General features: G+C 39.6%; 1 protein-coding gene across 8 annotated transcripts; it reads right to left on the bottom strand.

Moving 5' to 3' along the window:
- Positions 1 to 88128: 88128 nt before the first annotated feature.
- On the bottom strand, positions 88129 to 284064 carry LOC124259611 (FMRFamide receptor-like). 8 transcript variants are annotated; one of them, XM_046693777.1, is made up of 3 exons: positions 283907 to 284048; positions 156158 to 156194; positions 88129 to 89632 (listed from the first exon to the last, which is right to left on the bottom strand). In XM_046693777.1, the coding sequence occupies exon 3, from the start codon at positions 89573 to 89575 to the stop codon at positions 88394 to 88396; it is 1182 nt and encodes a 393-aa protein (XP_046549733.1). In that variant the 5' UTR covers positions 89576 to 89632; positions 156158 to 156194; positions 283907 to 284048; the 3' UTR covers positions 88129 to 88393. The 8 variants fall into 8 exon arrangements, 6 of the variants coding, with proteins under 6 accessions (XP_046549733.1, XP_046549732.1, XP_046549735.1 ...); XM_046693776.1 differs by lacking the exon at positions 283907 to 284048 and adding an exon at positions 158668 to 158840; XR_006893873.1 differs by lacking the exon at positions 88129 to 89632 and adding an exon at positions 129991 to 130166 and having other exon boundaries at positions 283907 to 284064.
- Between the last annotated feature and the right edge of the window lie 4294 nt (positions 284065 to 288358).

Here is a 288358-nt window from a genome sequence, read left to right as displayed (position 1 = left end):
TATCATTGCAAAGAGTGTACGTCATCCCGTTAACATAATGTAGTACTCACGCGCACTTTTAATTACGTCACTTTAGCAGGATGAACATGTAAGAATTACATTTTGCCCACACAGTAAATGTCATGTAATTTTACATAACACTTATCTCCTTTTGCCAATATTTGCATAGTTTTAAATGTTTTGTAAATATCATCTTTAAAAATTGTAAATGACAGGCAAATCTCATTTTACGAGACATTTACATGAACATCATTTTGGTCACATTTGGTAACGGTCTTCACATGTGTACATAAAACCTTTTGAACGTTTCATTAAGGCCTTGATTTAACCTTGGCACCTTTTTAGCAAGAGTTGCAAGACGCTCTTTGAAATCATTGTAACAATAATGCATAAGTGTGATAATGTACATAAGTGATAATAAACAATAATGATGATGCAAAATGTTTTATGCCTGGACGAAGTAACTTCTGTTCTCTTGTGTTCAGAAATCGACGTACTGCACTCTAAAAGTCGTATTGAAGTCAGCGGGGTTACCTTTGCTTTCAGCGTCACGTCACGTCCGGTCCAAGGTTCGATTCCCCACTTAGGATCGAAGAGAAACTTCCATTTCAGGTGCCTCCCACCAGGTCATGTCTGCAATGTTGGTATAAATTGTCCTAAATTTCACTCTCTCACTGATTCACCTTTATCGACCATCGGTATCATCCCTATACTAACTGCATTGGGGACGTATGTTCATGATAAGTTATGAATTGTACAACTGACAATCTTCTTATGGATATGGACAAATAAGTGCACATACAAAGTTTTCTGATACGTATTATTTCGTTCTACAATGACATGATCACAATTGTTTTGTTACAGGTATAGCAAACATAGGAAATCGACTTTGTTGTACTCAGGACAAAACGCCTTGTCACCCTGAAAAGTGTCAACTCACTGGAATCCTGGAATCAATGATTATGCATCTCTAAAAGTAATATCAGTATATCGATAAAGTTCAACGCGGTGCACAAATGTTTCCATGTTTGGAGCCATTGTCGAACTATTTCGTTATAAGAAATACATATTGAACTATGTCACAAATATTGTATTGTAAGGATTCGAGATCTTTGGAGTATAAGATATGAAATGTATGAAATATGGGGTCCACAATTTGTGAAACATAAGGTGCGATATCTGTGAAATATACAATTCAACATCTTTGAACCAAAGGAATCGAGAACTGTGAAATATAGAATCCAAGATCTGTGAAATGTAATATCCAACATTTGTGAAACACTGGATCTCAGATACATAGAGGCTCCGAGCTCTGACGTTTAAAGGCAATTGCATCTATTGACCTTATATAGCATCACCAAAGTTTTCACTTATCAAATTCAACACGAGTCTACACCACTTTTAAATTGAAGTTCATAGCATTGTAAACATAAGTGACCCCAATTACATTTTCTTGTGCTTCAAGGTATCTCAAAACTGATATACTCATAATCCAAATTTTGTATTTATGCAACTATCCAAGTTGTAATGTCTCTACGAAAATTATGTTCGACCAATGTACTTGATGCTCAACTACATGACATAATTCTATTCACATCATCCGTTCCATGAAGCTAGAAATGCTCCCGTAGAACCAAAGTGACGAAACAGTGTTACCGTGACATTATAAGTTCTCTTAACCCAGCTTTAAGTTTTCGGCCGATGGAGATACACATCAGTCGAAACCATGATATCAAACGCTTCAGAAGAAATGTCCAAATGTCGACACAGTGGAACACTCGAAGCGTTGCTGTTCTTTGCGTTCACGCAAAAGACTTCAACCACCATGTCGCATATCTCCATTCTCACATCTCTAACTCAGCATGTATCAAGTTTAATGTTAAACAAACCGAATGAAATCTCCAGCACGAATTCCTTTTGCCTGAACGTGATGCTGAAATGAATCCAGAGTTAGCTTTCAGAAATGTTCTTATCATATCACGACAGCATCCAACAAAAATGGGTTCCAGACACTTAACACATGGGACCATTTACTAGACTACAAAACCAATATGAATTGCAAAAGACTACATCGAATATTCTCGATTCGTCTTTTATCTAATAATGTCTTATAAATAGAGGGAATAGGCTATGCACATCAGCTTGTGATGTGATATATTCAGATCAAGAGTATAACATGGTCATGATGTACACATCCAGAATTGGTTTTGTGTTCAAAGGAATTCCCCCAACAGTCTCCGTTTATCGTTAGAAGGTGTACACCAGTATCCTTTCTCAGTTTGGCTCAGATGTATGTTCGAATATTTCGTTTGCCCCTTTAGATGTTCTCTGTCTGTTAGTAGAACATTGTTTTCCACAGCTTGGGACCGTTTGTCACAGTGTCAAGATGGAATACAGTTTCTTGTCAACCAGTGGTATTGAACAAAGCTCACTCGGCTGTGTGCAATGGTCCGTGAAAATGTTAAGCGAAATTGTATTTCTAAAATATTATTTTGGTTTATTTTGTTTTCATAGAATTTTAAGACTGATAGTTAATCGATTGCTTTATACACTGGGGAAGAGTCACACGCTCGTGATTCCAGAATCAAATCAAAACCGTTTATTTTTTCCATCGTAAACACAAATACTTATTCGCCATATGTATTTATTTAAGAAATCAAATAAACAGTTCGGCTTCATTGTATTTGTCTAAATGTAAGATGGATTCTTATCCGATTGCTTTATACAAAGAGAATCTCGCACATATCTAGTGATTCAAGAATTTTGCTCCCTTTACAAAGGCTTTCACTCGGTTTATATTCTCCTTACATAATGCCTTCTGAGCTCATAAAGTAGGATATATGATCAAAGAGACTGAACAGACTGATCATCACAGGAGGCGTCACGTGGCAAAACATGGCCAGTACCATCTAGTGTAGCCTCCGACAGAAAGAGAGACATAAAGTGAAGAGGAAGAAGAAGTGATGTGCTAACTATACATGTCCTATTCACCCTTTCTGGCCAATGTGTTCTTATTGATTCTTGACCACGGCGATCGCAATTGACTTTCGGAAGAGTTCAAGGAGGAATCATGATGAATTACATTTTGATGTAATATTAGTTTTCAAGAACAAGCACCTCACATATAATGTCCCTTTATACTCGCTTGTCTGAATTACGTTGTTTTGTTTGTCGTTTAACGCCGGAATACTCAAGATATATAGCCGTGGTCTGTAAATAATCGGGCCTGGCCCAGACAATCAAGTGATCAACATCATGAGCATCGATCTACGCATTTGGGATACGATGGCATGTGTCAACCAAGTCAGCGAGCGTGACCATTCGATCCCTTTAGTCGCTTCGTACGACAAGCACGAGTTGCTGCAGACCAATTCTTGCCCGTTTCGTCAGGGTCCAGAATTATGTTGATTCAAACGATACCTTGTGTGAATCTAGCACCTGTTTTTGTAATTGATTGTGGAATTTTCCCTTTTCCGTTCTGCTGATAACAGACACTTCTCGCAGTCCCATGGTGTGAAATAAACATCTCATATTGAAAGACAATTGTTAAAAGATTCTTCTGATCCCTATCACCTTGACAACATATGCTGGAATGTTTGTCTGAATGAATTCCAGAATATAGCCAACGCGATTGAAAGCGATCTGATCACTGTTCCATCTGTAAACAATGATTCGTAAGGCAGTGTTCCAGTCTCGGTGGAACATGTTCATGAAATAAGTTCCATTCAAAACTTTCACCTGAAAATGGATTTCGCCTTCAGAGTCATAGATAGTGTCACCATATTTCAAGATAAGTGCAAAATATAATCTTCAAAATTCTAAGAATTCCTTCACACGATATGTATTCATGAACCACATACATGCCATCGCAGCCTGCCTGTCATAGTTTCAATGAGACACAATCTGCTTGGCAACCCATTTTAAGTCAATTTTAGCATAGAAAAGAACTGTGTTATAGGTTACATTATAAACCCCACTTCGAAGCGCACGTCTAAAAAAATTTCACTCGCCCTAAAGCAGTGTCTACTAGATACCATTGCTGACTCTATGCAAACACGAAATAACGTCACAAAAGTAATACCGATATGTGTATCTTTGTTGACAACATCAGGTGAATGACGAAGGGACAAGGAAAAGTCCAGAAACGTTGTGCATACAGTAAAGAAGAAGTTGAAATACATAATAGTTTGTCTTATACTTGAATACCAACTTCTATATGCCTCTCAAGAACCTCATGGAGATCTTGTCATTTCGTACTTAATGAGCCCTCGATATCCTTATTAGAATGTTTTATCAAAGTGGCGAATCGTACCATACAGCATTTAGTCACTAACGCGTCAAACATGTCTCAAAAATGTTTTGATAGCTTTACAAAGGTCTTGGATGTCTGAGCAAGGTCTGCATGACATTCGTGGAATTCTTTTTAGAATCTACCTCACTATTACCTCAGAGGATGGAGCTGCTGGAATATTGCTCGACTGAACGGGGAGCATTTCTAGTGGAAAATGAAGTCATCCCCTATGTCATGCTCATTAGTTTCTGTCACACTGAATCTTTACCGACAGATCTAATTATGAACCGCACTGGTCATTTCAAACCAATCTCATATTATATGCATTTTTTGCAATATATACAAGCACATTGAGAGTACTGTGTCTCAGTCAGAATGACGAGAACTCAGCTGTTTCAACTAATTTTGTTCAGTGATGTACCAGGAATGTTTCATGCCTTACACGCACAGTGCATTACAAACTGACTTCATCAGACATGAGATCATGGGGCTTCTTTCTTCCTTTTGACTTCCTTGTTTGATCTCTGCAGGACACATATTACTGGAGGCAAGGTGTCTTGGTTTGTTCCGTTCATTGTGTTATACTTGCATTATCGTGGCCTTCACTTGGACGGTGACTTGTACGTTACATCCAGAAAGTAACAATATGTTCCTTTGGTATGCGTCAACTTACAAGACTGCAGATAGTCAGTTTCTTTGCTCATAAATATTCGGTAGAAGTGACACCAGGAACATTGAACAGGAACATGATATTGACCCTGGTAAAGTAGACCATCCACCGTCATCTTAAACGATCCACATCATATTCACCACCCATTTCCAGTCCCTACCCGTAAACATGGTCCATAGACAATCATCCAATAGTCACCATCACGTACTGCAGCGTAGATTGTCAGCGTAAAATCATTTGTCCTCAGGAGAGGGTAGGGTATCTAAGACCCCATCTTGCAAGGCAGAAAAGGTCTGTAGGTTCCCATGGTCTGTAGTATGGTGATCCATCTTCAACTATGCTGATCTATAGCCCGTTCTTGTAACGTACTGCTATGCACAGTATCATCTCTTATGGTTACATGTTTTTTACGTGCACATCTGTGGTAATCTACTTATTTTACCGTCCTTTATTAACAAGTAGTCATATCGCCATATTCATGATAGGTTGGAATATATCACTTTACATTTTACTCACTCACTCAATTCACCATCCTTTGCTAGGCTTCTTGTGTGTACCGTTGTGCTGAGACATACAATCTAGTTTAAACATTCTACTCACGGAGACTCGCTTGAAAATGTTCCCAGGTCAGCTATATATATTCCAGTTTGGATGTTTTCAACAATTTCGCATTCATGCAGACTTTCCTGTGTACTTATGGTATCAATAAACCAATTTCCTTATCGTTATGGTCCTTTTAACATCGCTGTCCTTATCACTGCGTTCTTATTTCAATGGCTCCACGCACGTATAGACAGCAAAAAAAAACGTTATTTGTGGGGAAAGCACAATACTTTCAAAGTCTCAAGAAATAAATCACACACTATTGACTTTAAATCTTAAAAGCTTTGCTGTGGAAACTATCAATTTTCTGTTCGAGTTCGAGGCTAATATACGTACACTCTTAAACCGTAACCGTTGCATCAAAGTTGCAATTACGTAATCGATGATTTGCGAGTGCTTGTAACAAGAGCTACAGATTTAACATTTATAGTTTTTTCTGCCATGAATTGCATTCGGTAAAGTTGGCAAACTAACTATAACTAGCTGTAATGTAAACGTGATGCTCATTTATATTTTCGTATTTATTGCCTAAATTTTGTTGTAAGAATATGGAGATTGTACTTTTGGTTATCATGCTGACGCCTTTGTAAACGTGATGACTGAATCCATGTGATACTACAATTTCAACAATAGACCGTGACTAATATTATGCATCTGTGAAACAACGTTTTTTCCAATAATTTTTTAAAATATGTACGCAACCCCACGAGAGCACATTTTACTCTATCCCTTGCTGATCTGTTTTCTCATGCATCCTGCAATAATTGCCAGTTGACATTCTCACTTGAACTGAAAATGAAGGACGCCAGTGAAGCAGCGTCATCTGTTTCATAACTATTCAGATCTCTGCCCAAATACAAGACTTATGACACGACGAAGGGACACTGGCTGCTCAATCACGACAGGCACTGTAATTAGCTGGGCAGAGGTGAGATCCACCCGCTCGGCAGACACCTTTCATTGCTCCAAGATCGACTTGACTGCAAAATGAAAGAACTTGTGTTAAATTTGATTTTGTGTTTTTAATAATCGCCCATTCTTATAGTATTTTGTAACTAATCTTTATCTGGTTAATTATGTGTAAAAATCAATAATTAATACGGATGGAGTAAGAAATGAATTTGCAACCACATAACCCTAGCTAACCATGTTAAAAATGTAATTTTGTGCTGAAATAAGACATTTATTGATTTTCAAAGATATGCCTAAGACAAGTATTAGCAATTGTGTAATATGTGATTTAAAAGTGCCGAGTGATGCCCGAACGCCAGTTAAGTTCATCTTATTCATATAATACCTCTAACTTCGGACATTTTCAAATATAAATCAAAAGTTTGAAATGCATTACATAGCAATATGTTAACAGTTGAAGGCCAATTCTCGATGCAAACAATTTCCTTTGGTGATGATTCATTTAAATTCTTACATTGCATGTTTATATTCAAAATTGAGCAAAATGTACCATGTCTACAAAGATTCGATTAACAGTTTTGTTTCATGCAACTTATACTCCCATACAATTTTGTACATTTGTCGTACCATTTCCAGCCACTCATCATATGAATTGTATACTTAAATCGTATTAAGTGTGCCGTCCCTCAAAGTGATCTTGACGCCAAGAACATCTCCATTCCTTTGCCATAGTTTCAGGACAGAAGTTGTGCTGCGATTGACTAGTGGCACGCGGACTTTAGAGGTACGGGAATATTCGTTAGATTAAGACGCACATTTTGGTTAAAGACCTATCATAGTCAAGTGGGTGTTTTCATTTTATTGTGGATACGTTTTGTTACTGGAGTTGTAGCATGTTCGTGCGTAGATGACATATGTGTGGGAAGGTGTCATGTTAGTAAGTAGATATCGTAAACGAGGTGTCCTGTTGGTCAGGAGGTGTCGTGCTAGATGGGTCTCATTAGTGTTGAAATAATATGTTGAGGGCAGACCATGGTTCGAAGCTCACCTGATACATTTGTTTTATGATCCATACAACGATAGATCGTGGAATTAATTAAACACCAAATTGCTCATGCTCGCAAAAGCCGTTGAAAGTCATGCATTTGAGTGTGATTAGACTGTTGCCAAGTCCATCTGGGTGCAAGCTGAACATTCATATTACTCTTACACTCCAGGTTTGCAAATTAAACCATCATGTCTTGGATCCACATGTGTGTGCGCTGGTGGATTGTGGGCTGAGAAAGGGGTTATAGGGTTGCACATGAAACCACTGCCGAAAGGACATTACGCTGCATCACCTAAAACCCCGTATCTGCTTTGAAAGATCCTGAAGCAGCCCCTGCTACATACGCCCTTGTCAACCATCGTCCATCTGTCGAGATAGCGAGAAATATACTTTGATACAGTACGCCAAAACAAAAACAAATTATTCCATGCAAAATACCTATGTCTGTATGTTACAGTTTGATTGTCAAAGTACAGATTTTATTAAGTCCAAATGCAGTGTGCAGTAGATTTGAATTCTTTATGCCAGCACAGTTGCAACAAAGAGACAGCATGTATTATGCATCTCTGACAAGGCAGTACAGGTGTTGAACTCTGTAACGAGTCTGAGAACTGCATACAACCCAGCGACATTAAACGTGCTCACCGGATTGGTGGTGAACAGGTCAGAAAACCAAGGCTACTTATAGCTGCATTTTGGGATACCAAAAGCAAAATATGGGCTCTGAAGAAACGAAATCAACTAAAAGAAAAAACATTGGTATAGCAAACGACCTAACCATTAAACAGAGACAAAAAACTAAAAGAGCTATCAGATACGGGAAAGAAAGAATACTACAAAAACGGTCAACTTATTGTCATAGACAATACCAGTGCCTCTAGCAACCACAAGCAACGGACACCAAGAGGCTAGACGCAAGCACCCAGATCCAGCACCATACAGGCTAGCCCTAGGAGGCGTACGAGAAGGATCGGGAGTACAGATATGTGTACGGCCGGGCCCCAGTCAAAGCAATGCTTATCCATGAGGCTTTATCCAAGAAGGTGACTGATTCAGGTAGTGGCGTTTCATTTATAACATGGAACGTATCTGGACTGTTTTAAAAAATTGCATGACCATGATTTTATTAACCTTCTTGAAGGATATGACATTATTCATTTAACAGAGACATGGATTGCTGATTGTGATCTTAGTACTATAGTGTCATCGTTTCCTTTATACAAATGTTACCATATCCCAGGTGTGCGATGGTCAGAGTCAGGCAGATTATCTGGAGGTATCCTGTTATGTGTCAAAGAATGTTACCAGCCATATGTTAAACACATTCATAAAGGAGTAAATGTGATATTTGCTCTATTTGACAAAAGTATGTTTTCCACTGTAAACAATGGAATGTATATATTTGCATACATACAACCAGAAGGATCAAACTGGTATTCTTCACGCATCTATTCCAAAAATGGTATCGATATTCTTTTTAATGACTATTGCGATTACTCTGCGAATGTTCCATATATTGATGTCCTTCTGGTGGGTGATTTAAATGCCAGAACTGGCCAACAAGCAGATTTTAACAAAGGTGATTATAAGTACATATCGGATGACTGTGATGATTTGAATGTCTTTATAAACGATGGATTCTCATCTTACGATACTCATATAAACAGATTTGGAAAATGTCTTTTAGAAATGTGTCGTCTGCTTAACATCCACATTGTTAATGGAAGATGTGGTACAGACAAGGGTTAAGGTGATTATACTTTTATAAGTCACGCAGGGTGTAGGGTGATTGACTATGTCATCGGGTCAGCTACAGTATTTAATGAGATATCAAGATTTGATATGCTCTCCCGTTGTGAATCACAACATCTTCCGATATCGTTTTCTCTATTGTCGAAACATGGCCAACAGCTAGCTACAAGTGAAGTGTCTATAAATACACCTATTGTTAAGTACATCTTGAAACCCCAAAAGAAAGGGGAATTTGTTTCAAATCTTTTGAACGTGTCAAGCGAGTTAGAAAATGCAACAGAAGTAATGTGTTCTGATTGTGAGCTTGGTATACACAAGTTTAGTGATGTAATAGTCAGCGGAGTGCATGAAGCGGACCATTACATCGTCCAAACGAAACCCAGATTGGTTTAACAATACATGTCAAGCATTTAAACATCAGCGATGTCATTACCTTAATATATTTAGAAAGCATCAGGACGTCGAGATTTATATATTTCGTCAAGAAATATCTACAAGACTGCGTGTAGAGATGCAAAACGTTTGAAAACAAAGTTTGAAAACAAAGACATGAGTGAGCTCTCGGACTCAATTACTAATCCCCAAATAATTTGGCGAAAGCTATAGTACATCTCATGTTCACGTAAAATTGAAAATAACATTACAGTAAATTCGTGGCACGTATACTTTAAGAATCTCTTTGATTGGGACTCCAGTGTGTCTTCCTCTGACTTCGTAGAAGATGGTAACAGCATGTTTATACCTGAAAGCCAGGCACATGACGTAACTAAATATATATTCAGTGCACCCATTAGCCGGGAGGAAATCCAGTCAAATATTAATAAACTTAAATATAATAAAACTGCTGGGGAAGACATCGTAATTTGCGAGTTCTTTAAGTACTCTTGTCATATCATCATACCTTACCTCGAAATCATATTTAACATATTGTATGATATTGGATCATTCCCTATAAAATGGGCAAAAGCAATAATTGTGCCAATACGTAAAAAAGGCGATATAAACAATCCGGAAAACTATCGCGCTATTTCCCTTCTAAGTACTTTTGGTAAAATTCATATAAACATTTTAAATAACCGCTTGGTATTCTGGTCAGACACTTTGGATATGATAAATGAAGAAAAAACAGGTTTTAGAGCAGGCTATATATTTGTTCTTCAATCAGTAATTTGTAAAATATGTTTCCAACAAAGGTGGCAAATTGTATGCATGTTTTGTAGATTTTCCCAAAGCATTTGATTCAGTAAAGAGACACAAATTATGGTATGTCTTTAATAAACACGGTCTCCATTCAAAAATGGATAAAACTTTAAAAAGTATTTATGAAAATGTTAAAACCTGTGTTCGCACAAATAACAATGTTCTTACAGATGTATTTGACTGTCCTGTTGGTGTTAGGCAAGGTTGTGCCCTAAGCCCTTTCCTATTTTCTTTTTTTATCAACGAACTAGCTGAGATTAACCGTTCATGTTCCACTGGTGTCCAATTATATCCAGATCTTATTGAAATATTTATTTTGATGTTTGCCGATGATGTGGTGTTTTTCTCAGAGTCAGTAATTGGAGTCAGAGGCAAATTAATGCTTTAGAAACCTACTGTAATAAATTGGCCTTAAATGTTAACCTTGATCAAACTAGAATTACGATTTTTAAAGAAGGATCTAAACTGTCAAAATCAGAAAAATGGACACATAAATCAACTACGCTTGAAGTTGTTACATCCTACCAGTATCTTGGCGTATCATTTAATAGAACTCTAAATTGGTCCCTCTCTTCCGAAAACAGTTCAATTAAGGCCAAGGAAGCTTTAGTGTCTATTCCAAAATGTCTTTGTAGCTTTAAAGACTTGTCATATGATATCTACTTCAAAATATTCGACTGTAAGATGCTACCTATATTATTATATGGGTCAGAATTATGGGGTTTTCACAAACATGATTGTTTGGAAAGGGAATTACTTTATGCATGAAAACGATTCCTTGGTTTGCGAACACAGGGGCTTGTATTGCTGAAAATAATACGTCCTGGGTCCTACAAGCGTACACTGATATCCATATACATATAAAGAAGGAAAGGGATGTAACGCACACAAACTTGTCAAACACCCCCCTCTCGTAAATGGGCGAAATCTGGGTGGGAAATTGTGAAATACACAGCCGGGATTCTTACTGAAATAAAGCCAGATGAATTCCCTTTCGATTAAATCCAAAATTATCAAAATCGGTGCACTATTGACCGAGTAACTTTGCTTGGAACTCGGGAAAAGACAACTTTTTCATTTGTACGCCAAAAACCTGCCTACGAAAATCATCGCCTCTCGGCGAAGAAATACTAAGTATTTCAATGGAAAACACGCAATCGGCGAAAAGACATAACCTTTTCGTAATCGCTAGATATTCCGCTTTCGCATTACAACATCTCAAATGAAATGAGTTACTGATTTTACCTGCCATACACGACTTTATTGGAAAATTAGCGGTATCGAGTGATCGAGGCCACCATGTTTGTCCTTCACCTTCAATAGACTCGCACCAACGACGAGCTACTCTATTTAGGAAATAAAGTTCGCTCTACCCCAATGTGTTTTGTAATAAAGTATAGTTTTGCCCTTAACTATTATAATTAAAGCACGAGGACGAACTTTATTTCCTAAATATCGCGCCACGAAATAAAAATAATACTGGTATTTTATTTTTAACCAATCAGAGAGTAGCTCGTCGTTGGTGCGAGTCTATTGAAGGTGAAGGACAAACATGGTGGCCTCGATCACTCGATACCGCTAATTTTCCAATAAAGTCGTGTATGGCAGGTAAAATCAGTAACTCATTTCATTTGAGATGTTGTAATGCGAAAGCGGAATATCTAGCGATTACGAAAAGGTTATGTCTTTTCGCCGATTGCGTGTTTTCCATTGAAATACTTAGTATTTCTTCGCCGAGAGGCGATGATTTTCGTAGGCAGGTTTTTGGCGTACAAATGAAAAGTTGTCTTTTCCCGAGTTCCAAGCAAAGTTACTCGGTCAATAGTGCACCGATTTTGATAATTTTGGATTTAATCGAAAGGGAATTCATCTGGCTTTATTTCAGTAAGAATCCCGGCTGTGTATTTCACAATTTCCCACCCAGATTTCGCCCATTTACGAGAGGGGGGTGTTTGACAAGTTTGTGTGCGTTACATCCCTTTCCTTCTTTATATGTATATGGATATCAGTGTACGCTTGTAGGACCCAGGACGTATTATTTTCAGCAATACAAGCCCCTGTGTGTATAGGGACAGAGCGACAGGCTGGATCGGGACGTCGTGCTACTCTTGGGGCAAATGACAGACGACGTATCGCGCGTCTCACCTCTAACTGGTTTGAAACGAGTCACGTGACCTTACAGAAATTTCCAGCGGCATCACCAGACCTGAACCCAATTGAAAATGTGTGGCAGATTATGAAGGACAAATTAGAAAAGTTGGAACCGAAGAGTGTCGTTGAGTGGTCTAATCTCATCAGTCAAATATTGGTGGACCTACCCCAGGACTACATAGACAATTTGATTGACAGCATGGGACGCCGTATTCAGCAGCGCATCGAGAGAAACCGTGGACTAACAGACTATTGACTTGCATAAATGTAACCTTCAGTATCCAGAGTGGATGTATGAAAAATATAACTGAATTTATCAGTAAATAAATTTTGAAACTACGTCTGTGAAAAGTCGCATTTGTTCTGCTCGGTACTTGTACTATGGGCCTGTGGCCTTCAGTTCTGAATAAAGACTGATTGATTGACTATATCTATGTAGTGACTAGTAAGACTACAGCTTCAGCTTTTGCAGTTTTGGTTGCGTGCCTGAATATGTTGCCAGCTGTTGATATGCGAATTTGACTTACATGTGTTTTTATTATCCATTATTTCTTCACCATGGTTATGTATGGAATGTTCGGCGGTAATGTCATCGAACGCTTCAGTAATGGCATGATATTTTACGGATGGGAACGTTTTCATTGTTTTGTGATGCGACGGTTCGGTTTAGATCCAAGATTAAAGTAAGTAATACAGCACTGTCCAGACTCCCATTAATCTAATAAAGCAGCCATCGTAGTCATCTTTCCAGGTGAAGTATGTAGAAATGAGTCGGATAGGGGTCAGGATGGTGGTGGAATGCATATTGACTTTGATGTCAAGGATGGTTTCTGGGTGCGTAATAGGGTGGCGAAGAGTCTGCAGATTTTCATCGATAGACACATTATTCAAGAGGACATCTGAGGCGTAACTGTAGATAGGACCTGCTTCGGTCATATTCTGGCCTATGTGACTAAAGGCAGTGGCAGCGGCTCATTACGCAAGATGAGCACGGATTTTGGTTAAGTGTTGAGCTGAATTTTAGAACTCAGCAGTCTTGCCTTAACTGGATTCTTAGTGCTGTCTTCTGGGAATGATTTTCGACAAACATTTGACCTTTTTACCACATATTAAGTATTTGAAGACTAAATGCCTGAAGGCATTAGAACTATTAAAAGTCGTGTCCAATTCAAAGTGGGAAGGGGATCAAACTACTCTTCTTCATTTGTACAGATCACTCATCCGGTCAAAACTTGATTATGGTTCCATCGTATATGGTGGAGCCTGTAAAAGCAATTTGAAACTACTTGATTCTGTCCATCACCAAGGTCTAAGACTTTGTCTTGGATCTTTCCGAATTTCTCCTATTCATAGTATTTACGTTGAAGCTGACGAGCCTTCTCTAAACCAACGCCGTATCAAATTATCTTTGCAGTATATTACTAAACCATATTCTAATCAGTCGAACCCTGCATATAACTGTGTTTTTCATCCCCTTATGACAATCTGTACAACAAAAAGTCTTCTCTTGTTCCGCCTCTTGGGCTCAGAATTAAACCAATTATTTCTGCTGCAGGCATTGATCTTGAAAATATATCTCCTTCCCGTCTCAATTACAATATAAACAGACGATGTCGTATTGGCCACACAAGATATACTCATGAGTACCTATTAAAAGGTGAGGCTCCTCCGTTTTGTATTCCTTGTGATGAAAGAATCACGGTCAAGCATGTACTGCTTGACTGTGTTGAATATTCCATCACAAGGGATATCTATTTCAAATCACAAACTATGAAGGATCTTTTTAGTAATATAAATTCCCATTTAATTATTGCATTTTTAAAAGAATAAGACTTGTTAACCGATTTGTAAATAGATAAATATTTTATTATTGGTAGTTTAGATTAGTAACTTGTATTGTTAGTGGCTGTACCCTCCAAGGGGGTTGATGTAGCGTAAAATTATTGTCCTCCTGAGAGGGTACGTTAGTCCCGAAACATTTAAAGGAAATTTAAATATAACCAGCTGTTTTAAATGTAGTACATGTATTCTTGTCATTTTAATTTTGGCTAAATTTGACTTCAATCGCCAGCGGCTGAAGGGGTGATATAAATCCAACTAGGGTCCATGCAGGTAGCAAAAGTACTGTAAGTCCCCATGGTCCCTAGTTTGGTGATCTACCTTCAGTTGTTGGCGATCTATAGCCAGTTTTTATATTGTATTCTCCAAATAGTGTTATTAGTTTTAATTTTCCACACTAGTTTTAGTTGTAATTGTGATATCCTAGTTGTTTTACTGTCCTTCGTAGACAGGTTTTTATAATATACATCTATTCCATTTCAATGTCAGATATGTTCTCGTCACGATATGGCTGAAATATTGCCGATGTGACGTTAAATAATAACTCACTCACTCCTGCTTGACTGTGTTGAATTCTCCATCATAAGGGATAAATATTTCAATGTGAAAACAGTTAAGATACTGACGTGCAAAAGAAACTTTATCTTCTTTGAAATTGAATGTATTCAAAAGCAACAACAACGAAGTAAAAGTAAACGGTTTACTCTTTTAACAAATCATGTACACTTGTGTTAAACACAAAATTTCGAAATCAAAACAAAATATTCAGCCGTAACACATGAAAATGCATACATGGGGTGAAAATAACAGATTCCCCTAACGATAACAACACAGGAAACAGAATGAATGTGAAAAGTGAAGTCTCTAATAGCGAGTATGTCCACCCCTGGCCTGGATGCATGAATTAACACGTCTCATGACTGAAGTGGTCAAGCGTCTGATGCCGTCAGCAGGGATACGCCTCCATTCATCGACGAGGGCCTGTGCCAGCTCCTGTCTTGTAAATGGCGGATTCTGTCTTCCCGAATCTGTCTATCGAGTTGATCCCACAAATGTTCGATAGGTGACAAGTCAGGGGAGCGAGCTGGCCATGGCAAAGCGTTGACGTTGTTGGCGTTCAGAAAGTTCTGTACAACCCTAGCAACGTGTGGGCTAGCATTGTCGTGTTGGAATACGACTCCCTGTGGCTCTTGCTGTATAAATGGCAGGACCGTGGGCCTCAGCACCTCATCGAAATACCGTTGAGCAGTCAGATTACCGTTGACGACAACAAGGTCAGTCCTCTGATCACCACATATGCCACCAAAGACCATGACGCTAACGCCACCATACGGCTCTGACTCTGTACACAGCAACGAGCTGTTCTTTCACCTCTCCTCCTGTACACTCTAACTCTGCCGTCGGGCCTCAATAGACAGAATCTGCTTTCGTCAGAAAACAGTACCCTAACAGCTGCCAACGTCTGACCTGTCTGGCCCAGCGTAGTCTCAACTGGCGATGTCTGTCCGTTAGCGGCGTACCCCAGTATGGTCGATAGCATCTGATACTAACGGCACGAAGTCTTCATGCTACTGTCCATCAAATTATGGGGCGACCTAGTGCCGTTGCCGAAGATGCCATCACCGTCAGGAAGTGGTTCCGCAAGTGCAACGTTCTCAGATGCAGGTCTTCCGCTGTTGTTGTTACCCGGGGTCTGCCTGTTCGTGGCCTGTCCGATGTCTGACCAGTTAGACTGAAGCATTGGCAAAGGTCCCTGACAGTAACTACGGAGCAATCAAACGTTGCAGCAACCTGACCAGTTGTAGCCCCAAACTGTAGCATTCCTATAGCCCTCTCTCTTTTTGCTGAACTTACACATGGCATTTCTTGTGTGGTTTTCTGTAATGTCACGTGCCCACCTGTCCCAAGCTATGATTTTATACCCTTTCCGCACGTGCATTTTGCCTTTATTGCACAACACGTAATTTTCGCAAATCTCCCTAGATGACTTTTGGTGCGTTTGGTCGCACTCGTTCCCAAAATACAAACCCCTGTTTTATACGGTGCCGATAAGTACACACGCACCTGATTATTTTCGAATTATGTCAAAAATATGTCAAATTTGGTAAGACAAAGTTTCTTTTGCACGTCAGTATTGATTCATGGAACATTGCGCATTTTGTCAAAAGTTATGTACACATATGAATCCCATGAAATCCAATGGAATCTGGTTTGGTGGATAACACAGATGGGTTAATTTTTGGCGTTGACATTTTACGCCTAACCTATTACCTGGTTTCAGTAACATGCAACGTTATCGATTATCATTGAAGTCGGCTGTAGTTACAATATCAGCAATTGTCCTTCCTCATATATAGGGACCTGGTTTAGGTGGCTGAAACAAATAACGGGATTCACATATCCTTGTTTTCCTTCCCTGATTGAAAGTATAAGAAAAATAACGTAACTTAGTGAGTTCATTAAAAATACTGGCTCAAGGACATGAAGCGGTTGTTCATATCTTATGCTACATCAGCAAATACATGTGTCACCCACACATGATCTTGTTTACATTAACCTTCCCAAAATCTGCATACTTATCTATCTACTTATTATAAGAACAACATGGTTTGCAAAGAAATAGGACAGATCACGACCTGTCCCCTTTGAGCTTATGACCATCAATATCATACAGCGTAGTGTACTGAATGTATTTAGAGTTATCATTTATCATTTTTGTCAAATGCTTTCTTAATGGCGGATCGTGATTCATTCAGATTTAGTTTACTGCATATCTCCGAACCACGGTTTGGCTTGCGTTGAGTATTGTGTTGGATTGTCCCACTTGGTAACTGCGAAATGTCCTCCCGTAGCTACAGAACAAACGTGTTTGTCAGAGAGAAGATGCATGCCCTCACTGGCTAAAAAGACACTGACTATGTTGCAGTTGTGGATAGAAAAGCAAGACGAATAAGAAAAAATAATAGCCTTAACGTCTCCTCTTTTATTCTGAAAGTGAAGGCATTATAAAGAGATTCCCTCTGAAGAAACTACAATTGCACATCGTAGATCAATTCATAATGTACAACCGTCGATGCATAAATATATATCTCCTGTTAAAGCCTGGATATAAGAATGATAAAAATCATCGTCATTATCGTATCTGCTTAGATGAGGATACGTTAGTGCTTATTTCCATAGTATATGCAGCTTAAGTTTTGAATGAGTTGACCTGTATCTGACCAGATTTTCTCTCAGTAATAATCTGCCTTTCCACTGATTTTCCACATTCAAGGATATTGGGTCACATACCATTCTCCTCCATTCGGTTTTGCAGGGGAATGTTCCAGTACTGATAAAGATCGAAATGACATTATTAAGGTTGTATTTACAAGCAGTTGATATCATTGTATCACATTACTGGTGCTAGGTTTGGTATTAGAAACATTGACTGACGCTAAGTACGAACATACCATATGTTTCATGGTAGAAAAACATGAGTTTGTGTATAGTCTTCCGAGGAGTAGTAGTCTGCACTCGTCTGTGAATCCTGTTAGTGACCTCATTCCTAGGGTCGCTATTGTAGAGTCAGTTGATGATTTATGGTCTAAGATTGAAGCGTATGCCGCTAAGCAGCTCACATGCGTAGAAGGTAGTAGAGAGAATCATTCGGTGCCATATTTTAGCACATACAATGGGATGGAGATCATAGCTATTTAATCCTACAGATTTGTAGCGAGCTGCCTGTGTGTCTTGCGCTTTGGCAACATCGCATTATCATAGTTGTACATGCTAGTTTTGAGCTCAGAATTACTCCCCCATACGTAACACTATCGGATGTTTGTATAAGAACATTGACCAACTGGAACTTGGCGGGGTTTTGTTGGGAAATCAGCCTACTAAATACCAGACTTTTGGTGGCAGTTTGGTGACTTTTGGTGGCATTGTATGTTAAGCTCCAATCATATGCATATTGTGTAACAGTGTTAAGAGCAACTGGTACCCTTTAGGTGTGGCGCTGACTGGTGTAGTATCATCAGCAAGCATGAAAAATGGAATTTTGAGCCCATATACAACAAGACCACAGTCTTTTCTTCCAAGTTCCTGGATCAGATCATTGATATAGACAAGAGAGAGGCACGAGCAGAGCACCCGTCCTTGCCCTACACCTTGTTCAATAGGATAACTATTTGATATTTCACCACAATATATATTTTCATCGTCAAGGAAAGCTGCGAAAACAGGTGATTTCTTAGATAGATAATAATTAATATATTCATGTAATGTAAATACAGACATAACAGCGCCATGTTTTTTACGGAATACGAATTGTAGAGGGTCTGGAAAAAATGGACAGTGTATCTTGCACCATTCTTCCAATCTATACTGAACCACAAAAGAAATGTCGCACTGATAGGGGTTTCTTAAAGCACACACTTTAATTCACTCTAATTAACAATCAAAACGGAGGACTGAGTTCAAACTTGACAATTATGGTTAACACATTTTCGGGAAACACATTTAAAGTTCACACAAACAAAATCACCAAAAATGGTACCATTAAGATACCCCAAAGCCAGTATCGTGTGTGGCCTCTATGGGCATCGATGAAATCGTTGCATCGTCTGTACATGGAGTGAATTAGCCGGCGATGAAGGTCATACGCACTTGGGTCCATACTCTGCGAAATGCCTGATCGAGTCTAGCCGTAGTTGTCGGCCTTGGTTGAAAGCCATTCAGTCTTCTTTGAATCTCGTCCCAAAGATGTTCTACTGGACTTAAATTCGAACTGAGTGCAAGATTTTGTAGGGTTTGGATGCCATGCTATCTTAGGAAGTCCGGTGTTGCTCTGGCAGTATGGGCACGACCGTTGTCTTGCTGGAAGATGTGATTTCTGTAACGTCCAAAATGTGGTACAACGTGGGGTCTTATGACTTAATCAATATAGCGAGCAGCTGTCATGTCATTTCCTCATCCTGGACCAAGATTCTGGAACACCACGGTATTAACTAACTGGTTCAGACCAATTGCACCCCACACTATGAGGCTTGGACCACCCCATAAGTCTCTTTCAACAATACACTCATTGGAAAACATTTCACCACGCCCTCGCCATACTCTCACGCTGCCATCGACTGTCGAAACACAGTATCGGCTTCATGAGATAACAGCACAGTTCTCCATTGTCGATAACGCCAATTTCGATGCTGATTTGCTCATTTTGGTTGGTTTTGGCGGTGATGAGCGGTGAGGAGAGGACTACGATATGATCTGTGACAGTAGAGGTTTCTTCCGCGCAAACGTCCACGCACTGTATCGGCACTGATATTGGTGTGTTGTGAGTCCAAATGGTCTGCCGTGCTATTTCCGTCGCTTTGGGGAAGCGATCCTGCAGATGGCTGCGCACAGCCTGCCATCCTTGACGTTGTGATGTTACTGGAGGTCGCCCACTACGTGGACGGTCTTGAATGCTGTTAGTGACCTGATACCACCCCTGCTGTCCTAACATGAACATTAATATGATTGGCTACCCTCCGAGCAGTCTGAACAACGTGCAACCGTCCCACGACTTGGTTCCTCTGATCTCTCGTAAGACATGGCATGGTGGTTGTGTTAACACAAAAATGATTTCAGGCGAGTTTTGGACTCGCTTTCATTGGTAGGGCTGTCCCGACATGCACGTGCAATTTCATTTTCACGAATGTCATACGGAACCTTTCACCATGTCTGCCTTTTTCGGTGTGTTTTGTCGATATGCTTTTTCATCAGAAAACACACTGATGTTGGTAATAACAGAAAACGGTACAATCAAAATAAAAACACCACCTTGCAACAAAATTTTGCATTTGCTTTTGAAAAGCGACGTTTCTTTTGTGGTTCAGTATATGTAAACTTACTTTTTTAAGTAATCTTCCCATACATGATGTTAAAGTAATGCCTCTATAATTTCTTTTTATCTGATTTTTCTTTTTTGCCTTTATATATAGAGATTACTTTTCCAAGTCCATAGTTCTTTGAGAGATATCCCGTTCATACGAAATAGAATGGTAAGTTTCTCGAGAAGGATACCGCTTGCAAACAACAAATGTTCATTGCATATGTTATCTGGACCTGGGCTTTTATTCTTACACAGATTACGTATTTGTAAGGAGATTTCTCCAGGATCTATAGTTTTGTACATCTTTTCATCTGTTTCAGTTTGCTTATCCTTATTATCCTTGATTGTCTTTAGTCTTTTGCTACTGTGGTTTTTGAAACGATCATTAACACTTTCAGAGTAGTAGGGCTGCGACAGGTCGGCGTAGTAGTCCCCGCATAGTTTGCATATGCCAGAGGTAGAAGATTCTGTTTGATCACGGTAGCAGAACTTAGTCACTGATCGCACCTCTTTGTCATATCTCCTTTTAGCGATCCTATGTAAACGTCTGAACTCGCTTTTAGTAGTTTTATATTCAATATATGTTGTGGAATTACGTTCCCTAAGCTTACCATCAGCAGACCAAAGTCGCCTGGCAGCTCTCATTTCATAATGGGTATTATTTAAGCCGTTTTTCTTCCAGTAGGGTTTTAGGTGGGAGCTGTAGGAAGAAACTGGAATGGTATGTCCAGCAGACACAAGCAAGGCATCAGTGATAGCAGAGTTATATATTTCCACGCTCCTGGGAGATATACTACTTGCTGTGGAGCTAATATCTTTCAAACAGATTTATATCGGGCAATGTGCTCATTGTCTGCCTTCGTCCATTTAGTGCATGATGCTGTCTTCCCATTTACGTTACTACTACATTTCGTCCGGAGGAGTGACACAAGTGGTCGGATGTACCGTAGTTGCAACCATCCAGAACAACACATGTTATTACTGACGTTTTCAAGTGAGATAGCATCGATATGTAGTCAATAAGTGACCTATGTAAGTTGTCTTTGCTCCTACAAGTAAAACCTGGTCCTCGAGTGCGTAATGTGGACACTGCATTTATCAAATACCGCTGTTTTACTGCCTCTAGGAGTGATTTATTAGCTAGCTTAAATGATGACAATACATAAAAACGATCTGCATTTATGTTTGTGAAGCCAATGTTTTTGTATAGTTAATACATCTACACGCCAAAAGAAACCTTACCCTCCTTCCTTAATGACGGAGGTACCTATCTGCAGCTGGCGTTGTGATGCGTGGACGTCCACTTCTTGGTCTGTCTACGGTGATCCCAGTCTGTCTGAAGCCCTGAATAAGCCTTATAACCGTGATACGGTGGCATCCGAGGGCGTTGGCAACAACAATGTATGTCGACCCCATCTGCACCATCCCAATGGTTCTTTCTTTCTCTTCAGCTGTTAATCGTGGCATATTTCTCGTACTTGTGTATCATATCATGTATTCTAGACTCTCTTCATACCCTATAGAATCATTCTACATGTGAAATGGATGCAAATACTGCTTGAATATTGCTGCGTTTTGGCGACTGATATTGCTATGTGTAAAACAGAAAATGGAAAAATGTTACTTTGCAAGCAAAAATGTTAACAAAGACAGTTTTAGATGTTCCTAAACATTTTTTCACGATATCAAAGACACGTTTTACTAGTTTTCACTAATGCAAATCAGCAGAAACTGTTTTAAAAGACTGAAATCATAGCAATGATTATTTTACAATTTTACAAGCTCTACAACAGTTGTTTCTTGTTTTAATAGTTGAAAAATGGTGACTTTGAATGGTTTAACATTGTTCCAAAGTAGAATGTTATTTCAACCTTTCTTTTGAACATCAAAATCACTGTTATTGGTTTCTTTCGGCATGGACGAATATAGGACAATTCAACTCTTCTGAAAAAGATGCATTTAACCTAAATATGAATGCATTTGAAACATATTTTTTCGTGATTTGCATAAAGCTGTGTTGTTAAGCTTTCTTGTAAAATAATACCTTTTAACTTATCTTTGATAGTTTTTCAGAAATTCATAACGGTAGGAGGGTAACGTTTCTTTTGGCGTGTAGTGTATAACATTAGGAATTGATGCACATATCTGATCTGTGTTGTAGAGCAATCCTCGTACATTTCAAGTAAGAAGGGTAAGAGCCATGAGGAATAACAGTGTACACACATGCATGATAACAGCAAGTTTAACTGTAGAATGTGAACCTATTAAGTCAATAGCGATGATGACGACTGTCACCAGGCATGTTGTTGCCTGTGGTTTCGTAGCGTCTGTTCCATGGTATGAAGTCTCTGCATACAATGTCAGGAGGCCAGAATGTCTCTTTGCACATGACAGTCTCATAGTCAGCAGAGACAATATTCACTCGTATGGTGAAGGTCTCGGATGAGTCGTAGTGGCGTCCCTGCTTCAACAGTTTAGCATATATTGCGCGCAAATGCCGTTGACGAGAGTAGATAAAGGTTTTCTTCTTCTTTTCACCAAACGTTTTATCTGCACGAATGTTGGAGAGAACTATCCGACAGGTCCTGACACGAAATACACCCTCCAGTGAAGAATACGATTCAGCCAGAGATCTTATATTCTGTGGTTTCTCCTTCATATTCTTCGCGACATTTCGTTGTGCATGTGTAGATTCTGCATTGTGCACTGTGTTTCCAAAAGTAAGCAAACAGTCATTTTCGAAATATAGATTCATAAGATGATGTCGGAAAGATCAATGTACTTACTTGACGGTCGTGGCTGTTGTTACGTACTGTTGTTAGGGATCTGGTTTGTATGGCCTACCTTGTCAAGTGGCACGATGAGGAGACTTGACACCTTCACTGTCCTTACATGTATTCCTTGCACATCAGTTATTGACACCGTCGCTTCTTGGAGTCCTTGATGAATCATTTACGTTATCCATGGATACAGATATGCCTTCTGTCTGTGACGGCTGTGAGGAGTTTGGCTGGTCACCTGTAACTGTTGTTTCAGTGTCTGGTGACAAAGTACTATGCGTAGTATTTGCGTGGACGTGGCCAGGTGTCGGACACGTTGTCGTGGATTTTACAGCCTCAGCATAAGAGGACTTCTCTTTGCTGGATATGCTCTCTAGTGTCATCATTGTTACCTTGAGTTTAGAGTCCATGGAGTAATTCAATCGCAAGAGCTCGTATTCAAGTTCATTTATCCTATCTTTGTACGTTTTGTTTTCTTGGTTTTGAATCTTTAATTCAGACCTTGCCTCGGCTCGTCTGTTTTTTAATTCCACAAGTTTTCCTTTGAGGGTGTCCATTTCTAAAAACTGTGTTTCCATTTCAGACGTCCGCTGTGCCTTGATTTCCACAGCTTCAGCTGCATTACATGACTGAGGACTATGTGTATGGTACCTGAGTATGTTAATGCACCGTCTGTATCTTGCAGCCTTCTTTTGTTTATTTGACTGCCCAGGCTGTTTTCATCCCTGGTTAACATTGTCATCACTGTCAGTTGCCACGTCATCTGCTAATAATCTGGATGTGGAGTTGCTACTTGGACGCGTGCTAGCTTTGCTAAACACTTTAGTCTGTAGAACATGTTCAGGAATTCCTCCTTGAATGAAGTGAAACAGGTAGTATACGTCCTGCGACTATTTTTTTTTTTAGATAGACTTTGTGTTTGCGTTATTTAATCTTCTCCGTACTAATTGGCCAGCTAGGAATAACTGAGATTGTCCTTTGCATAGTCGTAGAGGTTTTCTCGTGTATGGTTTATCACTTTTGCATTCTCATTGTAAATATTTAAAAGCTCTTGTTGAAAACTGTGCTGGTCGAGGAGGCCAAGCTTCCGTTTAATTTCCAGGTATATGTCTTCATCCAACTCATCAGAGGGTTGGGTAGTGTAGGCTTCATCGCTTTCTGTCATTGTTCAGCTTCACAGCCCAGCTTGCCATACAATGAAGTGCCGCGTAGGCTCACCCGTGACGAACGACTAAGCTTGGATGCTGATTGGGTTCGGTTCAAATATGTTGCCAAATGTGAAAGTTTTTGTGAATAATAACCTTTTAAAAGGCAGATAGACATATTCTCTCGGCATAGATGTGACGTATGTAGTATTAGGAATACCACTGCAAAAAATCCAACTTGATGAGAACGTTCAAAATTCGTACATGAAATAGATGTTGTGTTCTAAAAAGGATTCTTATCTGTGTATCTGTATGAGCGCGTGTGTGTTTGTGTTTGTGTGGCAGGTATTTAGAAATGATGCGCAGTCAGCCCTTTAACTGAGATTGGATCAAATAATCTGTGCTGTCTTCTATTTAAGAGTCTTCCATCTTCCTTTGATGGAATTATGGTAATATACATGGAATGATGAATCTACCTGTGTCACTATCAACTTTTCTTCTGTTATAAAACCAATCATAAATTTCCGGATCTTGAGCCTTAGTTGTTAAAGGCAGGCTTTAATGTACTTCATTAGTGTCATACAAACATTACACCAAATGAGCATAATCATCTAATGTGGAAGAAACTTGATAAAATTATTTATTAGCAAACAATACATATCAAGAATTTCCATCTTTGTGTGTGTGTCTCTCGCTCTCAAGTCACAAGGATTCAGCGTTTCATATTTATCGCTAGAGGTGGCACAATTTATGAAAACAAGATAACGCAGTTAGCAACGCAAACTGAACAAAAGGCCGTTATGGTATCAATGTCCATGCTCAAATTACGCCACACATATGTCTCCTGTGCATTTGTCTGCGTCTTATCTTCAACGTCTTTTGAATTGTTCCTAATCACATGGGTACATGTACTTCCGTTTCGCATGCTCAGGCGTGTGTCTTTTGGAACAAGGCCCCGTCGGCACGAAGACGAGGATTATTATGATACGCATCGAAGTGATGCGGTTCCTGTTTACGTTGCGCAAGGTATGAGGGAAATATTTTAATTACTAGTAACTCCATTATTCAGATGTAAGTAACATGCGTGTGTTAAAGCAATAACGCAAATAAGTTACTTTAATGACTTTGTTCGTTTGCTTGTTTGTGTGTTTGTTGGTAGCATAAAGCCGAACACACCCGTGCATATTCCAGGAATTCTGCTGCGACCTGTATAATATCGAGTCTGGATTCTCTGACAATTATTGTGAATTTAAATGACAAAACCTTCCACTGAACAATGGTCAACGCCGTTATAGAGACCAACCATGTCCAAGCACCTGACCACGTAGTTCCTTCTTACGATCAGATTGCTGGACACGTAGCTTAACCAAAATACTCACGAGGTCACTGTAATGACACTGTAATCAATGTACTTGGATTGTTACTTTAATCAGGAAACAGTCATCTCGAAAAGGTATGCCATCATCACAAATAATTCATACTTTAACAATGCAAGAACTTTTTAAACCAAATGGCTTCTACATGATTTCATTCCTAGCAATAACATCTGATGAGCAACCTATGATTGGCCCTCCTTAATGCGCTGCTTGCTATGAAATCATGTTATTCTATCATTTCCTTTGATCACGATGAGTGTTGCAGGAGCACAGAATAGTTCCTTTAAGAGACCGACCATAACGTATTGTGTGTGCCGTTCCACAAAGTGATCTTAACGCCAAGAACATCTTCATTACTTTACCCTAGTTTCGGGACAGAAGTTGTGCTATTGATTAGTTGGACGCGGACTTGAGAGGTACCGGGATATTCGCTTGATTTTGTTCTTCTGAACGGAAAACTAAGCCAATCTGTTGAGAACAACAAACACTATATTTTCAGAAGAATAACAGTACCAAGAAAAAGGATTGCTTTTTCGTAAAACAAAACATGAAACAAATAATCTTTCTTCAGTATTTTCTTCAGAGTTGCTTCTTATACTAATCTTCTAACACATATAGCTCTGAAATAGTCACTCTTTCGATTGGAGAATTTACCACAAATCGTTCAAACGCCACGAGATTGATTTTTTCTCACAAGCCTTGCTTCCTTGTTTATTCATCGTATCAAAATAATATTCTCGTGTTAAATGGATAAGATAAATCAGCGGATACTGTCAAACGTGAGAGATAGTGTGTCAAGTTAGCGTCATAAAAAGGCATTGAGTGGAGATCATGTAATTACATTCATGCATAATGCGATAACTTTAACAATACAGAGTACAGATGCTAATGGGTGCATGACCTGGTTGCGATAGTGTTTCCTGTGTGGTTAGAACTATTTCCACTTTTAGCTGCATTTATGTTGTTACGATATCGTATAAATAAAGACCTATCATGGCCAAGTGGGTGTTTTCATTTTAGTGCGGTTATAATTTGTTTCTGGAGTGGTAGCATGTTCGTGCGGAGATGGCATATATGTGGAGAGGTTTGATGTTGGTCAGGATGTTTCATGTTAGGGAGGTGTATCGTTAATTAGAAGTCATGTTGGTCAGGATGTGTTGTGCTACATGGGTCTCATTGGTTTTGAAATAACATCTTATTGAGGGCAGATCATGGTTCGAACCCCACCAGATACATTTGTTTTTTATGATCCCTACGATAGATCGAGGAATTAATTAACTACCAATTAAATGGCTCATGAAAGTCACGTGAATGAGTGTGTTTAGAATGTTGCCCAGTCCACTTTGGTGCACGATGAACATTCATATTACTCTTACACACCAATGTGCTCCAAGTTTGCAAATTAAACCATAATGTCTTGGATCCTGGATCCACATTTGTGTGCGCCGATGGATTGTGGGCTTAGAAAGGGATTATGGGGTTCACCAGGAAACCATTGCTGACAAGACATTACGCTACATCACCTAAAACCCCATATCTCCTTTGAAAGATCCTTAAGCAGCCCCTGCTACGTATGCCCTCGTCAACCATCATCGAGATAACGTGACATAAACTTTGATACAGTATGCAAATAGCGAAAACCAACTATTCCATGCAGAATTGTTATATCTATATGTTACAGTTTGATTGTCTAACTGCAGATTTTATTTAGCCCAACTGAAAGGGTACCAAACGTTGGAAGACGAATCGCTGCAAGTGCGCCAGGTCAAAGGAACAGTTTATCTCTTTATGCCAGCACTAGACACCATGTAGTCTGCATCTCTAACTGTATATATAGAGACTTCAGTTTCAGCTCTTACATTAACAAACCGTTTTTTGTTTCGTTCCCGAACATGCCAGCTGTTGTTATGCGAATTTGACTTACAATCTGTTTTTTATTATCCATTATTTCTTCACCATAGCATCGAACGTTTCAGTAATGGCATGATATTTTACGGATGGGAACGTTTTCATCTTTTTGTGATGGGACGGTCCGGTATAGATCAAAGAGTAAAGTAAGTAATACAGCATTGTCCAGACTCCTATAAATCTAAAAAAGCAGGCATTGGATCTGACATTAGTCATATTTCCAGGTGAAGTATGAAGAAATGATGCGGATAGGAGTCAATGTGGTGATGAAATGTGTAGTGATTTGCTTTCAAAGGTGGTTTCTGGGTCGGGTGATACGGTGGCGTAGAGTCTACAGTTTTTCATCGATAGACACATTATTCAAGAGGACAACTACGAGGTAACTGTAGAGAGGACCTGCTTCGGTCATATTCTGGCCTTTGAGGCTAAAGTCAATGGAGGCGGAGATGAAGGAGTCGGCTCATTATGCAAGACGAGCAAGGATTTTGGTCAAGTGTTGAGCCGATTTGTAGATTTGTCTTCCTTTTAACTGGGTTCTTGTGGATTTGTGCTGTCGCTCTGAGAAAGGATGGTTGTGCAAAGGGTATTGACAGTTTACCGCATAGTTCATAGCTGATGTCACAGTTATCTCCCAATTGATTCATGTTGGCTTTATGTTGGCAGTTGGCGAAAGTCAGTTGAGGCAGCGGTGAAGGAGTCGGGAAATTATGCAAGATGAGCACGGAGTTTGGTCTAGTGTTGAGCCAATTTGTAGAATTCGACAGTGGATTTGTGTTGTCGCTCTGTTATAGGATGGTTGGGCAAAGGGTATTGATAGTCTACAGTACAGTTCATGGCTGATTTCACAGATATCTCCCATTTTTTTTCAGGCTGGCTTTATGTTGGCAGTTGAGTTTTACAGTTGTGTCTTACTTCATCTTGTGGTTGATGGTGGGTTTTGGAGGATAGTATTGACAATTTTGAGGATGTCTGGTGTGGGAAGGATGTCCGCCATCTTGCCCTTGTGAGCTGTAACAACGATGTCATTGCACATGTCACTGTTTCTCCTTGTACTCCATCATGTGAATTTATAGATAAGATTGTTACCTACCACCTTATAATAAGGGTTCACAGGATATTGCGCATATTGTCAACAGTTATCTTACATGTATGAATCCAATGAAATCATCATTTGCTCTCTATGCCAAATGGAAATCTGGTGTGGGGGGATAACTCAGACGGGTTAATTTTTGGCGTTGACATTTTACGTCCAACCTATTATCTGGTTTCAGTAACATGCAATGCTATCGATTACAATCGCAGTCGGTTCAAGTTACAATACTGGTTTTTGTCCCTCCTCATATATAGGGACCTAATTTATGGTGGATGAAACAAATAATGTAATTCACATATCGTTGTTTTCCTTTCCTGATTGAATATATTAGAAAAATAATAAACACTCTCTCAAGGACATGAAGCGGTTGCTCAGATTTTATGTTGCATCAGTAAATACATGTCTCATCCATATATGTTCAAGTTCATTTGTTTTCATTAATCGTCAAAAATGTAGGGATCTACACATTTATCTCTCTATAAATTATATGAGCAATATGGCTTGCAAATAAAACAGACTATGACGAACTAATGACCATCAATGTCATGCAGCATAATTTTACTGATTATAGAGTTATCATTATATCATTTTTGTCAACTTTCCTTATGGCGGATCTAGACTAATGGGTGGGATTGTCCTACTTGGTAACTGCAAAATGTCCTCCCGTAGCTACAGAACAAACGTGTTTGGCAGAAAAGGATAGTGACAATATGTGCAGTTGACGAAAGAAATGCAAGATGAGTAAAACATAATAATTAGCTGTACGTCCCCTCTTTTATTCTGAAAGTGAAGGCATTATAAAGAGATTCCATCTGAACAAACTACAGTTACACATCCTAAATCAGTTCATAATGTACAACGTTAAGGACATACATGTAATGGGCACATAAGACTTCCCTGTTTAGATCAGCCTTCCTAGTTTTATCATACAAATGGTTAAAAGTACAACTCGTACATTTCCTGCATCATCCGTCTATTGTATAAACGGTCAAGTTTTCAACATATTCTCTTTTCAGTATTCATCGAAAGATATTTTTCCTTCATTGTGCGCATTATGTCGGTAAATGGTAGAGCCAGGTTCAACAAGGTTTGAGTATATTAATGAGAGTAATATGTAGATATTTTCACTGTATGTTTTCTCACGTCTACTCAATAGTAGCAGGAACATTCCTTCGTTGAGAACAAAGATATTTTGAACTGGCAATGCATAGATGCACCGATAATACATGCTCGTGTTCAGAAATATATATGTTGATGTTGGCGTTACGCAAAAGTGTAAGTCATAACTTTTAAAACAAATGCAGAGAACAAGGACATTTTGAACTGTCCATGCATAAATATCGTATATATGTCCTGTTGAAGCCAAGATATAAGCATGATAATAATCATCGTCATCATCATCATCATCATCATCATCATCATCATCATCATCGTCGTCGTATCTGGACATAATATCATACAACAGGTTAATCAATGGTGTTAAGGATTTGTTGTCGTGGTCGGCCAGACAGAGCTTTATTGAATCATACTTTGTCAGTCTGGATAGGTTCCGACAAATACGAAGAATCCACGACTAGAGAATATGTCGACGTTATCTGTATTACTTGAGGCCAGTGTCTTTCATAGAGTCTTCTCATTGGTTAGATGTCCTTCTCTGTCTACAAGTTATATCTCATTCTGCAAATGGCTGAGTCGTTGGCATTGTATATTCCTCACAAAAAGTTAAGCAACACAAATTTGTAGTCTCATTACATTTCATTTATTGAATTTGCAAATCATGGAATGATGCAATAGGAAGGGGGAAACATATGAACACATGATTAACAAAATGAAATGAAATGGTATTGAGCAAACACAGACTTACAAATCATCAAAAGCATGTACCCGCGAAACAGTTGTGCAAAATGTGCTGCAGTAATGGAGCAAAATGTTAACATGAAGGTTCAGATCAGCTTTGGACAGTGAAGCAGTATTCAGTAACGCATATGACCACCATGAGCACAAGTGCAAGCTTCTACACGTCTTTGCATTGACGAATGGAACCTTTAAAGTTGCTGTTGTGGAATGTTCTGTCATTCTCTCTGTAACGCCTGCTCAAGGTCATCCAGAGTTTGGCGCTGAACGTGAAGACCGTAAACACGGCTTCCAATAATGTCCCAAGCATGTTCAATGGGATTAAGATCAAATGACCTTGCAGGCCAGTCCATATGTGTGATGTTGTTGATCTAAACAACATCGTTCACAACTCTTTCTCGGGCATTATCATCCAAAGACGGACATTGTCATCCATAAAAATGAAGTTAGGACCCGCTCGTTGTGTCAGAGGAATGATTACAGGTAGGTTTACACCGATCAGTGTGCATGTGTGAAGAGTGGACCACATCCATGCCACACAGTTTAAATGTTTTTTTCTGAGTGTGGTTGTGTTCGGGTGATGTTGTCAATGTTATCAGATAAATCAATTTGACAGTCACTAAAGGTTATGAATGCTTTGAGTATTTACCTTTCAGTAACATGTCGGCAAAAATCGCTATCGAGATTGATAAAGATATTACACTGAAAATACTTGTTGCTTAATTTTTTGTGAGGGTATATAATGAGTAGGTGGAACGATGGTGAAAAAGCTTAAGGATGGATTAAATATGTACGAGGTGTAATCAAAGTTCGATAGCCCCTGGACAATTAGCTAAAACCTCAATATGTGCCTTTCCAAACTTGCAGAAAGCAATCCATCTTTGACTGTAACGGGATATTGAATTATGCATGAAGAGGGATATTCCTCGAAGGAATTATTATTGACATTCTATCGAAGTGGTAACATGAGATAAATTAGTGTAACAAAAATCTTATTGTCCGGTTTCGCAGTTCTATAATATTTATTGCATAGAAATAGTAATAATGATAGTATCCACCACGACACTCACCAGTCGATGTTAGAAGGTATATGATAAACATAAGTGAAGCATGGGTTGTAAAAATGTTGTCAGGGATATTTGGTAGTCCTAGATATGTTACGCACCGTGTCACAACTGTAACACTTCGAAAAGCGGGATTAAACTCTCATTTACACACAATGTCGGGGTCACAAGAACATCTTTGGCTGCAATAAACGACAAAGCTTGGTTCGTCGTTTTACGGAATAATGTTAACTTTATTAACAAGTACTCAGGATTCTCGATTAAGAAAACGGTGAGCAAAATGTTGCAGGCCGTCTCAGTCAAACAGGAAGGAAACTCTTAAAATTCGTCCATGAAATAGTAATGACAAAACTTTCCACTGAACAATGGTCAACGCCATTGGGGTATAGAGACCAACCATGTCCAAACACCTGACCACCAGATCCCGTAGTTCCTTCTTACGATCAGATTGCTGGAGAGGTAGTTTAACCTAAAATACTCACGAGGTCACTGTAATGACATTGTAATCAATGTACTTGGATTGTTACTTTAATCAGGAAACTGTCATCTCCAAAAGGCATGCCATCATCACAAATAATTCATACTTCAATAATGCAAGAAACTTTCAAACCAAATGGCCTCTACCAAATGCTAGCAATAACATCTGATCAGCAACCTATGATTGGCCCTCCTTAATGCTCTGCTTACTATGAAATCACGTTATTCGATCATTTACTTTGATCACGATGAGTGTTGCAGGAGCACAGAATAGTTCCTTTAAGAGACCAACCATAACGTATTATGTGTGCCGTTCCACAAAGTGATCTTAACGCCAAGAACATCTTCATTACTTTACCCTAGTTTCAGGACAGAAGTTGTGCTATTGATTACTTGGGCGCGGACTTGAGAGGCACCGGGATATTCGTTTGATTTTGTTCTTCTGAACGGAAAAATTAAGCCAATCTGTTGAGAACAACCAACACATTATTGTCAGAAGAAAAGGAATACCAAGAGAAGGGTTGCTTTTTGTAAAAAACATGAAACAAATAACCTTTCTTTAGTATTTTCTTCAAGATGACTGCTTATACTAATCTTCTAACACACATAGCTCTGAAATAGCCACTCTTTCGATTCCAGAATTTACCACAAAATCGTTCAAACAACACAAGATTGATAACGTGTCTTTTACTCACAAGCCTTTTGCATTTCATTTTGTTACGTTATGTATCGTATAAATATAGACATATCAAATTCAACTAGGTGTTTTCATTTTAGTGCGGTTATAATTTGTTTCTGGAGTGGTAGCATGTTCGTGCGGAGATAGCATATATGTGGAGAGGTTTTATGTTGGTCAGGATGTTTCATGTTAGGGAGGTGTCTCGTTAATTAGAAGTCATGTTGGTCAGGATGTGTTGTGCTACATGGGTCTCATTAGTGTTAAACTAACATGGCATTGGTGTTAAACCAACATGGCGGACCATGGTTGGAAGCTCACATGATACATTTGTTTTTTATGCTCTCTACAACGTTAGATCGTGGAATTAATTAAATACCAATTAAATGGCTCGTGCTCACAAATGGCTCATGCTCGTTGAAAGTCACGTGGAAGAGTGTGATTAGAATGATGCCCAGTCCACTTTGATGCACGATGAACATTCATGTTACTCTAACACTCCAGGGTGCTCAAAGTGTGCCAATTAAACCATCATGTCTTGGATCCATATCCGTGTGCGCCGGTGGATTGTGGGCTTAGAAAGGGGTTATGGGTTCAACATGAAACCATTGCTGACAAGACATTACGCTACATCACCTAAAACCCCATACCTCCTTTGAAAGATCCTGAAGGAGCCCTGCTTCATACGTCCTTGTTATCCACCGTCCATCTTTCGAGTAAACTTTAATACAGTATGCAAAAGCTAAAAGAAACTATTACACGCAAAATTGCAGTGTCTATATGTTATAGTTTGATTGTCAAACTGCAGTGTGCCAAGGCCAACATAAAGTTTAACTCTTTATGCCAGCACAGCTGCATTACATAGACACCATGTATCTGATACTGCGTCTATATAGAGAACTGAGCTGCAGGTCTTGCAACAGGCTAACAACTAGTCCCTAAAATGAACATATTTGACAGTTCATAATAAAAAAAAACTAAAATATAATGAATAGGAGCCCTGAGACTTTCTTCATTTTTCCGAAACTGTGGAAATCGAGACTTGCCACATAATGTAGACTTGTATGGGCTTTCATGGATATGTTTGGTTCAGGGTCTGTATGACTACTTTTGCATTAACTAAATGGGTTTTTTATGTTCCATGACTGAACATGCTGCCAGCTGTTGATATGCGAATTTGACTTACATGTGTTTTATAATCCATTTCCACGGTTATGTTTAGAATTTTCTGCGGTAATGCCAGCGTACGTTTCAGTATTGGCATACTATTTTATGAATGAGAACATTTTCATTCTTTTTAATGCGACGCTTCGGTTTGGATCCAAGAGTAAAGAAAGTAAGTAATAATCCTATAAGTCTAATAAAGCAAGCATTGGATCTGATAGTAGGCATCTTTCCAGGTGAATTATGTAGAAATGATGCGGATGGGGTCAGTGTGATGATGGCATGCATAGTGAGTTTGGTGTCAAGGGTGGTTTCTCGGTCTGTGATACGGTGGCGAAGAGTCTGCAGATTTTCATCGATAGACACATTATGCAAGGGAATTCTGGCCTTTGTGGCGAAAGTCAGTTGAGGCAGCGGTGAAGGATTCGGCTCATTACGCAAGATGAGCACGGATTTTAGTCAAGTGTTAGGCTAATTGTAGAACTCAGCGGTCTTGCTTTAACTGGGTTCTTCTAGATTTGAACTGTCGTCCTAAGATAGGATGGATGCGCAAAAGGTATTGATAGTCAACAGTACAGTTCATGGCTGATTTCACAGATATCTTCCAATTGTTTCAGGCTGGCTTTATGTTGGCGGTTGAGTTTTGCCGTTGTGTTTTGCTTCATCTTGTGATGGATAGTGGGTTTTGGAGGATCATATTTACAATGTTGACAATGTCTGGTGTGTTAATTATGGCTGCTGTCTTGCCCTTGTCTGCTGGAACAACGGTGATGTTCTTTGCATTGCACCTGTCACTTTTAATCCTTGTATATGTGCATTCATAGATTAGATGTGTTACCCAGAACCTAATAAATCAGGGTTCACAGAACATTGCGTATTTTCTCGAAAGTTATATACATATATAAATCCCATGAAATCAATATTTGCCCTTTTTTGCGTGTGAACATTTAAATGTCTAACCTATCATCTGGTCTCAGTAACATGCGACGTCATCGATTACCATTGCAGCCAAAAGTTATTAAGTCCATTAACTGACCTCGGTTGTAGATACAATATCAGCTATTGTCCCATGGCATATACAGGGACCTATGTTATTGCAAATGAAACAAATAATGTGATTTATACATCGTATGTTAACTTTTCCTGAGTTAACGTATCTGTAAAATAACAAAACACATGAAGCAGTTACTCGGATTTTATGCTGCATCAGTAAATACATGTTTTATCACCATATGATAAAGTTATTTTGTTTTCATAAATCGTCCAAAATGTAGGGATGTACATAGTATTACTTATTATTTCCAAATTACAAGAGCAACAAGGTTTGCAAAACACAATTAGAGACCGTGACGTATCCCATTTTAGCTTGCGACCACAATGCAGATAGCCGAGTGTATTATGATAAGGTGGAACGACGGTGGAATAGCTCTAAGATGGATTGAATATTGTAAGTGGTGTAATTAAGGATTGATAGCCAATGGATACCTAGCTAAAACACAATATGTGTCTTTCCACATTTGAGTGTAACCTGATATTGAAGTATGCATGAAGAGGGATATTCCTCGAAGAAATTAGTATGGTCATTGTTTTGTAATTGGAACATGAGATATAAATTATTGTAACAAAATAGCTATCATATATACTGAGAGAAACAAATAAAGGATCACAGGAAAATTCAAGTGTTCCTTTAATATTTTCCAGTTTTCATCACCAGCTTTGAAAAGCGCTGTGGTAATGAAAACTGGAAAATAATAAAGGAACATTTGAATTTTCCTGTGATCTTTTATTTTTTCTCTCAGTATAGTTTCGCGGTGATATAATATTTATTGCATAGAAATAGAAATAACGACAGTATTGATTCATTGACTGATAGTTGTTTAACGCCGCACTCAGCAATATTCCAGCTATATGGCGGCGGTCAGAAAATAATCGAGTCTGGACCAGACGATCAGGTGATCAACAGCATGAGCATCGTACTGCGCACGTGTCAACAAGAACGATTGTATCCACCATGACACTCACCAACCAATGTTAGATAATATAAGATAAACATAAGTGCAGCATGTGGGTGTAAAAATGTTGTCAGAGGTATTTGTGAGTCCTAGATATGTGTGATAGCCTGGTGGTCGGTCTGAAGCACCCTTTGGCACACCAGAAACCTATAATTGCCTTGATTATGCTACCAGGATGCAAACTGGTCAGCACCATACTCGTGTTCGTGGGTTTCGCCAAGGTAGTCAACTTTTAATACCTGCATAATATCCTAACACGATTTAAGCCTTGACACAACTTGAATACTTAGGAAAGCGGTGTTAAACTCTCACTCACTCACTGACGATGACGGAATCAAAAGAAACTCTTTGTCTGTAATAAATGACATAAATTTAGATTGGTTCGTTGTTTTACGGAATGATGTTAACAAGTACCAGTATTTTCGATTAAGAAAACGGTGAGCATGATGTTGCGTGGACATCTCTTCTCTCAGTCCTACTAGAAGGACACGATCAAGATAATAAAACGTTCATGAAGTATATGTTGCATTCTAAAAAGCATTCATGTCTGTGTATCCGTAAGTGTGTGTGTGCGTGTGTGTATTGTGTGCTAAGTATATTGAAATGATGCGGAGTCAGTCCTTTAACAGAGATTGCATGAAATAATCTGGGTCTTCTATTTACAAGACCATGAAATAGTATTCTAAACAGCATTCATGTCTGTGTATCCGTATGTGCGCGTGTACGCGTGTGTATTTGTTTGTGTGTGCCAAGTATATAGAAATGATGCGGGGTTAGTCCTTTAACTGTTTGCTTGTTTGTTGGTAGCACAAAGCCGAACACAGCCGTACATATTCCAAGAATTTTGCTGCGACATGTATATCATCGAGTCTGGATTCTCTGACAATTATTGTGAATGGAAATGACAAAACTTTGCCACTGAGCTATGGTCGACGCCGTTGGGGTAAGGCGACTTGCTATTAACCAGGTCCCAGCTCCTAACCCCCCGATTCATTAGTTCCTTCTAACGATCAGATTGCGGGATACGTATTTTAACTCAAAATACTCACGAAGCCACTGTAATGACACTGTAATCAATGTACTTGGATTGTTACTTTACTGATTGTTGCAGGAGCACATAATAGTTCCTTTAAGAGACCGACCATAACGTATTACGTGCCGTTCCACATCTTCATTACTTTACCAGTTTCAGGACAGAAGTTGTGCTATTGACTAGTGGGGCGCGGACTTGAGAGGTACCTGGATATTCGTTTGATTTTGTTCTTCTGAAAGAAAACTAAGTCAATCTGTTGAGAACAACCAACACTATATTTTCAGAAGAAAAGGAGTATCAAGAGAAGGATTGCTTTTTCGTAAAAACATGAAACAAATAATCTGTCTTCAGTATTTTCTTCAGGATGGCTGCTTATACTAATCTTCTAACACACATAGCTCTGAAATAGTCACTCTTTCGATTGGAGAATTTACCACAAAATCCAACTCCACGAGATTGATAACGTGTTTCATTGTCTCACAAACATTGCTTCCTTGTTTATTCATCGTAGCAAAATAATATTCTCGGGTTAAAAGGAAAATGTAAATCAGCTGATACTGTCAAACTTGAGACATATGGTGTGACGCGAGCGTAATAAAAAGGGAATTTAGTGGAGATCCTATAATTACGTTTGTATGCTTAATGCGATAACTTTAACAATACAGAGCTCAGATGCTAATGGGTGCATGACCTGGTTGAGGAAGTGCTCCCAGTTTGGTTAGAACTATTTCCACTTTCAGTTGCGTTTTATGTTACGTTATCGTATAAATAAAGACCTATCGTAGTCAACTGGATGTTTTCATTTAGTGCGGTTTTATCCTGTTACTGGAGTGGTAGCATGTTTGTGCAGAGATGGCATATATGTGGGGAGGTGTCATGTTAGTGAGTAGATTTCATTAACGGGGGGAGGTGGGGAGGTGTCATGTTGGTCAGGATGTATCATGTTACAAGGGTGTTTTGCTAATGAGAAGTAATGTTGGTGAGGAGGTGTTGTGCTAGATGGGTCTCGTTAGTATTACACTAACATGCTATTGGGCAGACCATGGTTCGAAGCTCGCCTGGTACATTTGTTTTTTATGCTACCTACAACGATAGATTGTGGAATTAATTAAACACCAAATGGCTCATGCTCGCAAAACCCGTTGAAAGTCATGTGGTTGAGTGTGATTAGAATGTTGCACGGTCCTCCTTGGTGCACGCTGAACATTGATATTATCCTTTCACTCCACGGTGCTCCAGGTTTGCAAATTAAACCATCATGTGTTGGATCGCCATCTGTGCGACAGTGGCCTGAGAAAGGGGATATGTAGTTTAACATGAAACCACTGCCGAGAAACCAACAACAACTTAAACCCCATACCTCTTTGAAACATCCCGCAGCAGCCCCTGCTACGTACGCCATCGTCAACCATCGCCCATCTTTCGAGTCAATGAGAAATATACTTTGATGCAGTATGCAACAACTAAAACAAACTATTCCATGCAAAATGATACAGTTCAATTGTCAAACTACAGATTTTATTCAGTCCAATTGCAAGGGTACCAAGGGTTGCAAGTGTACCAAGGCAACGGTTCAGTTAAACTCTTGATGCCAGTACAGGTGCAATAAATAGACACTATGTATTCTGTATCTGTGACTGTATCAACATGGACACTTCAGCTTCAGCTTTTGCATTATCTAAACAGTTTTGGTTCCCTGCGTGAACACGCCAGCTGTTGATATGCGAATTTGACTTACATGTGTTATCCATTATTTCTTCACCATGGTTATATATGGAATGTTCAGCGGTAATGTCATCGAACGTTTCAGTGATGGTATGATATTTTACGGATGAGAAGGTTTACATTATTTTATGATGCGACGGTTCGATTGAGATCCAAGAGTGAAGTAAGTAATACAGCACTGCCCAGACTCCCATAAAACTAATAAAGCAGGCATTGGATCTGATAGTAGGCATCTTTCCAGGTGACTTATGTAGAAATGAGTCGGATAGAGGTCAGTGTGGTGATAGAATGCATAGTGAGTTTGGTTTCTGGGTCCGTGATACGGTGGCGAAGAGTCTGCAGATTTTCATCGATAGACACATTATTCACGAATACTACTACGACGTAACTGTAGACAGGAGTTGCTTCGGAAATTCTGGCCTTTGTGGCGAAAGTCAGTTGAGGCAGCGGTGAAGGAGTCGGGAAATTATGCAAGATGAGCACGGAGTTTGGTCTAGTGTTGAGCCAATTTGTAGAATTCGACAGTTTTGCTTTAACTGGGTTTCCGTGGATTTGTGTTGTCGCTCTGTTATAGGATGGTTGGGCAAAGGGTATTGATAGTCTACAGTACAGTTCATGGCTGATTTCACAGATATCTCCCATTTTTTTCAGGCTGGCTTTATGTTGGCAGTTGAGTTTTACAGTTGTGTCTTACTTCATCTTGTGGTTGATGGTGGGTTTTGGAGGATAGTATTGACAATTTTGAGGATGTCTGGTGTGGGAAGGATGTCCGCCATCTTGCCCTTGTGAGCTGTAACAACGATGTCATTGCACATGTCACTGTTTCTCCTTGTACTCCATCATGTGAATTTATAGATTAGATTGTTACCTACCACCTTGTAATAAGAGTCACATGATATTGCGCATATTGTCAACAGTTATCTTACATGTATGAATCCCATGAAATCATCATTTGCTCTCTATGCCCAATGGAAATCTGGTTTGGTGGATAACACAGACGGGTTAATTTTTGGCGTTGACATTTTACGTCCAACCTGTTATCTGGTTTCAGTTACATGCAATGCTATCGATTACCATTGCAGTCGGTTCCAGTTACAATATTAGTTTTTGTCCCTCCTCATATATAGGAACCTATTTTATGGTGGATGAAACAAATAATGTAATTCACAGATCGTTGTTTTCCTTTCCTGATTGAAAATATTAGCAAAATAATAAACCCTCTCTCAAGGACATGAAGCGGTTGCTAAGATTTTATGTTGCATCAGTAAATACATTTCACAGATATCTCCCATTTTTTTCAGGCTGGCTTTGTGTTGGCGGCTGACTTTTGCAGTTGTGGCTTACTTCATCTTGTGGTTGATGGTGGATGTTGGAGGAGCATATTGACAATGTTGAGGATGTCTGATGTGTTAATGATGACCGCAATCTTCCCACAACGTTGATGTTCTTTTCATTTCATGTGTGACTGTTTCTCCTTGAATTTGTGAATTCATAGATTAGATTTGTTACCTACCATCTTATAACAATGATTCATAGAACGTTTCACATTTGTCAAAAGTTATATGCATGTTTGAATCCAATGAAATCAATATTTGCCCTTTTTGGACGTGGACAGTTTATGTCTAACCTACCATCTGGTCTCGGTAACATGCAACGTTATCGATTATCATTGCAGCCTGAAGTTATTAAGCCCATTAAGTGACCTTAGTTGTTGGTACAATATCAGGTTTTGTCTCTCTGCATTTACAGGGACCTATGTTACGGTAAATGAAACAAATAATGCGATTCATGCATCGTGTGTTCTCTTTTCCTGATTGAACATATCAGAAAAATAATAAACCCTCGCTCAAAGACATGAAGCGGTTGCTCGGATTTTATGCAGCATCAGTAAATACGTTTCATCCACTGACTGACTGACTGAGTTTAGTTTTACGCCGCTTTTAGCAATATTCCAGCAATATCACGGCGGGGGACACCAGAAATGGGCTTAACACATTGTGCCCATGTGGGGAATCGAACCCGGGTCTTCGGCGTGACGAGCCAACGCTTTAACCACTAGGCTACCCCACCGCCCCCGTTTCATCCACATGTGATCAAGATATTTTGTTTTAATAAATCGTACAAAATGTTGGGATCTACATAACTATTTATCTGCAAATTATAAGATTAACAAGGTTCACAAAACAAATTACAGACCATTAATTATCCGATTTCAGCTTGTGACCTTCAATATAATACAACATATTATACTGAATGTCCAGTTATCATTTTTTTCAATTCATTGTCAGGCACCCGTGAAGAGCCACCTCCTCGTGGTGGGTGCTGGGTAACGCTAAGAGCTCTTCAACCCCCCGTTGTGGACCCGGGGGTATATTTGGTCCACCAACCCCTTTGCCTTGGGTTGCGCCCCTGTGTCGGTGGAGGACGGGATTCTGGTGGTTGAGGGCACTGGAGCCAGGAACAGTGTTCCTTTTGCCCAACACACCACTTTGGCCCTTACTTCACCTAGACGGGTGGTAGAATGGGCCCGGTTCTACCAATCGGCCAAGCCCTGTGCATTTATATTGTGCTGCACAAATATATCATATTGTTAAATGTTTCTATCAAATGTCTTGGCTTAATGATGTTTCCTTCGAAATTCAAATTAGAACTTTCATTCTATAAATTGCCTAGAGTCTTATGCCCAGAAGGCGGTGGCTCAAGGGCCAATCTGCTGGAGTAATTATTTATAATTCTTCTGCTGGCGTATATCATCCGGGTATCCCTGGTGCTGCAAGTCGGAGATCCACTTGTTTTTAGCATGGTCCTTGTGATACTCCGTGGTGGGTGGGGAGCTCGGATGATGAAATCTAAAAAACTACACATGGTTTACGAAACCCCCTTAAAAAAGACCAAGCGTATACTTGACACTGATCCTGTTGAAACTGACCATAGACTGCCCAACTCACAAGATATAGGTTATCAGAATAATATCATACAGTGGAATTGCAGAGGACTAAAGACTAACTTCTATGAATTGCAACTATTAGTCCAGGATTTTACACCGTCAGCAATCTGTCTGCAGGAGACATGTTTAAAACAGACGGATACTTTTGACCTACGCCAATTCAATGCGTATCATTATTTTTCACCTCCGGGTGATCGGGCCACTGGCGGATCTTCCATCCTTATCAAACAGAATATTATCCATAGCCCTGTTACACTTAATACCGGTCTACAGGCTGTTGCCGTTCGACTCACTTTTCATGTTACGCTCACATTATGCTCTTTGTATATCTCACCGTCTTCAGCTCTTCAGAAGAGTGAACTTCAAAATCTATATGGCCACAACCCACTCTGGGGTGGTACAAATACTAATGCTAAAGGTAAACTATTGGAAGAGTTCTGTTCAGATAACGATTTATGCGTATATAATGACGGTTCCAACACCTATTTACATCCTGTCACGGGAAATTATTCAGCTCTAGATCTATCAATTACAGATCGAGACCTATTGAATGAATTTGAATGGTCTGTCCACAATGATCTCTGTGGAAGTGACCATTTCCCAACAATATTAAAGCCTGTTAACCCATCTGATAATACACCTTCCTCTAGATGGAACTTTTAAAAAGCTAACTGGAATTTATATCAAACTCTATGTTGTAACAGACTTAAATCTGAACTTTTTATAGATGTTCCAGATGCCATGAAAGATTTCTCTGATGAACTCAATGATGTAGCTGATGAGTGTATACCCAAATCCTCTGCAATTCCACACATCCGAAAACCATGGTTTAACGATGAATGCAAACAGGCTAGGGCGGCACGGAAGAAAGCTGGGAATTATTTCCGTCGCCACCCTATGGTCCATAATTTGAATAAATTTTAAATTTTAAATGCTAAGGCACGGCGTACCTTCAAGCAAAATAAACGTCAATCCTGGCGAAATTATGTATCAAAAATAAATTCACGAACGCCGATATCAAAGGTATGGAATATGATCCAGAAAATAAAAGGTAAGGGCTCTCAATCTAGCATTAAGCATCTTAAAGATGGAGACGAATTATTAACTAGTAAATCTGATATAGCAAATAAACTTTGAGAAACTTTCGCCAAACACTCTTCCTCATCGAATTATCTACCTCAATTCAAAAATATAAAAAAACAGGAAAAGAAAACTATTAATTTCAATTCAGATAAATGGAAGATTACAATGAACTATTTTCTATTCATGAGCTTCATACTGCTCTTGACCAGGCTCACGATGCTGCTACAGGGGCTGATAACATACATTATCAGCTTCTAAAGCACTTACCGGAATCATGTTTAGAGACCCTCTTAAACATTTTTGATAATATTTGGACATCTGGAACATTTCCTGCTTCTTGGCGCGATGCTATTATTGTTCCCATCCCTAAACCTGGACGTGACCATACTGATCCTTCGAATTATCGACCGATCTCACTAACTAGCTGTGTTTGCAAGACCATGGAACGCATGATAAATAATCGACTTGTTTGGTACTTGGAAACCAATAACCTTATAACGTATATCCAGTGTGGTTTCTGTAAAATAGAAGTATTATCGATCATTTAGTGCGTTTAGAATCCTTTGTAAAAATGCCATTATTCAAAAACAGCATGCAGTGTTGATCTTTTTCGATTTAGAAAAAGCATATGACACTACTTGGAAACATGGGAATTTAAGAGATTTACACGATTTTGGATTGCAAGGCCGTTTGCCTCAATTCATATCCAAGTTTTTAACTGACAGGCCATTTCAAGTCCGCGTGGGTTGTACCCTGTCTGATCATTACAATCAGGATCAGGGTGTCCCACAAGGAAGTATTTTGTCTGTCACACTTTTTAGCATAAAGATAAATAGTTTGTCCAAGGTTTTAAATGATTTAATCGATTGGTCGCTGTTTGTGGATGATTTGATATTTCTTGTCGTGGTAAAAATATGCATACTATTGAACGGCAACTGCAATTGTGTTTAAACAAAATAAATAAATGGTGTCTTGAAAACGGCTTTAAATTTTCTAAGTAAGACTCTAATTGTATACACTTCTGTAGAAACATAAGGACCCAGAACTAAATTTAAATGGCACTCCAATCAAAGTTGTCAAAGAGGCCAAGTTCTTGGGTCTACTTTTCGACTCCCATTTAACTTTTCTGCCGCATAAAAATAAATGCCTGAAGGCACTGGATATATTGAAAGTAGTTTCTAATTCAAAGTGGGAAGGGGATCAAACTACCCTCCTACACCTATATAGGTCACTAGTCCGCTCCAAACTTGATTATGGCTCCATCGTATATTTTTGAGCCTGCAACAGCAACCTAAAACTATTAGATTCTATTCACCACCAAGGCCTAAGACTTTGTCTTGGGTCTTTTAGAACTTCTCCTGTTGACAGTCTCTATGTTGAGGCTGATGAGCCATCACTTAACCAACGTCGTATAAAATTATCCTTACAGTATATAACAAAACTCTATTCTAACGAGTCTAATCCTGCATTTAACTGTGTTTTCAATCCTCTTTATGAGGATTTGTACAACAAAAAGACTTCTCTTGTTCCGTCTCTTGGGCTAAGAATTAAACCATTCATTTCTGCTGCCGGCATTGAGCTGTTTAATATAACTCCTTCCCGACTTCTTTCTTCTCCTCCTTGGTAATTGGTTAGACCGAAAGTCGACCTAACATTAACATCGTTTAAAAAATCAGAAACTAATGACTTACAATATAGACAAGAATATAATCAATTAAAAAGTAAATATACTACATATAAATCCTTATTTACAGATGGGTCCAAGGATGGTGGCGCAGCGGTTTGTGCCACTGTCATTGGGTCCAAAACAATTTCTTCAAGATTACCCAATGACAGTTCAATTTTCACAGCAGAAGCAAACTCAATACTTACAGCTCTTAAATATATAATTAGACACCCTAAATGTAAACAGTATATCATATTTTCCGACTCTCTTTCTTGCCTTCAGGCTATTAAAAATCTTTCTTGTAAACATCCACTTTTAATAGAAATTAGAGAACTATATAATGATCTTGCAAATCCCCAATACGACATCGTCTTCTGTTGGTTACCCAGCCACGTTGGCATTTATGGGAACACTTTGGCCGATCTTGCTGCTTGCTACTTGGGTTGTCAGTCCAGATTTGAAGAGGTCATCATACGACGATGTCGTATTGGCCACACAAGATATACTCATACACAAGATATACTCAGTACATATTAAAAGGTGAGGATCCTCCGTTTTGTATCCCTTGTGATGAAAGAATCACGGTCAAGCATGTCTTGCTTGACTGTGTTGAATATTCCATCACAAGGGATAACTATTTCAAATCACGAACCAGGACAGATCTTTTTACTAATATAAGTTCTCATTTAATTATTGCATTTTAAAAAGAATTAGACTTGTTAACTGATTTGTAACTAGATACATATTTTATTATTGGTAGTTTAGATTAGTAACTTGTATTGTTAGTGGCTGTACCCTCAAAGGGGGTTGAAGTAGCGTAAAATTATTGTCCTCCTGAGAGGGTACGTAAGTCCCAAAAACTTTCAAAGTGAAGTTTTCTCGTACCAAGTTTTTAAACGTAGTATTTTTGTTCTTTTAAATTTCGGCTAAGTTATCCTACAATCGCCAGCGGCTGGAGGGATGGTGTAAATCAAGCTAGGCTCCATGCAGGTAGAAAAAGTAATGTAAGTCCCCATAGTTCCTAGTTTGGTGATCTACCTTCAATTGTTGGCGATCTATAGCCCGTGTTTTACATTGAATTGTCTTCTTTAATTGGAATGTTTTAGCTTTGTTCGCTAGTTTTATATTATGTCTGTGATTATCTAGTATTTTTACTGTCCATCGTCGACAGATTTTAATCTTCAAAATATTTCACTTTTTAGTATAAATTGTTTTCGTCACGATATGGCTGAGATATTCACTCAATTCATTGTCAATTTCCTTTTTTATGGCGGATCGTAATTCATTCAGATTAGGTTTATTGCATGTTTCAGTTCCATGGTTCTGGTTCTCAGTAACAGTTTCCGATGAATGTTGACTGATGGGTGGGGTTGTCCCACTTGGTAACTACAACCTGTCCTCCCGTAAGTACAAAACAAACATGTTCGTCATAAGATACACGATCCAAACTAGAAAGATACTAAAACTGTATCAGTTGTGGAATGAAATGCAAAATTAATAAGAAAACAAAATACGTCTCCTCTTTATTTCCGAAAGGGAATGCATAAAAGAAGACATTCCATCTGAAAAAATCACAGTTACACATCGTTAATCAATTCATATTGTACAACGTTAATGACATAATGAACACGTTAGCTTCCCCTTCCCTATTTTGATCAGCCTTCCTAGTTTTATCATATAAATTGTACATAGCATCACTCGCACGTTTCCTGCGTCTTTCGTTGCTTTATTGTATAAACGGCCAGGTTTTCAACATATGCTCTCTTCAGTGTTCATCATTGTGAGCATTATGGTACAACGTGTACAACAAGGTTCAACAAGTTTTCAATACATTAATGAATGCAATCGGCAGATATTTTCACTGTATGTGCACTCAAGTAAACTCAATAGCTGCCGGGACATTTTTCTTTGCGAATAAAGATATTTTTAACTGGCAATGCATAGAGATCGTGCAGATTGCTCGTGTAGAGAAAAATACACTAGACGCCAAAAGAAACGTTACCCTCCTACCTTTATGAATTACTGAAAAACTATCAAAGATATTTTAGAAGGTGTTGGTTTACAAGAACGCTTAACAGCACAGCTTTATGCAAATCACGAAAAGAAATTCTCAAATGCATTCATATTTGGGTGAAATGCATCTTTTTCAGAAGAGTTACATTGTCCTATATTCGTCTATGCCGAAATAAACCAATAATAGTGATTTTGATGTCCAAAAGAAAGGTTGAAATAAAATACTACTTCGGGACAATGATAAACCATTTAAAGTCACCATTTTTCAACTATTAAAACAAGAAACAACTGTTGTAGAGTGTGTAAAATTGTAAAATAATCATTGCTATGATTTCAGTCTTTTAAAACAGTTTCTGCTGATTTGCATTAGTGAAAACAAGTAAAACGTGTCTTTGATATTGTGAAAAAATGTTTAGGAACAATTATCTTTGTTCACATTTTTGCTTGCAAAATAACATTTTTCCATTTCCATTTTACACATAGCAATACCAATCGCCAAAACGCAGCAATATTCAAACAGTATTTACATCCATTTCACATGCAGAATGATTCTATAGGGTATAAAGAGAGCCTAGAAGACATGATCTGATACTCAAGTACGAGAAATATGCCACGATTAACAGCTGAAGGAAGAGAAAGAGCCATGGGGATGGTGCAGATGGGGTCGACATACAATGCTGTTGCCAACGCCCACGGATGCCACCGTATCACGGTTATAAGACTTATTCAGGGCTTCAGACAGACTGGGATCACCGTAGACAGACCAAGAAGTGGACGTCCACGCATCACAACGCCAGCTAAAGATAGGTACCTCCGTCATAAAGGAAGGAGGGTAACGTTTCTTTTTGGCGTTTAGTTTATGTGTTGATGTTGGCGTTACGCCAAACGTGTAAGTCATAGCTTTTTACGGAAATGCAGAGAACAGGCCATTTGAACTGTCAATGCATAAATATGGTACCGGTATATATCTCCTGTTGAAGCCTGTATTTAAGAATGATAATAATCATCGGTATCATCATCGTATATGTTTTATTACTACGGAGTGCATCATGCTAATGTAAAGAAATATATACATGTATGTACATGTTGGTCTTATGCAAGCAGTGTAAGGCATTGCTAAAGCTCTATAACCCTATATACAAACCCAGCGTGAGGGGGCAAGTATATGTTATACACATATGTGAAGTTGACAACATACGATATTTATTCCATAACAGTTTCAGGAATTTTCAATCAGGTTTTGATCCGTGACGATTTATCGGTACATCTCCGTCATATGGGCTCCATGATTGGACATAATAATATATAACAAGTTAAGCTAGACGACATGTACAAGGGCTGAAGGATTTCCTTTCATGGTCGGCCAGACAGAACTGTTTTAAATCATGATTTGTCAGTCTTCATAGGTTCCGACACATGAGAAGGCTCCACGTTATCTGTATTACTTGAGGCTGGTGTCTATCATAGAATCCTCTCAGTGGGTCCAGGTCCTTCTGCCTATGCAAGTTATATCTCACTCTGCAGATAGCCGAGTCGTTGGCATTGTATAATGAGTAGGTGGAACAACATGGAATGAATAGCTTAAGGGTGCAGATTAAATATAAAAGAGATGTAATTAAAGATTTATAGCTCATGAATAATTAGCTAAAAGCCAATATGTGTCTTTCCACTCTTGCATAAAGCGATCCACCTTTGAGTGTAACCGGATAGTGATTTATGCATGAAGAGGTATAATCCTCAAAGAAATTATTATTGACATCCTATATCGTAATGAGAACATGAGATAAAATATTGTAACAAACCAGTTTCGCGGTTATATAATAGTTATTGCATAGAAATAGTAATAACGATAGTATCCACCATGACACTCGCCAAATGATGCAAGATAATATAAGATAAATATAAGTGCAGCATGGGGTGTAAAAATGTTGTCAGGGGTATTTGTGAGTCCTAAATATGTGTGATAGCCTTGTGGTTGGCATAAAGCACCCTGTGGCACACCAGAAACTTGTAATGGTGGGTTCAAATCCCATTTCGCCTTGATTATGCTACCAGGAGGCAAACTGGTCAGCACCATACTGTGTTCGTGGGTTGCGCCTAGGTAGTCAACTTCTAATACCTGCATAATATCCTACCAAAATAAGCTTACTCCTGTCACAACTGGAATACTTTAATGCAGATCTGACTGTTCACATAAATCAAAACATATTTAAAATTGTTCAAACATATATTTGTCATTCAAAACGATTTTCTTAATTGTTGCAATTGTTCCTCTTTTTCCCATATTTCTGCTCTGTTCTTCTCCATCTTGTAGAATGAATGTAAATAATACTATGTAAATACTACGGAGAGGGTGTTCTAAGTTGTATAACTTGTACCCAATCCTTTTCTCATGAATAAAATATGTTTAAAACAAACTGGAATACTTCGCAAAGCGGGGTTAAACCCTCACCCACTCACAATGTCGGGATCAAAAGAACTTCTTTGGCTGCAATAAATGACACAGTTTGGTTCGTCGTTTTGAGGAATGATGTTACCTTTATTTAGTACTCAGGCTTCTCGATTACGAAAACTTAATGTTGCATTGACATCTCTTCTCTCAATCCCATTAGAATGGACGTTTCAAACCTCGTTCATGAAATAAATGTTGTATTCGTTCCGGTATCAGGTTTATGTAGGAGTGTGTGTATGTGTGACTACGCCCCATAAAGATCACTACCTACGCACCTTGCATCTGCGTAACAGATACGGACTCACTGATACTTGCTTTGACATCATCGGATCGTATGGTCAGCAGTCAGACAGTTGCAAGACGACTAACGGCAGTCGGTATCAGAGCCTACATACTCATAGTCAGCTTTGTCAGTGGTTGAAGAGAATATTTTGAAGAAAACATCTTAATTTAATGAGGCCAAAGCCAGACGTATCTACACTATATATTGGCCAAATAGCTATCATTCCTCTGTGTGGATATGACCCTGGAATCGAGATCAAGGATCACACTGTGATATGATAAAACGTTGTTTTCACATCTAAAGAAGTAACACATCTCATAAATTGAATTGTACAGCCTTTGATATTAACTTCAAAATCAATTATGCTGGGATAAGGAAATGTCATTGAAAATGTATGAACAGCGACCGACAAAAGACACGGTTCAGCGTCGTGTCCATATGCGAGGGAACCCATTCTGTAATTAGGATTCCTGGACATAGACTCGACGTAAAGTCCGCACACTCCCATATTTGTGTAATTGACATTATTTATAGACAGCGAAAGCAGTTTTATGTCACTCTAAATGCCATACACGTCAGGCCTACATGTCTTCATAAAAAGTCTGTCTCGTAAAATGTCTTACTTAAAAGGGCAGGACATGCTGTGATCTCTCCAGTTGCTTTCTGTGAACAGTTAGCTTCATAAATGAGATTAGATCATATGTTCTGTGCTGCTTTATTTGTAAGGCTTCCACATTCCTTTGGTGGAATTATGGTAATATAAATGGAATGTTGAATCTACCTGTGTCATTTATATCAACTTCTTTTATGTTATATTACCAATCATTAATTTCCAGATGTTGAACCTCAGTTATTAAAGGTAAGTATTTATGTACTTCATTAGTTTCATACCACATTATACATTATACTTTTATAAAACAGATATAGCAAGAAATGGATGGTTTCAACTGTACAACAAGTCAGTCAATGTGGTTATCGCTACGAGAATACTGTGAAGTCCGGTGACATGTAAAAGGCCCCATGAACTTAAAGCATTCACGTTGTTCTGACAGACCATATGATAATTTGTGTGAATCTGTTGTTCGAGCCAAAGCCTGAAACCAGCGGCTCAGGTTTGCGAACGGTTTGGAACCTGCGCCACCAATGTCTTTCAACAATCAAGCACATTTTACCTTGAATGTGTTGATATTGCACTTGTCAGACAGCGTATTTATGATAATGTTCATACCTTAGCAGAACAGTTTACAATAGTTTCTAACCATTTAATTTTAGCTTATTTAAAAGAAGTCAAATTATATGACAAAATATAGAATTACATCTCAATAGTCAATCATTCTTATTTGTATCCTTGTAATATAAAAAAGTATTTCTCGCCGCGAATAGCTGCAAAATTGCTGATGCGGCGTTTTCACATTTTTCACTCACTCACACACTCACTCAAATGTATTTCTTTTGTGAAAGTATTAAACCAAGGTATGTACATGCCATGGTGAGAATAACAAAAAGTAAGGGCAGATTTCATCATGTTAATCAATGCAAATATTTTCAAGCATGACCAATAAAATAATATTCGCATTTTCATATTCTGCCAAGCATTGTTACATATTAATACCACATAAAAATGTGTCCTACTTGTTACACCCAGACAATAGCATAGGCGTGCTGGACAGAGATATTTAGATATGTTTCGTGTATGTTTTCATTGCGATACTATATTCAAAGACATTTAATATTGTGCTGTTATAAAGAAATGTTCTACTTCATAAATTATGACGTACAAAGCGAAGTATTTCATTAATGGGTTGTATATGATCAGTAACTGTGTTTGACGGGGGGTTATGTAGCGTAAAATAGTGTCCCCCCTATAGGGTACGTGAGACCAATTCATTCAATGCATGTTCGTATCTACCTGTGTTTTAACTGCCCAATATATGTTTAATTTTAAGTTGTTGATAAACTTGGTACAGTCACCAGTATCTAAGGAAAAGGTATAAATCCTGCTAGGGAACCATGAAGGAAGCAGATGTACCATCAGTTCCCATGGCCCCTAGCATGGTGACCTGACCTTTCTTGCTGGTAATCTATAGCCCCATTCTTACTTTTGTATGGAAAGCTACTAATCAGATAGTTTATCCTTCTACAACTAGTTTAAAAACATTCTGTGATATAATACTAGTTATTATAACGTCCTTCGATGGTGGTTCTTGAAGTATAACAATAATATAACTTACTCCAGTAACAATATGGCTAAAACTATATCCAACGTGACTTTAAACAGTTACTCACTCACATTCAAGGACAGAGACAACACACTATCTATTAAGTCGTCTTTTACGGCAAGCGCCGGTTGCTAAGGATCCTTTTCTAACCAGAAATGACCACGGGGTTACGGTGTGGTTCAGACTACACCATAGTCAGAAACGGCGTTGAATACAGTATGTGAACCCTGACCAACGGATCATGACAGGGGTGCAGGTACACATGTAAATACGTATACGACGCACCTTACGTTGCTCTCAAGCTGAGGTAGCTAGGGACCTTATCTAACCCGGAATGGCCACGGGGTCTTATTCTGAGCCACAACCACAAATGGCGTGGCATCTGATATTTCAACCCCTGACCTACGGGTTATGACGGGGCTGCAGGTACGTATCTAACTTCGACTCTCTTTAACATAACTGTATGTTGGCTGATTAGGGTCATCGTCATATCTCCCTGAGATATCCATGCGATATCGACAAAAGCAACAATATGACAGGATATTGCGATATGGCGGCCCGAATTAGCGGCGTTGCGATACAGCAAAACAGCGAAATAGCCATACACCACATAAATACATTACTCAAAATGTAGTATAGCTCTAGACAGATAGACGTTACTGAATATAATTACTCAACGACATGCAAGTAAAACCTATCATTGTTACTCTAAACACATAAAAATGCGAGAGGTATCACAACTGCACATACCTCATCTGGATACGCGTTTGTCGTACTCGTACATATGCATCTTAGATCACAATTGTGATAACATGTACATAATTAAGGGAAATGTTCCTTGGTTTGACAAGATGAGTAAAATCTATGTTAAGTGTTAAAGGATGATGTTGAATGTCATATTGAAATGCTGGTGTGTTATTTTCACATGTTAAAGTTCGTGGTACGTGCTGTGAAATTCAGTGAGCATTGTTTTCGATTTCTGTGTTAAATCCACCATGGTCATCCATATATATGGAAAGATTACATCATTCTGTATATTCTGACACTGACAGTCATTTCCAATCACTTCTTTACAAATAATATATTGTGAACTTTGCACAACATTTTCAATCACTGCAAAGAAGTGCCACTAAAGTCGAGAAAACCAGGAAGCTAACAGGATAAGCTTCTTTAAGGTCCAAGAATTTCAGGCACAGCTAAAACCAATTAAAGCTTTCTGCAGAAAGTGTCATTCAGGATATCTATCAAAACGGTGTTGACATGTAAACACAGAATGAAAATGGGTTTGTTTTCATGAAAGACGCAGGGACCCAGGAATATAGCACGACAAAAATAGATACCTTGAACATGGAAAATCTGAAATGGGTCTATCTTTTCACATCCCATAACACTCACCATGAAATGTGCTTAAATGATCTGTTTCAATCTAAGTGAATTCAAATGGATTAAAGTGCGAGTTGGATGTGGGTGTATGATTGTAAGTTGGCGAGAGTACAACTCACTATGCAAACCGGATTCATATAGCTCCAACAAAATCCCATGCTGGGATACAGTAGCAGACCCGCAGCTCCAGATAGACAACAACGTTTGTCATGTTAGATTAAATGTTTCATATGGTGTGCATTTATGCATGCATGTTTACATTCGCAGATACACGATGAAGTTTTTAGACACACATAAAGCACAAATACGGTTGTCATATCACTCAAAAATACCTCAAATGCACAATCATGACGACTCAAATGAGACACGAATACGGTCCATATGACACCCATACAATCCAAATGACACAAACACATAAATAAAAGTTATTATAACCAAACATAATGTATTGTAGTTGCATTTGTAACTCTCCCAAAGTGTAGTATCTGAGGGGCCAAAGTCAGCCTCGGTAACCTTTATGACTTCGCGTTATCGACCCGTGAATGTTTATAATATCAAGCATGTGTTTCATATTTCTTGCCTTTCCTTCGATTATTGACCTGACTGTCTTTATAGAGCTGCAATATCTTTGAATGTAGTGTTCAACAAGAAACATTCCTAAACCTCTCATAACTATGTTCCGCGCCTATACCCGGTGACCGAAGGTCGCGGGTTCGATCCCCGGCCGCGTCATACCAAAAGACGTTAAATATGGTACTTGTTGGTCCCTGTCTGGCGCTCGGAATTAATGGGTACAATAAGGACTGGTCGGCTCGGAGTCAGTAGAATGTGTCTGAGTGGGGTATTAATGCTTCACTGCGGCATGGTATCTCAGTGGGCTAGCACTATAAAACCAGCTTCAGTCTGGGCTAGTACAAGCAGCCGCACATACACATACACACGCATGCACGTCGTCATATGAGCGACATATTCTCAAGCACGACGTTAAACCCATTTTCACCTCACCTCACCCGGTGACCGCCTTCCTTCATCTAACGTAGTCATGTGCAATCGGTAACTTGCCATCTTACAATTCAAAATACCACTTCCACATCTGACTACTGATTACCATAATCATACTAATGATACATCCACATATGTGCATGCATCGATCAATATAGTTAGCCAGCTGGATGAAGGGAGTATTTTTATGTGCCAAATCAATTGAAAAAGAAGAATATATTCAAACAAAGAATCGATTTTCTATCTAAGGCGAAAGTTAATATCACAAAAATTATATATAATGAAGAATCATGCATTCATTTTTTTTTGCATACACACGCTAAAGCCACATTAAGATACCAATTCAACACATTTACATCACAACATGGCACCTCCATGGCCAAATACGTCAGTGACATATGACGACTTTTATCAACATCATTGGTCAATAACAAGTTTGATGGAAAGTAAACCATACAGACATAATCTCAGCCACATCCCGTGCATACAGAACCTTCATTAACCACTGTTTAGAACTCGAAAAGATTCATAGGCGAACAAAGAGATAAATGTATGCTTTCCCAAACGGCCTCAATCACCATGTCACCAAAACCAATGAGTTATAAGGCATGTATAGTCAAAGTCAAATCTGTGGTGTCGTCCCATATATGGAAAAAGGTATCACAACACCCCATAGATAGATATTCTTTATTTCCTCCAACTGAATGAAGATTACAATGTGTGGTAATACTATATTTTACATGAAATTATTAAGATAGATTATTGATAGTCACAAATGTTCATATACATACAAGTGTTTTAGCAAGTATCGCCATTTCCTTATAAAATGGCTTACATTAATTATTACTTTTGCCCATACATCTCTTTCTAGTTCCATTATGCACGCTATTGGACATCCACCAAGTAAAAATGCAAGAATAACATCATCATCTTGATCCCAGATCTTAACAAAAGTTTCTACATCCAGAATATCACATATGGAGTTAAAAAGTTCATTTCTGTCATTCATATTTATCGTACATGACATAAACACGTGCTTTACAATATCACTGGCGACAGTTTTACATAAACATTCTCTTGAAACAATTTCAGCTGATCCATAGAATACAAGTCTTGCAATATCAGTTAACTGGTCGTTCTTCTCAGCAGCTAGCATCCAGAGATAGTGTTCATTACTGGATCATATATTGATATATCTTGACAGACTAAGTCTTATATTAAGATGAACATAAAATAGATTTTCTCGATGAGATTGAGTAGCATCATTTACGGCATTGGACCAGCATTTCTTACTGATGAATTGACCATTATTGACATGGTAAGCTAGTATATCGTTTAGGTTATACTTATGTACAAGTTGCAGCATATTGTATATCGGGGATTTTCTACTATATACATTGCATGTAGAGCTATCTGTACACATATATTGACCAAGGCGAACTAGAAACATTACTTTAAAAACACAGTTATACTTTGCATTACATAACTTTCCTAATAGGTAGAGGGCTCTTTTATCTATGTAATACTGTAGTGGCATGATACCGATACAATCCAATACAACAATACTTGGAGTGCGCTTGTGTAGTCCTTGAACTTTTTTACAAAATTGTCGTTGTACAACTTCAAGCATTTCATACTTTTTAAGAGGCAGTTTACCCCATACGTTATATCCATAGAGGCCACATGATAAGATTACCCTCTCCCAGATACGTGCTGCAGATATCGGGTTAAGACCTCCAAAATACAATCCATTATAATGATTAGTGTTCATGAGTACTCGTAGCTTTTCACATGCAGTTTTTGTACGTTCAAGTGATGATTTATCTGTACTGAGATGTTCACCTGCATATTTAATAGATTTCCTTTGTGGAACATGCATATCACCAATTAATACATTACTGATGTTAGCGTTATTGTTTGAGCATTCAAAGTGTAGAACCGCACTCTTGCTTACATTATATTTTAGCTGCCACTTATGAGCATAGTTTTTAGCGACATCGAGAAGATTTTGCAGGCCTTTGGTAGAGGAACTCATCAGAGTAGTGTCATCAGCAAGAAGTATCCCAGGGCATTTACCCCATGGCAAAATTAAGCCAGAATCTGAATTCCCAAGTTCATATAGGAGGTCATTGATAAATAATGTGAATAGCCAGGCGGACATTACTCTACCTTGGCCTACTCCTTGATTGACGGGGAATGTATCCGATTTAAACCCTTCAAAGCATACAAATGATCTCATGGAGCTATAGGAGAGCCTTAATATTCTCCATAGTTTACCCGTTATTCCAATATCATACAGTTTAATAAATAAGCCGTCAAGCCACACCCGATCAAATGCCTTTTCATTATCTAAGAATGCACAGTATACAGGCGACATCCTTTCATTGTAATATGCAATGTTTTCTTTTAACGTCAGTACGGCGGTTTCAGCACCATAGTGACGCCTAAATCCAAATTGCAGAGGATGGGGAAATTCTATCTTAGTATCTATCCAAGACTCTATTCTGTTAAAGGTCACATGCAACCCAAAAATCAAACATAATTAAAACACAATTATCACTTATTCATGACATATAATATGCATTGGTGGTTATGAAAAAACATATAAACAAAATTATAAGCGTACAATTGCAAATCAAAAGTGCAATATTTTGTATTTGGGTTTACTTCCAAAGAAACGAAGCAGCCGGGATACCGAACCCAGTCAGAGCGGGTGGGTGTGCACTCAAGTGTAACGGCTGGTTCATTTGCAGATGCCGCCTTCACGGCTCATTGTGTATGTATATATAGAGATGTTGGGTTTTGAAAATACATGCTCATTTTTTGTGTATAACATTTTGCAATCAACAGACATCATAACATGTCATGTGTTCAAGTATCACACCTGCCTGTCTGTGTAATTACATAATGTGACAGAGACCGAACTCGGGCCATAAATCAATGCGTTTTGTTTATGGTGTATAGCCTGGTTGGTGTTAAGTTCAAATTGCATGTGGTCAATGATCGCAGTTGTGTATTGAATATTGTCATTAGCAGACAGGCAGGCATCATTGTGTATGTACATATAGAGATGTTGGGTTTTGAAAATACATGCTCATTTTTTGTGTATAACATTTTGCAATCAACAGACATCATAACATGTCATGTGTTCAAGTATCACACCTGCCTGTCTGTGTAATTACATAATGTGACAGAGACCGAACTCGGGCCATAAATCAATGCGTTTTGTTTATGGTGTATAGCCTGGTTGGTGTTAAGTTCAAATTGCATGTGGTCAGTGATCGCAGTTGTGTATTGAATATTGTCATTAGCAGACAGGCAGGCAGACACACAGGTGTCAATAAAACAAGACATTGAGTTTTGTCTGTGACAAAGACATATCTGTATTACAGTTAGAAATTCTGTCAACGCTAAATAATGACATTGCTTCTAAGTATCGAACTGAGAAAGTGACTCGGTAAGAAGAACGTGTGGTGAAATACACAAATGAAATTATATAAACAGTTTATTTACTGTCATAACATATAAAAAGCTCGCGCCTGTGAGATATCAACAAAACATTAGGAAAATAGCTCACACCAAAGCCTTCACTGAGTATTCACCAGACAGCCCGCTTCCAAGTTGCGCGAACCTATTTCACTGCGCACGTGCTATGAGCGCAGCCCAGCTGTTGAAACCAGTTTTCCCCCGAAAAGTCGGGGGAAAATTAGTGAATCGTTTGAACTCCGATTTCGCGCGGTTTTTTTCATCGCGTTATTTTTCAACTTTATAAGTTGAATTTGCATTTTTGATGATTTGTTTCGGTAAGTCCATACCGAAAGGTATCAGAATCTGCAAAGTTGTGTTTTACGTTGCATGTGACCTTTAAGGAGAAGTCTTTCAAAGAGTTGACTTAATACAGAAGTCATGGTTATTCCTCTATAATTGGCAGGGTCATGTTTTGGTTTACCGTTGCCCTTGTGTATTGGAAGAATTTGACCTATAGAAAATGATTTAGGAATGTATTCAAACGTAATAATGGCATTGAAAAGTAAGGCAATATGATGCAGCAGCGATCTACCAGCCTTCTTTATGTGCTCATTCACTATACCGTCAGGACCAGGCGACTTTCGTACTTTAAGTCGTTTTACTGTACAATGAATTTCATCTTCAGTGAATGGACAGTGCAATGGCGAACCGATGTCGTTATGCATGTCATCGCTTGTTTCAATATTAGCAATTTGCTCTTTCACATTCTGAGCATGTACATAGTCACATTTTACATCAGGGGAAGGAGTAGCTAGTGAATGGAAATAAAGTCCAAACAGATTGCAAATATCCTTTCCCTCGTAGCAAGTTTGAGAATCATAGGTCAGTTTTTCAATATTACCTTTGCAGCGTTTGTAACGTTTTGTAGTTTTGTAAAATTCTTTAACATCTACTTCTGCTGCTTCGTAGATTTCATCAAATCTATTTTTAGCTAACTGGTGTTTAGCATGGTGATGTTTCTTACGAAATAGCCGTTTACTTTCTTTATATTTTGCATAGGCAGCATCGTTTTTATCTCTAACTTTACCATTTGTAACCCACTGACGGCGACAATTTCGCATTTCTTTATGCAGATTATTAAGACCATCTTTCTTCCAGTAAGGTTTAAGAAATGGCCTAAAGCGTGTGGATGGAATACTTCCGGCAGCAGAAGCATGTAAGGAGCCTGTGATATAATCACAATAGTATTCGATGTAGTCTACATTGTTATCAAAGTGAGAACTGTTAATTTCAGTTCCACGAAAGTAGTTTTCTGTTTCATATCGATATAACATTAGGTCAGTTTCACTTGCTTTAGTCCAGTTTAAGTTCTCTCCATGATAGTAGCCAACATGTACAGGAAGAAGTATACAGACAAGTATCGGTAGGTGATCTGAGATGTTATATGGGATGCCAGTGTCAATGACATATCCAGTTACACTGCTTAGTGAATCAATGTCTACAAAGACATAGTCAATTAATGATTTTACTTTGTTACATTTACTATGGAAAGTGTACCTTGACTCGTCAAGTGGAACCACAGAATAAAGGTGACGTTCGCTAAGCAGTCGTAAGAGGCACCTAGCCCTGGGTTTCATATTAATACCATGACTGATATCAATATTAAAGTCTCCTAGGAGGTATATTGGGTATTCTTGAGAGAGAATATCATAAAGTTCCATAACATAGTACAGTTCTTCATAGTACACACTGTCAAGGACATTTGTCGATGGCAGTCTAGTCCCAAGTATATACACATTGCTGATACAGATGTGCAGTTTGATACACAGTACGTGGCGGCTGTGGTGGGTGTCAATAAGAGTAGCTTTACACCAGTCACCTTTCCGTACAAACATGGCTGCTACACCTCCATAACCTCGTTGGTGCTGGTTAGAGTCACAACTGGTTTTAGAATACACATTAAATTTGTCATGTAGCGTCTCCAGAGACTGTGAATTTTCCATGTCTAACCAGTGTTCTGTAACAAGCACGACGTCACATATGTCGAGTTTATTGCACAGCTCAGACGTTCCATGTTTGATACCACGAATGTTCCATGTCGCTAGGTTAACGAGGGTCATCAGTGTACATCCACAGATGGTCAGACTTGCAAGATAAGGCATCATGGTTAATACTCACTCTCGCCTTGTTTATCATTAGAGTACCATGTATTCCGGGGAACCCATTCTCTGCAGTTCACGTTCTCTGGCCAGCATGTGTTGTCGTCCAATATTATCTTGGCACACGGTACAGGGACTGCAATACGGATGGTATAGGTCGGGTTAGAGCCTTCCCAATGTCGCAGGAGAATTATATTCGTAATGGTCACATCCCGTTCTTTTGCGTAGTCAACGATAGCATCTTTCACTATGTCAAAAGATTCGTCTGCTCTCACATATGACATGACGAGTCTCCTGTTCTTGTATTTCTTGCCACACCTGTGAAGGATCGTCTCCACTGATTGTTAAACCTCACAGACCTTGATTGCTGATGTACCTTAGATTGATTAGATGTATTGTCTTGGGTTAAGGTTGGCTTGTATCTCGTGCTGGACGAGTCTTCCGTGTCTGGCACGTGTTCGTGGGGTGGACTATCATCAAGAAGAAGTAAGCTGTCTTCTGAGCTTGGTGTTGATGGATATCGTCGCAGACTGGGACTCTGCTGTTTTGTACTGCACGGTGTGTTACATCATGGCTTGGAGTTGATTGGCCTTCAGCAATGACTGGCCTTGATGTGGTTTTACCATAGCTTGGGTTGTTAACTGCCTCTGAATAGAGCAGCTTATTTCTGGTATTCATACAGTCAATTTTGCCATCAATTGCACAAGTTGTTTTATTTATCCCATTTATTGCTGTATTTAAAGTGTCTTTCATGTCCTTAATGTCAATATCTTTCCTTTCGATTTCACTCTTTAATGTAGTGATTTCGGATTTCAATTTGTCTACATTGCCTTTGAGCTTCTGGATTTCACTGTGGTATATTTTGATTTCATCATTCTTGTGTTCAAGGACCCCTATCATATCCCGCATGTCGCTTTCATACTTAGACTTGAAATTTTGCAGGTTCTCATTTAAATCCATGAAGTATTCACGCATATCTCCATGAAAACACATCAGTTTAGTGAACATACGAGCTAACGTGTCCTTATTCTTCAAGTTATTGTCTGAGCTCTCTATATCAGTATAATCATCGGATCGAGTTTTCTGTTTACTCATGACTTCACTCTGTATCACATGAGCTGGCACAGATCCACGTATGTATCTATACAGCAGGTACACATCAGAAGCGTACTTTTCTGGAACAGTTTTCAGTTGTCCCGATCGCTTTACTCGTTTGATAAGCATCCCTTCCGGAAAATCTGTACATTTGTCTTTCGCAACATTGTACATTGATAGTCTGATATTATTTAGGATGCCCTCATCATTATTGTACGCAACACATAGCTTTTGTTGACATGTTTGTCTGTCGTACTCACCAAGTAGTTCATCAAGTTCTCGCAGAATGACATGGTCGGGTGAGTCAGAGATGTGTCAGTTCGCCATGTTGTTCCTTCAGATCTTTCTACAGGACAGCACATCCACATTTATCCAAGAATTCGCAATTATTGTCATTCAGATTCACACCAGTGCTGTAGTATGTATCGCACTTTGTTTAGGTGTCATCGCTCTTGGCTTTAAGTGGTTACATAACCAATTGATATAGGAGCTCCAGAAAACACGTCCGACCAGCTCGGCGTCCAGTACTGCATACAGAAATAATCTCAGCCACATCCCGTGCATACAGAACCTTCATTAACCACTGTTAAGAACTCGAAAAGATTCATAGGCGAACAGAGAGATAAATGTATGTTTTCCCAAATGGCCTCAATCACCATGTAACCAAAACCAATGAGTTATAAGGCATGTATAGTCAAAGTCAAATCTGTGTTGTCGTCCCATATATGGAAAAAGGTATCACAACACCCCATATGTTTTATAATAGCAGTATGTTACCGTTAACCATAGCAAAGGAACTTATCCAAAACCTCGGTTTAATTTACTATATGGATAAATTGATCCAATAGGCAAATCTGAATGAAAAACAACGACAACGTAGGTTATCTACAGAAGCAAACACATGAAGTTTATTATCCGAGGTCAAATCGCCATTCGTCACCTGGATTACATTCATATCGTCCATCTGTTCACCTATTACACATATGCAGGGACACCCCGTTAAGTCCGGGATACCCGAATAAAGGTGGGATAAGGAGTATCAAAAGCGTATGGACAGGGTTAGAGCGTTAGCAGGTCTACACATGTTCAGGCTCTTTACGTTTCAGGTCCACGTAACAAGATCCACAGAACATATGATACAAGTCGATATTGGACATTTGGACATCTATGTGGTCACTTTCTTTCAAGAATTGCATGACTCTCTTTGAAATTTTTGTTAATCTGTTCCTTGGAAATAGATGAGGTCTCAATTTCTTTCTCAGTCAATAAGCTCTTTGCAACTGAAAATAAACATGATGCAAAATGTATCAACCAACACGAAAATCAATATAAAGTCCCTTGTACAATTTCTGCTACGATTTACGACAGAATACTTTGACATCATATGCTTGGACAGAGTAACGTCTGTTCTGTTGTGTTCAGATATCGACGTACTTGACTTTGAAAGTCCTCTTCGAGTGTAGTGAGGTTGCCTTTTGGTTTTAGCGTCAGGTCGACTTTAGATACCTCACAATTCTATTGTTTTTGCTGTAAAAAGGCCCCAAAACTTCACTCACTTGCTCACTCACGATGGTGAACTTTTAAGACTATCTTGGATGCCAAATTCGAGCTGGAGATCATCTTGTTCAAGATCTGCAGACACTGAGTGCACTCCATAAAGAATGGCAAAGGATTCCGATACTGAGAATTAAACGATTGATTGCAAGTATGAGGAGGAATGTGGCAGATGTTATCCGTACGATGGGAGGTTACACTAGGTACAGGTGTGTTCGCCACTGATAGTTCATACAATCACAACAATCATTATTTGAGAACCGTGTGACAATCGGATTGGTGCCGATCGTGAATAATAATAATGATAGTGCATATTTATAATGCACACATATCCACGTTCGTAAGTATGCTCTTGGCGCTACCACATTAATACCCCGGATAAACGAGGCTGCCTGTGAGGCACAGGAAAGTTAGTCACATGACTTATTCCACGGGTACCCATTTTTTGCTGGGTGAACAGAGGCAATTTTGAACAAACTCACTTGCCTAACGTGAGACCACTTGTATCACATGTGATTCGTTGTGTGCCAGGACTGAAGTCCTAGAAACTCTCAGTCAAGCTGCTAAACACGGTCACCAAAGGATTCTCCGCACCCAACGTTGCTTAACTTCAACTGATTTGTGACATGTGCTCTTTACAAAGGACCACACACCACCATCATGTAGAATCATGTCGACTATACTTCTGGCATTGCTAATATTCATGTTTTCGTGTATTCCTCTCAGATTACAAGTGAATTGTAACCAACTTTGTTATTAATCACAGTAAACTATGTTAGAGTTCCCATTTAATATGCGGAATTTCGGTTTTCAAAACAAATACACTGACTGACTGAGTTTGGTTTTACGCCGCTTTTAGCAATATTCCAGCAACATCACGGCGGGGGGACACCAGAAATGGGCTTCACACATTGTACCCATGTGGGGATTCGAACCCGGGTCTTCGGCGTGACAAGCCAACGCTTTAACCACTAGGCTACCCCACCGCCCCCCAAAACAAATACTACAACATGCAGTTACTTATCAGACATAAAAGTGGGTGTTGTTTGATTAATGCCCATGTGTATACACTCATATCAATGGTAGGATTTGTGAAGTCCATTCATGGTGCACACAGTCATGATTTCCATCTGTGTTTTAACAATTCCCATGAAACAGTATCCGTTTCTTTTTCTAAAACAAAACAAAAAGTACAGCATGGTTCTGCTGGCAGTGTGTCTCAGTCTTTCATTCACCATCAACGATTTGCTTTAATCTCCTTAAACCATTTTCAATTTTGTCTTTCCATCCATATTTAGCTTGTAAACGGGAAAGACAGCAGTGGCATTCATCTGAGATCACTCATTCAGCTGTTTACAGCGATACCTAAAACGTTACGGAAAATTGTCTTTAAAAAATTCAATCAACGTTTCGGCTTCATTTGTTTTCTTCACATTTTAAGATCGATTGCTTTATACATTGGAGATCAGTAACACGTTAGTGATTCACGAATTTAATCAAAACCTTATATTGCGTTCCATCGTACACACACGTCTTTACACGATATATTTAGTGTCACAGTATGGCTTGAATTTTCTCAGCTCGTAAAAGTAAGATATCATTAAAGAGACTGACAAGTAGACTGAATGGTACATGCAGAGAAACGAGAAAAGAAGTGATATGCTAACGATACATGTCCTATTTCATTCCTTCTGGCCAACATAGTGGTATTGATGCTTGACCACAGTGATCCCAATTGACTTTCGGAGGAGTTCAAGGAGGAATCAGGAGGAATTACATTCTCATGTATTTAGTTTTCAAGAACAAACACCTCACATATAATGTCGCCTTATCAGAATTACTTTCATTCACGAGATACCCTCCGTGCATGTAACAGCTTTTTTTTGTCATTGATTGTGAGATTTTGCCTTTTCCATTATCCTATCTGTTAACAGACAGTTCACTTAGTTCCATGGTGTAAAATGAACATCTTGTTCACGTACATATTAATGTACGATTCTTTAAAGATGATAGACCGAGTCTAATCCCGTTCTTAGTGACAACATGTGCTGAAATGATTGTCTGAATGAATACGTGATTCAGAATATAGCACTACGAGATTTAGAGTAATCTGATCAATGTCTCATATATGCAGCAATTACGTACGGGTAAGGTCTTCTGAGACATGACAGCTTACAGATTGGTGCATGTCTCAATGGAAACACTTTTGCGGTCTTCATAAAACATGTTTTATTCGTAACTTTAACTGTGGCAAATGGATTTCTCCTTCGGATTGATGGATAGTGTCACTATGTTAAGAAATAAGCCAAAATGGCATTTTATTCTAATAGACATCATACACCATATGCATGTTTGAACAATAAGGTTTCTGATCCATCTCATCTCAGCAATACCTGTTTAGACGTATGTTGATTGAGTCTGGTCGATATGAGGACATACCCGATAAAAAAGTGGGCGTCATTGAACCTACAAGTTAAAGTTTACTGTAAGTTTGTGCGAACATGTGTCTTCATTCTCCCACTGGATAATGACATTCCCACTGGTGTGACAAAACATTGCTTTTTCTCAAAATTCGTGAGGACTACGATCCATTATGACTAAAGTGGTCCGAAAGTGGAAACCAACCCCTTTAAAGCTTCTAAATTATATTTCTACCAGTTAAGTGTAACATGTAGCATCAAAGATATTGAAACATACAAGCATTGGAAAATTGAAGGTGCTAATGTGTAAATTAAACAGAATAGGTAGCTGGACTAGTTCGAGGGAGGGAACTGATGAGACATTCCTCCAAAATAGGGATGGCTAAAAAAGGTCGATAATCGGAAATATCGTCGATAGGAAAAAATACGATTTTGTTCGATGACACAATTTTCATATCGATAATATCATAGGTAAACCTTTGTGATAAAGTAAAGTTTTGATTTACTCACACAATACACAATGTTAGCTTTTTAATCATGCGCTGCTTCTAAATTATCTTCAGGATCCTGCTTTATTAGTACCCCATGCACAAACACGTCACCACTCACCAATGGTGTGAAATATATTCATTTCTGTCAGATATGTCTGGGCATTTTTACTCAAACTTATTTCTCCGATATCTATCTATAATCGATCGATATTTATTTAAAGGTTATCGATCTCTATGGTCTATATCGATAGCCTACTTCCTAATCATCAGTACCCCAGCCATGTCATTGCAGCCTGTCTGTCATAGTTTGAGTGAGACACAATCTGTTTGGCAAAAAGATTGCAACAACCAAAAGCCCATGTTAGCAGACAAGAATTGTCGCACAGGGACGATTCCTGCGTCATCATAAAACTCACTTCGAAGCACATAAAAGTAATATTTCACTCCCTCTGTTTTAGTGTCTATTTTATGCAAATACCATTGTCACAAATGTTGATATCATCCTGATCTTGTCAACTTGAACTCTATGACTTATTCTTCACTATTTCCTATTTTCATGTTCTCGTTATACCATATGTAATGTGTTAGGATACCCTTGTCATTTATACTATCCACGTCAAGGTTATATATGAATTTCAACTATGGCTTAATGACGTCTTGGTAGTATGCATTACTTATCATTGTAATCATTTCTAGTCTTAATGTCTTGCACATAATTTCGAATCCATTATAGGATCCACAAACAGATATGTTTAAGAATGAACACCACTGATATCGATTTTGATGACCGACGTACAATTGATGTTTTCTGTGCATGTATCAGTTTTCATATTTTGGGACATTGTATCCCTACAGCTGATGTTTCACGAATTATCTGACGTCTTCTTTGTACTTTACCGGATTTACCTCCACAAATGTATGAGAAAAAAGCGTTTACGCCTGATATCTCTTGGATCTGATAGAGATGAGAATAAATGATTACATTTGACGGAATTACTTATTTTAGAACGGTATTTCTTCCAAAGATTGTTAAGTTTTTTTAAGCCTAAGTGCACGTGAGTGTTTCAAATTTTCTAAATACACATTGTCAAAATTCAAGCTAGAATGAGATCAGTGCTGAATGTATTGCCAAGTAGTACAAACGGATATTCCCTCCAATCCAGGTTACATTTCTGTCACAGTTTAATATACTAATACCTTTTTATGCATGTCTCATTTTGGTTTAATTTTAAACGAAAAGACTAAGTATGAAAATTAAGCACCTGTAGTACAGTGTAAAGGCATCGCTCGGAAGGGTCTAGAGAAACAGTTGTGTCCTGCAAATTAACCCCTTAAATATTTTGACAAAGGGGATTCAACGACACCTGTACCATTACACATGAATATCATTGGAAGACGTTTAGTCCATTTCCTTATTCAAATTCCAAAACCAATTTAGTGTTTCGTCTATAAATCCCCAATCACATGTATCAAATGCCTTTTCAAAATCAACAGGTAATATTAAACCTGGTATCTTGTGTAGTCAATACGAACCCGACAGAAGATGACGCTTGTCGCATTGTGAGACTTAAATGTACCAGTGGTGTTTCGTGTTCCAGTTTTGGGTTTCTTGTATACACTTTGATGGACATTGACCAGCATTGTGGCCAGGCGTAGGTTAAGCGTTAAGTATAAACCATGGGGTCAGTCCCATATCGGTGTGGGATCATTTCTCGTTCACATCTTGAACTTACCTGTTCAATTAAGAAACCAATGATGAGATAACGAGAAACACTAGATATAATGCGTACATGAAATGTTATTTTCCATCTTCCCGTTACCCGTTATCTACAATGTACTGCCATTCCTCCAATAGTCACAATCCTCTTCCATAATCCCAAACTATCTACTCTACATTCACAACCCTTTTCCAGCAAATTATCAAGACAATTAACCAGTGCGCACCATCCAGTAAACCAGTGTTTAGAACTCCAATTTCAATATTCATCTGGTACCCACCACCCAGTGCTCCAGTGTTCAGTTCACCAAAATCTATATTCACCGGTAGATATCCATTAACCAATACCCACAGCCCATTGGCAACAATCTGGAACTCATTTTCAAATATTCACCTTCTTCCTTTCACCACCAACTATCTATCACATATACCTTACCCTATAAGTCTCATTATCAGTTGTTCACCATCCACTTTACACAATCAACTCACCATCCTCCTCCGAGCTTTTCATGTGCATCATTGCGCTAGTACCATTGCATTTAACGTACGTAAAGACGACATTTGGCGGAATATGCAAATACTTTCAAAGTTTTAAGAAAAACAATCGCACATTATCGATTTTAAAACTCCAAAGTTTTGTTGTGGAAACTATCAATCATCTGTACATGTTCGAGAACAATGGACGAGCTGAACGCTGAAACACCAAGTTACAATTACACAATCGATTATTTGTTTTAACTATAGCCTTACATGTGACTGGTAGTCTTTGACGTAAGCTATAGTTTTACATGGACATTTAACGCGTCCTTGATCTCTTGTTGTTCAATGGCGAATAGTATTTGTCCTGAGCTCTGAACATTACGGATTACACGATGATGCGGTTACAAGAGGATCCGGTTACATCATATATCACACATATAACATTTTGATTCCTGCAAAATAATTGGTTCCGGTAATGTTGATAAATAAATAACCATTACTTTGATGTAATACAAAAGTGCAGCTCGTATATATTCATTCATGTTCATTACATATAACTCTGCTATAGAAGGTCTGTCGGGAAAAACTTACTGTATGTAACATTGTTCTTGACGTCATGAAAAGTGTCTACGTTATATCTAAAGATATTCTTTCCCATAGTGGTGGGTCTTTTCTCCCAGTAACTCCATGTTTCTTCAGTTTTCGCAATCAAAGTTGTCTTTACCACATCTCATGGCCGGATACTCCTGCAAATAAAGAACACGCTTTTAAACCTTCATTCAATGTAAATACTACTAATTTACATTTATGTAGAGAAAGGTTAGAAGGAATGATTTAATTGAAACTCCATTATTAACATGTAATTGACAAACGTGTGTCAAAACAATGATGCAAATAATAGTTACTCTTGTGAATTGCTGTATGTTAACCCAGGATACCTACAAGGCCACTGAAATTACATCGAACCGAGCTATACGGTGTTTACAAAGAAAGGATTGTAACTAGCTGAGTTCAATAAAAAACATGATGACCATGAGAAACCGAAAGGGATGATCAGAACTTTTGACAAATAAGCTAAATGAGCTCTTCTGTTTTTCAAACATCTCCGAGTTTACTTTCAATCTAATTTCCCTTGGTTTGGGGATCTTTTGCTTTGTTTTCTTCTTTTGCCTCTATCTAACCCATTACACAATCGATTGCAAAGTTATTCAGGAGGGAGTTTGATGTGTTTGACCTGAACGTCATCTCGAAAAAGCACACAGTAATCACAAATAATTCAAAATGACAGAACTTTTCCAACAACTCATTCCCGAGGGCGACATGACCTCAACAAGATTCCTTTGGATGTAAGAACATATGATAAGCGACATATGACTGACCCTCGTTAGTGATTTGCTTATTATATCAATTCAAGTCATTTGAAAGGTTCGTTTAATTACGATGATTGTTACAGAGAAGGGAACAAAGGGTTGTTACTTAACACACAAACCATTAAATAGGCTGTGTTCCACAAAGTAAACCAGAAGCTCTGCAATATTTAAACATATTTCCAGGACAGACGTTGTGCTACCATTGATTAATAGGACTTTCTTGGATGACTTGAGATGTTCTTAGATATTTGTTTGATTAAGACATACATTGTTGCCTGAAAGGAAAAGTAAGACAAACTGTTTAGAACATCCAACATGTTACTTTCAGAAGATATAGCATGTAAGGAAAAGGATTGCGTTTCTTGTGAAACCTGGAACAAACTATCCTTCTTCAGTATTTTCTGCAGATTATTTTCTTCGAAATAGTTCATGAAAGAATGCTGCTGTTAGTAATCTTCTAACACACTGAAATGGTCCCTCTTTCGATTGCAGAATATACCACAATAGCGATTTGTCACAAGCCTTGTTTCCAAGTTGATTAATTCATTCAAAATTATAGTGTCGTGTCCAAAGAATAAGCTAAATCGGTGGATACTGTCAAACTTGGGAGATATGGTGTCCAGCCGGCGCAAAAAAATGGAATTTAGTGGAGATCCTGTAATTGCATTCTGAATGCATAATAGAACGATACCTTTCTTGCACAAGCATACAGATGGGGTTTTTTCAGATAATACTGAGTACAGATGGAGTTAGCTGGAGTTTTTAATATTTCTGTGATGATGTCTTGTTAGTGGAGCAGTAGCATGTTATGTTAGTGAGGTCTCATTTATGTGGTGTCACGTTAGTCAGAAGGTGCCATGTTGGAGTGGTCACGTTAGTGTTGAAATAAAATGTTGATGACGACAGACCATGGTTCGAAGTTCAGCTGATACATTGGTTCACAATCATCATTCATATACAACAATAGAGCATTCCATGGCGTGTTAGGTAAGTGTTTTGTTCGTAACAATAGAAGCGACAAAGCCCGTTCCACATTCATAAGAAATCTCTACCAAAAGCATAGTCGATTGTACAGTATTGACTATATCATGAGCAGATATTTGTTCCAGCAGTATTACAGTTGTATGATGTTGTTTGTACATAAATCGGGTCTGAACCAGACAATCCAGTGATTGTCATCATGCGATACGATGACAGATGATATGTAACAACAAACGTAATAACCTTAATGCTTAATAGTTATCAGCATATTGTTTCTTGATACCGATCATGTTTCCCGATGCTGTATTTCAGCAGGTAAAAGCATCAGTGGTCAAGGCGAGACTGGTTCACTGGCCGACTCTTACCAACTACAACGCCAACCATAAGGCCATACTGGTCAGATATGTATCAAATTAGGTCCTAACATGATTTAAACTGCGGAATTAATTGATCACCAAATGGTTCATAGTCGCAAAAGCAGAATGTCGTATAGCTGAGAGTGAATCTAATGCTGCCCAACCCCCTTGGTGCACGTGGAATATTTTTCTTGCCCTTCCAGCGTATTCCAGTGTGCTCCAAGTTTCAAAGTTCAACAACCCTGTGTCGAATCGACATCTGTGTGGGTCTGTGAATGGTTGGCTGAGAAAGGGGTTACAGTGAGTATCGTGACAAAGACAAAGATGCAGGCCATAGAACATGAAGATTCTTAAATGTGACACACACCTCCTTTGATAGATCCTGATAGAACCCATGCTGCACATGCCCTTGTCAATCACCATCCATCATTCGAGCAAATTTCTTTTTGGCGACATTATTCAAACACCACAGAAATCATTATAATGCATATACCATGCAGAAACATTGTGGAAACTAATACTGCACGCAAACCTTCAGTGTTATGTTTAGATGTTAGAGGACTGTCAAGCAACATATTTCATATAAGTGCAACTACAATGATACCAAGTTTTGGAAGAAAGATCGCTGCAAGTGCTCCAAGGCAAAATTAAAGTTTAATTCTGGATGCCAATATACTATCTTTACCTTAAATAGACATCATGTATTCTGTGTCGGTATCTGTGCACAGACAGGTTGACATGAGATTACTGACAAGTAACACCATCTGGTCAAATACCAACGGATTCGTGGGTTCTTTAAAGCCCGTTCCTCATGGGTTCTTTAAAGTGCACAGGGTTGAGTCACAGGGAAAGAGTCTGCACACAAAGTTGACTCCAAGGTTTTTACACCCGGTCACAGGTGGGCTCGATCCCGACACCTCAACACCTTCAGCTGTTGCATTGAATACAGTAACACATTTTGTATTCTGTGCAAGGAGATGTTGACAGGTTGATTCGTATAGAATAAGGAATTTCACTTACACATGTATTTCACATCCATGGTGTATTCAATCACGGTAGTGTATGGAATTATCTGCGGTAATGCGGTAATTGAACATGTCCGAGTAAAGACAAGACATTTTAGTGGATGGCAAAGTTTTAATTCGATTATGACATGACGGTTTGGTATAGATCCTTATCACGGTGTCAAGCGAGAATGAAGCAGTACAGCAGAGTACATAGGAACATATCGCAAATTATGAAGCATGTGGATCTAATAGTAGTCATCTTTCCAGGCAAAGTAGATAGAAGTGATGCAGGTAGGGGCTAGTGGCATGATGCATAAGCAAGAATATCATAATAAGAATAACTTGATGAGACTGTATGAAACATTGGGTCAAGGACATCAAGCTGTTGTTTAAATGTCTCAATTTTCAGTAAAAATGTATGTCTCATCCATATATAATCACGCTGCTGGTTTTTATCATTAAAAATATATGGATTTCCATTGAATTAGAGAACCTGAGACTTTAACAGCAATTTTGTGATATTTCAGATTTGGTTGTTATTCTTTGAATGGGCATTTCCAAATGAGGCTTAATATAAAGTACGCATTTTGAGCGTGTGATCTTAAATGTCATACGGGACATTAACAGGAGTTCACGACCAATAGCTCCTTCAGTCCGTCTCTAAATAAACTGTTTTTTACTGAATGTCGAATTATCATTACTTTTCACAATTATGTTAATGTCTTTTTCTATCACAGATCGTGATTCATAGTAGTTAAATCTATTGCATGTCTCCGCACAACGGTTGTGGTTCTACAGTAACAGTTTCGACTGAGAGAAGACTAATGGGTGGCATTGCCCAATTATGTAACTAAAAAATGTCATCCAGTAGTTACAGAACAAACATATGGTTGTCAAAAAAGGGACACATGCTAACAATGCCTTTAATCAAAGATACTAAAAATTATATGCAATGGATTCCTTTTGATGTTGGTCTCTGAAATGCAACGCCATCCGAATAAGCAAAAATAACTGCCTATTTGTTTCCTCTTTTACTCTGAAAGTGAAGGCATAGAAAGATATTCCATCTGAAGAAACTACAGTACCAGCCCTATATCAGTTCAGAATGTACAGTTATGGACGTAATATGTAACACTCAAGATGCACGTCACATTAAGTTTCCGTATATAGTTCAGCCATCCTAGTTTTAGTATGATACAGGTATGTAGTGTCACTCGTACTTTTCCTGTGCTATTCGGCTGCGATAAGAACGTCCAGGTTTCCAACCTATGCTCTTTTTTTAGTATTTATCGTAAAATATTTGTATGGTGCACATTATGTTGGTAAATGGTAAAACCAGGGTTAACAAGGTTTCAGCTTGGAAAGGAGCGTAGTAACCATTAGAGCGCATTTTGATATCAAATATATCACCTCAGGTATAGTTAATAGCAGAAGGACACGCCTCCATGAGGATCGCTTCTCCGTTGAAACCAAAGTATTTTGAACTGGTGATGCATAGATATCGTACAGATTATACCTGCTGGTGTACCAAAAATGTATTTATCAGTACATCTTCGTCATATGGACTCCGCCGATAACTGGACATACTATCATATAACAAGTTAATCTATACGACCTGAACAAGATTTAAAGGATTTCCTGTCGTGGTTGGCCAGACAGAGCTGTATTATATCATGATTTGTCAGTCTGGATAGGTTCCGACACACGAGAAGGCTCCGGGACTAGAGAATGTGTCGACGTTATCTGTATTACTTGAGACTAGTTTCTTTCATCGAGTCCTTACATTGGGTAAACGTCCCTACTCCGTATGCAAGTTATATCTCACTATGCAGATAGCCGAGTCGTTGGCATCGTATAAGATGTTGTTAGCCGATTAGGTAGGTGGAATGATGGTGGAAAGGCTCAAGGGCGGATTAATTATGTAAGAGGTATGAATAGAGATTGATAGCCCATGAATAATTAGATTACATACAATGAGTATTTTCCACACTTGCATAAGGAAATCCGTCTTTGACTGTAACCGGATATTGAATTATGCATAAAGAGGGATATTCCTCAAGGAAATATCATTATAATGGACTTCCTGTCGTAATGAGAACATATGCAAAATTAATTGTAACAAGATGTAAATGGCTATGTTTTGCGATTATAAAACATAAAAGTGGGATTTGGCTGACTGGGGTTAGTGTTTTGATAACGTTAGTCCAGATGAGCCATAGTTCGTTTCAACAAAATGCTCAATTAGTGAGATTAGTGAAATTTGTATTAAAGGGAGATACATGTACATTGATATGGTATTATTTTATGGGGTTTTTTTTAAAAATATATATATTTTTAGGATTTGAGGAAATGCCCAATTGGTGACATTAGTGACATTTGTATTAACGTGAGATACATTGATATGGTATTATTTGAATTCTCTTGGAGGATTTCAGGAAATGCTCAATTAGTGTTATTTGTGAAATGATTTTACCTAGTCCAAGATTATTTATGCAAATATATTTATTATTCCGAGCACACACATTTAGGCCTCTGGTTTCAAAAAGACGCAAATTAGACTGCAGAGATAAATTATGTACTTAATAAAGTTTCACCAATGATAATTGTTTAAGGAGTTACAAATTACCAAGAAAAACACTATTCGATATGTATAAAGCCTTTATTCTGCCATTATTTGATTATTGTAGTTGCATATGCGATAATAATAACTATGTTTAAACCGACTTTTCATATTACAAACAAACGCACACATACTTGCATACTTCTTAAATCGTGTGGCAATGTAGATATAGACTACAGCCCTCAAACAAAGGCTCAAGCTTCAGTGGCTAATGCTAATTACCTGGCTCACATCTCTCACCTAGCCATAGTGCAATGTTGTCTTAACAAGACCTTTTCCGTTAGACTCTGGCTAAGTGAGAGTGAACCCCATTGAGACACTCGCCATTTGATGTAAGATAAAAATAAGAGCAGCAGGACGCACGGTCGATATGATACTAAAAAGTTATTTCCACATTTAAAGAAGTAACACATCTCATAAGGTGAATTGTACAGCCTTTGGGACTTCCAAATCATGATGCGCATGAGGAAATGTCATTGAAAATGTATCAACTGAAACCGACTGTACTACTCTTTCAACATCGTGTTCATATGCGAGGGAACCCATTCTGTAATTAGGGTTCCTAGATATAGGTTCCCACGTTAAGTCTATATAAGCTCACATTTGTGTAATTTACATCGTTTATCAACAGCGAAAGCAGTTTTTATATCACTCTAAATGTCATACATGTCAAGCCTGTATGTCCTCATAAAACGTCTGCCTCGTAGAAGGTCTTTCTTAAAAAGGGAAAGTGATGTTTTGATCTCTATGTTTGCTTTCTGTGAACAGCTAGCTTCATAACTGAGATTGTATAAGATGTTTGGCGTTGTTTTTTATTTGTAAGACTCCCACCTTCCTTTGACTGAATTAAGGTGATATGATGAAATATTTAATCTACTTGTGGCAGCAATGTTAGCTTCTTTTTTAAAACTTCTATAAAACTAATCAATAGTTTTCTGGTGTTGCTCCTCAGTTGTTACAAGCGAGTATTAATTAGCCATATAAAAGATAGTTTGGAAAATACATATAACAAGAACTGAATTATTGTCAGTGGGTGGGTGAGGATTAACCCCAAAAAGAATACTGTGCAGAATGTATGTATGTACATGTGACACATACTGTTGTGACAGGCACCATAAAGTTAATGCACTGACACGGTTCTGACTGACCATATAATAATTTGTGTGAATCTTTGTTCGAGCCTAAACCTACGTGAATGGATCAGGGTCGCGGTATGTTCAACCAGTGAACCACCAGGAACCGAAACGCCAGCGTATGTGAGTACTTAAGACACGGCATGTGATTTCATGGTGTTATTCACCGAATAACATCTAAGCATTGCCGATAACAAATAATCGTGTGTTACATATCAATATCGATAAGATAATGTATTCGCCCATATAATTTGAATGAAAAATGCGGTTTATATATGTCAGTACATGTCCTACTTATCATCCTAATATCATTGACGAGTTGGACCGAGATGTTCAGATATGCTTTTATTGCTATATTGGATTCAAGGACAGAGGCTACGCGATCCATTATGTCGCCACCTACGATGCCCTCAAGTTTAGATTGCTAGGGACTTGAATGGAATGGACCGGAATGGCCACGGGTTACGGCCCGAGCCACAACTACAAGTGGCGTGGCATCTGATATTTCAAACCCTGACAAACGGGTCATGACAGGGCTGCAGGTACGTATCTAACTGCCTGTTGGCTGATTAGGGCCATCGCCATATCACCCTGTGATATCCATGCGATATTGCCACAAAGCGAGAGTATGATATGATATTGTCTATGGCGACACGATATAGTAGCATTTCAATACAGCAAAATATCGAAATACCGATACACCAGTATAGCTATAGACAAAAATATATGTTACAGAATATGAAACATAGATCACACTACGAAATATGCTCGTGTGTTTGTTACTCTGAACTCATAGAAAATACATCATAACTGTACATACCTCATCTTGACACTGGCTGTCTTCGCGAGTTTATCATACTCGTACATCTGATCACAAGTGTGATAATATATATGTTATGAGAGGGAAATGCTGTTTGGTTTGACAAGATGATTGTAACTTATATTTATCAAGTAATATAGGATGACGGTAAATGTTGTATTGAAGTGCTCGTTTTGTTGTCACATGTTAAAGTTCGTGGTACAAAACATTCCTGCTGTGAAAATTAGTGCGCAATGTGTTCGATTTCTGTGTGAAATCCATCCACGGTCACCTATATATTGGGAACGATTACATCATTCTCTCCAAAAATAGTACTGTGAACTATTCATAGCATTTTCACTCACTGCACAGAAGTGCCACGAGAGTCGAGCACAGCAGGGAAGCTCTAAGCATAAGCTGGTCTTCTTTAAGATCCAAGAATTTCAGGCGCAGCTAGAATTAATTAAAGAATCTACCAATATTCTAAGTTTGGCAGGGGAATGCTCAAGTCTACAGGGAGTGTGCTTTAACATATTTGTTAAAATGATGTTGACATGTAAACACAGTGTGAATATGGGTTTGTTTTCATGAGCCACGCAGGGACCACAACAAAAATAGACATAAGATACTTGGAACACATCACGGAAATAGATAGAAGATATCTAGAATAGATCTGTAACTCCACACCTAATCTACAGCCAATGACACTCAGCATGAAAAGTGCTTAAATGATCTGTTTTATTCTAAAGAACGAAAAAGGTCGAGTTAAAAGTTCAATGAATCATATCGTGTAGAGTCATATTGTCCATGGCACAATGTACAAACGTATACAGCAACAAGTATGATCCAATAAGACACAAATACGGATTTTAACCCAAAACGTCTCAAATACGGGTTAAATATGATATGAACAATGCTGAAATATTTCTATTATAACAATTATGACTTAAATATGGCCCTTGACGACTCAAATGCTGTTCACATGTAACATAAAAACAACTCAATGACACAAATGTATAAATTACAGTTGCTTTTCATTGACGGTGATATATGGTAGTTGCATTTGTAACTCTCCAAAAAATGTCTCCGCGTATGGACTTGTACACGTTTCTTGTGCGAAGGGGACAGATTCTGCCTCAGTGACCTTTTTACTCATCGTCCCGTGAAGGTTCACAAATCAAGGATTTGCTTCTTATTTCTTTCATAATTATGCTTCGATTAATGACTGGGTGCCTGACTTCATATAGCTGCAATATTGTGAAAAGTTCAGTAACACAAACATTCTGAAACGACAGGTCTCATATGTATGTTCCTTGCCAACACACTGTGACCGCACTCCTTCATCTAACCTCCACATATGAAAACAGTATAACTTGCCATCTTACAACATAAATACAGTTTACACATCTCACTCCCAGTTAACATAATCATACTACTGACACATCCACATATGAAGTCTGGTTGTCTGGTAAGTACACATAATAGTACATGTCTGCATGCCTCGATCGATATATCAAAATAAGTTTTATTCATGTGCAAAATCAACGGAAGAAGAATAAATCCTATTAGGCTCAACAGAGAATCGATTTTCTTTCTTTGGCGACATTTAATAACATAAAAAAAGTAAAAACAAAAGATCCTGCATTCAAGTTTTGCAGAAACACGCTAAGGAAGCATTAAGGTACCAATTCAGCACATTTACATCACAACATGGCCCCACAATGGCCATTACGGTCAGTGACATATGACGACTTTTATCAATATCATTGGTTAATAATAAAAGCTTTGGTGGAATTAATAGACGCATAAACAAGAGATACATGTCGATTTTCCCAATCCGTCTCAATCATTATGAAACCAAAAACAATGCATTTTTCAATGTATAGTGAAAGTCAAAGTCGGCAGCGTGAACGTGTATACATATGGAAAAGATAACACCCCATAGATTTTATAGTATCAATATAGCGCCGTTAAACAGAGCAAAGGAATTTATCCAAACTTTAGTTTAAATTACTACCTAGATAAATTGACCTTCAAGGAATATTCAGTAGATAAATCTGAACTAAAGAAGAACGAAAAATTGTAGTTTATTCACAGAAGCAAACATGGCAAAACATTCACTCTATTTGTAGGGCTGATAACTAACATTTTCATTTTCAGGATCCTCATGATATCACATAAATATCACTAATGGAGCACAATCGGAAACGTGTGAGAATCGGATTGGTGGCGATCGTGTATCATGTCGACTATATTTCCGGCATTGCTAACATTATTGTTTTCGTGTATTTCTCTCACATTACAAGAAAGTTGTAACCAAATTTCAATTTCAGTTGTTGTTGTTGGGTTGTCTTTTGTTGAATCATAGTAAACGTTACTAGATTCCCATCTAATCTGCCGAAGTTTGCTTTTCAAAACAAATACCAGAACATGGAGTGTTTTCGTACTTATCATACCACCACCACCACCACCCCATCCCCATGTGTATATTTTCAAATCAAGGGTTTGACTCTTGAAGTCCTTTCATGGTAGTCATGATTTATATCTGTGTTTTGAAAATTACCATTAAAAAATATCCGTTTCTCTTTTAAAACACTACATATGTACAATTAATCAGCAAGCTTCCGAGGGTAGTATATCTGAATCTTTCATTCATCCTCCGTCTCTCAGCAGAATTAAATGCTTTAATCCCTTAAAACCATTTTCAATTTAGTCTTTCCATCCATATTTAGCTTCCACGCCTAGATACGCGACAGAGTGGTATTCAATTGAGTTCACTCATTCAGCTGTGTACAGCTATACCTAAAACATTAAAGGAAATTGTCTTTAAAAATTCAATCAACGTTTCGGCTTCATTTGTTTTCTTCACATTTTAAGATTGATTGCTTTATACGTTGGAGATCGGTCACGCGTTAGTGATTCACGAATTTAATCAAAACCTTATATTGCGTTCCATCCTACACACACGTCTTTATACGATATATTTAGTGTTACAGTTTGCGTTAGTAACTTTAGTCTCGCAAAGTAAGATATCATCAAAGAGACTGACAAGTAGACTGACTGGTACATACAGAGAACTGAGAAAAGAAGTGATATGTGCTAACGAGACATGTCCTATTTCATTCCTTCTGGCCAACATAGTGGTATTGATTCTTGACCACAGTGATCCCAATTGACTTTCGGAGGAGTTCAAGGAGGAATCAGGAGGAATTACATTCTCATGTATTTAGTTTTCAAGAACAAACACCTCACATATAATGTCGCCTTATCAGAATTACTTTCATTCACGAGATACCTTCCGTGCATGTAGCAGCTGTTTTTTGTCATTGATGGTGAGATTTTGCCTTTTCCATTATCCTATCTGTTAACAGAATGCTCTCTTAGTTCCATGGTGTAAAATGAACATCTTGTTCACGTACATATTAATGCACGATTCTTTAAAGATGATAGACCGAGTCTGATCCCGTTCTTAGTGACAACATGTGCTGAAATGATTGTCTGAATGAATACGTGATTCAGAATATAGCGCTACGAGATTTAGAGTAATCTGATCAATGTCTCATATGTGCAGCAATTACGTACGTTTAAGGTCTTCTAAGTCATGACAGCCTACAGATTGGTGCATGTCTCAATAGAAACACTTTGCGGTCTTCATAAAATATGTTTCCTAAAATATGTTTTCACGTTGGCAAATGGATTTCTCTTTCAGATTGATGGATAGTGTCACTATGTTTAGAAATAAGCCAAAATGGCATTTTAAAAATTTTAATAGACATCATACACCATATGCATGTTTGAACAATAAGGTTTCTGATCCAGCTCATTTCAGCAATACCTGTTTAGACGTATGTTGATTTAGTCTGGTCGATATGAGGACATACGATAACAAAGTGGGCGTCATTGAACCTACAAGTTAAAAAGTTTACTGCAAGTTTGTGCGAACATGTGTCTTCATTCTCCCACTGGATAATGACATTCCCATTGGCATGACAAAAAATTGATTTTTCTCCAAATTCGTGAGGAGTACGATCGATTACGACTAAAGTGGTCCGAAAGTGGAAACCAACCCCTTTAAAGCTTCTAAATTATATTTCTACCAGTTAAGTGTAACATGTAGCATCAAAGATATTGAAACATACAAGCATTGGAAAATTAATGTGCTAATATGTGTAAATTAATCAGACTAGTTACCTGGACTAGTTTGAGGGAGGGAACTGATGAGACATTCCGGTAAACGGAAATATCGTCGATAGGAAAAATATTTATGATTATCGATATGCGAATTGTGTCATCGATAATATCGTATGTAAACCTTTGTGACAGAATAAAGTTTTGATTTACTCACACAATACACAAAGTTGGGTTTTTATTCATGTGCTGCTTCTAAATTATGTTCGGTATCCTGCTTTGTTAGCCATCCATGCACACACATTTCACCACCCACCAGTGGTGTGGAGTATATTCATTTCTGTCAGATACCTTTTTGGCATTTTTGCCCAAATTTACTTCTCCGATATTTATCGATAATCGATCGATATTTACTTAAAGGTTATTATTTTCTCTATGATCTTTATCGATAGCGAACGCTACTTCCTAATCATCGGTACCCCCAGCCATGTCATTGAAGCCTGTCTTTCATAGTTTCAGTGAAACACAATCTGTTTGGCAACAGATCTAGATTGCAACAACCATAAGCCCATTTTAGCATGCAAGAATTGTTTCACAGGGTAATTTCTGCTTCATCATAAAACTCACTTCGAAGCACATAAAGGTAATATTTCACTCGCTCTATTTTAGTGTATTTTATGCAAATACCATTGTTGCATTTGTAAAATAATGTCACATATGTTGATATCACCCTGATCCTGTCACCTTGAACTCACCTTGACTTATTCAATATCTTCAATAAGACGTCTTATCAAAATTGGGTCACCGTTAGTCAAGTTGGTTTTCAAGTTAAAAGCGCTTTTAAAGGTTTCGATTGGCATGAATTGTCCAATATTAGCTAGAAGAGCAAACCATTCTTTATTAAATATAGAGGTATTTTCTATATTCATGTACTCGTTATACCATATGTAATGTGATAGGATACCTTGTCATTTATACTATCCACGCCATGGTTATCTATGCATTTCCGCTATGGCTTAATAAGGTCTTTGTAGTATGCATTACTTATCATTGTAATCATTGTCTTAATGTATTGCAGTTAGTTTCGAATGCATTAGTGGGTCCAGATCGATATATATACTCAGCAGCAAAGAAAACCGTCAGTACGAATTCAAAATTAGATAGGCACTGTAATCAAATCATTACAGAAATGGACACAATAAGCGGATCAAAAACATTTTTTGTGTACAATATCTTGACACATCAATGAATAACGCAGCACAATTTCAAGACATTACGTAAACGTTTCAGTCCATTCAGACCCTTGACTTCAGTATCTAGTGTGACCACCACGAGCGGCAATAACTGCAGCACAGCGTCTATGCATGGAGTGCACCAATCGATTGATGAAGGCCATTGGCACCTGGAACCACACTCTGAGAAAGGCCTGGCGCAATAAATCGGCTGTGTTCGGCCTTAGTAGGACATTATTCAGTCTCTTCTGAATTTCATCCCAAAGATGTGCAATTGGTTTAAATCAGGACTAAGGGCTGGCCACTGCATAATGTTGACACCATTCTGCTGTAGGAAGTCCCGTGTAGCTCTGGCAGTATGGGCCCGGGCGTTATCATACTAGAAAATGTTGTTCCGGTGACGTGCGAAATGTGGTATGACGTAGGGTCTGAGAGCTTGGTCGATGTAGCGCACCGCTGTGATGCCGCCTCCTCTCACTGGACCACAGTTCTGGAACACCACAGAACCCACTCTCTGGTTTAGGCCTATTCCATCCCATACCATGATGCTTGCACCTCCCCATGAGTCTCTTTCCATGACACATTGGTCTGAGTAATGCTGGCCACGTCGTCACCATATTCTTGTTCTGCCATCTGCAGTTGATCGGCAGTACCGACTCTCATCTGTGAACAGAACAGTTCTCCATTGCCTCTATCGCCAGTTTTGGTGTTGTAGGGCAAACTGTAGACGTTCACGCCGATGACGAGGGATGAGGATAGCTCCACGGTAAGGTCTACGGCAATGGAGGTTCCCGCTGTTAAGTCGTCGGCGTACTGTTTGGTCTTCCGTGTGTTCCCACTGTCTGGTGTGCTGTTTCGGATGCCTGCATGAAGGGATTCTGTACATGCTGTCGTACAACATGGCGGTCTTGTCGTCTTGTTGTCACCCTTGGTCTGCCAGTATGGGGGCGATCATTTGTAGTGTTGGTGGCCCGGAAACGTTGCTGCAGCCTGTAGATAGTCCGAACGTTGACCTGGAAGTGATTGGCAACGGCTTGTGCAGTGTGGCCAGCTTCAAGTCTTCCTAGCGCCTGGTTCCTCTGAGCTGTCGTGAGTCGCAGCATCCTGCTGACGTTGTAATGTGAATGTTTCAACCAGGTTTGGGGGTGCATTTTATAGGGTTGGTCCTTGTGAACAGCACGTGCAGCATGAGTTGCATAAAAAACATGGAGAACACCGTACCATCTCCGAGATCAGGTTGCGTTTTTCCTGGGTTCAATTCTGAGTTTGGGAAGGAATGTCTTTGCTCAGATAAAGTTGGAGATGTTGTCAAAAATATACAATCAAAACATTAAATGAGTTTACAGTTATACGTTTATGCGAAGGAAATTCCAAACTGACGTTTCTTTTGCTGCTTAGTATATTTAAGAAACATAATGAACACCACTGATATCAATTTTGATTACTGACGTACCATTAATGTTTTCTGTGAATGTATCGGTTTTCATATTTTGGGACATTTTATCCCTACATCTGATGGTTCACAAACTTTCTCATGTTTCCTTTATATACTAGGAACAGAAACTGTGCATACAAAAAAATTAAAATCTAAATTTATCAAACCTGTGTAGACACATAAGGATTTAAACTCAGAGATTAGTGACATGTATCCAACATGCATGCACGTGCCACGTTCCGTGACGTCAGTGGGTTCGTCCTTGAGACGTGCAATACGTTGTTGCACTTGCATTCCGGGAAAGAGAAACAGAGCAAATGAATGCCACACAATACTGTCACTTTGGTAAGCTCAACCCCTGCCCTTGCGATCGTTCAAAAAATGAAACGGCTATTGAAACGCATAGCATGTCAAGGCTCACGTCTGCACAACGTCATGAGGCCATTGGGATGGTCCGTGGGGGAATGTCTCAACGACAAGTGGCTGCACATTTCCACTGCCACCGGAACACCATTTCTGCACTGGTGAGACGCTACCAGAACACAAATGACGTCATCGATCGGCCACGTTCTGGACGTCCACGTGTAACAACGCCAAGACAGGATATATGGATAAGGGTCACCCATCTTCGCCACAGGTTTCAGACTGCAGTGATGACTGCCCGAACCATCCCAGGACTTCGCCGTATCCACCCCAAAACAGTTCGACAACGTTTACGTCATCACGGGATCAGACCACGACGTCCCGCCATACGGCCTATCCTGACACAACGTCATCGACAAGCTCGCCGAATGTGGTGCCGAAATCATGTCCGCAGACCCTTGTTTTGGTGGAGAAATGTTTTTTACAGATGAGTCCAGGTTTAACATTTCCAATAGTGATGGACGTCAACGTGCCTATAAACGCGTGGGAGAACGTTATGCACAGGCCTGTGTCTTGGAGAGGAATCGCTTTGATGGTGGTTCCGTGATGATTTGGGGTGGATTAACATAACAGCACTCCAAAGAACTCCTTTGGTGATTGTTCAGGGCAACTTAACTGGTGTGGGCTACAGGGATCAGATTCTTCGACCTGTGGCAATTCCTTTTCTGCAACGTCATGGCCCTGGGTTAACATTCCAACAGGACAATGCCCGCCCTCATACGGCAAAGGTTGCTATGGATTTCTTGCAACACCACAGCGTTGACTTACTGCCTTGGCCTGCAAATTCACCGGATCTCTCCTCGATAGAGCATGCTTGGGACGAGATGGATCGACGTCTACGCCGTCTTCCTCATCCGCCAGATAACGTCCTTGACCTTGCAACAGAACTTGAGAGAATCTGGTGTGACATCCCACAAGCCTTCCTTGCACGTTTGATAGGTTCTATGCGTCGTCGATGCACTGCTGTTCTCAATGCCGATGGTGGACATACCCGTTATTGAGCTTGTGACATGGTCGTTTGACCCCTGTCCCGCTTGTGGACTCGTGACGTCATTGTGATTGACTTTTCAATTGAAATTCTCCCGACTTGTTATGGTCTCATGATCCGTCCATTAAAGTTTATATGTACCTTTGACATTGTTATCGTACTTATCAACTGGGATAATATTTTGACAATGCACAGTTTCTTTATGTGGCTAGTGTACTTTGCCGGGTTTACCTCCGCAAATGTATGCGAAAAAAAGAGTTTTGAAAACATTTACGCCTAATTTCTGGTGGATCTGATAGAGATGAGAATAAATGGTTACATTTTGGAAGAATTACTTATTTTAGAACGGTATTTCTCCAAAAGATTGTTTAGTTTTTTAGGCCCAAGTGTACGTGAATGTTTGACATTGTCATAATTCAAGCAAGAATGAGATCAGTACTGAATTTATTGTCAAGTAGTTCCCAACGGATATTGCCTCTAATCCAAGTTCCATTACTGGCACAGTTTAATTCTTATGCCTTTGTTTGTCATGACCAGAGTATGCATGCCTCATCTTGGTTTAATTTGAAACGAAAAGACTAAGCATGAAAATTTAGCACCTGTAGTACAGCGTAGAGGCATCGTTCGGAAGGGACTAGAGAATCAGTTGTATCTTGTAAAATTATGAACAGTGCTACCAATCTTAATATTTTAGGTTGAGTATTATCACTAGTATTACAGCACATAGTATAAAGATATAGGGACATAAGGGATCACCTTGTCTACACCCCCTAAATATTTTGACAAAGGGGATTCAACGACACCTACCATTACACATGAATTTCATTGTAAGACGTGTTGTCCATTTCCTAATTCAAATTCCAAAACCAGTTTAGTGTTTCGCCTATAAATCCCCAATCACATGCATCAAAAGACTTATTACTTAAAGGTAATATTAAACCTGGTATCTTGTGTAGTCAATACGAACCCGGAGAAGATGACGCTTGTCACATTATGAGACTTCATTAAATGTACCAGTGGTGTTTCGTGTTCAAGTTTTGGGTTTCTTGTATACACTTTGATGGCCACTGACCACCGGGTTGCATCACATTACTGGAGGTTAAGCGTTAAGTATAAGCCATGGGGTCAGTCCCATATCGGTGTGGGATCATTTCTAGTTCATATCTTGCACATGTCTGTTCAATAAGAAATGCAATGATGTGATATATGCGTACATGCAATGCTATTTTCCATCTTCCCGTTACCCGTTATCTACAATGTACTGCCAATCTTCCAATTATCCAGAAAATTAACCAGTGTGCCCCATCCAGTAAACCAGTGTTTAGAACTTCAATTTCAATATTCATCTGGTACCCACCACCCAGTGCTCCGGATGTTCAGTTCACCAAAATCTATATTCACCGGTAGATATCCATTAACCAATACCCACAGCCCATTGGCAACAATCTGAAATTCATTTTCAAATATTCACCTTCTACCTTTTACCACCAACTATCTATCACATATACCTTACCCTATGTCTCATTATCAGTTATTCACCATCCACTTAACACAATCAACTCACATCCTCCTCCAAGCTTCTCATGTGCACCATTGCGCTAGAACCATTGCGTTTTAGATTTGAATTACTTTACGCACGTAAAAGCGATATTTGGCGGAATATGCAAATACTTTCAAAGTCTCAAGCAAAACAATCGCACATTATCGATTTTAAAACTCCAAAGTTTTGTTGTGGAAGCTATCAATCATATGTACAAGTTCGAGGACAATGGACGAGCTGAACGCTGAAACACCAAGTTACAATTACACAATTGATTATTTGTTTTAACTATAGCCTTACATGTGACTGGTAGTCTTTGACGTAAAATAAAGTTGTTCAATGGCGAATAGTATTTGTTCTGAGCCCTGAACATTACTGGTTACACGATGATGCGGTTACAAGAAGATCCTGTTACATCATATATCACACATATAACATTTTGATTCCTGCAAAAGCATTGGTTCCGGTAATGTTGATAAATAAATAACCATTACTTTGATGTAATGAAAGAGTGCAGCTCGTTTATATTCATTCATGTTCATTACATATAACTCTGGTATAGAAACTGAAGATTATCCCTTTTCAAAACATCAGTGCCTCCTCATCTGAATTCAGTCAGTGTGATTCATTGTACAGTAATAATTCATGTGATACGGCAATCAATGTTAACTATGAAACAAGTGTCATACCACGCTTATGCGCCCGTGACTTTCACTAACTCATGTTACTCGCTTAATCGCCGGTGGTTAATCGCACTGATGGAGATTGCTAAGATCACTCAATAAACGTTCTGGCTTGGTTCATTGCCATCTTCAACGGTTCTGTTCAACCTGAAAGCAAAGACCATCTTAAGTTAACTATGAAAATAATATGTGAAATGATTGACTTCATAAACAGCATCTGTGTGAACATTTGTGATATTTGTGAAAACGTGTGCATATCCCCATGGAAACAAATTGTACTCTCTCCCTTAAAAGCTTCTACGAATAGGAAAACCCTTCAGTTCAGTGGTCAAACTGCCAAGTCCTTTCAGTTTTCCCCACCTGAACTGGAAACGAAAGAGACGGGTGGCGCAGTCTAACCTATGTCATATTTATAGATACCACTACTCAAATACTATGAGCATGAGGTATGACTTGTCAAAGGTGCTGCAATTTAAGTTGCGTTTTCGTGGGCACTGCAACCACTTTGATCATGGATTCTAAATGCAGCTCACTACCGTCATGTTCATGTGTATTCACTTGAGTAATTGACGTGCCTTTGCATTGGTTTGTAACGGGTTCCATTGGTGGTGCAGGACAATTCATCCTTTTTAAACTCCTGGAGTAGTCTTTTGAAAACATCCATAATTTCATGTTCGGGATGAAGTCGAAAACGTTCAACGGACTCTTGAGAGATTTCTAATGATTATGAAAAGTGCTCAGCCGCTTCTATTTACGCAAGTAAATATGGATTTTTCGTCTGCTTGATGTGACACAAAGATTATCAGTTCCTTGTGCAGCATTCGTTAATCAATGATATATGCAGATGTAGTGATGGACTAAGGACGTCTTCAGTTTTATCAAGTTATTACGTATAGGCTATATTATTATTATATTGCATTCCCATCGTCTCAACAATTCTTAGTTTAGTTGTTCGGTATGGCATATTAAATACACCAGAAACGATTACAACCGAACGGGATCTATGAAGGATTTATAAGGCATTTGCAAATATGTTTACATAAGATGTTTTTAGAAAATGGATGTTAATTTTCAAAATCAAAACTTATTGTACCAAGACAAGGACCCAAAATTAATGTTAGACGGTACTCCTATTAAAGCAGCCAAGTTCTTATGACTCCATCGTCTATGGTGCAGCCTGCAAAGGCAATCTTAACTTTCCAGATCCTTTCCACCATCAAGGTCTCAGGCTTTGTCTTGGATCTTTTCGAACTTCTCCTCTTCTTAGTCTTTACGTCGAGATCGATGAGCCATATTTAAAACATCGCCGTATCAAATTCAGTATATCACAAAACTATATTCTAAGGAGTCCAACCCTTCTTACAACTCTGTGTTTAATCCTCTTTATGATGATCTGTACAATAAGACATCGATCTTATTCCGCCCCAAAGGAATAATCTTTAATTTCGGCTGCTAACATTGAGCTCTCCGCCTGCTTTCTTCATCTCTTTGGCCGTAATACCATAGGTGTTTTTACATTACATTAATAAAACTTAAGAAATCTGACACAAACCAAACAAATGATCTTTAAACAATAATAGTTATGATACTTACATAAGTGTCTTCACAGATGGACCCAAAGTAGTTGCTATTGCCGCTATCATTGGATCCTAATAATGTCCTGCTTTACTGTGTTGACCTTGCCATCACAAAGCATAAGTATTTCAACACTTCATCCTTGACGGATCTTTTTAATCGTGTTGTTTAGCAAAAGCTCTGTAAGTCCCCAATGGTCTCTTTGGTGATATTATAGCCCATTTCTATATTGCATTTTGGTGTACAGAAATATCGCTTTATGGTTACATGCTACTTTAAAGAGTTTATATGTTATTTTACTGTCCATTGTCGACAAGTGTCTAAGTTTGTCATAGCCACCATATGGCTGAAATATTGCCCTATGACTTTTTAATTTTAACTCGCTCAGTAACGCTAAGCACGTTTACTACACTTTGTGTAACCTGTCTTTACGGAGCGTATGTATGGTATGCACAGCAATTCTGCGTTTGCCTCAATATTTTTCGGTGCTTTTAGCAATGGTTCAGGATATTGACGGCAATCGGTATGAAGTCAAGAGGCAAAACAAAGGTCAAAGATTTTCATATGTTATTGAAAATTGATTTTTCTCAGAACGTATGAAAGCTGTTGTTGTAGGTATTTTAACACAGAACCAGTATGCTGATTTCATTACAATATTAAATGGCTCGTTATATGAACACAAAGGATATTGGTTACTGAACTAATACTGGATACAAATAACGGTTGCTGCAAGCAACGTCCAGATCTCATATCAAAGATAAAGAAAAGAAGTGATTGTATCAACTATAAACATACATTCTATACATGGATTTGTTTTATTCAGTTCACCAAATGAGCATAATCATCTTAAGTGTAAGAAGCTTGATGGAATCATTAACATACAAAGAATAAATATCAAGATCGTTCATCTAGGTGTCTCTCTCTCAAGTTACAAGGCTTCAGCGGGCACGTTTAATATTTATCGATACAAGTGGCACAATTTATGAAAACAAAATAACGCAGCTAGCAACGCAAACTGAACAAAAGGCCGTTATGGTATCAATGTCCATGCACACATAAGGTCACACATATGTCTCCTGTGCATTTGTCTGCGTCTTATCTTCAACGTCTTTTGAATTGTTCCTAATCACATGGGTACTTCCGTTTCGCATGCTCCGGCGTGTGTCCTTTGGAACAAGGTCCGGTCGGCATGCGCAGAATATCCTCAAGAAGGTGTTGCGGAACACAATACTCAGTGCACAGTACAAAACAAAGTTAAACGCGGAGTTGACGGCAAGCAGGGAGTCTGTAATCTCGCGGATGCCCTTCACCAGATTCCCTTCCTCGACGTAGCCTTTGCCAAAGAACGTCGACATCACGGCGTCGGGTGTGATGCAGATGACGAAGACGAGGATAATTATGATAAGCATCAGAGTGATACGGTTCCTTGATGACAGACGCTTACCCTTCACCCGTTCTTTACGCAACTCGTTGATAATACGAGCGTTAAGGTAAATCAGAACGAATAGAGGGATAATAGCTCTAAGAGCGTTTTGGATCCACGTGTAGGGTACCATGAAGGCTTCATTGTTGCCAAGGTCTGTCGGGATAATCGCACTGCATGTAATATTGTTCTTGTCGTCATGAAAAGTTTCTACCTTATATCTGAACAGTGACGGCAGAGAGAGGAGGATCATGATAATGAATACTATAGCGCACACCAATCGAGCGCGGGAAATAGTGCATAGCTGTTTCGCACGGGAAGGGTGACACACGGAGATGTAGCGTTCCAATGCAACAGAAACAGTTAGCCAGGCTGTGATGCACACAGCCATGTTAAATATGTAATGGGCGAATGGATACAGGGTGATTTTCATCTTCTCCGAAAGTTCTGCATCGTTAAGAAATAGTACGACCATTACAAAGTACAAAAGGTCATTGAAGAGTTTGATTGTATCTGAAACCGCCAAGGCTGATAAATACACATTTGTTGACGTCGCCATGTCTCTGTGGCTCAACACAATCAGAGCCAGAACATTTCCAGTGATGCCTATGATACACAGTATGGGATATATAATCAAGCCAGTGACGTACTGCGCACGACGATAAAACCCTTCGTAGTCCAAGGTTTCATTTGCCAAACAGGATCGATTGTCAACCGCCACATGATACCCAGCATCCGGAGACGTCAGGTTCATAATCAGTGCTATGACAGGTTGGGGTTCTTTCCCATAGTGGTGGGTCTTTTCTCCCAGTAACTCCATGTTTCTTCAGTTTTCGCAATCAAAGTTGTCTTTACCACATCTCATGGCTGGATACTCCTGCAAATAAAGAACACACTTTTAAACCTTCATTCAATGTAAATACTACTAACTGACATTTATGTAGAAAGGTAAGAAGGAATGATTTGATTGAAACTCAATTATTAACACATAAGTGACAAACGTGTGTCAAAACAATAATGCAAATAATAGTAATAGTTTTTCTAATGAATTGCTGGATGTTAACCCAGTATACCCACGAGGCCACTGAAATGGCACCGACCCGAGCCATGTGATGTTTGCAAAGAAAGGATTGTAACCAACTGGGTTAGAAAACATGATGACCATGAGAAACCGAGAGGGCTGATCAGAACTTTTCACAAATAAGCTAAATGAGCTCTTCTGTTTTTCAAACATCTCCGAGTTTACTTTCAGTCCAATTTCCTTTGGTTTGAGGATCTTTTGCTTTGTTTTCTTCTTTTGCCTCTATCTAACCAATTACAGAATCGATTGCTACGTTATTCAGGAGGGAGTTTGATGTGTTTGACCTGAACGTCATCTCGAATAATCACAAATAATTCAAAATGCCAGAACTTTTCCAACAACTCATTCCTCGAGAGCGACATGACCTCAACAAGATTCCTTTGGATGTAAGAACATATCATAAGCGACATATGACTGACCCTCGTTAGTGATTTGCTTATTATGAATTCAAGTCATTTGAAAGGTTCGTTTAATTACGATGATTGTTACAGAGAAGGGAACAAAGAGTTAGTTCCTTAGCAGACAAACCATTAAATGGCCTGTGTTCCACAAAGTAAAGTCGAAGATCTGCAATATTTAAACATATTTCCAGTACAGGCATTGTGGGTACTTTCTTGGGTGACTTGAGATGTTCCTGGATATTTGTTTGATTAAGACATACATTGTTGCCTGAAAGGAAAAGTAAGACAAACTGTTTAGAACATCCAACATATTACTTTCAGCAGATATAGCATTCCAAGAAAAGGATTACGTTTCTTGTGAAACCTGGCATAAATTATCCTTCTTCAGTATTTTCTTCAGATTTGTTTCTTCAGAATATTTAATGAAAGAATTCTGCTGTTACTAATCTTCTAACATACACTGAAATGGCCCCTCTTCCGATTGCAGAATATACCTCAAAAGCTTTTTGTCACAAGCCTTGTTTTCAAGTTGATTAATCTATTCAAAATAATATTGTCGTGTCTAAAGAATACGCTAAATCGGTGGATACTGTCACACTTGGGAGATATGGTGTCCAGCCGGCGCAATAAAATGGAATTTAGTGGAGATCCTGTAATTGCATTCATGCATAATACAACGATAACTTTCTTGCACAAGCATACACATGGGATTTTTTCAGATAATACTGAGTACAGATGCTAATGGGTACGCGACCTGACTCAGAAGAGCTTCCTCTCAGGTTACAAGTATATTTCTTTAACTTTCGGTTGTATTTTTCTTGCTGTGTTACTATATTAATGCAGACCAGGATGTTTTAATATTTGTGTGATGATGTCTTGTTAGTGGAGAAGTTGCATGTTATGTTAGTGAGGTCTCATTAATGAGGTGTCATGTTAGTCAGGAGGTGTCATGTTGGAGGGGTCTTGTTAGTGTTGAAATAAAATGTTGATGACGACAGACCATGGTTCGAAGTTCAGCTGATACATTGGTTCACAATCATCATTCATATACAACAATAGAGCATTCCATGGCGTGGTGTTAGTTAAGTGTTTTGTTCGTAACAGTAGAAGCGACAAAACCCTTTCCACATTCATAAGAAATCTGGGGCGGTGGGGTAGCCTAGTGGTTAAAGCGTTGGTTTGTCACGCCGAAGACCCGGGTTCGATTCCCCATATTGGCACAATGTGTTAAGCCCATTTCTGGTGTCCCCCGCTGTGATATTGCTGGAATATTGCTAAAAGCGGCGTAAAACCAAACTCAGTCAGTCAGTCATAAGAAATCTCTGCCAAAAGCAGAGTCGATTGTACAGTAGTGACTATACCATGAGCAGATATTTGTTCCAGCAGTATTACAGTTTTATGATGTTGTTTGTACATAAATCGGGTCTGAACCAGACAATCCAGTGATTGTCATCATGCGATACGATGACAGATGTTACGAACAATAAACGTAATGACCTTAATGCTTAGTAGTTATCGGCATATTGTTTTTTGATACCGATCATGTTTCCCAATGCTGTTTTTCAGCAGGTAAAAGCATCAGTGGTCAAGGCGAGACTGGTTCACTGACCGACTCTAACCAACTACAACCCATAAGGCCACACTAGTCAGATATGTATCAAATTAGGTCCTAACATGATTTAAACTGCGGTATTAATTCATCACCAAATGGTTCATAGTCGCAAAAGCAGAACGTCGAATGGATGGGAGTGAATCTAATGCTGCCCAACCCTCCTTGGTGCACGTGGAATATTTGTCTTGCCCTTCCAGCGTATTCCAGTGTGCTCCAAGTTTCAAAGTTCAACAACCCTGTGTCGGATCGACATCTGTGTGGGTCTGTGAATGGTTGGCTGAGAAAGGGGTTACAGTGAGTATCGTGACAAAGACAAAGATGCAGGCCATAGAACATGAAGATTCTTAAATGTGACACACACCTCCTTTGATAGATCCTGATAGAACCCGTGCTGCACATGCCCTTTTCAATCACCATCCATCATTCGAGCAAATTTGTTTGGCGACATTATTCAAACACCACAGAAATCATTATAATGCATATACCATGCAGAAACATTGTGGAAACTAATACTGCACACAAACCTTCAGTGTTATGTGTATATGTTAGAGTAGGACTGTCAAGCAACATATTTCATATAAGTGCAACTACAATGATACCAAGTTTTGGAAGAAAGATCGCTGCAAGTGCTCCTAGGCAAAAATAAAGTTTAATTCTGGATGCCAATATACTATCTTTGCAATAAATAGACATCATGTATTCTGTGCCGGTATCTGTGCACAGACAGGTTGACATGAGATTACTGACGAGTAACACCTTCAGCTGTTGCATTGAGTACTGTAACACATTTTGTATTCTGTGCAAGGAGATGTTGACAGAGGTTGATTCGTGTAGAATAAGGAATTTGACTTACATATGTTTTTCACATCCATGGTGTATTCAATCATGGTAGTGTATGGAATTATCTGCGGTAATGCGGTAATTGAACATGTCCGAGTAAAGGACGTTTTAGTGGATGGCAAAGTTTTAATTCGATTATGACATGACGGTTTGGTATAGATCCTTATCACGGTGTCAAACGAGAATGAAGCAATACAGCAGAGTACATAGGAACATATCGCAAATTATGAAGCATGTGGATCTGATAGTAGTCATCAGATAGATAAACGTGATGCAGGTAGGGGCTAGTGTCATGATGGAATTTTTGGAGATGCAGAAGCAAGAATATCATAATAACTTGATGAGACTGTATAAAACATTGGGTCAAGGACATCAAGCTGTTGTTTAAATATCTATATTATCAGTAAAAATGTATGTCTCATCCATATATAATAACGCTGCTGCGGTTTTTTATTAAAAATATATGGATTTCCATTGAATTAAAGAACCTGAGACTTTAACAGCAGTTTTGTGATATTTCAGATTTGGTAGTTATTCTTTGAATGGGGATTTCCAAATGAGGCTTAATATAACGTACGCATTTTGAGCGTGTGATCCTTAATGTCATACGGGACATTAGCAGGAGTTCACGACCAATAGCTCCTTCAGTCCGTCTCTAAATAAACTGTTTTTACTGAATGTCGAATTATCATTATTTCACAATTATGTAAACGTCTTTTTCTATCACAGATCGTGATTCATAATAGTTATATCTATTGCATGTCTCCGCACAACGGTTGTGGTTCTACAGTAACAGTTTCGGCTGAGAGAAGACTAATGGGTGGTATTGCGCCATTATGTAACTAAAAAATGTCATCCAGTAGCTACAGAACAAACATATGGTTGTCAAAAAAGGGATACATGCGAACAATGCCTTAAATCAAAGATACTAAAAATTATATGCAATGGATTCCTTTTGATGTTGGTCTCTGAAATGCAACGCCATCCGAATAAGGAAAAATAACAGCCTATTTGTTTCCTCTTTTACTCTGAAAGTGAAGGCATAGAAAGATATTCCATCTGAAGAAACTACAGTACCAACCCTACATCAGTTCAGAATGTACAGTTATGGACGTAATATGTAACACTCAAGATGCACGTCACATTAGGTTTCCGTATATAGTTCAGCTATCCTAGTTTTAGTATGATACAGGTATGTAGTGTCACTCGTACTTTTCCTGTGCCATTTGCCTGGGATGACAACGTCCAGGTTTTCAGCCTATGCTCTTTTTAGTATTTATCGTAAAATATTTGTATGGTGCACATTATGTTGGTAAATGGTAAAACCAGGGTCAACAAGGTTTCAGCTTGGTAAGGAGCGTAGTAACTACTAGAGCGTCTTTTGGTATCAAATATATCAGCTCAGGTATAGTTAATAGCAGAAGGACACGCCTCCATGAGGATCGCTTCTCCGTTGAAACCAAAGGTATTTTGATCTGGTGATGCATAGATATCGTACAGATTATACCTGCTGATGTACCAAAAATGTATTTATCAGTACATCTTCGTCATATGGACTCCGCCGATAACTGGACATAATATCATATAACAAGTTAATCTATACGACCTGAACAAGATTTAAAGGATTTGCTGTCGTGGTCGGCCAGACAGAGCTGTATTATATCATGATTTGTCAGTCTGGATAGGTTCCGACACATGAGAAGGCTCCGGGACTAGAGAATGTGTCGACGTTATCTGTATTACTTGAGACTAGTTTCTTTCATCGAGTCCTTTCATTGGGTAAACGTCCCTACTCCGTATGCAAGTTATATCTCACTCTACTGATAGCCGAGTCGTTGGCATCGTATAAGATGTTGTTAGCCGATTGGGTAGGTGGAATGGTGGTGGAAAGGCTCAATGGCGGATTAATTATGTAAGAGGTATGAATAGAGATTGATAGCCCATGAATAATTATATTAAATACAATGAGTATTTTCCACACTTGCGTAAGGAAATCCGTCCTTGACTGTAACCGGATATTGAATTATGCATAAAGAGGGATATTCCTCAAGGAAATATCATTATAATGGACTTCCTGTCGTAATGAGAACATATGCAAAATTAATTGTAACCAGATATAAATGGCTTTGGTTTGCGATTATAAAAGATAAAAGTGGGATTTGGCTGACTGGGGTTAATGTTTTGATAACGCTTAGTCCAGATGAGCCATAGTTCGTTTCAACAAAATAATCAATTAGTGAGATTAGTGAAATTTGTATTATAGTGAGATACATGTACACTGATATGGTATTATTTTATGTTTTTTATTTTATATGGGGTTTTTTTTAGGATTTGAGGAAATGCTCAATTGGTGACATTAGTGACATTTGTATTTAAGTGAGATACATTTATATGGTATTATTTGAATTCTCTTGGAGGATTTCAGGAAATGCTCAATTAGTGTTATTTGTGAAATGATTTTACCTAGTCCAAGATTATTTATGCAGAAATATTTATTATTCCGAGCACAAACATTTAGGCCTCTGGTTTCAAAAAGACGCAAATTGGACTGCACAGATAAATTCTGTACTTAATAAAGTTTCACCAATGATAAATTATTTAAGGAGTTACAAATTACCAAAAAAAAACACTATTCGATATGTATAAAGCCTTTATTCTGCCATTATTTGATTATTGTATTGTAATTGGGGTAATAATAACTATGTTTAAACCGACTTTTCATATTACAAACAAACGCACACACACTTGCATACTTCTTAAATCGTGTGGCAAAGTAGATATAGACTACATCCCTCAAACAAAGGCTCACGCTTCGGTGGCTAATGCTAATTACCTGGCGCACATCTCTCACCTAGCCATAGCGCAATGTTGTCTTAACAAGACCTTTTCCGTTAGACTCTGGCTAAGTGAGAGTGAACCCCATTGAGACACTCGCCATTTGATGTAAGATAAAAATAAGAGCAGCAGGACGCAGGGTGGATATGATAATAAAAAAAGTCATTTCCACATTTAAAGAAGTAACACATCTCATAAGGTGAATTTTACAGCCTTTGGGACTTCCAAATCATGATGCGCATGAGGAAATGTCTTTGAAAATGTATCAACTGAGACCGACTGTACTACTCTTTCAACATCGTGTTCATATGCGAGGGAACCCATTCTGTAATTAGGGTTCCTAGATATAGGTTCCCACGTTAAGTCTATATAAGCTCATATTTGTGTAATTTACATCGTTTATCAACAGCGAAAGCAGTTGCTTTGATCTCTACGTTTGCTTTCTGTGAACATCTAGCTTCATAACTGAGATTGTATAAGATGTTTGGCGTTGTTTTTAATTTGTAAGACTGAATTAAGGTGATATAAAGAAATGTTTAATCTACCTGTGGTAGTAATATCAGCTTCTTTTAAAAACTTTTATAAAACTAATCAATAGTTTTCTGGTGTTGCTCCTCAGTTGTTACAAGCGAGTATTAATTAGATACTTTGGAAAATACATTTAACAAGAACTGAATTATTGTAACTGCGCAGTGAGTCAGTGAGTGGGTGAGGATTAACACCACAAGAATGTATGTATGTACATGTGACACATGCTGTTGTGACAGGCACCATAAAGTTAATGCACTGACACGGTTCTGACTGACCATATAATAATTTGTGTGAATCTGTTGTTCAAACCTATACCTGAAACCAATGGATCAGGGTCGCTAACACTTTCAACCACTGAACCACCAATGTCTTTCTTAACGTCTAAGCATTGCCTATAACAAATAACCGTGTGTTACATATCAATATCGATAAAATAATGTATTCGCCCATATAATGTGAATGAAAGAGGCGGTTTTTATATGTGAGTACATGTCCTACTTCTTACATCCAGACAATATCATTGATGAGTTGGACCGAGATGTTCAGATATGCTTTCATTGCTATATTGGATTCAAGGACAGAGTCTACGCGATCCATTATGTCGCCACCTACGATGCCCTCAAGCTTAGGTTGCTAGGGACCTTTTTTTTAACCCGGAATGGCCACGGGTTACAGCCTGGCGTGGCATCTGATATTTCAAACCCTGACCAACGGGTCATGACAGGGCTGCAGGTACGTATCTAACTGTACGTTGGCTGATAACGGCCATCGCCATATCACCCTTGATATCCATGCGATATTGCCACATTGCGAGAGTATGATATGATATTGTCTATGGCGACAAGATATAGCAGCATTTTGATACAGACAAATATCGAATTAGCGATACACAACATACATATACTACCCATCAAAAGTTTAGACTCACTTAAAGCACTAACTATATGTTGTGTATATATATGTGGTTACATCGATGATGAATTCCTCAACTAACTTAGGGGAACCAACTGCAAACCTTATGCAGATGAACTGTACGAGGATCATGCATCAAATTGCTGAAAAGCATGGGCAAATATCGTGCATGTGAACAGCTGCGTTTTAGTGTAAAGTTTTGTAAAGAATTCGCCAATATTCACTGAGTTTCATCATTTATTTAACTCATGACAATGATATTTTCAACATTTCGAATTTATTTTACAATACATCAGTTCATAGGTAAACAGTACCTCTAAACAGTATGGAATATTTTGCAAAATCTAGTTTAGAACAGTTGACTGAAGTAAGTGGCTACATTTACATTAGTGAGTCTAAACTTTTGACAGGTAGAATACATGAATCAAGATGTAGTATAGCTGTAGACAAAGAAATATGTTACAGAATATAAAACATGAATTACAGTACGAAATATACTCGTGTGTTTGTTACTCTGAACACATGGAAAATGCATCATAACTGTACGTACCTTAACTTGACACTGGCTGTCTTCGCGAGCTTATCATACTCGTACATATGCATCTCTGATCACAAGTGTGATAATATATATGTTATAAGAGGACAATGCTGTTTGGTTTGACAAGATGATTGTAACTTATATTTATCAAGTAATATAGGATGACGGTAAATGTCACATTGAAGTGCTCGTGTTGTAGTCACATGTTACAGTTCGTGGTACAAAACATTCCTGCTGTGAAAATCAGTGCGCAATGTGTTCGATTTCTGTGTGAAATCCATCCACGGTCACCTATATATTGGGAACGATTACATCATTCTCTCCAAAAACAGTACGTCATTGACAGTCGATTTCAATCACCTCTTCTTAAATAATATACTGTGAACTATTCATAGCATTTTCACTCACTGCACAGAAGTGCCACGAGAGTCGAGAATAACAGGAAGCTCTCAGCATAAGCTGGTCTTCTTTAAGGTCCAAGCATTTCAGGCGCAGCTAGAAGTAATTAAAGCATCTACCAATATAGTAAGTTTGGCAGGGGGATGCTCAAGTCTATACGGATGTGTGGTTTAACATATTTGTTAAAATGAAGTTGACATGTAAACACAGTGTGAAAATGGGTTTGTTTTCACGGGACACGCAGGGACCAGGAATACCACCCGACAGAAATAGACATAAGATACTTAGAACACATCACGAAAATAGATATTTAGAATAGATCTGTCCTTCCACACCTAATCTACATCCAATGACGCTCAGCATGAAAAGTGCTTAAATGATCTGTTTCATTCTAAAGGACGAAAGAGGACGAGTTAAATGAGGGCGTATGATTGAAAGGTGCAGTTTTGTGAAACATGTGCTTCACTATGCAAATCGGATTAACATAGGTCTCAGCGTGATATATTGGGAAACAACGGAAGACGCAAAACCCCAGATAGACACCAACATGTGTAATGTTCAAGTTTAATTAATTATATTGTGTGTTACTCTGTGCATGTAGGAATTCCTTCTCAGGCACACTATGAAGACATTTTCAGGCACAGTAACTGCACACATATGTTCCCATGAGACACAAGTCAAGATGTAATTTTACTCAAAAACGTCTCCAATACTGGTTAAATATGATACGAACAATGCTCAAATAAGGCACAATTTTGACTAGTATATGTCGCTTGGACGGTTCAAATGAGTACCAAATAGGGTTCACATTTGACAAAAGTACAACTGAAATGACAAAATTACATAAACGACAGTTTGCTTACATTGAACGTAATAAATGGCAGTTCCCTTTGTAAATCTCTCAAAGAGGATTCCGGGTGTGGAGTGGAATACGTTTCCCGTACGAAGGGGACAAAGTTTGACTCGGTGACCTTGTTGCTTTTGCATTATCGTCCCATGAATGTTCACAAAACAAGGATTTGTTTCGCGTTAACAATGTTCTTTTATATGCTTCTATTAACGATTAGCTGCTTGTCTTCAAATTTATGCAGGCTTTAGATACATGCAGTATTGTTGAATGTTCAACAACAAACAATCCAAAAGACAGGTCTCATATGTATGTTCCGTGCCAACACCAAGTGACCGCACTCTTTCATATTACATCCGCATAGGAGACAATTCAAAATGCTGCGCACAGGCTCATTACATCTCACTCACATTTAACATAATTATACTAAGGACACATGTTTAAGCTATGTGTACTAATGAGTAGGTAAACCTATTATAGTCCATGTCTGCATGTAGCCATCAATATCTTTAAACGATCTCTGTGAGGGAAGCTATTGTGATGTGAAAAATCAATAGATGAACAATATAATCTTCAATTCCAAGCACACAGTCATTTTTTCTTTGGAAATAGTTCATATCATAAAAAGCAAAAACAAAAAGCATTCCTTCGGTTTTTCGCACAAACACGCTAAATAAATATTAAGATACCAATGCAGCGAATTTACGTCACAACATGGCACCAATATGACCAAAACCGTCAAAGACATATGGCCATCCTAGGCGATCTACTTTTATCAGAGTCGTTGGTTTAATAACAACTTTGATCGAACGTAGACAATACACAACTATTATCAACGTCATCCTTTGTATAAATATGCTACAATAATCAATGTTATGAAATAGAACAGGTCCAACAAAATATGCAACGATCAGCGATTCGTAGACACAGAAAAAAAGATAAATGTATATTTTCCAAAACCGTCTCAATTACGTAACCAAAAAGACCCTAAAATACAAGACAATGAATTATATGACGTAGACAATGTGACAATCAAAGCTAGAACAGTGGAAGTGGCGTCTTAGCATGTATAATCACAAGGTCATTTACATAAAGTCCGTTACCACAAATAATCTTCCACAATAAGACGTCTAAAGCAGACAAACAACATGCTATGACCTTTCCCTTTTGCAAAAGATGAAGATTGTTTTCCTGAGTCAAGTCGTCATTCATCATCCGGAGCATATTCGTAACTTCCGATTTTTGCACTATTGCATGTATGAGAATGCTTGATGTCAGAGATACCCGCATAAAGATGGAACGAAGAATGTATGACCGCATGAGGAATAGGGTTGGGTGTTGCCAAAATTTTCGTATTGCGATATATTGTGATATGTGTTGGCGTATTGCAATATATATTGCAATACATTGTGAAAGTGTACCACATTGGTTAAGGTAATGAATTTGAAATAACTGTTTCCTTTCTTTTGAAACAATGCCACTGTCAGGACTCAGATGTGAGGGCTCAAGAGATCAATTGAAAATGTTTCCAAATTGAAGACTTCGCTCTAAAGTTTGGAACTCGAGAAAAAGCGTCTGCAGCGGCGTCCGCCATTTTGGTTTGTCTATCCTTGCAACGAGTGCCGGTAACAATCTATTTTTTTATATGGTTTAAAAGTCACGCAAATGCAATTATATGACCAATAAACATTCTCAAAACTATTAATGTATAATAATATAAAGGAAATGCAAATGCTGAAGTGAAGTTCGAATTGCAATTTACCAGCTAACTCATTTCCTCCCAAGCCCTATTTCCGTTCAGCCATTTTGAATCCCGAAATCTATGAAAAATTACGAGATGAGGAAAGTCGAGGGTTAGCAGGCCTACACATTTTCAGGCGCTTCACTGTCCCGGGCTTTAAGTTACAGCCCTGAATGCCATACTTGTCTCCCATAATGGTATGTTGTAGGTATGCTGAGTAACGAAGCAGACAAAATGACATTCAAGAGACACCTGGAACAGTTTTATATGGAAATCATATTGACCATACGACCCATTTGTCGCGGACTACTAACCTTAATAATATAACATACGGTGAATATGTTCATACGACCATGAAATCGATTGTAATTAGTTCGCAGTGTACTCACAATGCTATCAAAATAAAAGCACCAAACTTGTTCCATATTCATCAGATAACAGAGTCGATTGAACAATTGTGATAAGATCGTGAGCATTTGTTCATGAAGTACTACCGAAAAGCGACACGATCGGTATTCGCGAAAAGATGAGCGGTCATCCTGCCCCACTGGTAAAATCCGTCTCAAACCCAAGCAATTGCAAGACGCGTTTTCACTTTTACAACACACAGGAACATACAGTGTAAGTCTAAATACGAAATTGCATTAAATATCAGTTTTCTTACTCCAAATATGTTTAGAGCCTCCACGTGTGCACAAAAACAATTGAAAGCGAAGTCCTGGAATAATTACCTTGACAACTTCTAGCAACAGTCGCTGTTCGCTCTCTGTTAACTTGATAGGAAGAATTTGAAATGTAGACACCGAAGACAAAAAGTTACAAATGTTGATTATATGTTTGCTATAATACTAATTCGTTTAGGTGCCGAATCATGTCCGACAAAACCCCTTGGAAGCATACTTCAATAATTAGACGCCAGAACGTAGTTTCCACAGGACTGGGTGTTTTTACGAACTATAGAACGGATTTTTGTCTACTTCGTCATCCAGATGTGTGTAATGTCAACGTGCTCTCGCGAGTTTGAACATTCATTCTCGTCTTGGTAATACGACCGAGCTTACTGACAAGATGATATTGTTGAATCTGTATCGGGTCTGGTAACAGTACAGTCTAGCATTTATTCCATTATCTACTAAGCTAATTAACGCTAAGCTCAGTACTAATACAGCTATATGACGTTGTCGGAAAATATTCATCTATCTAAGCAACTTTGATACCGTGATATTCATCAGCCGAGTCAGAGAGTCTGCCATTTGTAACTTTTACGTCATAAATAGGTTCATAAAGACACATTTTAACCCGGATCGTCACGTTTCTACACCACATTTGTTTTTCTCATGGGTAGTTGTAAAATTCGCAATCTTGCTCTCTGCATATCTGCTAACCTGTCACGTTGCATCTGTAGACTTTTTCTTGTACATGTCTAAATAAACACGTCCACACTTCAAAGGCAAATAATACCACATTGGGTTGTGGATTAAGTATCTATAGAGGATATCCATTACTAATAATTATGATCATATACTTCATACTGAATCCAAAGTCGTACGCCAGATATTGATTAGTGTCACTGCTCGCCAGGTGTTGACTTACAACCTGTCACGCGCCTTTTTGTAATTATGGACACCACGTTGGTGACAATGGTCTTACGACCAGGAAGAACACATACGCAGATGGTGTTGAATGCAATAGACAAGGTAATTTAGTCGACAGACAGAAGAAGTGAGAAAACATAAACGCCACAACAATGTGTGTTGCGACTTTCTATTCTCATGCTTTTCACTAATTAACAAACAGGTAAGCATCCAGAAAAACTTAATTACATCCTTATCAAGTGTGACACCTGAGAATTACATGTTTGTCATATTCAAAACTGCATGAAGGCTGTCGAAATTGTTCTTACATGAAAACTGTCAACAATATTTGTGTAAGAGGCGACGAACAGGATCGGGTAATCTGACTACGGTGAAGTATGTAATCGTATGCAAATTGAGATGATTGATGCTCAGGATAGCAGTCACTTGATTGTCTGGTCCAGGTTCGATCAGTAAAATACCGCCTTCACAAAGCTGCATTGTTGCTGAGTGGGGCATTATACAACAAACAGAACTGGAACACAAAATCATCATGAGGATCGATGTACCCAACTGAGATACGATGACAAGTGTCCACCAAGTCAGCGAGCCTGAACATCTGATACCGTTAGTCGCCTCTTAAGACAAGCATGGGTTGCTGAAGATCGATTCTTACCCGAATCCTCATGGGTTGCTGAAATAAGATTTCTTATTCATGAACACACATGAGCTCCGAAGTATTAAATGCGTATGATATTTTCAGCTTGCTTCGTTAGATAATTAGTGAGCAACTCATCCCATCACCTTAAGATTATGTAGAAACGGCCGGTATCATGAGAAAAATGTTGTCAGACCATAGGACGTTACACTATAGATACCTGTGTACGTTGCCAATCAGGTTAACAGAAGCACACAATCGGACGAAGGAACAATATCATATTCAAATATCTATACAGTTATTCTACTCTTATCAAAAGAAGAAACAGATACGATAAATATCCAAATGTAATAGTAAGGGCATTGTATATCAATTACCCCACCAGATGTTCATGAAACGGCACAACACCATATATTTCCATTACAAAGATAATATCATGTCATCAACGGCATTAAAAAATATCTGATAAATGTAACATATGTCCTTTCACCATCAGCATTTATCCATGGTGCTGAAAAACCTGGCGAAAATTTGGATTAGCTCCCACAAAAAAGGCATGCAACTTCTGCATAGCGAATTGCGGCATCTCAGACACGCGCCCTGAGTGAAATCAACATGATAGACAGCATGAAAACAAATAAATCAACTAATATTGATGATAGCTTTTTAAGATTTAAATTTGATTCAATTTCATTTGTGAAATGACATTAATGTAAAACACTATATTTAAAAATATTTAACCAATATAAATGAACAGCTGAAAATTCTTCGCAAATTTATATGGCATTATTTTCTTTTTTATATCGTACATGATAGGTACTACATTGTGATTTTCTCGTCTTGACAGTGAGTACACAGCACAAAATATTAAATATGAAATATTTTCCCTAGATATTCTTGAACCATAATTTTGTGTCTAGATTATATGTTTACAGTGCATCTCATCCAACTAATTGGACACTAATTGGTCATCACCTTGTATATTCTCACTGAATCGTACAAAATATTATCGATCTGATTACATATGGTCTGCAAATCGACAAACCAGTCTGCAGACCCAAATTCACAAGATGACTCTTCATTCTTCCTGGTTTCGCATCATTGCAGGGATAGCTGGACTGGTAGTAGCTGACCTGTTATATGTAACCTGACCTGCCAAGCATACGTCATGAACGTCTCGGCCATGGCCACCTATTGTCGTAATTGCATAGTCAATAAACCGAAGAGGCTACTTCGCAAAACACATAGTCTATGACGCATATTCCACTGGGATCCCAAAAAGATCAACGATTTCCAATGTATTAATAATAATAAAATTAATCGCTGTGGTTTGTCAGTCGTATTCCAATTAACGGCGTTGCTGAGACATTGTATATAAGTAGCAAAACTCTTTCAGTACAGAAGCTCAGGGCGTGATATTAAAGGAAGTATTCTTTATATATACATTGATAATGCTCTGAGGTTACTAAGTACAATGCTATCAACGTCAAAAGAAATGAGTATGCCTACCAACACACACGACATGTGTCTCATTCACATTATATGTGCAAATGTCTAATGAAATAGAAATAATAAGAAGTATCTAACGAAACAGAAATAAGAAGAAAGGAGATGTTTCATTCATTTGGCGATATGTGTGCTTTAGGCTATATTAGTGAATTTGAGATATAACTGCTTTAGACCCGTGTAGATCCTGGTTAGAATTGGTTTTCAGCGACCCATGCTTGTCGTAAGAGGCGACTAATAGGATTGGTGGTCAGACAAGCATGTCATCGTATCCCAATTGTGTTGATCGACGATCATGCTGTTAATTACTGGATTGTCTGGTCCATACTGGATCATTTACAGACCACCGCCATGTAGCCGGAATATTGCTGAGTGCGGCTTTAGACAACAAACATGATAAATAAATAAATAAATAAATGAATGAATGAATGAATGAATGAATGAATGAATGAATGAATGAATGAATGAATGAATGAATGAATGAATGAATGAATGAATGAATGAATGAATGAATAAATAAATAAATAAATAAATAAATAAATAAATGAATTTAAGTGTACTCGAGCTTGCGGTTTTAGAATCATAACATAACAAAACATAAGGATTAACCCCTTTACCTAATCGCACGTGTACACAGAATGATGAACACTGTGACCAAGTCTTCTGTAAATGTCATTTTATTCCATCGCCTGTCATCGATCAAATGCCATAATGAAACTAATATAAATAGAAGCGACAAAACAATTATTCTACGAAATAACTGCTGAAAACATAATCCACTGTATGATTACTATCACGCTTGAATTTTCCTGTGTTCCCTTATTTGTTTCTCTCAGTATTTTTGGTTTCCTTAACAGAGTAGGTCACTGATGAAGCATTGAGCATTATCACGTGGTGCGAAACGACTCTTGAAAGAATCTTAAATTGAAATCTAAAATTACGTCGTTGTTGTTTTAATGGTTTTGTCGCCCCATGAAGGTCTTAACAAACGTATATACCTCTTACTATTTGAAAGAAGAACCACATGTAACGACTCTCACTTGTCAGCATGCTGGTATAGGTTATCCCTTTAGAAATCGACTCTGATGGAAAATTCAGATGCCTTCTCCTGATCAATTCAGCACAAAGTTACAAAGCATCACCAGATCAAACTGATACTTAGGCGATATATTTCTTCAAATCTCTGAAGGGCGTTTAGACGTGGAATGCATAAGAAGAGCAAGATTCATGGATGTCAACTTCTTTATTGTGAATAACACGACGTTTCGGAGTTGAAGGAGCAGTAAAGAAGTTGACATCCATACATCTTGCTTTACTGATATATTTAATGTTCTGTTATTTTCTATTACAGTTTTGTAAACGGAAGGTCAAAGAACATTCAAAGGACACAATTGAATGAACGGGCGTGGTAGTAAGTATCACCAACACGTGACTGGAATGTTCCTTAAATTTGTCCTTTATGAAAGTAGCACATGTGTTATTTACACAGTGTTGAAATCGCGGCACTTTCTCAACGTCGAAAATGCAGTTCGTGTGACGTACCATTTGTAATGATTTGTCTTCAAAAATAAGCATTTAGAAGACAACTATTCATCAATTCAAAACATAAGTAATTTTGGAGAACTAAAAGAATATTTCTTTAAACCCATTACGTGAAATATATATCGGGATTTGTCTGAATGATTTATCTGAATATATTCATCCATCAGTGTATGTATGCTTCTTTTCAGCATTTTTAATCTTGCGGCAGGATTAATATGTGCATTCCACCAGGTTTTATTTGTGTAACACTTTCATAATAAGGTAACCAATGTTTAGGACAGCATTATACACATGCATGTGATACCTTCGTGTTATATCCCAAAGCCTTGAACTGCTGTCAACACATAGGACATAACAGTACATTTTATATGTAGGACTAAACTGAAGGTTTTGAAAGGCATTTAGAAGTTGGACGAACATGAACACGTTTTATGGATAACTTCTGTTACTATTTATACGACGTTTCAGGACTAATTATTGCTCCTTCATCAGGTGTATAAAAAGGAAGTTATTATCCATAACCGTGCACATGTTAACTACTAAAATGGTTGAGTCGTTTGCTATATAACTCTGATGGGAAACAATGATCACTTCACAGTTTCTCATTAGATGTGTACTACTTGTGGGAAACACAATAATGTACCTAGAAACTAAAAATATTTACGAGTATTATTTGCCGACTGATGAGACTCAATGTTTATGACGCAATTAACTTCAGTGGTCATAAAGACCAAGCTACAACCACTGCTGCTTTAGCATGCTACAAGTGCCCAGAAACAAAATTGCAGTTTCGTGATTTTCAAATTCAGCTGTCAATTACCGGTACAACAGAGCCAAGTGTATGTCAGTGCATTTCTCCCTTGATGCACCATAAAAACAGGAACTTACTGGTCTTGTAAGTATGTGTCGTCGAAGAAATAATGTTAATCTGTTTCTGTCTATTATAATAGCCCCGAGTTTAAAAAAATAAATAATTTATTTGAAAAACTACATATGACCATCTATCATTTCCTTCCACTAACCATTCACGAATCTTGACATAAAGAAGCATTAATGAAAATCAAAGAGGCAAGATCATCATGGTTCATCCTAATCTGTCATACTTACGGACATCTTGAGTCTGTGAAGACTTTTTCCGATCCATGATTATCCCTATGAAGCCCCTGGAACGGCTCTAATCTATACATCTAGCAGTGAACGCAGCCATGAAATAACAAATGTGACGCCACATCAGTGAGATACAGGGCAGGACAAGATTAATTCTCCTCCTTGTTTCCTTTCATATGTACGTAATATCCAAGCTGAAAGCCATTACCAGTACATCTGCAGTGCAGCTCCAAGACTATTGAGCTGTCGCTATCCAAAGTTTAAGTTTCATGGTCGTTTCCACGTAATGGTTGGAATAAATGTGTGTATAATTATACAAATATCCCTTTGCACCTGCATACAAATTGCAATTCCAAACATGAAATGGGAACAGTGTTTACGGAATCAATGATAACCTAGTTTTTCATTTAGTAGCGCGATCAATTCCCTGGCATAGCTGGTAGTAATGTATACAGAATATCACACTGTCCATGTGACATCTGCGTAATAGCGTATCTAATACAGTAAACTGTTCTTTCACATGATTTGTGTGGAATTACGTCCTCAAGTTATCGAAACATCGAATCAGACTGACTCATCCTGAAAGGACAAGGCACGACAAGGACCTTCTTTGGCTCACAAGATAAAAATGACTAAAACTATAGAAATCATAATGAACGTTTTTCTGTGATTCCTATGAATAAGAATTTGACATTTCAACACCTGATGTGTTGGGTTTTTTACCAATATAACACTTAATGTACAGTTAAAGACCAAATATGCAAAACATAACATGTCTTATAGGACTGGGTGAAGCGTAATTTTAACATGAGTAAGTCTTTGACCGAAGCTATTTGGGCGATTTACTTGGAATTTGTGCAAGCAATCGTTAACATCTTGGGTAAGAGAGTTGACCACGGTTTGTCTCTTGAAGCTCGATAACCTTACGTTCTCAATCATGTTTGGCATTCTTATGCATTTTATCGTGCCTGTAGTCCAAAGCTTTCAAACGTAAGAAAGACACAATGCTTGTGGCCATACTTTAAACATGTCTGATAATAAACAACAACATTTGTAATTTCATGTTTGCCAAAGAGGGCCCTGATCCAACCACGTGTTTTTCACAGGTGAAAAGTTCGCTAGACCCTGTGAGTGTTTATGGCAGGTGCTACCGAAGGGCTATAATATATGTTCACCATATTGTGAACACCTGGCATCGACACTATTTCATGATCCTTCATTTACACATGCTCATGAAATATTTGCAATCGAACATGGACTTTTACAAGATTTCTTATGATAACGGCAATGTTTTTGTCAACTTTATAGCATATCTTGTTAACGAGAAACATTTCATTAACCATTTTACTCCTTCAGACTATATAGTCTATGTAGAGCTTAGCAAATGTTCCTAGCTTTAGATAGTTTACAGGGTATCCTCTGTGTGTTGTGTCTTAGTCCCACGTGGTTAAGAAAAATATCTCCAGTTGCGATCATATTCACCTTGCCAAAGTGTTCATCTGTACTGCAGCTTAACATCCGACATCGAACAAAACGAGAACGGAAATAGATTAAGTCCATTCACTTTCCGTGAATGCTCTTCGTGTGTTTGTTTTCGTTTGCTGGGTTTCAGGAAATTTCTTGTTTTGTTCATGTAGTTGTTCAAAGATCTAAATATACTTACCCCAAAGGCACTGAGGTTTTAGTTACAGTTTTAATGTCAACAATTATCTTAATCTACTTCATCGTGAATTTTAAATCTGATAAGGCCCTGTACCTTTACTGTCAGAACTGCAACTCAACGTACATATACTCTCCCAAAACGAAACGCATCATGAAAATAGCAATTTCATGTAGCAATGAATTAAAACGTGATTCATTTTACAAAGGTTTTGCTCTGTTTATGAGTCCTATGGTGTTTATGCAACAAAACGCACCATCCGTAAAATACCCGTATTTAACAGCATGATTTTCAATTTCGGCGTGTAGTGTCACAGAATACACAATTCACATGCAATGCACGTGAGAGTTGGGTTCACATAGTCTCAATGATGGGTATAAAAGGTTGATCGCTGTCTGTCGATTATTCACTGTATTTGGAATATTGTTGACGAACGCAAAATGCCACGTCTAAGTGAAGCCAACCGTCATATCGCCATTGGTTTGCTTCAAGCTGGCCAGTCCCAACGTGCAGTTGCCCGACGCATGAATGTTCACCAAAGCACCATTTCACGGCTCTGGGAGAGATATCGACCGCAGAATGCGGTAGCAGATGCCCCTCGTAGTGGGCGACCTCGAGCGAGCACTGCGGCGCAGGATCGCCACATCCGGGTACATCACCTGTGTCATCGAACAGCTACGGCGACCAGTACCGCTCGACAAATACCCGGATTGAGGAGGCTTTCTGCACGGACCGTCGGGAAGAGGTTGAGAGAGGCTGGTTTACGTGCCAGAAGACCTTATTTTGGCCCTGTGTTTCGACAACGACATCGTCGACACCGAGTTCAATGGTGCACCACCGTTCAGGCCTGGAACCTACCGAATTGGCGTAGAATCTGGTTCAGTGATGAATCACGATGTCTATTGGAACGACGCGATGGAAGAATGCGGGTGTACAGACGTCGACGTGAACGTTTCGCCGACGCTTGCGTTCCCCAGGTGGACAGATTCGGCCGGGGAAAGTGTTATAATGTGGGGAGCGATCACCTGCCGTAGGATAAGTGATTGGGTGATGATCCAGGGCAACTTGACAGCTCAACGGTACTGTGACGAAATCCTACGCCCACAGCTCCTCCCAATCATTGATCGCCAGAGGGAGTTGTTTCAACAGGACAATGCCAGGCCCCACACAGCACGTCACACTAGAGACTTCCTCCAGAACCACAACATCAATGTGCTCCCCTGGCCCTCAAGATCACCGGACCTAAACCTGATCTAACATCTGTGGGATGCCCTGGGCAGACGGGCACTACAGGCAGAGTGGGCTGCGATTGGGCAACACGAGATTCTGAGACTTATTCGTTCGATGCCGAGGCGATGCCGTGCAGTTCTGGATGCCCACGGTGGTCACACGAGGTATTGACTTCAGCGCCACCACACGTCTCCATGTGACACTCAAACTGACATTCCTCGAGTTGGTGCCAAAGAAGATAGGTCTGCATTCCCAGTGTGCAATTTCGCTATATAACATAACAATACAGTTGAAATTCCTATATGCGTTTCTTTTTTGAGAGAGTATATTAACGACGTTTATTTGCGAAGCGGTCAGACGTTCTCATTTGGACGCGGGTTTTAGTGCGGTTACTGAGTGGTGAAAAACCTTCTTAAATTGGATTCTCCGACTACTTTTGCGACGATGCAAAGCTTTTTTGTTCCAAATCGTGACTTCCATCGAAACTGAGAGTTATTTTATACAGATGACTGGGTATCAATTCTTTATTAGCATTATTAACACCATTTCGTGTACATCCCAAATTTGAAAAGCGTGTGATTCGGAATAAATTGAATTGATACTATTTATTAGAGCGATTTAATCGATCGTAGCATCTGCATATAGCTAACCTGATGTTCCGTTGTCCTGAAAGAACTGGAAGCCATCCATTGTATTATAACGTCATGTACAATATACAAAGAATGATCACGCCACGCCACGCCACGCCACGCCACGCCACGCCACGCCACGCCACGCCACGCCACGCCACGACGGTCTGGTCAAGACTCAATTATTTACACGCCGATATCTACAGCTAGAATATGGCTAAGACAGCAACAAACAAAACACTAGGGTTCGATGCTCGGACCTTGTGATAACTGAACACTCGAAATGCTTGATGGCATATTTCTTTTCATCGTATAATCAATACTTCTCCATGTCTAGGCATGATTAAACTGTTAACAAAGAACGACAGTGCCAAAGAATACTCAATCTCCACTATCCTCAGAAACATTCCGTTTGGTGTAAAGGGGAAAATAGAAATGAAAAGTTATATGAACGGATCACTGAAAATATTGCCATGGGAGCTATACAGAAAAACACCTTTATTTGTTTCATTTGAAACTATTCATATTGAGAAAACGTTTGAAAGTCTTATTATTGTTCAGGAATATTACAGTGGCCGTCTAGCCATTAAGAATTGAGCAGACTAATAATAATAATATTGCTAATATTTGCGCCTAGAATCCAACGCGATGCTGTTCTCTGGCGTTGCATTATTACCCAGACGGAATTGGACTTTCAAAGCTGCTACTAAGCGCTAAGACCGTATAGGTCCGCTTTTCAGGTACCCATTTTAAACAGCTGGGTGGACTGAGTGCAATGTGGACGAAGTGCCTTGCCCAGGGACACAACACAGTATGAGACCCAGGTCACAAATTTTGGTGTCTCCACCGGGATGCGAGAGTCCAGCATGCTAACCACTACATCACTGTGCTGACACGTTTTGCTTGGATCTTGAATTAAAAAATACAAGAGCACGTAAAAGCACTGATAACTGAGCAAGTGAAGATGTCTACCCAAAGAGCAGGTCATACTGACACTGTTGACGGACACCAGGTGTCATCATTGATTTTCAGTGATCCTTTCATTTCATTTTCACCTCCAGAGAACATTTTCTGGCATTGACCTGTTATATGCACATACAACACAGGCACAACATAAGCTAAAGGTCCCAAATATCATACGGTGTGTGAAAAGTAATTATGGTATTTGACTTTCGGAGGCGTGTGCGGTTGTACAGAGTAATTACGGTATTTTATTTTCAATCGTTCATACGGTATTGCATGTCCCGACGGCTACTACTGATCGAAAAGAGTAATTACGGTATTCTATTCACAATGGTCCTGCTATTGCGCGGCACCTGATTCTTTATGCAAACGTAAGTAATATGGATCAGATGTACTGGTTTGCGACACCTGTCTATACCGATTCTGACATAAGTCTTTATCCTTCGTATGATCAGCACCATTAATACAATTAAACACAATTTGCAGATAGGATCTATGTAAAAAAAATTAACCGTTGTACTGTTATTACATATTCGTAGGAAACTGGGTGTTTTTCGGCTATTTTATCTCGTATGTAATCCAGATTCATTTGGTCACATCAGTTTGTCTTCTTTATGTCCACCTGAATGATCAAAAGTGTATTGAAGCCACTGCACGCAACCTCAAGTCTGAAGAAGATAGAATCAGTAAAAAAACAAACAACAATCAGGATGTGTGTCTGCTCTGGAGATAAATGTAAAGACAATTTAGACCTTTCCAGCCGAAGGCCTGATGCATTTCTTTTATCATTTTTTAAACCAGGGGCTAGTTTGAATACACACGAAGAAAATGCTCTTAGAACTTCCATTTCTCGTACTGACTGATTTGAAAAAAGTCGATTTGTCTCGACTAAATCCTAAGCAGGAAATACGAATTCTAAACAAGTTTACCGAATTCGCTCTCTGGAAGTTGTTCGGGTTGAAGGAAAGTCACGATGGCAAAGGTTGTGTCTTAAAGACTGTCGGTGTCTGCGATCATCACCAATAATGAATACTCCTTTCTAATTGACAAAACCTATACTGACTGAGTGAGTTTGGATACGTTAAATAGAACAGAAAAAACTATTTTAATAATCGTAAAACAATCCCGAAAGCTATAAGAGCATGTGTTGATGAAACTGTGATGATACCAGGTGTTCGTCAAAGGTTCCTGCCCAAACGGTGGCACCAATCACAAACACATAAATCACCTTAAAAATGCACAAGCATTGGACGAGATAGGACAAGGGCCCTTTTGGCCAACTTGTTTTGGTCTTTTCACCTGAGTGAGTGAGTTTAGTTTTACGCCGCTTTTAGCAATATTCCAGCAATATCAAGGCAGGGGACACCAGAAATAGGCTTCGCACATTGTACCCATGTGAGGATTCGAACCCGGGTTTTTGGCGTGACGAGCGAACGCCTTAACCACTAGGCTACCCTACCGCTCCTTTTCATCTGAAAAAACATGTGAGGTTATGGTACGAGTTGGGAATTGCATGTGTTCCAGAATCACTATCAAATAATAGTGACGATCCCAGGTGTTCTCGTGTGTCTTGACCCACAAATGCCATCCGCCACGAACACATGCAAAGTCAATATGACGAAATACTTCTGACATCATTTTATGTCACTCACACGCGTCAAAGATGGACATGTCCTCTACATGTCTACCATAAATCATGAATCTTTGATGAGCTCTTGTATGTTGTAACATACCAAACAAGGCCATCACATGAAACGAGATCGGGGTTGGTTGGTTGGTTGGTTGTTTAAAGCCGCACTCAGCAATATTTCAGCTATATAGCGGCGGTTGGTAAATAATATAATCTGGACCAGACAATCCAGTGATCAGCATCATAAGCATCGATCTATGCAAACGATATACGATGACATGTGTCAACCAAGTCAGCATCCCAACTCCCACTGCCATTCCCATCCATTGCCCTCATTGACAAACTTAGTATAGAGCAGTGCCAGCTAGTTTCTCCTCATGGAAGATTAGTCCACAAAATTCTTTGGAGAGCTACCGATCGCTGTTAATGGGAAGATCTCTCCATCTTCTCGTACCATTACACGAGGGGTCAAGGAATTCGAATGTGATAGAGTCAAAAAGATTACCCCCGTCCTAGCATCAGGAAATGTTGAAAAGTGCACAATCGAGTGATGGGAGACCCACCAACACACTTCTAGAGTTGGAGAAGACAACAACTCGTATCCCTTCTAGTTCCATGCAGACCATCCGTCACGAACATCTTCACATGTCAGAGGTCTGAAGATCCCCACGAAATATTCCAGATGGAATATACATATCACGGGCCAAGATCAGTAATGCCCTGTTAACCTTGTATAATGCCATTCCAGGTGATTTTCATTTTCGATTAACTACCTGTGTTGAGACCTTGATCGATCACGATGACCCCGAGCAGAAATGAATCCATCAAATGGAATGATGCCAAGTCTCCCAAAACAAAGAAGTTCAAAGCCTCTGGATCAAACAAGAAAGTTATGGCCACCATATTTTGCGTTATCATGGGTATAATTCATATTGATTACCTACCACACGGAACAATCATGATTTGAGAATATTATGCGGAAAGAGCGTTCACGCAAGCTCGAGCTGCAATTCTTCTTCTCCAGGACAATGCACCAGCCAGTACCACCAGCCGAGCTGCAAAGGCTGCTGGACATGAATTCTGGTTCAAATGTTTCCACCCAGTGCCCGTCATGTATTTCCAAATTCGAGTGAGTGGGTGAGTTTAATTTTACGCCGCACTCAGCAGTAGTCCAGCTATATGGCAGTGGTCTGTAAATAATCGAGTGTGGACCAGACAATCCAGTGATCAACAGCATGAGCATCAATCTACGCTATTTGGATACGATGACATGTGTCAACCAAGTCAGCGAGCCTGACCACCCGACCGGGTTAGGACGCCTCTTACGACAAGCATGGGATGCTAAAGATCAATTCTAACCCGGATCTTCAAATGGAAAAGCACTTGCAATGCCCAAAATTAGTAATGATAACCAACTTACTGCTGCCGAGGGCTATTCAGGGAACCAAAATATAGCCTTCTACCGAAGTGGCTTAAATGACTGAATAGAAAGACCGTTAGTGCTGAGGGATTTTCTTGGAAAATATATCATATTGCTGAAGAATGTGATCTCAATCAATGTTAGATTGAAAACATTTTGATATCGTCCGTTATATGAAAAAAGGCAAAAAAAAACTTTCTACGTCAATAAGAAATGTCTGCTAAAAGGAGAGTCGATTGTACAATGCCGACTATTTCATGAACATTTGTTTATGAATTGATATTAAAAAATGATGATATCAAGCGTACGCGAAGAGGTGAGCGTAATATGCCCAACCGCTCGCATGCAAAGGAAGCAAAACAATCGCCTTAGTGAAACATGTTACGTCCGTTTCGGGCTGCAGGATCCTAAGGTTTTGGGGTCGAGTTCAGGATTCAGCATTATTCCCATGATGAAGGGTTTCATTGCCGTGGTAAACGAGTAAGATAATCATCACTTCGTCCTTCCTACCACAGCTGATCCTAGTCCTTGATCCGTGGTTTTACACACTCACTTAATAAGGAAATACTTTCAGTGATACCAGTCATTAGCAGTGCATTAAAATGGTAGAACTATTCATTCATAAAACCTTCACATTTCACAAACGAGCAGATTTTATTCGAAGTCACGATTTAAAACTGTCTCAAGGAAATTCAGTGGGCGATGCTCAGACTGATCACAGTGACCGTACAAGTGAAATCTGATCTATTCCGCAAGCGCCCACTCTATCGTGTGGAGAAATAAGACAATCTACTACGCCGATAGCAAGTTTAAATGACCCTATAACGTAATCAAACACAATGTAAATGTACGTCTCACGAGATGCAGTTCCCAGTCGATAAATGGTGACTATTTTTACAACTCAGCACAGTAACACTAATAACACCCAGTATTGTTACCACTCTCCCTATATTGTTTTTCTCTCAGCAAACTTGTTATATATCACTCGGGCATTGTGTTTAGGTTCATAAATACGTCAGTGCTATAGACTAGCTCCATCGATAACATGGTGATATTTTATGTGTTTATCAAAGCAGCACATACCAAGAAGACCAAGTTTTGATGGACATGATAATTGCATAACAAACAACAATTCTACATTGCCAAAACAAGTATTTTGCGCCATTAGTAATTAAGTATTTACGCGTATTGGGTACATTATGCGCTTAAAGCCGCTGAGGCATATCCCGTGTGTTATTTCTATACATACATCATCAATCTTCATTACGGATTTAACGTCCACAGTGGCCACTGCTACCAGTATACAGAACGCTGGGATATAGAGATGATTGTTCCCTACGCCAAGTAGTCAATGATTCAATAAATCATTATCTAAACCTTACTGGGCTGCAAACTACCAAAACACAATTATGATACCCGTATCAAATTACATCAGGATCATAAATAACCATTTCTTGTTTGTACAAATGATTGTTTCTCCGCCAAGTAGTCGATGATTCAATAAATCATAACTGGAACATATGAAATTGTTATGAGTAATCAGACACTACTTTGAGGGCAATGATTTAAGTATTGATACATTAATCAATTCCAACTGTTTTTGGCCTGTCTGGTAGTACTTGCTTTAGGATTTCAACTGTGAATGGTCATGGACGCTACACTGTGGAAACTTGAAAAAAGATTTAGACAACACTGAGAAAGACTTATCCAAACGTTACTAGTATGGAAGCTAATGTTTATACAAAGTGAGGCTACTTTCGCATGTTTACCTTTACAACTACCAACGACTACTGTCCACATGTTTTTATGATTTCTTAAAACACTTTGTATTTGATAAGGCAAAGGGAACCTGGTCTAATCCGTAACCTATTCGGGGCGGTGGGGTAGCCAAATGGTTAAAGCGTTTGCTCGTCACGCCGAAGGCCCGGGATCGGTTCCCCACATGGCTACAATATTATGTGAAGCCCATTTCTGGTGTCCCCCGCCGTGATATTGATGGAATATTGCTAAAAGCGGCGTACAATTAACCTCACTCACTCAATCAATCACCAAACCTATTCAGGCTGTTCTTATTGATGCTATTCCATTAGTATGTGGTGTTTTCATGCAGATCCCCATACTCAAACAAGAACTCATCGTAAGCATTAATCCCGTTCATACATAGACGTATGTTGTTTTTGTTAATCACTATTAGATAAGTCTGTTTTGTACTGGAGAACCTCATTCCTGTTTGACAATAATAGAAACATCTATACTGAATAAAAGAAAAATGTCAATCAACAGGCTTACAAATAAGGACGCAAACGCTACGACCTAACAGCACTAATACATGATGGGCATCACTATTGCAGCCAGAGAAGTCCACAACGCCTGTTTGCAATCTGCGATCTGTGAATGCAATCGATTCTGTCATACACCGTACCCCTGTATACCATATACCTCGTTTATGTAAGTATAGGAAGGTAAGCTGTGAAAGTTATGGCAAGAGCGAAGTAACTTAATAAGCCTACCTGTCGCTGTGCGGTATCACTCCTCGGTGTTTGTTTTCTGCATGCCTCTTAGAGTGATAAGCATCCATACATGGTGTCGGCAGTGTGGGGACAATCAATGACACGACAATTACATTTTCCGTCCCGCTTAATAGGTCATTATGCTCGAGGACATATTGATTGGGTCGTTCAGCACTGACAGCCGTACTGCAGTCCGTTTGTTCTGTCATTACATCAACAGGTCCACACGCAGGTGTGATTTTATGAAGGTGAGATGCCAGATGACGCAGACATAGATGTAGATAAAGGTACGGTACTGGAGATCCAACTGCTGTATCTGCAGTAACATATGGGAGTAATGCCCCATGGCTGATGGGTATGAGAGGAGGATTAGATGACCTTTTATGTTCAGTCATCTTCGCATTACAAAGCATATGGGCACATAGTACAATGACTACATATGTTACGCTCCTAAAGGACTTGGGTCATGGTGATGAAGCTCTTACCCCTCCTAATCAATTCCAGAACGGTTATAGTTTGTAAAGAATCTCTTTTGATATTGTTCAAAGGTAGGTATACTGGTTTAGCGGAGAGTGAGTGAGTTGAGTTTTACGCCGCTGTTAGCAATGTTCCAGTCAAACCACAGCGGTGGACACCAGAAATGGGCTCCGCATATAGTTAATACAGACTGGGTGGGTGAGTTAAGTTTTACGCCGCTTTTAGCAATATTCATGCATATATCATGGAGGGAGGACATCAGAAAATAGGCTTCACACATTGTACCCATGTTGGGAATAGAACTCGGGTCTTCGCCGTGACGAATGAACGCCTTAACCACTACGCTACCCCGCCGCACCGTTCAACGAAGAAGAACCAGATATATTTATATACCGTTCACACAAAACTGTGACCCTTGAAGGCTACGGCTTGAGCCAATGTTTCAGCTTTAATTTAGCAAAATATTAACGGGGGGCATTATAAAAACGTTCCTGGACCAGACTTAACCAACCTGGGTTTCATTTGCATTTTAAAATCGCTTCAATCACTAGACTAACTGACAGTGAATTAAAGTTCAATGACAGTCAATAGCCAATTTCCTTTCACCAATTTACCCACCTGAACTGGAAATAAAGGAGGCAAATAAGGCCTTATGTTTCCTATTAGAGACATGCATAAAGATTCAGTCACAAAAACTGTCAAAGAGACTTTATGGGATGACTTCAAAATTCCCTTCATGTCAAGCAATATTCAAGAGTTCCAGTCTCTGGTGTCTGCATTCCACAACGTTTGATGAACAATCCTACACAGACTTCAAAGAGAGTAATACACCTCTTGCTCAAAAAGTTATTCGATCAGGATTATTTACCACATTCAATGCCTCAGTAACGCGTTCAGAACGTTTAATGGTAGGGGGCGGTGGGGTAGCCTAGTGGTTAAAGCGTTGGCTCGTCACGCCGAAGGCCCGGGTTCGCTTCCCCAAATGGGTACAATTTGTAAAGCCCATTTCTGGTGTCCCCCGCCGTGATATTGCTGGAATATTGCTAAAAGCGGCGTAAAACTATACTCAGTCAGTCAGTCAGTTTAATGGTAGGCATGCAGATTGCATTTTTATATTTGACGCAAAAGCGGCTAAATGTTGTCCACACAATTCCCTATTCTGACTTTCAGCGTATGTTACCGTATTTAGTTTTGGTGAACAATTGACCTCCCTTTGCATGTGTTTGTGACATGTCAAATGCCAATGGCGTAGTCTTACAATCAACTCTGCTTTTAGATATCTGGGGAATATTGGAATCGCTTTTTTGCTCCAATTTACATGAAAAGGCTGTAAATGCTTACAAATTCGCCATTCGTTAAATTTGACACTCTTTGAAGCCCGATAGTTACATCACCGTTTTTTGTATTTCGATGGGCATTCGAATTACGCATATCAGAAATACGATCCTAAGCAATCATCTCCGCGTTGAGCCAATATTTACTCTGAATCGATCTGCGGAAAGGATACGGTGCTGTACGTGCATCCGTATCTCATCATTCTGATTATTTTCCAATTGCAGCTTAATGTTTAACTCAAACGATGAGAATATTAAACTTCATCTTGATCAAGTAAATATGGCCATCTAATATGAACTAGGTGTTCGACAATCTGTGGGTTTAGCAGTATAAGAATGTTCGGAGAACTCGTAACCAATCACCTTAAAAACCGGGCGATAATCTTCTGGAAGGAATTGATGTTTTAGTAGCTCATGAACGGCATATGACGCTTGAACGTGGACCTCAACTTCATCAATCTCCATTAACTAATCAGTGTGAGTTGTCCACAGACGCCGTCTACTTTTCCGCGGCTGGAGTGTTTGGAAACAAAATCTACAAAAGGTCATGGAGAGATATAAACACGAAGCGGTGCCTAAGCTCGTAATTGGTATCGCTGTGACCATTTTGACAATTCGCTTGGGGACCGATAATTTTAATTTTAGGGGACAGGCAATTTCGTTCGAGACAAATATGTTTCGTAATTTCAACGACAATTTCTTTTAACGATCTGAGTCTCCTTTTTTCAAAGCGGTCTTAGGGTTGGTACTTGTAAACGAGTGGGGCTTGCAAACTCGTATCAAGAATATGAGCAAGCGAGTAGTATTTGAAGCCATTTTATAAGCAATTTTCCCGCTAAACGGGATCGGGTGGTCAGGCTCCCTGACTTGGTTGACACATGTTATCTTATCTCATTTTTTTGCGTAGATCGATGTTCATGCTGTTCATCACAGGATTGTCTTGTCCAGACTCGATTATTTACAGGCCGCCGCCATAAAAAATAATAAACATTACATATTATGACATATTATGACAGATCAGGTAATACGATATGATATGTTTATTAGTATATATAGTAGTAAATGGGGGATTGCTTTAGGCTTAAAGAAATTACTTCACATGCTTTCCTAGGGCAGAGAACGTTGAACGTTTTTACTTGAGATGTGCAACGTTATCATTCGTTCTTGATGGCATTGTGAAATGTTCGAAAATTAATCGGATTCCTTGAAGCTTAGATTTTATGGTAGGCGAGTGCACAAAAGGAAATGTTTCTCATAGTTTCCTGTGGAACTACAAATATGACCTCTGCATTCTTTAGTTTAAAAGTACACATAATAAATTGGGGTCCGTATAGTGTTATCATTGAACATGAGCAGATATATTACCATAACTTGGCGTTTCAATTTAAACAGTGTCCCGAATGACAAACACACATCGATCTTGCGAAATCCCATTAAGCTGTTGCTCTACACACCGCTGGCTTCGGCCAAATGTATTTTTCCACACTCAGGGTATTTTTCTAGGATCAAAAAGATAACTATAATTACTGGGAAGGTGTAACCTAGTCCCCAAAGGGTTCAGTTATCCTAATCGCAACAGCAAGCACATTCCTCTTGCTCGCAACAATGGAATGGACACATGATGAAGTGTCAAACTAACAATGAAATAGGACACCAAGGACGAATACAAACGGTAATATGTATTTGCCTCTGTCACTAACGTTAACGACACAGTAGAGGAGATGGAAGGAGTTCTGGATTCATTTGGGTTTCTTGGTGTTTTTTTGGGGGGGGTTGTTTTGTTTTGTTTTGTTTTTTTGTTTTTTTTGGGGTTTGGGGTTTTTTTGGGGGGGTTCTTCCATGAAATATAGCCATTTAAATACATTTGCAGTATAAAAACAACATCTGTCCCTTGTCATCATGATACGGTTGAGTCAATATATGTCATCAATAATTACATTTCAGGAGTTCTCGTTTCATCAGCAGTGTAAAGTGTTTACAACAGCTGTTCTAAACCCTAGATTTATCTTATCATTCTTGTATAAGATGTGTAACACCATGAGCGAGTTTGGTTTCACATCGCCAACACATCATTTCGGTTATAAGGTTTCTGGCTCCACTGTTGTGTAACATACGAGTACAGATAGAGTGCCGAAAACAAAGGCACATTAAGGCGAACCACAGCTCTAATCAACAAACATAAGATTCTGACACGTCTAAGGGACGTAATTCGGCCAACGAATTGTGGAGACATAGACTACCGACAATCTCGTACTTCTGTTCACACCGCCAAGAACACCTTTTTGGCTATCAGGTTTCTGGTTCCAATATTGTATGACATACAAGTAGAGGTATAGTGCTAAAAGGAATGAAACAATAAGGCTGGCTCTAACCCCCAATCATAGGTCTCTGACACGTGTGTGGTGTGTGGTACTGTGAATGGAGCTCAGGTTACAAATCAGTTGAAGTTAAAAAGGCCGGGGTGCAAACCTCCAAAATCCCCGTGGGTTTCCATATAGTCTCCCATTGGCTACTCCTCGGCAGTGTAGATGTTATCTGCCCAAGAGTGACAGGACTGTAACGGCTTTGGGTGCCCGGCAAGAGCCTGGCGATATCAAAGGTTAACCTTGGAATTTACTACTAGAATAAACATGTGCCTTATAGTAAATGCCCCAACAACCCTTTCACTACATGTTTTGATGACTAAAGAGATTAATTTGATTAGCATATATGAATTTTCAAATTTTACTTATTTTCTGAAAATAAAATCTTCAACATGGTGATAAATAAGTGTACAGCCCTAACCCTGCACAGCTTGGGGTCAGGGGAGTGGCGAGGATGTCATTTTCACCGCCTGCCTGAAATATGAAACCCTGAATGAAACGTTTAACCCACTCACAGGCTTAATTCTATGGAAACGCACCTCCTCTGGCCACCTGACTGACACAGTGGGAAATTCAAATCTGGATTTGAAAAAGAGAAATATATTTTCAAAATGTATGTTTTGTAGGCTGTTTGCATACATACATTTTATAGTGAGCCTTCATAACATACTTCTTTACACTATGGCTGAATTTCATCATGAACCGGTAAGTACATTTTGTGATATTTCATGGAATGTACTTGAATACTGCATTGCTTTGCATCGGAAGAGAGCTTTGACGGTTATCCGGGGTAATAATGTGTTAGCGCCAACAGCATGTTTACGAGTGTGGGTATGTGCGCATTATGTATAAGCACTATTATTATTATTATTATACTACCGAACCTATCGTGCCTCCGTCACATGGAAGACATCACAGCAGTGACACATACAACGTGCACACATACAGTCAGACATTCATACCCGCATACCCATTACCCTAAGATTCATTCTATTCAAAAGTTGCGTCCGGTTTCCAACATCCTTGTGTGGTTTTATATACTGTATATCTTAGTGCTGGACAGTTATATGTTTCATCAGAAGTATAACGTCATCAAATTGTTGCTGGTTTGGTTCTCTTTTATTCTATTCTATTTAATATAAGATGTGATATAAGTTCGTAATGACTATACAAGAGCTATAAAAAAATCCCTTCCACATAGGAAATTCGACTAGCCAGTGCCTTTAGTCTACCAAATACAAGATCACAGGGACGAGAGAAGCATTATATCAAGGTTAGACTGACCATTTTGGTATTAACTTCCTTTCCCGTTTCGAACTTTTACATTTGGAAGCTGAATAAAATGTTAATATGCGTTTGTATAGAAGATTAACGTAGTCAGTCGGGCCACGATAATTTCATTTTCTCCAGCCAGAAAAAAACAGCTCAGCCTCAGGGATATCTTGCTACTCGGATTTCTTTGGAAACAGTCTGTTAAAGTCTCATGATGCATACAATCATTCCCAGGACAATCTCGCTACTTAGATGCAGATTCTACATTCTTTTCCTGCAGTAATTCTACGACCATTTCCACTTATGGGTGCCAGAAAGCAATTGGTATTATGATGGCGCACAGTTGTCTCATGTAGTTACGATCTCAAGTCGAGTAGTCTTTGGTCGCTGTCGCTAATATTCTGTAGTCACAGAGCCGGCATCTACGAGAAATCAATAACAGAAGGATTTACATGAAAGATTCAGGATCGAATCCAGATATGATGAAGAGCTTTTGACTATTTTACTGATATTCCCTGTGGCTTATTATTTATCATGTGTGATCGATATCACAATGTGTAGAACAAGAGCTTCATATTAATTATCTGCAGACAGAAGATAAATATGAATTTAATGTCAAGCAACGGAGATAAAACATTCCAGTTTTGACCCCCTGTAGAATATAGGGCATTCTTTGAGTGAGGCATTGGACAACAACCTTCCTATGGGAGATTTCACTTTGATCTTGACATTGATACAGAGAGCACGGAGATGTTTACAGACTTGTTCAGAGTGATGGGATATCGATGACTTTATTGATAACAATTAATATACAGCGCATTTTGGACAGGTCAATTTACAGGCTAAAATATGAGACACCTTGATGTACACATTGCAATCCAAGTTGGTTCCGTAACGTGACGCAATGTCATATAGCAGCGACTGGATAAGGAATTCTGATTGCGAAGCAAGAGGGTAACTAAAACAACTTCAGACTACCGAATATTTCTGATGCAAGTGATGCACTAAATATGCTTTGGTATGTTTACATTCTTTAGATAATTTGAGTACAAAAGCAAGAGTTTTAAGCAGCTTGAAGCAATATTCCAGCAATCCAGGGATGCCCGATATGGGCTTAACACTTTGTACCCATGTAGAGTATCGAGCCCAGGACTTTGACGTGACGAGCGAACGCTTTAACAACTGGGCTACCCCACCGCCCCTCTAAGATCGAGGTCATTCATGGATGCCACTACATTCGTGATACAAATGAGAACGTTTGCTGCTGATATGCTGTTCAATAATTACACATAATTTACTTCTTCTGGAATTGGTTACTAGCAGAACATAAGATGAGATGGATGCATAAATGTTTGGAAATGAAGTGACAATAAAGTATCCACAACACTTTATTACAATTTCTCCAACATTTTCAAAGAGCGTCATACAACTCGAGCTAAAAGATTGTTTGATCATGGTGACAGTACGACTATCCTTGCTATACAAGCTTCCAGTGAAGCGAATTTCCTTATTTTCTGTATTTGTGCAAAGCGTAATTCTTTCACTCGCTATATTGATCAAACCTTACTTATTATTGACAAAACATGTCATAATGTACCCACGCAAAGCAATCAAGGTAATTTTAGTGTGCTAGACATGTTTGACACTGAAGAATGGTAAATTGTCAAACAACATGACAAGAATCAAGTATCTTATTCTATTAGACTTTAATGCCTTTTCACAAAAAGATTATGCGTGTGAATGCATCGCACTGTCAATATCCCATATGTCAAGGTATATGACGATGACTGCCCGTCACCAATTAGAAGTGTCGGTATTTGATATCGTAACATTGTTCTGGCGCCGAATTTCACGTAGAACATCTTAACATTGTCTGGTTTGACGGTGAGAAATGTTTTTAGCTAATATTACGCCTGTACAGCTTAAGTGGTCGGTTCCAAATTAAGATAAGCACTTTCTAATGTGCAGTGAGACTACCTCAAATTTCAAAATACAGTGGTTTCTTTCATAAGTGTCAGGATTAATTGTACCAGTCAGTTAACATGCCAGTTAATGCGGTGGGGTAGCGTAGTGGTTAAAGCGTTTGCTCATCGCCGAAGACCCGGGTTCGATTCCCTACATGGGTACGATGTGTGAAGCCTATATGTCCTCCCGCCGTGATATATGCATGAATATTGCTAAAAACGGCGTAAAACCTTACTCACTCACCCAGTCTGTATTAACTATAAACTGTACTGTCTATATCATGCCATGTTATATCCCTTCACGTCATATACTCATTATGGATATTAACAGAGGTTGATCGATCGATAAGTGGTAGCTTCAAACATAAAGCATAAATGTTAATAGTGTTTCAAAAACTATAATCAAATGGTGATGAAAAACAAATATTAATTTATTTTATCCGGGAAGAATAACCTTTAAACACTGGCAATTAACCATCTTAGGAAAACATATTTCTTTACACAAACACATACCCAGATATAGTGTTCTAAAAGTATGCGATGTTGTAATGGTGTGCTCTAGATTTTAATCTCGAGGTTTTTCTGTCTATTTTTGAAAACTTAGTCTCGGTTTTGTTTAAATATGGTACCAGCTTATATAAGCCTGATTACAAAACCTGACAACCTTACAGGAAAATGTCAAGTATTCAGTTACTGAAATGGCGCTTGTCGTCTCTTGGTCCAACAGCTTAGTGAAATCATCATCACAGTATTTTCGGATAGGTGTCGTCTTCCGATGATACTTCTCCGAACTGTTGAAAAGCAGCAGATATCTGCGACCGATGGCTCGTTGTGGTCATTATCTAAACTGCATCGTTTAACCGTGATCTGGTTTCACTAAGATATAACGTTCACTTGACGAAATGGAACTTATTATTGGCCAATTCCGAATCATATTCCAATTGCAATCCGGAAACCAAGGCTGAACCAGGAAAACAACAACTGAAACACCTATTTAGGGATTGCAAGTGTAGTTCAGCTCCGCAAGTAACTTTTGGAAAGACTGGAGCGAACGATGAGAAATATTAAACTTCATCTTGATCAAGTAAATATGGCCATCTAATATGAACTAGGTGTTCGACAATCTGTGGGTTTAGCAGTATAAGAATGCTCGGAGAACTAGTAACCAATCACCATAAAAACCAGGCGATAATCTTCTGGAAGGAATTGATGTTTTAGTAGCTCATGAATGGCATATGACGCTTGAACGTGGACCTCAACTTCATCAATCTCCATTAACTAATCAGTGTGAGTTGTCCACAGACGCCGTCTACTTTTCCGCGGCTGGAGTGTTTGGAGACACAATCTACAAAAGGCCATGGAGAGATATAAACACCAAAACGGTGCCTAAGCTCGTAATTGGTATCGCTGTGACCATTTTTGACAATTCGCTTGGGGACCGATAATTTTAATTTTAGGGGACAGGCAATTTCGTTCGAGACAAATATGTTTCGTAATTTCAATGACAATTTCTTTTAACGATCTGAGTCTCCTTTTTTCAAAGCGGTCTTAGGGTTGGTACTTGTAAACGAGTGGGGCTTGCAAACTCGTATCAAGAATATGAGCAAGCGAGTAGTTTTTGAAGCCATTTTATAAGCAATTTTCCCGCTAAACGGGATCGGGTGGTCAGGCTCCCTGGCTTGGTTGACATATGTTATCTTATCTCATTTTTTTCGTAGATCGATGTTCATGCTGTTCATCACAGGATTGTCTTGTCCAGACACGATTATTTACAGGCCGCCGCCATTTACCTGGAATATTGCTCGGCGCGGCGCAATAAAAAAAATAATAAACATTACATATTATGACATATTATGACAGATCAGATAATACGATATGATATGTTTGTAAGTATATATAGTAGTAAATGGGGTATTGCTTGCGGCTTAAAGAAATTACTTAGGGGTATGCTGAAGATTATCGCCATTGGTCTGCAGTACCGTGCACGTGTAATTTTGTTTTACCAGCTTTTTGCACAACATTTACAACTTGTATGCTGTGTTATAAATCCATCTTACTATGACTGCTAAGAAATGCCTGTTAAAACGTGCCGCATACTTTCCTAGGGCAGAGAACGTTGAACGTTTTTGCTTGAGATGTGCAACGTTATCAATCGTTCTTCATGGCATTGTGAAATGTTATAAAATTAATCGGATTCCTTGAAGCTTAGATTTTATGGTAGGCGAGTGCACAAAAAGGAATGTTTCTCATAGTTTCCTGTGGAACTACAAAAGAAATTCACGTTTACGTGTAATCAATATGACCTCTGCATTCTTTAGTTTAAAAGTACACATAATGAATTGGGGTCCGTATAGTGTTATCATTGAACATGAGCAGATATATTACCATAACTTGGCGTTTCAATTTAAACAGTGTCCCGAATGACAAACACACATCGATCTTGCGAAATCCCATTAAGCTGTTGCTCTACACACCGCTGGCTTCGGCTAGATACATCCAATTTTTCCAATAAATCCCCAGTGACAAATTTATTTTTCCACACTCAGGATATTTTTCTAGGATCAAAAAGATAACTATAATTACTGGGAAGGTGTAACCTAGTCCCCAAAGGGTTCAGTTATCCTAATCGCAACAGCAAGCACATTCCTCTTGCTCGCAACAATGGAACGGACACGTGATGAAGTGTCACACTAACAATGAAATAGGACACCAAGGACGAATACAAACGGTAATATGTATTTGCCTCTGTCACTAACGTTAACGACACACGTAGAAGAGATGGAAGGAGTTCTGGATTCATTTGGGTTTGTTGGTGGGTTTTTTGTTTTTTTGTTTTGTTTTTGGTTGTTGTTGGGTGTTTGGGGAGGTTGCTTCCATGAAATAAAGCCATTTAAATACATTTGCAGTATAAAAACAACATCTGTCCCTTGTCATCATGATACGGTTGAGTCAATATATGTCATCAATAATTACATTTCAGGAGTTCTCGTTTCATCAGCAGTGTAAAGTGTTTACAACAGCTGTTCTATACCCTAGATTTATCTTATCATTCTTGTATAAGATGTGTAACACCATGAGCGAGTTTGGTTTCACATCGCCAACACGTCATTTCGGTTATAAGGTTTCTGGCTCCACTGTTGTGTAACATACGAGTACAGATAGAGTGCCGAAAACAAAGGCACATTAAGGCGAACCACAGCTGGCCGGGGTGCAAACCTCCAAAATCCCCGTGGGTTTCCATATAGTCTCCCATTGGCTACTCCTCAGCAGTGTAGATGTTATCTGCCCAAGAATGACAGGACTGTAACGGCTATGGGTGCCCGGCAAGAGCCTGGCGATGTCAAAGGTTAACCTTGGAATTTACTACTAGAATAAACATGTGCCTTATAGTAAATGTCCCAACAACCCTTTCACTACATGTTTTGATGACTAAAGAGATTAATTTGATTAGCATATATGAATTTTCAAATTTTACTTATTTTCTGAAAATAAAATCTTCAACATGGTGATGTCAGCATCAAATAAGTGTACAGCCCTAACCCTGCACAGCTTGGGGTCAGGGGAGTGGGGAGGATGTCATTTTCACAGCCTGCCTGAAATATGAAACCCTGAATGAAACTTTTAACCCACTCACAGGCTTGTTTCTATGGAAACGCACCTCCTCTGGCCACCTGACTGACACAGTGGGAAATTCAAATCTGGATTTGAAAAAGAGAAATATATTTTCAAAATGTATGTTTTGTAGGCTGTTTGCATACATACATTTTATCGTGAGCCTTCATAACATACTTCTTTACACTATGGCTGAATTTCATCATGAACCGGTAAGTACATTTTGTGATATTTCATGGAATGTACTTGAAATATGTTAGCGCCAACAGCATGTTTACGAGTGTGGGTATGTGCGCATTATGTATAAACACTATTATTATTATTATGTTTTACAGATTAAAGATAATATGCAGGAGAGAGGGTTCGGGTGATCCTGGCACAGTCAGGATGGTAAGGCTCATCATCAGCTCAGGGCCCTTCCCCCCTCTACACGCAGCCCAGACAGCGAATGGGACTTCTCCCAGGAAACGCTGCCTAGTCGAACCCACCAAGAACTTTCCGGAGAATATGAAGGCTCCCCAACACTGCAGCCTTCTGCATTACCCAGAGTGTCAGAAGAGCTGTACTCCCGGTGGAGAACCGGGCACTCTCCCTGATCTGTGCCAAAAGATCAGGAGGTACCAAACCAAGGGCACCGAGAACAATGGGGAGCCTGACGACAGTGTACTTGGGATGCAAGCGAGACATTTCAAAGGCGAGGTCCGCATATTTATCATGCTTTTCCTTAATCTTGTCAATCACATTCCTGTCAAAAGGGACAGAAAATTCAATGATATATATAAATTCATTGGCTTTATCAAAAAGGACAAGATCAGGTTTGTTGGCAGGAATTCTTCTGAGGCTGTATATGGGCCTATTCCACAGAAGTTTGAAAGCATCATTTTCCATGACGCCCTGGACATGTTCAGGGTCGTACCATGGATGGACCTCGGAGTCAAAGCCACAGGCATGGCGGAGACGGTAGTAAAAGCAGCGAGCCATGCCATCATGTCGTTTAAGATATGCTGTTTGTGCCAAGGAAGGGCATCCACTGACAAGGTGTTGGACAGTCTCTGCGAATTCATTGCAAAGTCGACATTTCATGTTAATATTCTCTTTAAGAATCACATTTAGGCGATTACGAGTGGGGAAGTGACTGGTCCTGAGCAGCAAAAAGGAAGCCCTCAGTTTCACATTTAAGACCAGCTGACTTCATCCAGGCGAAGGAGTCGGAGGGATTGCTATTCTGTTCCACACAGTGCATGTACACACGATGCAATGGCTTCTCGAAAGCTTCTCCACAAAAGACCGACTCTGGGCAGACTTGGTGAAGGACTTCACCTGGTTTACTCCCATCGCTGTACCGTCCAGCAGTACATCGCCATCAGCAAAGTCAACCTCAAATTTCAGATTATTATTATTATACTACCGAACCTATCGTGCCTCCGTCACATGGAAGACATCACAGAAGTGACACATACAACGTGCACACATACAGTCAGACATTCATACCCGCATACCCATTACCCTAAGATTCATTCTATTCAAAAGTTGCGTCCCGTTTCCAACATCCTTGTGTGGGTTTATATACTGTATATCTTAGTGCTGGACAGTTATATGTTTCATCAAAAGTATAACGTCATCAAATTGTTGCTGGTTTGGTTCTCTTTTATTCTATTCTATTTAATATAAGATGTGATATAAGTTCGTAATGACCATACACCAGGTATATAAAAATCCCTTCCACATAGGAAATTCGACTAGCCAGTGCCTTTAGTCTACCAAATACAAGATCACAGGGAAGAGAGAAGCATTATATCAAGGTTAGACTGACCATTTTGGTATTAACTTCCTTTCCCGTTTCGAACTTTTACATCTGGAAGCTGAATAAAATGTTAATATGCGTTTGTATAGAAGATTAACGTAGTCAGTCGGGCCACGAAAATTTCATTTTCTCCAGCCAGAAAAAAACAGCTCAGCCTCAGGGATATCTTGCTACACGGATTTCTTTGGAAACAGTCTGTTAAAGTCTCATGATGCATACAATCATTCCCAGGACAATCTCGCTACTTAGATGCAGATTCTATATTCTTTTCCTGCAGTAGTTCTACGGCCGTTTCCACTTATGGGTGCCAGAAAGCAATTGGTATTATGATGGCGCACAGTTGTCTCATGTAGTTACGATCTCAAGTCGAGTAGTCTTTGGTCGCTGTCGCTAATATTCTGTAGTCACAGAGCCGGCATCTACGAGAAATCAATAACAGAAGGATTTACATGAAAGATTCAGGATCGAATCCAGATATGATGAAGAGCTTTTGACTATTTTACTGATATTCCCTGTGGCTTATTATTTATCATGTGTGATCAATATCACAATGTGTAGAACAAGAGCTTCATATTAATTATCTGCAGACAGAAGATAAATATGAATTTAATGTCAAGCAACGGAGATAATACATTCCCGTTTTGACCCCCTCTAGAATATAGGGCATTCTTTGAGTGAGGCATTGGACAACAACCTTCCTCTGGGAGATTTCACTTTGATCTTGACATTGATACAGAGAGCACGGAGATGTTTACAGACTTGTTCAGAGTGATGGGATATCGATGACTTTATTGATAACAATTAATATACAGCGCATTTGGACTGACAGGTCAATTTACAGGCTAAAATATGAGACACCTTGATGTACACATTGCAATCCAGGTTGGTTCCGTTACGTGACGCAATGTCATATAGCAGCGAATGGATAAGGAATTCTGATTGCGAAGCAAGAGGGTAACTAAAACAACTTCAGACTACCGAATATTTCGGATGCAAGTGATGCACTAAATATGCTTTGGTATGTTTACATTCTTTAGATAATTTGAGTACAAAAGCAAGAGTTTTAAGCAGCTTGAAGCAATATTCCAGCAATCCAGGGATGCCCGATATGGGCTTAACACTTTGTACCCATGTAGAGTATCGAACCCAGGACTTTGACGTGACGAGCGAACGCTTTAAGAACTGGGCGACCCCACCGCCCCTCTAAGATCGAGGTCATTCATGGATGTCACTACATTCGTGATACAAATGAGAACGTTTGCTGCTGATATGCTGTTCAATAATTACACATAATTTACTTCTTCTGGAATTGGTTACTAGCAGAACATAAGATGAGATGGATGCATAAATGTTTGGAAATGGAGTGACAATAAAGTATCCACAACACTTTATTACAATTTCTCCAACATTTTCAAAGAGCGTCATACAACTCGAGCTAAAAGATTGTTTGATCATGGTGACAGTACGACTATCCTTGCTATACAAGCTTCCAATGAAGCGAATTTGCTAATTTTCTGTATTTGTGCAAAGCGTAATTCTTTCACTCGCTATATTGATCAAACCTTACTTATTATTGACAAAACATGTCATAATGTACCCACGCAAAGCAATTAAGGTAATTTTAGTGTGTTAGACACGTTTGACACTGAAGAATGGTAAATTGTCAAACAACATGACAAGAATCAAGTATCTTATTCTTTTTTACTTTAATGCCTTTTCACAAAAAGATTATGCGTGTGAATGCATCGCACTGTCAATATCCCATATGTCAAGGTATATGACGATGACTGCCCGTCACCAATTAGAAGTGTCGGTATTTGATATCGGAACATTGTTCTGGCGCCGAGTTTCACGTAGAACATCTTAACATTGTCTGGTTTGACGGTGGGAAAAAAACTTTAGCTAATATTACGCCTGTACAGCTTAAGTGGTCGGTTCCAAATTAAGATAAGCACTTTCTAATGTGCAGTGAGACTACCTCAAATTTCAAAACACAGTGGTTTCTTTCCTAAGTGTCAGGATTAATTGTACCAGAGTCAGTTAAAATGTCTGTTAATGCGGTGGGGTAGCCTAGTTGTTAAAGCATTCGCTCATCGCCGAAGACCCGGGTTCGATTCCCCACACGGGTACAATGTGTGAAGCCTAAACATATTTCTTTACACAAACACATACCCAGATATAGTGTTCTAAAAGTACGCGATGTTGTAATGGTGTGCTCTAGATTTTAATCTCGAGTCTATTTTTTGAAGACTCGGTTTTGTTTAAATATGGTACCAGCTTATATAAGCCCGATTACAAAACCTGACAGCCTTACGGGAACATGTCAAGTATTCAGTTACTGAAATGGTGCTTGCCGTCTCTTGGTCCAGTATTTTTGGATAGGAGTTTTTTAGGAATATGTTTAATTGGATTTCTAGTATAAACAACCTTCACCAGCTATCAAGTACTTGGTTTCATTCAAGAGAGACAACTCCGTTAATTCTTTTCATTAGTTTGTGAAGAGTTATCCCCCCTTTGTTTACTTGCTAGCAGACGAAATTTTCAGTGATCCTCAGCATGGATGATTTAGAGAAGAGGAAGTTGATTTTAGAGTATTATAACAAGGACAGCACATCAGCAAAAGTGATTTCAAGTAGAACAGGCATCCCTTTGTCCACTGTTTATCGTGTTTTGAAAAATATTGCAAATGGATATGGCATTGAGCACCAGGGAGGCGCAAGTAGGCCCAGAATATTGACTGTCGGTGACAGGAGGCGGCTTGGTATTCTTGTTTCTAAAAACAAACGAAGGAGTTTAGAAAACTTAAGGCTGGATATGATTGATAGAGAAACTGTGGCTGTCTGTAAGGAGACAATTAGAACTGAGCTGCATGCAATGGGTTGGCAGAAAAGTCGAGGAATTCCATCACCGATCATGAAACCTGAACAAAAGGAGCGAAGGTTGAACTGGTGCTTACAGCATAGAAGTTTTAACTGGGACAATGTGATTTTCTCAGATGAAAGTCCTGTGTGATTGTTTCCTAATGCACTGAAATTTTGGACCAAACAAACTGAAAAACCCTTTGTATCAGCGCCCAAAGTACAGTCCGAAATTTAACGTGTTGGGTGGCATATCTGCGTTAGGGGCAACGCCCCTCAGTGTATTTGAAGGGACTATGAACAGCGAGCGGTACACATATTCTCGAGGCACATTTACTTCCATCTGCTCACGTGTTCTATGGAAAGTTTTGGAATTTCCAGCAGGACGATCCAAAACATCGTTCAAAGCATTCACAGGACTGGTTTCGGACCCAAAATATGACATTATTAGATTGGCCAAGCTATATCCCTGACCTAAATCCAATAGAAAATGTTTGGGGAGTTATGAAGGAAAGTGTCAATAAGAAAAACGTTCACTTGACGAAATGGAACTTATTATTGGCCAATTCCCGAATCATATTCCAATTGCAATCCGGAAACCAAGGCTGAACCAGGAAAACAACAACTGCAACACCTATTTAGGGATTGCAAGTGTAGTTCAGCTCCGCAAGTAACTTTTGGAAAGACTGGAGAGAACATTTTGTTAAAGGAACTTACACACGCCTCAGTAGCCACAATGTTATGAGTGTATCAAGAACGTCATATCACACACTACTGTACAGTTATGAAATTATAAATGTTTAATCCAATCGGTACTAATGGTTGTTGAGTGAGTGAGTAAGGTTTTACGCCGCTTTTGGCAAAAATAAAGCAATGTCACGGCGGGGTACACCGGAAATGGGCTTCACAGATTGTACCAATGAAGGGTATCGAACCCGGGTCTTCGGTGTGACGACCGAACGCTTTATCCACTAGGCTACCCCACCGACCCACTAATGATTGGTACAATAGTATATAAGTTACAAAACTGTTTATAACAAAGACCTCAAAATATCAACGTTTTTGTCTTCACAAACACATGCGTTCATACAGCAGTCTACTCAATAGTTGTCCAGGGAGATTTGTCCAAGGTTTGCGTTATTATCAAGCACTGCCATTCTAGTCAGTCTATGGCCAATCAGGAATACACGTAAATTTGATAATAATCTTCTTCATATCTGGTGCCAGATGTATTCTTTGGTAGCCATGGTTGACTCGTTATATGTGCCAACAGTAATTTACAGAGGCAATGAGTTAACTCTTTGCCAGTCATATATAAAATCATATCGGACCAATCTTTTTCAGAAGGCATCACCAGTGCAATAAGTCCAAAGGATTAATCAATAATCATCTTAAGAAAGAGTAAACAACAAGCATAGCATTGTACACTCAATGAATCCTGGCAGCTGGTGTGCTGAAGTTGACCATTTGTCAAAATCAACTTGGCATTATAACCAGGGAATTGGAACATATGCGAAAGGTTATCGGTGGCGTTATAACTAGTTTATAACCATGGAATATTGATTTGGGAAATCAGTTCTGAAACCATGAGGGTTATACCAGTTTGGCGTTGTAACAAGGGGGTTATGTCCTGGGTAGACTGTAATTCATTCCCTCTCAAATTCATGCTTGTCGCGGCGACTAACGGTGTCGGGTGATCAGGCTCTCTGACTTGGTTGACACATGTCATTGTATCCCAGTTGCGTAGATCGATGCTCATGGTGTTGATCACAGAGTTGTCTGATACAGACACGAGTATTTACAGATAGACGCCATATATCTGTAACATTGCTGAGTGCGGCGTTAAACAACAACCAACCAACCATCCAAATCCCTCTCACATACCAACGAACGCTAGTAGACACATCCAGGACACCAAGACACCTGTGTGTCATCAATACAAGATGTAGGCAATATCAAGGATAATATTGCACTGTACTTTCAGCCCCTTATCCCTTTGACATTTCAGCATTAGTATTGCTCTATTTGTTCTGTATTGGTCTTGTGGACCTGTCATACATGTCAATCAGGGCATGAGCCATGATAACCACAGGCGAGACAGCACAACGTGCCCGCAGCCTCCACACAGCCGATTGACAGCCCGAGTAACTGCTGACCAATATTAGGTGACTGAGAGAGTTGGGTTTAACGTCGGTTCGGAGAGTTCTCGAGTTATATCACGGCGTTTCAGCCCAATTTAGGAGGAATGTCAGAAGTGATGAAAGTCTAAGGGGGTGACCAATTTGAAATCCATGAGCACGGTTACTGTGCTAACAAACATAAGCGAGACAAACCGGGAATCAAACCTACAATGATAGGTTGCCGGCTTGTCCAAGTGACGCGCTTTTCATTGCGAACATCAGCCCCCGAGAGGACTTGAGACCAGTGCTGCCCCCGTCCCAAAGCTGACAAACCGTCATGTAACTGAGATGCTGTTGAAAGCGTGCTTGCGTCAGACACATCGACTCACTCACTCACTCTCTCACCCATCACTCATCCAACCTACTCACTCACTCACTCACTAACTCACTCACTCGCTCACTCACTTATAAGCATAAATTACTTTGTGTTACAGTATTGCAATTTGTTACAGTTTTCAATACGTAAATCACGGGGTTATAAAATGAGCCTCGTTAGATATCGAACGCATGTCCGTAAGCGGAATTAATGCGAGCGAGAGGAATGCTCGTTCAGTAAGGATCAATTGTAAATATTGAGAGATGAAGAGCTTCTTATTTGAAAAAAATGAACAATTTATGCAATCTGATGATTACGGGAATGGTACAGGTCGGTGATTATAATTTTTTAATCATGTTGAAGCCTTGTGAATTACCACAGAAATGCCATTACTTGTTTTAGCAAGAAAGGACATTTTGTAATTGTCTGTGGTTATTATGTCTCTGTTTTGAACAAATCTATGAGAATTGTGTTATCTAAATCATGAGTAGAAGAGGATATGAAGACTGAAGGTTCACCATCAAAGAACTTCCTAATACTTTACACAAACTGTTAGGGATCATTTCGCTCAATACAAAGCATCTCCACACATCTTGATGGTCTTCTAACAGGGTGCAAGGAACTTTTTCATTGATAAAAAATTCGCTTGTGAGAATTATGCTGTAGTGCGTCGTGATTTGATTACTTCTAGCGACGTTCTGGGTTGAAATGTCTCATTACGGAGTTCCCTTGAGATACATTTCATCGAAGTAAGTTATAATCAGTGTGCGAAATTTAATTTTGTTCAGAGATAATCAATACAATCAACTTTATGCAGCAACTTAAAAAGAGGAAAAGGTTTCATTTGGAGGCAACAGAATCAGCCTGCAGTCATTGTAATTAACTACAGCATCCGTCTGTCTGGTCATTGATGGACCTGCGGTAACAGAACATGTGTACATAGCCGGGATGCGATAACAAAACATAAAGCAAGCTCTAAGTAGACAACCCTGCCGTCCACCTTATTCCTGTTATCAACTCATCAGTTCGAGATAGTACTTAAGACCCATTTCAATCACTGTGAGCATCGTCTAGTCCCATAGGCATCACTTGGGTGCATCCAACCAGGAATTGTCTTACGATCTTTGATTGTTGCCTTTGTCGTTGTCCAGACTGAAGATGTTCTAGACAGACAACCCGAGTTTGCTTGACCAAGTAATTAGTATCAGTGGTAATATCAAGTAGGTGTGATCGAACACAAATCACTCAATTTCTCAGGTCGAATGTGTGTATAATCTCAACAAAGGTCCTTCAATACGGTATGCTTGTCAGCTATGGTAGCTTTCTAAACAGAGTTGGGTGTTTTAAAGATTGATGTTTTGGTTCGATTCGGAGTCGCTGATAACATCTCAAGGTGTGATTAAAAACGACTGGAAATAGCACGGAAAATGCGGATGCAAAGTAGCATAACACCAGCTATTTGGATTGGGTAATGTAGAGAAAATAGCAGACACACATAACTATATTTACACACTCTCGATAATATTTTTATGCATTGGGAAATAATGAAAAGCATTCCACTCATAAAAATGAAAAACATAAGTCACGGGCATTTATTATTCTACACATATGATTTTGGCAGAAAAAACAACGGCATCACGGAAAATTGTTGATGTAGACAGTATGAGAATTGATTGGTGATACTTTCGTGAGCCATTTTCTAATCCATACAATGGAACGTTTTTATACTTATTTGTACAATGACCGCAGACAGACTTGATTGTTATTCGGTTTATTGACACGAGTTAGCCCACAGCGAGACAAGTGACAGTACGACATTTAAACGTAATTACTCTCAAGATGAGTTTGACCCTATGTACATGACGAACAAGGCAGGAAACCCGACTTTCCGAACGTCAGGATACGAGTGAATGAGTCGGGTTTTACGCCGCTTTTAGCAATATTCCAGCAATATCATGGCACACCAGAAATGGGCTTCACACTATGTTGCCATATTGAGAACAGATTTTACCACAGATACGGCGTTCTTTAATGCTGTACCGAAAATGACATATACTTATAGGTATTGTTCTCTTAACAATCCTGTTAAGACGGAAGCTAAGATTTCATTATCCTATTTTAGGACTTTATCCTATTTAGGATTATTTGGGTTACACTTACGAATGCTACTTCGTTACAACAAAACTAAACAACGTTAAGCTTGAGTTTGTAGACAGTGTATGGTGGCTAAACATTTCTTAAAGAATCTGTAATATTCACATAGTGTTGGTTGATTATTATTGCATACCTTCCTTGTGCATGAGTGTTGATCATGGAGGAGTCTCACCCGCCGGAGCTTTCATACAGACCTTTTGGAATGTCGCTCAAAAGTATTTGGATCAGGTTTACGTCCTTCAAGATAAAGTCTGTAAAGCTTTCAAAACATTGTACGTGCAGGACGTTTCAGAAATGGACGTGTAATTGACCAAAATGATGTCCAAAGCAATTCCTCATTTGGACCTGTAACCCATGCTCACGTGTTCTATTAGGTAAACGGCGTTTTTGTGACTGGTGCCACTCGTAGGGCAGGATACGCTAACCATGTTATAAACACTATGTTATTGTGATTCATAACTTCATGCTTCAACGTCAACTTTTAGCATAGATTATGGGAAGGGTTTTGTCGCATTTTGTAATTGAGGAGGGCAACATCTGTGAGACAGGCATACGGGGATTGCACGTTACATTGGACCTTTGCCATACGCTTGACATTCGTATTTCACAGACTTGAAGTTCTCACCTCATTAGGTGCTATTCAGTCATATTAATATGACGGAGTGGTTGAATTTCCTCCGCCAGAAACCTAATCTAGCATAGATTTCAATTAAATCCTTTTACCATTTTTTATCAACAAATGTGATAAAATCCTTTGTGGCCTTCCGCATTGTTTCACAGTTTATTAAATAGGAAGAGTTCTTGACAGCGTCTTGATCGTCAAGATCAAATAAACGTGTTACCGTTATTAAGTCTTGTTAGCTCGTATATAGTACATAACAACCACTCAACGGAAAGTGTCAGCCTACTACAGTTTTATACACAAGTGATATCAACAAGCCTCCTGACCTATATGTACAGCATCCCACCATCTGTCCAGTTGTCAAGCGGTAATGTGTTTCTTGTAATGGCTTGCCCTTTTTAAATGAAACTGCCAGGAAGAAAAATACGGTAATGTTTCACGAGTCATTCCATTTTCTTTGACATTCAAAGAACAACGTGAACAACCCGGGGCAAAACCTTTCAGTTCAATAAGACGGTTCAGCGAGCAAGGTTTTTGGCAGCATAGAACAGTTCCCCCTATTGGATGCACTTGATCGTATTTCTTCAAGTCACATAGGCCAGTGATTGCGATATTAGCTCAGAGGGTGCTTATTACAGTTTCTGTCATTGATCTTCTCATACTGCATAAATCATTTTAGATTGCTTACCACTCAAAGGCACCGGCAATTATCCTTCGCGTGGCTATGTGGTGATGTACATTTGTTGTAAACTTATAATCTTCACACAACTTTTGATAATATTGTTTTTGACAAATGTCTTTGTATCAGGCCTTCATCAGTGATGGCAAGATGATGAGATATGTACATGTATCAGACCTCCTACATGATGGCAAGATGATGAGAAATGTACAATTAGGTCCTAGACCTCCATGATGACAAGATGATGAGATATGTACATGTATTAGACCTCCTTAATGATGACAAGATGATGAGATATGTACATGTATTAGACCCTAGACCTCCATGATGACAAGATGATGAGATATGTACATGTATTAGACCTCCTTAATGATGACAAGATGATGAGAAATGTACATGTATCAGACCTCCTACATGATGACAAGATGATGAGATATGTACATGTATTAGACCTCCTTAATGATGGCAAGATGATGAGAAATGTACATGTATTAGACCTTCTTAATGATGACAAGATGATGAGATATGTACATGTATTAGACCTCCTAAATGATGACAAGATGATGAGAAATGTACATGTATTAAACCTCCTTACCTCCTACATGATGACAAGATGTATGTAGAAATGTACATGTGATGAGACCTCCTGTAATGATGACAAGATGATGAGAAATGTACATGTATTAGACCTCCTTAATGATGACAAGATGATGAGAAATGTACATGTATCAGACCTCCTTAATGATGGCAAGATGATGAGAAATGTACATGTATTAGACCTCCTTAATGATGGCTAGATGATGAGAAATGTACATGTATTAGACCTCCTTAATGATGGCAAGATGATGAGAAATGTACATGTATTAGACCTCCTTAATAATGACAAGCTGATGAGAAATGTACATGTATCAGACCTCCTACATGATGACAAGATGATGAGATATCTACATGTATTAGTCCTCCTTAATGATGGCAAGATGATGAGAAATGTACATGTATTAGACCTCCTACATGATGGCAAGATGATGAGATATGTACATGTATTAGACCTCCTACATGATGACAAGATGATGAGAAATGTACATGTATTAGACCTCCTACATGATGACAAGATGATGAGATATGTACATGTATTAGACCTCCTTAATGATGACAAGATGATGAGAAATGTACATGTATTAGACCTCCTTAATGATGACAAGATGATGTGAAATGTACATGTATTAGACCTCCTTAATGATGACAAGATGATGTGAAATGTACATGTATTAGACCTCCTACATGATGACAAGATGATGTGAAATGTACATGTATTAGACCTCCTACATGATGACAAGATGATGAGATATATACATGTATTAGACCTCCTACATGATTGCAAGATGATGAGATATATACATGTATTAGACCTCCTACATGATGGCATGTGGCTGTCATTGATTGATTGATTGATTGATTGATTGACACTGCATTCAGCAATCACGGTGGTTTGTAATTAAATAATCGTGTCTGGACCAGAAAAAACAGTGACTGACATCTTGAGCATCGATCAACCAAGTCAGGGAGCCTGCCCGCCCGATCGCCTTGGCCACCTCTAACGACAGCCATGGGTTGCTGACGACCACTTCTAACCCGGATATTCACCGGTCACGTTTATTAAAGACCACACATGGTTCCAACTGCATGATAAAGGAAGATGCTGTTGACCAATTTTTTGTGTGTTCGCCTTCGGTTTTACACCGGAATGGAGTCCTGATTACGATCTCCAACATAGGCTCATAGCTTATTTATACGTGTGTGTAACAGCCAATACTATGTCTAATCAGAAGAACACGTCTTGTTCCTTACAAAGAAACCTCCTGGTCATGATACCCGCGTGTTGTGCAGCAGGTCAAAGCAACATAACAGTTCCCCTGAGGTCTACATTGCGAGTGACTCCGACAAGCTGCTGATGTCTCGCATACTTCTTCTGTTCATGACTATTAGGTGTAGTACCCTTCACCCCAGCGAACAATCTGCGTCTGTCTGCAAGTCTAAATCGCCCTGTTATAAGAGCCGTTCGCCCATGAATAGATTCCCCGCGGACAAAATGAGAGTTATCACACGGCGCAGAACCTGAAAAGCTGGTTTAGTTATATGATTAGCTTTCCGTGATATTCATCTTTTGCTTCCATTATAGTCTCAGATACCATCTCCAGCATCCACTGAGTCATCAGTAATATAGTCTAGCCAACAGATAGATTATTACCGGTTGTATTTCATATCAGTCAAATAGAATATTGCTAACGATATCTTTCAGTACATAACAGGAAATGTTTTATTCATATGTGATCACTATGATCTGGACGTGTAATAGAGATTTACCTTCCGATTACAGAATAGAGTTACAGAATGATAGTTTCCCGGACATTTGCACTTACACGACACACGATTTACACTAAGGAGAGGCTAGTGGAACTGTTTGGCTAATTGTTAAACATTGTATTAAAAATACGAAAATATGAACACGACAACATGTTCGTTCAGATCGGAATGAAAATGAAATTATCATATCAACCATATGTGACCGTTGTGTGACGGAGTGTAGTATGAATGTTATGTAGGACGTTGAATGTGCCAAAATACTTTGACAAAGTGTCAATAGTGAAACGATGACTCATTATTTTCTTTCACATACATGTACCGTGGCGATCGCACATGTAGGCTACCACACCGCTTCATTAATCATTCATTTGACAAAGGAGCTAGCATCTGTTCTAAAGGAACTTGTCCTGTCTTTGTTAAAAAAGCCGTGATCGGCATTATTCCAACCATATGGCGGAGGTCCCTAAATAATTCAGTCTGAACCAGACAACCCAGTGACTAACATCATGATGATCGACCTACACAATTGGGATCGGAAAACATGCATCAAGAAAGTCACAGAATCTTATCACCCGATCTCTTTCAGCCAAAGTAGGGATGCTGAAGATGAAATAATGAAATGAAATAACACAGCTTTTGAACCGTAGTTCCGTTATACCCGAACATGTCAAATTAATTTGTGACAAACAATGATCCCCCTGTTTGATCAAATCTCCCAGCAACTCTTCGAACAACCACGAAGGACTATCAAAGGACAATGGACCATTCCGTAACCCCGTGAAACCATCATTGCCATCAAAGACGCAATAGGTCTATTACGTGGACGGCACACGAAATGGAAGCGACAATCAGCTGTCTTTATCGTCTCACAAATCAGCATTACCATGACGCCAGTGTCAAGGAATGTGTGAGGATGTCATTCCTGTCGGTAGTAACTGTCATTTGTGAACGCGGATGCCACTATTATGCTCGTACTTGAACAAATCCACGACTTCCCCGGCCACGTAAAATTGGAAAATGTTTCAAGCATCAGGTCGACGTTAAAAATATGTACCCCAGGCACGTACACTGAATATAGATATTAACTATTTTAATGGTACAATCATACTGCACCATATACACCATTGACTGTATAATAATGTTCATTGCTGCCAACAATACAGCTTAATCTACTAGACCCATGAAGGTCCGGATTAGAATTGATCTTCAGTAACCCATGCTTGTCGTTAGAGGCGACTAACGGGATCGGGTGGTCAGGCTCGCTGACTGGGTTGACACATGTCATCGTATCCCAATTACGTAGATCGATGTTGATGCTGTTGATCCCTGAATTGTCTGTTCCATACTCGATTATTTACAGACCGCCGCCAAATAGCTGGAATATTGCTGAGTGCGGCGTAAAACTAAACTCACTCACTCAATCTACTAAACACCATACACTGCTTTACAAAAGAAATTACACGCCCGTGTTTGGTGGTGGATGAAAGGAGCGAGTGATTGAGTATGTTTTTCCGCCGCTTTTAGCAATATCACGGCTTGGGACACCAGAAATGGGCTTCATACATTGTTGGGAATTGGTGGATGAACACTAGGATATATTTATCCGATGATTATGTAATATGTATGTAATACCGGTATCATAGTTATCTAGTGAACCTAACGTGCTTCGCCAACCCGAATATCGTTTCAGTCTAGTAACGTTTTTTTAACCCAATTAGGAAATTTAAACCTTTTTTTGCCAGGAATTGGATTTAGGTCTCTGAATGCAGTCAGGGGTTTCAAGATCATTTCCGTTGAAGTCAGAACATGCCCCTCTTGACAAGAGGGGCATGCTCGAATCACAAATCACTGTGCCTTGGATTATTAATTGTCAACTTCGAGAGGTGTATACAACCCAAACAGTCTGTGATGAGCTGGAATATATACATAACCATTACTATATCATCCTACCGGTACACAGTAACCACCCGTGAAGATCCCGGTAAGAACTTCAGTAGCCCGTGCTTGTCATAAGAGACCACTAACGGGATTGGTTGGTCAGACTATCTGACTTGGTTGACACATGTCATCGTATCCCAAATGCGGAGATATATGCTCATGCTGTAATCACTGGATTGTCTGGTCCAGATTTGATTATTTACAGACCGCCGCCATATAGCTGGAATATTACTGAGAGCAGCGTTAAACAACAAACAAACAAACAAAGCCAGTAGCTGCTGTGTGAACAATGGCATACTTTGAACAAAGTCATGTGGCCATGTGAGCCTTAATTTATGGCACATGTTTCAGTGTGGGGCAGAGCTGAGGTTCTAGAAACCCACAGTTAGCCTGCCGAACCAAGTCACTCGTCCAACTCTTCTCGGCGACCAACCTTGCTTAATAGATTACCAATAGGCAACTTGTTTAACGCTTAAATCAGCAAAATTCCAGACAATTGCCTGTTATCGATTTTGGCCTAGACAAACTAGTTAATGAAATTGTGAGTGAGAAGGGTTTTACGCCGCCTTTAGCAATTCCAGTGGAGGGCACCAGAAATGGGCTTCACACATTGTACCCATGTTGGGAATATGATCCGGGTTTTCAGCGTGACAAACGGACGCTTTAACCACTAACCTGGCTGTGAGAAGCAGTGGATCTAATTTCTCTTTGGTAAGTGGAAGCATTCAAGTGGCGCAAAACAACCCGCTACTGCGATATTTACTTTGTATTTGGGTCAGTATATTACTGTTATGTATCTACCTTCGTCCTATTCTGCTACTGCCGATATGATACCGAAAGGTTTTGTCTTGATGACAATATTCCGGCAACACCTGTCACGCATTTCTACTTGTCGTGGTGTTACATCACTTGATGAGTGTGTCATATATATATTTACATTCATGCCAATATCATCGTAGAAAAAAATAAATTTGATTTTCTTCACAAAATAATGTATTTTTCAAAACGTTATAATGCAATATACGAAATTCACGTAGGTGTACGAGTGCAAATATGTATTTATTTGTTTATCAAGTGAGTTTATGTTTTATGGACTCTGACTATATCTATACGATGTGATCATTTACTATGTTACGGATGGGGCATCGTATAGTGTATTAAATCAGTTTCACTACGATAATTGTTCTGCCAACTGTAATTGGTATGTTTTATTTTTAATAAAGTATTTACTATTTTAGTTTGAATTATGACTATAAATATTGTAAAATTGGTATGTGAAATTTGGTATGGTCATATCACGTTCTGACACGAGAAGAACCGGGTTAGAATTGATCTCCAGTAACCCATGCTTGTCGTAAGAGGCGACTAACGGGATCGGGTGGTCAGGCGCAGGCTCGCTCTGCTCCCAATTGCGTAGATCGATGCCTCATGCTGTTGATCACTGGATTGTCTGGTCCCGACTCGATCATTTACAGACCGCCGCCATATAGCTGGAATATTGCTGAGTGCGGCGTAAAACTGAACTCACTCACTATATCACTTTCTACGTTCAAAGTGAGAACCACCATTCTTGGAAATAATAATCCAGCCCAGGTGTTACCTGCTGTGTTGGGGGTGTCACCAACGACCCTTGGTCAGTTCATCTGAGGGCTACATTCTTGACCAGAGAACCGCTGCTTCCATCTGAGGAGACGAGGGGTAATGTCTCCTAAAGAAGCTTCTCGGCTGCGGCGAGCCTCTCGCCATTCGGTCGCTTCAGAAATTTCTGAGGACGTACTTTAAATAGTGCTACAAGTAAGTACTTTTTCCTTATGAGATAAACGCAGTTTGATACAAAGTCAGATTGCTGTAAAGACGATGAGATAGGAAAGGTTCGGAGTTGAACGTAGTTTGATACAAATATGGGTTGATGTTAAGACGATAAGAGGAGATGGTTTGAGGGGAGCACAATATAACGCAAAGATAGGTGGATGTGAAGACGATGAGATAGGAAAGGTTCGGAGGTGAACGTAGTTTGATGTTAAGACGATAAGCGAGGAGGTGGTTTGAGGGGAGCACAAGTTGACGCAAAATAGGTGGATGTGATGACTGTTAGACGATCAGGGTGAATATCGTTTGAGGTAATAGGGAAGGTAATGAAGTGAAGACTAGTTTGAGAAGCCATTTTATCCGAAATCCAATCCTCCATTTTCACAAACCCTAACCGTTTTGTGAATGGAGGAGAATTTCCATGCACGGCATACCTAGTCCTTTTGACTCGTGCATATGTTAATACAGACGTTTGCACAATTAACGATACCACTACGTATGTCAACGGATTTTCCCCGCATCTGAAATGTTCATCGGATGCTTCATAGTGTAATCGATCATAATTTTGTTTGCACTGGATTCCTTAAAACAATAACTAACAGATTGGGCTTTCACAAAATATAAAACAAATTATTTCCACATGACCTCCGATTTTGATTAGATTTGATAATAAAACAGTTCTTTATCATCTCGTTACTCTTTCTTTCACAAACAAGAACACAAATAATCACTCTCTACAGTTATAATTTAGCAAAAACGTGTCAAAATACTGACTTATATTGATGGGAATAATCTAATTCCTGCTACTACTGACATGTTATGATCAATTACAACAACTACATTATTAATCAATACCGTCCTTAAATAACTGAATTCAATTTGTCAAATCTTCGGTCATTTTTCCTTCAATGTAGACAGACATTATACAATCTCATTAAAATCACATCTTTTATTGCGATACTATATCTGTTTCCGTGAAGATCTGTCGACATCTCTGAATCGAAGTGAAGGATGCCTCGGTTTTGCAGAAAATTATATGTCAGCTTTCTAAAAATGCTTAGACTTCACTTTTGTACCATCTTAATTCGGAAACTTATATCCTGACGAAAGAGTGTCGAGACCATGGTGCTCAGAAACGACATGGTATATAACATATCCAGGCCTATGTACAGTAGCGCACGGCTATTCTATACATGACCATTAATTAAACACCAACCAAATGTTTTTATAAGATGAATACGAAGACAATGCATGCAGTTGAATATGTTTAAAAAATACTGGCAATCAAGCGTCGAATTCTCAGCATCAAGATCATCTGCCATTCCTCATGGAGAGCCTGCGTCAGTACCTGCAGAATGTGAACAGGATGATATCTAAATCGAACTTGACGGTCAGGATTGTCCCAGAGATATTCGATGGGGTTCATATCGGGGCTCTTCGCTCGCCTGGGTAATGCTAAGATAGTGTAGTTCTGCAAATTAATTAGCGATGACGAAAGGTGAGCGTTGTCATCCATGAATATCGGACGATTGGTAAGGATATGCTTATCAAAAAGTAGCGTGACGGCGGTATCCATTACTTCCTGATGACGTTGACCTCTGATAGGTTCAGGTACTGTGATGCGATCCCGATTGCTACTATACGAAATGCAACGCCACACCATCACTGAGACACCACCAAAGGGTTCAGCTGTATGGATCATGTCCTGCTGATATGCCTATTTACGACGTGTCCATGCGCGACATCGGCCGTCGGTAACGTCTAGAAGATAGCGACTTTCATCAGACCAATAAACCATGTCACAAAGTTTTTTTCTCCGCGCCAGACATTCGTGCCTGCACCTATGTGTGATCAAGGGACGTATGATCGGACGATGTGCATGGTGGGTACAATGTATGAAGCCCATTTCGGGTGTTCCCCCCAAATGGCAGATGGGAGATGGAACTAGATCCAACCTAAAACGAACGCACAGCAATAATCCAACCTTGAGGTCTGCTGGTTTCAAGGTCAAGATACTTTCATATTTTGCCAATGCTTGCAAGATGGAAGTTTGCTGTTCTGGAAATATGTAGGGCATGGCTCTCTGGAGAAAGATTTTGATCAAAAATTATTCTCAGATTTTTCACTTGCTTCGCTGTGGAAATACTGTGCCCTCCTGAAACAAGGGTAGAATTATCAAGTTTGCGAAGCTGTTGTTTGGTGCCAATAACGATGCTTCCTTCGTGGATATAGTGTGAAGCCCATTTCTGGTGCCTCCACCGTAATATTGCTGGAATATTGCTAAAAGCGGCGTAAAACATAACTAACCCAATCACGGATATAGTATTTTACGAGCGCTCGTTTCACTGTGAGAACAAATAATGTCATGATTGATAGTAAGCGTTAACTGATATACAAATTCCACAAACATGTCTTATCGTCTAAACGCCGTACGTGTATATGGAGCCAGTTTGCTATAGCCCCAAGTGGGATCATATCACTCCAATGCCATACAAACCTTCCAGCCTTTTTCAAAAACTTAATTAGATATAACTGCCAATTTACCATGTAATGCCAAAGAAGAATTAAATTATCAACATTTGCATTTTAATTGACATCGCTTTACGAGTTTCAGTGCTTTTAAATTGCACATACCGATACCACTTCCGGTGCTAACTAAAACGCGTGCCGTGATTGAACATGTCGAATTCCTGTGGTGTTTTCAAACAGCCCTGTCAGCTTAAGATATCCATCCGATAACTTGCCCATAACACCGGACTATAGCACACGCGAACAAACCATTCATTTAAACTTTCAAAGCATAATCCAAGGTCTCTTAGCAGCTACAATATCGATTTTGTTCCCGGTGAGGTGCCAATTCCAGCTCAAATGTCCTTGTCAAGTTACAGAAAATAAAGAACTTTTGTCCATCATAGAAGGTGCTTCTTCAGCTCCTGTACACATTCCACAAATTCTGAAGGGTTTCCGAGTTTCTTACATGTACCTTGACAAACACCAGTGAATTTATGATCTTTGACATTTGAATGCGATGTGCAGGACTGTGCCCCTTGCTAGGATCTGGCAATCGTTGGTTCGATTTCAATCAAACTAATTCTACCACTTCTTTGAGAGGCATTTTAAACCACTTTTCACAATCTCAGTCTTTACACTGGGAAATAACGCTATCACTATCATGTTATAAATATATAGACCAGCAGCTCCAGAATGATAGTTCCACTTGTTATTTGAACATTACAAGACGTGATTGCTTTGTGACAGGTGAGCCCGAACGAATGTAAGTACTGAATATTTATGAGTCGTGAAACCTGAGAGGGTAAAGTGCTCAAAATCCTTTTGAAGAAAGGTTCCAGCATTCAGCTTTCAAAATGATTTATGGCACACACGTGAAATTTTCTAATTTCACGCATTAGAATCCAATATGATGTCAGATGCAATTCCCTACTTTGACTTGATTCAAAAGTTCCCTGTTTCTTCCGATGAATAATTGACTTGCCTTCGCATGTGTTTAGCACGGCTGCCACCGATGGGGCAAGATACACTCACCTTTTCCAGAACAGGTGGTATCATCACTTAAATAGTCAGAATCTTATAATCGGCTTTTTCTGATTCCTCATCAACATGGAGGGTTGTGTCGCTTTGTTAACCTAAAGCATAATTATGACGAACAAAGACTCAAACCTACATTTATACACTTATGGGATGCACCACTCTTGTTGTTTATACATTTCTAAGAAAAAAGTGAACAGGATTCACTAATCTTAGGTATAATGGAAATGTATGTAATGTATGGTTAAAAAACAACACTCACTACTCACTAATCGGCACACTAATCTAGAGTACGGTAATCCGATGTTTTTTACTCATTTTTAGCTTTCGCGGGACTACCTGCCACAACCTGACTTTTAGCTCTCCCGGGAATAGGGAAAATTTTGATTAAGCTTTCCCGGGCCGACACCGGGCCACCGGTGTCAATATTCAGTGACTTATATAGGGTTGACCTATCTATACATATACAATCTATACGTATTGGATATTGTGATCATTTATATTAACTTTTTGGTCATTTGCTAATGAATAGATAAACTATATTTAATCGCTTCTTTGGGGAACATTTTATGTTATGGAGTGTCAAAGAACGAGGGTGGATTAACAAGTTCGGAGTCTCACATAGAAGGTACTGAATCATTTTTGTTGTCGTCATTGCATGTCTGAGGATTGGTTTCGCTATGTGTAGAATAAACAATGATGAAAGCACTTGCAGTGAAAAGGCCTTAACAAGAAATTGACATTGATGAAGAGTAAACAGTTCTGAAGAATACCCCAGTGTCACTGTAAAGATTCGGAATCCAGAGTCCAAGTGTGACAGAGACTGCCTGGAAGATGACTCCGGCCCTGAGAGTTCTTGGAAGAAAACGGCACCAGGAATGATCCAGAGGAGGATCCAGTGCATGATCCAGAGTGATCCGTATATTCATCACAATAGAAACTTGACATTTGCTCATGTCCATGTATACAGTGAAACCCTATTTGTCCGGACAAGCAGATATTCCATAATGTGTTGATCACGACATTTCAATGGCCTTCACATTCTGGATTAACGATTTCGATAAAGGTTAAATTGCATTCCCAGCGATGATTGGACTGTTTTATTGCTTTCTTCGTAGACACATATATGACACTTGACTGGCAGTGAGACCAATAAATTGTCTTTAAAGTACATGAAAAAAAATCCAAATTCATACTGGTGCCAGAAATGCAAGGTCATCAGTGCAATTAATAGTGCACTGAATATTTTCTTATTCTTTGGCATAATCTGTTCAGCTGATGTTTATATTCATGGGGGAATTTCAGGAAACGCATCATTAAGAACACGTTACGACAAATATTCATGGTATTGACAGCAATGATGATAAATTTCATTCATTGATCAGATTTGAGATGTTTTTGTTCAAGGGATATTTCATAGTTGATTTTTCATACGAAAGTCTTTTATGGATACAGGCCAAGTTTATACAGAGAGGGGAACTGGCAATCTAAACATATCATAAATGGTGTGTTTACTTACGGTTTTGAATTTCTGGTTTCAGTAAGAACTTAAATTTTTCAGACTGGAATTCTTTTCTCGTCTACAATTTGCTTAGTTTGGACATGGTGCTGTTTAACCCACGAACAATAAAACAATCATTCATGTTCGAAAGTAAGAGTTGATTCGGTTTAAAACGATTTGAGTTCACTTTTGTTATTCCGTACGCGTAGTTACAAGAACGATTATTGACATACTGTGTGGTGTTCTTCAGGTTGATTGCTTTTGCATGTGTTTGTGACGTACAGCAGAATACGCTCACATTTTTGAGAACACCTGTTATCATTAATATGATAGAAATTAATAAATACATACTCATGATATATTGAATCCGAACTTACAAAATGGACTTTCAGGAGAGATTTCGTGTGAGTATGAAAGGGTTTCTTCATGTCTGAAGACTTCTAGCAGATATTTTTCGTGAACATAGAAATGGTTTGTTTATATCATTTGACTACTTTATATATCATTCATTTGACAATATATCCTGACAGTATAGCACCGTAATATTTCAATTCATCCTTGTCGTCTGTGTAGAGGTGATCTAGTGGTGATAGCTATAGCACTCACGCTCAACCTCCAAACGGATGCGACCCGTGAAGGTCCGGGTTAGAATTGATCTTCAGTAACCCATGCTTGTCGTTAGAGGCGACTAACGGGATCGGGTGATAAGGCTCGCTGACTGGGTTGACACATTCATCGTATCCCAATTGCGTAGATCGATGTTCATGCTGTTGATCCCTGAATTGTCTGTTCCAGACTCGATTATTTACAGACCGCCGCCATATAGCTGGAATATTGCTGAGTGCAGTGTAAAACTAACTCACTCACTCCAAACGGATGCCAAAGCGACAACATGGACGCATACTTGTCTTTTATGTGACTCAATGTAAGAACGTCATGTGTTATATTTGGGATTAGACTTTTTCAGTAAAGAACATATTCTAGTACTTCTGTAACGTACATCGTGTACGCCTTGTCAAGTGGAACACGGCTGCCCATCACTGGACTTGCTACCGAGCGACCGTGTAAAGTTAGTCATCATTTGTTTCCTTGTAAACTTACATATTACCGTAAATATGTATTATTGTGTTATGTATTCTTAATGAGATTTACGAATGAAAATTAGCCGTCTATCATACCATACAACGCGTTTTTAACCCTGAAGTGGAACTTAATGCTGTTTTAATGACAGTTTATTCGCAGTAGGTTTTTAAAATGGAACATGTTATATTTGCGATTCACTGTCTCAGTAAAGAACATATTCTAGTACATTTTGGGATTCGAATATGAGAGTGAGACACCTAATTGCCACAACATAAAACCACGGAACTAACCAATCAGCCACAGCGCTACAACAACTGGTTGTCTGGATAATGTAACCCTCTGACTTAATGTAACCCTCTGACCTGCGCTACAATTGAATATTTGGATACTTAACTTAATGTTACCCCCTGACCAGTGTAAATTTCCATGTCACATTCGGTATAATTGGCATTGTGTATTCATAGCTATACAATTTGTTCAAGGACGTATTGTCCATGGTCAGAGTTCAAATGTTTTCTGCAATTTCAGATACGTGGTTTGTTTGCTGCAGTCAACAAAATTAAAAATAATTAACGAATACGTAAAGATAATTGTCTCCGCTACTCAATTCTGTCTCCAGCAAGGAGATATCCATTTTGTGTACTCAGTAAAATTACCCCCTGTGAGTGAATGTGTGAGTCTTGTTGACGGGTTTGTTGTGACAAAAGAGCGCCAGATCATGTTTTACGAGTCCACTTGTTCATACTATGGACAAAACTCTGGACATCGTCAACGACAGAAAACTAACAATGGCGTCAAAGAAAAGGAACATGTTAGCATAACGCTGCAGGAATGTCAATGCTTAAATTTACCACTAATTGATTTCCTAGCCCTTCCCTGAAGTTAAAATCACGATCTCTCCTGAGATAATGTCAATTGTTCATACTATGGACAAAACATTGGACATCGTCAAAGACACAACACTAGCCATGGCGTCAAAGAAAAGGAGCGTGTTAGTATAACGTTGTAGGAATGTCATTGTTCAAATGAAACACTGACTTATCTCGTAGCTCTTCCCTGAATGTGAAATAGATCTCTCCCGAAATAATGACAATACAGATCATGTTGAAATATCTTTTGGTATCGTATAACAGATGTCACCGCTGTCATTGTCTTGTAGTGATTGTTGGAGGACAGCTCTGACAGTTTGAAATTCCAACAGCATGTCAGTGCTAGATGAGAATCGCGCCAATTGACCCTGTCTGGCAGATGCTACAACTATTCTGAGAGTCCTTTGTATAATTGTAATCACATAAGTTAACTACTGGTATATTCCACTCAAACCGTCTAAGATAGCCTACAGATTGAACGAGGATGTGTAACGTATTTTAATTGACAGAACTGTGCAAATAACACAGGCACATACATCTATTCATATCATTTTAAAGGAGATTGGATTTCGCTACCTTTTTAAACCTTTGTATATTTGTTTCTTTTTTGTTAAACGCCAGTATTCCAGCCATGTGGCAGCGGTCTGCAAATAATCCAGTCTGGACCAGACAATACAGTGATCAATATCATGAGCATCGATCTAAGCTGTTGGGATACGATGACATGTGTCAACCATGCCATCAAGACTGACTAACCCATCCCATTAGTTGATTGTTGGGTTGCTAAATGCCAATTCTAAACAAGTCAAAAACATTGATTACACAACAGTCTCGTTTCCTGTTGACTGGGTTCCGTCTCTACTGCGCAACTTAGGACAATAACCAGTCCTGAATTTTGAGACCAATTCATTTAACTGGATATATAAATATTAATCAGTATTATTTTATACATCTAAGCACTTGTATATTGCAACACTACGCTCCTTCTAATCCTTGCAAACACGTCGTGCAGCGTGCTCTGTCGTACAGCGAGCTCTGACAAACGGAAACCTGGAAATCGTGGAAATATCAAAACGAGGCCCTGCCGCTAGAAAAGTTTGGCGGTCTGGTACGGAATTGATATTATATCAATCACATTGTGCGTTACAGAACTACACTGAATAAGCGCAAAAACACACATCAGGTGTAACCAGTGAGCAAGATGCATTGTGGATCATTTTACGACCTCATCCAAAAGGAGGAGTCAGTGACGTCTTTGTTAAGGTCATGTTGCCTACACCTCGCCATAAAATATAGAAATACGATGTTATTAAAGTTTTAAATTAAAATTCATGTATATACCATTTTCTTAGGAAACACGGAATTGGAATTCAATGTAACCATAGTTGTTTGTGATGTCTATTTTCACTTTCACACGAGAAAATTTGGATCAGCTGAAAAGTAGGTCATTGTCTGAATAGGTTAATGAGACTCATGTTTCGGTTTGATGGATCTTCACGGGTATCTGGTTAAGCTTAAGGCCCCGATTTTATTCAAAATATGTACGATGACTAGTTTGACACTGCGATTGTGTTTTTAGAAAATTACTAAATGTTACATTTGCAATCGTTCGCTCTCACTCACTCACGTTGATGTACAAGGAGATCGTGCATCAGAGAAAATGACATCGTTCTTTACTAGAAAGTTTAAACATCGAGGCTGCAGTTTTATTGTACCAGCATGCAAGAGTCTCGGGTATTTTTCACAGCATTTTCAAAAACTCTTGATATCAAGCATCGCCGCACGTCATATACGACGTAAAACAACCAGCCAACCAACGATATGACCAGCAGGGTGACCTGATACGTCATCATCCTGCAATCATCCCACAACAGGAAGTAAACGCTGTTTGCGGAGATAGGTGGCGATCCAGGTTAATTGTCTGGCACACTATCCAAGAAATTCTGACTGCTTCGTTAGCGTCGCAGTTGCCTTAGGGACCGTCTCAAGAGATCACAGTCAACAAAGAGATTTAAAAACTTTAGAATTTACCACCCACCTACCCCCTCCAGATTAGTGCTCTGTATAATGACACCGCTGCAGGGAGCCCACTCGGATTATTTTAACCAGGGAAATCTTTCAGTGTGAAACTCCATACCGCATCCCAAGTGACACCTACTTCACCGCATTATCATGGCACAACCCTGTATAGAGTTTCCATGCGCATGTTCAGCAGGGCCCTGGGCAGGAATTATTAAAGGGGTTCGCACATTAGGGCAAATACCTATTATCTGTTGAGATTTCCTGGTAAATCACAATGGAAACGCAAAAGCAATTTATTGATATGTTCATTCCAAAAATGGCTAGTGTGCTAATTAGACACTTGACCATCCACCCACTTAATTAATGAAATTACGTCTGGATCAGTTGGTCTTCAGCCACCCACGCTTGTCTTAAGAGACGACTAACGGGATCGGATGGTCATGCTCGCTGGCCTGGTTGACACATGTCATCGTAGTTATGTAGATGCTCCTGATGTTTATCACTGGATTGTCTGGTCTAGACTGACGCCACAAAGCTGGAATATTGCTGAGTGCGGGATTAAGCAACAAACAAACAAAAAACGGCGAACGCTTGAGACGACCCCTCAGCAACAAGCTCTCCTCTGACACTGGGAAGGGGGTCGCGACGATTTTATCCCGGATCGAATACACGACATACGTTTATCCCGAACTTCTTTTGTGACGAAGTGCCATATGTTGGGTGAATGATGCAGATAGATATATTAATATTATCACATCCATCCTGTGCGACCGCCAAATACTCTTTAATTTCGAATTTCAGTATTCGACGACTTTTCATCCTGACGAAGAAACTTATGTTGTCATCATATGGTTAATGTGCGACGCTTTGGAGGATGGGTGAGTTTGCTTTTTACGCCGCTTTTAGCAATATTCCAGCAATATCACGACTGGGGACATCAGAAATGGGATTCACACAATGTGCCCATATGGGGAATCGAACCCGGATCTTCAGCGTGACGAGCGAACTCCTTAACCATTAGGCTACCCACCATCCACGTGACGCTTTAGGGATGAGTGAGGTCACTTTAAGTTGTTCTTTCGCTGCACGGTAAATGTTATCCAGTTGACGTGAGATTTGACGTTGACGTGAAATTTGACGTTTTGTGATAAAATTAATGCTGAAAGTAAGAACAGACACAAATGCGATGTTGAACGCACGGTAACATGTCTGCTGGGTTATCTGTCCGACATTTAGGCTAGATCGACATATTACCCACAAGGTGACAGTTCCTGAGTTAAGTGTTGAACGGCCAGACTACCGAGAAAGGAAAGGTATACAAATGTGAGACTGATGGTTGTCAGACAAGCTATAGTTGTCCGTCTCTCGGGAAGTGCTGGTGGAATGTGGCAATGACGGTACGTAGGTCTAACATGAACCCCATTGACCGCTTTCTTTGGGCAGTTCTAATATGCTGTCATACATGGCCTTCGTTTGTATGACGAGCCAGAAGAAGAATCTATACTCCTCCGAGTTTCACAATCCCTTAACCTCTATTGCAGCTCACATACGTATTCCAACTTCTATTGAATTCTGTCTTTAAAATTCCTTAGTTTTCGTTCAGTTCACACAACTAGTTCCAAATTGGTTTTCATTTACATCAAATGGGTATACGGACTTGCGAGCATATTTCACGTTACCACGGTAACCCCTAAGAGACAGGCATCATTGGAAAATGATCGTCACTGGCTTTGACGTCATCGTCCACTTCTGCCTATATTAAGCGTTACACGTCGAAATAATTCGGCCTATTCAACCTTTCCAGCTGGACACCATAATGGAGGTTCCACAGATGAACAGCGGAGGACATTCCAGAGTATTCTTGCCCATTATTTCTGTATTTCCTATTGATTGTTCCTATCTCTAAATGAAAGTAAATATTCCACTATTGAACTTAATAGGCATTCGTGGTGCCGATGCAACATTGTGCAATGTATTGCAATACGCATTTCTTGTCACGTTACCTCGTGAAGCAACAAATTGTGATTCGAAGCTGCCACTTATATAAACTGCATCATTTAAGTTGTTTTCCAAACTGCATTAAAATTATTTTAAGATGAAAGCATTGCTTTCCATTTCCCATGTAATGGTTCAATCTCGCTTGAAAACCTGTCTCTTCAAGAGCACCTATTACCAACTTTTCAAACCCACAATGTATTTTTGGCGCATGTTACCCTTATATTTTTATTGTAGAGCTTTGTGCATGCACGAGTGCGTGGATATCGGCGCACTATGAATGTCCATTATTATTATTTAAGCTTAAGCCTTTTGCAAGAAACACTGTAACGTATATTTCACGGAACATTCCTTTTAGTCGTTCTTCCTTTATATTATTAAAACAGAATGAGTGTTTAGAGTGTTTAGTTTAGTTGTGGAGGTATGTGTGCAATGTAGGACCATGTGTATCATAAAATATTAGTTGCAACTTACATTTGACCAGCGGTAGGCTCCAGAACTCTTGAAGATTCTGAAAGAAACAAAACAGCAAGTTAGATTTGTCATAGAGAGTAATAATGAGAAGTAATTTATCATTATTATAAAACATGAGTGAAGGCACCTGGTGTCCACTCAAACGATTAGAATGTCCCACTCTGAAGGCAGCACAAACCCATCGGACGGTTTGCGTACAAAAAGTAAGTGGTTGTCGGCCGATGTCGAGCCCATTAATACTCCTGCCAAACGACGACAGATCCGGTTTAGAATTGATCTTCAGCAAATCATGCTTGTCTTAAGAGGCGACTAATGGGATCGGGTGGTCAGGCTCGCCGACTTGGTTAACACATGTCATCGTATCGCAATTGCGTAGATCTATGCTCATGCTGTTAATCACTGGATTGTCTGGTCAAATGTTTAGAAACCGACAGTTGACATAAATAATATTCACCTCTATGTGTATCACTTCAAAGACTCTAAAGAAAATTACTTAAAAACAAATATGTTCGTTTCGAAACAAATTGGTGGGAGATACGAGCTTCCATTCTTTTACTGCTGACTCAGCAAAATATGCGCTACAGAGCTTATGATAACACTCGGTGACTTCAGTGCACCAGCAGAAACAACCATGAGCGTTGCAGGGTCATCAAGCGGCAAAGTCAAACCTATTTTCGCAGAATAACGGGAAATTCTACTTAATTGAGCGATCCAAGGAAATACAAGACAGCCGGGGGGCACCGTCTTGATCTCATCACTTCTACGCAAGTCGTGGTATACTTCCCCACCATTTGTCAGCGTATGGTTTCGGAATAGCTAAATACTTCTTGGAATCACTACAGGTTATTCATATTAATCCAGATCATGAGCAAAACGATTTCTCGAAAGGTCTAAGTGTATCTTACAAGTCGCACCGTCTGCACTGCAAACCACCATGATGGGTAAAGATGGTACGCGCAAAGTCTGTAATCTTGTCACGTTTATCACGCTTTTCAGGCTGGATTGTGACGGGCGATTTATTGCATGACCCGACAATATGCCCAGACCGTCGTAATCAAATGGCCAGTGATATCGAGGCGAAAGGGCGTACATATGTATGGATACGCTACTGCGACGCAAGTGCGAATAGATAGGGGGAGAGTCATATATTTACCCACAATGCTGGTCTCAAGATGTCAATTAGAGGAATCTCCGGCGTGTATTTATAACGGGGGCTGTCACGCTAGTGCCATCCTTCAAAGATGTAATAACGTTTAGAATAGGAAGACGACAGCATTCCATCGATTTGTCATATATCTCAATTACTGACGACAGGGAGCAGTTGCAAGCAATATATTAACGTTATATATAATCCAATCCCAAGGTTTATTCACTTATGTATGTTTCGTATGTATAGAATAATGATATAACTTTCTTCAGGGACTTGATATCGAGTCATAGTTCAAGTATGTAAGTTCGGATGACGTTCCTACACAATATAGTGAACAATATACATCTTTGTTATGTTTATACATGGCAGTCTGCTTTGTTTGATGCGTCTTGTGGTGTTGAGTGAACCTTTGTTTTGAATAATTTGCCTGTGTTCAGGAAATCTGTATTCAGTGCACTTTTAGGATAATTCTATACAACGGCGACAAAACCTTTCCTTGTCCAAATGTAGTATCTGCTGAATTCAGTATACCTTTCCGACTGTATCATGGGAACATGTTTATGAATCACTATCAGATTGGTATAATACAAGGTCATCGCAAAGTGGTAAGCCTATGTTGCCCCATGACAGCAGCGTTCGAAATAGCTACTGGCCCGCTAGCCAAATGCTAGCTGATTGTGAATCGGGCCAGTAATATATTGTAAAAGCTGTCCCGACTGGCTAGCTGAAAATCTCAGATAATTTGTTCTGTATTTAAGGAATAAAGAAAGAAATCTTAGTTTTTGTGTTTGCTCGATTTATACTGTTTCCAAGGGGTGACAATAAGGTACCATATTCAATTACCAAACATCACACCAATTCAGACCAATGTGCATTTTGATGCTGAAATTCTGTAGGGCCAGTGAACATTTTTACTTCACTAGCCCTCCTAGCCAGTGACTTTCCAAAACTAATTCATACACTGCATGGCAGCCCGTCATAAATACACGCAAAAGCAAGTCAATGTTTTTATAAACACACGAAAACTAAAGAACAGCATAGGACCATAATTTGTCACGAAGGCGTCAAACATGGAAGGCAGCCCGTCACAAATACATGCAAAACCAAGTCAACTGTTCTCTTTAAACACACGAAAACTAAGTAAAAGTATCAGATAAACAAATGCTGACTAAGGCGTCAACAATGGAAATGTTCTACACAAGTCCACCATAAAACATTTTGAAAGTTTTGCTGATACCTTGTCTATGGTGACCTTGATCGGACAACTTTTGACTAAGAGTAATTATACAATGTATTAAAGAGGTCGTGCTTATAGCGTTAGTTCAACCTAAATAAATGTAAAAGATATAACCGTACTTACTGGCAGATGTTCTGTCAACGTGGCTTGCTAAACACAATTATCGATGATTTACACTCAATCACACAGCAGCTGCCTGATGATGCGCGTCTTCTATTCGGGAGCAAAATGAGTGAGTGAGAGAGTATGGTTTTACGCCGCTTTTAGCAATATTCCAGCAATATCACAGCGAACGCTTTAACCACTAGGCTACCCCACCGCCCCTGTGAGCAAAATGAAGTGTGAATACAATTTAATTACCAGTTTTGGGAAAAATATTGTTATGCATGAACACGATAACGATTTCATTTGAATCGATGTGCGTGATATTATTGATTAAATGCAAATAGTAGCAATGATGGATTAACTATGTGACAACTCCACAAGCTGCACCAAACTGATTAACAATGGATTAAGTTGACACAAGGACCGAGTATTGAATGTCAATACCGGATATGTATCTGACGTTGTAGGTACAATTAATCTGTAGATACCGCAAACAAAACCAACGACAGCTGTGACTGTTTTGACATTGCCTCACTAATCATTTTGTCAGGTGAGGTAAAATATCACGTTGCACACTAGCTTTACACATGTGCGCACAGGCAGGTGCGTGTGCGTGACCGTAGGTGGGTGAGTGAGTGAGGTCGGTTTCACGCCGCTTTGAGCAATATTCCAGCAATATCACGGAGGGGGACACCAGAAGAACTGGGCTTCACACATTGTGCCCATGTGGGGAATCGAACCCGGGTCTTCAGCGTGACGAGCGAACCCCCTAACCACTGGGCTACCCCACTGTCGTTTGTGAAAGTCCAGACTTCTGTCTGTCTTATAGTATCAGCTCAGTGAGATATCAAGCCGTAGTTTATAGCAGATGCTTCCTCACATGGGTACAATGTGTGAAGCCCATTTCTGGTGTCCCCCGCCGTGATATTGCTGGAACATTGCTAAATGCGGCGTAAAACCATATTCACTCACTTATATTAGAAATGTTTTACCACCCCTTATGGTATTACGCGACGGGTTCGAACCACCTATCTCCCACTGTCCAGGCAGGCGCTGTATCCACTAGGCCACTAGTACGTCACTTAATGCATCGTGATTAAGACAAAACGAAAGTCAGTCATACTGACTAAGAATCTACTGATCTACACCCAGGGTTACCAAACCGGCACAAACGTAAACACCTTTTTGGCTCATGTTTTGAAACCTACTGCTCATAACTAGGGTTTTTTCTGTTGTTTGTCACGCTGACATACTTATCAAGTTCCGTAATCACACCTGCTTCCAAACAGCCATATTGATAATGATATGTAGCGTTTGGACGAAAGGCACGACGCCATTAAAGCTGCATATTTAACAGTGCACAGATCCGGCTTGTCAGTATTGGGTTTGTATGAAGTACTGCACATCTGTCAGAACAAACCACCATCATTCTGAATATTGGCGCCTGTGTCGTAATGAAAGAGAGGCGGAAAATAGGATGAACGCTTCCCATTAAGTTTTTGTGACTTTCTCTTTCACAAGTATCCTATTATTGGGTGCGACAAAAGGGATCGGGTAGTCACGTTTGGCTACGAAGTTGCATGGCACCTTTGGTTCCACACACAAAAATCTCCGATTACCATATATAAACTTATGCCATGTCATTCCTTTTTTTGTTTCAGGTGAACAATTGACATGCCATTGCATGTGTTTGTGACGGGAGCCACCAGTGTTACATATCGTTATCGTAAATATACCACGAAAACTGGTATTTCATTATTTGATTGTGATTCATAAACACATGCCTATTGTTCAGTCGGAATCGCACATTGGAGTATTAGAGATGTCTTATGATTATGAAAATTGTTTGTCGTTTTTTTATTCACAAGGACAACCACTGACAGATTTCAATGGCAAGAACAGACAGCAAACAAAACAGCCGGAAGTTGGCAATGGACGTCTTCGTATGTCCAACAGAAGGGTCAAAGCATCATCCTATATACACTGTACGAACATTTTTAGAAATTCGCCTATTAATGGAACGGGTTTTTTCTCGAGGTGAACAGTTTCGCACTATTATGCCGCAAACAACCGAAGACATTTATAGATAAAAGTTGGGACAGACACGTTTTTGGAAGTTTCTAATTGGAAACCAGTGATTTAGCAAACAATGTAAGTAATGTCACATCCAGTTTTGAAAGAGTCGTGTCTACTGTTCATCGTCTGTCGACCATTTTGTACCGGTTTTTTCTGAAATGTCTTTTGAATCCGATTTAAAATAAGGTGTCGGAATTCCGTCAGCAGGATGTCTTCCCGACATGTCTTACAACTGGAGATGTACAGATTGCCCCTGGTGGACTGGTGACATATAACATTTGCCGTGACACATATACATCTACCTATTTGTGGGTAGACAACGATTCATTCGAAATGTTTGTGCATTAACGTTTATTATTTACGTTATCGGAAAACAAATTTGTTGGATCGGAAACACATGTTGCCATCTGATTGTAAGTCGAGAAGTAAAAAATATTTTTTCATAACCATTATTAATAACATTCAATTAAGATCGATTGATTAGAAATAGGAAATGAATCAACATGAGATTAAAATTGAAAAAAACTTAAATTTGCTCTTAAAATACATAATGTCATATTTATCGCATTGCAGCTTTTCTGTTCAGGCAATACCCACTTTAATACAAAACGTCAACAACAACGTATAACATCCAGCCTCGGCCATCTTTCCTCTTGGTTGAGACAGACGGTGATGCCATCGGGTGTTCGAAAGTCATGGGCGTGTTGGCATATTAGAGTTTCCAGAAAGAACTGAATGTTTTGTTTTTCTCCTTTAGGCGTGTCATTCACTATTAGCTCTACATGTCTTTCTAAAATAAAACACGTGATTGCAGCTCTGGATGACTGCTTCCTTATTGTATTTTTAAATGAATAACATTCTTGTCATTTTTCTATATTAGAATTCTCAATAAACACGACAATTTGTTAATTATTTGAAGTCATGGTCATTGTCCAGTACCCGATGGCCCATTGTTACATTTTTCTGGACTTTTTTTAAAAAAGAATATTTCATTTATTGAACCAATGGTCCTTGTAGGATAATTCAAAGATGCCGTGTTCGTACTCTATGTAGAAAGTTGTGGGCCACTGTATGGTTAGTAAAATATAGAGTAGGTCGTACTGTGTGACACTGTTCGTAAGATATGAAGTAAGTCGTACCGTGTGACACTGTTCGTAAAATATAGAGTAAGTCATGCCGTGTGACACTGTTCGTAAAATATAGAGTAAGTCATGCCGTGTGACACTGTTCGTAAGATATGGAGTAAGTCGTACCGTGTGACACTGTTCGTAAGATGTGGAGTAAGTCGTACCGTGTGACACTGTTCGTAAGATGTGGAGTAAGTCGTACCGTGTGACACTGTTCGTAAGATATGGAGTAAGTCGTACCGTGTGACACTGTTCGTAAGATATGGAGTAAGTCGTACCGTGTGACACTGTTCGTAAGATATGGAGTAAGTCGTACCGTGTGACACTGTTCGTAAAATATAGAGTAAGTCGTACCGTGTGACACTGTTCGTAAGATATAGAGTAAGTCATACCGTGTGACACTGTTCGTAAGATATGGAGTAAGTCGTACCGTGTGACACTGTTCGTAATGTACGGAGTAAGTCCTTGTCTATGGTATTGTTCGTACAATATGGAATAAACGATGTGGCATTATTCGTAAAGATATGGGTTGTGTCGATAGCTTAGGGGTTGGTATTGAGTAAGTCGGAAGTTATGGTATATTTTAGAACTTAGGGTATCGGAACATAGGTAGTAAGCTGTGGAGATTATGTTAAGTTATTGAGTTAATATCTCAAACATTTAGATTTGCTCAACATTCTCCACCATATATACACCAGTCAGTACAATTTTAAAACACAGGCATTATGAGTTGGTATGATTTGTGGCTTAGATCATTAGATGTATTCTTGAACCAATGGTTCACTTACAAAACTTTATCTATCTATTTTCTTCACGTACATATTTTACCATTTAAAAGCATTTGCAATATTTATTATCTTTTCATGATGATAACCCTTACTGCCTTTTCCAGACTTGACAAAATATAGTATACACTTGAATATGTTATATTACCGTAAATTAGCAAACGTCAAATGCCACTTGTCTGTAAACACTACAAATTAAGAGTGAAAAAACAGTGTTATATCAGTATCGAGTACATCACCATCGAATAACCTTGCTTGTACCGTTTTAGCCAATAACGAACTAAAGCGTACACTTTCTTTTGCACGGTAGGGTATTACAGGAAGTTGCCATATGGCTGGATAAATGGCAGCTCGCGGCGTAGAACAGCGACTGAACCGATATCACCTAGGTAATCCAAGTGGTGAGATGTGATGTTTTGTAGGCACTTTAAATATAACCATTATCAGGTGTGATCAAACTGTGGCGCCATATGGTACATTATTAGTATTTTATAAAAGTGTTACTTTGGTTCTGATGATACGCTACCTAACGTTGCCTCCCGATGAACATAATAGCAGTCAAATTCTAATGTAATGTGAGACGAAATGCTACCTGAGAACATTATGCTACATTGCTTCAGCCTGTTTTAAACTAATTCAAATTAAAATGTGGATGATCAACTTCATTATTTCAAATTGAATTATATTGACGTGTTGGCGTCGTTGCCGACGTCGGTGTCAATCTCATGATATAAATTTTGTCCTTTTTTACACTATCACAGTTTTGTGATTGCGTCATCATTGATTTTTCACTGATAATGACGGCGATAGAGATATAATTTTCATCACTGTTTTTTTCTTTTACCCCCGTTGGTGTCTATTACGACAGGAACTGACTGATTACAGTCCGACGCTGATGTGTAAATTTACATATCCAACTTAAATCTGGCTTTAAATTCCACTGAAATCAAATTATGCAAACAATTTACTCTCTCTCTCTCTCTCTCTCTCTCTCTCTCTCTCTCTCTCTCTCTCTCTCTCTCTCAACAAGTCTCTGGGTGTAAACAGGATTCTCTGTAATTTTAACTCGACACCGAAGGCAGTGGAGTCTGACTCTCAGCTAATTTCTTCCCATGTGATGTCTTTCAGTTATATAAGAGGCTCCGTGTAAGTGGTAAGTGTCTTGTTCCCCATGACGTACTAGAATCGATGCGGTCTATTTATCGGGTGAGCACGACGTTGCTCGGCACGGAGTCTTGTCTCCCCACCGCTTTTTGACAGTTATTATTATTTATGCATTTTCTGAAAGTAAAATAGATATGTTAATTTTGAATTTAAGATTCAGTGTCAGAAGGTCATTGACATGTGAAACACTTGAACACTATAGAGTCACGTCGTAAAACTATTAAGAGTTATTTAAAAAAAAAAGGTTCCCAGTATCTCATGACGTTGGTCATGGTCGAATGAAATGGAGCTTGTGTTTGTCGGTGTCAGTTTCGTTATTTGTTTGTTGTTTAGCCGCACTACAATATTCCAGCGTCGGCCCCTAAAAGTATCTTTCAAAAGTCGATCTACGAGCATGGAAAGTGACTGAAAATCAGTGATGACACCCCAGGTGTTCTCGTTTTACGCCGCTTTAAATATTACAGCAATATATTCCATCTTTCCTTTGTGAGTTTACAATATAATCATGAATAATAAATATCAATCTAATAAAACTGAAAATCAGTGACGGTGTTCTCTTAAAAATAAATATCTTTCCTGTTTACACATGAATAATAAATAAATGTATAAAAATGTATAAAGACAAACCAAATAATCCAACTGCGTCATTATCAATATTCAGAAAATTTCCATTATTCAAACGTCAGAGTCTGAAATTCTGTCACATGTCAACAAGTCGATCACTACCAGAGTAACAGATCCATTTCGCAGTTTCTGTGCACTTCCCATTATTTAAACCACAATAGGAGAAATTCCAATCAGCTTTCTGTCACTTATCACAAAGGACCAAGAGTAATGGAAGTGGTCAAACAATGCCCCTTGGGTTGAAAGTGCGACCGTCAAGGACAGCTTTGTGAAATAGGTTCACTCTATTCATACAATATAGGACACTTTTTTTCATTGCGTGTCATCCCATACAATATTCAAAGCTTAGAATGTAGACACAACTCATTTACAAACGAACAGATAACACCCAATCAGTGCATTGTGTGTATATTCATGTTCTACCAGTCGCTCTGTGTATATTAATGGCTGCAGTAAATGTATGTATGTGTTTCGTGTTAGTCAACAAAGCTGGTCAAGATGTACCCGAAATACTGCAGTTATGACCTTACATTTAAGTCTCTCACTCAGTTAGATAATACAACAAACCTGTGATAAACCACTGATATTTAAGATATTATACATGCTGTGACATTAATGGGGTTATCCAAAGTAATGACAATCTAAATCAGGAAAGAAATTAATCTGTAGATCCGATCTCGTTTGATACATAAAGCTGGTGGCTTGGATGACAGAGGAGGAATTTGTCTCTTATAGCTCTCTGTGAAACATTTGACTCTCACCATAAGGTCAATAGCCCCCAGATGAGCTGATCACATCTGGCTACTAGTTGAATGACCAAGAAAAAGTACCGATAGATAGTGGTGCATTTAGATCCGATGAAAAGCCACATGACAAATCTTATTCATGTGACTTCGGCATACCATTATGGCTTTATATGTCAGGATCCAATTTAAGTACCATAAACCAAAATATCCCTTTGTCAAAATCCCATCGAAACGGTAATAGCACAGAATCCGACTTTGTGAAAGCTGTCGCGAAAACAGAACAATTAATGTCTGCCTGAGCGCCTGTGGTTATGGGTTGAGATAGTGGACATACAAGATGATTTGCCTGACTTTTATAAACTGCTATCCTAATGGGTTGCCTTGTTCCTACCTCTTACGTTTTGACAATCGTACAACACGTACTGAATTACAGCAGCAAGTATGTGGACTGCTTACAGAAATATATGTGTAACGTCATGTCAGAAGGTCAACTCACTCATAATGTGAGTACTATTTAAGCTGAGATGTGTTGATCTATTATAGGACAAATTATAATGATTCGCACCGTCTCTTTCAAAGGTACTCGGTAGGAAGCATCGGTAATACATCGGTTAGCCATATCGTGACGACAAAACATCAAATCCTGAGAATGATATATTTATACTTTTTAAAAGTGCTGTCATCGAAGGACAGCATAACAACTAGATTATCACAGATTCATTAAACTAGTTTGAGATTAGTTCCAAATGCTAAATCATTTTCAACAACACAATATAAAATCCGGCTATAGATCGACAGCAATGAGTAGTAAGTGACTGTGGTTGTACGCCGCTTTTAGCAATAATACAGCTATATCACGGCGGGGGACACCAGAAATGGGCTTCACAAATTGTACCCATGTGGGGAAATCGAATCCGGGTCTTCGGCGTGACGAGCGAATGCTTTAACCAGTTGGCTACCCCACCGCCCCAGATCGTTAGCAACCAAAGGTAGACCACCATACTGGTGGTTGTGAGGACAATACGTCTACTTTCTGTACAATTCCCCAGCCATACAAAACTACCAAATGTCATTGCTGGCAAAACTATAAGATGCAAAGAGGAAACGTATCTGTATCCTCTACGAACACGTCAACAACAAAACAGCAGAAAAACATAACAGTTTTCTATTTGGCTTCGTTACATAAAATCCCTATTGAATGAAATTGTCATACGGATTATAGCCTGTTCTAAAGTATAAATATCTGTGAACTACATTGGACGTGTGCATAAAATAACCATTTGTCACTGGGCTGTATTCTGCAATTTAGTTTATTATGTAAATAGCAATGACACCAGACCCTCGAATTCGATTTCTGTGAGGCAATCTCGGCATTAGTTTAAATCTCGATGTAAGACTACAAAGTATGCCAAAGCCCACATTACGCCAACACGGAATGAACAATGCATATTCACATCGCATATTAAACCCTGAGGTCAATAAGAATGGTATCTCGGACCTAGTCCTTTGGGAGATAAGGTCTAAATGAGAAACTCAAGTCGTGGCCAAATGAAGCCCATCGGTGCCCGCTTTTGGCAGTTCTATTCAGTTATGCGGACTGTTTGCAACATCCAGCTATGAGAGATCAATACTGTGTTTGTGGTCAAGCCTTCTGACCACTGCTTACAGTACCAGTGATAACGACATCGACTGGTTCTCAGGTGGGATTTCCGGACAAAGAAGAACAGATATTATTTGTGATATACCGAGGCTAGGATTTCACTGTTAGCAGGTCATTGAACGCAGGTGTGTCTTGTTGCTTTTTGGTTTTTTTGTTTGTGTGTCTCGTATGAATCTATGCGAAAAAATAGTTTATTCTTGTTTTAGTGTGAGTTAACTTTGAGTTTGTTTTCCAGGCTGTGTGATCATGAATGCTGGTCTTTGAATATGGACATGGACTGTGTGTATTTATAGGGACTGTGTCTGTATGCGTGTCTGTATCTACATACAGTTTGACTGGCTGAATATCTGTATCTGTATCTATGTCTGCCTGAATGTATAGTGTCTGTGTGTATCTGTATGAGCGTCTGTGTCTGCCTGAATGTATGGTATTTGTGTCTGTATGAGCGTCTGTGTCTGCGTGTATGCATGGTATCTATGTCTGTATGAGTGTCTGTGTCTGCGTGTATGTATGGTATCCGTGTCTGTATGAGTGTCTGTGTCTGCGTGAATGTATGGTATCCGTGTCTGTAGTGTCTGTGTCTGCGTGAATGTATGGTATCCGTGTCTGTATGAGTGTCTGTGTCTGCGTGAATGTATGATATCCGTGTCTGTATGAGTGTCTGTGTCTGCGTGTATGTATGGTATCTATGTCTGTATGAGTGTCTGTGTCTGCCTGAATGTATGGTATCTGTGTCTGTATTAGCGTCTTTGTCTTCGTGTATGTATGGTATATAAGTCTGTATGAGCGTCTGTGTCTGCGTGAATGTATGGTATCTGTGTCTGTATTAGCGTCTGTGTCTGCGTGAATGTATGGTATCTGTGTCTGTATTAGCGTCTGTGTCTGCGTGAATGTATGGTATATAAGCCTGTATGAGCGTCTGTGTCTGCGTGAATGTATGGTATCTATGTCTGTATTAGCGTCTGTGTCTGCGTGAATGTATGGTATCTATGTCTGTATTAGCGTCTGTGTCTGCGTGAATGTATGGTATCTGTGTCTGTATGAGCGTCTGTGTCTGCGTGTATGCATGGTATCTGTGTCTGTATTAGCGTCTGTGTCTTCGTGTATGTATGGTATCTGTGTCTGTATGAGCGTCTGTGTCTGCGTGTATGCATGGTATCTGTGTCTGTATTAGCGTCTGTGTCTGCGTGAATGTATGGTATCTGTGTCTGTATGAGCGTCTGTGTCTGCGTGTATGTATGGTATCTGTGTCTGTATTAGCGTCTGTGTCTGCGTGTATGTATGGTATCTGTGTCTGTATTAGCGTCTGTGTCTGCGTGTATGCATGGTATCTATGTCTGTATAAGCGTCTTTGTCTTCGTGTATGTATGGTATCTGTGTCTGTATTAGCGTCTGTGTCTGCATGTATGTATGGTATCTATGTCTGTATTGGTGTTTTTGTCTGCGTGAATGTATGGTATCTGTGTCTGTATTAGCGTCTGGTTCTGCGTGTATGCATGGCATCTATGTCTGTATAAGCGTCTTTGTCTTCGTGTATGTATGGTATCTGTGTCTGTATTAGCGTCTGTGTCAGCATGTATGCATGGCATCTGTGTCTGTATTAGTGTCTTTGTCTTCGTACATGTATGGTATCTGTGTCTGCATATGCGTGAATGTCTGGAGCCTGTGTCTGTCTGTATGTGCTGAGGAAAGAGGTCGTCAGTGTGTTTGTGTGTCTGTCTCATACAGATGGCGTTTTTCGTGTCTATCCGAGTCTCTCTTGGCGTTCGTGCTTGTGTTCTTAATGCTTAGTAAACAGTACATACGTCATTACGGCGTTTGTCAATACATTTGAAATTAAGCAAACCTACTCAGACATTCTAATGATCTATGAAGTCTGGCATAAAATAGTGACGTGTACTCTACCCCCACATTTCTAGACGGTATACCATCTTGTTCTCTATGACAGAGTTTGCAAACATTTTGATAGATTGATTTCAGAAATCGCCTTCACACAGACGGCCTAATTCGATGACTCTATTATTCATCGACTCCGTCAGGAAGCCGAAAAGGCTTCAGTTCCAAAACCACGCCGCTCAATATTATTATGGTTCTTTTCTTATTCATCTAGAGATATCACATTACCAATACCGTGTTGCCTCATTATCTGGGGATTGACACTGATCATTTTGAGCAATACAATATGGTCAGGTTTTCATCTCGTCCTGTTTTATCCTGTATCAAATCCTGCACGTAATTAAATTCATATGTCCTTGGGGCATACGGCTGGCATATTCGAGTGAGTGAGTGAATCATATGTCATCTCACTGAAGATATTGTCTGTTGTCCACAATACCATTTTCTCCTCAATTTTTTGGTTGCAAGTTTCTTGTGGGATAGTGCTGGATAGAGTCATGAGAGTGAGTGAGAGTGTGAGTGAGTGAGTTGGGTTCTATGTCGCTTTTAGAAATGTTCCAGCAGTATTGCGACAAGGGACACCAGAAATTCAAAATAGTAAGAGTCAAATATTACGTGGCAACTGAGTGACATAACGTCATTGATTTGCATACAGACTGAATGTATGGATGTGGGTGATTACTTCTTCAGATAGCTATATTCTATTAATCGCAATAATGAGCATTTAACTGTTTCAGAGCAGAAGAATAAATATCAAATTGTGGATTTGGATGCTGTTACTGGCAGCTTAGTGTTACTGAGAATGTAAAATGTATTGTAAGAGAGGAATATATCCTGTTCTCCAAACAATATGGACTCTCAATACAATATGGATCCCCAATAAAATATGGATTCTGTGTAGGAACTAGAGTGAGTGAGTACAGTTTTACGCCGCACTCAACAACATTCCAGCAATATGGCGACGGCCTGTAAATATTCGAGTCTGGACCAGACAATCCAGTGATCAACAGCATGAGCATCGATTTACGCAATACGATAACATGTGGTAGCCAAGTCAACGAGCCTGACCGCCTGATCCCTTTAGTCGCCTCTTACGACAAGCATGGGTTACTGAAGATCAAATCTAACCCGGATCTGGAAGGGTCAACTGTTTCAATAATCGTGAAGAACACCCAAAAGCAGAGTTCACTAAACGAGTCCAACAATATCATAACCATTTGTGTTTAGGAATATGTACCAAATAGATTATACCACATGGCCACAATAATCATTACCATTCTGGTTGCACCGCTACAACAAAATGCAAAGGCAAATCTATTTTCCTCTGAAAAAACACAGTGTCTGCACTCTGTTTCCTGTACCGCGTCATCTTTAACCTGTCCCTAGATACACTGTGTGTGGCAGTGATGTATAACATACAGCTTCATTCAATTGCCAGCAGCCGTTTGCAACTAATGACATAACATGTTTTCGCAGTCGTGTCGCGCTAACGTAATATCACATGGTTTTCTTGTTGATTCCAATAGCCACTTTCTTGAGTCGCATCTTGCAAATCATATCCAATGCAAAACACAATGATAGCAGAGAGATTAACAGGATATTTGTGTTCTAAAACGAGGGCATATTTTAACATATCGAAATAAACACGGCTAAGAATGAGGTAATAAAAGACATGAAGACATCAAAATTGTTCTGCTATCAGGTTCAGTACGCTTCGCGTAAACAGGATTGGAAGATTTATTGAGTACCTTGGAACATTTTAACAAATGAAATCTGAAGACATTCTGCTCATTAAGATCATATGCTAAAGAAATATAGAAAATTAAAATGCTTTGGTGGCAAATATTTTTTTGTTCAACTTGATGATATCACCAAGAAGAAATTCCAGCTATCAATATTTTGCCAGTAACTTCCACTCTTGTAAATCTCAAGACCTGTTTGAGAGGTGACTTTATAGACCAGGTGGACTCATGCATTGACCTGGGTGATTACGTGACGCTTTGATTGTTGCTAACGATATGAGATAACAACCATGATGATTGTTATGGAGAACCATGTACAATGTGACTGATCCCCTCCCCTTAAGTTTATGCACAAAGTAAGTGACCCCCCTGCATGTCATGAACAAAATCAATGAAACCCCCTTCCCCCTTCGTATACTTTTAAGCATAACTTTTTAAATGTTTCTAAGTACAAAATTGATGACCCCCTAGTACATGTGTACAAAATTGATGACCTCTCTCCCTAGAACAAAATTGGTGACCCCCCCTATAAAATCATCATCACACACACGCACATACACACACACCCTAGCCATACATTATGAACGGTCCCTTATTCCCCTTAAATCATACTTTGAACAGTACTGATAATACTGATAAAATATTGATAAATCAGCATTCAAATCGCCTCTTTAAAGATTACATTATGTTTTGTCTCCAACGAAAAAAACTCTTGCGACCACCCACGATCATGTCAACCGGAATATGACGTCACGTCTATTCTGGTCAATTCAATTGGTATGAGTTGAGTGTCTTAAGTGTCTGCTATCGTACATTCAAGTATTGCGTGTCCCGGACTAAAGGTTATGTTGAAACAGGGTTACAGTATTTGAATAGGCTTGCTTCATGTGTGTACACAGTGTCTCACGAACCTGTTTTCATTTGTTCTGTATGGTTCCCAAGAAGCCGTAATACCCCTTTTAATGTGTCCGAATTAGTCCCTGTTTTATTCTCACCACGACTTAGATCCTTGGGGGAGAGTTGCACTAATCCATAACACTGACACAGCTTATAGTATGGATACCAACGGGGTACTTGGAGTTCACAAGGTCTTTTATGACTTAATTGAAACGTTTCAGTTATTTGCATTTACACTGTGCTAGCGGCATCCACCATTTTCCATTACAAGAGTTACAAACAAAATACTCGCAACACAGTTAAATTTACAATATAAGCACGTACATTTAAATTGACAGCCTTAGGCAACCTTAGGATATTATTGCTTGAACATCGTCAAAAAACGTCCCACATATAGGGAACAGCTCTTATTATCGAATCTTTACAGTGGTATATACAAAAGGGCAAACCGTATAATATTCTGGTTTGAGGTGCTGGGATTATTTTCAACGAAAGCAGAAAAGCATTAATTGGATTCTCAGAGGAAAAATCATATTTCTTAAAGCGCTGATTGAAAAACGATGAAATCCAACCAAAATTCCAGAACGTCAAGTAATGCTGGCCTCAGATACAGTATGCACTTTGACTAAACCATCGGGCATTCTTATAGTGCTGACAAACATGATAGAAACAACTTCAGAACAAACCATGATGCGAACCCTGGATCATAAAACAGAGTTTACAGCCATTTCATTCAAATATAGTGAACACAATCAAACTGTTTGAAGATGACATGTAACGTACATATCAGTCGACCCATGTCTCACCCATGATCACAAACATCCACACGGCACGCGCCTTCATTAACCATCTTTGAAATTGTTTTTGGTATCAGCAAAGACATTTTCAGATTCCTGAAAAGGACCCTTTAGTGACTCCACCATATCACATCATCCTGCTCTTGACAGGCTTTCATGCGTTAATAACAAAGTTTTGTACAGTTTTGATATTTCTTTTGCCAAATTTACTTCCTTAAATGATGTCTTCGACACGTCATCTTCAACAAAAACAGAACAACATTTCAGTCTTGAGCTCTTAGGCATCTAATATGCCCCTTACTGCATCCACTAATGGAGGTTTTTGTCAAAGAATTTCATTTCATTAGCTGTACTTCTTATGCCACACCGTAACGAATGATTCAATCTTTGGCCAGTTTTATTCAATTTTTAAACATGATTGGTTGTACAGCGATGCTGCTGGCTGCAGTGTTGTTTTTTGTGTATAAAGAATGTGCTATCTGCTGACAGACTCTGGTACCTGTGTACCTATCTCTCTGGATTCTGAGTAGAAGACTCGATACTAACCTCGTGTGAAACAGACGCTGCAGTACTAAAACAATAATTGCAGCGCACTACCAATCTAATCATAATTAAAACCCAATTGATTGAATAATGAGCTCATGGTACCATGTACTTACACAATAATTGGGTAACTATTGATGCTATTGATGACAGTGGTTCACGAAGCCTGTGCTCTGACGGTTGGTGGTTGACAGCTTGGAAAGCATTCCATGTGTGTTACAATTAAATGTTAAAAGCTACTTGCGATAACAGCGCTGGAACGGCTGATAACACTGCATTCAGGTTATCACAACTAATGAGCTTTACATTCAGGATGGTGTAATGGCGATCAAAATTGTGTTTGTCCCAAGTTTTGTAGACACATCACTGGTAACTGTTTGTGTTTCCACAGTCACTAATGATTTTCTGGGAAACAGAAACGGAGACTAATGCACGTTTAGTACGTCTTTCCGAACGAACCTCGACGTTTCCCAGATGCATGTACATTGTCTAGTCATTCCTGTTTCACAGCGGCTAAATTGGTCAGACTAACTTCCTCAACCTACTCGACCCCTGGCACTTGACCAGTTGGACATATGGTGTCTCTTCTAACAAGGTCATTGTCCACAGAACCCACCTGTGTATCTGTAGCAACCACTCAGACATATAATGAAGCCATTAGTCGAAGTCTGCAGTGCGGAAAGATTGTATTTAGCCGTTTTTAATTACCTGTAAAACATCTGGATATTTGCTTTCAACTGAACTGTTCCTCTGCGTAAATAGTAATTCAACTAAGTTCAATATGTTGGCTAACAGGAAACTAAAGGTCGATATCGGAAAAGCCATTGACGTCAAGATTGTGCAATGCAGAAGCCACAAAATTACTGGTAGGAAGCTGTTTCAGTAGCTGCTAGAGAACTGAATGCATCGGTTAACTCACTAACACACTTTTATGAATAAATTTAATTATATCACAGGGCGTCTGGGTGAGATGGAAAGTGTATAGATCAAGGATTGGCGTTCACATTTACCACGAAAGGAAATCTTCGAGGACCACTACTATGCTACAAAACCGAGGACCTATGGGCCATTGAACTCTCTTCCTCTGCAACGAAGGGAATAAATGAGTGGCTGTACGTTAAGTTACAAATCTACCTCCGACTTGTTGCCCCTCTACACATATTGATCAATCCCGTAAAAGCTGGGTTGTTTTAAAAACTTGACATTTACGCTCAAAAAATTAACGAGATTTGAACTATATGTCAAAACCACGTATTACAACACAGATAAGTGTTGATGACAAACATCCTCTTCAAGAACCATTATGTCTGTGAAAGACACCAAAACACATCCCATAGTATGCGCATGGCGCACGATAAGGCGCCACTCACGTGCGTAAAGTGTCATTTCCTTTTGATACTTATGTATTAATCCCTCTGAACCATTATTTCTGCTTATTGTACAAATGTCATTTACTTGAATTTATTTACTGTTTTGTGCGTGATTTAGTAATGCAAAATCTGCAACGCCCAGAGAGTCTATGACATAAAACGTGTGTTGGCATGCTCGAAACTGGTAGGAGCGTGCATTGACCAATACGTTCAACGTTTCCCAGACTACGTCAAAGAGACTAGGGACCTGGTATCAGCAAACCCAAACGTTGACGTCAAGTATGTATACAACATCGATAACTGGGGTAATTGTCGCTGATCACATTTCATCTTTCCAGATAGGTCGCCATTAGCTCACCACTTCCCTGAAAGGCGTGGTCGTGTCTGGACACGTCGAAATGAACGTCAAGCCATTGTCAACCCGAAACCTCATAATAGATTTTGGGGTGGGTTGGGTATGGAGGAATGACATCATTTTGACCGGGGAAACTACATATTGTGTCAGGAAGGGTCACTTGACAGTTCTAACCTTTGTTTTCCCGGCTGTAAGGCGCGAGGATGTGGATCTATGTTTCGTGTTCAGAACGATCACCGCGAACGAATCGTCATGGTTCACCTCTAGTAACAGAACATGTATACAATATATCAGACCTTTCCCCGCTGAACGTTGGAATATGAGAAGACTGGGCGATATGGGCTGACGAACACATTGCCTAGACACTGCAAGAGGAGAGGGGCAGACTCCCTTATTACTATCATTGGAGAAATCACTCGCGGTGTGTTTCGTCGAGTGAATGAGTGTTTGACAAGTCGTGATGGTATTAGTACTACTGCTACAGAAACGTCACGTTTGAAATTCCTCATCTGATCCATTCAGTCCTTCAAGATCTTTGGAGGGCATAACATCTACTGGAATACTTCACTACCTGTTGTAATGTGTTCCCTTTCGTTCATTATTAGGTGGTATAAGGTACTACTAGTCCAGAAACGTCACGTTTGATCATCATCTTAACCCTTTAGTCTTTCAAGATCTTCGGAGGGAATAACATCTACTGGCATATTTCACTGCCTGTTGTAATGTTTTACCTTTCGTTCATAATTAGGTGGTATTAGGTACTACTGATCCAGAAATGTCAAGTGTGTAATTCCACATCGTATCCATTCAGTCCTTCAACATCTTTGGAGGGCATAAGATCTAATGGAATACTTCACTACCTGTTGTAATGTGTTCCCTTTCGTTCATTATTAGGTGGTATAAGGTACCACTAGTGCAGAAACGTCAAGTTTGAAATTCCTTATCTTAACCCTTTAGTCCTTCAAGATCTTTGGAGGACATAACATCTACTGGTATACTTCACAACCGTTGTAATGCGTTCCCTTTCGTTCACTATCATCGTAAAACAATCACAGAAACTTATATCTCAACCAATTTTGAATAATGTAAGTTCTTTTCCGTCTATTCCCTAATTTCGCTCTAAATAATATGTTACGTATCCATTATACACGTGGCTGTCTTACACAAGCAGTGAGAAGGCGTTGGTTTTAAAAATACGTGACACAATAAGTGACAGCGTCTGTGCCTCACAATGGACTCAACGTGGATGTTCATTATAACATACTCAGTCTTCAAACATGTGTCATTTAATTTCATGCCGAACAGACACGACAATAAAGCCTGTTAGCGAAATTCCCAAGCATGTCAAACAGATAGAATATCATATGTGGAAATGTCACGCTGTGGATCTAAAACAAATGCAGTACTATTGACAATGCGGCATGATGTCTCCAGAGGATGAGCAGGATGAGGGCGTCCAATCTCAGCAGCCCCAATTACAATAATAATGTCCAATTTTTTTATTTCATGACTCTGAACCACATCCAAAAGGTGAAGAAGCTTATTTATCTGAATAACACCAGCATCCAATTCTAATGAATCTTGATGTAATCACCAAATACATCCTTTTTGCCTTTTCGTAAAACCCCAGTCTTATATTCTCGGTGGCAGTAAATAAGCCAAACTTGTATTTTTAGCAACATACTGTGTTGAGCATGCACTTATGAGAGACATAATTTATGGAAGACGTTTTTCATGGATAGACGGAAAAAATAGCATTACATTCTTAAGGGATGATGATAATAATTAGCGATAGTGTTAATATCATGAATGATTTTTCTTCATGAAGTGTGTTTATATTACGACACTACCGCACCGTGGCTAGAAACTCTATACGGATATGAACTAATATGAACCTTAGAACATAATATGTCTATAATCTTTGTTCGTGTTCTTTCAAAATATATAATTGTTTACATAAACATACCTTTCGTATATTATCTCAAATGATTGCACACAAGACCGACCATGACATGTGTTGAAGAGTGAATCCAAAATGGCGGGCAACAAACTGTATATATGTCAATCAACAGTTTTGGAAATGTTAGAATTATGTTCACTGTACGTACCTTTGCAATTAGATAATTATGTTTTCCCTTCTGTACGGTAACCCGATCACAAATATGATACGTACGGGATATATTTTGATTATATCAGGTCGATTTAATTCCACCTGTCAGTGATTGAGTTTGTGATAAAGCATCTTGGAACAAAATGTTAGTTGTATCACGGCTTGAGGGGTTAATGTGGACTTTATGTTTGCAGCACCCGTCGTCTATTCGTTAACACGGTTGAGTGAGCGAGTATAATTTTACGCCGCTTTTAGCAATATTCCAGCAATATTACGGCGGGGGACACCCGAATTGGCCTTCACATATTGTACTCATGTGGGGAATCGAACACGGGTCTTCGGCGTGGTGAGCGGACGCTTCAACCATTAGGCTACCCCACCTTCCCTTTAACACGGTTGCCAATGTTAGTACAATCTTACTCTGTAACGATAGATGGTAAATTTGCCACTTTTGGGAGATAAGGATTAGTATTCTAACATGGAACTGAAGAATGCTCGATTCGGACTGGTCAACATGATCGATTTGGAAACCGCAAAAGCATGATGTTTTTTCAACGAAGAACGAACGGCATATTATCGATTAGAACTGTCCAGGCTCTGTATTCCGATCATTATAAGATGTTTTCGCACTAACTGTCACATGGGCACATGACACACTGCCCAAGCTCTGGGTCACATCAGGTTATCAAATATTATGAAATCGATTTCAGAACACATACAATTAAAGCTAAATCACACACAATCCGTTATGTCACAGAAGTAATCAGCATCTCATCCCGCAAAAGGCTGGCTCGTCTTCAGCTCGAAAACGCAGTGTTCAGAGATACTTCAGGGTGTCGCCGCAGGCAGTAAATCATCAGGTTAATGTTCAACATAACTTCAGACTGGGATTGCCTATCATGCAATTTGAAAATAGCAGTGTCACTTGATCAGCTATTTTGGCATCTGTGGACAGTGAATGTAAGTGAGTGAGTTTAGTTTTACGCCGTATGCAGCAATATTCCAGCTATATGGCGACGGTATGTAAGTTATCGAGTCTGGAAAAGACAATCCGGTGATCGACAGTATGAGCATCGATCTACGCAATTGGGATACGATGACATGTGTCAGCCAAGTCAGCGAGCCTGACCACCCGATCCTGTTAGTCGCCTCTAACGACAAGCATGGGTTACTGAAGATCAATTTTCAAGCTAAATGAGGTTGAAGTTCGTGTTGGATGAAAGTAATTCTGAATTTGCATTACAGTTGGTGAATTATTTCAAGCTAACGGCTTCCAATTTAAAATGAGATATCCAATCTGCAGCTGTACTATCTCAAATTTCAAAACAGTCAATTTATCCCCTAAATACCAGTATCAGGGTTATAATTATGTCCACTGATTAATATCACAAACATAGTTGAAATTTTATGAACATGTGTGTCATGTTGCATATTAAACGAATGAGAGCCGGGCGCTTTAAAGCTGAGACGTTAACTGGAATTCAGTTGTATAGATTGTCAACAAGCCCTATTCGGAATTCACTTTGGAATAAAATGTTCAAACCTTGAAGCCGTGATACAAAGCGATCATGGCGCCAATGTGACCAAAACTCCATATACATAGACTTACGACGGTCATAGCGTTAAGGTTCTTCTGTGCAACGGAACGGATTAGGTCACCTCTCTTCTTCGCTTCACTTAAAAACGTGTTTGTTGCATTATGTGCACTGATAACTCATGGTTATTCATGTTGACGCGCGTGTGATCACGTATTCAATGGGAGGAATAAAAAACGCCCTCAGGTTTTATCTTTTGTCACTGTCTGGTTGTAGCCTTGGGACGGACACTTCCACTAAAGGCAATCATGGTTTATGAGTTATGGAAGCGTTCACGTTATGAGCGTTCAGAAACAAACACACCGCGTCAGTAGCTGAGGCTTTATAGCCTGATCATGACTGTTTTTCAGAACGGCCAAGGGTGAGGTAAACATCGTTTAGCGGGGTAATACCTAAAGACACAAGAAGTGAGTGAGTGAGGTTTTACGCCCCTTTTAGCAATATTCCAGCAATATCACGGCGGGGAGACACCAGAAATGATCTTCACACATTGTGCCCATGTGGGGAATCAAACCCGGGTCTTCGGCGTGACAAGCGAACGCTTTAACCCCCAGGCTACCCCCACCGCCCCCTAAATCCACAAGTAAGACATATTATCAGACCAAAGGGAAATACCAGATCCGAGAAAGCTCTTGTAGTGGATAAAAGTATTTTCGCTAGTTGGAAAAAGAAAATTGTAAACTATATGGCATACATACGCATTTCTTTTAATTGCTTATTTTCGTATTTGAGAACGCCACGCTTCAAACCCAAAGTAGAATTGCTGCTCTTTGCCAATAATAATCTGACGAGCGAACGCTTTAACCACTAGGCTACCCCATCTCCCCAAACGTTACTGGAAGACGAATGTTATTTATAATGAAAGTTAACGTCGGTTCGTTCTGCATGGCACATATGTATATTGCTGTCAGAAAAAAATATTTGTGTCTAATACATCATTAAGTATAGGTTACAGAAGATACGGACCCTACATACGCTCTAGAAGGAGAGTCTGGTACAACAGACATCCACAAACAGTCTATTGATGTGCACCAACCCTGACTTTAGAGAGACAGACTGCTGTTTCAGTACTTTCATATGTCTGTCAGACAATATCTCGGCTTTCGGGTTATTCCCAATGTGTACTGAAATTAGAACGGTATCGTCTCTACGTGTTTAATAACATTGCCGTACTAACGAGAGTTCAAGGCACAGGTGTGGTGCTATACCGTATTAACGTTAATATGAGTGATAAGCACATCCTTAGCATGCAAAGTAATTGAAAAGCTCCATATATATAATGAAAAACGTTGATGCAGAACTCAATCGCATCATCAGCAACATAATCTAGTGATACATGTATGTGCTGAAGCGTGGTTCAGGGGATCTTGATGTATAATTACATGAATAATCAAGGGCCTGTGATGCGGATGTCACTGTTAATTATTACTTATCGCAGTTATCAAGGAAATGATATACGCATGACATGGCTTACATATACCTATACATGTTAACTACGTGAGTTTGTGGTTAACCTGTTCACATTATAGCAAATTCATGTATCAAGAAAATGGAAAGAGATTGTAATGGGTTTACTGAATTGAGACGATTAATAATCGATTATTGAATTTATTTATGCTTATTATGTCAACATAATCAGGGACTTCTGAAACGAATTTATATGGAGCACGTTTCTTTTAGAAATGTTGAAGCACCTTTCTTTTAATATAGTTGGTCCACCTTCCCTTTAGAATAGTTGGAGCACCTTTCTTATAAAATAGTTGGTGCACCTTCCCTTTAGAATAGTTGGAGCACCTTTCTTATAAAATAGTTGGTGCACCTTCCCTTTAGAATAGTTGGAGCACCTTTCTTATAATATAGTTGGTCCACCTTCCCTTTAGAATAGTTGGAGCACCTTTCTTATAAAATAGTTGGTGCACCTTCCCTTTAGAATAGTTGGAGCACCTTTCTTATAAAATAGTTGGTGCACCTTCCCTTTAGAATAGTTGGAGCACCTTTCTTATAAAATAGTTGGTGCACCTTCCCTTTAGAATAGTTGGAGCACCTTTCTTTTAATATAGTTGGTCCACCTTCCCTTTAGAATAGTTGGAGCACCTTTCTTTTAATATAGTTGGTCCACCTTCCCTTTAGAATAGTTGGAGCACCTTTCTTATAAAATAGTTGGTGCACCTTCCCTTCAGAATAGTTACTACACTTTCCGTTCGGAATAGTTGGTTCGCCATTTCTTAAGAATACTTGGATCACCTTTTCTTCAGAATAGTTGGTACCCTTTCTTTTAGAATAGTTGGTGCACCTTCCCTTCAGAATAGTTGGTGCACTTTTTCCTTATTCCTCCGCATTAATTACATGTCCTCATATTTGTTCACAGGAGAGAAGTGATATTTAGATATTGTTTACCTTCAGCAAATAATATTGTGGCACAAATATTTGCATATATTTTCTTTTGTAGGTTGCAATGCTTTCAAAAAATACAATTATATTAATGAAAGAAGTAACCCACTTTTGTTATAGGGCATTTTTATCAAACAATGTTTTCTGGTCGAGTGTAGAGGTCACATAAATGTTTATTACTGCTCGTAATCCCATGGACAAACCCTTTGATTCAATGGAAAGCGCAGTCGGACAGATACGATATCATTACTATGCGAGCAATCGTTCCTTTTATGAGGAAGGCAGCTTCAAAGGGAACCCTGGGCTTTATTACCTGAATTTGTGAAGGTGCAGTGTCATTATCTATGTATGCAAAGAGATGTATGTTCAAGGATCAGCCAGGTCAATTATCTTCGTTGTGGTAACTGGACTACAGAAGAGCCATGTGATGCTTGCCTTTGAGCTAAATATTGATTCAAAATCATGTTCACCTTTTTTAATTTGTCTCGGACATAATTGGGTTCATTAGCTTTGTTGCAAGATCTCCTTCTTTTTTAATGCAATCATCCATTCTAACGAAGGTATGGTCGCTTTGTGAATTTCCTTTTTATTCCCCATCAAACTCTATAACGAGACTCGGTGGTACAAATGGATGAATTCCTTGTACTCGCCACTGACCCTTGAATCTACAGGATCATGTTTGAATTAAATCAACTCTGCTAACAATGTCTGTCTACATGATGGCCCTCACGCAGATATCCCCTCCAGACAAATACACATCAAATCATAAGAAATTGGGGTAAGTGACAGCAATATGGCGCCATTACTGCACCAGGGTGAAAGATTCAGAAAACATCGGTAGCTCCAGGTTGAAGAAGCCACTACCTCAACATCAGCGACTCACGCAGACTCATAACTCCTGTGGACCAGCGAGACCAGCGAGAAACACTTTAGCAAAATCTTGAGAATTAAGGGTTGTGCAGTACTTTTGTATCAGTCTTGTAATCAAATGTCTTCTTTTATTGCGTGTAATGGAACAGAGTATTTCGTTACGTGTTCGGAAGATATTAAACGTAATATACTCGTAGTACCGACATTAGGGATTGAAACAGCGAGAACACATTATCGGGTAGCAGTAGAAAGATTATATTATTATCATCCATCGCTCCGAAGGGAAATAACAGTTGTAACTCCATATCTCTGATGCTACTTCACTCTTAATTATATGCTTGTCGACATGAAATTGTATATGTATACACTATTCACCATTCCATGCTACAAAATACGGACATACGGTGTATTCCCTAGCATGTTACTTAAACGGGTGCTGACTATTTTATTACATTTCGCTTTAACTGTAGTAAACTGAAAGTAAGTAACATAAAAAATAATTTTAAACAAATTGTTATATCGAGATGTTAAACATTACTGTCCTTCCTTGTGTGACCTGTTACGAAATCTTCTTGTAATTTAGTTCCGGTAGCCATGATAACAACGACGATTACCATTGAGTTATGGCAAGTCGAAAAGGTAACGTCGATTGTCATTGAGGTACGATAGGCGAAATAATAACGACAGCTGACATTGCGATTCGACAGCCGTAACAATAAGGATGTACCGAATGTAGAGTTACGTACCCGTGCAGATCCGGGTTAGAAGTTGTCTTCAGCAACCCATACTTGCTGTAAGAGCCCACTAACGGGATCGTGGAATCAGGCTTGTTATCGTGTCGGAACTGTGTAGATCGACGTTAATCCTTGGATTGTTCACATGATGATGTTAACCACCAGATGTGTTCACGTTATAGTAAATTCATGTTTACGATTGCCTTTAACGTTAATTAAAACAGATATTATCAATTATTCAATATAGGTATGTTTTTATTCCAATCAGGAGCATATGTTCTTCGATGTGTCATATCACGAGAGACCCATGAAGATCCGGGTTAGAACTGATCTTCAGTAACCCATGCTTGTCGTAAGAGGCAACTAAAGGGATCGGGTTGTCAGGCTTGCTGACTTGGGTGACACATATCACCTTATCTCAATGGCGTAGATCGATGCTCATGCTGTTGATCATTGGACTGCCTGGTCCAGACTCGATTATTTACAGACCGCCACCCTATAGCTGGAATATTGAGTGCGGCGTAAAACTAAACCCACTCACTCACTCATACCCAGAGAGATAGTACCAGTGCCGACAGATCATGAAAGGCAGTCAGTATTGTTAGCGTCATACAGCAATTTTGCCACCGAGTGATGTGCATCCTCCCGTACATAATTAACGTTATTTCCGAAGTTGAATCCTGACACCAGTGTGAGTTTAGTGAGCTGCGGGGGATAGATAGTCTCCTGAGTACACACGGACAGAAGCTGAAGTCGTCTTCAGACAGTACCCCGACAGTAGTACTGGCATATTGATCTATTGAAGACTTAACGAAGTTGATTCAATACGGCTATATGTAGAACTGGTGAAATACTTTAAAAGACTAATGTCTCTCAAAGATGGGCATGTAAACTCTACAAAACCTAGTCTTTCAAAATTGGTATGTATTCCACAGAGACAAATGGGTTTCAAAATTCGGCCTAAAATACCACCGATTAACTGTCAAATTAGCATCTTTCAAATACGGGCGTGTATACTCCGTATATACTCCACAAAGACTAGCGTCTTTCAAAATTTGGCGTGTATACTCCAGAAGACTAGCGTCTTTCAAAATTTGGCGTGTATACTCCAGAAGACTGGCGTCTTTCATAATTGGGCGTATATACCCCACAAAGACTAGCGTCTTTCAAAATTGGGCGTATATACCCCACAAAGACTAGCGTCTTTCATAATTGGGCGTATATACTCCACAAAGACTAGCGTCTTTCAAAATTGGGCGTGTATGGTCAAGAAGACTAGCGTCTTTCAAAATTGGGCTATATACCCCACAAAGACTAGCGTCTTTCATAATTGGGAGTACATACACCATTAGTGCCGTTCAAAGATTGGGTAAAAGTCCACAAATGCTAAGCTGATTCAAAATTTGCGTATATAAGACTCATCCCTTGCTAAGTTGTATAGTCGAGAGGACTAACGTCTTTCATAGTGGTTCGTAAACCTTCACCAGGCTTAATTTCTTTAAAGTTGGGCGTATGTAGCCACACAGGATCTAGAGTCTATTAAAGTTGGGTATAGGTTCTTGGTTTGTTACTCCAAAAATAACCAATGGTGTTTGGTGTGTGTAAACGTTGGGACTATGTGACCTGACTTAATATTTTATGACATCCATGTTAGTTGGCACGTATTCAGTAAGGAGGTATTCGGTGGTGCCGTTTATCACCAATCTTGTAATCAGGCATCAAACACTATTGATTAATTGGTCACATATTCAGTCATGTAGAATTCAGCGGCCACGTTTTCGATAGTCAAGAACTCATTGTGCATGGTATGTGAAGATTCGCCACAGAATTTCACTCCTCCACATACTGAGAGAGACACAGCATATCACTGGTTCTTAATTTTGACGTCACTGGCATGTAATTGGTTACATCTTTGGTTCCATAAAGTCTTCATACGCCCTTTGGGATGAATATAAATGCATAAAAGATAAAGGGAATATCATATATGCCGTAATGTGTAAATATCGTACATGGTATTTTGACACTTTGATGGTTTTGAGCTTATACTATGACATTAAGCAGAATAAGCTTGTTTTGGATTTTGCAATACAAACAAAACCAGCTCCAGCATAGGCATGGGTTGTATACTCCCTCGCGGTTGAGAATGGAAGTCGAATGCTTACTGCTCATAATCATAAGAATATTCGGGTCCATTACTGCTTGCACATTGTACAGTTGTGAAAGAAGTGAGTGAGTCAGTTTTGTGTTACGCCACTTTTAGCAATATTCCAGCAATATCACTGCGGGGGACATCAGAAATGGGCTTCACACATTGTACCCATGTGGGGAATCGAACCCGTGTCTTCGGCGTGACGAGCGAGCGCTTTAACCACTAGGGCTACCCCACCGCCCCACATTAACTACTATATATCAGATCAAGTGTTCGAAGATTATCTGACATATAACCGAAGCAAATTAGAAACCATTTCATTTGACTATTTTATCTACACGTGAAATACAACATTCTCATTGTATACAAAACCCCTCTTGTCCAGATTCAGTTTCATCAACAGATGCATATTTCAAACACCTAATTCAAGAAAACCTATTTTGACTAAAAGCATATTTTCAACAATATGAAACGATTTCACACACTCAAACACAAACATTCATATATCAATAAAACTTGTTATTTATGCATGAGAAAGGTAATGACAGCTTTAAAACACTTTCCCTCTTAGCTTCCGATTATTGTCTGGCTATAAAACTATTATTTTTTGTTACCGCGGCTGTCTTCTAACATCTTAAATTTCATTACATTGCCATGGTTACGAGGTATAAATTAAGATTGATTTCGCGGTGTAAGGTAATGTTTTTAATGGCATTCTTTTTTAATGTAATATTCATGTAAAAGCTTGGTCTGTATAATGACACGGCAAGAGTGCACAGACAAGGTTGTTCCGAGTAAAGGTTACAGGTGACACTTGTATAACAATCTGATATCTTATGTACGGGTTTAAGCAAGACATCTCACAAGATGTTATTTCATAACGAATGAAATTAAATATACATACGTTATATATCGCAATAAAAAGTATACTTTAAGATAGGATTTGACCCACTTATTACAAAGTGACACTTGGTGCAAACAGTGGCTGAATCAAGGCAAACACTACCACAAAGACCAACCCAAAAAGAACTATGTCACGCTATCAAGTATGACACCATAGAACAACGGGTTTGGGTTTTTTGTATTGTTTTGTTTGTTTTCTTTGGAGGTTTTTTTTGTTTTGGGGGCGGGGAGGGAGGGGTGGGTTGTTTGTTTGTTTGTTTGTTTGTTTTTTGCTTTTGTTTTGTGTTTTGTTTTTTGGGGGGAGTTCGTCATTTAAACCGGTTGTACACTTTCTTTTGTCCGGCATTTTATGTATATTCTTGGTAAACAGGTCATACCGTGGCACAATGCGTGTCTAGTCACGTGAAAGAGAAAGCCCAGCAAACCGCTTTGGTAAGAGACAGTACGATGATCATACTAAATAATATTTTCCAGCTCAGTTGATATTTCCCATATTATAGAAGTCGTGTGGTGAATTCTGTTCATTGTCGCTTTCAACTTGAATAATCAACTTGAAAAAACAATTCATTGACTCTAGTGCCATCTTACAGTGCAGGAATCGTGATTTATATGTTAGCTGCGTGAAGCAACGCAAAATCTAAAATAATTCATTTACCAAGGAATAAGAACCTGGATCTATGTCATATTTCACACATTTTGTGTAACGGCAGTAAAAGCAAACATTATTCGGTGACATTTGAACACTCCGTGGCCTAGCATGTCATTGCATTCCAACTCCGTAGATCAATGCTCACAACATCAATCACTGGGTTTTCATATCCAGATTCGACTAATAACAGACAGCAGCCATATATCTGGAATATTGCGACGTTAACCAAAAAACATACAAAACAAAACAGTCACTTGATCCAAGCTAACCATTCCCTCTGCGAATCTAACGCAAGCGGAGAGGTCGCAGTAGCACATTTTAATCGATACCACTCGCAATTTCGATGACAATCCAGCGTTTTTCACTGGAACCGGACTTAAGGATTAAAAAGATCGATCCAACTTTCTCCGCTAGTAATGGTGTCAGTGAACATATAGCTGGGGCCAACAGAATCAATGGAAGATTCATATTGTCGACTGTATTGTCAACTTGTTTGTTTGGGCTTCCAACGTTACCTCCAACGTTACATTTATATGAGGGCGATCAGGCAATTCAGTGTTTGATTGTGACATCATCAACCTACACAACTGGGATACGATAGCATATATATAAACTGAGTCAGCCCTGATTATAACATCTATTATTATTGAATACCAGTTAGATCTTTCAACGGTCGTAGTCAACTGGGGGCGGTGGTGTAGCCTAGTGGTTAAAGCGTTGACTCGTCACGCCAAAGGTCCGGGTTCGATTCCCGCATGGATCCTCCGCAGTGATATTGCTGGAATATTGCTAAAAGAGGCGTAAAACTATACCCACTCACTCACGGAGTCAACTGTTTACTCTGTCAACACGCATGCAGTCTCTAACATAACACGTGACTAGCAAGAACAGTAAAGGCTCGTATGTTACCAAGTAGAATGGCTGTTTCCTGATGAATTTGAACATAGTTTGTGCCGATAAGAATTCATGTTTTCTTTGTTTTTAAAGCGCACTCCTCAACATCCCAGCTATATGGCGTCAGTCTGTAAATATTCGAGTCTGGACCAGACAATCCAGTGATCAGCAGCATGAACATCGAGCGACTCGATTGAGATAGGATGACAAGTGTCAACCATGTCAGCGAACCTGACCACCCAATCCCGTTAATCGTCTCCTACGACTGGAGACTAATGCATACCCAGATCTTCATCGGTTCAGGATTCATGTGATGCTTCTTGTATATATTATCAATGGCTTGGTAATGTGTACGAAATCGTAACCATTATCATTTACGAATCACTTTATCAAAGGTAATTCAAGCACAGGTTTAGTATGCAGGGCAACTGCAAGAACATAAAAACAGTGAGAGGGTGAGTTTAGGTTTGGGCCGCGTTTAGCAATATTCCAGCAATATCACGGAAATGGGCTTCACACATTTCCCCATGTGGGGAATCGAACCCGGACTTTTGGAGTGACCAGCAAATGCTTTAACCACTAAGCTACCCCACCGCCCCGAATATGGAATATGAAAACAAACTGCCCCGCTCTGTGAATCTCGGTCCTACAGACGGGCACTCACTCACAATGTAGTGTTGTTGAACAATCAACCATTACAAATATTTTTATACCGAGTTACCATCCTGATCGTTTTGGAAACGAGTAATCAGTGTGTTCGCTACAAACGTCGATGTTAATTGTACCACCGTGCTGTTCTGAAGAACTGAAATTCAAAAGCCGAAGTCTGCTGGGATATTTTGTCGATGACAGCTTCCAACGAACAGTAAGGTCAACTATGTCAGCTTAATAAGATCGAAACGGCAATACTGGTTCTGGACCCTCACGTCAACCGCCATTATTACACAGACCATCGAAGATGTGGGGATGCATATCAATGCTCATAATCACCTGAATAGAATTCGATCCAACCAAAGGCGATGACCACACCACTAGGCCACAAGGTCCCTTGAGGAACACCTACAGAAATGTCCCCAAAGCGAAGTAATCAGATGATTGATCACGAATTACTTCAGTTATTGGCTACCCATTCTGAAGTTGGACATGAAACACGACAAGAACATCATTGATTCGTGGTTAACTCGTTCTATGAAGGATGACACTAAAATGAAGATGGAGAAAAGAAGTCATGAATGTTTGGCAGTAATGTAAACGATTGTCCCTACACCAATTCTTCACCACTAACCCACATGTCGACCTTTAAGCTTCCCAGAGCTCTCACGGCATATCAACGTTTTAGCATCACTCAACGACAGAGATACGATTGAGTGCATTATTTGAAAGAAAAATCCGTTAAGTGATTTACGCAACGTCGAAATTATCAAGCTACTGTGACAAGGGTGATTGAAATCAATGTGACCTATCCTTACAAAGTATGCCTAATCTAGTTTCTTCCCAAACACTCAATCATTGTGTAACGGGCAAATATCCGCTGTTGCTTCCGAGAAAAGAGTGCTCTCACAAGAAGCATGCAAGAAGTACAGTTTCTAATTTTAACATGATAATTTTTACATTTTTCAACTGACATTTTTATTATTTTGTATTGCCGACTGTGCATTATTGGGTTGCACTCGAACTTGAGTTCGTCCTTTAAACATTTACGAATTCTGAAAGATTGTATCCTCTATCGGAAAGTAGAAAGTAATCAGATAATTAAACAGCTACAAGTACAATCAACGTGTAAGATTAGTCTAACGTCATCCAAGTGATTTTGTTTGTTTGTTTGTTTGTTTGATTGTTTGTTTGTTTGTTTAATTGTTCATTTACTCTGCTCTCAGCAATTTTCCAGCTATCCTGCGGTGGTGATCAACAGAAGAGCGATCCACAATAGACTGATCAACAGCATGAGCATCGATTAACGCAGCTAGGATGCGATGGCATGTGTCAACCAAGTCAGCGAGCCCGACCACCCGATCCCCCTTACGAGAAGAATGGGTTGCTGAATATCAGGTGGAATATGAGGGTGGATAAGCTCGCCTGTTCACGCATATCTGGTATCAGTACTATTTGACAATGATCCATACACGAACGGTCGTTATAATCACACGACTGGGTCTCACGTCTCTTTCGTAATGGAATTTGAAACGTCAAATGGAGGGAATAATTAATATTGATAATCTGCCGAAACCGATTCAATTGGGCGTAAAACACCAACAAGAGGTGAAAATTATATCAATGGGTCATTGAAAATCAGTAAAGGCTCCAGTAGTTTCAATGATATCTATTACTCGTCTTGGGCAAATACCATCAGTCGAAGTTTATGCTAAATAGAAGGCACATTATTAACCTGACGCAACGTAACGATCTCGCAATGACGTGACAGTGAATGACGCGCGTCAATGGATAAAGGTCAATGTGTGTTGAGCTACATTAAGCACACGCTGCGACCACAAAACAGTCTGAAGCAATTGACAGAGTCAGCGAATCCACAAGGGTATGGAAAACAAATGCGAATTTGATCTTGCACCTTTAACTGATTCATTAAATCGACCTCTCATGTAACCACTGAACTTTGAACAAATGATGGGTTCCTGATCGCTTCCTCACTACCACGGTGGTTGTAATGTGCAATCAATGCATTAGCAGACAACATGCTGTTTGAAATTACAAATCAGTTAGTGCTAGGGAACAGATTGTGATAGTTCTGGTCCGTCGGGTGTTAGCAGCAAACTTCCTGTATCAGGTATATGTGTAGTGTGATCTGCAAAACAAGCATACGGTTATATTGACAAACCCTGGAACCTTTTAAGCTGGCAGAATTGCTTTCAGTATAATTTCTAAAACAGTTATGGTTGGAACTTCCATTTGTCATATACCGTTGGTTCTCTTGAATTCATTTTTCAGAGTTGTCTCCCTTAGTCATGACAGAATCCGCTGATTTCTTGATTTTCAGCTGAAAGATATCGGCCCACAACTAGAACACCGACATCATTATTACATGTTGCAGGTGCTTCTTTTGTTACTGGTTGTTTATAGAAGTACGGTTTACCAGATCCTTCTAGCGTTATCAGTTATCATTACTGTCATCAGTTATAGTAAGAATAGCACATATCACCAGAAAAGGAAAGTTATCTGCCGCTTTATGTGTCAATTTTTTTATGTGCCAGTGAATACCTTGAGCAAAGTCCCAAGTTGTCAGGAAAGGATGGCATGTTATAAACAAAACCGCAACGACTGGTCATCGAATCCATTGAGTTGAGTTGGGCTTTACGTCGCAGCGGCATTATTTCACCCATATATAAGTGACGAGAACAATTCTGTATTCATGGATATTTCAATCAAATCCATTGAGTCACCTCTTACAAGCAAACCTGTTGGCTCCCCAGGTTGTACACGTATACCACGTTTAATCAATATATACAGTTGCTGAGCTATACCTTATCTTATTTGGCACCACTCGGCTTGCTACCTTAGCAAAGAACACGCATTCATGAATAGAAAAAGGCATCTGCTCGGTGACCAAGTCATCTTCCTGAGACATACCCTACACTCATTTCGAGGCTCGGACTGACTGACTGAGTTTGGTTTTACGCCGCTTTTAGCAATATTCCAGCAATATCACGGCGGGGGACACCAGAAATGGGCTTCACACATTGTGCCATGTGGGGATTCGAACCCGGGTCTTCGGCGTGACGAACCAACGCTTTAACCATTAGGCTACCCCGCCGCCCCTCGAGGCTCGGAAATGTAAGGAGATATCAAACATCGTGAATAGCAAAGCGCGCCCGTACGCTGCCTATATGTACACACAGTTCCACGAATACATACTGAGACGTTATGCTAGTGATTAGGTTAGTAATAATTGTCGTAATGCGACGGGGGGTTGATGCATGTCATCATACCAAAACTGAGTAATCCGATGTTCATTATGTCAGTCACTAGTCTGTGTGTGGTTGGTCAAAACAGACCGACGTTATATACAATATGATAATTACTGGAATATAGTTGACTGAAGTGTTAAAGAACAAACTAACAATCCAAAGTAATGCTTCGTAAACAAACAGAAGAAGACGCACACACGCACACGCACACGCACGCACGCATACGCACACACTTCGTCTTTAAATTCAAACTTCTCCTGCGCTCACGTTTTGTGAACATGACACTACCGTAGACCGCCACGGTAGCAACATAGGAGTCGACATGAAACTAGCTCACTTAGCAGAGGGCAAATCACTTGTTGGGTCTCATCAAACAGAAGCACTATAAGACAGCTTGGAGGATTATCTTGAGCTCTGTCGACAACTGACGAAACCATGAAAGACGCATGGCATAGGAAGGAGAACAGAAAACAGCTAATATTCTGCAATGACTCAATGAGAACATTATCAAAACCACGTACATCCGTCTTACTTATGGTAAGAAGCACGTCATTTCAAATAACTTCCATGATCAAGAAAACTCGGTATTTATGTCTTCCGCGTCTCACGCGTTCTCCTTTCACTCGCAACACTACAAATTTCCCTCTCAGTCTTGCATTTCTACCTCTCTTCGGACTGGCTTTGTCTGTGGAACAGGGAAATGGAATGGATCTCTAAATCAAACACGTCAACCCACGAGGATCAAAGTGGTCCCAACTGTTTGATGTACTTCCAGCCAATTCTACCATCCACAGGGTTGGGCTGTATCTCGATTTGCCGATCTGGTCGCTAGTGCATACTGATTGCGTATCAACAAACCGCTTCGTTACGCCCGCTCCGCCAACTGTGTAGCGCACCAGTTGCAAACAGAACTACCGAGAATTAAATTGTGAGATATGCTCTGTCAGCTTCTTATGTTATAACATAGCCCCTCCCTAACGCAGCCAAGCAATGAATTGATATTTTTTCGGATGTTCTTTCAATGCGAGAAGACAGAGCAGGTCGTATATATATTTTTTAACAACAACTTTGTGCTGAAGTGCTTTCCGCGTTGATAGTTACAACGCTTCAATTCTTTAACTCAAGATATAGTGATTTGATTATATTTACATATTTTACTCTGATAACATTGAAAATGATGCTCAAGGCTCAATATTAATACCGTGAGACACTGCAAAAATCTAAAACTTCTGAAAGATCATTGTACATATCAAGACGACTGATATATATGTATATATATATAGCTCGAAAATTGCCACAACTGTGCGCAGCTGTTTGTGGATAAGGAGTGTAAGCAAAGTATCTTGGTATCTGTTCAGATAAGATAGATGTACTTCCCACGCACTCTGGTCCCTACAATAAGATAAACAGCTACAGTGACTGACTGTGGATGGACCTTAAAGTACAAGGCGATAAGTGGGTAACCAACCATCTTGGCTAATTCAGTTGCATAGGTGTGACTGACTTTGGATGCATCTTGCCTTATTGTGTTGCATAAGTGTGATTGACTTAGGATTCACCGTACCTACATTGTGTTGCTTTAGTGTGACTGACTGACGGTGCATCTGACTAATTGTGCTGCATACGTGTGATTGACTAAGGATGCATCTGGCCTAATTGTGTTGCATAAGTGTGATTGACGTAAGATGCATCTGGCCTAATTGTGTTGCATAAGTGGGATTGACGTAAGATGCATTTTGACTAATTGTGTTGCAAAAGTGTGATTTACTTAGGTTGAATCTTGGTTAATTGTGTGACATGTGTGTGACTGACTGGATATGCATCTTGTTTAAATGCGTGGCATGTGTGATTTACTTTGAAAGAAGCTTGATCAATTCAGCTGTATGTACGTGTACGTGCACACACCATAACCACTGTTTCTGAGCTGAGGCAGTGACCTGACGGTAGCCTGCACACACCATAACCACTGTCTCCGAGCTGAGGCAGTGACCTGACGGTAGCCTGCACACACCATAACCACTGTCTCCGAGTTGAGGCAGTGACCTGACGGTAGCCTGCACAAGGGGCAACATTGATGGCCCCGGTGTAAAGGCAACGATCTGATCAACGACGTGTTGAGCCGTCACTGCAATGCCACAAGTGACTTCTTGTCTGTGTTGTTTCCAGGACCCTGCTACATAATGGACAGATACAATGGAAACCAATTCCACAGAGTTGGCACCAAATGGCTCTTTTTCCAATTTCCGTACGCAGCAACCGTGAGGTACAAAGTTTCCCCGAACACCTCATTGTTAGACTTATATGAGGTGAACGGTCGATGGTGTTAGGTCCACAGAGCCGGTGGCATGCTATTTGGTATGGAATAAAGGAACATCACTGTGGGGAAATTATGATAAAGCACCATTGGGAACGGCAATTTCTTCAGTTAAGAAAACGTTGTATCACTGGTGTCAACGTCATGTTCCACAATCCCTTTTTCGTTGTATTATTCCTACTATTTTCATTACTTGGGGCTCTGGATTAGCGGAGATTAATTGACGTTGAACGTCGCGTTCAATAATATTTTACTCACATAGCGAGGCATACACACGTCGTTGTGGCTACTTGTACTAGTCGGAATTTATGCCGTTTTAACAGTGCCGACACGTCGTGCTACCAATCTTCAGTTTAACACGGATACATGACTCAGAAACAAGTGACGTACAGCGAGTCGACGAGCCCTTGTGTTATCCATTCAATATCGTCGAACAGGGTAACAAAAAATACCATATGTTAATGTTTTTGGTAGGAAGTGCATCCAACTGCAGATCTACCGTTCTCCGAGCAGACGCTGAATGGACGCCATTGTTGCGTTCGTTCCGGGTCAGAATAGGTCCCCAGAATTTCCTTGATGGTCAAAGAGGCGATTATATTGGATGGAATTGTTTCCTGTCCTTCTGATTTGGACAGTAGCGCGTTAATGTTCCCCTATGAGTTTGCGATTGGAGTCACTGATTAATATACTGAACATCAATGAAAACGCACCACCTGTAAAATTTTGAAATATGGTAATAGGATTGTTTTGAGAGTGAAAATGAAAGTTGGAAATGTTGTTAATAACACGAAAGACAATAAATAATGCCACTAGGGACCGCCAACGTCCTGGCCAGGTACGTGTTACCACCCCTCGGGATCGGGATTCGGGATGGTTGGTTGCCGGCTGCCAGAACCGCCAACGCTGTCCAATGCCGACGTGGTTTGATCAGTGCTTCCACCGTCCGACGCCGTCTCCGTACGGCAGGATTACGGTGTCGACGCCATTATGTTGGACCCATCCTGACTGATAGAAATCGTCGTGAACGCCGACGATGGGCTGAACAGCATCGTTTGTGATTGTTACGACGTTGGCATGGTGTTGTGTTCTCCGATGAGTCACGTTTTCACTTGCGAAATGCTGACGGGCGTCTACGGGTATGGCGTCGACGGGGAGAACGTTACCATCAGGACTGTGTTGTGCAAACAGATCGGTGGGGTGGAGACAGCATTATAGTGTGTGTGTGGGGGGGGGGATCATTTATCATCACAAAACCGCTCTGGTAGTTTGTCGTGGCAGAGTGAATGCCCTTTACTACCGTGACACCATTCTTCAGAACAACGTCGTTCCCTTCTTTAACCAACATCAAGATCTGCACACACTCCAGCAGGACAATGCTCGAGCGCAGCGTTTCCAAGATCTGAGCGTGATCAAAGACATAAGTGCTGCTAACACGAGAAAGGGGGTGATATATTGGAGGGACATGGCTTTATATACGACATCGAGGTAATGCTGATTCCATTCTAACGGCATTCTCCCTACTGGATGATCAACTATGATGGACCATAGAGAGGGCATAACATCATAGTTATACCAACATACCGATTATAAATTTCATTACATTGTGGCAACAGATGTCAGTGACTGACTTAAGATCTAGTGGTGTCAACGAACAATGGCGTCACCTTTTTACTGCCCGATGTCCACTCAGTCGGCACTTGAATACAATTTACACGACTACACAGAGCACTTGTAACCTTTCATTCCGTACAATTTGCCCGACTCACACAGAGCACGGGTAACCTACTCTTCCCCATAATCTGCACGCCACACATAGAGCACTGTGAACCTACATGTATTCTAACCCACAATTTGTCGACTCACTTAGGGCGCTTGGAACCTTTTCCTACCAACGCTGGTCGATACATATAGAGCACCGGAAACCTGTTCTCACCCACAATTAGCATGGCGTATTGAGGACATTGGGAAACTATTCTTAAACACAATTTGCTCAACACACATAGAGAAGTGGGGTCCAATTTGTCCCATAATGTGCACAGACATGTTCACACATATATACACAGACATGTTCACACACATACATACGAGAAAAAACGTGATTAAAGACTCTGAGACATTCAGCAGGAAGAAAAGTGAACCAACACCTGATGCAACACGAAGATGTCTTATCCCATATCGATATCAGAGCCTCCGGGTTGTAGTTAGCCGCAGCCCTGTCACATGAAAAGAAATCCTAGCAATAATTGACCTGAGCATTTTTGTAGGAGCATTGCACCATTCCTGTCTCCAAGGACAGCTGGCTTGTTGTTTGACACATCGCCAAATGTCGTTTTGATGAAGAAAATAAAGACAAAAGGATGAAACATCAATCCCAGGTTGCTATTTCACTTACCATCTCATGAAACTGCAACGAGGGAATAAAAAGCAACCTTTGAAGGCCGTCACATCAGAGTTAAGTAAGTAAGCGAATCAACGGTCAAGGTTATGTGTATGAGAAGTAGGGGGCAGACCAGATCTACATTATGAGAATCCTAGGATAGAGACGACTAACAATCCTGATCACTTGAGCGATGCTACCAGAACAGGCCCACAAGAGACAGTCCACGTTGATGTAGCCAATGTGTAAGGCCACATGAGGCTGCCATCTGCGTAACCGTTGTCGTCGGCGTTGACTGAACTTTGACGTAGTGCCAAGACAATTACAAGCTGCTGGATTTTCGGGTCCCCAGACCCCACAGCGGAATGACCCTTGATCCGTGGTCAGTGGTCTCAACGTCATTGATTAAGGGGTCAACGACCAAGTGAGCTCGAGGTTCACTTTCCCTCCAAGGGAGGTTTCATCCTGGTGACCGGATGGGAGTGCATAGATGAAGTTGTGAACGTTTGGCTCTTCGATGTATCCAAGATGTTCACCCTTTCTGATTTACGATGAGAAGATTACACGCCCTTTAATCAGCTATCAAAATCCTATCACACAACTTCACTTCAGTCCTGTCATTCAGGAGCGAGATGCACTTGCCAGGGATATTGTCCAAACACATAAAGGTTCCATAACGTTTGAATAAGCCAGGACGTTGTCAGCATAAGTAACAAAACTGTATTGCTCAGGCACTCTCGCCCAACCGCTCACAGGTGAAACGTATGTGGGATTATCTCCCAGTGCTCGAGGTGAGGGTGGGGGCGGGAACCGCAAATCAAAGGCCTTCGTCATCGCAATGTAACGTCTTTCGACACCCAAAATGGTCACCTAATATACCGATACCACGACCAATCGCGAGGTGTTATGGATGCGAGCAGAAGTTTTGCTATCCAATTTTATCCTCGAGTGTTCCTAGAAAAAGCAGATATGGTTTGGGTAGTAATTTGTGGATGTTATCGGATATTTGTTGCCCGGAAATTTGATTTGAACCCGGCAGCAGTAACATTTAGGGATCATACAACGTTTTCAGCAAATTACAATGCAGAACACAGCCCCATTGATTATTAAGGGAAGATACTTCCTCGTGTATTTTGTGAAACATGCAATGTCGAGAGGGTGTCTTCTATTGTGGCGTATTCTGTATTAGTTGTCCAATAATAAGCAGTCGTGTATTGCAGGATTCAATGGTCACGTTTTAGTTGCCAGAAATCAGCAACCATGTATTCACTATTCTACTAAGCAACGGTCCAGTATTAGTGGCAAGAAATTAGCAACCATGTATTCACTAATCTACTATTCAACGGTCCAGTATTAGTGTCCAAGAAATCAACAACCATGTATTCAGTATTACAAGACTGAGTAGCTCCGTTTTAGCTGTAATCAGCAGATAACCCTTAATTACTCTAGTATTCAGTGGTAAAGTATTGGCTGTCAGGTCCTCTGAGGACAAGCATCAGCAGTCTAGTAGTCAGCTATTAGTAGTTATTGTTTAGTTAGTCATGTATTCCGTAGTTCTAGTATTCAGTGGCCAACAGTTACCAAAGCAACCGATTACTTTCTATTCCGAATGCAAAATATAACATTTTATCCAGACGTGTCAAAAGTTACACTTTGCAAGAAATAGAACCAGACACATTTACCCCAGGAACACACTGAACATTTCTCCATGGGCTGGAACGATAATTGAATACATCAAAAACGATATTCTCACTTTCCCCTGGTGAAACGTAAAAACCAAATGTGTTCTCAAGGTATAACCAGATAATCACAATTTTCATTGTTCTCGGGGGACATTCGAAATGACGGGCTCGCCAATTGTATGCTCTTTATTACATAATGTGAAATATCATACATAGGGTAATCATATTTTCATTCGGTTTTTTTACTTTTCCGTTAAAATTTAACTTGGGTTTGGCATAAATCAGAAGTTGCACATATTTTTTCAGATTGAAAAAACGCATTTGTCTGGAAACAGATCAATACTTTTATGTAAACTTATAAAACTTTCTCGGCTATCTGTTATCATGGCTATCAACTATCTGTTATGCCACCACATGTAGTTACACTGTGTGCATGCGAATGGCAATAAATTTGATTTCAGGTTCGGAAAAGGAATAATAACGATAACGTCATTCCTTGAATGTATGTACATAAACTCAGTATCAGTTTCCAATCACAGGCCAAGGTTTAATATCTTTATGACTATAGTGGAACCTGCGTTCTGGATGAAATGGGCATTAACGAACTCCATCCGCAGCGATAATGGTATATGACTTGTCAGAATTCCCCTATCAGTCGTAACGGTTGAGATGAGCTCGCGTCTAAAAGTCGTAAAATGATTTTACATAACAGTAATAGGTGTAAATGAGAGTACACGCAAGTGATCGTTTCCATGCTGCATTGATGGCCCGCTTGACGCATCCGCTCTGCAGAGTTACATAACTTAGTCCTGTCAGGATGCGCAAGTCGTAGTTTCAAATCCCTGTTCCTAGGTCAGCAGCCTACCGGTTAGCATTGGCTTCACCAAACTGATTATGTTTATTATCTGCGTCACTTCGATTATTCCTTGCTTTAAAAAGATAGTTTAAACTACCCTTTGGCGCAATAGAATCCATCAGTAATACATCGATCCTATAATCAACGTTTTAATTATCCATGTAGAGGATTTTAAAACACGTACATATTCATTTTTTGGATTTGGGGGTTCATAACTCTAATTATATCATATAAAAAGAAGTAAACAATTCAAAAGATCTTAGTGTAATATTAGGTAATGCGTTCCGGTGTTCACGCATCTGTTCTCTTTTGTACGATATTGTCTGACGGTTTCCTTCGATCAGCTTTAAATCAGATATTGTGTTTTGTTCTCAAATTATAAGTATGGTATCCAGCACGTAATTTGTGCATTAAGATCACTTCAGAAATGAAAGGCAGCAATCACGTTTGACACACGACTTGGGGAATAGCATGATTGAGATATGATCATACACATCTACATGTAAACAGTGTAATACTGAGAGCTGTAATCTCTTTTGTGAATCAATGCATGTAAAAGGACGCATCATCAGAATGATGCATGAATGGAGACTTTCTAAAAGGTTTGGAGCAAGTTCATGATCGGCAACAAGCTGTAACAAATGTGGAATAACTGTTGCACGATGTGATCTCTCTATTGATAACAAAATCTAGGTTTTCAGGGAATTTATAGTTCACAACATATATCATGATCGACTTTGATTCAATCCTAACCACAAACTTTTTTCTTCTTCAAACATCCAAAATTACATCTATATTTTTTAAAATAGAACAATTCCAAAATGCTTACCTTAACCCCACAAAGAAGAACCTTTCAGCATGATTTCGGTTGACAAGAAATGTTGTCCCCCATCCGACATCGCAGCTTCATCATTACTGAGAACAACCAAAACGAACTCTGAGCCTTTTCCCGAAACATGGAACTATATAGACAAGGTTGACTCCTTTGCTTTAATAAAATATCATAGCATATCATATTAACATTAACCTTGAGGCATATACCCCATATATTATATTAGCTAAATCGACCCACGTGCAGATTCTACATGAATACAATTTGGACGTTGACACAGAAACGTCTACTCCGTTGAATCCATTCATCCGCAGCGGCTCCCGGTGATGCCGTGGCTAAAGATTGGTCAAGGCACTCTGGCTTTAGAAGGTAAGGTCAAGCAAAGTGGGTCTTAGTTTCCGACAGGGATGCAGAGGAGGAGATATACGTAAACTAGGCTTTCCTGGACCCAGATTTTATATTGAACCAAGAATGACGCAATGCTGTGCTGGTGGTAGTCGTTATGGAAAGTACGTTCAAATAGGTTGCAGCTTTAAGGTTTCCTCTGGATCGTTCGAAGAAAGGGGTATCAGGAAAACACGATGGTCTCACACATCCAACGTACAAAAATCTCAGGGTTCAACAACAAGGACTTCTAGTGTAGGCTAAGGTTTCCAGTACTTAGTAGTATGTTGATGTGACTGTGTTTTCCACAAGTGTACAATTTTTGAAAGTTAAAGTGGCAGAAAGGTATTCTAACAATTCCACAACGAAGGTGTATATGTGTACGGGAGTTAACAAAGGATACATAAAATATATATTTAAATGCTTTCCACGACCAGAATATCTAATGTCATAATGCCGCTGTGGGAATTGCAATGACACTCTGTATTCTAACATCAACACGGTAACAAGATTATTGGGTCACTTTCAAAGTTTTCATTGACATTAGCCATGGCACTGTTCACCTAGCACTACATATAAATCAGTTTGGGGGTCGTCCAGAAACAAAATGTGGATGGAAAGCAGGGGGATCTGCCTTTATGTTGACCAGTACCGGTGCTGCTGACACCTGAAGATAACTAAGTGATCATGGACCCTCTGTTTCCGGAAGAACGGAGTTAAAATTGGTCTTCAGCAACCCATGCTTGTCGTAAGAGGCGACTAACGGGATCAGGTGGTTAGGCTCGCTGACTTGGATGACACATGGCATCGTATCCCAGTTGCGAAGATTGATGCTCATGATGCTGATCACTTGATTGTCTGGTCCATACTTGATTATTTACAGACCGCCGCCATAAAGCTGGAATATTGCTGGGTGCGGCGTTAAACAACAAACCAACCAACCAATCTGTTTTGTAGTTGCATGGCCTCCTGACTACTTGTCTTCTTCCTGACACTATAGTAACAGGTATTCACATGAATCAGACGTTTTGTCCATCAAACGTTCCTCATCCGCAACAGAAAGATGCAGCACCTGTGCTTACTTTCCACACATCCTAGTACATCAGCATCACTCAAACTGCAACTTCAGTCAGGAAAGTTTTTGTACCACACCATGTCCATCAGATGGGTTGCCGTGTAACACAGCCCTATTTTCGGTTCTTATTTTCAATGGTCGTCTCAAGGGACATCGTGACCTGAGTCTAACTCGCTTAGATGGCACTGTCCTGTCTGAGCATTGACATTGCGTTGTCTATAGTTGTCCATAGACGGGACACGGATGGGATATACCGCTCCAGTTCCTCTACACCTTGGACGGTCATTACGAGTACTTCTGACATTTAATCGGTCACAGAGTCTCGTATAATCACATTAGCTACACCAAACTGTCTGGAAACTTCGCCAGCACTTCTCGCCTCGGGCATGTCATCATGCGTCTCACTTTTTGTGTTTTTCGTTTGGTTCTTTTTTCTTTTCTTTTTTAATTGGCGTTGTGAAATGACTTTAAGCTTTTAATGTTGCTTCTTCAGCAGTCTAGTCAAGTGTAAGGATTCACAAACTCTTTTTGCATGTTTCCAGGAACATGACTGCTGGTGTTTATGAGCTGAAGTTCACAATGGGACATAATATTGAAAGTTATATACTTTGACAGCTGAGTATAAACGGAGCACACGATTTAGCACATGCATTTTATGTCGCCATCAAGCGTTTTAGTACAAAAACATAAGGGTAAGTGAGGGAGTGATAGCTTAAACGCCGTGTCATCAGTCGTGAAGAAATTCGTTTGTGTAATGTATCGTCTATATTCTGACCTTCAATCGAAAGTCTTTATGCTGTAGATCTACTAGATCCATACTTTTTATGTGTGTGGTTAAGAAGGTGTTGGAATATCTTCTGCAGATGACGCCAACATCATGCTGACTGACCTTTACAAAGGGAATGACGTTGTGAAGATGCTTGCCCTATTTCCTGTGTTTAGTATAATGTTGTTGAAATTGAAAAACATTCAATCCTTTCGGGAACTTCTTTCCTTTGAACTTTAAGACAGATTTTTTTCGAATAATTCACGTAAACTTCCATTAATCTATATGTTCAGCTAGAAATGATTTCTCAGCTGGTACTGCGATATTACCAACACAAGCCGGCCAGGAATTATCTTAATGTGATACCTTAAGTTTGCATAAATTGTGAAAACACTTTTAACTTCAGAAGCAAAGGAGATTAAGTTGAGTACAACCATAGGTGTGACGTGCATTATTCAAAATGATGTACATTCAAAGCATAGTGCATAAATAATCATTTACTGTTTGTTCATTAATTTCGTCCATGCTGAGTAACGGGCTGCTCTGGTAGAGCATGGCATGCTTATATTCGCGACTCCCTAATGTCATAACTGATTTTAAATGATCCATGTATATCATTATCATCGGTTTGGGCCTTTTAGGCCTAACTGAATCTGTTTCGTCAAAATATCGAGACTGGTTTTCCCTTCCATTGGTGTTTCATATTTGTCTATTGTGTCCGGGAAAACTGCATCAAGAAGAGCCACTTCTTATCTCAATTGGTACGGTGGGTTATACCAATTTGAGTGAAAGTGACATTCTCCATACATGATGTGTACGATACAGTGGTTTCTTTGGTATTTACTATGACATAATGAGCGCCCAATGTACAGCTAATTGGAAGGGTGGCGCGCTTCCCATAAACTCTGTATACCATCTGAAGACCTTCTGATCTGAGAGTAAGGTAAATTCAAACCTTAATGTCATACTGACAAACAGTTACAAATACATACACTGACTTTTTACAAAATGGATTCATTTGTAACACGGCACACTTCAGAGTGACCCTGTATTGTGGAAGTGGTATGATTTAGATGGGTTCCGCACCGCGTCTCTTATTGTAAGGCAGGGTTGATGAAATCTCCTCTATCAGCCTCGTATCACGTGCTGTTCAAAGTTCAACGTGCTCATTTTGTGTAGCCATGGCTTATTGGATTGCATCCGATTGATGATACTTGTGCACGAAGCTTAAACACCTGCAGTTAGAGCATCAGCGACGTTGCTTCACCATCGGCACCATAATCTTTTCTTTCTTGTGTATACATGTACATGCAACTTAATTTAGTAAAATAAATCAGATTTAACCTCAAGCATGGGTATTGTGTAACAACTGAAATAAATGTGACCGAATCGCGGTTTCGAATGTTTACACGAAGGCCAACCAGTTAGGCCAATTAACATGAAATAACCGGTTACGGTATCTTTGAGTTCTGAGTAAATGAGTGAGTGAGTGAGTTTAGTTTTACGCCGTGCTCAGCAATATCCCACCTATATCTGTAAATAACGGGTCTGGACCAGACAATTCAGTGATCAACATCATGAGCATCGATCTACGCATTTGGGATACGATGACAACCAAGTCAGCGAGCCTGACCACCCGATCCCGTTAGTCGTCTCTTACGACAAGCATGGGTTGCTGAACATCAATTCTAACCCGGATCCTCACGGGTCCTGAGTGAGTGATTAAGTTGGGTTACACACCACTTTGAAAAGTATTCAAGTTAATTCAGAGTGTGTCAGCTCAATGCGTGAGGGACTTTCCTCACCCTTCTGCGACTCATGCACCTTGGTACTTCACCACTTTTCTAAAACCCACGAGCACGTGCATCGCATTGTAAGACCTCGAAACATATTCTGGGCGAAACCAGATTCGAACCCACGATCAATGGTTTCTGATGTGCCAAAGGAACAAAACTCTTCACAGAGAACTGTGGCGATGTATACGACTCACTGTAAGATCCAGTGTATCAGTTTGCATGGCAACTGAACATAACATATTGCGCTAACTGTAGCTAAAACTCAGCTTACTCAAGCGCAGTTCTGAGATAACCAACGCCAAGTTCTGGTTGAAAGAAACACGCTGACCTCAGGAAACATTGGAATTATTGTAACTTGTCCATCGCTGCTATCTCTTAACGCTTCGAGTACCACAAAGAGCATCCGGTCGGACTGTCTTGACCTTGAACAGGGGACGAGGGGAGATAATGAATATGTCTGCCCCCAACATCTAAAAGCATTTATTCCTCGTATGCAAACATTGCGTTACGACAACCCATTCTGTCCGAAAAAAGCCACTTGCCATCTATCAAAGCTGTTTGATGAGTTGGTATTTAATGAAAGCCTCGAATCAACACAACAAAAATGAAATAACGTGATGTTGGCATTGTTGACCGTCTCTGCTATTTTGGCAGATCAAAGACAGTCAATCGTTGTACCAGGGCGCCAAAAATAGCCAAATGCTCACATTGTTCTTTTTGTTCGCAATAACTGATTGCGGTTATCAAAAACTGCCCACGAGATAAGCATGCAGCATGTTTGATGGTGGCTGAAGATGAAACCGTTATTGGCTGGTGAAGTCATGATCAGGATGCCAGACATTCAGCCTAGAAAGTTTAAATAATGTCGCATGCAGCATAATTTGTAATTATTCTGTAAAATTCAATTTCCAAGTGTATACTTTCTTTTGTCTAGTAGTTTCCTTCTCCGGTGTGCCTGTTGTATACAACTTCTTAACTGTTTGTAATGGCACTTCGGCGCTAATGTCGCCCTTCATCACACGTATGTTTTCCATAAAAGTTTCGTGTCTCCACGTTCGTACAACTTCTAAATGCCAATCAAAAAACTTCTTTGATGTGGAGATAATAACATACCGTGTACTTTCATAAACACAGCATCAAAGGAACTAAGACATTGATAGTTTTTTGTTTGACATCATTCAATCACAGTAAGCAGTATGTGGATAATGTTGGTTTAGTTTCGTTTCTTACCAGCGTTCGAAATTAACGTCGGTCCTTAGGCCCGAAGCCGACTGAATACCACTCGGACCCTTAGTTGGGTTTTTTTTCTGCATGTCCTTATGGCCGACAGCCTTTTCATCCCCAATAACTGACATATCCCTGTCTGAACATCCCGATTCAGACTTTTCAGAAAACTTGGATCTTGACAAGGATCCTGATTGTGTTGTAAATGGAGACTACTCAGTCATTAGAGTTAAATTAAACTCTTTAACTCAGTTTGGTAGTTCTCACAGTTTTGTTTCTTGGGAATTATTGATATTGTAGCTAAAATATAGGGCCTACACATTCTGATCAGGACCCACAACTTTTTTATGATTCTGGGTCCTTAGGGCCTTCAGCTTTTCAGGGTTAAGGGCAAACACTGCCCTTCTTACTGCCTCCCCGTGCACAAGGCTTATTGGTTACTGTCGACTTTATTTGATGTAATATTTTCTCGGGTGTCGAAACCTTGCTCTGTAACTTGATATGGCCCATCTGACGTTCAGCATTTCCGTCACTAAATATCTCACCTCCACAAGTATTACCAAAGGGGCCGGGGGATAAAGTGCTTTATTGGCTCGCTATAGCAAAACCTTTTTCAGGATATTATCATAACTGTTCACATAATCAGTGAGTGAGTATGGTTTTACGCCGCTTTTAGCAATATTCCAGTAATATCACGGCGGCCGACACTAGAAATGGGTTTCACATATTGCTCACCTGTGGGGAATCGAACCCGGGTCTTCGGCGTGACGAGCGAATGCTTTAACCACTAAGCTACTCCACCGCCCCAAATAATCAAGTACATCAATCAGAAAACGTCAACACAAGGGTACAACCAGTCTCGATTATTCGTTCAACCGATTCCATTCGGCCTAACATGCAAACATTGCGGGAACGGATCACTGAAAATCAGTCATGACACCAGGTGTTTGCGAAAAGGGCAAGTAACTCCTTCCCTATCAGAATATAACACAGTGTGTAAATGCATGTGTTTGCAGCCCATGTGGCTTGTTAAAACGATGATCTCTCATAACATAAACATATTTGATAAATTGTTCAAATTAATGACTAAAAGTTCACGACAACCCCCCTATAAATAAAATAGATGGTCAATCCCGACCTTGGTCTTTCGACAACCTCTCAATACGGTAATAAGGCCATCCGCGGTTTGAAAATCCTCGCCATAACTAACCTATGTATCATTATCCAAAGAGTATGACCGACATATATTGGCAATATCTTTGTTATCAAAATATATTTCTTGTTTTGTACATACCACGTGCAGATCTGACGTAGACGTCAAGACACAGGTCATATATCTTTTTCAGTTCAGTGTGTCTCTCCGTCGGTCGTAACCTTGGGCGTGTGTCAATAGGATAAGTCACTGGTGATTTAACGGTGCTTTAAGGGATGACAGCCCTAACACGGTAATCTCTGATACATGGTTCGGTAAATCAGCAAGCGTCCTTCCAGACAGAATACGTAATACCATTCCGCGTGATTTGCATAACGACGCACAGCAGCCATTTACTTATTCAAGGAAACAAGAATTATTCCTTATGCATTGTCTGATATGGAGATAAATGTTAGGATGTATTATTCTCTCAAGGCCACACACAGTCGTTTATATGGATGTGGTGAATAAAATTAGCCACCTCCGGTGGTTCGAATGAAATGTAGTCTTTACTTGGAAAAATCATGAGCGTTTATCAAACTCTTAATGACGATCGTTCAATCATGCACATATTTAAGAAGGTAAATGTGACCGTCATTTCTCCCATCGCGCTCTTGACGCTGATGCTTATCAATGTAAATTTGGATAATTTTCTTATTAACGCGAACTATGAGAAACATTTACGAGCTAGTTGTAAACATTTTTTATTGAAATACTTCTGATCGATTTTTATAGCTTGACTGCTGGAGCTACTAATTCGGATTAGGCAAAAATGTCGATTTTATTTCTCTGTTTTTAAAGACAGTTTAATGATGTTATTCATAGAGTGAGAGTTCAGTTTTAGGCCGCTTTTAGCAATATTCCAGCAATATTACGGCGGGGGACACGAGAAATGGGCTTCACAAATTGTACCCATGTGGGGAATCGAACCCGGGCCTTCGTCAAGACGAGCGAACGTTTTAACCACTAGGCTACCCCACCCCCTTAAACCAAATGATTCACTGACAACGTTACCTCAATAGAAACAAGCCTCCCTTGCGTTAAAATATGGTTCCCAAGACAATAATTCTTAAACACAAGTATTAGAAAAATGCTTCTTGAAATTTGACAGCATCTCAAACAAGATGCCCTTTGGTCATATTGCAGACAAATAGTTGTCACTTCCATGAAATTAGGAAACAAGAAAATAATCTTTCGCCTCCCGCAATAGTTTACATAATGGATGAGAAGCAGCTACGATTGTCAATGTGACAAGTTAAATGGTAGTTTTTGACGGAATCATAACATCCCCAGCAGATGAATTCCCCCAATAATTGTTGCAATAAATCCACTTCTCGTTGCAGCTGAAAGAACGACAACACTTGATAAGATCATGAACGACACCACGCCGACTCAACTAAACAAAATACGTTTACTAGAGAACTTACAATGTGATTCGTAATCACAATTTCAACATAAGTTTCTAATTTTAGACAGATTTACAGTAAAGGTCAATTCGGAGAAAATTAGGAGGCTATTTACAAATTAGTTGCATTTTGACGTACATATTTTTACTTCAAAGTGTCACAATTTATACAGCAAAGCCAATGGGAATTTTCATGAAGTTTGCTTGTGACGTCTTAGAAGTATTATCAAAGCTCTTATCCTTGGAATGACGTTTGAATTATTCATATTTAAGAACGATTACAATATTCCCAGTCGTTCATCTTTGAGGGAATGGCATCCATAACAAAGTACGAGGATCATATGCATTCTTAACATCATTCCAAGAAAACATGAGCATCCATTTGTTCATCCAGCATATAGAATCCATTACTTCTTAGTTGAGTTTAATAAATGAGAAATAGGCCACCACTGGTGTGAAACTTCATATCCAACTCTAATTAAAGTGACTGAATTTGGGTTTCATTAAAACTAAACACTACATACAAAAAAACATCTCCCTTGTCACGTTCAATGAATCTGCAGATTGTACTCTCTCTCCCGTGAAGATGCGGTTCAGAACTGGTCTTCAGAAAACCACGCCTGTCGCAAACGGGATCGGTTGGCAGGTTCGGTGACTTGGTTTATGGCAGTCGTATCCCAATTGTGTAGAAACGATGTTCATCACTGGGATACATACTCCAGACTCGAATATATACAGGCAGCCGGCATAATATTGTGAGTCTTGAATTTAATTGTGCTGATTGTTGAGTTGATCATATAAACAACTAACCCCAAACCAAACAAAACATATTACATGATTGTTCATATTCTACTGTCATTAGTCAGTTATCCATAACCACAATAGGTGAATCAATCATTCTTGACAATGACACTAATTCCTAGTTCTATGTCAAATGTACCATTGCCGGATTTCTTTAATCCCTACATATGTGACATTTTGATGTATTTGGGGAGTTCGTGAGCACTAGCTCTGTAGACGTTGGGGAAAGCTTCTTTACCCCGACTCTATCTTCATATGAAACCTCTGTTAAGGCAGAGCGCATTGTAGCATTCAGACTGTATCAGTATGCAGTTACGAATCAGATATCATGAATAGGCATCGCATCCTGGCACATCGGTGGCACAAATGCATGTCACAAACACATGCAAAGGCACGTCAATTGTTCACCTGAAAAAGCTTGGTACTTACATATGGTAGATATCTAAACAGGGAATTGCATTGAACATTATTAATGTCACTGATGCGTACAACATGTAAACCATGTCCGTTCTATGTTCGTTGATGTCTCATGACAACAGTTTTGAGTACTTTCTATTTTAACTTTTGTAAAACAATGAATACCCGTGTAGAAGTCTAGGAACGAGGATATGGCATTGTCATCCGACTTTGAACAACGTTTCGGTTTGCAGGACGTTTCTCAGTTAAAACAACGTCAGTTTTCTCTCGGTTTAGAGTTGATAAACTTGAGTCAGGTTTCGAATCCACGATCACAGGTTTCTGGAGAACGAAAGGGACGCAACTCTGCACTCCGCCACAGACATGTTGGCAGTATGAGCAATAAGAGGCATTGACATGAGGACGTTGCATTTTAGTATGGAAAAAGCGACTACAAGGATGACGAAGTTTACAGCGTGACTTCCGTTCACTGACAAGCAATTTAAGAAACATTAACTTTGGAGGAAATATTACCCTGAAATGTGTTTCCGGCAAAATAATTTCTTGAACGAAAGTTCTCCCCGACGCCCGGTGGGAGCTGTGTGACAAGCACTGCGCAGCAAGGCATGTGTTGGACTTGTTTTGTCTGCGTGTTGATGGAGGAGGTGAGCGCTGCGGAGACATCCAACAGCCTGTCCTATTCGTTAGCGTTCAGATGTGCAATTCGGGTCGATCAAAGCCAGACGCTAATTAAGGCCTTAATTATGACCTATCCCATTATGCATTAGGGCGCTCCAGTCGCTTAAACTTATATACATCCTGTCTAGGCATGGGGAGGGTATTTTACCAGATACTGATTTACACAGCAGATTAGGCGATCAGACACGAACTGACCTCGCATGGCCACTGGTCACCGAGCAGTGCTGGTTTAATATGCCCAAACGACTTTCTAGAGCCACTATTAAAGTTGTTTATGTGCTACTGTCAGATCAGTAAGCATGGATAAGTGCATACGATCATATGCTTGGAAAGGTGTTGGAAGTCTGCAGTGGAGTTACCTCTAGATTTGCGATGACTGGCCCGCTGGTTAAAGTGTTAGCTTGTCGTACCGAAGGCCTGGATTTGATTCCAATGTGTGAAGCCCATTTATAGTGTCTCAATGTTGATATTACTAGACAATTGGTAGCGACGGCACTTACTCACTCACTCAACACATCGCCACAAGATCATATCTGCATCTTGGTTACCACCATTTAGTCAATACTATAGTCTGTTTGCAGTGAAAACGTACCGGTGAGTTGCACTTTAAACAAAAATGTAAATCGAATAAAGTGAAATTAAGTTTGCGAATCCTCATAATTCTACCTTGCCAATTGAACATTTAAATCTTAGATTTTTATTCAACTTATGAAAAAAGTTGTTTAACAAACGATTATAGTTTCAAATCGCTTATATTGGTTTGTATTACAAGGGGGTAAGCGCAGTAGTTGGAACAGTGAAACAAATGCACGTGCGGTACGTGATGAGCGTTAACTTAGACCCACCCTTCTTGATCTCGGTGTTTCATTTTATGTGCATACCCCCTTGTAATACAAACCAATAATACCGATTTGAAACTATGATCGTTTGTAAAACAACTTTCATCCCAAGTTGAATAAAATTCAAATTTTCAAATGGCAAGGTAAAATTATGAGGATTCGCAATCTTAATTTCACTTTATTTGATTTACTTTTTTGTTTAAAGTGAAATTCTTCGGTACGTTTTCACCGCAAACAGACTATAGTTCACAATATTTTGGGTTCATGGTTCTGTCGTAATTGTCAGAAGAGTCCCTCCTCTGGAGCACAACTTAATTTAGTAAAATAAATCAGATTTAACCTCAAGCATGGGTATTGTGTAACAACTGAAATAAATGTGACCGAATCGCGGTTTCGAATGTTTACACGAAGGCCAACCAGTTAAGCCAATTAACATGAAATAACCGGTTACGGTATCTTTGAGTTCTGAGTAAATGAGTGAGTGAGTGAGTTTAGTTTTACGCCGTGCTCAGCAATATCCCACCTATATCTGTAAATAAACAGGTCTGGACCAGACAATTCAGTGATCAACATCATGAGCATCGATCTACGCATTTGGGATACGATGACAACCAAGTCAGCGAGCCTGACCACCGATCCCGTTAGTCGTCTCTACGACAAGCATGGGTTGCTGAACATCAATTCTAACCCGGATCCTCACGGGTCCTGAGTGAGTGATTGCTTGGGTTACACACCACTTTGAAAAGTATTCAAGCTAATTCAGAGTGTGTCAGCTCAATGCGTGAGGGACTTTCTCACCCTCTTCTGCGACTCATGCACCTTGGTACTTCACCACTTTTCTAAAACCCACGAGCACGTGCATCGCATTGTAAGACCTCGAAGCATATTCTGGGCGAAACCAGATTCGAACCCACGATCAATGGTTTCTGATGTGCCAAAGGAACAAAACTCTTCACAGAGAACTGTGGCGATGTATACGACTCACTGTAAGATCCAGTGTATCAGTTTGCATGGCAACTGAACATAACATATTGCGCTAACTGTAGCTAAAACTCAGCTTACTCAAGCGCAGTTCTGAGATAACCAACGCCAAGTTCTGGTTGAAAGAAACACGCTGACCTCAGGAAACATTGGAATTATTGTTACTTGTCCATCGCTGCTATCTCTTAACGCTTCGAGTACCACAAAGAGCATCCGGTCGGACTGTCTTGACCTTGAACAGGGGACGAGGGGAGATAATGAATATGTCTGCCCCCAACATCTAAAAGCATTTATTCCTCGTATGCAAACATTGCGTTACGACAACCCATTCTGTCCGAAAAAAGCCACTTGCCATCTATCAAAGCTGTTTGATGAGTTGGTATTTAATGAAAGCCTCGAATCAACACAACAAAAATGAAATAACGTGATGTTGGCATTGTTGACCGTCTCTGCTATTTTGGCAGATCAAAGACAGTCAATCGTTGTACCAGGGCGCCAAAAATAGCCAAATGCTCACATTGTTCTTTTTGTTCGCAATAACTGATTGCGGTTATCAAAAACTGCCCACGAGATAAGCATGCAGCATGTTTGATGGTGGCTGAAGATGAAACCGTTATTGGCTGGTGAAGTCATGATCAGGATGCCAGACATTCAGCCTAGAAAGTTTAAATAATGTCGCATGCAGCATAATTTGTAATTATTCTGTAAAATTCAATTTCCAAGTGTATACTTTCTTTTGTCTAGTAGTTTCCTTCTCCGGTGTGCCTGTTGTATACAACTTCTTAACTGTTTGTAATGGCACTTCGGCGCTAATGTCGCCCTTCATCACACGTATGTTTTCCATAAAAGTTTCGTGTCTCCACGTTCGTACAACTTCTAAATGCCAATCAAAAACTTCTTTGATGTGGAGATAATAACATACCGTGTACTTTCATAAACACAGCATCAAAGGAACTAAGACATTGATAGTTTTTTGTTTGACATCATTCAATCACAGTAAGCAGTATGTGGATAATGTTGGTTTAGTTTCGTTTCTTACCAGCGTTCGAAATTAACGTCGGTCCTTAGGCCCGAAGCCGACTGAATACCACTCGGACCCTTAGTTGGGTTTTTTTTCTGCATGTCCTTATGGCCGACAGCCTTTTCATCCCCAATAACTGACATATCCCTGTCTGAACATCCCGATTCAGACTTTTCAGAAAACTTGGATCTTGACAAGGATCCTGATTGTGTTGTAAATGGAGACTACTCAGTCATTAGAGTTAAATTAAACTCTTTAACTCAGTTTGGTAGTTCTCACAGTTTTGTTTCTTGGGAATTACTGATATTGTAGCTAAAATATAGGGCCTACACATTCTGATCAGGACCCACAACTTTTTATGATTCTGGGTCCTTAGGGCCTTCAGCTTTTCAGGGTTAAGGGCAAACACTGCCCTTCTTACTGCCTCCCCGTGCACAAGGCTTATTGGTTACTGTCGACTTTATTTGATGTAATATTTTCTCGGTGTCGAAACCTTGCTCTGTAACTTGATATGGCCCATCTGACGTTCAGCATTTCCGTCACTAAATATCTCACCTCCACAAGTATTACCAAAGGGCCGGGGATAAAGTGCTTTATTGGCTCGCTATAGCAAAACCTTTTTCAGGATATTATCATAACTGTTCACATAATCAGTGAGTGAGTATGGTTTTACGCCGCTTTTAGCAATATTCCAGTAATATCACGGCGGCCGACACTAGAAATGGGTTTCACATATTGCTCACCTGTGGGGAATCGAACCCGGTCTTCGGCGTGACGAGCGAATGCTTTAACCACTAAGCTACTCCACCGCCCCAAATAATCAAGTACATCAATCAGAAAACGTCAACACAAGGGTACAACCAGTCTCGATTATTCGTTCAACCGATTCCATTCGGCCTAACATGCAAACATTGCGGGAACGGATCACTGAAAATCAGTCATGACACCAGGTGTTTGCGAAAAGGGCAAGTAACTCCTTCCCTATCAGAATATAACACAGTGTGTAAATGCATGTGTTTGCAGCCCATGTGGCTTGTTAAAACGATGGTCTCTCATAACATAAACATATTTGATAAATTGTTCAAATTAATGACTAAAAGTTCACGATCCCTCCCCCTATAAATAAAATAGATGGTCAATCCCGACCTTGGTCTTTCGACAACCTCTCAATAAGGTAATAAGGCCACCCACGCTTTGAAAATCCTCGCCATAACTAACCTATGTATCATTATCCAAAGAGTATGACCGACATATATTGGCAATATCTTTGTTATCAAAATATATTTCTTGTTTTGTGCATACCACGTGCAGATCTGACGTAGACGTCAAGACACAGGTCATATATCTTTTCAGTTCAGTGTGTCTCTCCGTCGGTCGTAACCTTGGGCGTGTGTCAATAGGATAAGTCACTGGTGATTTAACGGTGCTTTAAGGGATGACAGCCCTAACACGGTAATCTCTGATACATGGTTCGGTAAATCAGCAAGCGTCCTTCCAGACAGAATACGTAATACCATTCCGCGTGATTTGCATAACGACGCACAGCAGCCATTTACTTATTCAAGGAAACAAGAATTATTCCTTATGCATTGTCTGATATGGAGATAAATGTTAGGATGTATTATTCTCTCAAGGCCACACACAGTCGTTTATATGGATGTGGTGAATAAAATTAGCCACCTCCGGTGGTTCGAATGAAATGTAGTCTTTACTTGAAAAATCATGAGCGTTTATCAAACTCTTAATGACGATCGTTCAATCATGCACATATTTAAGAAGGTAAATGTGACCGTCATTTCTCCCATCGCGCTCTTGACGCTGATGCTTATCAATGTAAATTTGGATAATTTTCTTATTAACGCGAACTATGAGAAACATTTACGAGCTAGTTGTAAACATTTTTTATTGAAATACTTCTGATCGATTTTTATAGCTTGACTGCTGGAGCTACTAATTCGGATTAGGCAAAAATGTCAAATTTATTTCTCTGTTTTTAAAGACAGTGTAATGATGTTATTCATAGAGTGAGAGTTCAGTTTTAGGCCGCTTTTAGCAATATTCCAGCAATATTACGGCGGGGGACACGAGAAATGGGCTTCACAAATTGTACCCATGTGGGGAATCGAACCCGGGCCTTCGTCAAGACGAGCGAACGTTTTAACCACTAGGCTACCCCACCCCCTTAAACCAAATGATTCACTGACAACGTTACCTCAATAGAAACAAGCCTCCCTTGCGTTAAAATATGGTTCCCAAGACAATAATTCTTAAACACAAGTATTAGAAAAATGCTTCTTGAAATTTGACAGCATCTCAAACAAGATGCCCTTTGGTCATATTGCAGACAAATAGTTGTCACTTCCATGAAATTAGGAAACAAGAAAATAATCTTTCGCCTCCCGCAATAGTTTACATAATGGATGAGAAGCAGCTACGATTGTCAATGTGACAAGTTAAATGGTAGTTTTTGACGGAATCATAACATCCCCAGCAGATGAATTCCCCCAATAATTGTTGCAATAAATCCACTTCTCGTTGCAGCTGAAAGAACGACAACACTTGATAAGATCATGAACGACACCACGCCGACTCAACTAAACAAAATACGTTTACTAGAGAACTTACAATGTGATTCGTAATCACAATTTCAACATAAGTTTCTAATTTTAGACAGATTTACAGTAAAGGTCAATTCGAGAAAATTAGGAGGCTATTTACAAATTAGTTGCATTTGACGTACATATTTTTTACTTCAAAGTGTCACAATTTATACAGCAAAGCCAATGGGAATTTTCATGAAGTTTGCTTGTGACGTCTTAGAAGCATTATCAAAGCTCTTATCCTTGGAATGACGTTTGAATTATTCATATTTAAGAACGATTACAATATTCCCAGTCGTTCATCTTTGAGGGAATGGCATCCATAACAAAGTACGAGGATCATATGCATTCTTAACATCAGTCCAAGAAAACATGAGCATCCATTTGTTCATCCAGCATATAGAATCCATTACTTCTTAGTTGAGTTTAATAAATGAGAAATAGGCCACCACTGGTGTGAAACTTCATATCCAACTCTAATTAAAGTGACTGAATTTGGGTTTCATTAAAACTAAACACTACATACAAAAAAACATCTCCCTTGTCACGTTCAATGAATCTGCAGATTGTACTCTCTCTCCCGTGAAGATGCGGTTCAGAACTGGTCTTCAGAAAACCACGCCTGTCGCAAACGGGATCGGTTGGCAGGTTCGGTGACTTGGTTTATGGCAGTCGTATCCCAATTGTGTAGAAACGATGTTCATCACTGGGATACATACTCCAGACTCGAATATATACAGGCAGCCGGCATAATATTGTGAGTCTTGAATTTAATTGTGCTGATTGTTGAGTTGATCATATAAACAACTAACCCCAAACCAACAAAACATATTACATGATTGTTCATATTCTACTGTCATTAGTCAGTTATCCATAACCACAATAGGTGAATCAATCATTCTTGACAATGACACTAATTCCTAGTTCTATGTCAAATGTACCATTGCCGGATTTCTTTAATCCCTACATATGTGACATTTTGATGTATTTGGGGAGTTCGTGAGCACTAGCTCTGTAGACGTTGGGGAAAGCTTCTTTACCCCGACTCTATCTTCATATGAAACCTCTGTTAAGGCAGAGCGCATTGTAGCATTCAGACTGTATCAGTATGCAGTTACGAATCAGATATCATGAATAGGCATCGCATCCTGGCACATCGGTGGCACAAATGCATGTCACAAACACATGCAAAGGCACGTCAATTGTTCACCTGAAAAAGCTTGGTACTTACATATGGTAGATATCTAAACAGGGAATTGCATTGAACATTATTAATGTCACTGATGCGTACAACATGTAAACCATGTCCGTTCTATGTTCGTTGATGTCTCATGACAACAGTTTTGAGTACTTTCTATTTTAACTTTTGTAAAACAATGAATACCCGTGTAGAAGTCTAGGAACGAGGATATGGCATTGTCATCCGACTTTGAACAACGTTTCGGTTTGCAGGACGTTTCAGTTAAAACAACGTCAGTTTTCTCTCGGTTTAGAGTTGATAAACTTGAGTCAGGTTTCGAATCCACGATCACAGGTTTCTGGAGAACGAAAGGGACGCAACTCTGCACTCCGCCACAGACATGTTGGCAGTATGAGCAATAAGAGGCATTGACATGAGGACGTTGCATTTTAGTATGGAAAAAGCGACTACAAGGATGACGAAGTTTACAGCGTGACTTCCGTTCACTGACAAGCAATTTAAGAAACATTAACTTTGGAGGAAATATTACCCTGAAATGTGTTTCCGGCAAAATAATTTCTTGAACGAAAGTTCTCCCCGACGCCCGGTGGGAGCTGTGTGACAAGCACTGCACAGCAAGGCATGTGTTGGACTTGTTTTGTCTGCGTGTTGATGGAGGAGGTGAGCGCTGCGGAGACAGCCAACAGCCTGTCCTATTCGTTAGCGTTCAGATGTGCAATTCGGGTCGATCAAAGCCAGACGCTAATTAAGGCCTTAATTATGACCTATCCCATTATGCATTAGGGCGCTCCAGTCGCTTAAACTTATATACATCCTGTCTAGGCATGGGGAGGGTATTTTACCAGATACTGATTTACACAGCAGATTAGGCGATCAGACACGAACTGACCTCGCATGGCCACTGGTCACCGAGCAGTGCTGGTTTAATATGCCCAAACGACTTTCTAGAGCCACTATTAAAGTTGTTTATGTGCTACTGTCAGATCAGTAAGCATGGATAAGTGCATACGATCATATGCTTGGAAAGGTGTTGGAAGTCTGCAGTGGAGTTACCTCTAGATTTGCGATGACTGGCCCGCTGGTTAAAGTGTTAGCTTGTCGTACCGAAGGCCTGGATTTGATTCCAATGTGTGAAGCCCATTTATAGTGTCTCAATGTTGATATTACTAGACAATTGGTAGCGACGGATTAAAACAGCACTTACTCACTCACTCAACACATCGCCACAAGATCATATCTGCATCTTGGTTACCACCATTTAGTCAATACTATAGTCTGTTTGCAGTGAAAACGTACCGGTGAATTGCACTTTCAACAAAAATGTAAATCGAATAAAGTGAAATTAAGTTTGCGAATCCTCATAATTCTACCTTGCCAATTGAACATTTAAATCTTAGATTTTTATTCAACTTATGAAAAAAGTTGTTTAACAAACGATTATAGTTTCAAATCGCTTATATTGGTTTGTATTACAAGGGGGTAAGCGTAGTAGTTGGAACAGTGAAACAAATGCACGTGCGGTACATGATGAGCGTTAACTTAGACCCACCCTTCTTGATCTCGGTGTTTCATTTTATGTGCATACCCCCTTGTAATACAAACCAATAATACCGATTTGAAACTATGATCGTTTGTAAAACAACTTTCATCCCAAGTTGAATAAAATTCAAATTTTCAAATGGCAAGGTAAAATTATGAGGATTCGCAATCTTAATTTCACTTTATTTGATTTACTTTTTTGTTTAAAGTGAAATTCTTCGGTACGTTTTCACCGCAAACAGACTATAGTTCACAATATTTTGGGTTCATGGTTCTGTCGTAATTGTCAGAAGAGTCCCTCCTCTGGAGCACAACCAGGTCACATCTGGCTCACCAGTAGACCAGTATATTGCACATCACTAGGAAACAACGCTTCGGGTCAGTGACTCTGTGTCAAAAGAGTCCCTCCTCTGGAGCACAACCAGGTCACATCTGGCTCACCAGTAGACCAGTATATTGCACATCACTAGGAAACAACGCTTCGGGTCAGTGACTCTGTGTCAAAAGAGTCCCTCCTCTGGAGCACAACCAGGTCACATCTGGCTCACCAGTAGACCAGTATATTGCACATCACTAGCAAACAACGCTTCGGGTCAGTGACTCTGTGTCACAAACAACGCTTCGGGTCAGTGACTCTGTGTCAAAAGAGTTCCTTCTCCAGATTACACCTTGCTAACAACCAAATTACAATTAAGACATCACATGACCACAGTTTCTTGAGGTCCGTGACTGTGTAAATGATTTCTTAAAGAATTCCACCCAAACCAAATGTGTATGTGTCTTGAAACTTAAAACGTGGTGGTGGTGGTGGTGGAATTGGATTTAACGTCGTGCTTGAGAATATTTCGCTCATATGACGACGTGCATGCGTGTCTATGTGTATGTGCGGCTGCTTGTACTAGCCCAGACTCAAGCTGGTTTTATAGTGCTAGCCCATTGAGATACCACGCCGCAGTGAAGCATGAATACCCCACTCAGACACATTATACTGACTCCGAGCCGACCTGTGGGGAACCATCCGAGCCGACCTGTGGGGAACCATATATCGTTTTAAGAGACCGCCTCCGTGGTGTAGTGGTTAGAGCGTCCGCCTGGAGTGCGGAAGGTCGCGGGTTCGATCCCCGACCACGTCATACCACAAGACGTTAAAATATGGTACTTGTTGGTCCCTGTCTGGCGCTCGGCATTAATAGGTACAACAAGGACTGGTCGGCTCGGATTCAGTATAATGTGTCTGAGTGGGGTATTCATGCTTCACTGCGGCGTGGTATCTCAATGGGCTAGCACTATAAAACCAGCTTGAGTCTGGGCTAGTACAAGCAGCCGCACATACACACATAGACACGCATGCACGTCGTCATATGAGCGAAATATTCTCAAGCACGACGTTAAACCCAATTTCACCTCACCTCACCTCCATACAACCAAATCTTCGATAACCTTTGTAATGTTTCAGTCTGACCCAATTTTCAGACTACACTTTCCTTTTATCCACTTACATTGTCACGATACGAAATATTTACGGAGAATTACCTGTCATTTTTGACGCACTGTTTCAGCTGTAGCTGGGTTTTTTTCAAGTTTCCGACAATGGAATTTCTTTTGGAAGAGGATCGAAACTGGATATTTTTGGCTTTGGCATTAAGTAACGATGTTGTCTACATGAGATTTGGCAGTGATCTTTCGGCGGCATAGGTAAAGACTGACTGACTGACTGAGTTTGGTTTTACGCCGCTTTTAGCAATATTCCAGCAACATCACGACGGGGGACACCAGAAAAAATGGGCTTTACACAAAGTACCCATGTGGGGATTCGAACCCGGGTCTTCGACGTGAGCATAGGGAAAAGAATGCAAATGGGTCTCCTAAGCGTTATCTCAGAGATGAAATTGGAGATACTTCTATAAATTCATAAAGTCTCCTAGTGACTGAGTGAGTATGGTTTTAGCAAAATTCAAGCAATGCCACGGCATGGGACACCACGAAATTGTAACATTGTACCCATGTGGGGAATCGAACCCGGGTCTTCAGCATGACGAGTGGTCGCAAGGCTACCTCGCTCCTAAAGTCTCCTAACATTTTGTCTCATCACCCAAACAGATTACGATGTCATCAGTATAAGCATGTTCCAACCAGTGATCGATAATCTGAGCATGTAACCATGCCGTTGGTGTGCGGTGACAAACGATCAGTCAAACGGACCCATCCAAAGAGATTCCTAATCCAGGTTCAAGCCCTATAGAGACTTCCTGTAGCCAACATAGCTTGAAGCACGCAGACAAGATGGAAGCATAGGGACATATTCGATGACGGTTCTGAAGCATGACGTGTAAGAAACACTTTGCCTCCTCATACACGCAGATTTCTCATCAACAGCTCGCATCAATCCATTCCCCTGATGTTTCCTGATTATTTTTTTCCGTTGTGTGTCGGACACTGCAATATATATTGTCTTCATTTGCATGAAAGCACTGTAAAAAACGACGAAGTCCTTACCGTACCATTTGTCTCCATGACTAAATCTTAATCGGTCTTTAAAAACACAGCATCACCTCAGAATGACTTCATCTCGTTGGTAATATAATTGTGGAACTTTGCCAGGAAAACAATTCTGGCATAACCTCATGTGCAAAATGAATGGCTAATTTGAAAAAGAACAACCCCAGAAAATATTCAGCCTCGAATATCAGTAGAGAAACAAATAAATGAAAACAGTAGCATCAAGTTGAAAACTACACCAATAACATTTACTCATTTCCAGAATAGACCAATTATACTCTCTACACAACTAACCAAATATCGCAACTCGTTTAAAATTGGGGTCATTATTCAGACATTGTGAAGTCCGGCGTAATTAAACACTACAAGTCTGCAGACACGAACGCAAATACGTTCCCAATAACCTCATTGACCATAGATCAACCAACGTGATAGATATGGATGGTAAAGACATCACGACTGTGTACTGCGACATCCGAACACACAACCTGATCTCCTGTAAATAGCACCAGTTGATCAAATAACTTAATTAAGCGCATTCTGCCCTTGTCCTATCATAGACAACCTTATCATGTCATAACACACTAATCCGTGGTTTCGCCCCAACACTTTAAATCCCTAGACACTTTTTATCCACAGATGTTGCTTAATACCCGTCTCTTAGAAACGTTATCCTAAAAAGTATACGAAATGACGCAAGCGGGACTAAATCAGCGCATTATGCTCTGTCAATTTCCATTCTTTGGCATATCACAGATAACGTGATCTATATATATATGGAATCATGGATCCTTTGATACCGCAATATGGATGTGATGTCAGAGATGCAACTCCAAGTTAATATCAGGAATCTAGACTCTTATCCTCCATAACCTACTGCAGCTATACATAGATAATATAGAAAGATAATATATGGTGATAATATATGGAGATTATATATAGAAGAGCAGAAACAGTAGTAGTCCCTCCCATCTACATAAAGGGATTAATGCCAGATAGTGATGAGCTTCACAACTAATTCACATAGTGTTGTTTCAATGCTGACTTCCCATCCAGTCAATGACCTTCAATCGACCAATGAGCCAAAAACCGCTAACGATTTCTGTTGATTACTGGAAACTAACTTCGTAGAATGTGTGTATTGAAATAGCAAATATTTGAAAGCAAGAACACAAGGTATACAGTGCGTGCAGCAATTGAACTGGGATGCGTCTGTAACGATTGCAACGTGCCTGCAACCGGTTAAAACGAATTGATCCTAGCGATGCGAAAATCTGTTTCTGTTTCACTGTGTTAAGTGTGGATATAGCCATGATGTAACTGTAATTTTTTCGTTAAATCTCACGAATAGCCTTTGAGAGCCATTACAGGAGCCGCTAAAAGACACCAGGGCTGGTACTGATTCTATAGAAGAACACGCTAGTTCGGTTTGTTTATTGGAAATCGTCGATGTGTCGGTATCGATCCACAACATCGCATCGTTCTTTAACAACGTGATGCGACACAATTCAGCTTGAAGCAAACATTGTTGTTTTTTTTCTCCACGAGTGCAACAGCTCATCTTACTAATTTGATCACACACCCAATGTCGTCATTGTCATGGCACTGCGTGTTGTCTCCTCCGTCAACGTGTACCTCTGGTCACGTGATACTACGAAGTAGTTGTAGATGTTGCCACGAAAATATTGGAAACATGGAGATACAATTTCGGTAACCCTGAGACTTGCATGACGCGAGTGCAGCGGCGATAATGCAACCGTAAAATCTATTTGGTTGGTGGTTGGTTGGTTGGTTGGTTGGTTGGTTATTTAACGCCGCACTCAGCAAAATTCGAGCTATATGGCGGCGGTCTGTAAATAATCTAGTCTGGACCAGACAATCCAGTTATCAACAGCATGAGCATCGAACTACGCTATTGGGATGCAATGACATGTGTAAAACAGGTCAGCGAGCCTGACCACCCGATCCCGTTAGTCGCCTCTTACGATAAGCATGGGTGGCTGGAAACCAATTCTAACCCGGATCCTCGCAGGTCCCATACAATCTATGCGCACAGTGTCAGCTAAAATGCTATGCCGTGGTAGGAGCACGACACCAGGACAGTTTCGGTGTTCGGAATATTCACACACAGGCGAAGTACTATTACTGCAATATTAATCCACACCTGACAAAAGTACAGGTTATATTAGCGCAAACGTAGGGCAGACATGGAACACACGTGCATATGTTATTACCGTAATCTTAACACTGACACGTAACGAAAGTGCGAATTTATTACCACAATCTTAACAGAGACACGCAACGCAAGTGCGAATTTATTACCACAATCTTAACAGAGACACAAAACGCAAGTGCGAATTTATTACCACAATCTTAACAGAGACACGCACCGAAAGTGCGAATTATTACCACAATCTTAACCTTAACGTAAGTGCGAATTTATTGCCCCAATCTGGACACAGACACGTAACGCAAGAGCAGATAAATATAATATTAACATAATCTGCTCTTGCGTAACGTATCTGTGTTAAAATTGTGGTCAGAAATTCGCAATTACGAACGTGTCTGTTCTAAGATTGTGAGATTGTAAGTGAAGATTATATTACAGCCGGATGATCGTACTATTCAACATCATAATGAAAACATCATGTCAATGATACACATACATGGTATTTGATGCAAAATTGTGACATGTGAACAAAACCTGTACCGGAGTATTGTCTTTGAAACACAATGCTTTTGAGTAATGTTCCGTGACTGCGTTTCTTTCGATGATCGTATTTTGATACGATATATTGCCCATTATCACGGATGAAAAAAGGTCAAAGATTTAATGAATGTACCCACTGACATGAAGTAGAGGAAAGTCATTAAGTTCTCATCGATATAATATGGTACACCTCTTGCACTAACAAGATAACAGATCGACACGAAAGCCCTGACATAGGATGCCTGTCCAATGTGTTGATAAAGTCGTTCCGGATTGCTTTTACACCATACGTCCCAATCAAAAACACTGATAAATTGAGAATATCGATCAACAACAGTACGCCACTTTGTTCTGTCTGGAACAGTATAAAATGCGCTTTGTTAATTCATTTCCTTTTGAAAGGAAATATCGTTTGAAGTGCATTAAAAGGTAAAGTGAACTTAACAAGCACGTTTTTAAAAACCAAAAAACCCAATGATCTGCTGTAGGCGTTCAATATGATGGGTCATGGGGACCATCACTTCTACAGCAAAACATTAATTATCCAAAGTTTGACTTGACTGAAATTAATTCGTTACATGGGCAGAATTTGTATTTTGCAAGATAAGGATTAAACAGTACAAAAGAAAAGTTTCGGTTCAGGGGCAGAATTTGTATTTTGCAAGATAAGGATTAAACTGTACAAGAGAAAAGTTTCGTTACATGGGCAGAATTTGTATTTTGCAAGATAAGGATTAAACTGTACAAAAGAAAAGTTTCGTTACATGGTCAGAATTTGTATTTTGCAAGATAAGGATTAAACAGTACAAAAGAAAAGTTTCGGTTCAGGGGCAGAATTTATATTTTGCAAGATAAGGGTTAAACTGTGCAAGAGAAAAGTTTCGTTACATGGGCAGAATTTGTATTTTGCAAGATAAGGATTAAACTGTACAAAAGAAAAGTTTCGGTACATGGGCAGAATTTGTATTTTGCAACATGAGGGTTAAACTGTACAAGAGAAAAGTTTCGTGACATGGACAGAATTTGTATTTTGCAAGATGAGGGTTAAACTGTACAAGAGAAAAGTTTCGTTACATGGGCAGAATTTGTATTTTGCAACATGAGGGTTAAACTGTGCAAGAGAAAAGTTTCGTGACATTTGATCATTTGTATGAACACATATTTTAAAACAGAAACACATACGTAAACACGTCAGCATAGAGATTTAGCACACATACAGTCAAAGTCCTTAATATTATACATAAGTCATTTTCAATCTTTGTAATTTATTTTACCTTCCACTCAACATTTGCTTTGTATTTTGTGACATTGGGAGACCGCATATATTTATTTCAGATAACATTTGTGTCTGGTTTCTAGGAAAGTTCCACATTTAAACAGATAGCGGAATTCATCGGATGCGACATACATATTTTACATTTCGTTAAAAACCGAACAGCCAAGGTAAATTGTTAATGTTGGTTCAATATTTAGAACAGGATGACAAGCACCGACTTCGCCAGAGCTGTTAAAACAGCTCAACAACAACACCGTGATGATGATGTTCAGAGTGTCGTCCACAATCAACTACTGACCTGCTTTTTGTGTATTGGGTGAGTGAGTTTAGTTTTGCGCCGCTTTCAGCAATATTCCAGCAATATCATGACGGGGGACACCAGAAATGGGTTTCACGCATTGTACACATGTGGGGAATCGAACCCGGGTCTTCGTCGTGACGAGCGAACGCTTTAACCACTAGGCTACCCCACCGGCCCTGTGTAATGGGACACTCTTAACATAGTCCTATATGTGTACGATCATCTCGGTATGCTGAGGTAGCTGTTACAATATCCTTTGCGGCCTACAAGCATGTTTAGCACTATCAATCTGGTTAGCATAGGTCGTTCTGCAGTATCGCCTCCTACACACCATAAGTGAACTCTAAAACCATGCCTCATGTTATACATCTAGATCTTAGGATATCGCCTCAAAGGGTATAATTGACTATATCCTGGAGAAGAGAACACCTTACTGATATCGATGTTAATCGCCGGTAAACCCAAGAGACTTCAGACGTCTCAATCGAAGATCAAAAACGTCCAAATAGGAAAACCCTAAGGGTAACTGAAAGGTCAACTGAACTGGAATTTAAATCTTTTAAGACACTTTCAGGAAACAATGTCGTATGGCTGATATACATGCACTAAACTACAAGGATGTGAGTAGCTCTACAGCATTAGGTATTGACAAATTAGGGGGTAAGTATTCATCCGATTTGGCCACACCCTAGCAATTGTATAGATTTGATATGGTATTAAAAGGATACATACTTCATAAAGAACATATATTGAATTAAGAACAGGGGTTGCCCCATGGCGAATTGGAACAGGAATTTACATCTCAAGAGATAAGAGATGCCGCCAAATTCCCCAGCAAAACTATTCCCCAGGTAAGATAAGATTAAAATGGGTATATTACTTATGCAGGAAAACATCATATATCTGCCCTATGCATTCCTCTTTAAAGATGAAACTGAAATATGTACCCAGTGGCTACAAACTTGGCATGGTCATAAGAATACATGATGGAAAGAATGAGAAAGCTTATCCACGGCCTTATAGACGAAATACTTTAACACCTTGTCTCGGCGAGCTCTTTGAAGAGTAACTGCGCAAACGTTTAGAGAACAAACTGATTAGGGTTTACCCCAGTTTCCTGATATGCCACAGCTTGATTTCAGAAAAGAGCACGTTGCTATCATGTCAGTATTTACTTTCAATTGATAAAAGGTATTCAATGTTAAGAGCAAAGAGTCTCCGCAGTCTATGCTGCTTTGGCAGATAATGACGAAGCGTTCAACAGAATACGACACAAATGATTGTTTTACAAACTGCATGAACAGGGTCTTAAACGAAATATATCAAATAAACTTTATCATTGTTATTCGAATAGTTATGCATTGAATCTTTCTGGGATGAACAATCAGACGAGATATAGGGTGTATTGTTATACGGTGTTGACCAAGGCAGACTAATCTCTGCTTGATTTTCTCTTGATTTCATCAGTGATCTGATTACAGCCTTTAGACAAGCACAATGAGGCATTCGTGAATATGGTATGGATATTTCTACAGCCTTGCTTGCTGGCGAAAACATAATTGTTAGGGCGTGACCGGGAGGTTTATAACCCCTCGATTTTGTACATACGCATGCCGCAAGGTGGCGCCTCACATAAATCCGACAAAGAATGCAATAATCGTGTTCAACAAAGCAAACCTAACGGGACATCATTTTCAATGTAGCTTTGGTTGTTTTTGTTGTTGAAAGCCACACTCACAATTATTCCAGCTATATGGCGGCGGTCTGTAAATAATCCAGTTAGGACCAAACAATCCAGTGATCAACAGCATGAGCATCAATCTACGCAGCTGGGATACGATGACATGAAGTCAGCGAGCCGGACCACCCGATCCCGTTAGCACCGCTTACGACAAGCATGGTTTAGTGAAGACCAGATCTATCGGGTATTTGGATATACACGTCTCACTACCACAGATTCTATGGCACATGATGGGATGCCCTTAACGTTTGATCTTTCTTCTAAAACATGATCTTAAAAGCATTGCCAGGCAGCAAGACAAAGTATATACTTTCTGAAATCTTTGGGATGGTTTTCATCTAATTTCTAGCGTGAAAATATGCCCCAGAATGATGCTTATAAAACAAGTCTTTGACATCATGGTCGACTGCTGGAAGAAGGCACACAAGGATACTCTGCACGCATTGTACAGGTTCTTCATTAGTATCTCTTTCGGAATCAACTTTTGTAAATACTGGACATTGTACAGCTAACATTGATATAAACACATTTTTATCTATTGATCTTTTATGCAACTGGAATTCTGTAAAATATATTATCTCTGCGTCTATTCCAATGCCCGTCAAATCAAAGACAACCTACATTCCTTGCATTGTCCTGTTCAAATTCGACTGCTTACAGGTTACATTCATGTAGCTGGAGTATTGTTGAATACAGCGTTAAACAACACACTGAATAAGCATGTCAGTTGTTTATGTGTTGAACAACTTGGCGGTTCGTGGAGTTGTACTTGACAGTCTCAGATGAACTGACCTTATCTTATCTAATTCCAGAGAAAGCTCAACGGCGAACTAACTTCATTTTCACTCGCCCCTTGCATAATACCAGTGACTGTCTGGATGCCGAGCGAAGAGATTAGTTGAACTTGAAGGAGGAAACGTGGCAAATGGGGGGTCGTGCTTGATTTTCCTTTCGAGTAGTGAACATTTAACGATTGAATGAAGAGAACATGTTGCCATGAAAAGTATCCCACCGAACAGTGACGCATCCCAGAGACCTACAGTTGCGTGTTTCTGGAGAAACAGAGATGTCATTCCTAAGGAACTGTGTTCGATAACTTGGGTTTACTTGTTCTTAGCGAAAATGCATTTCTCTCTAAAGATTGAAGTGGTACGCATCGAAATGAATTCTTCGAACTGTCCAAATGCAATAGGCAGCGAAAGTAATACCATTAATATATTTGTTTTTAGTTGGATTTACAGTCGGGACATGTTTCTTTTCAAATGCCCATGCATATGATGGAAACCAAATCTTTGGAGTCTTCCCTGGCAGATGATTAACCTTTCTTGAGAGCAGCATGAAGGGGACATATAATCAATGTATAAACATTGGTCGCGATGACATGCACTTTAAGTTAAGTGTCATAGAAATGAGAAGAAATATTAGCTTTGTGGTTCTCATTCAGTAGATTTAGTTACCAGCCCTGCTTATAACATTGACTTGGCATGCTAGTGAACGATTTGGTAAGCTTAACGGTGTGTCGAGGCTGCAAAACCCTTGATCCCAGTTGCATGAAATCCAGGAATCTCGACATCCCACTGTCTGACCGACTGATGGGTAGAGGTCTGAGTTTGATTAAACAACGCTTTGAACAGCATCTTTCTTATATCAAGGTAGTGTTGTATACCGATGTTATACAAGACGTTCACGACTTTGGTAAAACCACTGAGCCTCATTTTGGTGCTGAGAAAACCTAGAAACATAGTTTAGGGTTAACACTCACTGTCATATTCCTGGCACATCTACGGGAAGCAAGTTTGTGTTACGAATTCTGGCTACATAGAGAGACTTAAGTTCCAGTGGGGCTTTAAACCAAACAATTCATTCAGGAACTCTACCATATTAAGAAGGTTTACGAATGAACACGACAACATAGAGGAAGAACTATGGACTACTTCAACGGTTTAGTCAGGAGACATTACCACCACCGTGATAACCCAATATCGTTGACAACCTAGAAACGCAATCTGACAGTATCCGAAAACACGATAATACGCTCCTGGTACGCCTAAGGGAGCCAACTCTATACAGCGAATTGCAGCTCCTTAAGTGACTGTGTCCCCCGCCCCGTGCCCCAAGAAACGTGTGAGTGAGCAAGGGGTGTGTGTAACAAGTATACAGCAGACCTATTTCGGATCAAATCACAAGCCTAGACCGGTGTCTAGCCAAGTTCCTTACTGTCTTCCACGTGACACAATTACGGTGAGTGCAGCGGATCAATATCAATACGTATCAACAGCTTTCAACAAAATGTCATACCACAATATGGCTTTATTGTCAGCATTCGGAATTTGAGATCACCCCTAAAGGCTTCCATACAAATGACGACCCTGGACGGAAGCCCTATGTCAGTTTCCGGCAATGGCTATCGTTACAGTATAATTCTGACACCAATGGAGATTTTTTAGTGCTATGTGATTGGTGTTTACGGAGCCGGTAATTACCCCGTAAGATGCAAGTGATGTGAGGGTGTAGCCAGAACAGAAATATAAGACGTGTCTGAGAGGAGGCTCATGTTGAACATTATGTACGCTTGAGGCTCAATGTGAAAGGGCAACTGTCCCAAAAAATATGATGAAATGAGATCAGTCGTCATGTTACTAGTACATGCTGGTGTGGATCCAGTGTTGAGGGAGAGCGTGGTTTCAACGTACGAGCAATGCGTATTTACAAACAGGGGATCACTTCCCTCGAGACTTCTTTCCATAATTTGGTTCTTTTTCTTGGTTTGCAACAACAAATGTGTGCCGAAAACCCCCAACCCCCTGTTCAGTGTCAATGCATAACGAAGAATGGTTGTAGATGAACGCTCAACTTGCCTTTAAATACCCAGTGTCTGAGATTTACACGTTCAATTATTGCACATTCTATACGAGGCTTTTCCCACCGATACACTCTCGTGATAAAACTTTGTCAGAAATGATTTTTCACATTCAACCCGGCCCACCAACTTCATGTACTGGTAAAGAAACTTTGGAAAAAGTTACCATGAGCTGAACGTCAATATACGTGACTGAGGTGATTTAATGTCGTAAGTAGTTCAACCCCATGGTGGCGTGTTAGCTTGGTGTTGGATTAATGCCCAAGTGACTACCAACACGACAACAACCTATAGCATGTGAACCATGCGGGCGACAGGAGCATGCCTGCTTCTATTAAAAAGCTTACGTTTTTCACCATGCATGTTAAAAGCCTTTTCAAGCAGAAAATGAGTGTTTAACAATGTGCTACGGGGCAAACCATATAATCTTTTGGGGTTGGGAGTTCCTCGAATGTTTTAGAGAATCAATACTTTTTCTGTTGCTGCTTCAAAATATATATAAATGTTCTGTAACTTGTATGGGAGTATATCTCGAAGATTGATTTTGTCTTCAATACTGAGTAATAATACTGTTGATGTATGTTCTGGAAAATAATACTGAGTCATATTATATACCTTGATGTTCTAGCCAATAGACCCGTGATCTTCAGTAACCCAGGCGTAAGAGGCGACTAACGGGATCGGGTAGTCAGGCTTGCTGACTTGGTTGACACATGTCATCGGTTCCCAATTGCGCAGATCGATGCTCATGCTGTTGATCACTGGATTGTCTGGTCCAGACTCGATTATTTACAGACCGCCGCAATATAGCTGGAATATTGCTGAGTGCGGTGTAAAGCTAAATTCACTCACTCACTCATTCTAGCCTACAATGCTGGGTGATATAATATAGATGGATGTTCTGGTATGCAGTACTTGGTTATAACAATACTCGGTTGTAAAATGTAGATTTACGTTACTTGGCTATGTAATGTAGAAGGATGTTCTAGTCAACTATACAGAGCACAGTCATGTAAAGTGATTTTCTGGTCAACAAACCTTAGCTATTTGACGTAGATTTATGTTCTGGCCAACGGCACTGGGGAACGTAATGTAATTAGATGTCCTCGATAACAATAATGGTCAGCCAATGCAGATGGATGTTCTGGTCAACAATACTGGGTAAACCGATGCAGATGGAATCTCTGGTCAACAATACTGGCTAACCGATGCAGATGGAATCTCTGGTCAACAATACTGGTTAACCGATGCAGATAGAATCTCTGGTCAACAATACTGGTCAACCGATGCAGATGGAATCTCTGGTCAACAATACTGGCTAACCGATGCAGATGGAATCTCTGGTCAACAATACTGGTTACGATCGATTTGAGGGTTAACCGGCCCTGATCAACTCTGGTCAACAATGAACCGATGCAGATAGAATCTCTGGTCAACAATACTGGTTAACCGATGCAGATGGAATCTCTGGTCAACAATACTGGTTAACCGATGCAGATGGAATCTCTGGTTAAACAATACTGGTTAACCGATGCAGATAGAATCTCTGGTCAACAATACTGGTTAACCGATGCAAATGGAATCTCTGGTCAACAATACTGGTTAACCGATGCAGATGGAATCTCTGGTTCAACAATACTGGTTAACCGATGCAGATGGAATCTCTGGTCAACAATACTGGTTAACCGATGCAGATGGAATCTCTGGTCAACAATACTGGCTAACCGATGCAGATGGAATCTCTGGTCAACAATACTGGTTAACCGATGCAGATGGAATCTCTGGTCAACAATACTGGTTAACCGATGCAGATGGATGTTCTGGTCAACAATACTGGGCAACAATATTTGGATATGCAAATCTGAGGCAATGATATTTTAACTTACAAGCCACTCCACTCTCAGTCAAATCCAAAATGCCTTCCAAACCATCAAGATAGGGTCTGCCATTCGATATGCATTTTGCGTGGGGGTAGCCTTGGATCTACAGAAGTAAAATGTTTCTGAGAAAATTTGTTCTGAAAGACAGTGTGGTTGGGAATTAAAATGCGAGCTTCCCGTTTTCAGCAAAACGGTATACCTTAAAGTGTTGACTGCACATATAAAAACGGTACATATTTACAAGGTTAGCAGTGTGTCATGGCGGAATTTAGTTGTCCGTGTTCGTTTTCTCTCTCAGACCAATTACAAATTACGTTTAGTAACGTCAACTCCGCAGTTAGCATATCGTTAAATTAAACTCGAAATTGGAATTTTTCAGCAATTGTGATAATGTGTCATGTATGATATTTGAAAGAGCGTGTAACCATTAAAACACAATGAACGACATCCATTCAAATATACCCCATTTGTATGCCGAATACAGTCACGACCCACTGTGCATAAAATTACTGAATAATTGTCATTTATATTATCCACAGAAATGAAAAACCCAATCTAAATTCATGAAACTGAAGAAATTGACACGGAAAGCGATTAAATATTAAAAAAAAGCATTTGCATTTCGCTAATACTTCGTAATTCGTGTTGAAAGATTGACAAGCGATCAGCGAAATGCTATACAATCTCGTACAAAAAACAAAAGTCTCGAAGCTTTATTGGGTCAGCTGCAGCCACTTGCGGTGTAACAATGTTGTCAACAGGATGCGAAAAAGAGAAACCGCTTAATTTGAAACCGTTTCAAATATCACGAATATAACGTTGGGATGGATAAACACTATTTCTGCCTGCCGTTATATAATTGTGTTTGTTGTCAAAGGAATGCCGTTTTATGAAACCTGAAGATAGAGCTGTGAAGATTATTATCGTCAGCGTTTGTATTTTCATCGTCAGGTCTATGTTTTGTTTGGAAGTATCAAATTGTGGTTTCAAAGAGAATGTTCAAACGTGCTCTTATTAGTAAATGTTTTTTGTACGATCACAGAAGCATTTTAGTTAACAGGCGATTATGATAAGTCATCCAGTTTGCGATGACGCCCAAGTAACATACGATTTCATTTGGGTGAAGACAATGAAGATGATCTTGTCAAAGAAAGGCTAAAACCACTCAAGCAAACTATTGCGGGAGTGATGGAAAGGCGGTAGCATATATCAATTACTTAAACATATAACGTTGGACACATTCAGAGGGGGAGCGAGCGATTGAGTGAGTGAGTTTAGTTTTACACCGCTGTTAGCAATATCGCGGCGGGGGCACCAGAAATGGGCTTCACATAATGTACCCATGTGGGAATCGAACCCGAGTCTTCGACGTGACGAGTGAAAGCTTTAACCACTAGGCTACCTCGCCGCCCCGACGGATAGTGATGGAAGGAGCTTCATTTAACGCCCGGGTTGCAGATTCATGCGATTGGACAGCCCGACGTGATGCGCTGAGGGTACACCAAAGGGAGGTAACTCTAGACATATGTTGAAAATTCGAGAGAACGGAATAAAAGTGCACCCTATTATAATTACAAGTGAAAAGTTTAAATGCTAAATGCCTTGATCAATGGAAATAGAGTATATACATGAAAATCCATTACATTACAATAACGCAGACAATCCGTCGAAATGCCGGCAAACAAACATTAACTGCTAATACGATATATCCTTTTTAGGCTTGGTGCTAAAGTTCTCATAGATTTCACATGAACACTCGCTATTCATAACTTGATCCTTGTTCAAATGAAACTTCTTTCTGTAAACACTGTAAAGCACCCACAAGTATTTTTTACGTTTTCTGTTTGTTAATAAGCTAATGCCGGTTCCAGTAAACCGAATTATGTAGCGATGAAACGCCTGTGTCCCTGAGCACATCTTTATCCTGAAAAATATTTATTGAACAGGATTTAAGAGAAAAGTTTTTAAAGTACAACTTGAACGTACTCAATTCCCCACGTTCTTCCATATAATTTCATGAATTTTAAAAGGGCGGTTTGATAGTTCGACAACTAGATAATTTTTATTGCAAACTATAACAGTTATAAAAGAGCTTCCGTTGTCATAGTTACGTCATTTGTGGAGACATTATCAAATCTAAGCCGGCAATAATATCGACATCGGCTCCCTCGGCCGATGTGAGAGACAGGAAGGGACATATTGGTTGATTGAATATGCCAAGATCAACCTTCAAGGATTCTTTGGAAGTGTTCCCGGCACACTGCAAATCATGGCGGTGCTAAATTTCAGCTGTTGCGTTTCAGAACTGACATGTATCAATATCTGTGCCTGATGATAACAGCTATAAAACAATCAGCCTGTTTTATAAGGTTTGAGTATTGTGTTTGATTTCGATATAAATGCACGCCCCAGAAAGTCGATACCCGGTGCAGTCAGTACGGTCTGAAGCACAGGTGTTTAGGAACATGGTAGCTGTGGATGTTCACAGAAAAGAAAGACTGGTTCTTTGATGTCACTGGAACCAAAACTGGATACATAAAGAGGTAACAAACAATACAGAAAAAAATATGCAAGTTATAGTTACAAAGAAAAGTTATGTTGATGCAAAGAGAGAATCGAAGAGATAATGTTTGGGATATGTTTCAATATTTGTTTGCGCAGCCCAAACGAATAGCTATTAAACCCAAATTCTAGTGCAACGGTGTGTGTTATCGCGAACACCTTGTGTTGCTGCCGTTTCAAGTATTCGGTTCGCACTAGTTAGTTGACCTTTTTCGCTCAGAGGAATATCTTTTGATAGATGATCGAACTGATTATTCTCTGATTTTGTATTTACATATTGTCTCAAACGTTGTTGGGTCTTTTCGAAAATGTAAAACAAAACTGAATCTTTCATTGCCCTTGTTGTGTCCCAGTGAAAATAGAACCTGGGCTCGTTTTACACTAAATTCGTCCAGTTGATTTAAATTCATTTGCAGATAGCAATACTTGACAACAACAAAACTTATACTGACTGAGCTCATTCATCATGGCTGGTATGTCAAGTGGTCTCCGAGAAACACATACATAGACTGTCCCGCCAAAATGGAACTTGGTACGATTTAATCATAAGCTGAGTAAAGAATGAAGTGGGTACAGATTTATTTCCAATATTCAACAGACTGGCTTGGCTGTGGACTAAGGCGCTGATAGGGACCGTATGTGTCGCAGAGTCCTAATCAAAGAAGCCACATTGCGGGATTAGAGGCCCGCTGACTGGTTATGCGGGGATGGGTAATTGCTCTGGCGTCCTATCAAGTCTCGGGGGAAACGGAGGTGAGTTTTTTTCATTAGAAAGTTTACTTTTTATGTAGATCGGAAACACTTCATCTTGCAAGTGGATAGGTCTTGACACTCTTCATGACCATGTGAGATCTCTGGCAGTGTCTTCATGCTGAGCACTACCGTTTTATATGTTGCCTTTAACATAACATCAATAACATGCGTTCTGCACTTTCGAGGAGTTAAAAAGATCAAAAGAGACATTTTGAATTATTTTTTAGTTTTTTTTCGCTTTATTCTTTTTGTAAGAGGGAATTAACGGGCGCGTTAGGATTAGGAATTTCATTTTTTCCGAATTGCCATGACTATTGCTTTGCTCTTTCTTCAATTTCATGTCCACGATGAAACGTGAAAAAACATAATGTGCAGATTAACTGATAGCTCTGTCGTTGTGCTTAAAAGCTGTACAAGTCGCGATAGCAATTAAAGATATAACGCCGGGTATAACAACACATTTACAGTAACTGTAAAACGTCAGAGTTTCAAATATCCAGCCAAAGAGTTCCTTGGTGCTTACTGTGAAACAGTGATAGCAAGTTGTAAGATTATATCACTGATATCTGAAATATTGTTTAGCCGAACAATAGTGTCTCTGTGAAGGGAATATACAAATTCCTCACATAACGAATAACATAAAAGGTGTAGCTGTTATACTCTGAAATCCTTGCTGTTCTACACGTCAACCTTGCCGAAGACCTTTGTTTGAGAGCCATTAAAACCTGATGGGTGTTGTGTGGGGTAGCTTTTCGCACCTTCAAGGTGCGGATCTTTTGATCATGTTATTTACCACTAGTCTGTCTGTTCAGGATATTGCGCGTGTGTAGAACCAAAGACTACAATTCCTGCTCACTGTTACAAACGTTATAAACCAAAAGTGTGCTCAAGATTGTCTTGGTTACAAAAGTGATATAGTAATTATTTCGATTCAAGTTGTGAGTTAAGAATACCTATCTTAATGTTTAATTACTGTTTTAATTGACAGTACAGTATGCATCAACCACATCTTGAATGATTTTCATGAAGTAAATCAAGACGGTCAGGAAAATCCATAATAAGATCAAAATTATATGGTCTTAGTTCATTTGTACTTAGTCGTTATTCTGGCATGCTTTTATCATGAGAAATGTCTTCATCGATATAAGTTGAAGTCGAACTGTTACATTCCAAAACGTGTGATTCTCTTCCAAACAAGCACACATAAGCATGTTACCAAAGTAGAAGATCTGTCAAGATTCAACATGACGAAAAGCAGAGATATATTTTACAGTCTCGTTTTATGTCACATCTGTTCAAAACGTCAAGACGCACACGGTAGGTTTTTATATAGAACGTATTTTATGTTCGTAACTAACATGTTGCATCCTATTACCTTGTGTTGTCTACGCTTAACCCAGCCATGAAATAAACCAGATGTTGATATACATAAAAGTGAAAGGAGACCAATGCATTGTTACATCAGTGGTGGTAAGTCTCGGCAACTAAATCCCTTAAGATGCATACTGTGTGGCAGGTGTGTGTCATCTTCGATATAGTAGTGTCAGTAAAATATCAACGGTAAATTATCTTTGGTCTGGTTCTTGTCACTGCGGTACACCCACAATGCCCCACGGCATAATCAAGACAACAGACTTCCCAGTCGACATTGCGCTTTATATTTGTTGAGCAATGTCTACCTAATTCTACAACTAATTATCGCTTAATGTTTGAGAAAAGACGTCAGCGTATTTGCGTTTATAAGTATAAACTTACACATCCGATGTGTACACTGCCACACAAAACGCATAAAATAGCGTGAAGTCTCTCAGATATGTTAATATATCAACAAAAACTCAGACACTGTTTAATATTTAAACTTTAATATAAATGTTGTTTACAACTGAATAAGCAATGCGGACAGCAGGAAGTGCTTGTGGACTTATTACTAGGTTTAAGTGAAAACATGAACGTAAAACCAAATGTTTGATGAGCCAAATAAATACCAAGGAATCATTTTCAATATATTAACAAAGATCGACACTTGGTGGTAGTCTTTGCTCTTAAAGGGACTATGCTATATACCAAATACACATGCTCTATTTGTTCATAGGTACTGGGGCGGTTGGGTAGCCTAGTGGTTAAAGCGTTCGCGCGCCACGCCGAAGACCTGGGTTCGATTCCAACATGGGCACAATGTGTGAAGCCCATTTCTCCCGCCGAGATATTGCTAAAAGCGACGTAAAGCTAAACTCACTCAGCGATACTGAAAGCTCTATGCATAGTTGCCTCCATTGGACGTGTCAGGTTCCACTGATCACAGAACTGTGCACCTTATAATCTTTTATCAGTCAGCACCAACCAATGGTAAGACTCTAATTTCTGTCCTACGGTCGAGATGAAACACCATGATCACTCCGACCTGTCCAACCCTATTTCACCACCGTAACATCCTCATATCCGAATTGATAGACCAACATCACAAGCTGTGAACGTGAATACCACATAGGCGTTGCAGATAATTAGGAATCTAATAAGTTCTGCCTATAAATTCCGAGTTGTTACAACAGAAAGACGATGACCGATAGTCAGCTCCATTCCTTGTAAGTTGCTTTGTTCCCAGATGATAGAGCTTGAGTTCCCGTGATGACCAACAAGGTGGATTTGTTTTCAATGTTTCTCGTTCATGTGCGCATCGTGTCACTCCCCCAGACACCCTACTCTGTCTATTAAGATGGGAGGTTAATGTACATCATTGATCAGAAAGTCGGGAGGCAGCACTGACTGTCAACCCAATAAGACATCTTCAGCTGAGAAGCTCACACCTGGTGCTAACACAGGGAGCATGATCACAACGCAGGGTTCGGGGCTAAGTGTCGGACAGCTATATATAGTGTCTAAGCACCACTCTCAGTTTGATTAGTAAATATGTGTCGACGTGTAACATATCTGTACCAGCACATATTGAACTATTCTACATCTGTAGTGCTAGGTGATGCAAGCTTTGACTGCTTCTACGCGTATCTGAACAGTATTCCAGTTATCACGTGGTGTATGTTCGGTTTTAGAAGAAGACCCTAAGTTGTGGTACCAAGAAAACAATATCATCATCAGAAGATCCTGGTCTACTAGGGGACGCCATCCTGCACTATCAATCGCGACACCAGAGGCCACTAGTATTCAAAGCGAAGTGGTACCTTTAAGTGAACCTACAGTGAAAACAAGTAATAACTGTAAACCTGGTTCAACATAGATGAAATACATACATCTAGTTTGTTCATATATACCGCTTTTTATTACTTGACTAATGTAGATCGACGAATCTGATTACACAATAATATAAGGCTTCAGCTGTGCATTACACAATTGGGTACGTATTTGAAGTACGGTTTAACACCACAGTATATGCATCATATTACAGATTGCAATATATATCGAAATATAACACATTAAAAGCTCTCCCAGTTGATGTTTTACAGCTTTGCTGAACAAATTTAATTTGCAGACATAACAGCTTTCAAAGCTGTTGCCATCATGTAAAATATTATATTGATATTTCACACTGTCTGCTGTCATGAGCATTATTAAAGCAACATTACAAGTACAATAATATTAATATTATTTGAAAACATCGGCTCAGTGGACACCTTAGTTAACTACACACCATGCAATATGGATAATCAGCACATGGTGCTACATTTGCATTGTATAAGATAGATGGTACATGTACGTATTCATTATTTCTGTGTAGATGAAGAGGCTGTGACAGAGGAAAAGCACGACAGGTGGCAGAAATGTTCTGATAAAAAATTATAATGTCACGTGATGTAGTGGGGTTTTCATGACATGTACTCTTGGTATTCTTTGTCAAAGAAGATTAGCATAATGTTGTCCATTCCTGGACTGACCTTAGCTCATCTGTATGATCCCGCTGGAATCCCAGAACAGTCATTGTCTTGGTAGCCCAGGAACACATTTGCCTTTTTCGGCGGAGGGGATGTTTCCATTGCCTCTGTCCGGTTGATTGTGATGAACATACCACCCGTGAAGGTCCGTGTTAGAATACTGATCTTCAGTAACCCCTGCTTGCCGTAAGAGGCGACTAACGGGATCGGGTGGCCAGGCTCGCTGACTTTGTTGACACATGTCATCGGTTCCCAATTGCGCATATCGATGCTCATGCTGTTGATGACTGGATTGTCTTGTCCAGATTCGATTATTTACAGACCGCCGCCATATAGCTGGAATATTGCTGAGTGCGGCGTAAAATTAAACTCACTCACTCACCCAGTGATGAACATACTATGAATACATCCTTGAGCTTGGTCTGTTCCAAACCGACGGAAACTTTCACATGAGATTCGCTGCCTTGCCATGTGTTTGGTTCAAATGCATTAAAGCTATTACAGTATATACATCCTATCAAGGGTGTAACATACATCCTTCCTTGTTTACCCCAGAACGTTTTTTCAGCAAAAACTTCTCTGAAGCCTTGTTTGTTGTGACCTTGATACATTTTGATAACAAGAATACGTTGATTGTACCTCAGAAGATGTGTTATGTAAACACCAAAGGTTGGAGCGACATGCATAAATATATTGCCTGACATAAAGGAACTTGATATCACCCATCTTGCATACAGTCTTGTGAAGGGTTTTTTCTCACTCTGAATCTTTCTGCATACATGTAATCATGATACAGATGTGGCGGGCTCACAGGTTCCTCATATCTACTTCAGGTAAAGCAGTTAGTTAGCAGAAGTGAGTGAGTGAGTGAGTTTAGTATTACGCCGCTTTTAGCAATATTCCAGTAACATCACAGTGGGGGACACCAGAAAAGGACTTCACACATTGTACCCAAGTAGGGAATCGAACCTTGGTCTTCAGCGTGACGAGCGAACGCTACCCCACCGAAGGCTACCCCACCGCCCCGTAAATCAGTGAAAGAGAATTGCCAATTTGATGGTTTTTTAACATCATATCACATCAATTGAAGCTTAGTTAAACTTTTTGGTCAAATTACTTGTTTTTACTTTGCCAGTCCGATTCATTAAGATAAGGAAACCATGAGCTCTATTGGTGCCCATGGGGATGACTACTTCTCGACGTACCCAACATTTTATAAGGATGTAATCAACGAGGAAATCCAACACTTCACAAATTGTGTTTTGGTAAGCTTCTAAAGGTATTCCTCAAATCAATCTTAATCATTGCAAATAAGAACTAAGTATAAACAGGTTATTAATACAAATGAGAAGCATCAGGGTATTTACTGCCTGTCATATGTTCTTATCTGCGCAAAATCCCAATTTAGTTATGTTCTTATGTTACATATCAATATCGAACAGATAAACTTATATATTTGTCAAGCATGACCTTTCCAAGGAATTAACTGAAGGTAGTAACATTATACAAAACACCCAGTTAATTATTTCAAGCTTCGGTCATCGTCAATGTTATTGTCTCTTCGTTCATTTTATTAACGTTTCTTCCACATATTTCTCATTTGTTTGTGCGAATCTGTCTGGAAAACACTGAAGATATTAAAGATGATGATTAGTAATCTTCCTGAATAAGTACGCTGTACATCATATCAGTGTCCACTATCCTATGCTATCCTCCATAACTGAATACAATGCCATATCCTGACAGACACCATACCGGATTATATGATCTTGATATGCATCATACCTGAGTGCATTCTCCTGACAGACACCATACCTCAATGAATAATCATATTTCAGCGCATTATACCTGATAGACACCATGTCTGTGGGCATTATCCTGATATACACCATACATTAATGCATTATTCTGATATACACCATGCATGAATGCATTGTTCTGATATACACCATGCATGAATGCATTATTCTGATATACACCATACATGAATGCATTATTCTGATATACACCATACATGAATGCATTATTCTGATATACACCATACATTAATGCATTATTCTGATATACACCATACATGAATGCATTATTCTGATATACACTATACATGAATGCATTATTCTGATATACACTATACCTAAAGGCATTCTCCCTGATATGCAATGTGTTGAAGTATGTTAGCAAATTATGTATTAGTATATTAAGAACTATACCTGAGTGCATTACCCTCATAGACACTATACACGAGTCCATTCTCCTGAAAAAACACCATACCTCAGTGCATTATTCTTACATACATTATGCCTGAGTGCATTCTCCTCATATCCACAATCATCCACTGATGATCTTATGATGTGTAACATACCTGACTCCAACATACCTGACTCCACATCTTTTTATGCCTTTTTATCTTTAATCAACTACATGTCCTAAATTAGATGATTCGTTTTGCAATAGTTTGTATTTTCAGACAGGATAAATTTCATATGTGACGTTACTATTTTCCTAAACTGTCCCTTATTTTTCTCAAATAGATATGTGGCTGTCCATCATTCAAGCCCCCACGTCACAGTAAATGGACAGTTACCGTTGACGGAGCTGTGTTCGTTTATTTTGTCACAAAAGACTATGATTTCGAAATGTGAAATAAATGTGTCTATGTGTCCTACAACCCTGCAGCATGTTCCCTAAACGTGCAAGAGATGGATAAACATATCGTTTAGGATCCACAAAATTGTAGTGAAAGAAAAGTCATGACCATCGTACATCTGTATCACGCAAGGAAGGCTCACACAGTCTGGATGAAGATAACGAAGAGTTTTGGAAACAATCATTTATTCCATTGAAAATGTTATGTCAAAGTCTAAACGTAGGGTGCATTTTAGGTGGTGGAAGGTAGGGATGCATTTTAGAGAACATATTCCATAATTAGGACTCGGAGCCAACACACATACCACCACTGTAACTGAAATATATATACTGACTGACTGAGTTTGGTTTTACGCCGCTTTTAGCAATATTCCAGCAACATCACGGCGGGGGACACCAGAAATGGGCTTCACACATTGTGCCCATGTGGGGATTCGAACACGGGTCTTCGGCGTGACGAGCCAACGCTTTAACCACTAGGCTACCCCACCGCCCCGAAATATATATAAGTGTTTATGACGTGTAGTAAGGCGTTTCAACATTCCTACATAAAACAGTCTTGTATATATCATAAGACCGTATAGATATACTCCTTATCATTTTCTGTCAGATGTATCCCTGAAACCACCCTTATAGGTTGATAGCACATGGCATGGCTACATACAGCAGTTTATGAAAAAGGCCTCTGAACTCTCTATCGTTAGTTTTTGCTAATTTATATTGTTTTTAAAGAACAATCAATTCTCAATCATTCTAATCGAGATAATTCATCTAAATGTCTTTGCCAATAACGAGTGGATTCATCAAAAATACCATTAGTTTTATGGTACCACCTTAATTAACTTCCCAACAGAAGACAAAAGTTAGAACTTGCAAACACTCTTCATGGAATAGTTAAGGTCATCTGGCAGTCGATGGTAGGTGGGTCTAATGCATTCATTTGTGGAACCGAACCATATCAGGATGACCCGTGCTGATGGGAAGATTGTTGTGTGAGATGAGTAATCATTCTTTTGTACCAGTCCCAAGTGTTTCGACTTCACAGTCCGACACCACAGTGTCATTTCGTATGACAGAATGCCATTCTACCATTATCGGTATATCTTTGACGAAATCTGGGCATTCTTTGACCCCTCTCTTCCCTATATCCTCCCGGGAACAATATACGCAAGTTGAACTCTCAAACATATTCTATCGAAATTGATTGCTATCTGAAAACACAAGTTTTGTTTGATATTCTATTATAAAACTAATTAATTAAATTCTGATTACACCGTAACCGTTCCTTATTTGCATCAATCACATGAAGACCTAATTAAGTGATATCAGCCGAAAGCTTTATTGAACGAAGACAGGCTGTGATCAAGCACACAAACCAATCTCCTAACAAGGCAATTTCTGTTACCGATCCACCAAAGAGATGATGTTGTTTCAAATTTCAGGAACCACGAGTGTTATTTTCTTCAGTAAACACAATTTCATTAAAGTTGTTCAATTATAGGAAGCATATGTCATACTATGAAACACTGAAGTAGATGAACCCGTTTAATGTATTTCAGTGTTATTTCAGTGTGCACAAACTGAACTAGAGGGGAACAGAATAGGAACAAATGAAACCCATTCTATCCCAGCAAGCTATCTCCCGAAGTCAGATTGTCTTATCTTGCTCTGGTTAAGTGAGGCAGAAATCTGCCCAAACCGTGCATCAGTACTATTAACATTAAAACCAACCCATTCCTCTCTACTGCTAGGTCCAGATTGCGTCGTACGATGCTCATGCTGTTGATCACTGGATAGTCTGGTCCAGACTCGATTATTTATAGACAGCCGCCATATAGCTGGAACATCGCTGAGTGCAGCGTTAAACAACAGCCAAACAATCATTACTGCTAGGTCCTGCAAATGTACCACCAAATCCCTGTAACCGCCTCCGTGGTGTAGTGGTTAGAGCGTCCGCCCGGAGAGCGGAAGGTCGCGGGTTCGATCCCCGACCGCGTCATACCAAAAGACGTTAAAATGTGGTACTTGTTGGTCCCTGTCTGGCGCTCGGCATTAATGGGTACAACAAGGACTGGTCGGCTCGGAGTCAGTATAATGTGTCTGAGTGGGGTATTCCTGCTTCACTGCGGCATGGTATCTCAGTGGGCTAGCACTATAAAACCAGCTTAAGTCTGGGCTAGTACAAGCAGCCGCACATACACATACACACGCATGCACGTCGTCATATGAGCGAAACATTCTCAAGCACGACGTTAAACCCAATTTCACCTCACCTCACCTCACCAAATCCCTGTCTCAAGGATCAGCCATAATTCTTAACATAATCAAGCAAGTAGGGTTTCAAAGAACATATCTGAGACAATTTGGTCAAGAGGTTTAACTTAACCGTCAAGTGTACGGATGATCTGACATCGTTCAATGATGGTCGTACAGCCCAGTTCCGTCCAGTGATTTTCAAACCTGAACTAGAGAGACTCCCGATTAATGAAGCAGCCATACGTGTTTATAATTAGATCAGTGCGTAAATAGCCATAATGGCAAAAAGCTATGTACGAGACTGCATGTCTGAAGAGATGACTTCAACTTTTCAATAGTCAACTTTTCCTTTCTGTCGAGCCATATTCCAGGACCCTTTGGTCTCTACCTTTCACGACTTTTTCAGGTTCAACCGAGCATGTATGTTCTACGACAACTTCCTAGAGCGTCGTGTGCCTCTTGCTCATAAGTAATGTGATCAGGGCTACAGCATCCAAAGCATCAGTAAAGCTATGGTAACTTTCCATAGTAGACAAAAGGGGCACATTTGTACATCGACACAATTCCCTATTCAACTTTAGTACATTACGAATATAAATTGTGATATGCGAATACAAGACTGTTTCTGTACCCAATCCGGCAAAGAGATGATGGTGTGCTTCGTGCGTGTGTGTGTGTGTGCGTGCGTGCGTGCGTGTGCGTGTGCGTGTGTGCGTGTGTGTGTGTGTGTGTGTGTGTGTGTGTGTGTGTGTGTGTGTGTGTGTGTGTGTGTGTGTGTGTGTGTGTGTGTGTGTGTGTGTGTGTGTGTGTGTGCTTTCTCGTGATGTATGTGTGTTTTGTTTTTTTATTTTAAATATTTGACTTACCTTCCCATGGATTCCATTGGTGAGGCAGGATACGTTCATCTAATCACAAAGACAAGCGGTCTGTGAATAATCGAGTCTGAACCAGACAATCCAGTGATCAACAGCATGAACATTGCTCTACGCAATTAGGATACGATAACATGCGTCAACCACATCAGCGAGTCTGACCACCGGATCCCGTTAGTCGCCTCTTTCGACTATTTAATACTGATTCATATACACATGATTTGATTCTGTAAAAATATTAGTACCAAGAAGTCTGCTTTCAAAAAAGATTTCCCATGATTATGAAAATTGTTTTGTCGCTAATAGTTGTACGCACAAAGAATTGACACTGAAAATGAATACAACCCACTCTGTGTAATGAGAACAAAGACACTGTGATATCACTCAAAATGTCAATGGCCCAGGGGAAGCATCACATGACAATGGTCACAGTTATCGGAAGATTCATATTTGTACGAGATTCAACAATGTGTAAATGGCGAAAAAGCATGTGGATGAAGCACTTAGAATCAGTGATAAAACCATCAACTGGTGAAAAGGGTAAGCCCTACTGGAAGCACCTGCAACTTGCATAAAAAAGAAATGTGAATTTCCTAATCTAATACAGCTGACATACAAAACAAGGCAAGAGGGAAATAGGTTTGCAACAATCCTAGTTTGGTTGTTTGCTTTAGTTAAGGAGGTATATAAGAATGTATCGAACTGTTTGAACGTCATGAGAAGATATCCCTTCAGTAAAAACATGATGCTTCTGATCATTCTTGACGTCAGGACTTTTTGAGATCTGTATCAAATTTAAACTACCATCAACACGACGTTCAGAAAATCCTACGTTTTAATGGACGCAGATTAAATGTCATCTTTAGGTAGAGAGCGATATCAAAGGATCAGTGGGGGGATTATCTAATGGATGTGTGAAAGTATGTTGAATTTGATATTGATCAACTTGATGCATCAGGCTTCAGCAACACCTCGCTCCTTCCACGGCAAATACGTCCTCATCGGCAACTACCGTTCCTCATTCGCTGGAATGGGTTTGTATAATAGTCTTTACACGTAATACCATCGTCTATGGAAGCATTACCCGATTACGTAGTTAACTAGCATAAACCCCTTTCATAACTAATGAGAAGACGTAATGAGTGTGCGAGTTGGATTTAACGCCGATTTTGTAAAGTAATTTTTTATTATGATGACGGTCGGCTTAATGCTTGAGGAAAGCCTGAAGTCACACTGGTTGTGAGGCCTAATTTCGGAGAAATACATGATCAGGCTAACTTCCTGACACAGGTACATGTATATGGGATTCGAACTCCCGGATCCCGTAACTACTGAAACCGACTTCAAGGTGCCTGTCGTGCCTAAGAGGACTTAATGACTACAAAGACGTGCTCATGATTAATAACATAGTAACACAACACCATAAACTGCGTTTCGATATATAGAGTGAGTGAGTGAGTTAATATTTCAGCCATATCGTGACTTGGACATATAGAACCTTTGGAACACGTACCTACATGAAACACGTATCTACATATGGTACTTCCGGACTGTCAACCGCCTGCGTAGTGTAGTGGTTAGAGAGTCCGCCCTGGGAGCGGAAGGTCGCGGGTTCGATCCCCAAAGAACCCGTGAAGATCCGTGTTAGTATTGGTCTTCAGTAACCCATGCTTGTCGTAAGAGGCGACTAACGGGATCGGGTATTCAGGTTCGCTGAACATGTCATCGTATCACAAATGCGTAGTACGATGCTCGTGATGTTAATCACTGGATTGTCTGGTCCAGAATCGATTATTTACAGACCTACGCCATATAGCTGGAATATCGATGAGTGCGGCGTAAAACTAATGTTACTCACTCACTAATACCAAAAGACGTTAAAATATAGTACTTGTTGGTCCTTGCCTGACGCTGGTCGGCTCGAAGTTGGGGTATTCTTGCTTAACTGCCTCATGGTATCTCAGTGAACAAGCACTATTAAAACCAGTCTGGGCTCGTACAATCAGTCACACATACACACGCATGCACGTCGTCATATGAGCGAAATATTCTTATGTACGACATTAAACCCCATTTCACTTAACCTTACCTCACATCCGGGATCTCTTTGAATAAATGATTTGATCAGACGCGAATGTAATATTGAAAAGTCTGTTTCAAATCATCCTATTTGTAATTTATATCTTGGAAATGTCACGCTTTTCTAATTTTTCTTTCGATGCCACACCAGTTCAGCTTTTATTGAATTTATCGCTTCATTTTCTTGTAACATATATAGCAAGATGGATACCCCGGAGTCACGAACGTTTGTAATTTTATGTATAAACGTTTTGCCGCTGGTAGTCACAGAGCGTGATCTAATTACATGAAGAGCAAAGACACATAAACTGTCAATTACGAACACAAGTCTCAAGCATTAATTTCAGATGTAGGGTAAAAGTTACTACGGCGTGTGGAACTAGGCTAAAGGCAGCACTAGGATAAGTGTACAACTTGAGTAAAGGCAGCACTAGGATAAGTGTACAACTTGGGTAAAGGCAGCACTAGGATAAGTGTACAACTAGGGTAAAGGCAGCACTAGGATAAGTGTAGAACTAGGGTAAAGGCAGCACTAGGATAAGTGTAGAACTAGGCTAAAGGCAGCACTAGGATAAGTGTAGAACTAGGGTAAAGAACAGCACTAGGATAGGCAGTGTGTAGGCTAACAGCAGGGTAAAGGCAGCACTAGGATAGAACTAGGGTAAAGGCAGTACTAGGTTAAGTGTAGAACTAGGCAGCACTAGGATAAGTGTAGAACTAGGCTAAAGGCAGCACTAGGTTAAGTGTAGAACTAGGGTAAAGGCAGCACTAGGTTAAGTGTAGAACTAGGGTAAAGGCAGCACTAGGTTAAGTGTAGAACTAGGGTAAAGGCAGCACTAGGATAAGTGTAGAACTAGGGTAAAGGCAGCACTAGGATAAGTGTAGAACTAGGGTAAAGGCAACACACTAGGTTAAGTATACAACTTGGGTAAAGGCAGTACTAGGTTAAGTGTAGAACTAGGGTAAAGGCATTATTAGGTTAAGTGTAGAACTAGGGTAAAGGCAGCACTAGGTTAAGTGTAGAACTAGCTAGGATAAAGGCAACACAAGGCTAAGTATACAACTTGGGAACAGGCAGTACTACGTTAAGTGTAGAACTTGGGTAAAGGCAGTACTAGGTTAAGTGTAGAACTAGGGTAAAGGCAGCACTAGGTTAAGTGTAGAACTAGCTAGGGTCAGCACTAGCTAGGGTAAGGGCAACACAAAGTTAAGTATACAACTTGGGAAAAGGCAGTACTACGTTAAGTGTAGAACTTGGGTAAAGGCAGCACTAGGTTAAGTGTAGAACTAGGGTAAAGGCAGAACTTGGTTAAGTTCACAACTTGAGTGAAGACAGTACTTGGTTAAGTGTAGAAGCAGGCTAAAGAAAACACTAGGATAAGTGTAGAACAAGGCTAAAGGTAGAACTTGTTTAGAGGCAACAATAGGGTAAGTGTAGAACTAAGCTTAAAACGCAATAGGTTAAGTGTAGAACTAGGCCAAAGGTAGAACTTGTTTAGAGGCAACAATAGGGTAAGTGTAGAACTAAGCTTAAAACGCAATAGGTTAAGTGTAGAACAAGGCTAAAGGTAGAACTTGTTTAGAGGCAACAATAGGGTAAGTGTAGAACTAAGCTTAAAACGCAATAGGTTAAGTGTAGAACAAGGCTAAAGGTAGAACTTGTTTAGAGGCAACAATAGGGTAAGTGTAGAACTAAGCTTAAAACGCAATAGGTTAAGTGTAGAACTAGGCTAAAGGTGGGAACTTGTTTAGAGGCAACAATAGGGTAAGTGTAGAACTAAGCTTAAAACGCAATAGGTTAAGTGTAGAACTAGGCCAAAGGTAGAACTTGTTTAGAGGCAACAATAGGGTAAGTGTAGAACTAAGCTTAAAACGCAATAGGTTAAGTGTAGAACAAGGCTAAAGGTAGAACTTGTTTAGAGGCAACAATAGGGTAAGTGTAGAACTAAGCTTAAAACGCAATAGGTTAAGTGTAGAACAAGGCTAAAGGTAGAACTTGTTTAGAGGCAACAATAGGGTAAGTGTAGAACTAAGCTTAAAACGCAATAGGTTAAGTGTAGAACTAGGCTAAAGGTAGAACTTGTTTAGAGGCAACAATAGGGTAAGTGTAGAACTAAGCTTAAAACGCAATAGGTTAAGTGTAGAACTAGGCTAAAGGTAGAACTTGTTTAGAGGCAACAATAGGGTAAGTGTAGAACTAAGCTTAAAAACGCAATAGGTTAAGTGTAGAACAAGGCTAAAGGTAGAACTTGTTTAGAGGCAACAATAGGGTAAGTGTAGAACTAAGCTTAAAACGCAATAGGTTAAGTGTAGAACTAGGCTAAAGGTAGAACTTGTTTAGAGGCAACAATAGGGTAAGTGTAGAACTAAGCTTAAAACGCAATAGGTTAAGTGTAGAACAAGGCTAAAGGTAGAACTTGTTTAGAGGCAACAATAGGGTAAGTGTAGAACTAAGCTTAAAACGCAATAGGTTAAGTGTAGAACAAGGCTAAAGGTAGAACTTGTTTAGAGGCAACAATAGGGTAGGTGTAGAACTAAACTTAAAACGCAATAGGTTAAGTGTAGAACTAGGCTAAAGGCAGTGCCAGTGTAAGTACGGGGGGTGTAATTGGGGTAGTGGGGACTGGAGTAAGGGTATTTTCAGGTTAAGTGAAGAAGTAGGGTTGCACTAGGAACGACTCGGAAGTACTCGGGGAAAGCTCTTCTAAGCTTTTGCGTCTATCTTAATACCGAAAGAATGTTTAATCTGGTTACCACGATAACTATTCATCTCTGGACAGTAAGCCCGTCAAACAGACACAAGATAAAAGTTTTTGGCGGGAGAATGACATCCGTTGGAGCGAATGATTGATCGAAGGACTCGATGACGTCACTTTCAGGGACAGCTTTAGACAGTAATTCGTACCTGTCGAACAGCTGCTACAGAAGACCAGAAGGCCACTCAAGCAGACCTCGGGAATGACGTGAACCAACGCGTCAACAACGTGTGAGCTTACCACATCGCCATTTACGTGCATATTGATCAGTGAACCTCAGCAAACTCAATATGTCTGTTGCTTCCTCGATACATAATCCAGCATTGTGAAGACAAATAACAAGCTGCTAATATTCCGGTATTTATGGGGAGGTTCATCAAGTCGAAAGAATGAATGAGATCTACAAATAAGGCCTACTAATGTCATTTGGAATGGCTTGATCCACTTCTCCTTCTAATATCAATTCCGTTATACTGATTGGGTGTTTCTTTGCAAGGGCATTGTCAACTTAACACTTCCGTTGCCAGTTTAATAATAGTTTATAGCTTCGTATTGACAGCGCTATTGACGAGATTCAATACATCTGCCTTCGCTCCATTAAGAATCTAGTTTGTCTTATCTATTTCAATGAAAACATATTACTAGTTACCGTTGGTTGTTAAAAGTGATGCATAGGTGACGTGACGACTAACAGAAATGTCTCCCGTATGTAACTGAGACATAATCGATGAGGAAAGCTAACGTCAAAGGATTTTAGCCAATTAAAACCTTTGTAACCAATGAGTGCGAGACTGATGATGGCGCCCCCCTATCGTACATAACAGGCGACATGTCGCCGCACATGAATATATAATCCAACAAAGAATGATCATGGGCTTCCGTTCAAAGACAATTCCTAGTTTTTTATAGACACAAAACCTGGTCATAGAAAAACGTTCATTGGAAGGGCTTCGTTGTAAAAACAGGCCAGGTAATTAGGCATAAGACACGAGGTCTCCTATAAAGTAAGATGAGTACATACAGTTGCTGTTTGTGGGATGATAAAGAAAACATCTAAATCACTTTTTCGAAAGCAATCCTAAGCCACTGGGTGGAGGTTGAATCGCTGTTTGTTCACACGCTACTGGAATAAAGCGAGCGATATTCAAAGAAAAGCCCAAGCTGTATGTTACATTGAATTCTAAAACAAGCCCAATTCCAGTAACTGTACAATGTCAAATCAGAACTGCATAACCATGTTGAATCGAGCACAACATATTTTATATGAAACTGCTGTGTGCAGCTAGCCCTTCACCAATTAATGTCATGTAGCTTCCTGTCTTTGGCTTGGGCAGAAGGATCAAAGGGTGAGTGAGTGAGTTTAGTTTTACGCCGCTTTTAGCAATATTCCAGCAATATCACGGCGGGGGACACCAGAAATGGGCTTCACACATTGTACCCATGTGGGGATTCGAACCCGGGTCTTCGGCGTGACGAGCGAACGCTTTAACCACTAGGCTTCCCCACCGCCCCAGGATCAAAGAGAAGAAGATGTTTGATTGTATTGTGAACAGATAAGATACAGTGTACCTTTCATTGAGACGTGTGCCTGATGGCATCTCTGCCACCTGGATTAATTGTGATTTTTATGTTAGTACAGGCATGTTCAATAGTACATACCAGCAATTTAAGTGATGGGTCAATCAAAAATAGTTGATGTTTGATCATACAGTTTATGCTAAAGACGTGACTAAAATTGCTGTTGGTTTCACAGACACTACTGGTTCGTCTCATAAACCATCCCTGCTAAGGAGTGGGACATAGGATTGTCTCTGAGATACGTGTATGCAGTAGGATCTGCCATATAAATGTCCGAGCTCTGGTGGATGTTTAAGCTTTTCTTGCCACTGTATCTTGTCTGGGAGCTATAAAAGGTACTTTTGATATCAACCTTAATGGTTGCGTCTTTTAACGACATACCATAAACCGTTCTTCGGCAGCCATGTTGAGAACGACCCAGACATTAGATCGAGTAACAAATCTAACTACCGATTTCCGACTTAAAATGGTATTTGTGAACAGCTTATGTCATCATCCGTCCAATGAAGGTTACCCGGCCTTTTTGCACCAAACCCGTATCGATTGGCATTCATATGCGTGCGTGCGTGAGTTCGTGCGTGCGTGAGTGCGTGAATGCGTGCGTGCGTGAGTCAGTCAGTCAGTGCGTAAGTGCGTGCAGGTGCATTAATGAATTCTTTTCTATAAATCTAAACAGAGTATGCCCGAGTCTATCAACCGAAAAGGCCAAAAACGTCATTTAAGTTTGCCATTGGAATAATATGTTCAGGCTGATGTTTCCACTTAATGTATTGTCCTGTGTAATGCTGTAACTATTAGAAAGTATAGATCGACTGGGCACACAGACAGTGTCCTTTGATTGAATGCCTCAGGGCAGGATCAACAATTGGTAGGGCAACGCATTTTCTGATTGAACACCGCATCGTCAATTACACATACCTTAAAACACGAAGTGTTAGATTTGGCTGAGTTGCAAGACTGGCATTTCCCTACCACCTGTGAAATTATCGACAACATTTGCTAGTGAAGCTTTACAAAAAAAAACGTTATCTTCTCGCCGCTGTCAGTCCAGTGATACTCTCACACCACAAAACCGTTATTGTAAAAACATCATTTGAAATGAAACATTGGTTTTTACGTTTCAAACTATTTTCTTCAAAGTGCCTTAAAACGTGCCTACATGTGACCGAAAACCGTTCAAATGCTCCTTAAAAAATTCTCTTCTGGTGATTTCGCTGATGTTTGCGAACTATTATTTCACGAATCCGGGTTATAATTGGCAACTAACCCTTGTAGTAAGAGGCGAACCACCCGTTCGACTCCCGGAAAAGGCTGTGTGTCATCGTATCCAAATTGTGAAGATCAATACTGATGATATCAATGTCTGTATTATCTGATTCAGACTTGATTATTTACAGACGTTCAACAACAAACAAACGTAACAGGGCTCATTTCGAATACGTAAACGTTCAATTAAAGCGGAAAGCGTTTTCATGAAAGAAAGTAACATTGAGACCCTCAAGCTCCACCCAAGTGCGTACAACGACTGTAACCTTCCCAATATATTCACAGAGTCAAGCATTCATTTGTGGTTTCTTGCCAAAAAGGCAAAAAAACATGCATTACAAAATGGATAATGCAGTCCATATAAGAGTTTTTGGCGAGATGAGTGCATTTAGACATTCTTTGTATGAAAATTTCTATGTGTCAACCACAGTGTTATAAGGAACAAAAGCTACGAAAATAACCACTGATTTCCAAGGTCAAACCCAGCAAACACTCCACGGGATGAACATGATAATTTTCATAAACACGACGACAGTGACAACGTTCCAAGCTTCACCTTGCAGATGACCTAACGTTCCCTCAATAGCATGCGTGTACCTGTGTGTTCGAGTTCGTCCCGTATTGTTTAGGCGAGATGTGTCGCCAAGTCCTCCGTCACAGCAAGTATCACCCCCTGTCTGTAACGTTTTGGATGTAGTCTTCCGTTAGTAGCGTACCACATTTCCTCTTATTGGTAGAATCAATATTGCTGAAATCGCTTCAGCCGCTACAGAGATTGACCCGAGATACAAGGCTCAAACAATCTGAGTTGATGCCTTGTCCGGCAAGGCAATACTTATACGCTGTTGGTGCTCCGGATGTTCTGACCGATCCGTACGGTGTGACGTTGCCAATCTGGACCAGGAGATGAGGAACACCCTGAGGTATCGATAGGTTGTCAAGATGATGATGAGTTTGAAGATCTGATGGAGATGTTCGCCCAAATGATGACCACACCAAAGTTCAATCAGAACATCCTCTACACTTTCGCCATGTATGTTCTTGACCGACGGTCTGTCTGATCGGGTTGAAGTTTTCTTTCATTTTCTTTCTGTAGCGTTGCCACACTGATTCCACTACATCCGCCTTAAGATCGTCCCATGAAGATAAGTCTTGGCCTCATGCGAATCCAAGTATTCTCGCCCTTGCCATACCCTGTCTAATTTCAAACTGTTTAACCTAATCGTGAACATCAAACAATTACTTTCTCCTTCGTCAGTTAGATTTTCCAGACGAATTTACCTTTGACAACGGATGGCCAAATAAGTGGTTAAAGGGTTAATGTGACACTCGACTGCCCGTTAATGATTTACCCTATAATGTTTGAACGAATTTAACTTCTACAGGGATTGACTCGAGAATGAAGTTTCACAGGAAACACTCTTCCTAATAGTTTCCTCATTACGCTATTTGCCAGGAAGTTTAAATCTATATGACAATTAAACAAACCTTTTACTGGGATAGACGCATTAAACGTCAATGCCATTAAGACATTTTTATAAACATGACAGCTATCCGATCACTGATTGCTCACTGATGGACGTATTCTGAACTAATGAAAGGTGGCAACGCTGTGAGGAGCTTCTGTCAGCCTTTATACGTCGTCTGATGCGAATCAACAGCTACACTATGAATATGTCTGAAATAACACACAACAATGAATAAAAGTCAATAATTCTGTAACAAACAAATACGTGCCACAAAAGGTTTGTAAAAAATAGAATTTAAAATGTGTAAGGACAATACCTCCATTTGTGTCAGCTGGCGTTTCAATTAATTATCGTACATCCGACCTTTAGATGTGTTGTTTTGACTGTAAAATATTGACAAACTAGCAGTCCCTGTAATTGCATCCATGTTAGAAGTATCAATAAGCATGTTGAAACAACCACAGTATAATGAGACACTTCGGGCGACTAATTAAACGTCATAACCCATCGCTGGTGCTTAAATAGATCCACTCTTGTGGGTCTATCCGTGTCCCTAGACGCACGGACAAACCATGAAACAACCGATGGTGGGCCAAACATGTCCACAGCACGGCTCATAAGCACTCAACAGGAGAGGCTCGGAGGTCAGATTGGACCTTAATGGGGTACCAGTGTCTCTGGCGTTGGCATTGTCAATCTACTGACACTGTCAATATGCAGTGGGTGCCAGAGACTAGAAATGACACCAACGTGAGCGAACATTGGACCCTTGAGACGGAGGAGGAGAGATTTAGAGAGTCATCACGTCGGGTCTCAATGAATCTAGAGCTGTTGGTCCTCCTTTATCTGAAGCTGGTGAATATTTAAACAATATATCCTTCATTCCCACGGGGCGTCGAGGTGACCTTGTTGATAAAGCTTTCACTCGACACAGCCCGGGCTCAAATCAAGACTAAATTTGTGAACAGCTTTCTGATTTCTGATTTCACTCTGATTTCGTCAGCAAACTGTTTTTTCACCGAATTCTTGACTCAGACATTGTTCCAACACTCCCCTCTCAAAATTAGCAAATAGGCAAAAGGAGATTTAAAACAAACAACTCATTTCGTTAATGCACATTATTCTATGTGTACTGTTGCAGGTCATATCGCACTGGCAGCACAGAAGCAATTGTAATGTTATATAAATACTATTGAGGCAGGTACAAATGTAACACACCGTTTCTCAGAGCTGTTAAACCAGTTGCACAACCCGATCGGTTTGCATGTTCTAACCTTAGAAATCGAACAAAAAATCAATCCCATATACATTATGCAAGAACAAAAATACTAACTTATATAAAAGCAATTTAACACTTACTGCACAGTGAACTGTAATACAAATATATAAAATGACATTTCTGCATGTGTCACACGAAACTTAAGAATTGAAAAGGTAGAAAACCTACGTCTTCAAGATCCTGGCTCGTGGCTGTGTGAAATAAGAACGGCTCCTGGTTCCCCTCTTAAAGTAAACTATATTATACCCGTCATTAGCTGGTAATGGATCGACAGGAGTACAGGCTACCTGGATGGTGATTACATGACGAAGAATCTGTGTAAGAGTTTAAACCCCGACAAAATGAAAGGAATTATGAAACGTTGGACACACATACATGTTAAATTATATCGATGACATAGATTGATTGGTACTTGCAGGTCATACAGAGTATAATCCCTTTCATTTCACCCTCCACGCGTACTAATCAGATGTCGCTTCCGGTCAGAAGGATTCCTTCTGGAATTGGCAACACCATGACTAATGACGCCCATACACTGGAGGAACTTGAAGAATGGCTTCAATAAAGTACTACTGCTACGAGATTCCGAGTCACCATTCTCATTACTCGTTTACAATTTATTTAACACGCAGATCACGTCCTTGATGCCAGTGACAATTGCATTTATACTACCCATAAATGAAGTTATTATATTTCTCGAAATAACAATGTCTTCGATTTATCTGACAGAGCAATAATTATCAGCTTTTCATTCTCTTAATAAGATTTGTATTAAGTTATTTGTAAACAACTATTCTGACTCTCTCATATTCCTTTATCAGTTTAAGTGTAAGAAAAGGTTAATTTTGACCGATAAATATGTCGGGACACATGTGTTTTGTTTGTCGTATTCTGCGGACGTACAACAACATATTTTCGCAGCATCAAATGTTTCAGGCTACATTTCAGGATACCATTGTTTGATAATGACATGACTCGATGTGTTGGCAGGAGAGAGAGGATGGTACACACGAACAACCTTGAGAATATTGGTCACAAAAACATGTCCACTGCATACCAAAGATCTCAAATAAGCAGAGAAAAGTTGTAAGTGAATAGTTGACCGTGATCAAATCATGTGAGTACAGCAACGTCACGGATTAGTTGCACGGCAATGAAAAAGAATACCCAGTCTTGACGATATCCAGAATTCCGTTCGGTGTAATGGAAAGATAGCTGTGAAATGCCTATCAATAGCTCACTGAAAAGCAGTGATGACATCAAGTGTTCGCGAAATGGGTAAGCATGTCATGCCTACCATTAGCACACCCAAAGCGACGTCAGAGTGTAGGCCTATAGATGACTATGACACAAATGCGGCCAGCAAAACAGCCTCGAAAGTTGTGATGGTAACACCAATCTGTCAAGTAAATCAGCGTTAGAGAGTAGAAGGATTGGTGACATCGACACAAACAGGGAAGGAAGAAGATGAGTCAGACCATGATAACAGTTTCAAATCACTGGTATTCGCAGATATACATGTATTTGATTAATCTTGTATATAACTTCTATTTAACTTTTCTTTCCAGGGCCCTTTTGTTTTAATAACCACTTGACTACGAATTCATAACAAGGTGTTTATGAAATCAGAGACTTTTTCCTTACTGAATAATTTTGCGAAAGTATATTTGAATATATCAATGATCACTGCCTTTGTGGACTCTCAGGGATAGGGAAAAGGCACATTAGTATTCCCTTCCGACTGAGGATCCCTATCGTTCCAAGCCCTATTTGCCATTTTTCAAATCAAATCAGACTTTGTAGTTACAGGTTTAATCTCCTGCGGTACTGGATGTATACACTGGCACTGCATTTACTGTTAGGTCCTTGATGCTGTAGTGTTATGCTTTAGTGCGCCGTATCTGGGGTGGTGTGTTGTTCTGTGCATAGACCTCAGGTCACAAATCAGCTGACGTTAAGCAACGTTGGTCACATCCTTCGATGGGTGACTGTGATTGGCAGCTTGACCCCTGAGAGTTTCTAGAATTTCAGTCTTGGCCCACAGCGAATCACACTTAACACACGTGGTCTGACCCTAGGAAAGTGAGTTTATTCGATGATTGCCTCTGTTGCCCCGATGACTGGGTACCCGGTGGGATTAGTCATATGACCATTAACCTTCTAGCGCCTCAGAGCTTGGGTTATCCGGGGTAATAATGTGCTGTACTAGCGCGTAGACACAGGTTCTTTATAAATAGCCAGTATTGTGTATAGGTTAATCTCCCTTGCAAGCTAGTTATTTAAATAAACTCTGCGAGGGCTTTAGCCCGATAAGAGTTTATTTAAATAACTACCGTAGTGAGGGTGATTAAATGGCTTACACATCGAAGGTACTTATTTAATACACGTGTAATGTATTAGGCATATTAAAAAGATTATCAAAATAAGTACAATTGTATTGTTTTTAAATAAAAATAATTGCCCGAGGGCAGTTATTCAGTTATGCTAATAAAGCACTTCCAAGAAGAATGGACACAACTTTCCCTAGTGGTTTAGCTATGTGAAGGGACTTACACTTTGCTATATTTGCGTGAACAGCAGTTAACCATAGGAATCTCCAGCCGGACAAAAGAACGTTTACTTCACTTTCTGTCGGCCAACATCCTGTTGCACATATACAAGGCGTCACCCCCACTATACCCTTCCAGTAATATCTAAAGATGAATGGGTGCTGATGAAGACAAACATTCCGGATTTGAGTTGAATATCCATACACAGAGACATCAACTTTTTGAAGGTCATTTTAGTCCTGCAAAGTAACGGTTGTTTCCCTCCGTGCTTTAATTATAGAATCTGTACAAGTTCCAGTGCGTTTCTGACAAAGTTCTATACTCCCAAAATAGTTTCATTTCCATACTTTACCTTTTGAAGGTCGTCGCTTTAGAAACTAGTTCATTGTGGCAATATCTGACATCTAAAGAAAAGTATTTTCAACGTATGCGTTATTATTTGTAGATTTCGGGGTTTTTTTCAGGATTAGTTAGGTGTAGGATTTTCTCTCACATTTCTTCGCAATGCACTGCATACATACAGACTGTTTTACAAAATATTTGTAACTACAGTAAATTACGGCCATAACGAGCTAAAATGCACTACTAATTATAGTGCTTATACGCATTTCGACTAAAATTCGGCAATTGTCCGGAACCAAAAATACAGCTCGTAAATCCGTCAGTTCGTTATATACATAGTTTACTTATTTGAATTCGAGCAAGATAATACACGAAAGATGAATTCGAGCAAGACAATGCATGAAAAATGAATTCAAGCAAGACAATGCACAGAAGATGAATTCGAGTACGACAATGCACGAAAGATGAATTCGAGCAAGACAATGCACGAAAAATGAATTCGAGCAAGACAATGCACGAAAGATGAATTCGAGCAAGACAATACACGAAAGATGAATTCGAGCAAGACAATACACGAAAGATGAATTCGAGCAAGACAATCCACGAAAGATGAATTCGAGCAAGACAATCCACGAAAGATGAATTCGAGCATGACAATGCACGAAAGATGAATTCGAGCAAGACAATGCACGAAAGATGAATTCGACCAAGACAATGCACGAAAGATGAATTCGACCAAGACAATACACGTAAGAAACACTGACATCCACTGAAATCGTGTACACTTATTAAATGTTTTTCTTGAAGCCACTTGCAGGAACCGCCATACATATTCCATGATACCAAAATGGTCAGATCATTCTGACAGTCAGAAAGTCATTGAATAAAGTTGTCAAGGTTGGATAAGTGGTGTTAAGAGTTTATCCATTAGTACGCATGATCTTTTGATATCAGGTTCCAGCCCAGGATTCGCATGTCTACACCAAACCTCTGTTCATCAAAGTCATTTCGAACCTTTAAACTGTCCCATTGTTCTACCCTCGGCGTTTTACATGGCAAATTCAGTCAATGGATGAAATGTCTATGAAAAACCAAAAGTGACATCGCGACATCGTGCTTGGACTACTAAACGATGACATGACGTCCCTTGTGGCCTTCCATAGTTCTCAAAATCTTCTTGGATGCCTCACATAGATCCGAGTCACATGGACTGACACACCGACAGTATATTATACAAACCAATGAAAAACATTATGAAAATCAATAGGGTGATCACACGTATCAGTATCACGACGTCGCTTCCAGATCTGCCATTATCAAGTTACAGATCTAGATGTACTTGCATGAACTACAACGTGTATTTAAGTAGGACATATATCATTTATACAATGTATACCTACTTCTTACACCTCTTCCTCAATAGGAATCATAAAATATGTTGTTTCCTAATGACCTAAAGAAACCGCGGTGTTGGAAACAATATAGGCAAAGATTAATTTTAATAGTAAAATGTTATGGTTTATTTAACACTCGTTGTCAAGGAAACAGATTGATCATGCTAAAGCCCCATGAAGAAAGGCTTCCACATGAACTACGCCGATTTATCATATTCTTTGTATCAGAACATAACAATTTTCCTGAAGGGGGAACATTTCTATTGGTTGTCAAGACAACCGTTACGATTATTCATTACCTCCTCAATATATCTGTATGTTTTCCTTGTTTACCTAACAAATGTGTTTGCATCACAAGACATCAATAGTCCAGTACAATGCCTTCAGCGTCCCTTGTCATCGTGTTAATTACAAATATAGATCCATATATTGTTTATTAATCACACCAACGCATCACTGACCTGACGTCCATGTTTACAAGACAGCGTTATGTGAACATGTCCGTCCACCCCGTGATATATGTCGCCTTGTTTACTTTCTGAACGTTCCAACACAGAACCCATTGATTCATAGTAAGTGATAAAGTCAAACACCGTGATATTATTTTGAGCAAGTACATTGAGTGGTGGTGGTGGTGGAATTGGGTTTAACGTCGTGCTTGAGAATATTTCGCTCATATGACGACGTGCATGCGTGTGTATGTGTATGTGCGGCTGCTTGTACTAGCCCAGACTCAAGCTGGTTTTATAGTGCTAGCCCACTGAGATACCATGCCGCAGTGAAGCATGAATACCCCACTCAGACACATTATACTGACTCCGAGCCGACCAGTCCTTGTTGTACCCATTAAAGCCGAGCGCCAGGCAGGGACCAACAAGTACCATATTTTAACGTCTTTTGGTATGACGCGATCGGGGATCGAACCCGCGACCTTCCGCACTCCGGGCGGACGCTCTAACCACTACACCACGGAGGCGGTCTACATTGAGTGAGTGTGTGCATGAGTGATTGAGCATTGTTTTACGCCGCTTTTAGCAATATCTCAGCCACATCACAACGAGGGACACTAGAAATGGACTTCTCACATTGTACCCATGTGGGGAATTGAATAGAAACTATGGAGAAAAAACTTTAACACGTTCATGTTCTTGGAATTTGACCTCAGATGCCCTTGATATATATCATTGTAGCCTTTGGTCCAGTATTCAATGGTAGAATCACTGCCTCGTACATACGTTAGGCTATGACATCATTTATAGACAACACTTCATTGATGCCTCTAGTGGGCCTGGGAAACAGCGGTGGCTGAGTGGTTTAGAGCGATGACTTTGTGGTGCTGGCGACTAGATGCCTGACTTTGAGAGTGAGGGTTCGAATCCCGGATGGAACTCAACATAAGAAAAGTACTAGAATCCTTTTTGAGATAGTGTAATCCCAAATATGACATATAACGCTCTTGATACTACAATAAGGTATTGCTGAGTAGATGCATGCAACATGATATATTAAAATCATACAAGAAACAATGGACATAACCAAACTGGATTCACCATCACAATGCGGATGCACGAACACCACCTCACCATTGTACAAACGCAGTGATCACATAATTAGGAGTGAGAGAGTTTACTTTTACGCCGCACTCAACAATATTCCAGCCATATGGTGGCGGTTTGTAAATAATCGAGTCTGGACCAGACAATCCAGTGATCAACAACATGAGCATCGATCTACGCAATTGGGATACGATGACGTGTGTCAACCACGTCAGCGAGCCTGACCACCAGATCCCGTTAGTCGCCTCTTACGACAAGCATGTGATACTACAGATCAATTCTAACCCAGATCTTCATGAGACATGATTAAGAAGAAGCGATATGGCATTAACTGCCCTACGGTCATCACTCGTGGGGTAAGGTTACATTAAGATGGCGCTTGAGAATTACTGTCCAAGTCTGAACCATACGATTGTGTGTGTACCGACTGTGCAACACATTTCGTGGAACCACTGCAACGCGGTAATTGATTTGTCTATTCTCATCTCCTTGGATTTCACCCACGCATCAGTATGAGCTTTCCTCATTAACATGACACGTTGTGCTATAACTGAACCATCAACCAAATGGCAGCAGACAATATGCCAGTGGTGGCCCATGACCTGTGTCAGTCTGCTCAACCACCAACAATCAGCATCTCCAAGGACACGCTACTTCTCACTCCCATCTTTGATGAAAGCTGACGACATTTAAATGAGCCCCATCTTATCCTGTTAGCGAAGCTACGAGCACGTGTAACCAGTTAAAATGAACTTATTCAACAATTCAAGTTTCAAGGTGTGTTTTCGAGCCAATACGTTTTTGGTTTTCCAGTCCTCCAAATGGCTTTGACATTGAGGTCATCCCCAGAGGCGTATGAACGATCGTAAATCCCTTCTTTATCCTCTTAGGTGACAGACATGCTCCCAACCTATGCACTACATGTGTTTTTCTTTCGTCTTAAAACAATCTTTGCCAGTGACAAAACCCCATTCTATAAATACTTAATAACATGAGGGGATAGTTCTACTTTCTTATTTTGTCTCTCGACACTCCATCTAGGTACTTGAAGATGGCCGTAAAACCTGTTCAAAACTCCAGGGAAATAATTTCGTGTGTGTCCGTCGCTTTAAAGGATTCAAGCAAACCTGGCGCGGCACATTCATCCAAACGCTATCACGAATAATTTTAAACGCTATATTCACACCAGAAACGTTCAGACCTCCAGATGACTTATGTTCAAATTAGAACTGCAAAGTTGACCCGAGGTAAAATCTACACGCCTCTAAGCAAATTGTTATTATTTCTGTTAAGTAATTTGGCGGTAAAGATATTTCAAAGTGTTGGGAAAATGAAGGTTAGGTTGTCGGGACTACAAAATGGTTACAAAATAATATAAAAATTCTGACCTCAATATGAATAAAGTTCAATGTTGAACACCCCACATGGGTACAATGGGTAAAGATATTTAAAAGTGTTAGAAAAATGAACTTTTTATTTTCGGGGCTTCAAACTGGTTACAAGATACAACAGAAAGTCAACTCCAGAGAATAGCGCGTCTCCGTAATCTGCCGAAAAGGGTTCTATCGAGCACGACAAACTATAATCAGGTGTTGGGGAAAGAGTAAAGCAAAGGAAAGCAGTCGACCGTGAAACCGAAGTCACATCAAACACATGCCTCTTCCAGCTCACAGCATTAAACTCTGTTTAGGTCCATTATCGTACAGGAAGCAGGCGTGTCAAGAACATTTGTGTCCATCAAAATTAGCTTTTCAGAGAACGTAGAAAGAGCCATGGCAGTCATTTCTCTCACAGAAATGAGCGACATCACATAAAATACGAGTTGACTGAAAACGATTTTGTAAAGGAGAACAAAAAGCTCTATGAGGGTGTCAACGTTTTGCAAATTATTTATTTGTTTTTATTTGTTAGTTTGTTATTTCGTTCCTGCATTCGGTCGGCCATTCATTGATTATTCATTCATCTTTTCATTGAATGAATGAATGAATGAATACTCTTTATATCCGCCAATGATTTGGAGACTACAGGGCATGCCGTCACATTACGTTACCTGTCAATGGCAATTACAATAGATACATACGTATGACAAGCAAACTCAGCCGCTATCAGTTATCGCTAGTTCATAACAGAATATTATACATAGCTCAGGGATGCTTTCATTCAGCAATCGCGATTCTGGCATATGGTGCGCGGAATTATCTTATCATGGTTCCTCACACAGGCCGCTGGAATTTTCAAAACCATATCCACACGCTCAAAAAACCTACTAACAGAATGTGTGCATGGAGTGTACCTACATTTGGCTTTCATCGATTTATTCCGCTAACAAGACCCGCTACCATAACATGAATTCGATCACATACATCGCACAGAAACATTGGTAACCCGAACGGCGCATTAACAATACTATAATTGACTCCAAGGGTTGACGATCGGTTTTAGTTATCATAGTTGATCTCTTTCTGTCACTGCCCGCCATGATACAGTACCAATACGCCATGGACCTTCCTGTGGAGGCGGTTGACATGGTGACAGATCAGCTGTATGGATGTGGCAGGTACTAATTGCATCACAACTGTCGGTAATTTAAATTTAGACAACTCTGTCACCTCCACGCTCTGATCTGCTCCATTGTGAAACCTAAGTTTGTGTCGTTTACAAGAACTGCATCAGTATTGTCACTGATCAAGGAAGTCAATTACAGACTATTGGTTCGTGTGGAAATTTCTTCTTGCGTTTTCAACCATCGTTTTACAAGAAACAGCGATGCAGTGTTACATTATCAAGGAAAGCCTCTCATGTCTCTGACATCCCGCTGAAAGGTTTGCTTTGTTTCTAATCCGGTTAACCTGTTTTTAACAATACCTCTGTCCATTACGTGACTCCATTACAAACCTCAGTTAATAAGCCAGTATTAGGAACCGCATTAAGCCTTTTATTTCAACTGCTGATCAAACAACATTTTGTTTGCGAGCGAATCTACAAGTGTGACCACTAGATATTAATGTGGAAGTAAAATCGTTTAACCAGACAAAGGAACCATCGGTTCTGTTTAAGTGTGGTAACGAACATCAATTATTCAGCACTGTCAAGGTTAAAGCAAAACGATGTAAAATGTCAGGCCGTGTCAGACAATCGGGCGATACATATGTCAGAATGCATTGAGGATTGGCAAACACAACGCAGTTTAAAGACTAACTCAAGAGTTTCAGTACAAACTAGTAAGAATTTTTGTTTGTTTGTTTGTTTGTGTTTAATGGCGCAGTTATTACAGATATAGTTCCCTACTCTCTCTGATCATAATTATTTATACCCCGTTAATCCAGACATCACTGTCAATACCGTTTTCGTCTTCAAACGACACTAGTGGATAATATAACAAGCATGGCAGAAACAAAAATTGCAATGTTGATAAGGGCGTCAGCATAATTAAACATAGTTATATATTTGTACTACTCTAAATAAACAGATTACGTAATGTTTAGTTGTGTGCACTTGTTGAAGATCTTTCCACGCTGTTAATGTGAAACGAGATGAGATCATTTAACATTAAAATATGCGGCCATCGACATTGGTAGCATAAAAATTATCAAAAACAAAACGCCTGTGTTGAACACTTGTCGAAGAATTGATTCCAAGATCAATGGTCCAAATGCACACACTCAAACTATATCATCTATATAATTTACAATCTGCGAATATACACAGTCAGTCATTATGAACTCCGCATGTTGACAGGGAAATTGAAATCGTCGATGTATATAAGCGCTCAAATGAATAACAAATTATTCAACTCAGTTGCTAGGAGACTCGGGTTAGCTGTAGAATTCAATTGTTAGGAGACTAAGGTTTGCTATTAAAATCAGTTGCTAGTAGAATCAGGTTAGATGTGAAAATCAATTGCTTGGAAACTACGGTTTGTTATCAAACTGCAGTGTGATTGGTTTACTGACTGACTGACTGAATTTGGTTTTACGCCGCTTTGAGCAATATTCCAGCAACATCACGGTGGGGGACACCAGAAATGGGCTTCACAAATTGTACCCATGTGGGGATTCGAACCCGGGTCTTCGGCGTGAAGAGCCAACGCTTTAACCACTAGTGAGTGAGTGAGTTGGGTTTTACGCCGCTTTTAGCAATATTCCAGCAATATCACGGCGGGGGACACCATAAATGGCCTTCACACATTGTGCCCATGTGGGGATTCCAACCCGGGTCTTCGGCGTGACGAGCCAACGCTTTAACCACTAGGCTACCCCACCACCCCGATTGGTTTACAGTGGCATGTACATATCAGAGCACTGAACAATGTCAGCGACGGACGTAAGTGCCCGAAAGATTAATTAGACCGGTAGTTAACGTCATCGCCAGTCCGGGATCGATTCCCTTTATTGTTGCAATATGTGAAACCCATTTTCCTACGCTTTCCCACGTGAAATTTTATTAATAGTGCTAAACGCGGATTAAAAAAACCATAGTCATATCTCCTGCTCTCCAAACAAATATATTAATATACGAAGACGGTCATCGAGTTGTACCGAACAACTGGAAGGCCTAAAGAATCACGTGATCGAAATACCTTAAATGGAATTCCTCTCCGAGAGCACTACACCAGCCAAACACAGTTGATGCAGGTAAACGCTGTGGTCCCCGTGTTCTTGAGCTGTGCATAAATATTGATGCTAGAGGAGTTCTGCTATGCTGTTATTATAACAATTTTTGTTTGTTTGTTTTATTAATTGTTTGTTTGTTCCGCGCCACACTCAACAGTTTACAAACTATTCTGTGGGTGGCTGGCACTGGCTTGAGATCGGACCAGCTTACTCTTTTAGCGAAAATTTAGAGTTATCCCTGATTTTCAGTGATTCATTTTTCTTAGTTTTACTTCCAATGAAATATGTTTCTTTTGAAAATTGAGACTTGTTATTATCTAGCATTGACGATTTTTCTATACATGTACCTGCAAAAGAATTGGGGGAAAGAAAAGTATATCCCTCATTAATAACAGAGGGGATGGTCGGTCCTGTTGTCTGAGGTGCCGAAATTTGCTATGCAGAATAGCGTCCCTTGGGCACACCAGACACCTATTGGTATGATCGTGGGCTCGAATGCAGGTTCCTAGGATAGTGTTTTAAGATTTAACAGCACCCTACCTATTTTACATGTTTCCCGGAAGTGTTGCACGTCTGGGATCTGCATCAGTTCGGAATTTCGTCCCACGTTAAGCTGACATGATAGACTTGGAATGCTGTTCAAACTGGCGTCAAACCCATCCTACTCGCTAACGAGCTATAGAATTGCAAGACCTACTTTCAAGACCTACCTGCCACACCTACTTGCCACACCTGCTTGCCGCACCTACTTGCCACACCTACCTGCCAGACCTGCTTGCCACACCTGCTTGCCACACCTACCTGCCAGACCTACTTGCCACACCTACTTGCCACATCTACCTGCCAAGCCTGCTTGCCACAACTACTTGCCACACCTACCCGCCAGACCTACTTGCCACACCTACTTGCCACACCTACCTGCCAGACCTGCTTGCCACACCTACTTGCCATATCTACCTGCCAGACCTGCTTGCCACACCTGCTTGCCGCACCTGCTTGCCACACCTGCTTGCCGCACCTACTTGCCACACCTACTTGCCACACCTACCTGCCAGACCTGCTTGCCACACCTACTTTTCAGACCTGCTTGCCACACCTACTTGCCACATCTACCTGCCAGACCTGCTTGCCACACCTACTTGCCACATCTACCTGCCAGACCTGCTTGCCACACCTGCTTGCCACACCTACTTGCCACACCTACCTGCCAGACCTGCTTGCCACACCTACTTGCCACACCTACCTGCCAGACCTACTTGCCACACCTACTTGCCACATCTACCTGCCAAGCCTGCTTGCCACAACTACTTGCCACACCTACCCGCCAGACCTACTTGCCACACCTACTTGCCACACCTACCTGCCACACCTACTTGCCACACCTACCTGCCAGACCTGCTTGCCACACCTACTTTTCAGACCTGCTTGCCACACCTACTTGCCACATCTACCTGCCAGACCTGCTTGCCACACCTACTTGCCACATCTACCTGCCAGACCTGCTTGCCACACCTACTTGCCACACCTACCTGCCAGACCTGCTTGCCACACCTACTTGCCACACCTACCTGCCAGACCTACTTGCCACACCTACTTGCCACATCTACCTGCCAAGCCTGCTTGCCACACCTACCTGCCACACCTACCCGCCAGACCTACTTGCCACACCTACTTGCCACACCTACCTGCCAGACCTGCTTGCCAGACCTACTTGCCAGGTCTGCTTGCCAGACGTACTTGCCAGACCGGCTTGCCAGACCCTCGTTATATTCTGAGACAAGCGGCCTTGTCATAGGTATCGTATTCCAGTCACCTATAAGTTCTTCTGAATTATTAACGAGCCTCTGGGAGATAACAAAATCGGGTTATTTGGGAAAATGTCAAACCATTACATGTGTCCCGTAGTTTAGCGTGTCAGTGTGTGTGTGTGTATATACATATCTGCTCCTTTGACCCGATTTCACCAAGTCATCGTTACATATCTTTTAGTGATGGATGTCAACAACTCATGCGTCGATGACAATGCAGAAAATTACAATTCGTTGATGTGAATAGTTTTATGTAAACAGTTTATCTGAACTACAATGAGGTGTTTGATATGCATCTGTGAACTGGAATGGACAGGGATTGAAGTGTAAAATAGTCTTTGGGACTTTAGTACTTTTTACTTTTAGCCCTTGTGTATACTGAACAAAATAAAAAACCACAGATTGAACTTGGTTTACTCGTCATCTTAACAATTGAAATGTATCGATATGTATGTATCCGTTATTCGAGATACCGATGGATGATACATCGAGGGTGATTATGTCGGGATACAACATGATAGTACACAAAGCAATAAGCTCAAATTCAAAGGATAACAAGTAAATTGCCTGGCAAAGGAACCTATATAATAAAATTGAATGGTGCAAAAAACTTAAGACAAACTTGAAACAATTATTCGACGGTGATGCCTTTAATATGGGTGTAATATTTGTGTTACCTGACGTTTTGATAACGTTTCCAATTTTTGTGCACATACAATTTCCAAGCTTGACAGCATTAACCGTAGTCCTTTAACACACATGATATATTCGGGATTAAACTTTCTCAGTGAAATACAGATTCTAGGACCCACACTCTCACAGTCAGGCGCCTAATCGCCAGCACACAAAGTCAGCAATCTAACCCACTCAGCCATTGAGGCTTCCACAACAACAAGTCTTGTACAGACACATGAAAATGGTTTTAAATACATACTGGAAACTGTTTGAATTAACCAAGGCTAAGCTTTCTGACTGAACTCTCAGATAAACAGTACTGGTTGCCATCAAATATTTCATTGCGGTTAGGGAGTTCTGTAAGGACGGTAATTCAGGTAAACATTGTTGAGTAATAAAAACAGTTGTATACATTTTTCAATATTGTTCTCAAATCACTCGTAGCTTGAACACTTTAGTTCTCATAAAAGCTTACCGTTTTCGCTTGTAGACAAATCTCTCGACAAAAACTCTATAAGACGTCTGAGTCTTAATACATTCAATAGTCAGCAAAAAGGGTGAAATGTCAGATTGTTGTTTTTTCTTTATATTATTTATAACTACGACACAAATAGATGTGAGCTCAAGCTCACACTGACTAGTTTGTCCGGTTCACGTTAACGGGTTCACGTTCATTGGTTCACGTTCATTCATTCACGTTCACTGGTTCACGATCATTGGTTCACGTTCACCGGTTCACGATCATTGGTTCACGATCATTGGTTTACGTTCACTGGTTCACGTTCAATGGTTCACGGTCATTGGTTCACGTTCACTGGTTCACGATCATTGGTTCACGTTCATTGATTCACGTACCACAGGGTCACGTCCACTGGTTCACGGTCATTGGTTCACGTTCACTGGTTCACGATCATTGGTTCACGTTCAATGGTTCACGTTCATTGATTCACGTACCACAGGGTCATGTTCACTGGTTCACGATCATTGGTTCACGTTCCATTGTTCACAATCATTGCTGCACGTTCATTGGTTCGCGTTTACTGGATAACGGTCATTGGTTCACATTCACTTGTTCACGATCATTGGTTCACGTTCAATGGTTCACGTTCATTGATCACGTACCACTGGGTCATGTTCAATGGTTCACATTCACTGGTTCACGATCATTGGTTCACGTTCAGTGGTTCACGTTCATTGATCACGTACCACTGGGTCATGTTCAATGGTTCACGTTCACTGGTTCACGTTTATTGGTTTACGTTCACTGGTTCACGTTCATAGATATGTGCATGGTAGGTGCTACCAGTAGAATAGGATATGCTGACAACAATTGTCAAGGATTTTTTTAGATAATCTGTTTAAATAGTTTTCACAAGTCATTTGCCATTTATGTCATTCGTAATTTATTGTCAGGTAATGGAGACTTAGTATTCTCTGGGAATGAGGTGTCATATGTACCTACGTACACAGAATTTATATATAAACACAATTGAAGAGAGATCAATGTACTGCAACAATCTCGAAATAATCTGTGCTTTTATTGTTTGGGTGAAAGAATTTAGTGACCATATGTACTATACTCACTTTGACTAAACAGGTTCTTGTGAGTGAAGTTTAACGCCGCCCTCAACAGTATTTAAACTATACCAGGTCGACTTAACTTGAGAAGAAAGGCAGCAGTGATGCAAGTTTCAGACAATTACCACTGTACTGTGTAAGCGAGTGGGTGAGTTTAGTTTCACGCCGCTTTTAACAATGTTCTTACCACTGTACTACAACCTAGCAGGCTATAGAATGGAAAAAGCAAGAAACCATATGGGAACGATCCTGGTGTGTCAAAGGTACGCCGCAACTCTGCACAGCTAGTTGCGGCGCCTGAGACATCAGGGTCACCCTATACCCCCAAAACACGCTATAAATAAATCATGAGAAATATGGTGTGTTAAACATTATTCCTTTCTTGACTGTGTTGTGGAGAGCATTGCAGTACGACGTACGTCCGTTTGTTTCCAGTTTGAGTATATATTCTTCATACATTTACAACTACCTCCAGCCATGTATTTTAACGCCCTTACTCTCGACCCGTTTGATGCAAAGTACATGTGCATGTACTTATTTAATTAAGGAGATCATTGAGGTTGTGCAACGAAGGTATATTGCACGTTATCGATGAATGAATGACCACAGATTAACAAAATGCAAACATTCTCACATAACGTGTCCTCAACAGCAATGGCAATGAACAGAATATGCATCGACATTACAATGAGCTAAGCCATTCACGTCAACTAGAAAATAAATCGCGAAAACGTAATGAAGATAAAGGTGTTCGACCGTAGGCATTTGAATGTATTTAAACTAATACCCATACCATGAATACCATGAATACCAAGACAGTTCTGATAAATGTTCTTGCTTGTCGAGCAACATTTATCAAAACAAATCTATTAATATGTAACAAAAGCTGTAATCATTCACCGTTATTAAATAACGGGAGATTAAATGACATTTTACTACACGAATTGTTACACCTTTGCTTTAATGGACATGTTTAATCTCTTCTATTCTCAGCCGCAGAGCTGTTCATGCACAGCAATTACACACATGGTTCAACAGCCCCAGTGACTGTCAGCTCAGCAAAACATCGTCTATGTACAAACAGTGTTATATGTACTCTAGTTCCTAGCATCAATAGCACTCAGTGATTAACAGATATAAGTGTGTTAGGTTCTGTTCTATTTGGGTGTAACAAAGGGCAAACCAATTTAGCTTGATAAATACATGAAATTAACCAAATCAAAAGGTAATATATTGGCAGATATAACGTTTGGTTATAGATTTGCGAATGTCGTTGAGTACGCTTGGAAACGACAAGCTAAGTGGACGACACATTTTGACCCAAAGGGTCTGCTTAATGAAACAAAAGAAAAAGTATTTTCTGAAATTGCTGTGCCAGTTGTAAAATGTGCTCCCTGCAGGTGCATTTTTTTATAGACAAGGCTAACATGGGCTGAAACGACATTGTATTAGTTCCTGGAAGGTATTTTTTCTAGATTGGAACATAAACAAGAGTCTTACACAAGATAGCTAACAGGCAAACAAATTCCAGTAGCCGGGCCTTGTATATTTCTGGACTTTCTCTTTGAATTCACATTCTCCCTCCTTCAACCTTTCTAATACGCAACATGCTAATATGCTTTTCAAGTGAAAATAAGACTAATTGGCAACTACTTGAACATGTCTGGGGGTTTTATGAGGACCAAAAAGGGCTCCTTGTCCTACCTCATCCTTCGACTTGGGACTGGAAATGTGACGTCGAATATTCATTAATACCAATATCGTACAATACTCTGCTAACGTACTATATTTGACATGTTTCCGAAGTGTACCGTATATTGCAACTTTAGGACGGCAGGGACAACAAACTTAGCCTTACCTATTGTTAAGTGAACACTTATATGTAGTTAGCTGACATGCCTTTGCGTGTGTTTGTGACAGGTGCTGCTGGTAGGGAAGGATACGCTAACCTTTTGGAAACAGCAAGAATCATTACAATTTTATAGTAATTTAGTGAACACATGCATGTCGGAATCATACAAACACTCAGTGGAATGCTAACAGTGGAGATTTTACGAATATGGAAAGTGTTTTGTCAGTTACATTTTCCATGCAAACAAGCGAGACGAGCTTAGCCTAGTCATCTAAGGGCACAGCTTATAGAATCGTCAGAAGTAATATAACATCCATTAGCGATGCATGTAACTCCGGCTGTCCTGTTTGAGCCGGAGTCTGAACAAACTGCTTCATCTCAGGATGACATGAGGAATCACTCACAAAATCAGTGATTATTGAGGAAAACAGGAGTAAAGCTCTTCGACAACGCGTTAGCTGACAATGACGTTCACTTTATCATGGATAAGCTTGTACTTTGCGTTGAGGAGATCGTAGCGAGGAGTCGCTGCCCCACTTTGTGTTACATGCACGCGTCGGTGAGTTCTCTAGCAAGAAGTCAACACTTAAGGCGTGTCCCCCACGCCCTTCTATGATTAAAACGACGTTGAAAACTGTTATTTTGAAAACTTCCCTGTCCCACAATTTGAAACCTTCCTTTCTTATGTCGTTCAGATACTGATATTTGAAACCTTCCTTTCTCACGTCGTTCAGATACTGATATTTGAAATCTTCCTATCTTATGTCGTTAAGATGCTGACATTTGAAACATTCCTTTCTTATGAGTTTAGGTACACTGGCATTTTATACCTCGCTAAGCCACTGACAGTTGAAACCTCCCCTTCTCATGTCGTAAAGCCACTGACAATGGAACATTCCTTTCGTTAAGTCACTGACGTTTCAAATCTCCCATTTTCTCCCTACGCCACTGGCATTAATTTGAAACCCCACTTTCTCATGTTGTTAAACCACTGACATTTGAAATCACCTATTTTACGTTGTTAAGCCACTGATATCATACTGAAACCTCCCTTTCTTGTGTCGTTAAGTCACTGACATTTAAAATCTCCCTTTTTTACATCATGAAGACACTGATATTAATTTGAAACCTCCCTTTCATATATCGCTAAGACACTGACATTTGAAACCTTCTTTCCTCATGCCTCTAAGACCATGATATTTGAAACACACCTATCATGTGGAAGGTTAACTATTTATATTTCATCTGCAACTGAATTTTTTTTGTTTTCTTATATCCTTAGGACGAAGTCTACAGCAACATCAGTAAAACAAACCCACTCTCACCTTGACCTTAGAAATCTCACTTGCTTTTACTTTTAATACGAGGTATACAACAGCGTTGATTGTCACAACTTCCTTTCTAAATGACGTTATGACAATACATATACAAGGTAACTGACTGGCAAGTCGTTCCGGTGAGTTCTCTTGACGTTGAGGTATTGACAGTCGAAAACTGGTTCCCACTGATGTCAGGTAAACAGTAACAATGACAGTGGAAACCTTCCTTTTTGTGGCATTACAATGGAATGTAAAACAGCAATGGCGTCTTAACGTCCGTACTTACCTTGCCATGACGAAATCCTCATTCCGAAGTGAATGAAAGCGACGTCTATAATATTTACATTTAACTCACGAAGGAATAAAGGTTATACCTTTAAGTCAGTTAAGTTAGAAACTGCCTGTCAGGTGTAAAATATACCACATGGTTGCAACGTTTTACTCTGGAATGAATAAGGGAGGCATTTTTATTTTTATGAGATTAAATAGATGCGACGTTGCGCCCCCTCAAATGTTATTTACAAATGTTGTTTAATCAGTGTTACAACATCACTCGGATGTGGATGTTTTTAACAAATGTTTTGCTGTTAGTTTCGATTTTGTCGCCCGCCCATGCCTTTCCCAATCTGTATAGCTCCTTCCTCAATATGTGGTATTTATCAGTCTGGAACGGTCCCAATGCAGCATCAAATTTCTTCAATCGAGCCTTCCACCTTTGGTCTCTGCCGATTCTCTCCTTCCTCAAGTCTTGAGTGACCATATAGATCATTGCATCTTGTCACTGTGGTAGTTGTCTTATACTGAACAAAACCATTATGCCACTTCCCTTCCGATTATCGGTTCGGTATGAAATTCATACACTGGATTTCAAAATGGTTTAGCGACGGTGTGTGTTACGGCGAACCTGACGAGCCTTCACATGGCTTCTACAAATGACGACATCACCGCAGGACTACTTTTCTCTGATTACATTCAGTCAATCAAACCGAAGATTAATCGTAAAATATCGATCTTGAAAACAGACTACGGCTCCAGCAGTATGGAACAAGCTTATCAGTTGGACTGACCTGTGTGATTGTGTATGGAGGAGCCCCGACTGAGTGAACCGTTAATCTTTCAATGAGCAATTGGTGTGTTCATCCTATATGCTATTATGTACGGATCATTTAACTGGCCAATAATGGAGATAAAATTACTGCGTTTTGATAGAGGATGTAGTCCCACTGTAGATTAGATTGCTCTTATTGTAACTTGGAGCCAAGCGTTTTAGTGTTCAGTAATGCATGCCAGTGTTCAGTGATGTTTGTATTACAGTGTTCAGCGATGCTTTCAGTATTCAGTAATACACATATTCTATATTTAGTAATCGTATGCCTAAGTATTCAGTAATGTGTATGCATCAGTGTTCAGTAATGCGTATGTCTCAGTGTTCAATAATGTGGATATCACAGTGTTCAGTAATGCGTATGTCTCAAAGTTCAGTAATGCCTATGTATCAGTGTTCAGTAATGCGAATGCCTCAGTGTTCAGTAATGCGTATTTCTAAGTATTCAGCAATGCACGTTTTAGCGTTTGGTACTGCACATGCCTCGGTGTTCTGTATTGCCCATGCTCCAGAACATGCACACATCTCAGCGTTCAGTAATCCGGTGTTGGGTATTGCATAGTCTACTGTCCTGTAATGCATGTGCCTAAGTGTTCAGTAATGTACACGTTTCAATGTTCAGTAATGAACACGCGTTTTAGTGTTCAGTATTACACAAACTTCAATGCTCGTACATGCCTCAGTAAATCACATGTTTCGGTGTTCTGTATTATAACACTGTGACACCTTTCAGTGTTATAATAATGCACGCGATTCAGTAATCTGTAATGATCATGTTTCAGTGTTCAGTAATGCACATGCTTTAATGTTCAGTAATGCACGTGTTGCAGTGTTCAGAAGTCGACATCCTTCCGTGTTGCGGTATGCATACGCCTCAATGTATGACACTGAACACGGTTTTGTCTTCACTACCGCCGTGATGTTGCTGCGATATTGCTAAAAGCGGCGTAAAACTAAACTCACTCACTCACTCTTCATTACCACATGATATGTTAACCACTGGTTTGTCTGGTCCAGAATCGACTATTTGCAGACCGCAGCCATATAGCTGGAATATTGCCGAGAGCGGCGTTAAACAACAAGCCAACCAAACCACCCATCCAATAGTGAGTGAGTGAGTATGGGTTTACGTCGATTTTAGCAATATTCCAGCAATATCACGGCGGGGGACACCAGAAATGGGCTTCACACATTGTACCCATGTAGGGATTCGAACCCGGGTCTTCGGCTTGACCAGCCAACGCTTTAACCACTAGGCTACACCACCGCCCCAACCAACCACTAGCACATAGGTTTCACTGTAGAGGACATGTTTTTTATAATTATACACAGTATTACAGTCCTCCATATTTGCCCATTGTTCAATAATGCATGTTTTGCAGTGATCAGTAATGCGCAGATTTCACTGCTCAGTAACATGGCACATGCTTATGTCTTCACTAGCACGAATATTTCACTGTAAAGGAGTAAATGTATTTCAATTTAAGGTTGGGCACAGTTCACCATATTTGACCAGTCTGAACACAATTGTTTAACCTGTATCTCAGCTCTAACGACAACTAGAGTCAACCCCCAATACTCGTTGAGAAGACCATAAAAACTTATCCTAGATAACCTCTCCTGATTAATTCTTCCTCCAACACGACATCTGTCGTCCGATCGATAGAGTTCATCATCCCCAGGGTCAGTTATCCTAGCATGCATGATGCTTTCCCTCTCAAGCAAATGCATTTCAAATGTTGTTCAACAATCCTACCACTGACTCCAATAGCTGGACAATAAGGACCCGATATATACGCCACTTCAAAGAGCCTGTTGTCCTATCATAGTGGGTTTCATATCTCAAGCAAGGGATTGCCACTGATCGCTTTGTCAATAGTTATATATTGGTTCCACTGAAATGATTGAATGATTTGTTTTCCCTTTGCTGTCTGTGGGTGGGTGAGTATAATATGCTTGTTTTGAGCGCACTGTTAATCATGTGCACTTTGTTACACATCTTTGTTCATTTTATTGTCAATATTTATTGGTTTTACGTCATGTAGCAATATCACAACCATATCACAAGAATTACATTTTACTCATGTGGGGTATCGAACTGCCTGCAGACCAAATGCTATAACCACAAAGCTATCCTATCGCCCTTTAGACTTAAGGGGGTGGTGGGGTAGCCTAATAATTAAAGCGTCCGCTCGTCACGATGAAGACCTGGGTTCGATTCCCCACATGAGTACAATGTGTGAAGGTCATTTCTGGTGTCCCCCGCCGTGATATTGCAAGAATATTGCTGAAAGCGGCGTAAAAGTTTACTCACTCAATTATACTTTGGGTGAACAGCAAGTAGAGTAGAAGTGGCTTCTGTACAACCACACGCGAACAAATCTAAATCTACATGCGTGTATTGCGCGGCCCCTTACCACGCCAAATCAGCAGTGACATAGGCCGAAGGCGAGAATACGTGTTTTCTCAGAAACACATCCCCTGAAGAATGTGGAAACAAATTTGAACAATAATTTAATTACACGGCACGAAAACATGTTGATCTTTCGGAATCTTTAAAAGTTTCTTGTAACAGGAAAAGGTCGTGAGCGTCTTACAGCATGTATTTTTCACGTGAGCGAAAACGAATCACTTTTTCCTATTTTAGCGTGATGAACGAACACTTATTGACATGAGTACATGCACAGCATTGCCAGTGTCAAAAAAGTTACACTTAGATAACAAATAATTTAGCTGCGGCTATCGTAATTCAAATACTTCAGCGTTGACTTGGGGGGTTGGGCTAGCTTAGTGGTTAAAGCGTTCGCCGGAGACCCGGGTTCCCTACATGGATACAATGTGTGAAGCCCATTTCTGGTGACTCCGCCGTGATATTGCTTAAATATTACTAAAAGCGGAGTAAAACCAAAAACATTAACTAAGCGTTGACTTACAATAGATGAAGAGATCCGACTATCATAAGTTACATACTTAAACGTAGACTTAAATAGTAGAAGAGATGCGACTACCGTACGTCACATACTTGAGCGTTGAATTACACTAGTAGAAGAGGGCAGCGGGGTAGCCTAGTGGTAAAAGCGTTCGCTCGTCACGCCGAAGGCCCGGGTTCGATTCCCCACATGGGTACGACTTGTGAAGCCCATTTCTGGTGTCCCCCGCCGTGATATTGCTGGAATATTGCTATACTAAGCAGTAAGAAGAAGCACTAGTAGAAGAGATGCGACTATCGTAATTCACATACTTAAGCAAAGACTTAAATAGTAGAAGAGATGCGTCTACGGTAATTCACATACATAAGCATAGATTTAAATAGTAGAAAAGATCCGACTATGGTAATTCACATATTTAAGCATAGACTTAAATAGCAGAAGAGATGCAGCTATCGTAATTCAAATACTTCAACGTGGACTTAAATAGCAGAAAAGATGCGACTATCGTTATTCACATACTAAAGAAAAGTCTTAAATAGTAGAAAAGATGCGTCTATGGTAATTCACATACTTAAACAAGGACTTAAATAGCAGAAAAGATGCGACTATGGTAATTAACATACTTAAGCATTGACTTAAATAGCAGAAGAGATGCAGCTATCGTAATTCACATACTTCAACGTAGACTTAAATAGTAGAAGAGATGCGACCATCGTAATTCACATACTTAAGCAAGGACTTACATAGCAGATAAGATGCGACTATGGTAATTCACATACTTAAGCATAGACTTACATAGCAGAAGAGATGCAGCTATCGTAATTCACATACTTAAGAAAAGACTTAAATAGTAGAAAAGATGCGACTATGGTAATTAACATACTTAAGCATAGACTTAAATAGCAGAAGAGATGCAGCTATCGTAATTCACATACTTAAGAAAAGACTTAAATAGTAGAAAAGATGCGACTATGGTAACTCACATACTTAAGCATAGACTTAAATAGTAGGAGAGATGCAGCTATCGTAATTCACATACTTCAACGTAGACTTAAATAGTAGAAGAGATGCGACCATCGTAATTCACATACTTAAGCAAGGACTTACATAGCAGATAAGATGCGACTATGGTAATTCACATACTTAAGCATAGACTTACATAGCAGAAGAGATGCAGCTATCGTAATTCACATACTTAAGAAAAGACTTAAATAGTAGAAAAGATGCGACTATGGTAATTCAACATACTTAAGCATAGACTTAAATAGCAGAAGAGATGCAGCTATCGTAATTCACATACTTAAACCACTAGACTACCCGCCACTAAAATAGTAGAAAAGATGCGACTATCGTAATTCACATACTTAAGCAAGACTTAAATAGTAGAAGAGATGCGATCGTAATTCACATACTTAAACGTAGACTTAAGTAGTAGAAGAGATGCGACTATCGTAATTCACATACTTAAGCAAAGACTTAAATAGTAGAGAAAGATGCGACTATGGTAATTCACATACTTAAATAGACTTAAATAGCAGAAGAGATGCAGCTATCGTAATTCACATACTTAAACGTGGACTTAAATAGTAGAAAAGATGCGACTATCGGTAATTAACATACTTAAGCATAGACTTAAATAGCAGAAGAGATGCAGCTATCGTAATTCACATACTTAAGAAAAGACTTAAATAGTAGAAAAGATGCGACTATGGTAATTAACATACTTAAGCATACACTAAAATAGCAGAAGAAATGCAGCTATCGTATTTCTCATACATAAGTATAGATTTAAATAGTAGAAAAGATCCGACTATGGTAATTCACATATTTAAGCATAGACTTAAATAGCAGAAGAGATGCAGCTATCGTAATTCACATACTTAAACGTGGACTTAAATAGTAGAAGAGATGCGACCATCGTCATTCACATACTTAAACCAGGACGTAAATAGTAGAAGAGATGCGACTATCGTACGTCACACACGAGAGCGTTGAATTACACTAGTAGAAGAGATGCGACTATCGTTATTCACATACTTAAGCATAGACTTAAATAGTAGAAGAGATGCAGCTATCGTAATTCACATACATAAACGTAGAATTAAGTAGTAGAAGAGATGCGACTATCGTAATTCACCTACTTAAACGTGGACTGATATAGTAGAAGAGATGCGACTTCCGTAATTTACATACTTAAACGTAGACTTATATAGTAGAAGAGATGCGACTACCGTAATTCACATACTTAAACGTTGAATTACACTAGTAGAAGAGATGCGACTATCGCAATTCCCATACTTAAACGTAGACTTAAATAGTAGGAGCATTGCGACTATCGTAATTCACATACTTAAACGTAGACTTAAATAGTAGAGGAGATGCGACTATCGCAAATCCCATACTTAAACGTAGTCTTAAATAGTAGGAGCATTGCAACTATCGCAATTCACATACTTAAACGTAGACTTAAATAGTAAAAAGCTTCGACTATCGTTATTCGCATACTTAAACGTATTCTAAAATAGTACAAAAAATGTGACTATCGTACGTCACATACTTCAACGTAGTATTAAATAGTACAGGAGATGCGACTATCGTAGTTCACATACTTAACGTAGACTTAAATAGTAGAAAAGATGCGACTATGGTAATTCACATACTTAAACGTAGACTTAAATAATAGGAGAGATGCAGCTATCGTAATTCACATACTTAAACGTAGTCTTAAATAATAGGAGAGATGCAACTATCGTAATTCACATACTTAAACGTAGTCTTAAAAAGTAGAAAAGACGCGACTATCGTACGTCACATACTTGAGGGTTGATTTACACTAGTAGAAGAGATGCGACTATCGTAATTCACATACTTAAACGTAGACTTAAATAGTAGGAAAGATGCAACTATCGTAATTCACATACTTAAACGTAGACTTACAATAGTACAAAAGCTTCGACTATCGTAATTCACATACTTAAACGTAGTCTTAAATAGTAGAAAAGATGCGACTATCGTACGTCACATACTTGAGAGTTGATTTACACTAGTAGAAGAGATGCGACTATCGTAATTCACATACTTAAACGTAGACTTAAATAGTAGGAGAGATGCAACTATCGTGATTCACATACTTAAACGTAGACTTACAATAGTAAGAAAGCTTCGACTATCGTAATTCACATACTTAAATGTAGTCTTAAATAGTAGAAAAGATGCGACTATCGTAATTCACATACTTAAACGTAGACTTGAATAGTAGGAGAGATGCAACTATCGTAATTCACATACTTAAACGTAGACTTACAATGGTAAAAAAGCTTCGACTATCGTAATTCACATACTTAAACGTAGTCTTAAATAGTAGAAGAGATGCCACTATCGTAATTCACATACTTAAACGTAGACTTAAATAGTAGGAGAGATGCGACTATCGTAATTCACATACTTAAACGTAGACTTAAATAGTAGGAGAGATGCAACTATCTTTATTCACATACTTAAACGTATACATTCAAAAACGAAGAGCAATGCTATTATTCCCTAACATAGCCTGTCATATTTGAAGAAGTGCGACTATTGTTATTCCAACACTTTAATGTAAACTCACAGTTGATAGAGCTGCGACTATTGATATGTGTATACTCTACAACAGCTCAAAGGTTGGGATGGTCCCGAGTCTCATATATTAACCTACAAAAGCTGAAGAGATTAGACTCTCCTAATTCCTATACACAAGCGTAAACTTTCATAAAATAGTTCAAGAACTTCCACTTTCTTTATTCCCAAACACAGACTTACAATACGTGTTTGATTGGCATTTTAGAAGTTGGGGAGATGTTGAGGACAATGTTTGGGGATATACAACTTCTTTATTCTGTTTGCTTGACAACGACATTAGAATCCATATCAAAACGTCGCCTACACGGAATAAAGAAGTTGTACATCCACAAAAATTGTCCTCATTTATTCACAGACTTTCAATAGTTGAAGAGAAGTGACAATTGTTATTCACCTACTTTTACGCAGGCCTACAAGAATTTCAGAGAAGCGGCTATTGTTGTTCCCACACTTTAACGTGAACTTACAATAGGCCCATACTTTAACGTAGAAGTGCAATACTTGAAGAAAAGTGACTGTTGTTATTCCCCTACTTTAACGTAGAATTACCAGAGGGGAATAGCAGCGACTTGTGTAAGTCCCATACTTTAGGGTAGATATACAATTATTATAGTTGAAGAGCAGCGACTGTTGTTATTCCCCTTCATTAACGTAGAATTACCAGAGGGGAATAGCAGCGACTTGTGTAAGTCCCATACTTTAGCGTAGATATACAATTACAATAGTTGAAGAGCAGCGACTGTTGTTTTTCCCCTTCATTAAAGTAGAATTACCAGAGGGGAATAGCAGCGACTTGTGTAAGTCCCATACTTTAGTGTAGAATTACAATAGTTGACGAGGTGCGTTTGTTGCAATTCCACCCCAGTTTAAGGAAAAGTTACCAGAGAGGAAGAGATACGATTAGCGTAAGTTCCATACTTTAACGTAGAATTACAAAAGTTGAAGAGGTGCGTATGTTGCAATTTCACCCTACTTTAAGGTAAAGTTACCAAGAGGAAGATGAGCGTAAGTCCCATACTTTAAGGTAGATTTACAAAGAGCTGCGAATAGTGACGTAAATGACATCGTAATAACTTAAAAAGTAATTACCATCTTCAATTTGAAAGAAATCATACAGTTGTCTCCGCTTCTTTCATAAGAGTCCAGAAAACGCCATTTAAAAGGATCAGTCCGGTTAAAGTTGAATAAACGATCGTTTGTAAATCTCTGCCAGGATTTATTTAAAATTGAAGAACTGGCACACAATCATACGGATACGACTTTGCAATGGAAGAAATTAATTTTAACATCGAGTCCTGGAACCTGAGTCTCAGAAGTTATAAATTCTCTCAGCTCGACGTTCGGAACACACTGCAGTTACACAATACGTCTGCGTAAGCAAGTATTGATCACGTACTTAATGAATAAGCGGTCACGTTAAATCAAGACACGTGCTAACTTACTCTGGCACAAACAGACAATAACTGAAGACAAAGACAAAATATAGCAAAGCAACAAGAACACATTGAGTGCAATAAATTTAACATCACTGTGAACTCTATAAGGTAATAGAGATTTGTCTGGAACATTTTCTGTTCTTAATGTGTTGAACAAAAATCATGCATAGATAGTTTAAATATGGCAGATATGTGCTACGATATAAAACCGTTTAATGTCCATCAGGAGTAACAATAATGGATATTTTATTAATTTCATTAAGGAGCATGGCAGCATATCGAATGTCTTCTATAAAGTAGCCCATCCCTGTGACTAGAGATAGACAATAACTTGTAATTCCTACCAAAATGACAATAATTCAGTTGCCCGAAATTGTCATGGTACACATCGGTTTGATAAAGTTGTGTATGCAAGAGTTACCCTTCTATTGTGCATAAAGTGCAGCGCCACGTTCAGAAGAAGGCGAAATACAGTCCTTGTTGTCCTCAAATCCGTTTTACAGTTCAGTCAGCTATAACAATGTGGTGTTAATGGCAATATGACCTTGTTCGTTCGCCCACAATGCTACGTGCTCTGATGATATTACTGGAATATGGCTCAGAGTAACATAAAACCATGTTTTACACTCATATTCAGCTCGACCATATTCACTCACCGCATATTGTTTCTGGTCATCAGTACACGATTGTAAACTAGGTAATGTACACATAATTAAATCACATTTTTCTAACACATCATATGGCTCGATATAGAATGAAACAAAAGTTATATGGTATCGTAGATTTCAATAATGCGATGCAGTGGTGATTCGTCCGGGGTCAGAGAGCTCCTAGTTTCCGATTGTCATACAACCAATTCTCTATTGCAGTATGTTTGATGAGTCGATTTCGCTTTTAAACCATTGCAACCCGACTGATAACCTATACGTGAACTTCTATATCAATGAACGCCAAGATATTAAACGAATTTCATGTATACGCCAAAGAATCTATGGAAACAGTACACGAGAAAATCTAAACAAAAATGTCTCACGACCTTCCCCAAATTTCTTTTGAAGTGCCAACTAACTGTGATTGATGTTCATGTGACAAGACATAGAGACTACACACAAAACATAATATTATGCCACAGTTCGTATCCCTACCAGTCTGCGACGGAAATGGTGCTTCATCACCATAGGACGGAACCACTTTCGGTTCAGATTCTTAACCCTACCAAGACCTTTTCGTTGTCTGCTACGGAAATAGCGCATATCCCCTAAGAACATAAGCACTTCCGTCCCCATGGCGTTCTTTAAATGAAACGATCGGTAAATTCCTGGAGAAAACTACTCACAGAACAGACAAAATCCTTAGAGAACAGTCGTCCAGTCTATTGGTTGAGTTGCTTGGTGTCTGACTGTCCACGACATAGTTGAGGTCCCTAGCTGCTCCTTGTGTAGGAAACCTAGCCGCGCCCCAAGGGTGGCTGCTGACTTCTGTGATCTATCTGTTCAAGTTGGTTTCAAGGTTCACTTGCTGGTCCTTGTACAGAGAGAACAGCCCCGTTACAGGAATGACTGCTGATAGAGTACGAGTATCCTCTTTCCAAGGTACTGGAAGAAGACCCTCGTCTCGAGAATGTCTACAAAGAGATCATACTGGTATCCGGAGAATTGCCAATCTCTAAGAAGCCTGACGCCATTCTATAAGACCCATTCTATAAGTAATATATACCACAGCTATCTACTGAACAACGATTGGTGTCCAATTGCACTTGAGGCGCTGCAATATGAAGTACTGCCTATCCATATGGCTATCCACTTTCACTCATCCTGAGACCTGTTGGTGCTTCACTGATTTTATCTCCACGCCTGTTGTATCCAAGCTTCTCTTCCCGGACGCAAGCCCAAAGCTTCACCTCCTAACGTCGATACCACGTACAGACTGGCGACATTAAAGCGTTATCAAGTGGTTCTGTCCAACGTTATTAGCGCGACCTTCCTGACACCTGTTTCCTTTCATCACAGCACACTGTGACCACTTATCTATGTTCCGTCCAGTTCAATTTATTAATATAACTTTCTCATTTATATCATATGGAAAAATAACAATGTAGATGCACTATATCAACAAGTATTGTACAGTATTTTGAACATGACATCTTCTTATCAAGGGTACTTATTGATAGTACGTGTATTGGTGTTTCATATTGAATATAGCATTCAATTTCGTCATCATCAACTTACATCGTTTCATTCTTCAGTGAAATGATGATGTTTTAATGTCTTTTGACTGAAGTATGTCTGCAGCATTCAAAATGAAACAGTGTTCAAAACTGTGTTTCGCATTTGCAGACATAAGATCGTGATCGTTAAGGAAACATCATGAAACATAAAACGAACGACAGGAGCAAATAACATTTTCCACCAATTGAGTGGCGTCATCGTTGTGTCATGGAAAGGCGTCACGACTTCAGTAAACAGGATTTGCGTTGGTGTTCCCTGGAGGAAGAATTAACGTTTCCTGTGATTCCCTTCAGATCAAAGTCAGCACAAATACTTATTATTTTTTTTAATATGTCAAAGCCATGTTCGTAAACATATCTTTCTTTTTTTAAATGAGACATTTCCCTCAGGAAATCTAACAGTTTTGTAGGATAAAGCTGTTTGTTTCGCTCATGCTCATATGAAATGAATTTATACACCATGAACTTCGTGCGATACATAAATCCTGGATAGCCTTGTGGCCTTCAGAACTACGCTTGACCACATTTCTGTTTGATTGGAACACACACCAGCCAAACAAACACCCCCGCCCCATCTCTATGAGATACAGTTTGAACATAGCGAACAGATGCTTAAAACCTGCCAGTCCACTCGTGTAAGTAAATTGCGCGGGTGCAATAAAAGAATTGTAGTATCAACAGCTTCAAAACAATGGTCTGTTGACATCAGGATTATCAAAGCTATATACAGAAGATGTTAAAACTTGTACAGGCCAACAACTGCATTTACAGAATGGTGCTATCAGGCAACTTATATCAGTGATAGGTTAACAACAGGACGATTACAGCACCAAACAGAAGTTAAAACTAGTACAAGCCAGTAAACTCGGTTAACTTTAATATAAGTGTTGAATGAAAATTGTGTATTTGTACAAGTGTATGTGACAGAGTTAAAATCATAAACCCCATATTTTCATAACTTATATCGCTTTGAAATTGCGCACATTTTAACCTTCAAGAGAGCATAAAATGTGTAACCGATACTCGGATAACTTAAGCATAAAACATTCACTCGTACGGATCATGTTCTCACTGCAACTCCTCATAGAAGGTCACGCAGTCACATGCTGACCATATTCCTCTCGTTGAGTGACTATTTCATAAAGACAGTAAGCAAAATCAAGAAACACGCGGCTCTCTCATGTAAAAGACATCTGTGGAAGTTTTAGATTGGTCTATGAAATAGCATACTTTCATGTTCCAATACATGGCAATATGCATGAACTTGCGGGAAAATCCGTTATAGTTCCGATTATCCATAGTCGCTCTAGATTTCTCTTTGTTATAAATGTTTAATGTACATATTTGCTGAGACTAGTACAATTTAGAATTACCCTGAAGAAGATCTGCTCCAATTATATTATCTTTGCATATATACACACACAATGTAGATTGATTACAATAATTTTATAATCATATTTAACAAATGAAATTAATATCCATTGAAACATTTTCGAAAAGAACAATTTTCGTTTCATTCTGTGAAATACTTCCCAAAATGGATTAAATCAATACCATCCTCAAAGTTGCTTCCCATCACATCTAACATGCTCAAAACATGTTTCCACCTACCTGCCAGACACCTGTCGTAGGTTTCCTTTGATGTGTGCCGCCCGCGAATACAAGTTAGGTATATCCGAAGCGACCAGGTAGAGGGAGCTTTGCTTCGAAGAGAGATGAGAGCCTACTGTGTGGGTCGGCGAGACTGATTCCACGAGCTTGTATTGATCTCAGAGTAGCGCTTCCGCAGCTAGTGCTTGGCTCATTTCGGTCAAGGACTATGTACAGCCCTGGAGGAACACAGTTACCTCCCTTGGACACTCTGCAACAGCGACAGTTTTTTATATGTAGTAATTATTCTAACCATTTAAGAAAATGAGAAATGCTGGCTATTCCATGTTCTCAACAGGACACTGCATTACTATTTCACCCCAATTTGCTACGCCAAGGGGGGCTGATATCCACATAGAGATACTCAAAGATTATTACATTAATCATGGTTTCAAGGGAAAATGTCTTGTCAAATGAAAGTGTTTTTGTAGAGACTGAGTATTTCTGTCAAAGAAATCGACTGACTGTGTGAGACTAATGTCACGGACATTTACCACTTAGTGGAACCTAAAGCACGAGTAGGGGCGGTGGGGTAGCCTAGTGGTTAAAGCGTTGGCTCGTCACGCCGAAGACACGGGTTCGAATCCCCACATGGGTACAATGTGTGAAGCCCATTTCTGGTGTTCCCCCCGCCGTGATGTAGCTGGAATATTGCTAAAAGCGGCGTAAAACCAAACTCAGTCAGTCAGTAAAGTACGAGTAAAATAGTGACAAAGCAATGACCATGATGGACGCAAATTCCGGATTCGAAATCTTGTTATTGTCTTGTGGCACGATTAAGGAAGGTAACTCTGCATAGTGAGTGAGTGAGTTTAGTTTTACGCCGCTTTTAGTAATATTCCCAGAAACCAGAAATGAGCTTCACTTGTTGTACCCATGTGGGGAATCGAACCCGGGTCTTTGGCGAGACGAGCGAACGCTTTAACCAACAGGCTATCCCACCGCCCCAAACTCTGCATAGACGAACAGATCCACGTATGCCACAGAAGTGCATTAGTTCACATTGTACCCATAACGGTCGACAGAAAGAGTATAACGTCATTCCTATAATCGCAGTATGCAGTGTAATGATTCTCAACGGGGTGGTTGGGTAGCCCAGTGGTTAAAGTGTTCGCTCGTCACGCCAAAGACCCGGGTTCGATTCCCCACATGGGTACAATGTGTGAAGCCCATTTCTGGTGTCCCCGTGACACTGCTGGAATATTGCTAAAAGCCGCGTAAAACTATACTGATTTACTCACTCACTCACTCAACGATGATTGGTCAGTTTAAGAGACATAACCTCTGGATTTGTTACCCAACATAAGCCAGTCACATATTTCATGAAACTGAGGTGTGGTTTAACTGAAAAATCTAACAAAGGCGAGGTGATAATTTATTCTTTTCTAGTAACGCTGAATAATTGACGCCACCGATATATGATAAGCGTATAAACGCAAAATTCGCTCACAGCCCTTTATCTGAGTGCGAGAACTCAGATTAATATGAGATGCCTTCCACGAGACTAGTGATAAAATAGATTCAAATGTTAAAAATTACAGATAAGCAACAAAACGTTGCAAAGTGCATAGGTCGGCATTTCAAACGACTGCCCTTTGGTCCAAGGGAGGTTACTCTCATTTGCGACACGCATTTCAAGGTCATCAACATGATTACGCTGTAACAAGAGCGTTTATTTATTGACCTAGTAAACCTTATAATTTTACGAAAATTTCATTAATTAATTTATATTTGGGAATCCATATAGTCTCGATTTTAAATATTTGTGTCTCTTTGGAGAAGAAAATCGTTAGGAGCAATGTAGAAGTAGTTTAAAGTAGTTTAAGTAGTTTAAAGTAAAGTGAAACCCTCATTCGATTAACTTGTTCATACAAACCCCCACCTAGCATAGCACCTTCGTCATCAGCAATTGATGTTCAACATCAAAAGTATTGTATTGTATGTAATTTGTATCTAAAGCTAATGAAAGAGATAACCTCGCAGTGAGTGGAGTAACATGTAAAGAGCTTTGCATTGTATGAAGGAGTTGGCTTGGCTGCTCATCCTTCAGCTTATCAGTATGGAAGAGTCTATTAAGGCCGTGGGTATTGTTCTAATCTGACTGTGTAACAATTGGCAATTTCAAACTGTGTAACTAATGGCACGTGTAACTAATGGGAGACAACCATTGACGCGGTTGACGCCTTTGTGCTAGACTGGGCCCCGTCTACCTAAAACCTTGCGTCGCGTATCAACAGCGGACAAGCGACTAAGAGGGGGTTTTTTTTATCTCTAACCCAAAATAAAATGACATATATAATTGTGTGTATGTGGAATTACATTACAGTGAATTGTGAAAAGAAATTACGACTAAGTTGCATTTCCCAGATGAATTCACGTTTGTTTGTTTAATCAGATTGGCCCGAGATTGCAGACAAACGAAAGGGCACTTTGTCCCCCCTTGGATTCCAATAAACTAATTACAAGATACTTGAAATGAAGTAGAAAATAAAATTGACAAACATACAAAATAATTCAACTTCGGGGAGACAATTTGGCGTCACGATGTCGTCACTTGTTTGTAAACATAACAATAAGCGAGTGGTTTTAGAGTTCGCTCGTCACGCTGAAGGTTAGAGTTCGATTCCCCAAATGGGTAAAATGTGTGAATCCTTTTTCTGGCGTCATGATGTAGCAGGAATGTTGTGAAAAGCAGCGTTAAATTATACACACTGACTTTATGCATGTTTGCAAGCGTCCTGGCATGGTGTTGAGATGAGACTAATGCAGCGAGTAGCAGTGAGCTCTCAAACAGGCTATCGGTGTGAGGAGCCTGCTTTGACAGTCCACTCAGCTTGTGATGTTAATACCATTAGCCACTGGGTAATACTCAGTACATATGTATCAGTGACCAGTATGCTCAACGTGTGGACCGCCTCCGTGGTGTAGTGGTTAGAGCGTCCGCCCGGAGAGCGGAAGGTCGCGGGTTCGATACCCGACCGCGCCATCATACCAAAGGACGTTAAAAAATGGTTCTTGCTGGTCCCTGCCTGGCGCTCGGCATTAATGGGTACAAAAAGGACTGGTCGGCTCGGAGTCAGTATAATGTGTCTGTGTCGGGTATTCATGCTTCACTGCGGCATGGTATCTCAGTGGGCTAGCACTATAAAACCAGCTTCAGTCTGGGCTAGTACAAGCAGCCGCACATACACATACACATGCATGCACGTCGTCATATGAGCGAAATATTCTCCAGCGCGACGTTAAGCCCAATTTCACCTCACCTCACCTCACCTCAACGTGTGACTATGAAATATACACTATGGCATCATCCACTGTCTACGAATTGGTATCATTAGAAATGGGCCAGATTTGTTGGCATTTGATGGTTTTCTCTTCACTTTCCTTCTCATAATGTCTCTCATGTTTGATGGGCGGTGGGGTGGCCTCATCATTAAAGCATTCGCTGGTCACGCCGAAGACACGGGTTCGATTCTCCACATTGGTGCAATGCGCGGATCATTTTTCTGATGTCCCCCGCCGTGATATTGCTGGAATGTTGCTAAAAGCGGCATACAACCATCCTCACTCATTCTCTCGGGTTAGAAGGATGGTTTGTCTGTCCTTCGTGAATGTAAGTCTCTCGTCAAGACATGTACACCGTTCATTCACTCAGAAAAGATTATCCGCAAGTCTCTGCTATTTACCAAACCATTTAAGTGTGTGAGTGAGTTGGGTTTTACGCTGCTTTTAGCAATATTCCAGCAATATCAAGGCGGGGAACACCAGAATGAACTTCACACAACATACTCATGTGGGGAATCGAATCCGGATCTTCGGCGTGACGAGCGAACGCTTTAACCACTCGACTACCCCACCGCCCGTTTCTTTTGCAGGCGAAGGCCGTTATAAGTACGTGTGTTAAATAACGACAGTCTTCGACTACAAAGCGTAATGAATTATTACTAATGATAGCAATCTGAGGTGAGCATATTTGTTAGGCGAATTATATGTGACTTAACGTTTTGATAGGCATGATGTATGAGTGAGGTGATGCCGCCAGCGAGAACATAAGGGTACTAAACACCAAGACGTTTAACGGGCGTACACTGAAACGTAATTGGATCAGATTTATGTTGAAAAATAGAAATCTGATCATGTAGCCGGTTTTAGCTTTCAAATAATTCGGTCTGAGATTTCAAGTAATCATCGCTAACTTTGTTTTCGCATCTATTGATACATCAGTGTGTAGCTTATTTAGATGTAAGGGATACATGGACATTTAGATTAGTGCGAACTGTATTTGACGTCGTGGCTCTAATCTCATTACAAAGTCTGAAATGTTATTAACTATATAGTAAACCAATATAGGTAGTCATTTATGTGTAGTTTCCTGTTGCAGAGTAACGTACAATGAGAAGTAGTGCGTGTCAG

The sequence above is a fragment of the Haliotis rubra genome, unplaced genomic scaffold (genome assembly GCF_003918875.1).
Source record: "Haliotis rubra isolate DU_JTF1 unplaced genomic scaffold, ASM391887v1 Scf73, whole genome shotgun sequence".
NCBI classification, from domain to species: domain Eukaryota; kingdom Metazoa; phylum Mollusca; class Gastropoda; order Lepetellida; family Haliotidae; genus Haliotis; species Haliotis rubra.
This window is presented reverse-complemented; position numbering and strand designations above follow the sequence as displayed.

Bases quoted from the DNA above. Each gene is read 5' to 3' on its own strand.
- LOC124259611 (XM_046693777.1), bottom strand. From the start codon at position 89,575: ATGGAGTTACTGGGAGAAAAGACCCACCACTATGGGAAAGAACCCCAA.